This window comes from Neofelis nebulosa, chromosome 11 (assembly GCF_028018385.1).
Source record: "Neofelis nebulosa isolate mNeoNeb1 chromosome 11, mNeoNeb1.pri, whole genome shotgun sequence".
In the NCBI taxonomy this organism is placed as follows: Eukaryota; Metazoa; Chordata; class Mammalia; order Carnivora; family Felidae; genus Neofelis; species Neofelis nebulosa.
Window position 1 is genome coordinate 87748817 of NC_080792.1, and position 237118 is coordinate 87985934.

General features: G+C 47.5%; 4 protein-coding genes, 5 long non-coding RNA genes and 1 other non-coding gene across 25 annotated transcripts; 6 read left to right on the top strand and 4 right to left on the bottom strand.

Annotated features, from left to right (window-relative positions):
• Window positions 1–7065: 7065 nt before the first annotated feature.
• Window positions 7066–8065, bottom strand: LOC131489383 (uncharacterized). Its single transcript, XR_009250522.1, has 3 exons — window positions 7920–8065; window positions 7743–7798; window positions 7066–7215 (listed from the first exon to the last, which is right to left on the bottom strand). It is a non-coding gene; the product is annotated as an uncharacterized LOC131489383 (long non-coding RNA).
• Window positions 8066–8181: 116 nt separating this feature from the next.
• RNF34 (ring finger protein 34) lies at window positions 8182–26970 on the top strand. 3 transcript variants are annotated; one of them, XM_058691312.1, is made up of 6 exons: window positions 8182–8331; window positions 19156–19374; window positions 21435–21842; window positions 23298–23426; window positions 23708–23909; window positions 25876–26970. In XM_058691312.1, exons 1-6 carry the CDS (start codon window positions 8326–8328, stop codon window positions 26196–26198), a joined length of 1287 nt encoding a protein of 428 aa, XP_058547295.1. In that variant the 5' UTR covers window positions 8182–8325; the 3' UTR covers window positions 26199–26970. The 3 variants fall into 3 exon arrangements, with proteins under 3 accessions (XP_058547295.1, XP_058547296.1, XP_058547297.1); XM_058691313.1 differs by having other exon boundaries at window positions 26008–26970; XM_058691314.1 differs by lacking the exon at window positions 8182–8331 and adding an exon at window positions 11980–12074 and having other exon boundaries at window positions 26008–26970.
• Window positions 26971–28491: 1521 nt separating this feature from the next.
• On the top strand, window positions 28492–30703 carry LOC131489384 (uncharacterized). The gene is made up of 2 exons (XR_009250523.1): window positions 28492–29421; window positions 29772–30703. It is a non-coding gene; the product is annotated as an uncharacterized LOC131489384 (long non-coding RNA).
• Window positions 30150–185050, bottom strand: KDM2B (lysine demethylase 2B). Of its 10 annotated transcripts, XM_058691304.1 has the most exons (24): window positions 184894–185050; window positions 158160–158335; window positions 155994–156138; window positions 152959–153037; window positions 151625–151671; window positions 127941–128123; window positions 127625–127727; window positions 116734–116827; window positions 115607–115760; window positions 106678–106793; window positions 100928–101054; window positions 97851–98335; window positions 78487–78573; window positions 49951–50175; window positions 44069–44212; window positions 42564–42650; window positions 42131–42391; window positions 41813–41926; window positions 41110–41148; window positions 40319–40998; window positions 39453–39616; window positions 39205–39366; window positions 38309–38527; window positions 30150–31445 (listed from the first exon to the last, which is right to left on the bottom strand). In XM_058691304.1, exons 2-24 carry the CDS (start codon window positions 158289–158291, stop codon window positions 31264–31266), a joined length of 4029 nt encoding a protein of 1342 aa, XP_058547287.1. In that variant the 5' UTR covers window positions 158292–158335; window positions 184894–185050; the 3' UTR covers window positions 30150–31263. The 10 variants fall into 10 exon arrangements, with proteins under 10 accessions (XP_058547287.1, XP_058547290.1, XP_058547285.1 ...); XM_058691307.1 differs by lacking the exon at window positions 158160–158335 and having other exon boundaries at window positions 184894–185049; XM_058691302.1 differs by lacking the exons at window positions 158160–158335; window positions 184894–185050 and adding an exon at window positions 157387–157743.
• Window positions 89470–100494, top strand: LOC131489381 (uncharacterized). Of its 2 annotated transcripts, XR_009250519.1 has the most exons (5): window positions 89470–89741; window positions 90617–90782; window positions 96074–96208; window positions 96616–96959; window positions 99505–100494. It is a non-coding gene; the product is annotated as an uncharacterized LOC131489381 (long non-coding RNA). The 2 variants fall into 2 exon arrangements; XR_009250520.1 differs by lacking the exon at window positions 99505–100494 and having other exon boundaries at window positions 89480–89741; window positions 96616–97401.
• Window positions 158329–169852, top strand: LOC131489382 (uncharacterized). Its single transcript, XR_009250521.1, has 3 exons — window positions 158329–158464; window positions 164027–164157; window positions 166351–169852. It is a non-coding gene; the product is annotated as an uncharacterized LOC131489382 (long non-coding RNA).
• LOC131490707 (U6 spliceosomal RNA) lies at window positions 170471–170582 on the bottom strand. Its single transcript, XR_009251207.1, has one exon. It is a non-coding gene; the product is annotated as a U6 spliceosomal RNA (small nuclear RNA).
• Window positions 185051–185279: 229 nt separating the features above from the next.
• On the top strand, window positions 185280–200050 carry ORAI1 (ORAI calcium release-activated calcium modulator 1). Its single transcript, XM_058691315.1, has 2 exons — window positions 185280–185809; window positions 198084–200050. The coding sequence occupies exons 1-2, from the start codon at window positions 185510–185512 to the stop codon at window positions 198687–198689; spliced, it is 906 nt and encodes a 301-aa protein (XP_058547298.1). The 5' UTR covers window positions 185280–185509; the 3' UTR covers window positions 198690–200050.
• Window positions 200051–201353: 1303 nt separating this feature from the next.
• Window positions 201354–216857, bottom strand: MORN3 (MORN repeat containing 3). 3 transcript variants are annotated; one of them, XM_058691317.1, is made up of 7 exons: window positions 216754–216857; window positions 214180–214352; window positions 208802–208959; window positions 207108–207267; window positions 204086–204270; window positions 203691–203774; window positions 201354–203362 (listed from the first exon to the last, which is right to left on the bottom strand). In XM_058691317.1, the coding sequence occupies exons 2-6, from the start codon at window positions 214322–214324 to the stop codon at window positions 203697–203699; spliced, it is 726 nt and encodes a 241-aa protein (XP_058547300.1). In that variant the 5' UTR covers window positions 214325–214352; window positions 216754–216857; the 3' UTR covers window positions 201354–203362; window positions 203691–203696. The 3 variants fall into 3 exon arrangements, with proteins under 3 accessions (XP_058547300.1, XP_058547301.1, XP_058547299.1); XM_058691318.1 differs by having other exon boundaries at window positions 216740–216832; XM_058691316.1 differs by lacking the exon at window positions 216754–216857 and having other exon boundaries at window positions 201354–203388; window positions 214180–214657.
• A 5681-nt stretch (window positions 216858–222538) lies between these two features.
• On the top strand, window positions 222539–229390 carry LOC131489388 (uncharacterized). Of its 2 annotated transcripts, XR_009250526.1 has the most exons (4): window positions 222552–222910; window positions 223027–223208; window positions 223589–223671; window positions 226483–229390. It is a non-coding gene; the product is annotated as an uncharacterized LOC131489388 (long non-coding RNA). The 2 variants fall into 2 exon arrangements; XR_009250525.1 differs by having other exon boundaries at window positions 222539–222910; window positions 223027–223671.
• Window positions 229391–237118: the final 7728 nt, after the last annotated feature.

Genomic DNA, 237118 nt, shown 5'->3' on the forward strand with positions numbered 1-237118 from the left:
TATACTTGGTCTTTGTCCCTGGTTCCCAGCACAGAGCCAAACCAGTAGAATTTCCTGATAGGAATGTATTTTGTTATTTAAAAAAATTTTTTTAATGTTTATTTCTTTTTGAAGAGAGAGACAGAACATGAGCAGGAGAAGGGCAGAGAAAGAGGGAGACACAGACTCCAAAGCGGGCTTCAGGCTCTGAGTTGTTAGCACAGAGCCCAACACAGGGCTTGACCTCATGAGCCATGAGATTATGACCTGAGTTGGATGCTTAACCCACTGAGCCACCCAGGTGCCCCTGTATTTTGTTATTTTTAAGAGGCCCCTTCTGAGCACATCTGAATTTATATTAATGAATGACTTAGGTGGGGCCCTAGATCGCCTAGTGATGGAGCTGGTCACCAGAAAAGCTGGAAGTTTGTTATCTTTTTTTTTTTTTTAACTGGTTTCTAGTTTAATTCCACTGACACTGTATGATTGCTATTCTTTAAATTTGTTAAGGTGTGTTTTATGGCCCAGAATGTTGTTTGTGTTGGTGAATGTTCCATGTGAGCTTGAGAAAAAATGTATATTCTGCTGTTGTCAGAAAAGTAGTCTATAGATGTCAATTATATCCAGTTAGTTGATGATGTTGTTGAGTTCAACCATGTCTGATACTGATTTTCTGTATATACTGATTTTCTGCCTGCTGGATCTGTCCATTTCTGAGAGAGGGGTGTTGAAGTCTCTAACTGTGGTAGTGGATTCACCTCCCTAGGTCACAGTGATGAAAAAGAGAGGTTGTTTCTGGAGGCTGATTTTGGAGTAGAGAGATGGAGATTTTTTTTTTTTAACTAGAAAAGACGTTTGTAACAACATGGATGGACCTTGAGGACATTATGCTAAGTGAGATAAGTCAGAGAAAGAAAGACAAATACTGTATGATACCTCTCATATGTGGAATTAAAAATAATCATAAGAGCAGAGAGTCAAATGATATTTACCAGGGATGGGAGGTAGGGGAATGGGAGAAATGTTCTTTATTTATTAAAAAAAAAATTTAATGTTTATTTATTTTTGAGAGAGAGAGGACAGGTGACAGGCAGAGAGAGAGGGAGAAAGAGAGAATCCCAAGCAGGATCTGCACTGCCAGTGCAAAGCTGGACATGGGGCTCGAACTCATGAACCATGAGATCATGACCTGAGTCAAAGTTTGACACCAACAAACTGAGCCACCCAGTTGCCCCGAAATGCTATTTAAATGTATATACTGGCAACTAGCACATAAATAAGTCCAAAAGAACCAAAACACAACACAATGATTATAGACAATGACAGTATTATAAACATTAAACTTGGTAAGAGGCTAGATCTTAATTGTTTGCAAGGCTAGAAGAAATAATAACTATTTGACAGACAGAGTTGTTAGCTAATGCTACAATAACAATCATTACGATGTAAATGTATCAAATCAATATGTTGTACACCTTAAACTTATACAATGTTGTGTATCAAATATATCTCAATAAAAAAAGATAAATATATGAGTGTATTTTTATTTATTTATTTATTTTGAGAGAGAGAGTATGTGAGGGGGTAGGGGCAGAGAGAGAGGGAGAAAGAGAATCTCAAGCAGGCTCTGCACTGTCACCACAGAGCCCATTGGTGGGGCTTGAACTCAGGAACCACAAAATCATGACCTGAGCCAAAATCAAGAGTCAGACGCCACCCAGGCTCCCCATGAATGTATTTTTAAAAAATTTTTGATGTTTATTTTTGAGAGAGAGAGAGAGGAGTGTATTTTTTTTAGTGTTTATTTATTTTTGAGATAGAGAGCGCCAGTGGGGAAGGGGCAGAGAGAAAGACAGAGGATCTGAAGGGGGGTTCCACGCTGACAGCACAGAGCCCGATGTGGGGCTTGAACTCATGAACCATGAGATCATGACCTGAGCCAAAGTCAGATGCTCAACTACCTCAGCCACTCAAGTGTATTTTAACCTAGGCATGATGAATAAAATTACTTCAATTTGGTAGAATTTTGTCCTAAAACTGGGGAATGAGAAGGTAGAATACTGAATATACATTTATCTTTCTTTAGCAGTCTTGCCACTTGTAGTAGGTGGAATGGTGGCCCTCGGAAGGACATGTCCACCCAGAATCTGCAAATGTGACCTTACTTGGGAAAAAGGTCATTACAATTAAGTTAGGGATCTCAAGATGAAATCGTCCTGGATTATATGGGTGGGCCGTAAATCCAATGACTGCTCTGCCTTTTTTTTTTTTTTAATTGAAGTATAATTGACCTATGACATGTTTCTTTCAGGTATACAACATGATTTGATATTTGTATATATTGCAAAATGATCATCACAGTAAGGCTAGCCAACAGCTGTCACCACATACAGTTACAGATCTTTTGTTTGTTTGTTTATTTATTTATTTATTTATTTATTCATTTATTGGGGGCGAGGGGCTGAGAGACTGGGAGAGAGAGAATCCCAAGCAGGCTCCATGATGTCAGTGCCGTCTGGTGCAGGGCTCAATCTCACAAACTGTCAGATCATGACCTTAGCCAAAGGCAGACGCTTAACTCACTCAGCCACTCAGGCACCCCTCAATACAGTACTTTTAACTATAGTTGTCATGCTGTATATTATATCCCCATGACTTATTTATTTATTTAGTTAGTTAGTTAGTTTTTTCCCTGGGACTTATTTATTTTATAACTGGAAGTTTGTACCTTTTGGCCACCTTCACCCATTTCATCCATCCCCCACCCCAATAACCAGTGTCCTCATAAGAAGAGATATTGTACACATAAAACTAATACAATGTTATGTATCAATTACATCTCAGTAAAACTGGGGGGGAAAGAAAGAAGAGTACGTAAACAGGAGGCTGTATGAAGACGGGGAGGCAGAGACTGGAGGGACTCTACCACAACCAAGGAACCGTCTGTAGAGGCTTCTTCATGAAGCCAGAAGAGGCAAAGAAGGACTACCTTAGAAGCTTTGGTGGAAGCCCAATCCTGCCAACACCTTCATTTAGGACTTCTGGTCTCCAAAGCCGTGAGAGAATAAGTCCTGTTGTTTTAAGCCATCAAGTTTGTGGTTACTTGATTATGGCAGCCGCAGGAAACCAATGTACCACTTCTGACATTTTCTTTTATTCTGACCATTTAAGCTCCATGAGGAGAGGGGATGTGCCCTCTTTTTTGGTGCTTGGCATCACATAGAGGGTGCTTAATACACTCGAATGATATATCAATACGAGCCGGAAATGGCACTGGCTCCACATTTCAGTGGTAGATGAATTGCTCCCCAATGCTGTATATAATATCCATAGAGTCTATATGTGAATGTGGATCTAATGGACAAGAGGTAACTAGTTTTACAAGGTCTGCGCCTTTGTTAGAAGAGTAGTAATATAGGGGAGCATAATACTGGGCTGGATAGAAGATTTGGCAGCTAGTCCCGTTTTCATTGCTGCCTCACTTTGCCGCAGGCACCAAGGCTCCCTTCTGTGGCTCAGTTTCCCAAGGCTTGAAAAGAAAACCCTGTCCCCTTTCTGCCTACTCATGGGGATCAAGGGGGAGGAGGAAAGCCTGTAAAATGCTCCAACTCTACTTTAGAGAATTATAAAATGGCCCCACATTGTTTGTTTTACTCTGTAGAAAACAGTTTAAAGTTCTGTTTCACGTATAGCATCCAGATTCTTCAACCATTCAGCAAAGTGTAAGACATAAGCTGCTAGTTAATAATCATTATCTCCATTTTACAGATGGAGATACTTAAGGTAGAAGAGTGTTATATGTTCAGGTTGGCAAAATAATTCACCAGCAGAATTCCAAAAAGATTCTGAGTCCCGGACAAAATGATTCTGTGGAACCATCTGTTCTCCAGCTGCATAGACAGTTCTATAAAATGCAGTAAGTATTGTTGAGACTATTTTTACCATAGCAGAAGTCAATCAGACATCTGGGATTCAGATAAGACCTGGCTCAAGCAATCCAATGAAGAGATGATTTTTCATTCCACTGGTGAGTAGATTTTATGCCCTATCTACAGCTTTGGTATTTGCACACACAGGTTAATTGAGGATCGTTAGAAAACCCTTCAGTCTTCTAAGTCATGAAATTTAAGCAACAGCCACAAAGAAGATGAATTACATTGGGTAAAATAGTTACATTTGTGAAGGCGACCCAACAAGCAAATCAGACCCAATTTTCAGATACCTTCATCTGGCTCATATCCAGGCAACCAGTCATGCACTAATCTAATGATGTGACATAACTCTGATGGGGGATGGGTGGGGAGTGGGGGCAGAGATACAAATGCTGGATATGAGACAGTGGTAGAAGGTAGAGAATTGTGAAAAGTGGGTGATAGATACAAGGAGTTCACCACTCACTTCTCTTTACTTCCTATATGTTTGAAAATTTCCAAAATAGGAAATAGCTTAGTATAGCAAGTTGCTAACCAACTTTGCAAAAAGGCTCATATGGTCTTCTATGACTTTTTATCTTTGAGAGAATCCATTGCTAGAATAAAAATAGCTAGCTTTCTACCCTATTGTCTTATGAATACACATGATGTTAAGAGAAATAGATTATTCAGCAGGTTTTTAAAAAATGTAGACAACAAAACATTTGCTACTTCTTGAATTTGAGACAAGTTTTGAAATTATTTGACATAGCCCATTTTGAATTCAATAAAATTTTGGGGGGGAATTAAAAAAACCCAACTCAGATAACATTCTAATGACATCCTAAGCAAGTAATTGAACTGCAATAAATATCTCACGTGCCTGGGTAATACTTTTTGACTCTGAAATACAAAGTATTAGGCTGTTATGATTACCTTAGCAATCAGACCACATTTTCCTGAACCACAATTGGTACAATTAGTACACAATTGAAAGAAAGGTGTCATATAAAGTTTGAAACAAAGAAAAAAATTAATCACATAATTTATCTCATTTATTGAAAAAGTATGATGTTTAACCAGAAAATGCCTCTCAAGCTTCAGGAGGTCCCAACTTAAAGTATTTAGAAAGTGTGAACTTATGAGAGAGTGAACTTATTTAGAGAGTATGTACCTTATTTACTCCCTAATGGGTGAGGTTTTTTGTTTTTTGGTTTTTTTGGGTTTTGGTTTTGTCAATATCCTATTCCTTCTTAGTCTTACAGAAGAAAGAATTCACTCAAACGTTTGTTGGGAGCTTACTTTTTGCTAGGCACAAAATAAGTTTGCCTCAAGAGTTATAGTTTTAAAATGTTCTCCAATACTTGGAGCACCTGGGCAGCTAAGTCAGTTAAGTGTCGAACTTCGGCTCATGTCATGATCTCGTGGGTTCGTGAGTTTGAGCTCTACCGACAGCTCAGAGCTTGGAGCCTGCTTTGAATTTTGTGTCTTCCTTTCTCTCTGCTCCTCCTCCCTGCTTGTACTCCCTCTCTCTGAAAAATAAGCATTAAAAAAAAAAATGTTCTCTACCCGTGGTTGTTGTTGTTTCATTTATTTGTTTTTATTTTAATTCCAGTATAGTTAACATAGTATTCATTTCAGGTGTACCCTTGGCTGTTTTCATTACCTTCCTCTGGCTACTCTCCAGTTTTATAAACTCTTTTTTGGTGTGTTTTTACTACACATCCTTATTATTGTTGTTGTTATTATTTAAATGTTTATTTATTTTTGAGAGAGATAGAGAGAGGGCGACAAAGGACCTAAAGCAGGCTCTGCGCTGACAGCAGAGAGCTTGATGCGGGTCAGGGATTCGAGCTCATGAGTTGTGAGATCGTGACCTGAGCTGAAGTTGGATGCTAAACCAACTGAGCCACCCAGGCACCCCCAACATCTCTATTATTATCAAAGCTTTATTGAGATTTAACTCACATACCATACAATTTACTCATTTAAATAGTAAAATTTAATAGTTTTTAGTGTATTTACTCAGTTGTGCAACTACCACCACAGTTAATTTTACTTAATTTATTATTTTAAATGTGAACTCTATGCCCTTTGTGGGACTTCAACCCATCACCCAGAGATCAAGAGTCACGTCTCCACCAACTGAGCCAGCCGAGTGCCCCCACCACAGTTAACTTTTAAAATATTTTCATTGCCCCAAAAGAAACTGCCCACTAGCTGTCACCCCATTCCTCTCTAACCCCCTCAACCTCTGGCAACTACTACTCTACTTCCTGTCTCTATAAATTTGCCTAATAGGGACATTTCATACCAGTGGAATCAAACAATACGTGACCTTGTGTGACTGCCTTCTTTCACTTAGCATCATTTTTTTTTTTTTTTCAAAGTTCATCCATGTTGTTGCATGTGTCACTACTTCATTCCTATTTTGGCTAAATAATATTCTGCTATATGGATGACATTTTTAACCCATTCATCAAATAGTGGACATTTTACATTTGTCCACTTTTGGACTCTGATGATTGTACTGCTGTAAGCATTCATGTACAAGAGGTGGTGTTTTTTGTTTGTTTACAGACATATGTTTTTTTTTTTAATTTTTTTTCAACATTTTTTATTTATTTTTGGGACAGAGAGAGACAGAGCATGAACGGGGGAGGGGCAGAGAGAGAGGGAGACACAGAATCGGAAACAGGCTCCAGGCTCCCAGCCATCGGCCCAGAGCCTGACGCGGGGCTCGAACTCACGGACCGCGAGATCGTGACCTGGCTGAAGTCAGACGCTTAACCGACTGCGCCACCCAGGCGCCCCATACAGACATATGTTTTTATCTTTCCCGGGTTTGTGCATAGGACTGGAATTGCTGGGTCATATGGTAACTCGACGTTTAACATTTTGAGGAACTGCCAGATTGTTTTCCAAAGCAGCTGCACCATTTTACAGTCCCAACAGCAATATACTAAGGCTCCGATTTCTCCACATCCTTACAACACTAATCATCTGTTTGATTTTAGCCATCCTAATGGGTGTGAGGTGGAATCTCATTGTGGTTTTGATTTGCATTTCCCTAATGGCTAATGACATTGAGTATCTTTTCATGTGCTTCTTCGTTAACTTTGAGGCAGGCCTGCCAGATTTCCTTCTTATGAGGGAGAATTATGGCTTTGTACTACCAGGGAGTTTTTATTGAGTTTCTTTGTGCCTAGATCATTAGAAGAATAAATTAATACTCTCTTTTCCAGCGAAGCTCGGCTGCTGCTCCAACGTGGTGAATGAAAGGCTTTCTTTGCATTTTTTCCAAAGAAAAAAACTCGGGACAGAACTGCGTAAGAAGTTAAATGACATTATCTCAGCAGTGCTCGAAGAAAAAGAAGGACGCTAAAATAGAAGCTAAAAAATAAGTATTCTTGCAGCCTGAGGAAGTGGTATGTCTTTGTGTTAAATCCCACATGGTGCATCTAAGCAAATCTGTTTAAAAGAAATACAACAGTTTTGGTCCTCTTGAGAGGTAAGTGAATTGACATCATCCTGTATTTTTCTTTAAATACGGTGGAGTTCGAGGGGAGAGGAAGTGTGGGAAAACCAACGGAATGTCACCAAGTCGGACTGAAGAAACCGATACTTTATTTTACAACCTCAATTTTCTCTAAATAAAGTCAACTCCAAGGGCTCATCTGAATTCTCTCATTGTGTTCGCATTTGGTTATTTTGAACGTCGCTCTAAAAGAGCAGCTGGGATTTGAGAACCGTTGGTTCAAGTGTTTTCAATAAAACCTTGCTTTTAAAGCCGCGTCTTTGAGCGGCTTGCCGCTCTGCTCACCAGACCCTCCCGAGACCTAAGGTCATTACCGAGTGTGAGAGGATTCAACGTCCCGGGAGGAAATCCAGAGGTGCTGCTCTGACTGCTATTAAAAAAAAAAAAAAAAAAAAAGCCTTCAAACCTACTTTCAAATTTACCACGCCCCTTCCTGCCTTCTCAGCCCTGGAGACTTCATCACCTAGCCCCAAAGCTAAATCTCCGCTTACACAGGTTCCTCAGGGGACGCTGACTCCTATTTCAACGACCCAACCAAGAAATCCGCCCCGGCGGGTACCGCCCGCCAACGCCCAGACCCGCCCAGCTCAGCTCAGGGCGGAATGGAGTCTTCCTCCGCCTACCCGGCAGGCCAGAGGCCCCGCCCCGCTCCCGCCACCTCATTGGCTCTGGTGACCGGCCCCCCGAGGACTGGCTCCGGATTGGCCGACTGCGCCGCCGCTCGGCGCTCTTCCTGGGGGCGTGAGGCGGGCGCGACTACGCCCCTGACGTCGGGACGCTAGGTCGCCGCGGGAGGCGCCGTAATCGCCGCCCAGAAGGAAGGAGGGCGGCTGTGCGAGGAGCTGCTATGGTGCTTAGTTTCCCGGCAGAGCCGACCGAGACGCGGCGGTCGCGGCCATGAAGGTGAGAGGCCGGTGGGGCCGGGCAGTTCCTCCTCGCCTCTCCTAACTGGCCGGGACGCCCGAAGCGCCTTCCTTTAGCCTCAGAGGTGAACCCCGCCGGCACCTCGGAGAGCTCCGCTGAGGGGCGTCCCGGGCCGGCGTCCGGGCCCTGCCCGGCCCGGAGCGGAGATCCTGGGCTCTGGGACCGCTCCAGCTCCCACGGCGCCTCCCTGCAGCGAGCCTGAGGAGGCGGGGAGAGGCCGGGAGGCCCCCGCGCTCAAGCCTGGTGGGCCCGTCTTTGCTCCTGGCCCTGTCCTCTCCCTCGGGGGCCTGAGGCAGACCCCCCTAGTTCCCGCCTCAGCCCTCCATGCTTTTGCCCACAGCGTGCCCTCTCCCGTCCCGAGTCCTTGAACTAACCCAGATGTCGGGAACACGACGGGACTGTCGCAGGATGCGAACTGCAGGACGAAGGGAGAAGGAGTTAGTGCGGGGAGTCGTGAGGCTGGGGCCAGGCCAACAGGTTAGAAGTGCCTCGGGGCGCCCTTGCGAGGGATTTCAGGCTTATCTTTGGGACCGTGACCCAGAGCGCTAGCAAACGAGATGTGTCTGCATCGCCACTAGGTACGCAGCAAGTAATTTGACAGCTTGAGTTCTTCAAGGTGGGTGTGAGAGCGTGGGAACATCAGTGAGTGAGAAGTTTAAGGAAAAGGGGAAGCGGGGAGACTCTGGCCTACTTTTGGGAGCTGATTTTCTCAACTTGATCGCCGAGAGTTCTGCAGAGCTCCGTGTACACGACAGTCAATCCAGGTATTGATTCGTTAGCTGAACTCCAACCAAGTGGGGTAAGGTGATCCTCTTTCAGACCTAGACGATTTCATTAATCCCAGTGAAGAGGTGTGCTCGTTGTGGGGAAGGAAAATAAGCGGGAACTGCTGGCTTAAAACAGAACCTTCACAAAAAAACCTCCAAGGTGGACCGTGGAGGATTGATAGGGAGTGTCAGGCGGCCAGAGAAATTTCAGCAAATATTGTGTGTTGGTACGAGGGAGACTTGCTGAGTTGGAGTAATTGAAAATGCAGTCCACCTTTGAGGAGTTTGCCAATCTAGAGAGAAAAGACCTTCTCAACCACATTACAAAGCAGAGTATGATGCAAGGTATCAAAACCTCAACGCTCTGGAGCAAGAAAGGATGTTTCTGGCCTCAGGAAATAAGGAAGATTTTTGGAAATAGATAACTTTTTTTTTTTTTAATGTTTATTTTTGAGAGGGAGAGAGAGAAAGAATGAGCAGGGGAGGGACACAGAGGGAGACACAGAATCCGAAGCAGGCTCCAGGCTCCCAGGTGTCAGCACAGAGCCCAACGAGGGGGCTCAAACTCTCTAACTGCGAGATCATGACCTGAGCCGAAGTCAGATGCTTAACCGGCTGAGCCACCCAGGTGCCCAGAAATAGATAACTTTGCGAACTGTGTGAAAGTATGAAGATATTGTAAGACCTTTTTAATTCACATTTTTGTTTTAATTTATTTGATTTGACAGGGAGAGAGAGCTTGAGCAGGGAAGGGGCAGAGCGAGGGAGAAAGCGAATCCCAAGCAGACTCCTCACTGCCCAAACCCACAAATCATGAGATCACGACCTGAGCTGAAATCAGGAGTTGGATGCCCAACCGACTGAGCCACCCAGGTGTCCCTAACACCTTATTTTTAACTTCCTGGTATAGTTATAAAATATTTTAACTTAGAATGCCTATTAAAATACCTAAAACTAGCTATCTTCCCTGAAAATTATCGTCTTGCTATGTTAAGATTCAGAAACAAAATAGGGGTGTGTGTGTGTGTGTAGATATTCTCAAAGAATGTCGGTATCTTGAGGAGTATTAAATTTGTGGCCCATCAGTGAACTAGATGTGGAAGTAAAAGAAGTAGGGACAGGTCCAGTATTGAACTTTTTAATCAAGTTCTTTAAAATCAATTGAAGTGGAAGATACTGCTGAATTGAAATTTTAGAAACAAGGTTTGGTGGTAGGTAAAAATGTAGCAAAGACAGATATTTTTTGAAGCAAAATGGAGACCTAAATAGACATCAGTCTATTTAGACTATCAGAATTTAGGATGTAGAATTTCCTCCTTTGTGGTGTATGGTCTGATTAGTTGATAATTAAAAAGGCAGAATTTCTGCAAATTTTATTTCAGTTGCAGTTTCCGTAAGAAATCTTCCCACGTTTTAAGGAGCATGTTCTTCTCATGTGGCTCTAAATAGGTTAAAGATTTTTGATAATTATCTCAACTGTTTCTTCTGCCTTGTTTTGTTTCTTCTGGTAGTCCTAAGTTCTATAGGAAACTGTAAAACTTATTTTACATCACTAGTGGTGAGGTTTGAAATATCTTTTCATGTTGTTTAACACAAGGACGTTGAGTTTTAGCAAACAAAATTGTTGGGAGTTGAAAACAACACATATGGTGAGTGAATTCTCTGACGAAACTTTCCTTGGTGGAAGAATTGAATTCCTGCTTGGTCCTAGTTAGCTTCATACAACATCCAAGAAAATTAATATTCTTCAGTCTGAAACCTGGAGGTAACTGTATAATGTATTTAATTGAGAGTTATGGCAAGCAACTCCTAGGAGATGGCATTATTATTGCTCTTTACCTATTTTAATCAAAAGCAAATGATAAAGGGGTGCCTGGCTGGTTTAGTTGGTGGAACATGCAACTCTTAGGGTCGTGAGTTCAAGCCCCATGATGGGCATAGAGCTTATTTAGAAAAAATGATTTAGACTAGGATCGTTAGTTTTCTGCTATTTTCAAATCCATCAACTTTCTCTCTCATTGGCTGTCATTTAGTCTTCATGGAAACCAGCATGGCTTTTTAAATTCTTCATTCTAGTTTGCCTAGTTACTATTATATTTGGTGGAATCATCAAAAGGGATCACACCCTGATGTGGTTTAGAATAGGATTCAAAATTTGCAGCAAACATTTTTTAATTGAGCATTTCGGAATTATTTTACCTCCGCAGGGATTCTAAAAGCACATTAGATCTCTCTCTCTCCCTCCCTCCCTCCCTCCCTCCCTCCCTCCCTCCCTCTCCCCCTCCCTCCTTCCCTCCCTCTCTCTCTCCCCCTCCCTCCTTCCCTCCCTCTCTCTCTCCCCCTCCCTCCTTCCCTCCCTCTCCCTCCTTCCCTCCCTCTCTCTCTCCCTCCCTCCCTCCCTCAATCAAAGATGGTTGAACCTTGAAGCCATTTGAAAACTCTGGCACTCTGCCAGAAAAAAGGCTGGGCTTTTGGTTTTGCAAAGATACAGCATGTTTCCTCTTGCTTTTGTTGACTGAAATGATGATTCAGAGTGGGCTTATATTGTGTGAATCTGAGGAATCTGAGAGTGCTTATAAAATTGGTGGTGTCTCATGGAAATAAATGTCAGAGCACTGGAAACTCAGTCCCACTTGCATGCACATTGTTTAGATTTGTGGATACACTCCCCTCCTCTGTACTCCTACAGAGGGAAGATACTTTCTAACTCATCCTCTAGGAAGGAACAATATAAGACAAACACTTTCAGCATTTATGCTATCAGAGAAAGAAGAGAACTTTTATGTAGGTAAGTTTTAGCACAGGAAGCAAACGGTACTTTCTGGAACTTTCTCAGATCTGTCTTCCTGTGGGGTGGTGGCATTGTGGTCAGCAACTATTGGTCTGCTGTGCTGGTGACTGGCCTGTTAACAAGACCAATAGGCGACAGAGCTAAAGTCATGCTTTCAAATTGGTGTAAGTAAAACAAATGTTTAAATTTCTGTTTGTATTATTTCTTAATTAGTTCCAAATTGGGAGTGAAAAAAGTCATTATTGCCCCCCTTCACCCCCAAATCTTGGTGTACTGGCTTTGGAAAAAACACAAAAACTGGCATTGGATACCAGAATAACATGAGATCTAGGTGTCTGGGCCAGTCCAGACAGGAGGCTTTAGAATTTGATTTTTTTTTTTTACCACGGAGCATGTAAGTTTTTAGTATGATACCTAGTTCTTAGCTAATACAAGCCAGGCAGGCCATGTCCCAAGAGTATTCTATTCAGGAGCAATTTTGGCCTAAGGGAGTATGTAGGAAAGGGCTTAGATTATCATGAAAATCATTTATTTTTGCTAGTCATTGAGGAGTAGAAAATAAACTGCAAACACAGTTAAATTCCCTGAGTTAGTTTTGTGCCAGGCATAGGTAGATAGTTGTTTTGTTCAGTTAGTCTCCATTTCTGAACTACATTTATGGTCCAGGGAAGAAATGTTGCCATCTTTACAGATTGTTCCTTCCAACCTCTCGGATTCATGTAGTTTAGCCTGTAGAGTCTTGCTCTCAGCCATGGTCCCAAGTAGGATTTAGAATTGTTAGTCACATATGCCCAGATCATAGCTGTAGTTTTCAGAAATCCAGACTTTGGCCTCACTCACGGAAGGGTAGCTTTTTGTTTTAATAAGCAAAAGATGAATGGGTTAAATATTAAATATTGTTTTAATAAGCAAAAGATGAATGGCGTAAAAAAGGTGTAAATATCACACCTTTTTCGAATGGGGGCAGAGTAACAACTCAGTGAATTTAATGCAAATTTAAAAGCCAAAGTGCTGTGCCTTGTATGCTGTCTAGGAATTAGGTTTGCTCAGAAAATCTAGGAGGAAGTGGAATAGTTTGGAAAATATGCTTCAGTCTTACTACCAAAAGGTGAACAGAGAATGAATAAAGGAAAAATAAGGGAATGCAGGCTGCTTAAACTGGTGGAAGATCTTAAAGGATAGGGAAGACCATGGGAAAGAACATGAGCCTGGGTCTCTAAATCTAAAGCTTTTAAAGGGAAGATGCAAAAAGAGGGAAGCTCTTTGGCTGATATGAGACACGGGAACTGGGCTCCAGGGACATAGAGGCAGAGTCAAGAGCTCAGAGGATCAATTGGCATGTTCCCTCTCCACACCCCCCCTTCAAGAGCCCACATTCAGTAAACTTGGGAAAGTGCTCTCTGAAACACTTCCCTAATTGCTTTTATAGATTCTGTCACTCAAAAATTGGGACTGTTACCCCAAGTAGTAACAAAATCTGGATAGATTTGAGAGGGGAAAAATTGGTGTAGGACACTTGAAGCATTATTAGGTGAACGTCAAGGTGACAGTTGTGAGGTAGGAATGCCTGTGCCCTGAGGGGACGTGCAGAAAATATTGAGGAAATTGGGATGTTAAGGGAAAGTGCTGGAAGGTGAAACATACTAAAGGGGGCAAGGAAATGGAGTTCAACAAGCCTGGGGGGATTCACCTTCTGGATGAATTCTTCAACTTGCAGGTGAAGGACAAAAATAGTTTGAACAAGGGCTGCTTTTGACCCACAAATCATTTTCTTTCTCCCAGTGTTGGGGATTTCACACAAGAAAATATGGAGAGGAGTACTTTGGGAAATAAAAAGTTGGGGCCAAAAAGCAAAGAGTAAATAAAATGACGGAATAAATTAAAAATGAAAGAAGGCACCAAATTTCAACAAAAGTTCCAGGCCAATATGTGGAAAGGAACTAATATAACAATTAGATAAAATTGTTAAAATCTCAGCCGATCCTTTGTGAAGGGACTAGGGGAGACCATAGAGGGAGAGGAAACAGTGGAGGCATGTCCTACTCCTGCAGGGAAAAATTATCCACAGATTATGAGGAGCATTTGGCTGAGGTCTTGGTCCTGGAACTGGAGAGGTACAGGCTTTGGAAGTAACAGCCTCTTTTCGTCAGCACTCTGCTGAGAGCGGTTTTCCAGCTGAAACCCTGTAGACAGGAAACAGAAATCGCCTAAACTGAGCAGGTGTTAACCTTGTAACCTTTGCTGTAATTTGAATCAAGTGGGGAACTTAAAAAAATTCTGGGGGGGGGTGGTGGGGGCTGGCTGGCTGGCTCAGGGGAGCATGTGACTCTTAGTTTCCAGGTTGTGAGTTTGAGCCGTAAATTGGGGGTAGAAATTACTTAAAAAATAATAATAAATCTTTAAAAAAATTCTGATGCGTCAGGCTATACCCAGACCAGTTAAGAATCTTGGGCTGGGACCCAGGCATCGGTATTTTTTTAAGGCTCCCCTGTTGAGTCCAACCACTGTTTTCAGGGCCATGTCATAGGCCTGTGCAGTTTCCTAGCAGGAGACCAAGGCAGCAGCCCCCTGGAACAGAACTAAAAATCCCCGCTCCCAAGAAGTTGGGGAGATCGAGTCACTGAAGAGAGATCATCTGCACTTTCTGCACTGGGGTGCCAGAAAACGTGGGGTTTAAGGGGGAAATGGAAGTTAATTTTTAAAAATACGCTGGATGGGAAAGAAAGGTCCTTCAAGTAAAATAAGTGCCTGGGGCTTCCATGATTGCAAATCTCTGAACTTTGAAGAAGGTTGGAGTATTGCAAATGCTATTGTCAGAAGATAATAGTCTAAGTAGGTAGGGTCACCCTGAAGTGTGAGTATTACTGGGAAATTTTGTCTAAGTTCTCAGTGCTGATGAGGCTGAGACCTAGTTCTTTTTGGTGTTTCTTCTTTCCCTCTGCTATGGTCTTTGGCTGAGTTATACTAAATATTAGGTTGTAGCAACCTATTTTTGCCTGGGACAACACTTTGGGGGTTGGCTTGAGCTTTTTTATTTTGTAGTGTGATGACCAAAAGAAGATAGGAGTGTTCTTTTCGTTCTTTTCCCGTCTGGGGAATGGAGAGGAAATTCCCTCCCCTTTATAGAAACGAGGAGTGGGAGAAAGTTGTTACTCCCAATATTGATATACGTATAGGGATTCTACCTGTTTTCCCAAAATAAATCCTTCTATTCATAAGAGCTGTGAATATTTGCAGCCTAGAATTGTGATGATTCTACTCATTTATATGGTTTCAAAGTGTGTATCCTTCCTTAACTCTGGTAAAACTGTTTTCTGGTAGAAGGAACAAAATGTGACAGTGCTGCTTTTTATTGAGCTCACATCTGAGATTTCGTGCCTGCTGGGTTAGAGTCCTTCTTACCTTTAATACTTTCTCAAAAAGATGCAATTGGATCTTTCTGGGTAGCATGCAAAATGTAATATTACATTGCCTTTAAAGAGGTAATATGAAGAAACCTTCTACACGGTTATTTTCTTATCAGTCGTGGTGGAGCTAGATGTTGTGCAAGGAGGGAGTCGTGTCCACAAGGAACTTGCAGTTGTTTGCGGAGGCACATCACCAGGAATCAGAAGGGTTATGGATAAAAGCCAACACAGCTGTTGATTGTAGCTAGGTCAGCAGGAAGCAGAAGCTTACTGCGAACTTTACTTCTTTAACTCCTGGAATGAAGAAGAGTTTATCCCAGTGGTGCTTTCTGCAATTGAGGTATTTCCTTCCCAAAAATGTTACGTGCAAATTATATTTATTCCCCCCAATGGTAAACTTGAAAACCATTATTTTATGTATTTTTAATTTCATTATAATTAACACAGTATTATATTAGTTTCAGGCATACTGCAAATTGAATTTTTAAAACCATTTTCAGTTTTTAGAACTCATTTTGTGTGTGTGTATGTTGTAAGTAATCTCTGTGCCCAATGTGGGGCTCAAACTCACGACCCAGAGATCAAGAGTCCTATCCTCTACCAAGTGAGCTAGCCAGGCACCCCAAGAGCTCATTGTTTAAAGCACTGAGGATAAATCTTTTGCTAAAAGAAGGCTTCATTTAAAATGTGTTTTTAGGGGCGCCTGGGTGACGCAGTCGGTTAAGCGTCCGACTTCAGCCAGGTCATGATCTCACGGTCCGTGAGTTCGAGCCCCGCGTCAGGCTCTGGGCTGATGGCTCAGAGCCTGGAGCCTGTTTCCGATTCTGTGTCTCCCTCTCTCTCTGTCCCTCCCCCGTTCATGCTCTGTCTCTCTCTGTCCCAAAAAATAAAATAAACGTTGAAAAAAAAAAAAAAATGTGTTTTTACAATTTTATTGATATTGACCTGCAATGTTACATTAGGTTCAGGTTTGTAGCACGGTAACTAGACGGACTTGTCACCTCTATATACTGTGCTGTGATCCCCACAGAAAAGAACACTCACTTTCAGTGAACTTAATAAATCCGGATTTTCATATTTTTATGTTTAAACATACCGTGACTCTCAAGCCTGAGGTATATATTTGTTTAAAGGTATGAACTATTAATTATAATTTAACCTGACTTTTATTTATTTATTTATTTTTATTTTTTAATATATGAAATTTACTGTCAAATTGGTTTCCATACAACACCCAGTGCTCATCCTATTTTTATTTTTTTTAACATTTATTTATTTATGAGACAGAGAGACAGAGTATGAACGGGGGAGGGTCAGAGAGAGAGGGAGACACAGAATCCGAAGCACGCTCCAGGCTCTGAGCTGTCAACACAGAGCCCGATGCGGGGCTCGAACTCACGGACCGCAAGATCATGACCTGAGCCGAAGTCGGATGCTTAACCGACTGAGCCACCCAGGCGCCCCATTAACCTGACTTTTAAAGGCATCACTGTTTCTCTAGAATTATAGGGTGTGAAGCCATATAATACTCACGTCAGTGACCTGCTACTTGAGACTGTTTGAACCCTGTATTGTGGTTTCCTATTGCTTTACCTTCTCTTTTCCCTATATTTAATGTAGCATTACTTGTGGGAAGTAGCAAGAATAGCATGATCCTTCTGTAGCATTCTAAATAGCCTTTTGAGGTTGTTTAGAAAAAACATTTTTAAGAGCTTGTTGGACAAATAACAAATGTTTGATAGAGTTAGATAATAAAATATGGAACTATGTGGCCATTTTAACTAATAAGATCTCATCCACCTGGACTTCCATTACCTATCACATTATCTAGAGTCTAGAATATGCTTAAGAATTAGGACAAGGGGCAAAAAGTTCATTGGTTCCAAACACTACAGCTTTTATACTTTTGTTTGGGAAAGTACCTTGAGCCCTCACTGAAAATATATTTTCATATATACTTCTGACATGCTTGGCTATCAGCTTTGTGAGTCTGCAGTAATAAAGGGGGTTGCTGGAGGTGAGTATAATGTTAGCAGTGGTGCCTCTCAGAAAGGGAAGAGACTAGAGAAAAACCCAAAAGGCAATACGTTAATTTCAGGACATTCAAATGGAGTGACAAATAATCCTTACACCCTGGAAGGTCATGATGGTTATCCAGTCATCAGAAATTGTGTTTAGTATTTTCCGTTTGAAAAGATAGGATCACTGCTTTTATAAAAATATATTTTTAATGTCAAAGCAATGTATTCTTTTTAAAGAGTTTGGAAAGTAGAGAAAAACTGGAGAAAATAAATGTATACAAATTACATTAAAAACCAGAGCTTCAGTTGGCATTTTGATGTTTTTCCCAGTCATTTAAAAAAAATTAAAAAATTGTATATGCCATAGTTTATTAGGCATGGCTGTGAGTGAGAACAGAAGTTTAATGAAATTAAGTAATTTGAATTTATATATTAAAAAAATGTTTATGTTTGAGAGAAAGAGAGCATGCTTGCAAGTGGGGGAGGGACAGAGAAGGGGACAGAGGATCTGAAGTGAGCTCTGCGCTGACAGCAGAGAGCCCGATGTGGGGCTCAAACTCGCAAACTGCAGGGTCATGACCTGAGCCGAAGTTGGACGTTTAGCCGTTCTGCTGTGCTATCTAGTGCAGTGGCCCCAGTTGAAGGTTGCCAGATGGAAGACAGGATGCTCAGTTAAGTTTGAATTTCAGATAAGCAACAAGCAGTTATTTTGGTGTAAGCATATCCCACGTGTCACACAGCCTGTACTTCTGTTCAGTCATTCATGTGTGTGCATGCACGTGTATCTGTTTGTGTGTGTGGAGTTTTTTGGGTTTTTTGTTTTTTTACAAAATTGGGTATATGTTGTATCTTTTCCTTTTGTTTAATGATGTGTCATGATTTTACCCATTGCCAAGTATTCTTTGAAAACACCAAAAAATGATCTCTTTCCAAAGAGCTTAAATTTGTGATGCTTAAAAGAATAATCTTTCAAAACCACAGTGAGATCTTGCCTCCCACTTACTAGAATTGCTATTATCAAAAAGACAAGAAATATGTGTTGGAGAGCATGTGAAGGAAAGGAAACCTTAGTACACTGTTGGCGGGAATGTAAATTAGTGCAGCCACTATGGAAAACAGTATGGAGAGTCTTTGAAAAATTAGAAATACCATAATCCAGCTATTCCACTTCTGGGTATTGACTTGGAGGATATGAAAACACTAATTCAAAAAGATCTGTGCAACCCCTATGTTCATTGCAGCATTATCACAATAACCAATGTAGGAAAACAACCTAAGTGTCCATTGGTGAATGATGGATATTATGTGGTTAATGCATACAGTGGAATACTACTCAGCTGTAAAAAAGAAGGAAATCTTCCCATTTGTAACAACACAGTTGGACCTTGAGGGAATTATGCTAAGGGAAATAAGTCAGGCAGAGAAAGACAAATACTGTATGATTCTACTTACATGTGGAATTTAAAAAACAAAACAAATGGACACACTCACAGATACACAGAGAACAGACTGCTGGTTACTGGCGGTGGGGGGGGGGGGGGCGGGGAGGGTGGTAAGAGGATGGGCGAAATGGGTGAAGCAGCTCAGTTGTATGGTGATGGATGGTAACCGGACTTGTGATCGCTTTCTAGTGCATCCAGGTATTAAATTGTGTACATCCAAAATTCATTATATACCAATTTTGCCTCAACTAAAAGAATAATCTCAAAGTTACTCAGGGCAAATGAACCTCTCCAGAATGGCATTCCCGGAAGTTCCTAGAGAGCCCAGGTTCCACTCAGCTTTCAACTGTGGTCTCTACTTGTGTCCCTTTCCAGGCGGGTGCCACGTCTATGTGGGCTTCATGCTGTGGGCTGCTGAATGAAGTCATGGGAACTGGAGCTGTCCGGGGCCAGCAGTCAGGATTTGCAGGAGGCACCGGTCCGTTCAGATTTGCACCAAACGCTGATTTTTCCACTTACCCACCAGCACCTACGGAAGGGCCTAATATAGTTTGCAAAGCCTGTGGACTTTCATTTTCAGTCTTTAGAAAGAAGGTGAGTTGGGTGAAATGTTATCTATAAAAACATCACAATTCTTGATTGTATGTTATTTTAAATACTAGTGAATCTTTTTGTGAAAAATATGAAAACTTTTTAAGTTTTTCCTATTACCTTATGTAAAGCATTCCCACCTTTAAAAAAAAAAAATTTTTTTTAATTTATTTTGAGAGAGAGCATGAGATGGGGAGGGGCAGAGAAGAGGGAGAGAGAGAATGCCAAGCAGGCTCCATGCTGTCAGTGCAGAGCCTGGTGTGAGGCTCGAACTCACAACCATGAGATTATGATCTGAGCCGAAACCAAGAGTCAGACGCTTAACTGACTGAGCCACCCAGGCACCCTAAAAATATAAAAAATTCTTATTAACCTGAGGGGTGCCTGGGTAACTCGGTTGAGCCTCTGACTCAGTTTCAGCTCAGGTCATGATCCCAGGGTCGTGGGATCGAGCCTCGTGTTGGGCTCTGTGCTGAGGATGGAGCCTGCTTAAGATGCTCCTTCTCTCTCTCTCTCTCTCTCTCTCTCTCTCTCTCTCTCTCTCTCTCTCTCTCTGCCCCTCTCCCCTACTCTCAGGAGTGTGCTCTCTCTCTCTCTTTAAAAAAAGTGCTCAGGGGGCGCCTGGGTGGTGCAGTCGGTTAAGCGTCCGACTTCAGCCAGGTCACGATCTCGCGGTCCGTGAGTTCGAGCCCCGCGTCAGGCTCTGGGCTGATGGCTCGGAGTCTGGAGCCGGTTTCCGATTCTGTGTCTCCCTCTCTCTCTGCCCCTCCCCCGTTCATGCTCTGTCTCTCTCTGTCCCAAAAATAAAAAATAAAAAAAAACGTTGAAAAAAAAAAAAATAAAAAAAGTGCTCAGGGGCACCTGGGTAGCTCAGTCGGTTGAGCATCTGACTTTGGCTCACGTCACGATCGCGCGGTTTGTGAGTTCAAGCCCCGCGTCGGGCTTTGTGCTGACAGAGCTCAGAGCCTGGAGCCTGCTTCAGATTCTGTGTCTTCTGGCCCTCCCCTGCTCATGCTCTGTCTCTCTCTGTCTCAAAAATAAATAAAACGTTAAAAAAAAATTTTTTTTTAAAGTGCTCAGTTGAATGGCCTGTATTACTGCTCAAGTGTCCTGACAAGGTATTGTTCTCACATTACTCAGGCATCTTCTGAGCTCTGTAAGCTTTATTCCTCCTGATGATGCTTATGTTCTGGAGCAAGGGATTCCATTAGTCTGCAGTTTTGTTCAGAGGTGATTTACTGTAACTGACCTCGTGTTCCAAAAAATGTATCCCTATCCACCTTCTTCACTCAAGTGAAGAAATAAGTGTAAGGTAACTACTGTGTGGAGGTTCAACATGAAACAGTTGGGCTACAACACTTATTTTCTCTAGGACGGAAAGTCCTTTTTTCTGAGCACCATCATATTGTGAGGCCATCTCACAGTCTTTGATCGTCAGTTCAGTCCTCTGAAACACTTCGGGAACAAGGTGTTAGCTGGTGGGAACAGTGCAGCAAGTAGAAAGGGTCATGTCTTCATGTTGTCCCTAAGCTTTGCTTGTGCAGTGGCTTTGAGTGTGATTAGGCCTCGGCAGGGTACAGGTGACTAGAATAGTGAGATCCTTTGTTTGCTTGGAACGACTTTGAGAGATCATTTGTCTTTCTCTTTCCTTTTCCCTGTGTTGGGTCCCCTGCCCACCTTGTCTTTAAATGGGGAATTTCACATAGGAAAAGAGCAGGAAGTTTGTGGTGGTGCTTTCTGCTCCACGTGGTTCGAGTCAGCTCTGTTCTGCTAATTACATGTTTGCACCAAGGGGTGGAAAGGTTTTAATTCATTAACACAAAAGTATGTGTTTTTCTTAAAGGGCTGTTCTTGAACTTGTGTGAATCCAAACTGCCTGAGCAGGGAGTGTTTCGATTTTCTTGGCCTCGGGAATACGGAAGTGGCTATGGGAGTAGCCAGGTGCCATGGGAGACTCTAGAAGAACTAAAATTGAATTTTATAGAAGGCGGGAAGAAAACTAGTGCTTTCCCAGGGGCCTGTAGGTGGCTGTCATTGACTGCTTCTTGTCTCTGTTTCTCCAGCATGTGTGCTGTGACTGCAAGAAGGATTTTTGCTCCGTCTGTTCAGTCTTACAAGACAATCTCCGTAGATGTTCCACTTGTCACTTACTACAAGAGACGGCCTTTCAGCGCCCACAGTTAATGCGACTAAAAGTCAAGGATCTCCGGCAGTATCTCATTCTTCGAAACATCCCCATTGACACCTGTCGAGAGAAGGAAGACTTGGTAGATCTCGTTCTCTGCCACCGCGGGCTGGGCTCTGAGGACGACTTGGACACGAGCAGTCTGAATTCTTCACAGTCCCAGACTTCTAGCTTTTTCACACATTCATTTTTTTCAAACTACACAGCCCCTCCTGCTACCGTGTCTTCGTTTCAGGGAGAGCTTATGGGTGGAGACCGGACCTTGGCATCTGGAGCGCTGGCACAGGTACGAGGCTGGGATTCCCCCCAAGGGCCTGGCGTGTCTGCTCGGCCAGATGTGGTGGGGTCTTTACGGCTTCGTGAGCCCCTGTGGGAGCAGAGATTGCACACGCCTCTGACTCCTGTGCACGTGGGCTCTCCTGGGGGGCACAGAGCCTCGGTGGCAGCAGTCCCTTGACTCGAGTTGCTTCAGTTTCCCAAGCCGTGAAATGCTGTTAAACTGATGACTGAAAAGTGGTGCATCAATGTTTGTAGGCTCATTTGTCAGGGACCACGTACACGATACAGTAAGTTAACCTAATGCCCTGTTGCCTTGCGACAGTAAAATTGCTCCAATTCTAATTTAGATAATGGGAAAAAGCCATCTGAATTAGTCAAAGGATGTGATGATTTACTAATTTCAGAGAGATGCCATGGTATTGTCCCAGTGGGGTCCTTGGGCATTCTGCTTGAATAACCTGCAAGGGCTTGTAATTAATATTCAGTTTGTACGTATGAATGACTCCAAAATACTGAATGGATTGTTTTGAACACTTCTCTCCACATTTAATTTTCTTCTCTGAAGAAAGCAGTTAAAAGCAGAGGGAAATCGGGCCTACCTACCTCTAAATAGTCATAAAGTAGAGAAGTCCAAGCTAGGAATTTTATTAATTTTCCAAATGAGAGCTGGCATAATAATGATGCAAACATACGACACCTCTGACTTTTGTGCCGTTTTTGGTTATAGGACCCCACGTGGGAGGTGTGGGTCTTTGGGTGCTGTGACATGGTGCGTGTGAACCAGTGAGTGGGGTGGAATGTTTGAAGCTGGGAACTGACCTAGAGTATTGTAGAGCTATGGCCAAAATCAAGTCTGAAGAGAAAGATAGGAAAGATGGCACATAACCCATGCTGAAGGTCTCTGTGCTCTTCCTAAAGAAGAGTACCTCTGATTGTGGAGGCATTTCTGAAAACTAGAACAAGCAACAGCCCTCGGTGAGGAAGTCTAAAAACCATTCTTTGGAGTCAAAATGTCTAAGTTCTTGTAGTGGGATTGAAGTCTTTCAAATCACTTGGCCCTGCTGCTTGGGCTGGACCTGGAACTTTAGTTTGTCTCTGTGTCTCAGACCAGCCTTGGCAGGTCCTTTGAGAACAATGCGGTGCAGTTACATATACTTATGGCTTTGGCATTTCGTGACGGGACCTTTCTCAGGGAGTTAATACTCTGGTGAGGTTTTACAAATTCACACACACAAAGGAATATGGGTTTTGAGATAACTTTATGGAAGGTAAGTTGTTTATGAAGTCATGTAGGGCCCAACTCTTTGGAGCCCAAGGTCACTGTGGAGTATGCCAGGTGTTGGGGTCATTCTCGGGGAGGATCTGTGGGAAAGGTTTTCTCCAGTGATAAATATTGACAAACAGGGTGGATGCCGTTAGGATAATAGGATTCCTAACCTGATGAGATCGATTATGTGTGTAGGTACAAAGTGAAATAGCTTCAGCAAACACAGAAGAAGAAGAAGAAGAAGAAGAAGAAGAAGATGATGATGATGATGAAGATGACGAAGATGATGAGGATGATGACGATGAAGAAAACTTGGAGGAGCGGGTGAGAGCTCCTGTCAAATTTGGTTTCCTTGACAGGGGAACCTGGCAGGCAGGTAGAGTGCCCATGCGGCCATGTGCCACATTAGCCCAGGATGTTTCTTCTGGTTTGAATGTAGCATCATCTAGAAGACACTTCAAGAACTGACGCGACGTCTGGGAAGAACACCAGGGCCGGGGGTGGGAGGGCAGTGGGACTGCGGGGTGAGGGGAGCATGCAGTCGCCTGGCTGTGGGAGGTCTGTGCTTGCAGGAATGGAGCTCAGGAAGCCCTCTGTGATTGCAGATGCCCGGCCTCTCCAAGAAGCGAGTGAGAGCTTCGCTCTCTGACCTGTCGAGCCTTGACGAGGTGGAAGGGATGAGCGTGCGGCAGCTGAAGGAGATCCTGGCTCGGAATTTTGTCAACTATTCTGGCTGTTGTGAGAAATGGGAGCTGGTAGAGAAAGTAAACCGGTTATACAAAGAGAATGAAGAAAACCAAAAGTCATGTAGGTTTCTTTTTTTCTTTCTTGCCTCTCTGGTAGCCTTCTTTTGGCTTTTAAAAACTGGCTGTTTCTGCCACAGTGAAGGCACGTTTTTGGCAAAAACTACCCTTTTATTGAGCGAATTAGATGTAGGAACCTGTTTGTCGATCTGTTAAGTAGTAAGTTTATTACGTGATGTTGGCTCTGAGATCACTAATGGCAGGTGAGTTAGGTAATCGTTTGTCAGTCTCGTTTCCTTCGCCATAATTTGTGAGAAGTCTGATGAAATTTGTTGTCTCTCTAAAAATGCGTGTTTTCTCACTGACCCCTCTGGCAGGCCAATACTTCGGTTAGCTTGGTAGCTTTTAAATCCTAACTGGGAAAAAGAAATTCTCTACAGCCAAGATGTTAAGTAGTTCTTAGCATCAAGCATCAGGTTTCTGTGTAAGTTGTGAAAAGCTGAGGTTAAGAATTCTTCAACTATTGACTGATGAAGCGTGGAGCAGAAATTCTCAGCCAGTAACAGGGCCAAGCCATAGAGCGTTTATAGGCAAGAGAAAAGATTTTAGTGGTGTTTAGACCGACAAATACTATTTCTATCTAAACAGCCCTCCCATCACTAACTTTTCCATCTTGAGTTTTTTGTCTTTAAATCTGCTTATAATACAGCAATTATTGATAAACAGGTTTATGCCCAGAATACACAGTAAGTGTTATGGCATCCCTATTGCTGAGGTGATGCCACAGTGGCAGATACACAGGTCTTAATCCTCAGAGCCTTCAGAGGTCCCAGGCCTTGGCTGGGAAATGGAATCCTCGCAGTGAGGGGAGAAGCCCGTTTACTTAGCAAGTGTAAGTGCCAGCTGCGTACGGTGAACAGTGGTCATACGTAGCTGTCCTTACCCCTACCCCCCCCCCCCCCCAGGAGTTTATGGTAGAGGAAGCCGTGACGTGCACGTTTGCCAAAGTGCCTTTTTCAGTTGATTCACTGCTTACCCTTTCCCTGGCCCAATCTCCAGGTGTGTGGAATACTCATTTTGTTTTGAGCACAGCTGGAATCTTCCCTAGTTTGACTGGCTGAAGCCACTTAGGTTGAGACTCACCCCGACAGTCTTACCTAATACCCTTGACAGACCCTGGCTCCTCTGCTTTATGCTCAGAACTTGTAAGAGTTGGAAAGAAACTTCCACGTAGGAGAGGGGACCAAAGCCTAGACTCTGATTTATTCAGTAGCCCTCTAGTGTCTTCTCCATTGGCTCATCCATTGTCTCATCCCATGCATCCTTTGTCCCCAGCCCCTGGTTTACAAGAATCTCCTGATTGTGGCATTGTTATTTCTCTTAAATCCAGAGACTACTGGCCCTTGAAGGTTGAATTCCTCTTCTAACTGTATTCGTGATATATTGATCCCCTCTACAAGCTGTAGAAAGGGAAGCCTCAGTGTCCACAGCTCCATGGACAAATCTCAGGCTGAGGTGAACTTTTTAAAATTCATTCAGCACTTTTCTTAACCCAGGTTGGATTTTCTCAGAACCCAACCTGGGCCACACAGCAAGGATGGCTTATCCATTCATTTCAAGTTAGAGAGACTCCAAATGTACCTGGGTGACCAGGAATACAGTTGGTTTTTGAGATACTTCTAAACTTTCCCCCAAGTACAGGCTGCTTGATGTACTTCATAACTTTTCTATCAGTGTGGAAATAAAGGTCCTACTGAGATGAAGCTCTGGACACTGACTTTTCCCAAGGCCACACAGTTGGGTTGGAAATTCCAGTCGTGCTCTCTGAGGCCCATTAGGACAACATTGGGTCTCCTCATTTTCACTTACAGAAGTAATTTATCCTTATCGCAAAAACTTGGAGTTACATACAGACAAAAAACAGAAATCAGTAGGTAACATTTGTTGGGCATTTCATAGCTGGCCTTAAGCATTTCTCACTTATTCTCCACAATACGAGGTACAGACATTATTATCACTGCCATTTCCAGCAGAGGGAACTGAGGTGCAGAGAAGTTACAACCCTGGGCTCATTCGACGGCCGCTGCGGTCACCCCAGATGCCTGCTGAGCGCCCGTCGGGCAGCGCGGTGCCTGCAGCCCCAGCTGTCTGTTGCCTTTCAGATGGTGAGCGGCTGCAGCTGCAGGATGAGGAAGATGACAGCCTGTGCCGTATCTGCATGGACGCCGTCATCGACTGTGTCCTGCTCGAGTGTGGGCACATGGTCACCTGCACCAAGTGTGGCAAGCGCATGAGCGAGTGTCCCATCTGCCGGCAGTACGTGGTGCGCGCCGTGCATGTGTTCAAGTCCTGAAGCCCAGGTTCTTCCCGACAGGACGCTCGCCCCAAGCTTGATCCCAGACATTTCAATGCACAGAAGGGACTGGAAACTTACTGTTCAGAGGCTGAGACTATTTTTAAAGGTTATTTTCACTACTAACTGGGGACAGAAAGATTCGATCCTAAGTTGTGGCAACATTGGTCCACGCCATGCACCTATCAGCCTGTGGACAAGCCGTTTCCCAGGTTTTGCTGGGTTTCATCCCATGTCCATGATCACCAATTGCTGACGAAGTCAGACTGCTTACAGCGTCAGCTACTGCTCCCTTTGGAGAACACTTATCCTGTTCTCTTATTTCTCCTTCACCCTATTTTTAACTTAAACTACTCAGATGTTTGAGACTTCTGTTCTTTGGATGAGATCACTGTCCACAAGTGGCCAACACGGTACACGCTGAGCAGTGGCCTCTCTAATGTTCACTTTATTAGTCATGTATATTTTAAATGCTACTATTTGATGAATGTAAGTTTCCACATTGTTGCTATTTCTGCGTTTAAACGTAATTGGGAACAAAGGACATTCTATAGTCAACTGCCAGGGCCTTAGACTCAACACATCCATTTCTGTTCAGGTACAGCTTTTTAGAGTAAGGGCTGCCTGTAGCTTCGTTCATTAGAGAAGTGTGTGTGTTAAAATCTTTATTCACGTGTAATCAGTTTACACTGTTTTGTATAGTGAAAGTGTATTTTCAGTGCTACTGCTAGCTAATTTGAACTTTAGGAATAAAATTAGATTTTAAAAAATGCTTTTGCTTACATTGTCCTAGCCAGTTTCTAATTCACTTGGGTACAGGATGAATGGGTGTCTGCGCCTGGTGTAGTACCTTTCTTCACATGGGGACAGGAGCACCTTCAAAGCCTTGCAGTGATCTACCTTTGCTGCTGACTCCCCAGTAAGGTTAACTACAGATTTGCTGTTGACTATGACCAGGTATTGTGCCGAGTGCTTTCTAGTGTTCTCTAGCATTCTGAAATAGATGTTGCCTTGCTTTGCAAATGGAGAAACTGAGAAGTTAAAGAACTTGTCTAAGATCTTAAAAAGTGGCCAGGACGCCTGGCTGGCTCAGTTAGAAGAGCATGGGACTCTAGATCTTGGGGTCATGAGTTCAAGCTCCATGTTGGGAGTAGAGCTTACTTAAAAAGTGGGTGAATTATTTGGGATGTGAATGTCTCTTAATAGAGCTGTTACCAAAAAAGTGATAATAAAACATTTGATACTTGAAGAAAAAAAAAAAAAAAAAAAAAAAAAAAGGAAGTGGTTAATGTCAGAATTTGAACTAGGTCTGATCTTAAACTCTTCTACTACCCCCCAGCAAATGAGAAACCTGACCCGAGCTTATGCAGAAAGGTTCCTGGGACACGAATGATCTGAAATTGCTTTTCTTTTATGTCTAACTCTAACCAGGGTGGTGTTGAGACCAGCTGTGGACTCATTCCCACTGGTAGTGGGCAGGTGTGTTTGTAAGAAATGCCTGACTTCTCAGCTGAGTCCTGTTGGGTTTTATTTTTTGATTCTGCAGTGGGTAGCACACCTGCCTTTAAGTGCTCAGGATCTACAAGTGGGGGCAGATAGAGAAGAAAGTTGGCCTGGTTGTGAAGAAAAACATACCTTCCCCCCTTTTCTGGATTTTAGGGTCAAAGCATACAAACCAAAGCCTCGTGGATATTTCAGACACCCTTCTCTCCTGTTGGCCTACAGAGCCCAGGGTTGGTGTTAACCATAATTCACAGTAAGCAGCCTGAGCAGATCATTACCACACCACAGAACCAGTGAAAGCCCAACCCCTGCTGAAGCTGTAGGAGCACTTACCCTGTACCTTTCATCAGACCATGAACTCCAGAAATTCAACCTCGTCCACAAATCCCTAATTTGGTTGAAAGAAGTCTTCAAATACAGGCTGGCAGGTGATAGTAAACAGACAGAAACTAAGCAGCGGGTGGTTTGTCTTAAATTAGAAAACTGAGATTTATTTGCATATGATCTCAGCTTCAAACAGCTTGTTTGATGTTTCCTCTTGGATTTATAGAAGTTGTCCTGGGTACTTATTTTTAGCAAGAGAATAAAAAGTCTTAATGGTGGATTTTTTTTAAAGTAGTGTTTTGAGGGGCACCTGGGTGGCTCAGTTGGTTAAGTGTCCCAATTTTGGCTCAGGTCCTGATCTCATGGTTCATGAGTTTGAGCCTTGCATGGGGCTCTGTGCTGACAGCCTGGAGCCTGTTTCGGATTCTGTGTCTTCTTCTCTCTGCCTGCCCGCCCCCCCCCCCCCCCGCCCCAACAAAAATAAAATTTTTTTAAAAATTAAAAGGTAGTGTGAAGTAATCTTGGTTTAGTGAATAGCCAACAGAAATAGTCTAGCAAGCTTGACAACTGAAATAACCACACCTTGTTAGGTAGACGTGTTAGGCAGAGGGTAAATATTTCTCTCTGCAATGTCCATTTTCTAGCTGGCATGTGCTGCCTCTAATTTTTTTGAACAGGTAATGTATGCATAAAAGTCTGAAGGTCTACAGAATACAAGGATGGCTCTTTGCCCCTATCCTCACAATACGGAAAGAGAACATTCGATGCTTTGGACATGCCATGGTATTATCCTTTGTAAATCTCAGGTTCCCTGGAAGGAGGGGAGATAGAGCCTATTTTCTAGGATAGGAAGCTGTGACCTAATCCACAAAGCACTGCCTCTGGCTTATGGTCCTGTCCGCTTCATCGGTTATGGTCTATGGATTCAGAGCAGCAATTTACAAGCATTTAACTCAGGCTGGCCTCATCTAAAGCTCATTTTTAAAAATAACAGGTCTGTAGAGAAACTGTCCTGGGCTATAACCTTAACCAGTTCCGTACACTTGGGAGAGCCCTTGAGCGACCATCACAGGACTGTAGTCTGCCTCAAGCCTACGGAGACTGCTGTCTTGGTTCTGAGGTGTCCCTATGGTAGCCGTGGCTCCCCAGTGCCGGCAGCCCCCTCCTCCTCTCGGCAGGCCTGCATCCTCCCGGAAACATAGGAGAAACAGGGCCCTCTAACCCCAGGGACTGTTCACCTGAAGAACACTGTTACCCTTAAAGCAATTCCCAAGGAAGAAGATGCCTTCACTGGACATCAGGGTAACACGTATTCGGAAGTTCAGAGAACTCGGCTCCAAGAAAATGGAAACTTGGCCTCCTGTGCGGGTGTTCCGTGATGAACAGGCTTGCAAAGGTAAGCCACGTTTTTATAAATAAATTGTAGTGTTAAGCTAATCTTACCTCTGTAAAGTGCATCTCCTGAGTTAAATTCTGGGGTACACCAGTTTGAGTCAAAGGATCTCTAGGTTTTAACAGAAGGCAGGAGACGAGATGGGATCTAAAACCATTTTGCGTGGCCAAAAAAAAAAAAAAAAAGGGGGGGAGCAATAAACTACTGAGGAAGGAAGTTGGGTTATTTTCTCCATTTTCAGATTCACTAGAGCATTTTTCTATGGAAGTATGAACTTGCAGGGCCCTGTTTAAAAAAAAAAATTTTTTTTCTATGATCTAAAATTACTTCCTACTGGTTTCTGTGTCTGCTAGCTGGGATAGTCACCTCCTATCCTTGTGCCTTCAGCCACCAAGCAGTGTGTGGCCTCCATGAGCTGCCTCTAGGGAGAGGCTGAGGAGGTGGATGTCCCCCGCCTGCTCCCCTGCGGCCACGGAAGGGGTCAGCGCCACCCAAACAGGTAAGCCGCCTCGCCCCTATGGCAGTTTGTACCGAATTCCTCCCCCTGCCTTCAGGAGTCCTAAACCAGTTCTCTCTGAAGCCAGGAAAAACATGGACCAGGGGGCCACAGCTTTTCTCTGGGGAATACGAAATTACAGCTTGTGTTATGCCAATGTCGAGACTACTGCCTCTGGATCTTTTAATCAAATTTCTAGTCCACTCCTAGAACAGAAACTCTCAAAGTCCAAGGGTGCTTTTTTTGTACAATTGTTTATACAAATTCAACAAAGGTAAAACCGCTTTGGGGAAGGTCTAGGAAAACAACACCTTACAAGAATGGCACTTATGGAGGCATAACTTTACAACTAGGAAATAGCCATGTTATAAACCTTGAACGAGAACTCAACTCACCTCAAAGGAGAGAAAAAAGGAAAAGAAAGGCTATGTTGGATCATTTATTCTACTTGACTCACTGTATAAATTAATCTGTGTAGGTACAACAGCTCATGCGCTGGCCGCAAAACCCTCCTGAGTGCAAAGGCTGAAGTCTGAATTTTAAAATTTTGAGAAATAGGTGAATTCTGTACAGAGTGTCTTACTTCGACTAGAATTAACATAGATCCACATGCTTAGGTAATTCTTGACGTCCAAAGCGGGCTCTCAACTTCCAGTTAAACATGCTTTTAACGGGAAGGTCTTGGCCTGCTCTGCCAGATCTGGGCACGTGTGTAGATGGGGCATCTGTGTTGATGAAGTACAGGTCAAGTTCTCGCCTACCTCAGGGAAACCAGGAAAGTTGGCAATCTTCAAACAATAAAAACACAGGTATGCATTCAAACCTTGCATAAATAACTTTTAAACAATTTGTACAAAAATAGTTCTGCATAATGTAAGATGTAACAAAACCAACCAAACAAAATGTCAAGATGGCAGCAGAGGCGGTGTGTGGCCCACTGTATGTCGACACCAGCCCTGGGGTTGCAAGGACTGAGGCGTCCAAGACAAAACACCACCACCAGCAAAAACTCCTAAGCTCGCTCTTCAGCAAGAGAATTTCTCCAGAGTCCATCCTCCTCCGGCGGGAATGTCTTCTTGGTAAAGGCCGCCTTAGAAATGGTCCAGAAAGCAGTGCGGCTAGAATTCAGACCAAAGGAAAGGGTCCGGCTCATTCAGCCCCAGAACAGGCGGCAGAACAGCTTCTCCCTCGGCAAGACTTGCAGATGGAACGTTCTGTGGTCTGTTGTCCAAGTTCCAAATTGAAAATCAAAGCCCTCCCTTTTTTTTTTTTTTTTTTTTAAAGTCTTTTCCCTCCTCTGCCGTGTCCCCTCTCCCCACCCATCCCTTATTTACATACTTGTCCTTGGACTAACTCAGTTTCTGTAGGAGTTTTTCTTCCACTTGCCCAAACTGGACACTCACAGACATTTCAGCTATGAACTGCTCACAGCCCTCCTTGGTGACCTGCTTGCAGTACCTCAGGTCAATATGACAGATATTTCCACAGCGTTTGAAGAAGGACAGGCACTGGTCAGTCACCTTATTGCAGTCTACAAAGAAGAGGGGACACGTGAGGTGGAGGAATCGCAGAGGCCCAGAGCCCCCCGCCACCACCCCCCTCAGCGATGAAGAAACAGGACAGGGCCCATAAGCATATTCCAGCCCCTCGTGCCCTGGGGAAAACTGCACTTGCTTGAAAGCTCTCTTTAAACGGGGAAAGGTTCCATCTACCAAATTGTGAAGGTTAGTATAGGCCTGAAAAGCATTCAGACTGTTTCAAGTGGAATCACTTAGAATCTTACCATTGCTTCTTTACATGTATATGTTCTCACATAAATAGGTCCCCTGTCTATGTTGTTTAATAAAGATAGGGCCACACTATATATCAAACAGCTTGCCCTTCCCATCTACTGTTGAAAAACACCTCCCCGTCTCCATTACTGTGCGCTTATCTGCTTATTCCCTTCAGATACGTTCTGGACCATCTCTGTGGTCGTCTGAGGATCTTTTTCCCTCGTGTGGGCACCAGTGCTTTGAAGCGAGGTACAGCATGCTTGGGAGCCCCCTTACTAAGTGCAGAAAACCCCAAGGTGCTACAAGGGCTGACGAGATGCTGTCTACAGTGAGCAAACCAGAATTCAGAATCCGTCACCACCCCCTCCCCTATAGACACACTTCTCTACCCCATATTCTATTGATTGGTACGTTGCTTTTATCACCCTCTTTTGTGTGAGAACTGAATCCACAGTTCTCTGGCTTCGATGCCAGTGAGCATCCAACTGAGGCTCAGAGATCCCCCCCTCTGGCCTGATGATTTCCTTCATCTGAGTGGCCTTCATCTCGAGGCCTGTCATCACTAGTTCTGCATTTGCATTTTTCCGTTAAGTAGGAATGAAAACAGTAAAGGCAAACTACAAATACAATCGGGAGCCCTGTCCTAGCGCTGTGGTACTGAAGTCCCAGGTTTAGAGGTGGCATAAAGAAGTAAAAAAGTTCAGCCAAGTTGTAGGACACAAAATCAACACACAAAAATCAGTTGCATTTTTATACACTAGCAATGAACAGTCTGAAAGAAAATGAGCAATTCCATTTACAATAGCATCAAACAGAGTAAAACAGAGTTAAATACTTAGGAATAAAGGTAACCAAGGAAGTGAAAGACTTGTACACTGAATACTTAAGAACACTGCTATAAGAAATTAAAGATATAAATGGAGAGATTTCCCTGGCTCATGGGAAGACTTAATATTGTTAAAATGGCCACACAACTCAAAGCAATCTACAGATTCAATGAAGTTGCTATAAAATACCAACAGTGTTTTCTGCAAAAATAGAAAAATCATCCTAAAATTAATGCAGAAGTATAAGAGATCCTGAATTGCCAAAGTAGTCTTGAACACAAAATTGGAGGATTCACACTTCTGGATTTCAAAACTTAACTACAAAGCCACAGAATAGTGTTAATGCATTAAGGACGACATACAGACTAACCAACAGACTATAACTGACAGCCTAGAATTTAAACCCTTGAATGTTCAAATGATTTTTGACAAGGTGCTACAACCACTTAGAGGGAAAAAGACAAAATTTTCCAACAAATGCTGCTGGGAAAATTAGATATCCATATGCAAACAAATGAAGCTGAACCCTCTACCTCACACCATACACAAATTTAACTCAAAATTCTTTAGACCTAAATATAGGGGCTGAAACTACAAAACTCTTAGAAAGAAATAGAAAAATCTTTGAATTTGTCAATGGTTTCTTAAAGATGACACCAAAAGCACAAAGTTAAAAACATCTGTGCAAAGGACATTATCAAGACGGTGAAAATACACGCAGAATGGGTGAAAATATTTGCAAATCATGGATCCTGGTAAGGGATTACTCCTACCCAGAATATATGAAGAACTCCTACAATTCAACAACAAAAAAATCCACAAACAACCTGATTAAAAAACAGGAAAAGGACATGAATAGACATTTCCCAAAGATGATACACCATCAACAAAAAGATGCTCAACACCACTAATCATGAGGAAAATGCTAACTCCCCAAGACAAAACTACGTTGAGGGGCACCTGGCTGGCTCAGTTGGTAGAGCATGTGACTGTTGATCTTGGGGTTGTGAGTTTGAGCCCAATGTTGGGTGTAGAGATTACTTTAAAAAAAAAAAAAATGTATTTCAAAACTACATTGAGATATCACTTCATACCACTAGAATGGCTATAAAAAATAAAGTTTAGCAAAGATGTGGAGAAAAATGGGACCTTTGTGTCCTATTACATTAGGAATGTAAAATCGTGCAGCTGCTACAGAAAACAATATGGTGGTTCTCCTCAAAAAATTAAACCTAGAATTACTATGTGATTCTGCTACGCCATGTCTGGGTATACACCAAAAAGGACTGCAAGCAGGGACTCGAACAAATATTTGTACATCCATGTTCCCAGCAGCATTATTCATAACAGCCCAAAGGTGGAAGCCACCCAACTGTCCAGATGGACAAATAAATAAAACTGAGTCTATACATACAATGGAATACTATTCAACTTTAAAAAGGCAGGAAATTCTGACACCTGATATAACACAGATGAACCTTGAGGACATTATGCTAATTAAAACAAGCCAGTCACACACAAAAAAACACTGTTATATAATTCCACTTACATAAGGTCCCTAAAAAAGTCAAGTTCACAGAGACGGCATGCAGATTGTCAGGGGCTGGGGGAAAGAGGAATGGGGAGTTAGTTTGTGGATATAGAGTTTCTGATGGGGTGAAGAGAAATTTCTGGAGAGGGGTGGGGGGGCAGTTTGCACACAATGTAAATGAACTTCTATGCTAGTGAACTGTATACTTAAACAGTAAATTTTATGTATTTTACCATAATTTTTTTTCTTTAATTCTGTAAGTTGGAGAAGAGATAACATAGATTTGAGAAAGCTTAACCTAAATAGGCTGAAGGGAAAGCAGAGAAGCAGATTCATTCTGTAAAACACCCCCAAAGGTTCAGGTAGGAGAAAGAACAGGTACACTTGAGGGGCACCTGGGTGGCTCAGTCGGCTGGGCGGCTGACTTCAGCTCAGGTCAAATCTCGCGGTCTGTGGGTTCGAGCCCCATGTCGGGCTCTGGGCCGACAGCTCGGAGCCTGGAGCCTGCTTCGGATTCTGTGTCTCCCTCTCTCTCTGCCCCTCCCCCCAGCTCATGCTCTGTCTCTGTCTCTCAAAAATAAATAAAATGTAAAACAAACAAACAAAAAACAGGCACACTGGAAGTGGAGCTAATGAAGGGGCTAGATTGGTGGCTGTTTGATTCCCTCCCTAGATGTTGATATAAGAGAGAGAAAGTCTCTGGTCTGAGCACCAGGCTGGGGCACCCATTCAAAATCAGGGTCTAGGGGGGAAACTTACCTGCTGTTGACATCCCCGGCTTCCTTCCCCTGCCAGGCCCCAGCACACTGGGCAGTCTGGCTTGTACCCTCCAGTTGGGAGGTCAAAGAGAATCCTTTTGGCAACCCTGACCAGCTCAAGAGAAACATCTCCAAGATCTCACGTCTTGGTTTCCCCAAAGAAACCACCTATACTGACCACACAATGACTGCTCCGTGTGTCGCCAGCCTCTGATCACCTTAGTGTGGACAACCCCGTGTTGACACTAAATCCAAGGAAGATCTCTTATGAGGGCCACTGACTATGTTTGAAGGAAACCATGGAAGCCTGGAGAAGAAAATAAAGCTGTCAATATCCTCAGGCTACTCTACCGAGGTTCAGAGAAGGGGAGCACCTGGCTGGCCTAGTCAGTGGGGGTTGTGAGTTTGACCCCCGCGTTGGGTGTAGAGAGTACTTAAAAATAAAGTCTTGGGGCGCCTGGGTGGCGCAGTTGGTTAAGCGTCCGACTTCAGCCAGGTCACGATCTCGCGGTCCGTGAGTTCGAGCCCCGCGTCAGGCTCTGGGCTGATGGCTCAGAGCCTGGAGCCTGTTTCCGATTCTGTGTCTCCCTCTCTCTCTGCCCCTCCCCCGTTCATGCTCTCTCTCTGTCCCAAAAATAAATAAAAAACGTTGAAAAAAAAAAAATTAAAAAAAAAAAAAAAGTCTTAAAAAAAAAAAAGCTCAGATAACAGAAAGGGGAGAGGATAGTAGGATGGTGGGGGGGGGGGGGCGGAGTTCAGAGAGTAAGATACAGCTGTAATATTAAAAAATATCAGTTGAGGGGTGGCTCAGTCAGTTAAGTATCTGACTTCAGCTCAGGTCACGATCTTGCAGTTCTTGAGTTCGAGCCCTGCATAAGGCTCTGTGCTGACAGCTCGGAGCCTGGAACCTGCTTTGGATTCTGTGTCTCCCTCTCTGCCCCACCTGCTCTGCCTCTGCTGCTTGTGTGCTGTCTCTAAAAAATACACGTTAAAAAAACTTATTAAAATTATCAGTCGAACCATATGAAACTGCCCATGTTTTCACTGTGTTTGACCTACATAAACAACAGTAAAAAACTCGGTATGTGAATTGTGTGATAAAGTAGAAACTCTCAGAAAAATGAGAAGACCTACAGGTGGAAAACAGAAGAAAAGGAAATTGAGAAATAATTCAATGAAGTTTCCTAGAACTGCAGGACATTTGTTTCTAGGTTGAAAAATCGAAAGGGCTCATGAGTGTGGTGGATGAAAACAGATTCAAAGCAAGACTCAACAATTACAGAAAACTAGAAACAAACTAACAAACTTCCGATTAGAGAAAATATTCACTGAAGGAAGAAGAATCAAATGGTTTTGGATTTGGACTCTGAATGCAGAGAAGGAAGCGCCCACTTTCTGAAACATCACAGTTGCCAGATCCAGCTATCAGTTCAATGTGAGGGATAATAAAACCATTTTCGGACGTACCAAGTCTAGATGTCCTCCGCGAAATCAGAGAGACAAGAAGAAACATGGGGTCAAGGAAAATAGGGACCCTACACAAGACAGAGACCAAGAAAATTTCTAGGCTGGCAGCTGGGCAGCAGGTAGAAGTCTAGGAGGAGAAAACAGGAAGGGAGTCCAGGAGAAAGGGCTCCCGCCAAACACTGGTCAGGGCCCGGGGTGCCCGGGGAGCTCAGCCAGTTAAGTGACTTTGGCTCCGGTCATGATCTCGAGGTTCCTGAGTTCGAGCCCCACGAGTCAGCACAGAGCCTGCTTTGGGTCCTCTACCTTTCTCTCCCTACCCCTCCCCTGCCCGCATGCTGTCTCAAAAATAGACATTAAAAAACAAAAACCAAAAAACCCACAACTGGTTGGGGCCACAGAGAGGAGTTTGTGTGTGAGGGAAGAACGGTATTCAGGTCTGTTGTAGGGTCTGCTTAGAGACTAAGCAAACAAAAAAAGAGGCAATTAACTCTAGGAAAAAGAAAATTTATACAAGGGAAATGTACTCATAATGCACTATTTAGTTCAACAGTGGACGATACTTATGCAGCCACAGAAAGAGACTTAACCACAATCGGAAAGATAAGGGGAGAGACGATGTAAGAGCAGCAATCCTGTGTTCTACACAGCAAGCCAGTAAGTACAGAATGCCTGAATGGAAAAAAAAATCAAGGTGTGCAAGTACAGAGACAGACACTGGGAGAAAGAATTTAAGGTGGTTGCCTGGCCGGGCGGGGGCGGTGAGCACCCAAATAAGTAATCTAGAGGAACATGAAGCCTAATAATGAAAGCTAGACAACTGTGACTTGACTTTGTCTCTAGACCATATGCTTCACGTTCATAGGTCCTGAAACAGGTCAACTGTCCTCTTTGTTGTGCCAGACTTTTTACCATTAACTAGTTATCCTGATGGCAAAGGAAAACTTTTTAAAAAGCAATGAACCTAAAAGAGACTGGGTCTCAAGGTTTGCCTTCCCGCCCGGCATGGCTCTGAACAGGAACTCGAGACACCTCTATGTACCGAGGCCAAGGGGTGAGCTTCGTGGAAAAACACAAAGCGCGTTTGCACACGACGGCACTGCAGGGGAATCTCCGCTCCACACGCAGGGTAACCGACAGTAAACAGTCGCTGTAACACCAAGGCGCACCCAGGCCCTCGTCCGAGGACAGCCCCGGCATCCGTGTAAGACCTCGAGTGGAGCCTGGAGTCGGGATGGTCAGCCCTGCCTGGCTCTCTCCTCTCTGCCAACACGGGGGCGGGACGGCCCTTGCTGCGACTCCCCAAGGAGGAGCAGGGATGGCTTCCTCAGTACAGAATTCTCTCGTACCACCAACTTCCCCATTCCCCCTCAAATGTGGCACAGCTGACAGGAAGCTGTTGAGCTACTAAGCGTGAGGTGAAGGTGCTAATTTCTGGAGAAAAAAGCACTTTTTGAGGGTTTGTGTAAATCTTACATCCACAGCCCGACCCATTACTGTCAGTCACCCCCAGGGCCTGAAAACCCGACTCCGGCCCCACGGGCGAGTAGAGGGAGCGCGGACTCTGCAGACACAGGACCGCAGCGACACCAGCTGTACGGCTTCCTCTCCGACGGGCCCCTTGCTAGCAGGGTCACATAAGCGAGGACAACCCCAGCAGACGCTGAGCTACCTCAGGGATCAAAGCCTGCCTGGCCTCACAGCCCGCGGCTCCCCTGCTCTCTCTCCGCTGCGGGAGCCGGCTTGTATGCGCCACCGGGGAGCAGTTCCTCCAGCCCGTATCGTGGGTCAGGAACCACTGGCGCGTGCTCTCACTGCCACCAGCGCTAATCTTTTGGCAGCAATTATTACCAATCCAGTGATAACTCCTGTGTTCACGGTTTCTCCACCAGCCCAGGCTGTCTTGTTTTCAGGTATGTCCCAGCCCTGACCCTGTGACCCTGTAACAGCAGGCACACAGCGGATTTCCCCACAAAGGTGGAATTCCCAGCCTGTCCCCCAGGGTCCCAGGCAGAGCCTGCTGGGTGCCTCTGACTGACCTGATAGGTTGATTTCGGTTAAGGAGTCTCGGGTGGTGGTGCCCACAGCGGTGAGCAGGTTGATGGACTGGTCAGTAACGTGGTTACAGTAACTGAGGTGGAGCTTGGACAGCAGGGGCATGTGGCGTATGATGAGCCGCAGGGAGGCATCTGTGATGTCCAGGCCTGCTAGACGCAGTTCCACAATGTTCCGGAGCTTGCTCCGATTGTCCATCTGACCTGAGGGGGCAGGAAGGAGAGAGGCAGCATGTCAACCTGACCGGGGAGATGGGGTCACAATGACCTAACACTCTAGAGGGCCTACTGGCCACACGTCACACTTCGGTTTCACTTAGCCATTGAGTGTTTCCTCAAACTGGTTCCCACGTTTAAAAATATAAGGGTTCCACATCAACTCTCCCACTTCTGGATTCCTGAAAAATCAGAACGTCTAGAAACACAGCCCACATTCTACCCAGCAGTCCTCAGCCAACTAGAGCAGAGACTGCACAGCATCTCTGATCACCAGGGTTTCCTCATTTGAGCTACAGGCAGGGAGCAATGACCCTCACAATCCAAGCCAGGAAGGTTCCATCTTGTGAGCTCATCTCCAACTACACTGACCCCCGTGCTCACGGAAGCTTGAAGCCAATGAAGGACAAATTAACAGAGAAGTAGTCAGACGCATGCAAAGCCCCCACAGTGAAGTCCTGGGTGCGCAAAGAAGCCTCTGCTCTCAGTGGTCCCTTCTCTGCCTGAAGCTGAGTAAGAACATAACAGCATCCTCCAGAAAGGGCTGGGACCAGAGAAGGCTTGAGAACCCATGCACCGGGTGGGGCCTGTAGTGAAAACCAGATCCGACGGCAGAGCCTGGTCAGACTGCCTCCGCCTCGACCCCCTTGGGCCCGGCCACTCACCTGGCCTGTTATCTGTGGGCGGGGACAGGAGATCCCGCATCTGGGCATCCTTTAGTCCTTCCACCCACTGGACATCCAGGGTCCGGAGCAAAGGACAGCTGGAGCTACAGAGAGCTGAGACGGCGATCCACGAGCAGCCCGACAGCACCAAGTCTCGGAGCCCTGGGGGACAGGGGAGGGCTGGCAGGTCAGGCGATGCACCCCAGCCCCCACCACTGCACCTCCAGGGTCCCTGGCCCAGTGCTCACCAGGCAACCGGTTGATGAGCCAGCTCAGCTGTTTCTTGGAGATATTGGTCCAGCTGAGGTCCAGGGAGACAGGCTGCCGCCGGATGATGCCACTCAGCATCAGGGGCGTGATGGACTTGCAGTGGTTCAGATCGATGCGGGTCCATAACCGCTTATCGCAGCACCTGGGGGCCAGGTCCAGCACAGGGGGTGTCATCAGACTTGAAGCTGGCCCCCTGCACTGCCGTGGCAGCTCACCCCACTGCCACGTTCGGAGGAGGGGGAGCTCCTTAACTCCGCCCTCTGGATCCTTCTCCGTTTCACTCCTGTCCTGCCCACACCTGGGCACCTTTCCTCTGATGGCCCCAGGCCCCCATGGAAGGTGCCAGTACCTGCTCTTCGTTAAGTATTTACTGGGGCCTCTACCACACCCCCTACACACCACTTCTCACAAGAACGCTCCAGGCAGACGCCGAATCATGCCCTTTTACAGATAAAGGTAAGTCACCTGGCAAAGGCCAGAGAGCTAGGAAACATCGAAGCTGAAATTAAGATCAGTAATTGGAACACTTGCTTTTAACCTGGACTACCTCCTTAAGAACAAGGACTCCACCTGGTCCCCAGTTCATCTTCCAAGGGCCGAATCAAGCAATCAAATAGGGTTCACCTCTTCTGACAAGACCAGCGTGACCAGATTGCTGTAGCCACCTGGAACTCTTTGAGAAGAATAATTAAGCTGGACTGAGCTTAGAAGGAAAGACGACCATGAGTGACTTGTGGAGACACATACCACGCATGTGCCATTCCTGGTCTAGTCTAAGCCTTAGCCTGGAGCCCAACACGGCGCCGGTCCCTGGCCGCCTCCCCGTCCAAGCTCAGCCCCTCACCAGCGGTTCCAGGTCCTGCAGACCCGCATGCAGACACACAAGTCTTGGTGGCTGAGGTAGCTGAAGACGGCCATCCACACCTCCCTGTGCATGACGTGGGCCGCCCCATCGTCCAGGGGCAGTGAGTCAGGCGGGGGGCTGATGGGGGGCGGCCGGATCACATGTCGCTCCATCTGGATGCACTTGGGCGGGGACACGGAGGGAGGGGGCCGGGAGATGACACGGGGTGGGCTCCGCAGGCCGGGCCCCAGCTGGTGCCGCAACTCCCGGGGGGGGCCGGTGAGCCCCTTGCTGAAACGGTGGGGGCGCTCGCAGAGGCCCAGGGGCCGCTTGGGCTCCTCACTCTCGCTCTCGGGCTCTGACTTGATGGGCTGGTGGTTCTCATTGGCCAGGCTGTTCTCGGTCTTCTGGATCTCTTGGTTCAGCTCCTTGCTCAGCTCCTTGCTCAGCTCCTTGGTGGGAAGCCGCCTTTTCCGGCGCATCTTCACCTTCTTCTTCTCCTCGGGGCCCTCTGCCCCCTCGGTGCTGGGCCCGGCGGTAGGGGAGCTCGAACGGGAGTGGTCGCTTTCCCGGGCGGTGGGGGGCGCCTCGGGCAGGTCATCCTCTGGCTCCTGCTTGAAGCGCCGGAGAGGCTTGTTGGCAAGGGCCATCCGGTCCTCGGCGTTCTTCCAGGACCGCCGCTGAGGGAGGAGGGGGAGCGAGGGCAGCTCAGCCCCTCAGCTCGGGGCTGCCTCCCCACCCTCCCACAGGGACCCAATGACCCAGGAGCAGGCGTGGGGGGGAGACGGTACCTTTTTCCTGAAAAGCTTATCTTCTTTGCCAGGTTTTAGCTGTCACAGGAAAGAAAGCATGCAGAGCTTGCTCCCAGGGTTCGTGGGATTCGGTCCCCTCTACACTCTGCCCCACCACAAGTCCACAGTCTCTGGAGTAGGGGCTGGAGGGCCACCTTTCCCACAAATCCCATCTCCTCCACTGAGGCTGAAACACGGTGGGCCCTGCCTGCTGCTTTTAGACGTTGGAAGGGGAGAAGTGTGGTCCAACTGTTCCCACCCAACTGACCTCCCACCCTCGGCCAGACCCTGAGGTGTGCACTCGCCCACTGAGGTTGGACTTGGCTCTGGGAGCCGGTCCTGGAGGCGGGGCCTGCAGGGTTCCCAGCGGAGCCTTAATGGCTGGAGCTGGGCAACGACAACCAGGCGCCACCTCGTGGCCGAAGCGGGAAGAGCCGCTGGGCGAAGCGGGGCTGCCAGGATCCTCCGAGGTTTCCAGATCCACAGGGCTTCCCCGCGGCAGCTTCAGCTTCTCAGGCCCCACGCCAGAACCACCAGCCAGTGATCCGGGACTGGGGCCCGGGAAGCTGCGGCGCACAGATGCCTCGGAGCGGCTGCGGCAATGGGCTGGAAGACCGCAGGGGCGGGGAGGGGGGGGGGGCGGGGGCGGCCCGGGGCTCGCAAGTCCCCAGGGCCTCAGGAGGGCGGGGCGACGTGGGAGCACCTGCTGCTGGAAGTAAGTGAGACTGGATCTCCACCAGGGGTTGAGGCTGCTGCCTAGAGGGGGCCTCGGCGAGAGGTGAGAGGAGGAACCGGGGGACGTTTGAAGCGTCGAGGCCTAAAGGGGTGGGAAGAGGAGTGACTCGCTGGTTTTCCCCTCCTTTCTTTTGGGCCGGGCTCTCGGGACTTATGTGACCTGCTCAGGGCAGCCAGAGGCCAGGATCCCGAGTTCTCCCCGCTGCCCATCCCCGCCCCCGCCTGTGCGCCCTGCACCCGGGACCGGCCAGGCCACCCCTCGCTGCCCGCTCCTCCCGCTCCGTACTCGCTTGCGTCCACTCAGCTCTTGGGGCTTCTCGTATTTCCGCTTCCTCCTCAGGTGTACGTCGTCTGACTTTCGGCGCAGGATGCCATCCGGGGGCACCTTCTTGGGGTGCTCATCTGACCTGCGCCGAGGCGCCTCCTCGCACTCACTCCTCCGCTTGGCAGGCTCCTGCCCTTCCTTGTTGTCCCGGTTCATCTTCTGCTCCTTGAGCAGGGAGCCGGGCAGGTTGGAGGCATACTTAAAGCCAGGGCCACGCTTTTGCTTGTAGGCCAAAAAGAGAGAAGGAACAAACAAACTGTATGTCTTTGGACTTGCCCCCCTCCAGGAACCCGTGGCACCCCGCTGGCCCACAGCACACCGACAGGCGGCATCTGACAAGGCCAAGGTCTGCCCCTCCCGGGCTGACCCCTGGGACTTGGAGCCCGGCACTCACTTTCCCGGTCTTGCCGGCGTGGTTACACTTTGGACACTCCCAGCAGTTTGGAAGCTCATCGTTGACCACGCCCTCTGACTCCTTAATCTGCGAAGGGCACACGCCAGTCAGCAAGCAGGGAGGGGGCAGAAGATGCCACACCTGCCAGGAACACCAACAGCCCCCTCCCAGATGTCACTTCTATCCCATCCTTGACCAAGACAAAACAAAGGTGGTTAAGACAGGTGGCTCTGGATCCAGGCCAGGGGTCAAATCCTAACTTTGCCTCTTACTAGCTCAGTGATCCCGGGCAAATCACTCCATCTCTGTGGGCCAGTGCCCTCCATCATGGAATGGAATGTACCTGTCTCACCACTGTTCTGCAACAATTCAGTAAGATAACCTAGGGAAAGCAATGGGCCCAGGGCCTGTTCAGTCATTTAGTAGCACTGGGTGCTAGGTGTGAGCAACACAGAGGTGCTGTCCCTGCCCTTGAGGAGCTTCTGATCTGGGAGACAGAAGTAACCAGGCAACTAAAACATCAAGTCTGACTTCCAAAGTCAGGGAACAATCACAGTGCCCCCTTCAGACCGTGAGGTGTGTGCAGGAGGATGAGCCTTGCAACAAGCCCCCACTACTGCCATCGAAGAAAAGAGACATTTCAGAGCTGAGGTAGTATTCGGGGCAAGCCCACCTCAATCTTTCTAAAACACACACATAGGGGCACCTAAGCGGCTCAGTCAGTTAAGCGTCCAACTTTTAATTTCGGCTCAGGTCATGATCTCCTGGTTGTGAGATTGAGCCCCACGGCCAGCTCTGTGCAGAGCGGGAAGCTTGCTTGGGATTCTCCCTCTCTCTCTCCCCTCCCCCCTTGCTCACATTCTCTCTTTCTGAAAATAAACAAACATTAACACACACACACACACACACACACACACACACACACACAGACACACTGAGGCTGACACCTGGGCTGAGAGGGCTGACGACATTCTCTGGGGACAAGCCCAGAGCAGTCTCCTCCTTGCAGAGGTAGAACCTGTTGCCTAAGACAGGCAGGCACAGCACAGTGGTCCCCACAAGAAGGCAGCCCTGCCCTGGGCACACCAAGGGAGCAGGTTCTCGGCACAAAGGGACACTGATGCAACCACCTGTCGTCACAGGGTCTGCCCTCCCAGGCCCAGGCTTCATTCTCCCAGAAGCCCTGAGCCAGGATTCCAGTGAGCAGCACAACCACCCAGTCTCTCCCTCTGGTCTCAGTGCAAGACTCTGGGAACTCTCTCTGGCTTTGTCTTATCGGGGGGTGGGGGGTGGGGGGTATGTGTTCATTCCCTCGAAGCCACAGGTAGGAGGTCTGAGCTACTGCAGACCCTTCTTGCCCTCGGCTTGTTATCTGACACTCAGAACCCCGCCAGACTCAGAGGTCCTCTGGGGAAGGAAGCTCACTGTCCCCCAGCATCAGCACCACCAGAGGTGCTCAATGGGGGTGCCGAGCAGCACAGCCAGACCCCCCCGGGACCGCTCACCTTAAGGCATCCAGGGTGGATGATTTCGTTGCAGATAGAGCACTCCATTAGCATGAGGTTAAACTTTCCTTCTTCCTCTTCCACTGTGTCTTCTTTCCCTGCCTCGCCACACACCAGGCACACGGCGGTGTGGGGCAGCACTGGCTGAAGAGCCGGAGAGAGCACAGCGAAGTCAGCAGGGGCCAGAACCGTGGGGAGCAGGTCCAAGGCCAGGAGGCAGCAGAGAACTGGCTCAGCCACTGCCTGTCATTCATTCATTGATTCGTTCGTTCGTTCAAATACTCATCAGGCTACTACCTCTTTGTGCCAGATACTAAATGCTGGGAATGGCACTGGACAAGGCGAATAAAAATCTCTGCCATCCTGAGCTTACATTTTCATGGAGGGGGCAGACAAATGAAAACCAACAGGATATGCTGTGACAAGGGACACGGAGAAACATACAGCAAGGAGGGCCAGGTGAGGGGTGGAAGGGGCTCATTCGGAACATGGAGGTCAGGGACAGCGTCCCATGCGAGTCAAGACCCAAAGGAGGAGGTGGGGTGTGAACTGAGCCCAAGCCTGTGGGGGACTGAGGCTGTGCACCACCGGCGGCCATCAAAGCAAGTCCAAGGACTCCAGGGTCCCCACAACCTTTACAGGGAGGTCCGCAGGGTCAAAACTATCTTCAGGGTAACACTAAGATGCTATCTGCCTTTTTCAACTATGCTGACATTTGCACTGGTAAGGGACATTGCCGGTCCTCGTCAGGGCAGTACTGAGTTTGTCCCTGCCGCACACTTATTACAAAGACCACCGGCTTCACTGAAGAAGGTCTTTGATGAAGCAGTAAAAAATTACTAATTTTATGAAATCTTTGACCCCTGAAAACATAACCTTTTAATATTCTGTACGACAAAATAGGAAGTGTGCATCAGGTGCCCCTGCTGCATACCAAAGGACGATGGTTATCTAAAGGAAAAGCACTCGTGACTAAGTTGTGACCTGACTTGGTCATTTTCTGCATAGAACATCATTCTACTTGACAGAGCAACTGAATTTAAAAAAAAAAAAAAAAGTATTGGCAAGTTTCTCAAAGATGAAATGAGCCGGTCACGTCCAGAAAAACAAACTTACAGCATCCGTTGCAAATGATAAAATTCAAACTTTAAAAACAAAAATTAGAATTTTGGAAAACCCACACTAGCCACCATGAACTGGGCAGCTTCCTAATCACACTTAAAGACTCTTCAGAGGAGACTGGCGGTGTGTCAACAAATGTGTGGGGTTTTTGTTGGTTTTTTTTTTTTTTTTTTTTTTACATAGTATAACACTGTTTGCCCCTATTTGGAAAATCTGTGTAACTCAGTGAGCCAGTTTTTCCAAATGACCGCACGTGTGATGTTGTAACATCATGCATGAGCAAATGAGCTTTTCGGGGGGGGGGGGGGGGGGGGGGGGGCGGCAAGGAAAGACTAATGAATTTTAATGTAACAGCATGACAAGTTCATTGATACAGTTTCAGATTCCACAATGCAACTAACCTTTAAGAAACTGCCACCTGTTGCGTTCTGGTGGAGTACCAGAGATTTCCACCCCTACTGGGAAGACTGCTAAAATACTCCTCCCCTTTCCAACTAGGGATCTGCACCAGGCCACATTTTCCTCACATAGTTGCTCCAAAACAATGTATTGCGACAGAATGAAGACAGACATATATATGAAAATGCAAATCTTGTCTAATGAACCAAACATAAAAGAAAAGATTTACACAAACATAAAACAACGCCATCCTTCCTATTAATCACTTTTGTTTTGGAAAACGTAGCTAGTTCTCATAAAAATGTCATTTATGTTAACATGTAGTGGGTTTGTTCTTTTTATGTTTTATTTAAAGTTTTATTTATTTAAGTAATCTCTACACTCAACATGGGGCTCAAACTCATGACCATGGGATCGAGAGTAGCACACTCTTCCAACTGAGCCAGCCAGGTGCCCCAAGTTTGTTCTTTTTAAATGAATTCCACGTATTTTTAAAACTTCTCCATTTTAATTTTGAATAATAATAAATAACCCACATAAATAAAGCTTTTGCGGTGGGGGGGGGGGGCTCATAATTTTTAAGAGGGTACAGAATTCCCAAAACCACAACGTTTGAGAAATGATGTGTAAACCATAAACCCTTTGCAGGCAGAGTCGAGCCACTTACACTCTCCCCCCTTTACACACCCACCCTCCCTGTACCTGGGATCCAGACGAAGCACACAGTCAATTTTTATCACACTGAATTAACAGAGCTTCAAAAAGGCGATATAGGCTCCACTACTAAGTGAAAAGTCTATAAAATGGCACAAACATTTGAGTTCAAATAAATAGAACACTGAAGGCAAAAGAGCCATCATTTGTTCAACAAATACTTAATAAACATCTGCTGAAGCCTGAAGCAAGCGACCAAAAGGGGAACAGTGATGAGGAAGGCAGCTGCTCCCCCGAGCTGTTTGGGAAGATGAAGACAGAACATGCTGAAATCCTAGGAAGACATGGGAAAGTCATGTGCAAGTGCTATGGGGGCAGCGAGAGGCTGATTTCCGGAGGACTCCCAGGACAGAGAATGTGGGCTCCTGCAGGCGCAGAGAAGTGAGGAGCAGGAAAAGGAAAAGGGACCACCAACCCACGCGAAAGGGGACAGAGAAGCAAGAGCCAGACGCGCTCAGCCACTGGGAGCAGGCCAGGCCACCGGGGACAGGGGAGTGCGGAGAGCCCAAAGCTGGGGTGCCGGGTGAGGAGCACCTGGCGGCCAGAAGACGGTCTGTGATGGGATGGGCGAGGGTAGGGGACTGAGTCTGAAACCGGCAGGCAGAACCACAGGCAAAGCTACCGCAGAGACTGACGAGGGGAACCCAGGCCCGAGCCGGCAGGGAGATGGTGCTGGACGGTGAAGGGACGGAGCCTCACAGGGAGGAGAGAGACAGCAGCACATCAAGAAAGAAGAGCCTGGAAAGGGAGGAGAGGTGGCCTGCATGTGTCAGAGGCGGGTAAACCATGGCAGGAAGAGCCCCGGCAACGTGGAAAAGTTGGAAGAAGAGTAAAGAGGACCCTAATGGTCAGGCCAAGACGACACTTGCTATTAGTTCCGAAAGCCACATCAGGTTGGAGAGCCACACACAAAATTGAGGTTTCCTTCAACCAACACTCACAGTGGCAGGCACCATGGCTGCAAAGCATAGGTAACATCAGAGACAGGTCCCATAACTGGCCCTGGGACACAGGGCAGGGACGGGGGAGGGCTGAAGAGGAAGAGACAGTGCCGGATCACTGCCAACATGCTGTGTTTAGGGGACACTATTCTCAAAATCGTAAATCCTGACAGCATGCGATGGGTCACATGGACCCTCACTCCAGAAAAATGTACCTAGAGGTAGGCACACAGACAAAAACCTGTATTTAATTTCAAGGGGACTCCCAACATTCCTGAAATCCACGGAAATGACCCGGGTAGAGGTAACGATTAAAAACACAAGTAACCCAACAAAAACTGCACAGCAAAAGGAAAAACAACCAACAGAGTGAAAAGGCAACCCACGAATGTATGTGATGATGAGTTAGTATCTAGGGCACATGAAGAGCTCCAATTCAACAACAAAAACACAGACAATCCAATTTATTTTTTTTTTTTTTTTTTTTTTTAAATTTTTTTTTCAACGTTTTTAATTTATTTTTGGGACAGAGAGAGACAGAGCATGAACGGGGGAGGGGCAGAGAGAGAGGGAGACACAGAATCGGAAACAGGCTCCAGGCTCCGAGCCATCAGCCCAGAGCCTGACGCGGGGCTCGAACTCACGGACCGCGAGATCGTGACCTGGCTGAAGTCGGACGCTTAACCGACTGCGCCACCCAGGCGCCCCGACAATCCAATTTAAAAATGGCCAAAGGACTTAAACATTTCTCCAAAGAAGCTACGGCCAACAAAATATGAAAGGATGCTCAACGTCACCAATCATCAGGGAAATGCGGATCAAAACCACCACGAAGTACCACCTCACTTCCATCCAGGCAACTGCTTATCAAAACAACAGTAAATCACAAGTGCTGGTGAGGATGTGGAGAAAATGGAACCCTTGCACACCATTGGTGGGAATGTACGATGAAGCCGCCTCTGCGGAAAACAGTATGGCGGTCCCTGAAACCAATAAAAATAGAGCTACCGTATGATCCAGCAATCCTACTTCCAGGTATATACCCAAGGGAATTCAAAACAGGATCTCAGAGAGGTACTGGACACCCCCACGGTGCCCAAGAGCCAAGAGATGCAAAAGCAACTTAAATGTCCATCAACAGAGGAACAGATAAAAAAAACACAGCACATACAAATGATGGAATACTATTCAGTCTTTAAAAAGAAGGAAATCGTGGGGTGCCTGTCTGGCTCAGTTGGTAGAGCATGCAACTCTTGATCTCGGGGTTGTGAGTTCAAGCCTCACGTTGGGCACAGAATTTATGAAAGAAAGGGAAGAGAGAGAGAGAGAGAGAGAGAGAAGAGAGAGAGAGAGAGAGAGAGAGAGAGAGAGAGAGAGAGAGAGAGAAAGAAAGAAAGAAAGAAAGAAAGAAAGAAAGAAAGAAAGAAAGAAAAGAAAAGAAAAGATCCTGACCCATGCCACTACGTAGATGAACCTTGAGAACATGACGTTCAGTGAAATGAGCCAGTCGCCGAAGGAGAAATACCATTTATATGAGGGATCTAAAGCAGGCACACTTAGACAGTAGAAAGATGGTTGCCAGGGGCTGGGGGAGGGGAAATGGAGTTGTTGGATGGATATAGGGTTTCCATTTGGCAAGATGAAAAGGTTCTAGAGATCAGCTTGCACAACGAGTATGTAGGTATTATGACTATACTGGACACTTAAAAATGGTTAAGATGGTAAATTCTGTTCTGTGTTTTTGACCATAAGAAAGAAAACAAAAAATAAAAACAAAACACTAAACTAAAACAAAAACAAAAACGCAGGCAGTATGTGTGGAGGGAGAAGGGGAAGGAGTCCCTGGGCTCAGAGGGGCAGCAGCAGCCGGAGAGAAAGGTGCACCCAATGCCAGGCTGGGCCTTCAGAGCAGCTCTCCCAGGAATCCTGTCCCTCCTGCTGAGCCTGCTTTCCCACGGGAGCAGAGAGATCACCGTTTCCACAGGGAGGACCCTGAGGGCCTGGGAGCAGCACCCTGCAGAAGGTGGGGTGTGTGCTGTAGGGATCCAGGGACAAACCCCCAGACCATGTTTTGCCAGGGTCTGTGCCACTGGCCCGTCCTGGAGCAAGGCTGGGGCGGGTGAGGCAGTGTGGAGGGGCCGGCCAGGCTCTGCAGCAGCCCGGCTCCTGGGCACCATAAATCAGCCGTCTTTATCTGGGGCAGTCCCCTCAGGCGGGGCACTGACCTTCCACCTGGACCTCTGACTTTGAAGGCAGGACAGGAAGGAAGGGAGGGCCCAGAACCGTCATGAACTGGACCATAAATGTTGGCAATGGGGTCACAGACAGGACAGGCTGACATCTTTAATGGCAGACACTTCAAAGTACTCGGTCATCTAGGGAAGGAAGCAGTTCTAAGGCCATCAGCCTGTGAAGAAAAAGGGGCCCAGCAAGGTAAGTCTGCTCCCAAGTCCTGCGATGTGGAATCTGAAACAGCACTGGTCAGAGCCCCCTTTCTTCCCACAAGGGAGCCCCTCCTAGGGGTTTCTGCAGCTGCAACATTCTCTTTTAAGGGAGAAAAGAGGCAGACCAACAAGCAGAAGAACAAGCCAGGAAGGTGGGGTCTGGATTCAGAGGAGGGCCAGGGCCACCACCTCTGCTCTACTCTGGGGGTGTGGGGAGAGGCCCCCAGGGGCCTCCTCGCGTGGCCGCAGCCGCCGCACTCACCGCGATGCACTGCCGCATGATACAGCTCTGCTTCATCCGCCCGGGGCCCCCGAACTTCTTCATGTCCTTGCAGAAGTGACACTCTCCGCACTCGGTCCGCAGGCAGGCCTCGCACTTGCGGCATCGCGTCCGGCGCCGGCGAGCTCCCGCCGTCGTCCGGTTGGCGGCCAACTTCACGGCGGAGGCCGGGCCCAGCTTCCCCTTGGGCCGACCTACCGCCCGGTTCTGCGGGAGAGCACACAGGGCCGGTGAGATGGGCCGCAGGGCTGGCCGGACCCCCACCGCAGGGCCTCTGAGGCTGATGTGTTCAGGTCCCAACCCCAGGACCTCAGGCTACGACCTTATTTAGAAACAGGGCCTGTACAGAGGCGATCCAATTAAAATAAGGTCATTAGGGTGGGCCCTAATCCAGTACAACTGGCATCCTTATGAAAGGGGAAGTCTGGACACAGGCACAGAGGGAACACATGTGGAGACACAGGAAGATGGCCATGTGACTGGAGTAATGGGTCTATAAGCCAAGGAAGTCCGCGGCCACCAAAGGCTCCACCAAAAGTTGGAATAGACAAGGCAGGATCCTCCCTTAGAGCCTTCAGAGCAAGCATGGTCCTGTTAACACCTTGATTTGAGACTTCTGGCCTTCAGAACTGTGAGAGAGTAAGTTTCTGTTAAGTGTCCCATCTTTGGGTAGTTTATTATGGCAGCCCCAGAAAGTAAAAAGAGGACACCCTGCTTCTGAGAGCATGTCCTGGCTCAAGACCCTTCTGGGCCCCCACGCCTCGGCAGAGGCCCCTGCCCGCCTCAGGCCAGGTCCCACTACTTGTGCTTCCCGAGAGAGGCCGTACACGGCCACACGGGAGGCCTCTGTCCCCTCTGCCAGGAACACAGACCCCCTTCCCCACTCCGCTTGGCTAATGCCTACTCTTCAGCAGGCCCCAGTTTACAACTGCTTTCTTCTGGCAGCCTCCCTGTCCTGTGTTCAGGGCGCCTTCCCCCATGAGGCAGACTCAGGAAAGCGGTTATCAAAAGTCTTGTCACCACTGTCCTTCCACAAGATGGCCTGGCACACCAGATGTGCTCAATAAACCAAACAAACCCAGGTGGAATGAGACAGTAACCCTAAGGAACCCTGACTTCAAGATCTTCTCTAAATGGGCTCCAAATGCTTCTTTCCCGGTGACTCAGGGGAAGAACAGAAGGGAAATGAACAGAAAGCAGTGCAAAAATGTGAAAGAGTGAACCAGCCAGCCACAGGTCCTGTTCAGGGGTCCGTATACCCCAGCCAGCAGTCTCAGAGCCTCTTACAAACCAGGATCCGTGGTGGAGTTCCTGGGCCAACCGCTGGAGGACAGAGTCTGCTGAGGGGCCCTGTGCACCTGGGGCTAAAAGTGGGAGGGACCAGGACGTAGCCTGCATTGTCTGAAGCACATTTCCAAGTAGCAGGAGAGTTTGCTGAAAAATGGTTCATCTGTCAGGGAGACACTCCTTACCCCAAACCATCTGATCGAATTGGCCTCAAATGCTTAACGCCCTTTGCAGTCAATTAATCTCCAGTCCAGTCCCAGCCTTTTAATTTCACTCGCTTGCCACACGCGGATCCCTAAGAAAATTAGCTCCTCTAGTCAGTTCTGGGGGCCCAGAAGTGTGGTTACTATGTATCACAACAGTGCAAAGGGTCCTCCTTCCAGGGACCACCTTCCCCCAAGACCACAGGGGCTATCTAGAAGCAGCCACATCAGAAGGAAACACCGTCCACCTTTCATCCGTCTTTTCTCCAGTGCAGTGGTCCCTGCGCAGAATGAAGATCTCACACACGCACCCCACTTCAGTCCCGACACCTAAGTGGACCCTTCCCTCCAATTCATCTTCCTAGCAGCCTGCAACATTCAAGGGAACTGCAAACCCGTCTGACGGCTGAGGTGCTCACCTTGGAAGTGCTGCTCCTCTGATCTTTATCCCCCGCAGCTTGCCCTGAGCTCCAAAGGGGAAAGGGAGACACCAGACCTGGCTCTGGTGGCCCATTGGTCCTCATCAACCCCATCCTGACCCTGCCGCTGCCACAGAGCCACTCCACGCTCACTCAGTCACGGCCACCCTGAGCTGTGAGGTGGCCCAGACAGCGGCCCTGTCACCAGGGAGGCCCACAGATGGGCCTGTCACCACCGGCTGCCTCGGGGAAAAGGGGCTGCTCCCACACAAGCTACTCTGCCTTCCCCTAGCGAAGGTCTCGTGGCCCCCTCCCACCAGTCCTTACACTGCACCCCAATGAGGTCTTGAGTGCCCCTTGTCACACACAGGAGAAGCTTGGCAGCCCTAACACCAGAAGAGGGATAGATGGGCCCACACGTCATACATGTACATTCATGTCAGGTATTGCTGCCAGATGAGTAGTAAAGGGAAAAAAAAAAAAAAAAAAAGAGATGAGTTTTCAGAGGCTTTGGAGATGAGAATGGTACATGAGGAGCCACGGACGAACACTAAGCAGCTGACCAGAGAGCAGCAAGTGTGCCAGGCAGGAGCAGCTGATGACAAGGACGGTGACAGCAGTGATGGTGGATATCTGCCGAATGCTTGCTACTGTGATCGTCTTTTTGCATATGATATTACCTTATTTTTCCAATAATGACCCTATGAGAGATGCCATTTCTCAGATGAGGGGACCGGAGAGGGAGGATAAGTGGCTTGCCCAAGGTGACAGAGCCAGTAGAGGATGAGCACACACCCAGACTGTGCTCCTAGCACTACGAATTACAGCACACGGGCAGGCACAGCAGGGCGGGAGTCCACTGGAGGTGAGCACACACCCTTGGAAGAGGCCCCTGGTTAGTGCCTTCACGCCCATAGTAGGACAGGTGCCAAAAGAAAGTACACAGAAGCACATTCACTGCCAGAGAAGTGGAAACCAGGAAGGTTTCTCCCTCCTGTCACAGCCAATGCGAGTAAGATTCTACCCCTATAAAGAGCACACGTCCTCTAAGTGACTCAGTCCTCAAACCCTGGCAATGAGGCAGACAGTGCCGAGCCTCAAGTCAGGTACAGATGTGAGGGCAGTGCACACAGTCCAACCTCCAGGGACAAACCAGAGGGGAAGGGCTCAAACTCTGACTCCCACAGCAGAGGATTCTAAGGAGTAGCTGCTTTGGTGAAGGACTGAAAACATTCCTGGGGTCCAAACACGGTTCTCTTCTTCCACTCAGGAGCGTCAGGTATAAATAGATGCTGGGCACCTCTGTCCTTACTGGCCATGGGGACAGTGTCCCTCTGAAGTCAAAAGTTAGGCCAATCCAGCCGGGGTCACAGAGCTCATAAGTGACTGTGACACAAGTCTACCTTCCAGTGCTTTCCAAAGTACATTCCTCTCCAGAGAGGCACTTTTCCAACCCATTAAAAAAACCCAAATTCTTCAGGATCCCAATGGCAACTGAGACATCCCGGAAAATGACAGGGCAAACGAGAGACGGTGTCCTGGAAGAAGAGGTGTGAGGAGGCTCTGTTTCTGAAGACCTTGACTCAGGCCCTCTCTAGCCAGCTGCCAAGTCAAGCTAGAAAAGCTGCTGCCACCTACAGCCTCATGGCCAGTTTTTTCAGGCAGTGGACACCAGCTGGCTTGTCAGGAGTCAGCTGAGCAACACTTGAAATGCAGGCACCTAAGAAAGACCACCCAGAAAATCAACAGGTGAAAAAGACAGTGGAGGGTCTCTATTAAGGAAGGTAAACAAGTCAAAGCCCTGTCATTCTGGCATGAAACTTCTGTCCTAATCTCTTCTGCGTGATACCTAAAGGTTCAAAACTCAGGGTGCCTGGGTGGCTCAGTCAGTTAAGTGTCCGACTTTGACTCAGGTCGTGAACTTGTGGTTTGTGAGTTCAAGCCCCACGTCTGGCTCTGCTGACAGCTCACAGACTGGAACCTGCTTCAGATTCTGTGTCTCCCTCACTCTCTGCCCCTCCCCCGCCTTGCACCCTGTCTCTCTCAAAACTGAATTTAAAAACACTTAAAAGTTCAAAACCAATTCTAAATTCCACTCTATCCTACCTTTGCCTCTATTTGTTCAAGTAACCCAGAATGCATCTTTGTTAATTTCAGCATGAACTATTCTCAGCAAAATGGAGTGATGGTATCCACTGACTTTCACCTTACAAACTGGCCTCTTCAACCCCAAGGCCACTTGTTGATTTTACCAGCCCAGCTCCACCTGTTAAGGACATCTAGAGTCCATAACTGTCCCCCACACAAAACATAGTATTCTGACACCTCTTCTCCATCAGTTACTCCTAAGCATTTTCCTTAACAGCAATAGTATTTTGGTAGTTCTTTCATTCACTTGTTCATTCATTCCACAAATATTAACAGTGCATCCTATCCATCAGATCCTCTTCTTCTGAATATTCTTGGGCAGAACCTCTTCAATCCCTCATGTCTAAAATACTGGGATTAAAATTACTTGGATTAACCTAAATTAATGAAAAGACATCCCATGTTCATGGATTGAGAGACTTAATATTGTCATGATGGCAATACTCCCCAAAGTGATCTATAAATTCTATGCAATCCCTGTGAAAGTCCCAGCTGTTTTGTTTTTTTGTTTTTTTTCTTTTTTTTTGCAGAAATCGACAAGCTGACCTTAAAATTCATGTGGAAATGCCAGGGACCTGGAAAGGCCAAAACAATCTTGAAAATGAAGAGCAAAGTTGGAGGATAAATACTTCTTGATTTCAATACTTACTACAAAGCTCCAGTAAACAAGACTATGTGATGCTGGCATAAGGACAGACATATTGATCAACGGAATTGAGAATCCAGAAATAAACCCTCACAATATTTACGACAAAATGAATTTTGAGACCAAGTGATTTTTGGCAAGTGTGTCAAGATGATTTAGTCGGGGAAGAGAATAGTCTTTTCAACACATGATGCAGGGACATGCAAAAACAATGAAGTTGATCCCCTACCTCACACTATTTGTAAAATATTACCTCAAATTACCTCTTACCTAAATGTAAGAGCTAAAACTATAAAACTCTTAGAAGAAAACAAAAGGGTAAGCCTTCATGACCCTGGATTAGGCAATGATTTCTTGGATAGGACACCAAAAGCAGAGGCAACAAAAGAAAAGAGATGGACTAAACTTCAAAACTGAAAATTTTTGTGCTCAAAAGGGGCACAATCAGGTGAAAAAGCCCAGAGAGCAGGAGAACATATTGCAAATAATACATTTGGTAAGGGACTAGTATCTAAAATATATAAAGAACTCTAATGACTCAACAATAAAAAGACAAACATCCCAATTTTAAAATGGACAAAGGATTTAGGGGCGCCTGGGTGGCTCAGTCGGTTGAGCGTCTGACTTCAGCTCAGGTCACAATCTTGCAGTTGACAAGTTCCAGCCCCACATCGGGCTCTGTGCTGACAGCTCAGAACTTGGAGCCTGCTACAGATTCTGTGTCTCCCTCTCTCTCTGCCTCTCCCCCACTCATGTTCTGTCTCTCTCTGTCTCAAAAACAAAGATAAACATTAAAAAAAAAATTAAAAAAATTAAAAAGTGGACAAAGGATTTAAATAGGTATATTTTCAAAAACATACATACAAATGGGGAACAAGCACATGGAAAGATGCTTAACATTACTAGCCAACAAGAGTATGTAATCTGCACTGGAGACTCATTCATTAATGAGTCACAGGTTCACCCATCTGCCTACTCAAGTGTTTTCTGGCTGAGAATTCTGTACCAGATTCAATGGTAGGTGCTGGGAATACAGAGATGAATAAGATACATCCCATACCCTCAAAGGCATTAGAGTCTAGGGTGAGAAAAACAAACCACCACGTAAATGCAATGCAATGTGATGGTGATGATAACGATATTACAAGTAACGCTGTCTGAAGTAATCATTCCTTTCAATATTCACATCAGTAACCTATGAGACAGGAATTATGATCTCCATTCAGGAGGAAACTGAAAGAAAAAAAAAGTGAGGAAACCGAGGCACAGCAGAGTTAAGTCACCTACCTAATGTCATACTGCCAATGAATGAGAAGCTGAGATGGGCGCCTCAGCAGTGACTCTAAAGCATGACCCCCGGCATGCTGACCCAGAAGAAATGCCTCATCTCACTGGGAAGGGATATTGGGAAAAGGGTCACAGACAGAGGAGGTGGCGACGAAGGTGGGTCTTAAGGGAGAACAAGCCGCATCTTCAGGCCGAGGGTAGGGGTGGGGGTAGGGAGCAGATATTCTAGGCAGAAAGAAGAGTAATAAGATAGAGACGTGAAGTGACATGACATGTTCAATAGCCTGACACAACTACTTGAGATGTCAGAAGCCCAATCTTGTAGGGCCTCATAGGACACAGAAATACGGTGTCCCCTGTAAGAGCAGTGAAAGGACTTTACGCTCAGGAGCAACATGCACAAGTGTGAGGAGTGACTTTCTGGACAGTGAGCAAGATGACAGGCGGGGAGAGGAGTTGAGAAGGGTACGACGACAGGAGTCCAGGCTGAAGATGATGAAGGCATGAGCAGAAGCCACAGAAGCGTTGACAGGGAGGGGATGATTCAGGACATGTTTTAGAAGCAGACCTGGTTTTAGAAGCCCCCGGAGGCTGCCTGAACATGGGGCATACAAGCAGGAAGAGCCCTGGAAAGCTCTGAGGTTTATAGCTTGAGCAACAGGAGAACAAGGGGCCTAGGAGAGGAAGGAAAGATCAGTGACTCCACCGTGGACACACAGAATCTGAGGAGCCACAGGACATTCAAGGAAGCTGGCCGGCAGCGGGAGGGACCAGAGTGGATCCACAGCCGGGAGTCAGCATCACATACTGTTAAACTAGTTAAGTCCACGAGGCTGCCCAGGGAAGACGGGCGGAGTGAAAAAAGGGTCCTGGACACTACCTCCAAGACTACGGACATTCAAGGGCCAGTGAGAAAGACCAGCCCGCGGAGGAACGGCCGGAAAGGCAGGCAAAGCAGCAGGCGGTTGGGTCATCCCTGAGCCAGGGAAGAGTTTCAAGAAGGGACGACTGTCCAGAGGAGTCAGTGAGAAAAACAGTGAAATGTGGCTGTGTGGTTTTACAGTGAAGACTGTTGTATATTTCCCAGCAAGCTACCCCCAACAGCAGCACACTGACACTCAGCCCCACGAGGGGTAGTGATGGCCCCCCCCACATCTGTCATGCTAATGCTGTACTTTACTGCATAACATAGATTCACCTCAACATATGTCTGTTCCCAAATCTTCATGCATAATGGACATCCCAGAAAAAGCTGGATGTTAGCAGCAGTGTGGGGCCCCTTAACACACACCTGTAGACTCCGGGGAGGGCTTTGGTTTGTTTATATACTGAGGGTAAGGAGCAAGAGAATAAAAACACGAGAGCTACCGGAAACCCAGGGGATGCGAGGACCTCTGGAGAATCTGAGGAAAGCTAAGGACCTTTTCCCAGAAAAATGCACACAAAGTCACAAACCTTTGATATTATTTCAGGAAGGTTCAGGGACCCCTGTCTTAAAATTTCATGAGAAGCTACAATGAGTAATACAGTAGTTATGGCTGCATAAACTTCTGAGAGATTTTCCTCTTCATAATTTTCTATTATTTTTACTTTTTTAAAACAACAATCACTTTTAGTTTAAGAAAAGGAACAAAGCTATTTTCACTTCAGGGGTTTAAAAAAAAAGATGGAACACATATTCTCATTAACAGCCCTTTTTTGGGGGGCATCTCCTCAAACTGAACACAGCTAAAGAATTTTCTGACACATTCTGCACTGGAGAAGCAAATCAAGTCCAGGGAAGAAGGCCCAGCCAAGAGTGAGCACTGGCAAAGAGCAGGCAAGGGGTCTCCTCCTGCCCACCATCACCACCTCGCCCCCACCCCCCACTGGGAGCAGGGGGGAAAACCCAGGCTGCTGGGGGAAGCCACAGGGCAGACACACCTAAGGAAGCCTGATGCCGCCCAGGACCGGACACCAGCCTCAGGTGGGCACTAGAGATGGGCACGGACTTTTAAAGTGGAACAGGCAAAATTCTGATGCGGGGTGGGTGTGAGAGGGGCCAGGTGCAGCTGCTGGGGGTAACTGGGCAAGAGCAATTCCCGACAGGGCCTCCGCCGGTCTCTTTGTGAGTGTACCTGCGTGCCCACTCCTCCCTGGAGGACACTTTACAGAAGAGTGGGATCTAGAGCCCAGAGACTCACTCTCCGGTGGAAAGACGCAAATGCTTTCGAGATCCGTAGAGGAAGCCACTGTTCTCAGGCCCAAGAAATCCTGAGGCTGAGAAAGGCTGAAAAACCTAGTGAGGAAGGGCTAGAGGAGGCCAACAGCAGGGAGTTACAGCCTGGAGCTTCCGCAGGCGTGGGGTCCTTCACTGACAATCTTCTTCTCTGCCGGGAATATGGGAAAAACCTGATGCCCACTGACCTGGCTTAGGGGTCAGCTCAATACACCTGAGTGAAACAGACCGCCTTAAAGTGAAGCTCAAGAACTTCTGTTGCTGACAGCTCCGGAAGGGCCACACAGGGCTGACTATCCTCAGGAGGGGGAAAGCAGTCTGGCTACCGGGAGCACAGGTCCTCTCCTGAAGGAAGGCTCTCTCAGGAGTGGCAGACCTGAAAACCGTGGTTATTAGCCCAGAGACACATGAAATCTTGTTTCATACCTTGACAAAGATTGCATCTACCATAGGCCACAGGGTGTGGCCAAATTAAAAAACCAAAACAAAAGCAAGTAACAGGAACCTCAATCCAGAAACACCAAAGCACAGTCCAGGCTGGCTACCAGTGTCTTCTTGTGAATAAGCAGATGCAGAAAGAGTAACCTGCTGGCAGGAATTAAGCAGACCCAAACTGAACTGAAAATTTTTCAAACCAAGATTTGGTGTGAACCAAGAAGCAAGAACTGAGAACCATTCACACACTGTGCTGCTGACTTGATAAAAGTTCCAAGACAAAAACCACTTGGGTTGGCTCTGGGTTAACCCAATGCCTAAGACCGACGAGATTCAGGAACGCCTCATGAGGTGCATGTGCCTGAAAAATATCCCAGCAAAACTCAGAGAACAGTAAAATGCAACTAAACAATAAGATTTAACTTCATCTGTTAGATAAAACCACTTAATGATGTGTCTGATACAATTTACGCGCAGCATATACAGCGCTTCCTCAATCGCCCCCAACGGACGAGAAAGACGTTCCTACATCTCGGCCTGAACATTCCAAAACATCTTTATTCGACTTAGGAAATGCACCCAGGATTATAAATAAGCATCTTATTCACCTGGTCCCATGCCCACATGATAACTTAACCCACCCATGCTTAATTCCTCGCACAAGTCCACCTAGCCTGTGTCCTGTTTCAAATGTTGTGCAGACTGCACTCCGTAAAACCTCAACTTTCTTCCCCCGCTTCCTAAACACGAATGTTCCCGGAGCAAATTCACGCCGTAAACACACCCAGGGCTTTGTTTTATACACAGATTTCTCCCCCCTCGTCCCAAGAGAGGTTGCTTTCCCTTCTAAATCCAACCCAGGCCAAATACTGCCATCTGGGGTCACGGCTTCCTCCGCCCCGCCGTGGCGGAGCGCACTCGCCGGGTTCCGGATTCCCCGCGCCGGCCCGCGGCTCGCACCCCTTCCTGTCTCCGTCTGCCCACGGCGGGCGGCCGGCGCGCGGCGCCCAGACAAAAGCTCCGGCCGTCGGGCCCACGGGCCCCGGCGTCCTCCAGCCTAGAGGCCGAGGGTCCCGGTGCAACTTTGCAAACAGAAATGAGGGAGGCGCAGGCGGCCGCAGGTCCGGGTGCGCCCAGGGCGGCCGGCACGCGCGTGGGCCGCGGGCGAGGGCTCGAGGGGAGGGCGAGGCGCGCCCTGGCCGCCAGCGCCGGCGCCCGCAACTTGCCCGCGGGCCGTGGCCCGCGCCCGGCAGGGCCCGCCCGACGGCGAGGCCCACATTGTCCCCGCGGCACTGCCGGCCACCCTCGCGCACAGCCGCTCGCACACGCCCCCTGCCCGGGCCGGCTGCGGGGCCCGCGGCGCCCCGGCGGCCGCCGGCCTGCCGAGCTCCTCCACGCCCCGCTCGGGCCCGGCCCTGGCGGCCCCGCCGGCGGCGGCTGCAAAACTTTCTCCTCATCGCGGCGGCCGCGGCGTCGCTGCCGCCCGGGGCGCGTCAGTCGGTCGGTCGGGAGATCGGCGGGCGGGCGGGCGGCGGGTCCCTCCCTCAGCCCCACCCCGGGCCGCCGACCTGGTCCGGCTCCGATTCATAGTCGTCGTCCTCGGCGCTCACGGACATGGCCATGGCTCATGGTGGGCCCAGGCTCGCGCGCGCTGACATGGCTGGAGCGGCGCCGCCGCCGCCGCCCGCCCGGAGCAGGCTCGGCTCGCCCTGGCTCGGGCTCGGGCTCGGGCTCGGGCTCGGGCGCCTGCTGCCGCGAGGAGGGAGCCGCGCCGCGCGCCTCGCACGCCCGCGCGGGAGGGGGCGGGGAGGGGCCGGCGCGGGGAGGGCCGGGGCGCTCATGCATATGCATGAAGCGAGCCAGGAAGGGGCTGGCCCCCCGGGCCGGCGGGCCAATGGCGCGGCCGCGGCGCTCGGGCCGCACACAAAGGGAGCCCGGCCTGCGGTGACATGGGGGCGGGCCCGCCGAGGGCGGCCCCTCGCGGCCGGCGCGCGGGGACTGGGACTGCGTGGGGGCGTGCCCCACGGCCCGCCCGGCCCGCGCGCCGCGGGATGCACATGGGTGGCTGCACGCCGCCGCCGCTCTAACAGGAAATGCACGCCCGACCTGGGGTGGGGTCTTTTGTGTGGTCCTGCGGGGCGTCTGGCAGGAGCCCCGGGGCGCACCGGCCACGGGGGGCGGCCCTGCACGCGACGCCAAGCAAGACTCCCTGTGCCCCGGGCAGCGGGCACACAGGCGCCCAGGTTTGCACATGCTTTGGGACCAGGACCTGATGCCCGCGAATACGGGAGTCCCGTACCCGGAGCTTTTAGGCCCACTGGCTTGCATACGGTGTGGGGGCTCAGTTCCCCCGGAAGCGGGCAGTTGGGTTGGGTAGGTACCCTGACGCTGCCCTCTCTGCTCTCAGGTTTGCCTTTCCAGATCAAGAGGGAGTCCTCGTGAAACGTACTGTGGTGCAGGCAGGAGTTCCCACACAGGTGCTGGAGTTGGACGCTCCCAGAGAGAACGCCCTGAATGCACTCTGCCCCGAGTTGGGCGCCCCACCGTCTTGGACAGAAACCTTCCTTCCAGTGGTACCCTGGAGGTGATATGCCCTGGAAGCGATCTCAGAAGGGGCAGGGCACTTGCAGGCCAGAACCCAGTTCTCCTATGAGATTGGCAGTGTCTGAGCCTGGCCCAGAAGGAATGGGTTCTAAATTCTTAAACTGTAAGAATTTAAACTGTAACTCTTGATGCTTAATCCAAAAGCAGCCCAGTCCTGCAGAAAATTGTTACTGGAAATCCAGATTGAGATTCATTAAAAAAATTAAAAAATGTCTATGGGACACTTTCCTCCCTCCCCCTGCCCTTATTCCGAAGAGGAGCTCTGACCATTAGCTAGAGTAATCAATGCTGTTTGTTATAAGCATCAAAACCACAGTTAAACTCAAGGCGCAGATGACTTAGCTGGGCAGCTGGCATACTTATTGTCTAACTAGGAATGTCCAATATGACGCTAAACATGCATACCTGTGTGTGCTCAGTTTCTTCATCTGTAAAATGGGAAGGTATGCCCAACCCAGGGATGAGCAACCTTATGCAGAGATCAAAGCCTTTCCCAAGAAAAAGCTTATTAGCTGTGAAATCTCGTAATCAACTCTGCAGTGTTGTCCAACTGTTATTCATGCCCAGGCCACTGGCCATGAAATCCACTGTGAGAACAGAAGGGACCCACAGGCAGGTCACCGCCTGGGCTTTCAAGGAAGGCAGAATGTATGTGGCAGAGACCTTGTAAGTAAAACTCAGGAGCTTCCAGCAGGGAGTCAGCAGGAGTGGGTAAGCAGGAATGTCAGTTTTACTGAGTGGATTCTGAAGTCTGTAGGAAATTTATACACCCACTGACACTATGGGGGAAAAATCCCAACAGACTTGCTCTTTACTGAAACATATTTATTCTGCGTTTCCTTCCTGCCTTCTTCCTTATAGTTTCTTTATAGTTTCCACAAGCCACTCAAGGTTAGCAAAAACAAAATGCAAAAGAATATCCCCCTCCTCTACCTTACTCCATCCCCAAAGATCTCAGCTTTAAAAAAGCTACAGTGATGGACCTAAGTCTGTATCTGATGACCTCTTAGGGGCCATTCTACCCACTAGGAAGCCCCTTAAAATAAAGGGGAGGGGCTGATAATATGCTAATCATGCTTTTACTTCATTGTCATTCATTGTGGTCAGAACTGCAAAGGTAAGGAAGTGGGACTTTTTCTTGAAGGTCTCTCCCATTGCTTATCAGGAATGCAAGATCACCTAGACTTGTCTTCGGGCGATTTCTTTTGAACTCTCAAAAGCTCTTTTCTGTATTTAAGGAAGTAAAAAGACACGGTTCCCATTTATCATGGCACAAAGAAGAGAAGGGGAAAATGTTGATAAACAGAAGCTGTAGCTAACACAAACTTCCTTCCACCATATCATTTCTGAACTAGAAGGGGCCTCACCAGACCCCCTCACTTCACAAATGAGGAAATGGAGACCCAAAGAAAATTAGGAAATACTCTCAAGCCCAGGGTCCCTTATATAATAACACCACCCAGAGACCCCCATCCTTCAGGGGTCCAGACAATAACAGCAGCTAATATTTACTAAAGCATGATTGCAGGGCTAGAGCCAGTGGTAAGTGTCTTGTAGACATTATCTCATTATTCCGTATACTTTTTTTGAAAGAGAGGGTGCAAGTGAGTGAGGCAAGGGTAGAAGAGGCAGAGAGAGAGAGGGAAAGAGAGAAGAGAGAGAATCCCACAAGGGGCAGAGAGAGAGAGGGAGGGAGAGAGAAGCGGGGCTCACCCGAAGCGGGGTTCGAGCTCCCCCAATGCAGGGCTCAAACTCACCAACCATGAAATCATGACCTGAGCCAAAGTCAGATGCTTAACTGACTGAGCCACCCAGATGCCCCTACCTTTATTTATTTTTTAAGTTTATTTATTTTTCGAGAAAGCGCATGCACACAAGTGGAGGAGGGGCAGAGAGAGAGAGAGGGAGAGAGAGAATCCCAAGCAGGCTCTGCACTGTCAGTACAGAGCCAGATGTGGGGCTTAAACTCAGTGACCTTGAGATCATGACCTGAGCTGAAATCAAGAATTGGACGCTTAGATAGAGCCACCCAGATGTCCTATGCCTTTTTGTTTGTTTGTTTGTTCATTTTCTTTCAGAGAGACAGAATGCATAACTGGGGGAAAGGCAGAGAGAGAAGGAGAGAAAGAATCTCACGCAGGCTCCTCGCTGTCAATGCAGACCGTGAGATCATGAACTGAACCGAAATTAAGAGTCCAGACACTTAACTGACTGAGGCCCTTATTTATCCCATTAAACAGCCCTATCAGGTATGTACCATTGTTCACCCATTTTATAGATGAGGAAACTGAGGCATATTGCTGCTCGGAAATGAAAGCACCTGGATCTGACTCTGCAGGCAGCTGGAGCCTAGAGCCGAGAGCCTGGGGCTTGGGCTGTTAATCACACCGCTCCGATCCCTCACGCCAGAGCCAAAAGAGGATGCCAAATGAGATCGATACAAGCATCCAAGTGAAAAACTCAGACTTCTGTAGAATTAAATCCACTATCCCTTATTAAATTTTGCAAATTCTGTATTCTCGGTTCAAATTCAATTTCAAGGCAGATAGGTATGGTTTTGGTAACCAAACTGCTGTCTGATCAATCATCTGTCAGGGGCCAGGTCTGGAAGTAGGAAATCAGGAGTGAGACATGATAATGCAGTGGATCCTCTCCAAACAGTAAGAAGGCTCCTGCCAGCCACTATCCTAACACCTCTTCAAAATTCCTCTTTTGAGGGGTGCCTGGGTGGCTCAGTCGGTTAAGTGTCAACTTTGGTTCAGGTCACGATCTCATGGTTTGTGAGCCCAAGCCGCACGTCAGGCTCTGTGCTGTCAGCTCGGAGCCTGGAGCTTACTTCCGATTCTGTGTGTCCCTCTCTCTCTGCCCTTCCCCCGCTCACACTCTGTCTCTCTCTCTCATAAATAAATAAAACATTAAAATTTTTTTTTTCTAATTCCTCTTTTGACACTTGCAAAGAACTTCTTACTCCTCCCCTCAGTCAAGTTTCCTTTAGCTAATTGGCACACACAATTATCCAACATTTGTTTTGTATTAAAAGCGTGCTGGGCTGTATATAAAATACATTATGCTAGGGGCACCTTGGTGGATCAGTCGGTTAAGCATCCAATTCTTGACTTCGGCTCAAGTTATGATCTCATGGTTCATGAGTTTGAGCCCTGCATCGGGCTCTGCACTGACAGTGCAGAGCCTGCTTGGGATTCTGTCTCCCTCTCTCTCTGCCCCTACCCCCTTGCTATCTCTGTCTCAAAATAAATAAAAATAAACTTTATTTAATTTTATTTTTTTAATTTTTTTTTTAACATTTATTTATTTTTGAGACAGAGAGAGACAGAGCATGAACGGGGCAGGGGCAGAGAGAGAGGGAGACACAGAATGGGAATCAGGCTCCAGGCTCTGAGCTGTCAGCCCAGAGCCCGACGTGGGGCTCGAACTCACGGACCGCGAGATTGTGACCTGAGTTGAAGTCAGATGCTTAACCAACTGAGCCACCCAGGCGCCCCAAAAATAAACTTTAAAAACGATTAAGGGGTGCTTGGGTAGCTCAGTAGGTTAAGCATCCAACTTCGGCTCAGGTCATGATCTCGCAGTTTATGAGTTCGAGCCCCGCATCGGGCTCTGTGCTGACAGCTTGGAGTCTACAGTCTGCTTCAGAATCTGTATCTCCCTCTCTCTGCCCCTCCCCTGCTCTCACTCTGTCTCTTAAAAATAAATAAACATTAAAAATTTTAAGAAAAAATGTATTCAGAAATACATTATGCTAGCCCGGGACCAGCACAATTGCCACCTGAAAATTTAGTGTTTACATTGTGCTTCTAGGCTTATCCTTTCTCCCTCATCTTTGACCCTCAGAGCTGAATGCTCTCCCAGCTCCACTTAGCCAAGGCTTATATTCTTAGAAAGAGCTTCCCAAAGCTGATGCCACCCGAGCAGTTGGTGCTTGCCCTGAGCCAGGAGGATCCAGAACTTCCACCAAGCAGTGAAGAAATAAACAAAAAACAGATGGGAGGCGAATCAGCCTTGGTCACAGTCGGCACCCACTTCCCTGTTTTCTCTCTGTCATTTAATTTTCTGGTCTGCCTATCAGATCATGAGATACCAGGAATGACCCCTATATGCTGAGAGATTGTGCCCAGAATTAGCCACCTAAGGACACTGCAGGCTGTCCCCAGTGCAGGCACAAGCCCTGAGCTTATTAGGTTAAAGGAGGGGAGCCATCTTCTCTATCCCCATTTCCAAAAACAGGGACAAGTTGCCCGCTGGACTCTGGACTTCCCTAGGACAAGGGTTTCTCCTATGTGTGGCCCCTTTCCTTGTGCCCATGTCACAAAGGGCATGGCTAAAGCTTGGGAACATTATTTTCCAGAGGATCAAGGCAGGGAAAGAGAATGGATTCTCTGTCCAGACCAGTAACTGGCTGGCACAGTCCTAAACCAATGGACCCCATTTGTAAACATGCCCCTAAGGAGGGAACAGAAATGACAGAACAGGCACACGAAGGGGTAGCTTCCCAGCACAAGTAATAATTTATACTTAACAAGCACCAGGGAATGCGTGCTTCAGTTATTTTACTATATTTTACCCTTTGTCTCTGTTTTTCAATAGGTTTTTTTCCCCCTTAACAGCAAAAGGCGGTCTCTTGGAGAGTTATTTTTCTAATAAAATGTAAATAAGAGGATTTTTTACATTGTGTCACATAGCAACTTAGGACTGATTCCAGGGTTGCCTGGATGAAACTACAGTTCAAAGAGTGTCTGTATGACCAGCCAAGGGCTGCAGTGATTTCTGCCGAGGAAATAATAATGTTATTTAATTGCTTTCTATTTTCCCCCTGGAGAGTCATTCATTCCACAAGCATTTAAAAACCATGTATATTTGTCATATGGGTCCTTTAAACAGACTGAGCTTTCTTTTAAATGGGGTTCCTCTCCTAATAATGTCTCCTTACATTACCAAAATCAACCAACAAATATTTACATTCACTGGAAGATTTGTGACTGGGCACAGGATTTTTTAAAGATTAACTAATTTAACAGGTGACCGACATTGATCTGAGAAATGTTTTCCCGCCATCCACCCCATTTCCAGTTCATTCGCTGACCTTAGGAAGTTACTTCCCTTCTCTACTCATTGCCCTATAAAAATCCAGGCTAAGGCTGAACATTCAATTTGGACGAAATAAATGAGTTCACTTTACAAACCCCTCTCCCCTGGGGCTCCGGAAAATAGGAGGGGCTAAAAATACTAAAATGCCAGCATAATTCTGGCCTACAACCAAGACTTCTGTACTTTAAAAATATTTCTTCTTAACAAGACCACATCTCCCCCCTTCGTTGCTTTCCTAATGGACACCCATCCCATTATGTATCTCCCCATCCTCCAGAGAAACACCTTACAGAATCAGAATAAAAAGTTCTGCATTTTCAAAGTTTTCAAAGGAAAAAGACTAAATCCCAAAATTACTTAAGATGGGATGATAACATAGACAAGAGGCAAAACAGGAGTAAAATTGAGTTCATCACTGATTAGCAGCTGTTTACAATAGCCAAAATGTGGCATATCCATGCGATGTAATACATATTTTTTTTTATCCATCATCATTGAGAGTGATCTTAATTCCTATTCCTGAAAGGTAACCTGGTTAGGAAATGTAGGCCCTAAACCCTGGGGCATGTTGAAACTAACCAAACCAAAGAGACAGTTGAATCACCTCTTAAATGAGCTGCTAACAGGCACTGTGGTGATCTGTTGGGCTCTGATGGTGCTTTAAAGACTTTAGGGAAGCCTGACAAATGCAAATGTACAGTGGTTGGTGTGGCTGGGAGTAGGGATGGGGAAACACTCTCTCTCTCTCTCTCTCACACACACACACACACACACACACACACACACACACACACACTTTGGCTGCAGCCATAGCCCTCTCTTCATTTACCATTCTTGCTTTTCTTTAAAAATGGCTCATCTCCAGCAGGCCAATTTGCCTTGAAAAGCCCCCTGGATCTATGAAATTCCATGAGTTTATCACGACACTCAACATAGAAAAAGCCTGACAAACTCATCTGTCACCATTTGAAATGGCCATTAAACCAACTCCTTATTTTGAAAATTGGTATTTAAAAGGGGAAAATTGAGAATGTATATGGTCTTTTCAGGAGGAACTGTATTTAAGGGTGGCCCTAATTGATGAGGGAAAACTGGAGGGAAAAAAGCCAAGTCCGTGATGTAATTCTCAACAATTTATATCAGTGATTTATTTCTCAATAAAATTTGGGGGAGGGTGTGCCAGCTAATTCACAAGGGAGAGCATGATAAAGTTCCATTTTCATCTTTTGATACAATTATTGACACAGGAAAGAATGAACAACTGGTACTGAAACCATGAGTGAATGATGGAGGGAAGCAGGGAACCGGGAACCAGGGGGCCAATGGATCCCCTTCCAGATTGTTCTCTGGAAGAAAGAGGGACAACCATAACTGAATAATGGGGTAACAGACCACCATCACCTTAATCCACCATTTATGATATTTAACTTTAACCAAGCTTTTAGATCTCATTTCCAGTTTACAGAAATTACAAGAGCTAGGGGGAAAGTTCCATGACACCACAGGGAAGCAATCAGAAAAATTCACATAGTGAAGGGATCCTCGGGAGGACACATGGTTCCATCTTCTTTACAAATCAATGTCCTGAGAAAGGTCTAGATTGAAATAGAATGAAAGTAGATTCAATGTACTGTCCTGGATTGGAGCCTGGTTTAGATAAAGCATCTGCAAAGGATAATTTGGGAAATCTCACTATAACCAGGCACTAAGTGGTATTAAGGAATTATAAATTCTGGTAGGTGTAACCCACATGATTTTAGCTGTGTAGAAAAATATTTTTCTTTTTCAGAGATGTAAACTAAGCCCTAAGTATTTAGGAGTAGAATGACATGATGTCTGTAACTTTCTAAAGAATACTTCAGCATAAAAAATAAAGCAAGTTGAAGGGGTGCTTGGGTGGCTCAGTTGATTAAGCATCTGATTCTTAATTTCAGCTCAGGTCATGATCTCACAGTTTGTAAGATAGAGTCCTGGGTCAGGCTCTGTGCTGACAGTGTGTAGCCTGCTTGGGACTCTCTCTCTCCCTCTCTCTCTCTCTGTGCCTCCCCCACTGGTGTTTTCTCTCTCTCAAAAAAACAAAAACAAAAACAAAAACAAAAAACTTAAAAAGAAAAAAAAGAAGAAGGCAGGTCCCCCATTCACAGACAGGACCAGAGGATAATATTTTAAGTAAACAAACAAATAAATAAAATGGTTATTAAAACAATCAATTTTATGTTATATCTATTTTCCCACAATTAAAAAAAATATGATAAGAATCAAAGAAAAGGAAATAAAAGAAACACCCTCCCTCAGGAGAATGGATATATCAATAGGGAATGCTCAAACCAATAAGCCTTGCTCCACGGAACCATCCTGTCCCATAAACATTAACCAAGGGAGACATGAATCTAAATGTCTCAACTCCTTCAGAGTGTTTTGCTGCTTAGTTCTTTACACACACTGGTGGAGAACTCCAGTGGGTCAGAGTAGGTGTTACTCCAGCTGTCCCTTCTCACCTGCTTTCTTCATGTGTGATTAAAGTTCCCCTCATCAACAAATACACTTGCCCTTGTCACCTTTATAACAAAAAAGCAAAGTTAAACGATGTAAATACCTCACCTGTGTTCACCTACTCGTGCCTTTTTTTTCTCTAGATCACCTAAATTTGGAGAACACATTACCTGGCAGCATCATGCGATCACACACACATCCATCCTTCTAAAAAAGCCAAATGAACGGCGCCTGGGTGGCTCAGTTGATTAAGCATCTGACTTCAGCTCAGGTCATGATCTCACAGTCCGTGAGATCAAGCCCCATGTCAGGCTCTGTGCCGACAGCTCAGAGCCTGGAGCCTGCTTCAGATTCTGTGTTTCCCTCTCTCTCTGCCCCCCTCCTCAATCAATCAATCAATCAATCAATATTAAAAAGCCAAATTATGGGGGGGGGGCACAGAAGAACATGATAACTTATTCCCCATGTCAATGATCAAGTGTCCTCCTTTAACATGGGAAATATATGATGACATTTGACAATAAGAAAAGTCCGAGGAGGGGCACCTGGATGGCTCAGTTGATTGGATGGCTGACTTTGGCTCAGGTCATGATCCATGGTTTGTGAGTTCGAGCCCCGTGTCGGGCTTGTGCTGACAGCTTGGAGCCTGGAGCCTGCTTCGGGTTCTGTGTCTCCCTCTTTTTCTGCCCCTCCCCTGCTCGCACTGTCTCTCTGTCTCTCAAGAACAAATAAATGTTAAAAAAAAAAGTTTTTAATTAAAAAAAAAAGAAAAAAGAAAAGTCTGAAGGATAGGCCATTGTTCCAGAAATAAAACAAGGATAATGGCAGGCAATCACTTACAGTGCCTGCCTGGCTTTCTAATTACCCCACCAAAGGCAGGAGCCCGCAATATTTCAATTGCTTTCCAAGAATTTGTCTTTGGCGTTATTAACACAGACAGCTGAGCAGGTTATCAGACTAAGAAAGAAATCCTCGGCTGCAGACTTTAATTACAGGTTATTTTAGCTGAACGCTGACTTAAAGTTCAATAAAGCAGTTCTAAAATGACACAGACGATGGCTGAGAAATTCCAGGTGATTTCTAAGTCCAGTGGGATAAAGAAGGTTGTTTAAATCTGAGGGACAAAAAAAGGGTCCAAAAGTACCCATGAGCAATGAACATTCCATTTAGCATTCTTTCACAGTTGGCTGGGGCTGGGACATAAAAGTTGCAGTAAGGAGAGATCCACATTCTCACCAAAGAGACATAGGTAGAAGAAAGACAGCTAAGAGCCTGAAACGGATAGAGACCGATTTCATCTTTTAGATATGCTGCGAAAACCTGTGATCGAGTTCATTCACTCAACAGACATTTCCTGGGTCCTTGCTATCTGGGAGAAATCGTGCATGACAGGATAAAAATGGAGAAGGAAAAAATTAATAAGATGAGCTCCAGTCTCAGGAAGCTAGTGAAGGCCATAAAATGCAGAGTAGAATATAGACGTCCAGTGGAAAGAGAGACTGGGGAAGTACAGCCGTCAGGATCTTGGCAGGAAATGGATGGTACCCTGGCACCCTCATACCAGGTCATGTGGGAGCATTTAACAGAGACTCGGTTTGCAGAGGGTAAGTGGGGTTAGGGAAATCTACAAGGCACAGTGTTGCACCTCAAGCCTAGCAACGGCCATGAGACATTTCCTCCCTTTGGCTGATGGGCTATGAGAGCGAACAGTTACTGGACTGGAAATGCAGAGAAAAAAGTTAGAGAAGGCCACAAAACAGGAATCGTGGCCTTCAAAAGAAGGAAACAGCCAACCTTCAATGATCCCATGGGGAGGAAGCTAGGGGAATAAATACCCCAGCCTCTTTCTCCTCCCACATTTCCATCTCATGCTGGTACTTCCCATTGGCTGAGCCCAACCAGAAGCCAGAGAAGGCAAGAAAGCCCTTTGATGGAGTCCACTTTTGGAGCAGGTGGGAGAAGGCTGGAGAGGGGCTCTGAAGGTACAAATAGAAAACATCCACCCCAGGAAGCTTCCTGGTGAAGAAGTTTGGCTGGGCTTAGAGGTGGAAATTTTGTACATGGGGAAATAAGAAGGGCATTTCCAGAAGGGGAATAGTGTGAGCAAAGACCAAGGCAACTAAATGGAAAATATGGAGTAATTCAGTTCCCCTGCAATGTTGAGGAGATGAGAGAAAATCATGAGATTCCATGGCAGAAACACAAGTGAAGACTTGGACACTTGGGACCGGGTCAAGGATTTGGGAGATGATTTAAAGATGGAAGGCTTGACAAGTTTATAGGCTGAATCTTTTTTTTTTTTTTTTAATGTTTATTTATTGTTGAGAGAGAGAGACAGCGTGTGAGCAGGGGAGGGGCAGAGAAAGAGAGGGAGACACAGAAACTGAAGCAGGCTCCAGGCTCTGAGTTGTCAGCACAGAGCCTGACCTGGGGCTTGAACCCACGAACTGTGAGATCATGACCTGAGCCAAAGTCTGGTGCTTAACCGACTGAGCCACCCAGGTGCCCCTATAGGCTGAATTTTACCTGCCCCAAAATTCATATAGTGAAGTCTTACCCACTCTGATGTGTCAGAATATGACATCGAGTCTTTACAGAGGTGATTTAGTTAAAATCAAGCTATTAGGGCCCTAATTCAGTATGACTGGTGTCCTTATAGAAGGAGGAAATTTGGACACAGACACGTACAGAGGGGGGACAATGTGAAGACACAGGGAGAAGACAGGACGCTTACCTACAAAAAGCCAGCAGGCAAAGCCACAGTTCTGTCCTGCCTAGGTCTCATGTGGTGTGCTCTAGAAGCTTCTACCCTCCGGCTTCGGTTCACTCCACCAAAAAGGGAGGGTTCTGATGAAATCCCTGTCATCCGGCTCGCAAAACCATGTGAGTTCAGCCACAAACCGATTTGGAATCGGAGCTCACAAAAACTGGTCCAGAGACCTGAGCCCCAGCTTCTCCGTTCACCACCGATGATTTTCTTCCAACTGGATTTTTCTACTTGTTGATGTTGTATGCAACACTCTCCAGAATAAGCAGGCTATTTTTGCGGGTACTCTTTCATCACAGGTTTCTGCTGCACTCCTGGGAACCTGCTGGACTTCACAGATGACTCAGCTGTCACTGAGGAAAACCCTGGGGATTCCAGACGAGGGGCCCCAGATTGTTTTCCATTTGCTTCCCTTCACTGCAGCCTACCCACCATCCACTGGTTTCTCTTGCCTTTCTCTGCTCTCCTGGTGCCAGGGCTCGCTCACTGCCGGCTTCCTCCCTGCCCGTGAGCATTACACCCACCGGCTCTTGGAGTCTGCTCTCAGGAAGCTGAAAAGACTGGGCACCCTTGCCTCCTACCCTGACCCAGAAGCAAAGCCTGTGGCCTCAACAGCCTCAAACCCTCAGGGGCACTGTCTAAGGCAACAGTCACCCACAGCACCCGGGACTTCTCCTTTCGGGGGAGTGAGGAAGGGATAAAGGAGGAGAACCACTTTTTTAAACAAGCTCCCCCGTAAGGGTATGCCGGCCATTTCAGAAAAGCCATGACTACTTAGAGGAGAATGAAGTCACTAGGGTCTTTGCTTGAGATTAAGTGTTTGCACCAGCCAATAGTAACTGAAGGATGGGAAATGTCTCTAAACTCTTCACCCCCTTCCCCTGCTCCATGCCATTCCTTCCATATCCGCTATTTCCATAGAGACCATCACCAGCCTTCTGGAAGGCAAATTCAGGGTTGTCAATTACTTATAAGCCATAATTGCAAAAAATCACATTAACTATCACTGACTGATAGCCTACTGTCAAGGTATTTTACAGACGGCATCTCACAGCAACTCTACAGGAAAGGCACTATTAGCCCTTTTTACAGATGAGTAAACTGAGGCTCAGTCTTGCCTACAACCACACAGTTGGTGGCAAAGCCTGGGTTCAATTCCCAGATGCATCTGACCCCAGAGCCCACCCTAGTCATGCATGAGAATTGCCTGCAAAGTGTCAAGAAAGTGTAGACCTCTCAGGCCCCACCGCAAACCTACTAAATCTCGATGTCCCAGACCAGGCCCAGGAAGCTGTATTTTTTTTTTTTTTTTTTCCTACAAGTTCCCCAGGTAAAGCTGATGCCAGCAGCCTGAAGACTGGCTCTCATTAGACCGTAATGCCTTTCTGGGAAACTACCTGGCCCTGAGTAGGCAACAATAAAAGGCAGGCATTATCGTCATCCTCCTTCTCCTCGTCATCAATTTAATTACTCCGGGGGTGACAGGAATCGACAGCAGGGCAGAAAAAGAACAGGAAGTACACGGGGCCTCTTTTTATTGAATTATGTGCCTCTCTTTCAGGTAAGGGCTATGTGTCACACCAGAGGGACCCCACACTTATCAAGCCTCCCAGATCTAAATGACCAACTGCAGAGGAAGGGGAAGAGAAACAAAGGGGAACCAAGAGTAACACAGACATCAGGTGTGTGTGTGTGTCACTTCCTGCCGTGGTTCCTGCGTGGCCCTGTAACGTCCCCATAAGGAAGCCAATCCAATAACTGAAAAGGGCTGTCCCACGTCCCCTGTCAGGGTACTTGTGCATACACACTCCAGCCTGTCTGCTCCTAACTCCAGAAAAACTGTCAATAATTGAAATTCACGTGGCAGCCCAGTTTGGCCACTCAAGCTGATGGGTTAAGACGCAGACAGCTGTGGCTCAGTCTCCCCTCCTTCCTCAGTTTCCCTCCGTGTGAAAGCACCAGCAAGCTAGCTGGGTAGAAGTGTCTGGCTGGTGAGCCGAAGGTCAACTTGCTAATAAGACTGAGGTCAGAGGTCAAGCCTCAAAGAAGCTCAGTTCTCCTGGCTCGGTTCCAAGGTCACAGACAGGCCCCCAAAATCCTGCCACCTGGTCATAAAAGAGAGCAGCCAGAGTGTAGACGGATCAAAACAAATCCATCACCACTGGTGGGAACAGCCAATCGGGGGAATGGTGACGGATGGTGATTCAGTAGCATCTTTGATTTGAAAGACACGACATCAGAAGTGACCTCACAGCACCTAATCAGTTCCAGAAAAGGACTTTGTTCTCCAGGAGACAAGGTGGGAGATCAAAGCATTTCTTGCTAATCATCATTTAGCATTAATTACTTGTTAAGTAACCTGACCCAGACCCAATACCGCTCCCTACCTCGCATCCTGACAGCCTCAACGAACACCCTTGATCTTTCAACCCAACCTGCATCAAATTGGGAGCAAGCGGACTGCAAACCTGGGAACGGACAGACCCCGGGCGGCCCAGGCAGTCAGTCGTTCAGTTACTTCTCCTTTTCCTGTGAACTTTTTAACCCCACCAGCCAGGAAATGCATACACAGGGCAGCGGGCATCCCCGCCCCCGCTTCTCCACCACACTGCACGAGTTCCTCAGATCTGGGCACTAATGCCTCTCCATTCACAAGCTGTGTGGCCCAAGGCATACCGGCATCCCTCTCTGAGACCCCGGTTTCAACTGCACGCACAGAGATAACGCTATCCACACCTCCCAGCCTCGTTGTAAGGATTAAACAAGATGTAAAAAAGACCTCTAAAGATTGGTCCATACATTGTGTAGGAAACTACAGGGGGTTGGGGCTGTACTGGCAATAATTTATTTCTAGAGCTGAGTGGGGGCCATGGAGTTCATTATTATATTACTTACATCTTTTTTTGTGGCTCTGAAATAATGTATGATAAATGCTACAGGTTGAATTGTGTTCCCCCCGCCCCCCAAATTCTTATGTTGAAGCCCTAACCCCAGTGCCTCAGAATGTGACTACCTGGAGATAAAGTCAGGAAGTAACTAAGTTAAAATGGGGTCATTCGGGTGGGTCCCAATTCAGCAAGACTGACGTCCTTATAAGAAGAGATTAGGACACAGGCACACACAGAGGGCAGACCACGTGATAACACAGAGAGACAACAGCTATCGACAAGCCCAGGAGAGAGTCCCCAGAAGAAATGCGTCCTGCCAACTGACTTCTGGCCTCCAGAACTGTGAGAAAATGAACGTCTGTCCTCTAAGCCATGCACACAGTTTCTGCAGCCCTTGCAAACTCACACAATAAACCTCAGATGAGTTGTAGAAACCATAAGCTGAATGAAAACGAAAGAGACAGTACTAGTCTGGCTCTAATCAAAAAGATGGATAAGGGCGCCTGGGTGGCTCAGTCTGTTGAGCGTCCAACTTCCGCTCAGGTCATGATCTCGAGGTTCGTGGGTTTGAGTTCTGTGTCGGGCTCTGTGGAGACAGCTCGGAGCCTGGAGCCTGCTTGATTCTGTGTGTGTGTCTCTCTCTCTGCCCCTCCCCCCGCTCGCAGTCTGTCTCTCTCTCTCTCAAAAATAAACATAAAAAAAAAATTTTTTTAAATATAAAAGACGGATCATAAGTGTTGGTGAAGATGTGGGTTAAACTGAAACTCTCATACATTGCCAGTGGGAGTGTAAAAGGGTGTAGCCACTCTGGAAAACAGTCTAGCCATTCTTCAAAAAGTTAAACACAGAGTTACCATGTGACCAGTCAACTCCACTCCTAGGCATCTACCCAAGAGATATGAAAACATGTATCCACACAAAAACTTGTGCACGAATGTTCAGGGCATCATTATTCACAATAGCCAAAAGATAGGGACAGCCCAAAGGTCCAGCAACTGGACAAGGGATGAACAAAGTATGGTCTACGAACACAATGGAATATTATCCAGCCATAAAAAGGAATGAAATACTGACAGACGCCACTATGTGGGTGAAGCTTAAAAATATTATACTAAGTGAAAAAGCTAGTCACAAAAGGTCAAGTATTGGATAATTCCATTTACATGTCCAGAACGGGCAAATGCATAGAGACAGAAAGCAGATTAGTGGTTGTCAGGGGCTGCGGGAGGGGAAGATTTAGGGGTTGGGGACTGGTTGCTGATGGACTTTCTTTCAGAGGGCATGAAAATGTTCTAAAATTAGACTGTGGAGATAGCTGTCCAACTCTCTGAATATCCCAATTATACTAAAAAGTGACTTGTACACTTTTAGCGGGAGAACTGTACGGTAAGCAAGGTGTATCTGTTTCATTATAAGGTGTTTAAAAAAAAAAAAGACTGGTACCCCCAAAGTATTGTTTGGTTTAGTATTGTTAAATCTCGAATGTTCTCTCTTCACTGTCTAACCAGCCGAAGGGCTTCAGTCTCTCCCCCACCCCCAGATTTGATATTAGCCACGTGACCTTGTGTATAGACCCGTGCTTATACACCAATCCTCCACAAAAATCTTAGATAAGGGCTACTCCCCCCAGAAGCCTGCTTCCTGTTTCAAGCCCTTTGGAGGAAAAGGGCAGAGGGTTGATTTTTTTTTTTTTTTTTTTTTTTTTTTCTAATGCCTATAAGCCTCTCAGGAGTAAACTGAGGGTCTGAGGCACAAAGGACAGGACACATCAGTAATCCTGAAGTGCTTTCCCCCAGAGAAGTTCCTTTGGACCCCTCCATTAATTCTGAGATTACAATGGGTCGTGGCAAGTTTGTTTTTTCAAAGCCCATGTTCTGTAAACCCTAATCCCTCCCCCAAAGCAATTCCTTAGCCGGGAGGGGAGCAGGCAGTGAGGCAAAGCCACCATTTCCTCTTCAAGTTCAGAGCAGCCGTGGGGCCCGGCTAGGTTGTTGCAAGGCGCTATGTTTGCAGGTACAGTTTGCGGTCTGAGCAATGGTGGTTGTGTTTCTTGCCCATGTAGGGGAAAGTGAACATTAAAACCCCACTCACTTCCATGGATCGGGAAACTAATGGCAGAAGCTATGAAAGTGAATCCTTTTTCATTTCTACTGCCACTTAAAGTCCTACTAAGCTTCAAAGAGAATTAGAATTCAATACCCACAAGTAATAGGGGCCATCTTCCCCAGCATTCTACATGTAGGAATATACCCTAAGGAGATAATCAAACAAAAGTGGAAAGAATGACCTAAGAACATCACTGTCCGATAGAAATGTAAAGTGAGCCACACATATACTTTTATATACTTTTCGTAACCACATTTAAAGAGGCAAAAAGAAAAAAGTGAAATTAACATTAATAATCCATATATTCAAAATATTATCATTTCAACTAGAGTTGCCAGACTGAACAAATAAAAATACAGTACACCCAGTTAAATTTCAGATGAACAACGAATAATCTTTTTTAGTGTAAGTATATGTGATATGTGGGCTATATTTACACTGAAAGTTTGATTTGTTGTTTACCTGAAATTCAAATTTAAGTGGGGATCCTTTCTAAAATCTGGCAACCCTAATTTCAACATGCAATCAATATAAAAAACAAATTAATGAGTAATTTTACAGTGTTCTTTTTTGCACTAAGTCTTTGAAATCTGTTGTGTATTTTATACTTCTGTCGCATCTCAATTTGAGCTTGTCATATTTCAAGTGTTCAAAAGCCATACAGCTAGCAGCTACCATTTTGGACAACACAGATCTAGAATATTCCTCTAAATGTTTCTTATAAGAGAAAAAAAAAACAAAACCAGAAATTGGCAAAATACACATCAACAAAGAGGCTGCTGAAGTCACAACTAACATTTAAAGAGCCCTAACCACTGGTCACTCCTTGTCCTAAGAACTTTGCATACATCATTCCTTTTTTTTTTTAATAGTTAACCAGAAACAAATTCAACAATGCATTATCTCATCTAGTCGTCACAACAACCATTTGAGTAGGTGCTGGTATAACCCTTTTTTACAGATGAGGAAAGTAAGGGCCCAGGGAGCATCTATAACCTGCTCAAGAAAGTGGTGAGCTGAGTGTCGGCAGATGGGCTGATACATATGTGTCCTACCCCAGCACAGACTTTGGAAGAAGACACACCAAAATGTTACTGGTTTTCTCTGGAGAATGGACTTTGAGGTAGACACTGGTTAACAGTCTAGTCTCTGCTGTCAGACCGATCACCTTGCCCTCGGCTCTGCCAGGTGCCCTCACAAGTGGCCTTACCTTTCTAAACCTCAGTTTCCTCATCTGCAAAATGAGAGTCACAAGTGTCTGCCCCACAGGGCTGCTGGGAATCTAAAGAAGATAAGGGATGCAGGGGATGAGGCAAAGCAACCTGCTCCTGGTAAGCCCTCAGTGACATTACTGTCATTCTCCCTAGGGTCTTGGTCTTTTCCTATTTGAATAGACTTTTTCATGGTGAGCATCAATCAGGTTTACAAAGAGAAAAAAAGTTACTTTCAAAAGAGAGGAAAGAGTCCTTGAAGCAACTGGAGGAAAAAAAGAAGGAAGGAAGGAAGGAAGGAAGGAAGGGAGGGAGGGAGGGAGGGAGGGAGGAAGGAAGGAAGGAAGGAAGGAAGGAAGGAAGGAAGGAAGGAAGGAAGGAAGGAAGAGAGGGAGGGAGGGAGGGAGGGAAGGAAAAAGGGAAAGAAGTCCCCTAAAGAAGGGGATAAGTGAGCCATCATTTCCCCACGGTTTTCTGAGTGGCCACCAGGTGGCCACCACTGCCTACAGTTTCCACAGCTAGGGAAAATGATTCCTTTCAAAAAACAAAAATTTGCAATAGACAAATCACCAAAAACATTCATCTTAACTGGGGTGCCTTAGGCCAGGAGTCCCCCCTGAAAACTTGCCCACACTCATCTTACAGGAGATGTGAAAGGCAGCGGAAATGGTCCCTCAGCTGCGGGCAATCTGCGTCTTACCTTTGGAGTCTTCTTTGGCCAAGTGACTACAGGGACCCCAGTGACGGCCAGACTGGGGTCGTCGTCTGCATGCTCCTTCAGGACATTCTGTGGCCAAACAAAGGAGCCATATTAGCCCAGAGTAGAGGGAAGGTCTCTGAAGGGGGCTAAGACTGGACCTAACCCAGTGAAAGACTGATAGGCCTCTGCAGTCACCCACCACCCACACACTCAGTAGAAACCAAGTCACTAGGGTCCGTCAGAGACCACAAGACACACAACATCCTCCTTTCCGAAAAATGTTTAAAGAGTAAATCACTCACCTCCCTATGACTTCTATGAAAGTATCACTCACTGACCGTATTTATAATGTGCCAAATATTTATCTCCAGCACCAGGGACTCACACACAACCTCATTCAATCCTTACCAAGTACCCCGGGAGTGGGCTGGGCAGTGCACTAAAATACTCCAATGTACAAAAACTCAACTATGGATGCAGAGAAACAAAAAAACAACACTAACCACGAGGTCTTGACACCTGTGAGACCTGACTCAGCCAGTAAGTCATGCGTATTCTATTCCCCGTGTGTAAAGACATGTCACTGTTCATTACAACATGGGCTTCATAAACACTGGTAGATACTTAATCTGGTTTGACCAAGGATGGAGTCATATGGCCGCAAATGCCAGCAGAAAAGTGGGCTGTGATAGACATACATCCAGGCTGGGCAAGGGTCTCCCACATGGCACACTGTGTTCACATCTTTGTATGTCATCTGAAGGCTTTTCAAAGGTAATTCTGACTCTACCAGATTTCGGCCTTAGGTGGTGACTGATTTGAGAACCTCATCCAGGTGCAAGATGCTACTCCACTGAATTATCCCTAACTTATAGGCACAGCAATCAAGGCTCAGAAAGATTCAAAGGCCTCGGACGCTGCCCCAGACCAGGAGGGCAGAGCCCCTGAACTCACTTTCTGGCTCCAGACTTCCCGCCCCAAGACCACTCCACACATGGGTTTTTTAGTTGCATCCGCAATGCACCATTAGCCTTTAGGGACAGACACAGATCTGTCACTGGCCTCTTCCAACCTTGACCATTAATTTTTGTGTTGTACAAAAGCATTCCTGCAGGGACATTTAAAAGCAGAGAAAGTTGCACAGGAGAACTTAAGAAGAACAGAAGAGCTCAAAAGAGAAATGTAGGGAAAGAGTATTTTAACTCACTTTCCTCATCTACCCACTGGAAATGAATCCAACTCACTTGTAATTTATTCCATCTACTGTCTTAGTTTTCCTCGTGTTCCTTTGGTTGCCAGATTTTTCAAAACTTACCTAACATCCCAAATCTACCTCCTCTGTCCATGGGAGGTGGCAAACAGGACAGTGATCAAGGGTCAGACTCGGGGCTGCCTGGATTCAATTCTCAGCCCCTGCAGCCTTCTCCAAGCCCAGAGTCAATGTCACTGATTTATAAATGCTGGTTTTTTTTTAATTTTTTAATGTTTATTCATTTTTTTGAGAGACAGAGACAGAGTGCGGGTGGGGGAGGGGCAGAGAGCGAGGGAGACACAGAATCCAAAGCAGGCTCCAGGCTCTGAGCTGTCAGCACAGAGCCTGATGCAGGGCTCAAACCCACGAACTGTGAGATCATGACCTGAGCCGAAGTCAAACACTTAACCGACTGAGCCACCCAGGCGTCCCTATAAATGCTGTTTATAAATGTTTTGTTTTACTGTTATATCCCTAGCCTTGCACAATGACTTACAGTAACCCTCCAGTAAATAACTTAAAAAATAAATAAATGAAGCTACAAATCCCCAAAGAGGGACTTTCTACTCAATCCCTGACCAGCACTCCTCACATCTGTCAAGGTCAACAAAAAAAAGCCCCCCAAAATCTGAGAAACCGTCACAGCTGAGAGGAGCCTGAGACATGACAGTTACAAAGATAGAGGTATCCTGGGTGGGATTCTGAAATAAAGGACATTTGGTAAAAATTGAGGAAATGTGAATAAACTATAGACTTTAGCTAATAATAATGTACAGATACTGGTTTTAATTGTAACCAATGTACTCTGCAGACGTACCATGTTAATAACAGAGGAAACTGGATGGGATGGTGGGGGGGGGGGGGGTCTAGTAAACGGAAACTCTCTATACTACCTGCTGAGTTTTTCTGTCAATCTGACGCCATTATGAAACATTTTCTGTCAATCTGACGCCAGTCCTATCATAAAAAGCAATCTTTAAAATGCCAGACAGTAGTAACAGCTACCGTAAAGGAAAACAGGATAATCAGGCTGCCAAGCTTTCTAACATGTATGCAGAGTATTTAAAAAGAAATACAACAGGGACACCTGGCTGGCTGCCAGCAGAGCGTGAAACTCTTGATCTTGGGGTTGTAAGTTCGAGCACCATGCTGGGTGTAGGGATTACTTAAAAATAAAATCTTAAAAAAAAAAAAATACAGGGCGCCTGCATGGCTCAGTCAGTTAAGCATCTGACTTTGGCTCAGGTCATGATATCTTGGTCTGTGAGTTCAAGCCCCGCGTTGGACTCTGTGCTGACTCTTCAGAACCTGGAGCCTCCTTCAGGTTCTGTGTCTCCCTCTCCCTCTGCCCCTCCTGCACTCTGGCTCTGTCTCTCTTTCTCTCTCAAAAATAAATAAACGTTAGGGGCGCCTGGGTGGCGCAGTCGGTTAAGCGTCCGACTTCAGCCAGGTCACGATCTCGCGGTCCGTGAGTTCGAGCCCCGCGTCAGGCTCTGGGCTGATGGCTCGGAGCCTGGAGCCTGTTTCCGATTCTGTGTCTCCCTCTCTCTCTGCCCCTCCCCCGTTCATGCTCTGTCTCTCTCTGTCCCAAAAATAAATAAAAAGCGTTGAAAAAAAAAATTTAAAAAAAAAAATAAATAAACGTTAAACAATTTAAAAAAAGAAGAAAGGGAGCCTGAGTGGCTCGGTCAGTTAAGCATCTGGCTTCGGCTTAGGTCATGATCTCGCAGTTTGTGGATTCAAGCTCCGCGTTGGGCTCTGTGCTGACAGCTCAAAGCCTGGAGCTTGCTTCGGATTCTGTGTGGGTGTCTCTCTGCCCCTCCCCGCTTGTGCTCCGTCTCTCTCTCCGTTTCAAAAATCAATAAACATTAAAAAGAAAAAAGAAATAGAACAGAAGGGAACCAAGAACACAGCATTATTCAACACACATGTGGACCTCACAAGGGGCATGAAAGAGGCTATGGAAGGTTGGGGGCAGTGGGAACGATCCGTGCCTGGGGGGAGGAGCATTTCATCAGTGACGTTGTTTAGAATCGCCAGTTCCCAATGATGATAAAAAGCAGACCAATTTTTGATTAGTTTTGGTTTTTAATTAAATAGACTGCAGACACTGCACCCTTTACTACATGGGCCCTAGTGGGTCATCCCGCTGCCCCTTCTCTGCCTTGACCCACTGCTCAGGGTAGGTGGGACTGGCTAGGTGAGGGGTAAAATGGAAACATCAGGAGGCAGGCACCACATGTTTTGCTGAATGGATGTAGGAGAATAAGATGTATTGAGTGTTTGCTCTGTGTTGGGCACTGTAATAAACATGCCATATCCACTCGGTCATCCAACTGCTTGACCGCACTGGGAGACGGACCACCATCATTTGCAGATGAGAATACCAGGGCGTAGGGGGTGAAGGAACGGTCCAAGACCACTCAACCAGTAAGAGGTGGAGACCCTCCACTCTACAACCTGTGCTCTAACCGTGGTATTACTCAACCTATCCTTAAACAAAAGAGGGGGGCCACGATCCTAGCAGCATTACTCATAACAGCCAAAGGACACTTGGAAACAACCCAAGTGTCCATCAAGGGATGGATGATGGGGCGCCTGGGTGGCGCAGTCGGTTAAGCGTCCGACTTCAGCCAGGTCACGATCTCGCGCTCCGTGAGTTCGAGCCCCGCGTCAGGCTCTGGGCTGACGGCTCGGAGCCTGGAGCCTGTTTCCGATTCTGTGTCTCCCTCTCTCTGACCCTCCCCCGTTCATGCTCTGTCTCTCTCTGTCCCAAAAAATAAAAATTAAAAAAAAAAAAAAAAAAAAAAAAAAAAAAAAAAGGGATGGATGAATAAATGATATGTGGTCTATCCACACCATGGAATATTATTCAGCCTGAAAAAAAGGAAGGAAATTGCGACACATGCCACAATATTCTGCTGAGTGAAATAAGCCAGACACAAAAAGCCAAATAGTGCATAATTCTACTTCCATGAGGTGCCTAAAGTAGTCAAATTCATACAAGCATAAAATAGAGCGGTGGTTGCCAAGGGCTGAGGGAGGGAGAAGCAGGGTGTTGCTTAATGCATGGTCGTGACGGCTCTACAGCAGTGTGAATGGACTTAATGCCACTGAACTGGACACTTTGAAAAATGATTAAAATGGTATATTTTACGTTATGTATAACTTACCGCAATTTAAAACTTTTTGCAATGTCTTATTTTTATTTAACTAATCTCTAACCCAACATGGAGCTCGAACTCACAACCTTAAGATCAAGAGTTGCCCACTCTTCCAACTGAGCCAGCCAGGAGCCCCTACCAAAATTATTGATTTATTTCTAAAAATGTCTTAATTATTTTTTTCTAAGTGTCTGTTCATTTTTTTTTAATTTTTTTTTTTTAACATTTATTTATTTTTGAGACAGAGAGAGACAGAGCATGAACAGGGGAGGAGCAGAGAGAGAGGGAGACACAGAATCTGAAACAGGCTCCAGGCTCTGAGCTGTCAGCACAGAGCCCAACGCGGGGCTCGAACTCACAGACCGTGAGATCATGACCTGAGCCAAAGTCGGACGCTTAACCGACCGAGCCACCCAGGCGCCCCGTCTATTCATTTTTAAGAGAGAGAGAGTGGGTGATGGAGGATTCAAAGCAGGCTCCATGCTGTTGAATGTGGGGCTTGAACCCATAAAGCGTGAGACTATGACCTGAGCCAAAGTTGGGCACTTAACTGACTGAGCCACCCAGGTGCCCCACAATTTTTTTAAAAGGGGAGGAGAGAATGGGACAAAGCAGTCCCTCCCTAAGGAATGGATTCGGAGGTTCTAGAAAGTACACATAGGGGACCTAATATTTTGCTAGTTAAGCTGTTGCTATTATGCCTGCAACAACACTGGTTCTAGAGTCAGAAGATCTGCGTTCAAGTTCTATAACATCGGACTGGGTGACCTTGAGGAAGCCACAGCTTAGAACAGTGATATCTAACGTTGATTTTATGCCATGAAGCTAGATGTGATTTTGCTACCATTTCTAGGAGCATTTGTTAAGTGCTTGCTCCAGACTAATCTTCTCTGGGGGATAGGGCTGATCTTGCCCATTTCACAAAAGCAGAAACTTAAGTTCAGAGAAGTCAAGTGACTTGCCCAAGGTCACACAGTTGGGAGGTGATAGAACCTGACACTGACCAGGCCCATCTAACTACAAGCCCAGGCATTAATAGTGGTGATAAAGACTCCGGAGACCATTCCAGCAACCTCTACAGCTGACCTATACCTCATTATTGAAAAATGTGACGCCTAGGAGACAATCTGGGCTCATATTTACCATTCGATTAACAAATACAGAAGTGAGTTATCCTTGCCTATTCCTTACAAGTTAAGACCAAGAACTAATTCAGCCACTAACCTCTCTACAAAGCATTTTTCAAACTTTGCCCCAGTCACAGAAGAGGCACGAGGCCCAATATGGGTCCGCATAAGCACAAAGTTTCACTGACATTTCATGGTTCTTAATAATCCTATGAGGGGCTCCTGGGTGGCTGAGTCAGTTGAGCCTCTGACTCTTGATTTCGGCTCAGGTCATGATCTCATGGTTTGTGGGGTCAGGCTCCACACTGGGCTCCGCACTGACAACAAGTAAGCCTTCCTGGGATTCTCTCCCTCTGCCCCTCCCTCACACATGCATACTCTCTCCCTCAAAATAAAGAAATAAACTTAAAGAAAAATAATAATCCTAGGAATTTCACAACCTGCTACACCATACATCAGAGTTCTGTGGGGTTTTTTAAGATATTTCCCTACCCCCCCCAAAAAAAAAGTAAAAAAAAAAAAAAGATTGTCAAGTAAGATGCTCTGTGTTTAGGCAAAACCTTTCAATATATGTGTGGATATATATTATATATTCCAATATATATTGGAATCCTCTCCCCCGTTCATGCTCTGTCTCTCTCTGTCCCAAAAATAAATAAAAAGCGTTGAAAACAAATTTTTTTAAAAAAATGGGGCGCCTGGGTGGCGCAGTCAGTTAAGCGTCCGACTTCAGCCAGGTCACGATCTCGCGGTCCGTGAGTTCGAGCCCCGCGTCAGGCTCTGGGCTGATGGCTCGGAGCCTGGAGCCTGTTTCCGATTCTGTGTCTCCCTCTCTCTCTGCCCCTCCCCCGTTCATGCTCTGTCTCTCTCTGTCCCAAAAATAAATAAAAAACGTTGAAAAAAAAATTTTTAGATTGGAATCCTATATGTATGTGTGTGTGTGTGTGTATATATATATATATACCTATCTTACCATATGGTTGCAGCAGGGGGCCCATTACTTCCACAGGACTTCCTGCCCCCTTACCCTAATCGCAAACTCCAGGCTGGGATGACAAACTCAAATGCTTCCAGGAACCAAGTAGATAAAATGCAAGATATCAACAAATGAGAGCACTAGACAGTGGTGTGGTCTATGCAAACTAGAAGGCACAGGCCCAGTTTAAAGAGGGCAAATGCTACTCAGTTCCAACCTACCAACCTCTTGTGGACATGAAAGCCCCACCAGATCTTTGATTTTCCAGAAGAAATCAAAGAGACATAGTTTTATCTGAAATCACTTAAATGCTGACAACTGATTAAAAATTTAAAAATAATAATAATAAAACAAAAACAATTGTGAGCCCAACAAGATCTGTGGGCCAGTTTAGCCCCAGGGCCACCAGCATACAAATGCTACTCTGTGTAAGATTGAAAATGAAGTCCATTCACCTTGGTTTTCTTGGAGTTTCTTTCTGAACTGTCTCAAGATTTCCTATCATTTCAGTATCAAGCTGGAGTCCATCACTCACAAGCAAGGTGAGGCCGCTTTAGAGGACTGTCTGGTTACAAAAAGCTATTACTGGAGGTGTAAGTATTATTAATAACTAAAAATACGTTAGTAACAATAAATAATAATTAAAAATTAATAGAGACCTCCCCAAGTACCCTAGAGTGGGGCACCTCACACACACTCACTGTAGGAAGCAGTTCCTCCATGGACCTCACTGGCCACCAGGGGGAGCTTGGGGTCCTGTCCCTCAGAGAAGTATTTTCATTAGTATGTGACAGGCTACAGAAAAAGGAGATTATTCTAATTGGAGATTCTCTGAGAAATAAATTGTGCTGAAGAAACTCCTGTCACTGGCTTCCCTGGGCTCTGCAGAATTTGTACACTCCTTGGGGCTCTAGGAAGCAGAGACTAGGTAATACCAGCCCAGGGGCCTTTGGGTTACATCCTATAAACATTCCCAATTAGAAAGCCTTGGGCAGACTTTCTAAAAGAGAAAGATTGGGGGTTGCCTGGGTAGCTCAGTCAGTTGAGCATCCAACTCTTGATTTTGGCTCAAGTCATGATCCCAGGGCTGTGGGATTGAGCCCTGCATCAGGCTCTGTGCTAAGCGTGGAGCCTGCTTGGGACACTCTCTCTCCCTCTCTCTCTCTCCCCTCACTTGTGCATCTGTGCATGCTATAAATAAGTAAGTAAGTAAATAAATAAATAAATAAGAGAAAGATTGAGGCTCCTGGGTGGCTCAGTCAGTTGAGCGTCCAACTTCAGCTCAGGTTATGATCTCCATGTCCATGGGTTCGAGCCCCGCATCGGGCTCTGTGCTGACAGCTCAGAGCCTGGAGCCTACTTTGGATTCTGTGTCTCTCTCTCTCTCTGCCCCTCTCCTGCTCATACTCTGTCTCTCTCTGTCTCTCAAAAATAAACATTTAAAAATTTGAGAAAAAAAGAGAGAGAGACAGAGAGAGATTCAGGACACTAGAGGCTGTTTCTGCTGGAAACTGCCCTGCTTTTGACCCAACAAGATGACCACAGACAACGGATGTGCTGGGCCTCTGTTCCCTGTTACTCTAACTCTCTCAGAGAGTTTAATTGGTTAACAATAGATTCAGGCCCCACCATTCCCTAGGGTGGGGTGTTAATAATAATGATAATAAAGCAGAGGCAGGCATCAGGAAAGAATCAATGGGTAAAAAGGAAGGTAACAAGGTCACAAGGCCTGGAGCAGCTCCAATGCTGCTCTGAGGAACCTAGCAGAATAAGGGGTCCTCTGCTTGCCACAGGAACTGGGTTTCAATGCACCTTGGGCCTCTCAAGTTCTCTGCCTCTGCCCCAGCCCAACCACCATGTGCCTGCCTGTAAAAACCCATCTGTACTGGGGTGCACCATATCTCCCAGATAGGTATGTTCAAATCCTAATCCCTGGTACCTGTGAATGTGACCTTACTTGGAAACAGGTTCTTTGCACATGTAATTGTTTAAGGCTATCCAGATGAAATAATCCTAGATTTAAGGTGCACCCTAAATCCTATGACTGGTGTCTTCATAAGAGAAAGAAGAGGGGGATGTGAACAGAGACACAAGGAAGAAGGCTGTGGGAAGACAGAGGAAGGGACTGCAGGGATGCAGCCACAAGCCAAGCAACATCAGAAACAACTAGAAGCTGGAAGAGCAGAGAATGCCCCCCTAGAGCCTTCTCAGGATGCAGACCAGACTGTGAGAGAAGAAATTTCTGTTGTCCTAACCACCAAGTTTGGGGCTCCTGGGTGGCTCAATCGGTTAGACGTCCGACTCTTGATTTTGGCTCAGGTCATGATCTCACGGTTCGGGAGTTCGAGCCCCACACTGAGCTCTGTGCTGACAGCGCAGAGCCTGCTTAGGATTGTCTGTCTCCCTCTCTCTGCCCTGCCCCTATTCATGCTCTCTCTCTTTCTCTAAAAAACAAACAAATAAACAAACATTTAAAAAAGTCACCAAGTTTGTAATTAATTTGTTATGGCAGTGACAGGCAACTAGCACAAACTTGCCGTAGCATACTGTGGCTAAAAGCCTCTTAGCTGCATGATTTGGGCAAGTCGCTACATCTCTCTGAGTCTCAGTTTCTCCGTCTAAGAAATGGGATGATAAGAGTCTCCACCTCGCCAGGTTGTGGCAAGGATCACAATGCATGGAAGGTACCAGGTACACAGTAAATGTTCAACAACTTTTGGCCGATCTCTTGTGGCTTATGTCACATTTCCTGCTGGAATACACTGTCCCTGTCCTCTGTCTGCAGAATTCCACTACTTCACAAGTTTTAAGCACAGGGAAATGTAAAAGTTTATTTAGTTGGAAGGGCAGTCTAAAAGCTGACAGAGCTGCCTAACTAGGAGAGAGAATAACGCCCACAAGTTAATTTTAGGCTAAAAAGAAGCTCCAGCCGACATGGACAATCTATCCATTTTTCAGGTCTAGGGTTTGCCCAGATGTCTGGAACTCAGATCTCTGGCCCTTTGCGGTCCTCCTCTGTTCCCCTGAGGTGGTGCAGGCACAGAACTCGGAGTATGCGTGGTTTGTCGTCATAGTAGATGGTTAGGCCTGTCTCACTCACCTTTGTGTCAACCCTCTATCCCCTCCCTGCCCAACAAAAATACAAAACACACGGCTCAATATTACATCCAGCCCCCGACAGGAGAGCCTGAGCAACTACTGGAGGCCAGCCCCCCAGCCCCACTGAATCTGTGCGGTACCTTCTCTATGCTCTGGGCCATCCTCCGGGGTGGGAGGGAGCCGGGCTGCAGACCTCCCACTGGCTTCCTGCTTTTTGGCTCTTCTGAAGCAGGTGTGGTGGTGGTGGTGGTGGTAATAAATTAAAAAGCCAATAGTTCCAGAGGTCTGGGCTCTACACCTTGCTATTTTGCACAACACCAAGGCGGGGGAGGGGCTTAAACAAGCAGGTGTGTTCCGAGGTGAGGACTGATGACCCCCTGAGAGAAAAGCTGTATAAACGTTCCACGGTCATGGGTTTCACAAACTCTCACACTCATCCCTAAATGGGCCTGTTTTCATTCCACGGTGTCTGAAATAATAATAATAATAATAATAATAATGATAATAGTAATGATAATAAAACAGCTCCAGGTTACTGAGCACTTAAAGGCCCTGTGCTAAGTAAAGCTTTATGCATGTTGCCTCACTGAATTTTATCACGTTCCCCAAGAGCATTCAGCTGGTTAATGGATGGCACGTGGGATTCAGCCTGACTCCAGAAACTTTGGTCTTAAAAGATAATACATGTTTGGATAATGTACTCTTAATTTACAATCATTTTCTTTCCTATGATATTTGGGTTTCAATGAAAGAACAATAGAATTGATTTTTTTCTTTTATGTTGAAAAAAATATATATATACATAAAAAAACACCTGAAAATAATGGCCCCTCTCTGGCTCTTCCAGCCCCATAATTCCATGCAACCCCACAATGCCAAGCAATAAGAAAGGTGGTTGTCTGTGGTGAGCTGGCCTTTGTCATCCAAGTTGACAGTCTGGCAGCCAGGGGAGCCTGGTATTACTTTAACAAAAACAGCTGCAGAATAACCTTGCAATGGGGTAATTGACAAAGATCCTCCCATTTCCAACCTCACTGGTCACCACCCACTTAGACCCAAACCCTCACAACGTCCCAATGCACTGGTAATTTTCAAGTCATTTACAGTCAATTTGAGTAGACCTGCCCCCAAAACAGCACCATGCCTCCCTTTCCTCCCGACAGGAACCAGATCTCTCCCTCCCTGAGTTCTAGTTGAAAGTACGGATTCTTCTAGAAGGAACAGCATCCAGGGCAACTCCCGTCTTACTGTTGGAAATCCAAGATGGAAGAGAAAAAAGATGATGCAGTGGGTTGAATAGCGTGGCCCTCAAAATTCATGTGCAAAACCTCAGAATGTGACCTTACTAAGTTATGGGGTCTTTGTAGATGTAATCATGTTAAGATGAGGTCATAGTGGATGAGGGTGGGACCTAATCCAATGACTGATGTCCTCAGAAGAGAAGAAGACACATGGAAAAGACAAACAACCATGCGAAGACAGAGGCAGAGATTGAAGTGATCTAGGGACAAGCCAAGGAATGCCAAAGATTGCTGGCAATCACAAGAAACTGGAAAAGACAAGGAAGGTTCCTTCCTCCCCTCGAGTCTTCAGAGCAAAAGCATGGCTTTGATTTCAGACTTCCAGCCTCCAGAACTGTGAGAGAATAAGTTTCTGTTGTCTTAAGACAGTCTGTGGAGGGGCGCCTGGGTGGCGCAGTCGGTTAAGCGTCCGACTTCAGCCAGGTCACGATCTCGCGGTCCGTGAGTTCGAGCCCCGCGTCAGGCTCTGGGCTGATGGCTCGGAGCCTGGAGCCTGTTTCCGATTCTGTGTCTCCCTCTCTCTCTGCCCCTCCCCCGTTCATGCTCTGTCTCTCTCTGTCCCAAAAATAAATTAAAAAAAAAAAAAAAAAAAAAAAGTGTGTGGAGGCGCCTGGGTGGCTCAGTCGGTTGAGCGGCCGACTTCGGCTCAGGTCATGATCTCACGGTCCGTGAGTTCAAGCCCCGTGTCGGGCTCTGTGCTGACAGCTCAGAGCCTGGAGCCTGTTTCGGATTCTGTGTTTCCCTCTCTCTGACCCTCCCCCGTTCATGCTCTGTCTCTGTCTCAAAAATAAATAAACGTTAAAAAAAAAAAAAAAAAAAAAAGACAGTCTGTGGTTCTTTGTTATGGCAGGCCCTAGGAAACTCACCCAGATGGCAATCATTAACCTGGAAGATGGATGTGGGTGAAGCTAAGAGATGGGACAGAGCTGGGGAAGGGTGGGGAGCTAGCCAAGGCCAGGCTGGCTCTCCTTGGACTGTCACCTATGAATATCTAATATTCTCCACAGGTTTAACTAGGAGTGCTAGGCATTCCTTACCTCATTGTCACTCAAAATACTTCAGGGACATAGGTCCCTGTTGTTAGCCCTGTTTTACAGTGAAGACACTCAGGTTTCAACTGGTGAAACCCTTCAGAACAGCCAAGGACCTACAGAATCTGGTCCCCACCAAGACAAAGCACAGCTAGTCCCAAACTCTTGTTTTACATGCAGGTGAACAGATGGGTGGAATGACTTGACCACACAGCAAGCAGCAAAGAACAAACGGAAATAGAACCCAAGGGTCTTGTGTCTTGATTTCCTATTCTCCCCATTAAGTACAGGCCAATATCCTACACTCCTCCAGCAGAAGTGCTCTGAAAGAAGAAAGTTGCTAAAGGTATCTCAGTGCCAAACCCCAAGGATTTCACAAACACAGGGAAAGGAAATGGCTTTCTCAGTTCGATTTTTACAAGACGCTTGAATCTTTCTTTTCACAATATAAATGAAGTTAGGGTGGTCGTTTTGGTTTGCATCTAAATCCAGACCCTCTCAAGGCAAGTTTTCAAGGTACGAATGAGCTCACTGGGAACTACTGAAACCACAGGGTCACAGCAAAGACAAACTCAACTTTCGAAAGTTCTGCCCCCCAAAAGAGTATAAGCTAGACTTACAGGAAGATAAACACACAAAAAGCTTCTTTAAGGGACAAAAGCAAGTTGCTTTTGCAGCTTGCAATCAAACTTTTTAAAAATGATGTAAACATGGGGACGACGGGAAAGCCCCAGAAATATATTTAGCAGATGAGCAACAGGGGGTTACCTCCAATTGGGAAAGCTGAGGAGGAGGACATTTTTTCTAGCCTCTAGCCTATAATGTTTAATTTTTCTTACATTGATCATGGAACACTTGAAACTTTTACAGAAAAGAAATATCCAGAATAGGTAAACCCATAAAGACAGAAAGCAGACAAGGGGAGGGGGGAAATGGGGATTGACTGCTAGTGGGGACAGGATTCTGTCTGGGATGTTAAAAATGTTCTGAACTACACACAGGTGGTGGTTGCACAACATTGTGAATGTACTTAAAGTCACTAAACTATACACTTGAAAATGGTTAAGATTGGGCGCCTGGCTGGTTCAGTCAGTGGAGCATGTGACTCGATCTGGGGGCCGTGAGTTTGAGCCCCACATTGGGTACAGAGATTACTTAAAAATTAAAAAATTAAAACAGTATTGGGGCACCTGGGTGGCTCAATCAGTTAAGCATCCGACTTCGGCTCAGGTCATGATCTCACGTTTCATGAATTTGAGCCCCGCGTCGGCTCTGTGCTGTGTCGGGCTCTGTGCTGACAGCTCAGAGCCTGGAGCCTACTTCATTTTTTGTTTTTAGTTTCTTTTAATGTTTATTTATTTTTGAGAGAGAGAGACAGAGACAGAGAGAGCGGGCCTGAGTGGAGGAGGGGGAAAGAGTAAGGGAGACACAATCTGAAGCAGGCTCCAGGCTCTGAGCCGTCAGCACAGAGCCGGACACGGGGCTGGAACCCACGAACCAAGAGATTATGACCGGACACGAAGCTGGACGCCCAACCAACTGAGCTACCCAGGCGCTCCAACCTGGAGACTACTTCAGATTCTGTGTCTCCTTCTCTCTTTGCTCCTCCCCAGTTCACACTCCGTTTCTCTCTCTCTCTCTCAATAAATAAATAAATAAATATTAAAATAATAATAATAATGAAATAAATTTAAAAATTAAAATAAGTATGGGGCGCCTGGGTGGCTCAGTCGGTTGAGCGGCCGACTTCGGCTCAGGTCATGATCTCACGGTCCGTGAGTTCAAGCCCCGTGTCGGGCTCTGTGCTGACAGCTCAGAGCCTGGAACCTGTTTCGGATTCTGTGTCTCCCTCTCTCTGACCCTCCCCCATTCATGCTCTGTCTCTCTCTGTCTCAAAAATAAATAAACGTTAAAAAAAAAATTAAAAAAAAAATTTTAAATAAGTATTTTAATAAAATAAAATGGTTAGATGGTAAATTCTTGAAGATTTTTTTAGTATTCCATTATTATTTTTTTTTTGGAGAGAGAACAGGAGCAGGAGAAAGGGGCAATGGGGGAGAGAGAGAGAGAGAGAGAGAGAGAAAGAATCTCAAGCAGGCTCCACATTCAGCACAGAGCCTGACATAGGGCTCGATCCCATGACCCTGGGATCACGACCTAAGTCAAAATCAAGAGTGGGATGCTCAACCGACTGAGCCACCCAGGCGCCCCAATTCTTGAACATTTTAGAAGATTCTAAAGTAGTGATCTAGTAAGTAAAAAAGAAAAAAAATTTAATGTTTATTTATTTTTGAGAGAGAGACAGAGTACAAGTGGGGGAGGGGCAGGGAGAGAGGGAGACACAGAATCCAAAGCAGGCTCCAGGTTCCAAGCTGTCAGCACAGAATCTGACACGGAGTTCGAAACCACAACCCTCAAGATCATGACCTGAGCCAAAGTCGGATGCTCAACTGGCTGAGCCACTGAGACACCCCAAAAAAGAAAACATTTTAAGACAAAATAGTGTCATGTGTATTTTACCACAATTAAAAAAAACACATTACAGGGGTGCCTGGGTAACTTTGGCTCAGGTCATGATCTGGTGGTTTGTGAGTTCGAGCCCTGCGTCGGGCTCTGTGCTGACAGCTCAGAGCCTGGAGCCTGCTTCAGATTCTGTGTCTTCCCCTCTCTCTTCCCCTCCCCTGCTCACACTCTGTGTCTGTCTCTCAACAATTAAAAAAAAAAAAAAAATTAATAAATACATTACAAATGAAAGAAAAAAAATCAGTTTTCCCAATACTGCACTGTATGTTAACTAACTAGAATTTAAATAAAAAATTGGCGGGGGTGGGGGGCGCCTGGGTGGCTCAGTTTGTTAAGCATCTGACTTCAGCTCAGGTCATGATCTCACGGTTCGTGGGTGTGAGCTCCACCTCGGACTCTGCTGTTAGCGTGGAGCCTCCTTCAGATCCTCTGTATCCCTCTCTCTGCCCCTCCCTGTTTGTGCATGCATGCTCCCTCTTGCTCTCTCTCAAAAATAAATAAGCATTAAAATTAAAAAAATTTTTTTTAATTTTTTAATGAAAAAAAACGTGTTTTTTTTTTTTAATTTTCTAAATGTTTATTTATTTTTGAGAGAGAGAGACAGAGTGCAAGCAGGGGAGGGGCAGAGAGAGAGGGAGACAGAATCTGAAGCAGGCTCTAGGCTCCGAGCTGTCAGCCCAGAGCCCAAAGTGGGGCTTGAACTCACAAACTGTGAGATCATGACCTGGGCCAAAGTCAGATGTTTAATCGACTGAGCCACCCAGGCGCCCCCCAAAAATGGGTTTTTGATAAAAGTCAAAACCTAGCCATCTGGAGACCGAGTTGTTTTGGGACCGTCTCCAATCCCAGGGGCCTCTGGTTACCATGAACCACCATCAGCAGCAATCTCTGAGGCCCCGGAGAAAAGGACAGAAGGAAAAATGTTGTCTTTTTGCAACACAGCCAAAGATCATAAGTGGTCAGTCACCAAGGGGGAACCACCATTGGCCAGAGACACGAATCACTCAATGGTAGGGATACCCATAGGCACGGGACCCACATTCCTGACCGGTGTTTTATTTCTCAGCCAGCACAAACGAAAGCTCAATATCTGAGGACAGAGAACAAAGGCACCGAAGTGTGTGCAGCCAGTGTCCGTAACAACACTCTCGCTCTGAAGGTCACTCTTGGATGCCACATCTTTTCTGGGTCTCCAGGGACCGTGAGGGGCTGATGGCCTGGCTGGACAGCCAAGAACTCCCCTGTTCTGGAAGAGATGTTTGGCCCACTTCCCTGTACAGACTCCCGGCCACACAGCACTTAGACACCAGCAGCTGCTCCAGTGTTCCTGAGGCTCTAAGGAGACCTGTCTACCCAATTTACGAGCTCTTCAAGCTGCAAAAGGCCTCCCCAGACAAGGCTCAAGAACATAAATATCTCCAAAGATAGGCAATTCAAGCCCTCTCGGCCTCAGTTGCCATCTTCCTGGAAACCTCCGCGCCATGAGAGCCAAGTGGAGGAAAAGGCAAAAGCACAGGCTAAAGAGAAAAAGAAGAAAGATAGGACACAGGTCCAAGTAAACCACTAGCTTATGCACCCACGGAAGCCACAGGAGCAGAAATAAGGAAAGCCAGAGGCCAGGGACACGGGTACGAGTTCCTGAACTGCACAGTTACTTTCTAGAACTTGATTCAGTGGATCTAAAACATCCAGCACCATCTGATCACAATGACCACCTTTGAGAGACATAGCTTGTTCAGACCAAAAAACACTCCCTTTTGGTCCTTTGCCCTGGACCTGTGACTTTCGGGACTAATTCTGTTTTCATTTGGAACATGTATACAATCAATCATCTCTTCTGCTGTTTTAGTAAAAAAAAAAAAGAGAGAGAGAGAGAGAGAGAGAGAGAGGCAAGTTCAATAAGTGAGCTAAGTGACTAGATTATATGAAAAAAAGATGTGAGAGCCTAATAATAAATACACACTCAGGGAGTCAGTAGGGAGTGGTGGGGAGTGGGGTGCTGCTAGTCACTTCCTACTAATGGTAGCCAGTCCGGAACACAGGCCAGGAGAGCTAGGATATTTTTTTATGACTCTTCTGATATTTTAATGTTGGCAAGTAATTACAAAAATATATTTCATACTGTGCAGGCCAAACATAATGCCAAGAGGCTGGATTTGGCCAGGGACTGCTGATTTATAACCTGTTCCAGGGCCTGACCCATTGCTTCTTTAAAGAAAGCCCAAGCAGTCCCCTTACCACCTTCTCCCTAAATGCAGAATGGCCTCTGAGAGGGGAGAGAATTTCTCTACAAAGCAGTATGGTGTAGGGGGTAAACACAAGGACTCCCCATTGTGGTCTTGGGCAAATCACTTAACCTATCAGTACCTCAATTTTCTCATCTGCAAAATGAGGCTAGTAAAAATACTGCTGAGGGTTGTTGGGAGGTTTAAAGGAGTTTATATATGGAAAACACCTATAAGAGCACATCGCAATTGAGATGCATTATCACACATTATCACAACCTGCCACTGAACCCCATGGTGGGGATAGGAGGGAGGAGGCTGGGCTCCTTAAAATTTACCTAAACCCCTCCCCCAGGCCTCCTCCACACCATCGACCAGCCTAGGCTGAATCCAGTCTCAGATGCCCATCAGGTGGGTACAGGTGAGAGACAGGAGGGCCAAGTCCCACTCCGAGAAAGAAATCTGACCAACCGAGGAACCAGGAACACTACACAAACAGATCAGAGACACAAAGATGCATTTAAAGTAAAAAATGGAGGGGTGCCTGGATGGCTCAGTCGGTTAAGTGTCCAACTTCGGCTCAGGTCATGATCTCCCAGTTTGTGGGTTCGAGCCCCACATCGGGCTCTGTGCTGACAGTTTAGAACCTGGAGCTTGCTTTGGATTCTGTGTCTCCCTCTCTCTCTCTGCCCCTCCTCCGCTCATGCTCCGTTTCTCTCTCAAAAATAAAAAAAATCTAAAGTAAAAAAAGAGCTTTCCACAACCACAGAACATTTCCTTATAAGATGAATGTGTTTTTAACTCACAATATGTAGGGGCCCCAATACTATTAATGGTCTTATGACTGATGAAAATTCCTTGTTTGTTTGTTTGTTTTTTTACTTTAAAGGACCTCAGAAGAAAAAAAAGGAGCCTCATGAAAGAATGCTAAGGTTTCTTTGGGAAACCCAATAGATAAAACTCCATACCGAGAGATTAAGGATTCTTAACCCAGGGTCCAGGAACAGGCTCAGGAATCCAACAGGTTAGGAGTCCCCTGACCTGGCATGCAAAATTTTGTGTGTCTAAGCAAATTTATATAAAACCCTCAGGTGAGGTCAGCAACCTATAAAAAAGTCAAGAGTCAATAAAAAAGACCCAAAGCAAGTAAAGATTTGCTTTATAGGGATGGTCACCACAGAGTTCTTTTACCAGGCAATTTCCCCCAGTTTATAAGATTTTCATTTCATGGCACCTGGAGGAACACATCTTCTACGTGAAGTGAAATATATCTGGATTAATGATTTCGAACACCCTCTCCCTTTGCTGGTGGTGCCCGTCAGGCTGCCCGATGCCCCTCGGCCTGCCCTGGGGTCTCACTCCAATAAGAGTTCAGCCCCAGATCACTGAGCATCTTGAGGACAGGACCTTCTTAATATTTCTGTATTGCAGGCCCTGACACCTGTTTCCTAAATGAATCAGTGAATGCATGAACTAGTTTACAAGACCTGGGTATCGTCTCCAGCCATCAAAAAAGAGACTTAAATTGTTTTCAACCCCAGCAGCAGGCAGCTGGACTCACTGGGGAATCAGACACTGGAAGAGGAAGCCTAAATGCCTCTGAGGACTCACAGCAAAAAGCCTGACCGATGTTGAAAAAAGAGGTGGTTCTGCATAGTGGTATACACTCGAGAGCTCTTAAGCCACTCCCAGGTCCTCATCCCAGCTCCCCTCATTTACCTGCTCTGTCACCTCAGGCACATCCTTTACCCTCTCTGAACCTACTTCTGTATCTGGTAAGTGCAGATAGTTGAGGTAGCTTGCCTGGCACTGGCACCTGACAGGTAGCCAGTTTTCCACAAATGGTATGATGATGATTACTACAGGGCAAGGCCTCTCAGGGTATGTCTTAGGAAATACACACACCGCCTGTGTGCACTGTGCCTGTAACAGCCTTCCCCTTCCAGAGAACTCCTATGCAACCTCTAAGGCCCAAGCCAAATGCCCTCTGCGTAACTGTCTCAGAGCCCTGGCACCTGGTGTGCTGATGAGTGTCCTTCACCCCACTTCTATGCCCTGGGAGCACACAGCATGCCACAGGCGACTTAATTCCCTATGTCCTGACTTTTTCTCCTCTCTACTTCCCTGCTAATAGGTAAGCTACCAATGCCTTCCTGCTTTCTGTTTCCCCAGTGGTTAGCCCAGATGGTGCTTAATGAATATTTGCTCAATAATTAGGCTCTGCTTAAAGACCTCTGAACCCCAGGTGGCTACGTCAGCAAGCCACCTAGAGGACCACCAGGAGGTACAACTGGTCATATGAAACAGACGCATGCTCTGGGAGAAGCCAGCCCAGAGTCTTGCTGAACAGGATGGAGGGGTCTGTCCCCAAACCTAACAACAGCACTGTGGGCACACCCATGATGTCTAATGCCAGCAAAGCCTGCCAGATTTTCAATAAGTGCTGAGAATAAGTTCTTGCCAACCACAGAGGCAGCTCCCCCTATATAGCTCAATGGTGGCCTCAGCTCAGGGGCCCTACAAGGGCTTGCTTGGACCAGAAGCCCCTTTCCATGCATAGACATACCCCCAGGACAGTCTGCACCAAGCCACCCTGTGCTGAGCTGCCCCTGGGAACTGCCAGGCCCTTCTCAGCCGCCCAGGTCCAGATGCGACCCCCTGCCCACCTTCACACCCTCCAGGAGTGCCTGGGGGTCCTCGATGCCCTCGGGGACACACTTCTTGTTCTCTGGGAGAGATTCCAGTTTCTCCACCAGCGCTTTCAGGCCCTTCAGCTCAAACTCGGTGAGGTGGGTCCACTTGGCAGAGACCCCCGTGGCTGGAGAGCCAGTGGGCGTCTTGGGGTAGTCTGTGGGCACCGTCGTGGACTTCACACTCTCCTCCGACTCGTTAGACAAAGTCCTTTGGAGGAACCGCATGGCAGGTGCTTTGGGCTTCTTCCCGGGGGCCTCCTGGTCCTCTGAAGGGGTGCTGGTGGGCGAGGCAGGACCATCAGCCGGAAGTTTGGGCACCTTATCTGCACCCTCCTCCTCCTCCTCTTCCTCCTCCTCCTCCTTCTCCTCCTCCTGAGGCTGCTGCTCACAGGACTCCTCCTCCATCTCCAGCCAGGAATCAGATGAGAAGCCGTCTATGCTGGGTTTTCTTGGGGCATCTACAGGGAGCAGGAGGGTCAGCAGAAGACTGAGATGAATGGCCCAAACTCCCTGCTGGAAGTCCCTGGAGCCTCCACTCACTATGCCTCCCCTTTACTCAGGAGACCGGGCTTCTTTTTTTTTTTTTTTTTTTTTAATTTTTTTTTTTTTTAATGTTTATTTTTGAGACAGAGAGAGACAGAGCATGAGCAGAGCAGGGGTAGAAAGAGAGGGAGACACAGAATCAGAAGCAGGCTCCAGGCTCTGAGCTGTCAGCACAGAGCCCGACACGGGGCTCGAATTCACAAGCTGTGAGATCGTGACCTGAGCCGAAGTCGGACGCTTAACTGACCGAGCCACCCAGGTGCCCCGCTTCTTTTGACAGTTCTAATGGTCTATGCCTCCCTCAGCCTCTAGAAAGGTAGGGGTCAGTCAGACGTTGGTTCAAATCCCAGCTCTCTGTTTCTTCCTAGCTGTGTGTTCCCATTCAGGTTGCTTTACCTCTCTGAATACACCTGGCATTTTATTTTTCAACATATAAAAATGAGACCAAAAAAATACATATAATGATTCATATGAAATATCCAGAACAGGGGGAACTCTATGGAGACAGAAAGTAGATTAGTGACTGCCTAGGCTGGGGTAGGGGGAGATAAGGAGATAACTCAAGGGTACAGGTTTCTTTCTGGGGTAAAGAAACCAACCCCAAAATTGACTGGTGATGATTGCACAGCTCTGGGAATATACTAAAAACCACTGAGTTGTACACATTAACTTGTAGGATATGTGAACTACATGTTTTTAAAAACGTAAGGCACACGCGGTACCTGGGTGGCTCAGTCAGTTAAGCATCTGACCGGCTCAGGTCATGATCTCACAGCTCGTGAGTTCCAGCCTTGCCTCAGGCTCTGCACTGATAGTGTAAAGCCCGCTTCAGATCCTCTCGGTCTCCCTCTCTCTCTCTGCCTCTCCCCAACTCACGCTTTCTCTATCTCAAAATAAATAAATAAACTTAAATATATATATATATATATATATATATATATATATATATGGCACAAAATGCTTCCTCTGAACACTTATGGTGAGGATTCAGTAAGGCATCACTAAGCATGGGTCCTGGTGCACAACCAGCATTTGATAAATGAGGCAACTGCCTAACATCTCCCCTTTTCTTTTGTGGGAGGAGTGCTGAGACAATGAGGAACGAAGACAAGAAATTTTAAGAAAAAATCAGGCACCAATGACCCAAATGCCGCCTCAAGATTTTGTCTCATGCCTGCAAATGGCATCGGGGATGTTCTCCTACGGCCCTAAATCCACAAAGGAGAGATGTGACCCCCTGTTTGCTGGTCCTGAGGACTGCCACAAAATCAAGCGTCCGGTCCCCACAGGAACGTGGAGCTATTACAACCACAGGGGTTATCTCATTATTTCAGAACCATTTCCTAATTCCTACCAAGCTGGGAGCTTCCAAAGAGCAGGCTGTGGGGTCTCAGACTTTTCCACACCTGAATATTACATCATCTGACATGTTTGAGACTCACAACAGACTCCCCAGACAAAACTGAACCTCTAGGAGGTAAAGAAGCACTTCCCGATAAAGACCCCAGCAGAAACATTTGTTCCCCATCATATGCCCAGCGTGAAACCCCCAAAAGTCACCGAGGATGAAAGTCAAAGGAAGGAGGGAAGAAGGCTTTTTGCAGTGAGAAAAAAAAAAAAATAGGGAATCTAAAAATCCTGGCGATTGCAAGAGAAAGAAACAGTGCAAACCCTAAAGGAGACAGACCGATCGTATTTTTCTATCCTGTGATGAGACAGAAACCATGAATGAGGCTCAGCAGACTTTGCATCCAGGAAACCCCTCAGCAGTAACAGCTCAGAGGCAGGGACAGAGGGAAGATGGGTGTTCCTCCAGATTGCTCCTGGGGGCTCACTGTCACAGCTAGAGGCAACTTCAGGCGGGCACCTATGAGTCAAGATTCAAGGACTGAGCCATTTGGGGGGTGATGTCCCTTTAAATAAAGGAAGTAAGGCAGGGCTCCGCAGCTGTGGCTATAAACGCTCTCTCCCAGCCTCTGTCAGAACCACCCACTGCTCTGGCAAGCTTGTGTCTCCAGCCCTGGTCACCCCTCCCGCTGGCTCAAAGCTGGCCTCAGATTTTGAGGACTGGCTGCACCTCGCGGGCCTGCTCCCATACAGACAAAAATCAACCCCTAGGTGCAGCAGAGGGGTGAGGATAGGGGGATCAGCTGGTGGCCACAGAGAAATAAAACAACCAGGATTATTTGCTCCGTGGGGGTCCTGTCTCAGCAACCATGCCTAGACTGGATTCTCCTCACACCTAAACGGTCACCAGCAAGACCTGGAGGCCACCAGTGGGACTCTTTGGGGGCGGGGGGGGGGGTCACAATTTCATTTTCTTGGACCCTGTATTCCAAGTGGAAGGTCAACAAGGATGGCTTCCCCTTCCTAAGGGGTCTCTAGGAATCTATCCGACACTTTGGTTCAAAAGAATTCCAGAAACCCAGGGACTCTCAGGGGCCACACTGAAAAAATTCTTCCTGCCCAGCTGAGCAGTGGAGGCGGCCAGTCCGCATTTCACTCACCAATAAGCATGGATTCTCTCTGGTATTCCTGAGTGAGGTAGGACCGCTGGGTCACACAGTATACGTATCTCTCCAAGACATACCAGCACATCTCATAGTAGAAGGGGTAACGGAATTTGGGCTGCACCTGAAAGCAAAGACCCAGGAGTAGAAGTCAGTTTCTGGAGGGCAAAGGAGAAACAGGGAGGAAACTGGGAGGAGGGGGTTTCTGCAGGTGGGAGTTATTTTCACCATCTTAAGCAAGAGCACAAATGGTGTGAGGGGAAAAATGGGGGAGGCGGGCCGGAAGGCAGGAGAGAGGCGCTGGAAGGGGCAAGATACCAGTAGCATGCACAAATGAGGAGGAAGAGGGGAGAAAGAGGCCTATGTGACAGCATCATTTCAAAGCTCCCTGAGCTGCATGCCGCCAGGGAAAGGCGGATGGGGTCCGCTTTGTGCTTCTGTGAGATGCAGAGAAACAAGAGTTGTCCCCTGACCTACTGACGGAGGGTGCGGGTACCTGCCGATGTGATCCTGATTCCAGCTACAACAAACACAGGCTCCTCCTTGTTCTCAAAAAATTCTTACACAGACTCTGCTATCCCTCCCTGCCCCTTGAAAGGCAGAAATCGACCCCCAAACCTTACCCATTTGCAGACGGGCTATCAAGCATCTCCTGCACTCTGGGAAGGAGGCAACACGAGGCGGACCAATGAGGAGGGAGGGGGTGTGGCCTCCCCTACCGCCAGGGGCGGGGCCTCAGAGAGGCCCACCTCCTGCTCCTCCCCGACAACCACCTGGCACTGCCCAGCCCATATTCCAGAACGACTCCCTAGACCCAAGTCCCCACGGTGACCTGGGACCACTCTAACACCAGGGTCTGGTGCAGGAGACCAGATGGAGATTCCCTTTTGGCAGTTTCTTATAGGGGAGGAACTGTAGGTGCAGCTTTGTGTATCAGAATTATGAAAAGGCCTGGGCTCCAGGAGGATTCTGATGGGTCTGTATGGACGAGATGGCAGAGGAAGATGGGAAGGAAGCAATACCACTGATGGCCTTGCACAGATGAACCTTCTGGAAACTTCATCCTGAGAGGGTTAGTGAGGAATGAGGGTGGTGAGAAGGTGGTCCCTGGCTCCCTCCCGCCCCCACCCCAGGGGTCTGAGCCCTCTCTTCCAAGGCTACACGTAGATCCTGTATGTCCAGGCTCACTCCCAGCCTGCTCTCTTACCCTCTCACCAACAGTGTGTCTGCCTCAAGGGACTGTCAGACCCCTCTTCACCTCTCCTATCTTCCAGAAACTCAGGGAGTTGGATGTTAAGCAAGAACACGCTCCCACCTTTTTCTGCAATAGTGTACAGGCAACGTTCTACATGTGAGATGAAGGCAAAGACAAGCACACTTAGCTCCTCCGTTTGCCCTAAAATACCATTTTGCTGCAAAAGGCCTCAGCTCTGCCCTGAGAGTCCCAGCTCAGTCCCCCGGCCACCCCAGGCCCCGCTGACTCAGTGTTCAACAGCGAGGCCCTTTTCCCATGTTGGGGGTCTCACTTCTCCCATCTGCTTAGTGGGTCCATTTGACCTCCCCACCTCTGGTGGATGGTATGTTGGAATGAGATCCTGGCCGCCGCATGCTTTTGAGCTCCTCCAGGGGATGCATGGAGTTGGGAACATCATCTAGCGGTTTCCTTGGCTCCAGCTACTTTCCCAAGAACCCTGGTTTTAATGCTGGGATAGTATTAATCCTTTTTCACTGTCACTGGATCAGTGCCCTTCGGGGTTTAAAAAGGAGAGGGGCACTTCAGACTGAGACAGACCCTGACCTCCTCCTGTAAAGAAGGGTCTGGGAGCCTCAACCCCACCCCTGCTCCAGAGGGAGGACCAAGAGACTTTGAAACCAACTGCCAGTACCTACGGAGCAGGCTGAGGACAGGCAGGCTCACCTCTTCTCAGACCCCCACCCACATCTCCCGACTTCAGGTTTGATCGGTAAAACTCTGAAGTTGCAATTGACCTTTCAAATTTTGGGAAACCGTCCGAGCCGAGCCGCTCTGCATTGAAGGGCACCATGGCACCTGAGAATCTTTCTAGATCAGGAAAAAAAAAATCTATTTTTTGGCTGTATTTCAGGAGAGGAAGAGAAGTCTCCCCTCATTGTTGCTGAACCCAAGGGAAACCGGCTGGGTGAAAACAAATAAATGCTGATGAAGGAATTCAAATTTTTTCATTTTATTTTTATTTTTTTTTTCCAAGAGAGCACCGCAGGAAACAAAATTTGCAAAGAATTGACTTACAAACGGGTTGTCGCCTTCCACCCTTCGCCTTCAAAAGGTTTCAGCCACATGCCTGGGAACATTAAACACACGATTGCTCAACATTACTTGTTGACAAATTCCGAGCCTCACCAAATTGAGTTGTTCACCGAAAGGCAAGGCAGTCAGAAAGCATGCAGCGCTCCTAGCCTGGGGGGTAATCAATCTATCAGCGGATCTCAAGGGGTAGCTTTGAGTTCCCAAAGGCCCATGCGAGTAGCACTCGGCCTTAGCCCTTCCTCTTAGAGCTGAGTGACCTCAGGAGATCAGAACCAAAGGTGTTTCGGTGCATCTAGAACTCCCGGGTTTCAAGGGACTTGAAAAACTAAAATATGAGGGTGGGTGGAAGTGTCTTAAAATTTGTTTTTCTCCTGGAAAAAAAAAAAAGTCAATGGAAAAAAAAAAAGTCCAATGGTAGAGGAAAGAGGAGAGGAAGGGAAAATTATTTGCAATTTCCAAATAGATTCACTGGCTGAGAGGGAATGGAGTGTGTGGTGTTACCTTTCCTGAGAAAGCTGCTTTCACTAGAGCCATTAGGGGGGGAAAAAAAGATAAACATAAGAGAGACGGCAGTTTAATGAATGACCAACTGGACCATCCCTGTCCCTTATGAACCTAACTGGAGTTAAAAATACGTAGTGATAGTTGTAGAGACGTTATCTTCAAATAATAAACATGCAACACACCCGTTCTTTGTAGTTCTTTGACTCCCTGCATCTTTAGAACAAGAGGATTTAATCCACATGGGAGTGGGGGGGGGGGGCATGCATGTGGGTTTCTACACATGCAGACCACCAGGTCCTTGCAGGGTAAGGCCTCATGGGCAGCAGGGTCAAGCCGCCTATGAACCCCTCTCCCCAAATTAAAATCCTAGCGAGCGAGACATGGCTTCCTAGACATAGGAGAACCTTGGGGTTCCCCTGGTCTGGATGGGAGGGGGTTTCCCCACGTTGGGCCACAAAGGCAAATTCTTTTTCTTAGACAAATCCACACCATGGGGCTTAAAGATTGACAGTTTCCTGTCCCACCCCCTGCCTTTGGTTTCCAAGCAAAGCCCTCTTTTAGGGGCTCTTGAAAAACTATTTTTAAATGACCATAACCTTCTTAAGAAAGCTCACAGGGATGTAAAGAATTAAGCTGTAGCGAGCTGACAAGGAGCCCTGGCATTTTATCTGGATTCCCGTGCTCTCTCCCCAGCATCTTTTGTCTGCTTTGGCTCCTAAGACATAAACAATTGGGCCTTGTAGCCAAGCCCTCTCCAAAGACCAGAAATCAAAGCAGATTAAACAGCCTGCCGCTGCTTCCAGCCCAGACTGCCCGCCAGCCCCCCCGCCCATCAACCTGCTTCAGGGAAACCAGATGGGGTGCCCACTCAGATGACAGGGACAGTGGGCCTTGGGGGAGGAGACCTCGCCACACTCATCTCAATGTGGGCATGATATTCTACAGGAACTTGGCGTGACGCTGGGGGTTCCACACTATTACCCTCCCTCCAGCCTCCCACCCAGCAGGGGAGAAGAGCTGGGCTCCTAATGGAATGATGGGGCCCAAATCCACTGAGATGTGCAATTCGGATTCCCTGGGGGAGAGGACAGCTGCCAAGCAAGTTGCCAAAGCCTTTAGAAATCCCAGCCTGACTCTGGCTTTCAGGAATTGGCTGGAAAGTCGCGGGCCTCACTTCTAGATTTCTCCTTTTCTATCCCACGCCTCCCTAGTCAGCTAACACACAGACTGGCCCATTCTTCAGGGCTGGCCAAAGAACAGTTGGCCGAAGCCCCAGACAGCACTTGACCCAGACTACGAGATCACCACTCACACCCAAATGGTGCCTTTTTCCAGAATGCCACGGGGCAGCATCCACCAGACCGGGAAAGGGATGGTGGGCAGACGACAGAGAAAAGAGGTGTGAAAATCCACAAAACGAGACCCAAATTCTGCAGACCCAGTCCTCCCAGCAGCAAACCCGCCAATCTGGAGATGAGGCACACCTGACCACTGCAGAGAGCTCAATGCTACTCCCAGGAAAGCCCTGGACAAGGTCCCTCAATGTCGGGACTGTTAGGCCAAATACACACATAATAGCTAAGATTTCGGCTCACTTACATGATTCCTTGCAGACCAGGGCCTAAAAACAAGACCAAGAAAGGCAGGGACCCCCAGGCTCAGAGCATCTGCCTCAAGTTGATGTTTCTTTAGTGTCCAGACATGACATTACCTCTCTGGGGCAAAAAAGTCACCTCTAGGCAAAGCCCAAGAAGACATGGTGTGGTCAAGCCATACAACGGAATATGAGTCAGCCATAAAAAAGGAACATAGCACCGACATCTGCTTCGACGTGGATGAACCCTAAAACATCATGCAAAGTGAAAGGAGCCAATCACACAAGGACACGATATAGGATTCCATGTCTATGAAACGTCCAAAACAGGCACATCTGTAGAGACAGAAAGCAGACTGTTGGTTGCCACAGGCCGGGCGGGGGAGATGATGGAAGGTGACTGCTAATGAGTAGCGGTTTTCTTTCTGGGGTGATGAAAATGTCCTTGAATTAGAGGTGGTAGCCGCACAACATGGTGAATATGCTAAATGCCACTGAATTGTGCACCATAACTGAGAGTTTTATGGTACGTGGAATGAATCTCAATAGAGAAAAGAAATGAATATTTGAACAACTATAAGAGGAAAGAAGAAGGAATGGGTCCTCTTGGTCCCAGTTACCCAACCTCAGACCTGTCTCAGATGCCTTGGGACTCTTGGCCGAGTTCCACAATGGGAGAGAGGGTGCATGCAAGCAGCCAGTGCTTTCCAGAGGAAACTCATTGAGCAGAGCAGAGGGCACATGTCAGGTGTTTAAGCCTCAGCCCCTGGTCCTGGGGGGTGGGGGGCGGGGATTCCCTATGTCTGAGAAACCGTTACTCTCAAGAAGAAAATGAACCCCCCCCCCCCCCCGCCAACTCTGTAAGCAAACAGAGGCAGAGCTTAGAGACAATACCCGGGGGACCCACAGATACTGGCTTCCTAGGGGCACTACATCACATTTGGGGTCCGTGGGTAGAGGAGACACAAGGTCAAGAGCTGACCTTTCCAAGGTCCCAGCCCCCTTCCAAACCACAGCAGGAACAACCATAAAATCCCTCCCAATGCCCTTGCATCCCTCTCTACACATGAGAAGAAGAAGCAACGTTCCCGGTATCTCACGGTGCTTTCTCAACAGATACTTCCTCTTTGACAAGGGGGTTTTGGCTGCCACTGGCCTGGAGGTGAACAGAAACTCCAGGGGCTCTGGGTGGGGCTCTTGCAGACAGCCCCCAGCAAGGACCAAGGCCCCCACTTGAGGCAGGGAGCAGCAGGGAAGGGGGAACCACGGAGGACTGTGGAACGACTCGTCCCACACACCCCAAGCGCCAGGCAGAGCTCAGGAGCTGGGCAATCCCACGAGGAGAGAAGGAAGCCGCCTTACCCGTGTTCTGTCCTCAATCTCGTAGATCCGCAGCTGCATGGGCACGTTAAAGCTGTGCAGGATGTTTCCACCAAATACCAGAGAGTCTACAGGAGTGTAGACTGCGTGGATCCAACCTGGGGTGAGGAGGGCACAGAGAGGGTCAGCCACTGGCTCCTGGACCACTGGGGAGGGTCACCCTATGGAAGCATGCAGAAGATCACAGGAGGCCCAGGGGAGCACCCAGGGCTAGAATCGGGGATGCTCGGGCTGCCTGATGCGGAAGGCAAGGTTCCTGGCTGGCTGGGAGGACTCACATACACAGCCCCGATGGACTTCTGCAGGTAGTAACTCCTGGTCGGCTCAAGACAGGTGGCTGGCAGCTTGAGGGCCTTGACAAAGGCTTCGCCGTGTTGTTGCGGACCTGGCCGCAGCAGCCAAAAGAGGCAGGCCCTGTGCCCCTTCCAGAGAGCGGGACACCCCTCATTCAAGGCTGCTCATAGCTCCTGAGCCTCTTCCTCAGCATCCCAGTGACCACTCATCTCGGGGGGAGTCACAAAGGATTGCTTGGGGCCACAATGCAGGAATGACACCTTGCAAAAACTGCAGAACCCAGACACTTTCCTACCTGAGGCCACCTCCTGCCACTAAAATCCCCCAAGGCCCGTTTCCAGGTGGTCATCTTAGCCACATGACACCTGTGCCCCCACATCAATTCTGCTTCTGCTCTGCCCTGCAGCTGCTGACAAGTCTTTCTCCTGCCGAACGCAGCCCTTTTAATGGCCTGGGACACGGCTTTTCCATCCCCCTGAGCTCCAAGCAAGCCTGGCCTAGTAATCCTGGGGATAAAACTGAAGGCTGCCCCTGTGCCAGGCATTGGGCTAAAGCCTTTACAGAACTTATCTCACTTAATGCTCACAAAATCCTTAAGAGATATATACTACATTCACCCCCAACTTACAGAAAAGAAGACTGAGGCACAGAGAAGTGAAGTCACCTATAAGGTTTGCAACCCAGGGAGTCAGCCTCACTTGGTCCTTGAAGGCCAGACCAATCAAACCCCACAATTCCCTCCCCAAGTAACTAACACACGTTTCAGGTGCTCGACAGACCCACATGCACCTCTAGCCTACTGTAACAGTGCGAGGCTAGGGGACAGGAAGTATTCCACTCCCATTTACAGATGCTGAAACCAAGGCTAAGAGAAGGCAAGTCACTTGCTGAATGAAGTCACAGCTGGCAAGAGCTAGCACCTCCGTTCTTAACCGCGATGCACCATCTCTCTATCACAGGCTTAGCACCAGGCGTGCAGGCCCCAGGAGACGGGGCCTGCAAACATTCTGGGAAGGCAAAAAGAGACACGCAGAGAGAAACAAGAGAGACAGAGGTGAGACAAGGACAGATAGAGGTAGACAGACTCCCAGTGAAAGACGGGATCAGCAGAGGGGAAAGAGGACAGAAAGGGCAGCCCAAGCTCTGAGATTCCCAAGTCCAGGTGCCCACATCTCCTCTTCTCTGACCCCTCTTCTCCGACCTATATGCATAATTTGTTTGCTCGGAGGAAAAGTACAGAGACCTCCCCTACCATGCACCCAAAACACGCCAGCCCTGAGTCACAGGCAGCCACCGGTGGCCACGGCTGCCAGAAGCAAAGGTGCCACCTGGGAGGAGAGCTGGGAGGCCACTGCTGCCATCTGTAGGACACTCGGGGTGCTGGTCCTCCCTTGCTGGGCAGAGGGTGGGATGAGCTGGCGGTCCCCGAGGTGGGCAGAGAAAACCGACAGCCAAGAGCATGGGAACGAAGGCTCTCTGAAACCCGGTTCTGCTGTGAGCTCCCCAAATCTCCGGCCCTTGTGGACATCTTCCCCACCACCTTCACACCTCTGTGCAGGACAAGTACAGCTGCTGCCTTTAAAGCCTCAGTTTCCACATCTACTTCAGCCTCTCGACCTCAGCTGGGTACCAGCTGATTTTCTCAGCTGTCCATTTTCGTATCTTTGTCGAGCAGCACTACACTATTATTGTTCCTGTTACCACCATCAATGTTATTTAAGCATCACTTCCTAAGACTGGGACCTAGGACCGCCAGGGTCAGGTAAATGCACACGGTGGGGTGAAGCCTGGATGGGGCAAAGATTCCTGGGTCTTGTTCCTATGCTCTTCACACACACACCCAGCACCCTACAGAAAGCCCAACTCCCGGGACCTCAGCTGGAAACTGTCCCATGGCCAACTCACCATGTGATGTCGGACCCTTGACCACCCCTCTCCTGGCCTCCACCTGCCCACGTTAAATGAGGGAGATCATTGCCTCCCTTGCAGGGAATCTGGTGAGCAAGAGCTCAGTCCATGAAAGCAACTGCCACTGATATTCATGGTAGTCTCATCCATCTCCAGGGCTTTGCAAACAGTGATGCCCACGTATAACTGCATTTATCAGCCCTGGAGTCTCCCTTCCGTCCTATCAGGTGGAAATGCAGACACACCTGATGTACACCTGCTGCCCTGCCATGTGAGCAAAAGAGGGAAACAGAAGAGAGGTTCTGTTTCAAGAGGAGTGGCAGGGAATTTCAAGGGGTTTTAGAAGCTTCTACCAACTCTCCTCTTGTCCCCAAGCCAGGGCCTCACAGGTGGGTCAGGCAGCCTCAAATGGATTAGGCACTGCCTCCCCCAGCCTTCCTCAAATCTACTCCATGACTTTCATACTCCCCTCAGGAAGAACCAAGGAGGAATAACAGTATTCACAGGCCCCATCCATCCCCACTCTCCCGATGGCATCTCCTTGGCTGCATCCCAGGAAGCATGAGAGAGCAGGTGTCCCAAGCTGGTGACTGGGCTGTGGAGGCTGGCATCTGTCTCTTGCTTCCAGGCCAGAGTCACCAACAACATGAAGGCAATAATGGAGACTATTCAGGCCAAGCGACAAGGGACAGATCAATCGTGGAAGAAAAGCAGGAGACCCATAAAACCTACCGACGGGTGGTTCCCTGGGACCTGAGGGACAGTGGGGCACATGGAGTCTTGCCCACCACCCAAACACTCGGGATTCAGAAACCAAAGTCCACCCGCCCCATCCACACTTGTCTCTCTTTGTGGCTGCTGTAGGGGTAAACCCAAAAATCACAGAACTTGGGGGCATGTCACAGAGGGCCATGACCTGCTTCCTTCGCTGAGCTAGGCCAGGTCCCAGGCTGGGCAGTGCAGCTGCCAAGATGAAGCAAGAATGCCCTTTCTTTTCTAGGACCTCATAGTTGGTACCAGGGTCCCAAACTGGCAGGTCACAGGCTGCAGCAGACTCAGGAGCATGCTTAGTTTGACCCACATGTGTTACAGAAATGGGGAAATTTCCAGGGGCACCTGGGTGGCTCAGTAGGTTGAGTGTCCAACTTCGGCTCAGGTCATGGTCTCACAGCTTGTGAGTTCGAGCCCCGCATTGGGCTCTGTGCTGACAGCTCAGAGCCTGGAGCCTGCTTCGGATTCTGTGTCTCCCCCTGTCTCTGCCCCTCCCCTGCTCACGCTCTCTGTCTCTCAATAATAAATAAACGTGGGGCGCCTGGGTGGCGCAGTCGGTTGAGCGGCCGACTTCAGCCAGGTCACGATCTTGCCTCTGTGAGTTCGAGCCCCGCGTCGGGCTCTGTGCTGACAGCTCGGAGCCTGGAGCCTGTTTCCAATTCTGTGTCTCCCTCTCTCTCTGCCCCTCCCCCGTTCATGCTCTGTGTCTCTCTGTCCCAAAAATAAAAAACATTGAAAAAAAAATTTAAAAAAAAAAAAATAAATAAATAATAATAATAAATAAACGTTAACAAATTAAAAAAAAAAAAAAAGTAATGGGGAAATTTCTCAAGACAAGCTGAATTGTTTCCTTCTCTAGAAAAATAGGAAGATGGCCCCACAGGCCATTCTCATCTTTAACTGGCTGGAGGTGAGCAGGTGATCTCATTTCCCTGAGCACAACCACCCTCTATCTCACATCCAGCCTTCTTCACTTCCACCCTCTCTCCCTGCTCTGTACCCATTTTATAGGTGGGTCATCTGAGGCCCAAGCTACATTACGCTATTAAGTAGCTTCGGGTTACTTTTTCTCAGACTGGCCCAAGTCTAAGAAATACCTAGGGCTGCCTGTGAATTCTGGATCATGGGTGACTCTTACTACAAAGCAAAGATGGGAAATACTTTCAGGTCAGTCCAAGCCACTGACCCCAGGGCCCTTCCCAGGTCCCTATACTTGGGCTCCACCGTTCTGGCTGCTACCTGGCTGGACATACATTCAGGACAGACAGAATCTATCTTACAGCTTCCCTACCACCTTCCACACTGCCAGTGGGCCCTTAAGAAAGTTTGTTAAATGAGCAAATAATTTTCCCAAAGTCTCATGGCCGAGAAGGAAGACCAGATCCCAAGTCTGCTGACTCCCAGGCTAAAGGGGAACCAGGTCGGCTCTGAAACTAGACACACTTGGGTTCTTGCCCTGGTCTGTTGCTTATTAACTGTGTGAGCTTGGACCAGTCTATTCACCTCTCTGGGCCCCAGGAACCTTCTTTACTTAAAGAAAAGGCAGAGGGAAAATAAGTTGCTGCCTACATGCTCACAAAAAGGTAAGTAATAAATGTAAAATGTTGCTCAGTAATGTGAGTTACTATTACCATTAACTATAGTTCATTAAGCTGGTGCAGCCAGAGGAAGATGCTGAGCCCATCAACGTGGTCAAGACATTGGCCACAGGTCCCCTCACACAAAGGAAAAAGAGGTCACCGGGTCTCTCTGACTTCCTGCTCCTTGGGGATGATTTCCACCTCAAGCTTTCCTTCCACCTAATGATTAGGCTGAATCTGGGTAACTCGCTGGCCACTCTGACCCTGACTGTGTACCTTGGGGAGGCAACTGTATTCCCACTGCCTCTGCCTCATCAACAGGACAAACCCAGGCCCCTTTCTTGAGATCATCTCACTCTTCAGCCACCTTCAGGTCTGCCTCTTCCAGGCAGCTTTCCTGGACCACCCAGGAATGAGGCCTGAGAACCACCCACACCCACAGCACAGCCAACACCCAACCTCTTCACTCCAGACACAAGAAGAAAAGAGTGAAAGCACGTCTCACAAAGACTGTAACATTTAAAACCCTCCCATGCCAGTAGCCTCCCATTAGCGTTGAGTTGAAGACTTGCTGAACGACCCATGGGCAGACGTGAAGCCAGCATCAGGTAAGAGGTCACGTGTCTAAAGTCACACTGCGGGGACAAAAACCCACGCCAGAGATGAGAAATGCCAGCATGAGATTTTCTACTCCTGAGACAGAAAACCCACATGCAGGGGGCTGTGTTGCCCACGGCTGTCTCTCCAACTCTCCACCCAAAGCCACACCCCAACCACCCTTAACTCTCAGATGTGTGTCTGCACACAGCTCAGGGGGCGTGGGTGCTGGGACGAATTCCCAGGTGGCCGTCTACCTCAGTGACCGCAAAACTCTGGTCCTTCAATTTTCACTGGCTGGCAACACAATGAGGAAAAGGAAGATGGTATACATTTTCATAAACTCAAAACTATCAGATTTAAAGTGCTGGCCATTATTCTGAAATTACATACTTCCGAATTTTTAGTGTCAGAATCATCTCCCATTCATGAAAATCAGCACTAGTAGATGCCAGGTGTTTGTTTTTTGTTCTTTTTTTTTTTTTTTTTTTTTTTAACATTTATTTATTTTGGAGAGAGAAAGAGAGAGAGCAGGGAAGGGGCAGAGAGAGAGGGAGACACAGAATCGGAAGCAGGCTCCAGACTCTGAGCTGTCAGCACAGAGCCCGACACGGGGCTCGAACCCATGAACTGTGAGAGCATGACCTGAGCCAAAGTCGGACACTTAACCTACTGAGCCACCCAGGTGCCCCTGTTTTTATTTTTTTTCAGTTTATTTATTTATTTTTGAGAGAGACAGAGACAGCATGAATGGGGGAGGGGCAGAGAGAGAATCCCAAGCAGGCTCCTTGCTGTCAGTGCAAAGCCCAATGCAGGGCTTGAACACATGAAACTATGAGATCATGACCTGAGCTGAAACCGAGAGTCAGATGCTTAACCGACTGAATCACCCAGGTGCCCCCTGGGTGTTTTGGTACTTTTTAAAAAGAAAAAAATTTTTTTAATGTTTTTATTTATTTTTGAGACAGAGAGAGACAGAACATGAGCAGGGAAGGGGCAGAGAGAGAGGGAGACACAGAATCCGAAGCCGGTTCCAGGCTCTGAGGTGTCAGTACAGAGCCTAATGTGGGGCTCAAACTCACGGACTGTGAGATCATGACCTGAGCTAAAGGCGGACGCTTAACTAACTGATTCACCCAGGCACCCTTGGTTTTTTTTTTTTTTCATTAACATCCATCTTTAGGAAAACTACAAGTTTGTAACTATAAGCTCCCAACTCCTCCCCCTCCTAACGGTCACTGAAATCAATGCTTGGGAACCACGTGTACCCCCAGCCTCTGAGAAAGTGACAAATTCTAACTGTCCCTTTTTTCCTTCCCAAACATCCTGATGTCTCACTCACAACCCTCAGAGCCCAGGAGTCTTGGCTGGGATCTAACTCAACATCTGCTAACTGTACTTCAAATCCCGCTCTTGCCGTCAACAAACACTCACACCTCTGCTTCTCAAGACCTCTTCCAACTCGCTAAGCCCCCAAAATGCACACCCTTCCCATCCCAGACTGAGGGAAACCAATGAACCACCTCCCAACTCTGCCAACGGCCCTGAGGAAAGAAGGCCAGTCTTCCCAGAGAGATTAGGAGGCCTGCACTCAGGGGGGCTGGGTTGGGAAGCACCTTGAGGGTTTCACAGTTTAGCCCACTGACTCCCACTGAAGAGATTGGACAGTTGAGGCGCAGACAGGGGCAGAGACCAGCCCAAAGTTCCTTTGGGTTCCCTTGAATCATCACAGCTTATCCTCCAATACCTACAAGTGGCTTGAACACATCTTAGAAGGGTACCGCCTCCCTCCCGATTCTCCATGCCACATCTGCCAGGGTATGTACCATAAATGCTGCCCACCAACTGCAACCCATTCCTGTCCCAAACAGGGGTCCCTCCCCTCCCCCAAGTCTGAGGATGGACCTGGGTCCATGGTAACAAAGTCACCCCCACTAAACCTTACCATTTCCAAATCCCCAATTTCCCTAATAATGAAATCTCTACTTTCTGCCCAACTTTCTAGAAGAGCCCAAGTGTGCAGGCCCTACCCCCTCAGTGGGAGCTGCTACCATAACGGCCCCCTCCTCACTTGCCACTAGCACTTGATGTCCAGACCCAAGACCAGCTTCCAACCCAACTTTCAGAAACTTAAGTGTGACCAGCTTTTCCCTCCAATGGATCTTAACCGCTTCAAAGGATACTCCTAAGGTTCAAGCCTCCACTCAGTGGCAAATTTCCTGCAGCCTCCTTGGCACAGCCATATATAGAGCTTCTACTCGTATATATCCAGTGACAGGGAGCTCACTACCTAGCTGAGCAAGTCATTCCAACACCACTTGGCTATACCTCTTCTTGCAGAAGACAACAACTAGCTGACTGCTGTTCCCTAACACCTTTACTCCCCTGGGGAAAACCACACAATTCCTCCTTCAAATTTATCTCACCTGGGGGCCCCTGGGTGGCTCAGTTGGTTAAGCATTCAACTCTTGATTTCGGCTCAAGTCATGATCTCACGGTTTGTGAGTTAGAGCCCTGCATTGGGCTCTGTGCTTACAGCTTGGAGTCTAGAGTCCGCTTCAGAATCTGTGTGTGTCTCTCTCTCTGCCCCTCCCCACTTGTGCTCTCTCTCTCTTTCTGTCTCTCTCACTCTCTTACAAAATAAATAAATACACTTAAAAAAAAAAAGGCAAATTCATCTCCCCTGGTATGGTATCCAGACTCTTTAGGTCGACTTACCTCCTATATGTGACCTGACTCCCTTACTCTATACAGTGGGACTGTCACCTCCCTCATCCTGGGTAAAATGTTTCCATTAATGCAGCCAAAGACTGCACTCCCTGACCCTTAGGGCATCTGTCATACTCACTGGTGACTCACCCTGTAACTGTCCAAGAACTATCGGCTCTCCAAAGAGCTGTAGGCATGTAGGTCTTAGCTCACTCCAGTCCTCACTACCACCCTGGGAAGTCTCACTTCCATTTTACAGACAGGAACACCAAGGCTCAGAGAGGTTAAGTCACTCCCATAAAGCCACAACTTAAAAGCAGTACATCTGAAAATTAAACTAAGGCCGTGCAGTCTGGCTCCAGGGCCAGTGCTCTTAATTACTGCCCTCTACTATACTTGCAGTGTTAATTTCTTTTTCTTTTCTCTTCTTAATTTTTCTTTTGGAGGCAGGGGGAGTCCAAGTACAAGAGCTGACACTGACCTCAATTACATTTCACCTACGTCTGCTGGAAGGAGGCTGCCACACCAGGTCCTTCCCCAATGCCACATTGCCCTCTGTCCATTCCCTAGGCTTTCAGGCACCCCCGTAAAACTCCCAGCCCTGGGGTCTGCCCTTTCCCAGAACCTGCCTTGGACTGCAACCTCCATACTTTGCTTCCTTGGATAAACAACCCAATTCCTCCTTCAAGGGGGTGAACCTACCCCCTCCCCACAGTGCCACTGTCATCCCCTCACACGGAAATTTCCACAGGAAATCCTAGGGAAACCATTCACACTTCCCCTGAGGGAGGGCCCTATGCTTTTTCCCAGGAGTGAATTCTAGCCCACAGGTGGGGAGACACAGGTTAGATGTGAGAGAGAAAGGGGGCTGTTTTTCCCTACAGCCTGAGGCCTACTCCTCTCAGGGACTGCCAAGTGCCACGAGGCCCACAGAACCCCGTTCCTTGGCCCGAAACCCTGGCTGAGGCCCCAGGGATGCGGGAGCCTTCTCCCAGTGCTGGGAGAGCCAGGCGCCGAGGGAGAGCCCAGCGCCAGCCTTGGCCGGAACCTACCGGAAGGGATGAAAAACGTGTAGCCCTGTTTCAGCTCAATTCTTTGGCATCGCTCCACGCGGTCTCCCAGGAAGATGTCACTCTGTTTGCCTGATAGCACCCACTCCTCGTACAGTGCCAAATTGTGTAGGGTTGGAGGAATCAGCCAAAAGATCTTGGGAGGAAAAGGAGGCAATCAGCTGAAGATCCGGGCCAAAGTCCTGGATTCCTTCCAGGCTGTGCCACAACCCAAAGAGACAGCCCCACCTGCCTGGGAGTGGGGGGAGGACAGGGCACCGCCTCCAGGACCGGGCCCCTAAGGGTCTCTGGGGTGGCAGGGGGGCTGTGCCACCGTCCTGGGACACCCTTGGCCTGCCTTTAGGAAATCTCCGTTCCCACTGCAAAACCAGGGTGGGTAGACTTCCTGGACTGAGAGGAACATTCTTTCTCCTAAGCCACAGGCTTGTTGAGGAGGTAAGGAAAGGAGAGGAAGGGAATTTCCTAAGTTGTCTGATCAAATGGCCCAATAAATAAACCCAGCTTGTGTTCACTCTGGAGAAGGAGGAAAACATCTGGAACCGGGCAGGATGACTTCCTACCCAGAATTTCTTCCAACATGTTTGGTTAAAACGAACCTACACACAGCCCCAGACGAGCAGGACGGCACACATACTCTCAGGCACCCACACCCGCGCAGGGTACCTGCAGAGCCGAGCACAGCGGGAGCATCCCGAATGCACGCCCCACCTCCTCTCTCTGGGTGACGCCTGTCCCTCATGTAAAATGTTCGTGAACGCAGGTGGTGCCGGCAACTAGACTTTTTACGTTAAATGTTCTCAGTACTGGAGCTAAAAACTACAGCGGGCAAAATGAATGCTGGCAAATCTTGGGAACCAAAGCTGGAGTTCTAATCTGGCCTAAGATGCTTAGAACACTGGACTGGGTGGGCAGGTGTGAACAGGTCACTAGACGTGATGCAGAAGAGTTGGCCCTTGATCCTTCTCCCCAGGAGAAGACAGAGAGTGAGGAGGTGGCCCTGAAAGCAGTCACAGGACAAGGGCTGGCTGGGCGTGGGTGAGGAGAGCGAGCCCCTCCAGGAAGAAACAGTCAGGAACATACAGAAGTTGAAGAAACTCAGTTCGACTCACCTTCCCACCCCGGAAAACATGGTACCAAACAGAAGTGCCTCCAAAGTCGATGTGGAAGTCAGTGAAACAACCTTTGACGCTCATCAGACAGTATCTGCAGCACAGAAGCAGGAGAGCAGAAAAACAGTTCAACGCCTGAATCACAGGAGGTGAGTGAACAGCTTCAGAGATGCTTGACCTGCTGCCCTTTTGCAAATGCTAACACTGGGGGATTTTTTTTCTTTTCTTTTCTTTTTAAACCCAGTTCTAATCGGAGTTCCCCATGGGGGAAGCCCCTGTGATCAGATGATGAATCTCAAGCATTGGCCACCTGCCCCCGAGGCTGGGGGAGGCATTTTTGTTTTCAGGTTCCCAGGAGAGAGCTGACAACCCACAGGCCACTTGGTTCCTTCCTGACAGACAGTTCTACTCTGGCCCCGCCCCCACTCCTACCCCAGTGAGAGGCTTCCTTTCTGCTCCTTCCAGCTCCTTCCTGTACCTGCAGCTCTCCTGAGCTGCCAGTCCCCTTTGCAGCAGCTGGACCCCCTGGAATTCCATTGTAAACCACCTGCGTGGCTTGCCAATTACCAGTCCCCATTCATCTCCTCATTCGTTCAACAATCACTGAGAGCCAACCCACGGCCCAGCCCAGACCTAGGCATGGCACTTAGAGAAAGGCATAAGAATGCCTAAGACACCTGCCCTTCAGGACGGGACACTCTTAATGGAGCACTGCACAGGAAAAGTTAAATGGCAAGGCAAACTGCAGGGGACTGAGAAGTGAGCAATGCAGCTCAAAGTACATGGTACCAGCCACAAAAAGATCACAGTGTAGGATTCCACATATATGAAATGGACAGAGTAGGCAAATCTACTGAGACAGAGTAGATTAGTGGCCAGGGCCTGGCCGGGGGAGGGGGGGGGGGGCGGGGGGGCGGGGAGGAGGAGTCGGGATGGGGGGGGAGGAGGAGTCAGGATGGAGAGTGACTGCTAATGGGTACAGGGTTTCACTTTAGGGTGATAAAAACGTCCCAAAATGGACTGTGAATGCACAACTCTGTAAACGTAAGAACCACTGAATTGTACACTTTAAATGGATGAATCGTACATGAATTATATCTCCATATAGCTGCTAAAAAAAAGGTGGGGGAAGAGATTAACAGATGTTGGGGTTAGGTGGTGGACAGGCAGAGGGGAGAACATGGGCTTCAGAGACTTGGGTGAAGGAAGTGAATTCGGAAGAAGGAACCTGGCAGCAGCCCCTCCTCTGAGCTCCAGCAGCAGCCAGATAGCCCACCCTTCCTTACAGGAACTCACCAGTCTCCTCCCTCCTCCCTTGCCATGCTGCCCTCCTGGGGGAGGGCAGAGCTTAAGTGGGGGTGGGGGGCAGAGCAGGCTTCCAAGTCCAGGCCTGGCAGTCAGTGATGCCAGGGCCCCCTCTTCCCCTCCCACCCCTTCCCACAAGAGCCACCGGCAGCACGGATGGGGCAGCCTCCCCACGGCCCATGTTCATGCACCTTGGCATCTCCGGAGGCCCACACACACATGCTTACCCCACTGACCTCTTTTCCCCGCTGCACTTTGCTTTTCCATGGTTTGGGGAAGAGGGGAGGAATGGGGCAGGGACTGGCAGGGAGGAGCCAGCAGCAAGCCCCAGTGGAGATAATGGGGGTGGGGGCGGTTAGGGGCTGAGCTGGTTAGGAGGCTGGTGGGCTCCAGGTGCCCCCCTCCCTCTAGCTGCCTTTTGCACCTCACATTCAGGTGGACCCGGGGCTCAGCAGTATGCAGGCAGCGTGCCCCGCGTCCCTCCTCCGGATAGGCTGGAAGGAGCCTTAACCATGTGTCTGCAGGAGGCTGACAAATCAGAAGGCCTTCCCGCACATCAGAGCCCTGCTGCCTAGCAACCCCATCGGAGGGGTGTAGTTGACAGCACAGGACGCAGCCCTGTCACGAAGACAGGCGCGGGCTGCGGGGCTGGCGCTGGGGTTGTTAAAGTCCCAGCTCGGCTGGGGCTCTGCACCCTCCCTCCTCCGCCCAGCACGGCCCGGCCACGTCTCCACTCTGAAGACCCCAGTGATCCTCTACTCTCCAAGGAAATGGGGGTGGGGAGTGGGGGTGAAGCCCTAACCCACCCCACCCCCACAGACACACCGGCCTGCCCTCCAAAAACCACCTCAAAGTATTAGTCCTCATTTTCCTAAAACCACCTCTATGTCTGGCTTTTTTTCTTTTCTTCTTTTAATCTAACCTTGGTTTCCACCCCCTCGGGGCCTCAGCAGAAAACAGCCTCCTGAAAACAATTTAAGTGTTTGTGGGAGATGTGCTTCCTTCAGTCTGCAGCTGGATAGCAACCCAGGTGCCCGTGAGGAGAGGAGAGGAGCGTGTCTATTGGGCACCAGGCCCCAGGCTAGCCTGGCCACACCGGTCACCACCCCCCAACCTCCCGCACCGCCCCCCCCCCCCCCCCCGGCCCCAACGTCCCCAGCACGCGTGGACAGAATCACTACGAGCTGCGGCAGCTATGTGCGAGGAAAGTTCTCCAAGTTGTGCTCGGGTCTGATTTGCCCTCCCAGTCACCCTTCAGCATCCTCTGGGGCCCTTCGGAGCTTGGGGGCGCCACTTCCAGGACCCGCCTCTCCTAGAGAGGCCCCTCCTCCCACGTCCCTCATTTCCTGGCCGCTAGGCCGGGCCGCCCCTCCCGCCGGGCAATTGCATGCGTTGGAACGGCCAGGGTGGCTGTGACAGGGCGGCTTTGTCCAGGGGGCCCCTGCAGCCGCCACCCCCCCCCCTCTCAGCTGCCCCGCGCTCATTCCGGGTCTCCCCCCCTCACTCCTGCTCCCGCTCGCTCTGGCGTGACGCCTTTGCACTGACCTCTACAGCTTCCTCTTCCAAAGCACACCGCAGTCACATGGGCACCCCGGCTCTGTGCCACGGCCGCTAAGCTCTCCCCGCCGGCCAGCCAGCCTGGCTTCCGCCTCGGCTGCCCCTTGCCCGGAAAGCCGCGCCCCTTAACACCCCCCACCCCCCACCGCCCCGGTGGCTTCTGTGCAGGAGCGCACCCTCCAAGTTGGGGGATGAGAATCAGGAGCCCCCGAGCTAAGCCTCTGGGGGGTTCCCGCCTCCCAAGGCCCGCGCAGGCTGGGGAGGAGCGTGATGGGAGGGGGCGCTGCACCTGCAGCACCAACTTTGGGGCACTGCCTGGGATCCGGGGAAGCCGGGCGACCCCACCCCGCCCTTTTCCCTCCAACTTAGCGAAACTCCCCGGGCGGCTCAGGCGGCATCCCTTCGGGCAAAGGTCTTGGCGGGGGAAACCAGGGAAAAGCTGGCACCGGGTGACGGGGCTGGAGGCGCCGATCGCGCGCGCACACACACTACACACTTAAACGCAGCCCCGGGAGACACAAAGAGCTGCTCCGCGACGCCGGCCGCGCAGCCCGCGGGCTGGAGGCGACCCACACCCCGCCCCGGCGCGCCCCAGAGGAGCGGTGGCTCCCGGGGTAGCCCCGGGCCCGCGGGGCGCAGCGCAGGGACGCCCGCCCGGCCCCGCCCGGCGCGTCCGCGGTTACCCTCGGCGGCGGCGGCGGCGGCAGCGCGGCTCCCGGGCGTCCCCTTCGGCAGCGCAGGATCGACGCGCGCCCAGCCCCGGAGACCGGAGCCGAGCCCCCTCCACGGCGCTGCCAGGGCCCGGCCGAGGACTGTGCAGCCCTCTCTCTCTTCCTTCCTTCCTCGGGGAGCTGGGCGCAGCCTGCGCTCATCCCCGCGCTGAAACTGAACACCCGCGCGGCGCGGCGGCCGCCAGGAAGGAGGAGGGAGGCCGCGGCGGCGACAGGGAAGCTAGCCGGCCAGCGCCAGGGGAGGCCGCCGCCGCCCACGGCCGCCCCCTCGCCTCGGCTGGGTGGGGGCACGAGGGTAGCTCTGCAGGCGGGCGCTCAGGAACCCCTGTACCCCCGTTTTCAGGGAGTGTGGACGCCATCCTGCTACTGGAGGTGACCACCCAGCAAAGCCACCTTCCTTACATGTGTCCATTGGGGCACGGCTAGGGGTTGGAGGGAGTGTCAGATCCCAGGTCTGGCAGGCAGCTCAGAGACCAGGTTATGGTGCTCTGGCCCTAAAACAGATTACCTCTGTGACCTTGGGCAACTTACTTTCCCTCCCTGAGCAGGTTTTCTCATCCTAATGACAGGGAGGTGACCTGAAGTTCAACTCTCCATTCTAAGATGTCCCTTACCTGCCCTCTTAGTAGCTGTGTAACCGTGCATCATAGAATCACTGTAGGAATTCACTGAGATATATACATGTTAACACAGTACCTGGCACTATGATACTTTGGTTATTAAATCAATTTTCACAACCCTCTGAGGTCATTCCCAAGATTGTCCCCATTTTACAGATGAGAAAGCAGAGGCTCACCCACCCAGGTCTCTATCATAGTCAGTGATGATGCTTACCCAGGCAGCCTGTCTCAGAGTTTCTCAGGCCTTCTCCCAGTCTAACCTGGCAAATCCCAAGACTCTCAAAGAAGCAGTGTCTGCAGGTTACAGTCAAACTCAACCACTGACTTCCGGCTGCAGGAGATGGTCCAGCCCAAATCAGAAGTCCTACCCTCCAGGGCATGCTCACCAGGGCCACAGCCCTCCTCCCATTCTGTCCCCACACCCTTCCCCTACACCCCAAGGGGGCAGGACACCTCTGCAGGGTCAGAAATCAAGCTTCTTAAGTCTTTGGCCAAACCCCATCTCCTGGGGCTCTCCACCAATGTTAATTAATAGACTCTAATTATCAAGTGCTAATACTAACAGCTACTTATATGCATGGGATCATTACACCTTTAAAACAACCATGGGGCCCCCGGCTGGCTCAGTCAGCAGAGCACGCGACTCTTGACCTCAGGATTGTAAGTTCAAGTCCCACATCGGGTGTAGAGATTACTTAAAAATATAAAATCTTCAAAAAATAATAAATAAAATATAAATAAATAAATAAATAAATAAATAAATAAATAAATAAATAAGACAACCCTATAATCCCCATTTTAGGGAAGTGAGCATTGAAGCCATTTCAAGGTGGTCAACTCCCTGGGCCAGGGTTTTGCTCCCCGGTGTCATTTACAGGATGGCCCGCCGATTAGTACCTCTCCAATGGCCTGCTACGAGCTTATACTGTGAACTTTTTTGCAACTGGCTGATTTTTTTCACCATATGTATGTTCTGTCTATTTAAAAGAAAAAAATTGTATGACAAGAAATATCTCTCACCTTGGATCTGAGCACCAGTCATTGAGTGGGTGTTCTTGAGCAAGGTCTTTGACACACACAAAATATAGATGGAGTTCAATGAGCTGAGAGAAGGCCCTGACAGCTGGACCAGGCTGTCCCCACGGGAAAATTATTATTACTTTTTTAGTCACAAATGCCTCAGCTTAAGCCCCAGCAGGGATCACATCAGATTCATCTGTGTTAAGTATAGCACCCACCAATACAGACCTATAATTATTCTAACCAACTGTGTGACATTGGACTAAATGTTTCCCCCTCCTGGAACTCAGCATTCCCATTTGTTGAACTGATCAGGGGCCTCTAACTGGTGGCCCTCATGGGTCAAACCAGACCCTCGATGTGCTTGGTTTGGCCAGCACTGTTTTGTTTTTTTGTTTTGTTTCTTAAGAAGAATTTTGGGGGGAACCTGGGTGGCTCAGCCGGCTAAGCGTCCAGCTCTTGGTTATGACCAGCTCAGGTCATAATCTCATGGTCAGTGAGTTCAAGCCCTGTGTCGGGCTGTGTGCTGACATCACAGAGCCTGCATGGGATTCCCTCCCTCCCTCTCTCTCTCTCTCTTTCTCTCTCAAAATAAATGAATGAATGAATGAATGAATGAATGAATTTTTGAAGTTATCCACATCCACACCAGCCCCTACCGTCTTACACTCAGCTGCTGCACCTGTTACCTGCACTGAAGCATATGAACTTCAGTTTCCTTGTCTGTAAAATGAGGAGAGTAACACCTGCTTCCAGTACCATTAAGATGTGCATGCTAAGTGTTTAACACAGTGTCTGCATCTATACATGGCAGCACAGAAAGGCTGGCTTTCTTTGTTCCTCTTATAAAGGTGTGGATGTAGAGAGGAAAAGCCAGAAATCCAGAAGCCTGGGATGTGGGTGTGTGGCCCACACAGTCCTGTGCCTGTGTGACGTCAACAGCCTCTCTAGGTCAGATTCCCTGTGTGATATATTACACAGGGATGACCACTTCTAATACCAGCAAACGTGGCTGAGGAGAGCTGAAAGTAAATGAGCATTGCCGAGATAAAAGCCCAGTGCAACTGTGAGAGAATAGATCGAAAAGCCAAGGATTCCGATGGCAGTTGGAGACTTGTATCTACACGAGGCCACAAAGACAAACATCTTGTTCTACCCACATGTCACATCCACTGTAGGCTCCATCTTCCCTGTAGCATGGTTGGGAGGTGGGGCAGGGATGACAGGATCCCCACTTTGTAGAAGGGGAAACTGAGTCCCTAAGAGGAGATGAGAGACTTCCTGCAGCCACCAGAAACTGCCAGGGGCAGCCCTTGAACCTTGCTCATCCCAGCACCCAGCTACACCCTGTCTGGGTTTCAGCTTCACACCCAATTTTTTCCCCAGTTCTTCCTGCCACCCCCATAAGGTGCAGGGAGGAAATGCAGTTCACTCCCAATTATTTGGGAGCCGAATATATGCTTTATGTGGGGTCCCCCTTCCTTTCACTGCTTGTCAGTTCATAGCCTGTCTCCATTAAGCCGCAAACCTCATTTCTGCAAGCAGCATGTGAGGAGAGAAAAGATTGGTTAATTTCCCTCTGGAAGGCATTATAATACCCAGTGGTCCTAAGTGAGAAAGGTACACCCATGCCAGAGACCTAGGAGATTGTGGAGGCTTTAAAACATGCCCACATAGTCCTTGAGACTCCCTTTTTCAGAGATAGAGCCAAATTCCCCTCCCCTTGGTGTGTCGGCTAGACGTAGTACCTCACTTTTAATTAATAGAATATGATAGAAGTAAACAGCATGTGGGGCGCCTGGGTGGCTCAGTCGGTTGAGCGGCCGACTTCGGCTCAGGTCATGATCTCGAGGTGCGTGAGTTCGAGCCCCGCGTCGGGCTCTGTGCTGACAGCTCAGAGCCTGGAGCCTGTTTCGGATTCTGTGTCTCCCTCTCTCTCTGACCCTCCCCCGTTCATGCTCTGTCTCTCTCTGTCTCAAAAATAAATAAATGTTAAAAAAAAGAAAAAAAAAGTGAACAGCATGTGATTTTTCAAAATTGGGCATAATAGGCACTGTGGCTTCTTCCTTGCTCTCTCTTCCCCCACTATTTGGGGTGGGGGAGTACCAGCTGCCATGTCACAGGGACTCTTGAGCAGCCCTATGGAGAGGCCCACAAGGTGAAGAACTCAGGCCTCTTGCCAACAGCGATATGAGTGCGCCATCGTGGAAGTGGGTGCTCTAGCCCCAGTCAAGACAAGCCCAAGAGCAACTATGAGCCACTCTCAGATTCCTGACCCACAGAAAGTGTGAGGTAATGTTGTTTTAAGCTGCTAAGATGTCTTTTTTACGCTACAAAGTTTTAGGAAAATGTTATGCATCAACAAACAACTAATACAAGGGGTACTCCCAAATAGTTGTCAGTTTATCCGATTATGAGGAATTTTCCAAGACAAATAATTCTGGATGGCCAAAACATCCCTGCAGGGTAGAGATGGAGGGGAGGCAATGGCGGATGTGCATGGGGCAGCTGATGTTCCTTCAGCCTGCCCTGTCATCCTCTTTTTCCTTTTATCTTGCTTTTTTTTTTTTCTATAGTAATCTCTACGCCCAATGTGGGGCTCACACTCATGACCCTGAGATCGAGTCGCATGCTCTCCCAACTCAGCCAGCAAGGAGCCTCCCTTTACCTTGCTTTAGGTTTCCTCCCAACACTTATCACCTCCTGAATTATATTATTCACTTGTTTGCTTGCCCATCTCTTTTCACCACCTGAATATAAGCCCCCCGAGTACAGGAACTTTGCTTTATTCACTGTAGCCTACCAATTACTTAGACTAGAGTCTTGCATTTATGGGCAGTCAGTTAACACAGCAATAGATAACTGATACACTAACATATTCTTTACATCTTTTGTCTCCCACAAAGTTACAGCCACCCCCTTGACAACCGCCAGTACCCCTAGCCTTAAGTATCTCAACCAGAACCCATTAAAATTCTGAAAGCCACCCCCCTCCACGATCAAACTGCACAAACCCTGGAGCCGGGGAGAAGGCAATGATGGGTCTGTAACACTTCTCTCTTCCCTCCTGCAAACCTTATATCAGGTGACCTGTCAGCATGGGAGCTCTGACTTCTAGAAACAGTGTCATTTTAATCAAATTCCACAGAACCATTCTGTGGTCCCAGAGGACTTCATCATTGCGGGATTTTTACCTTGCTGATTAACTGAAATCAGCATTCTTTACAGCCAAACCAATGGAAGATTCCCAAAGTGACAACTTCCTTCCTAACAAGGTTCAAATCCTGTAACAAGTTCCCAAGGCCACTGACAGAGTTTGTAAATGTATTTGCCACACAATCCAACCAATGAGTCAAAGACACATGGTTCTAGAAAATAGTGCATGGGGCTCTTTTTGGTAATTCGATAGGATTCTCAAGGTATTACTAGAACTTACTATTCAGAGGAATTTTTCTACCAGGTGAATATACCAAGCATCTAAAGGGGGCAAGGCAATTGAAATCTAGGTCCCCCAGTGCTATTTTCCCTTCCTAGACACATGTCCCATCCAAGTCCCTGCTCCCTCCTGGCCCAGCATTTGCCCCATGGAGGCGATGCACTGCTTTCCGCTCTCACTCCACCCCACTTCCTTCAATCCACACAGCAGCAGCACAACTTGTGGTACGCATATCTGCACACATCCCTCTCTGCTGAAGATCTCAGAGAGGCTTCTGACTGCTCTTAGGAGAAACACAGACCCTTCAGCCTGGCGCATCAGGCCCTGAGCAGCCTGGCCCACCCACCATCCCGCACCCCCCACCCACTTCCCTCACTTTGCTCCAGCCTCACTAACCTTCCTTCCACAGGTCCACCTGCCCCTGTCTTCCTGACCTTCCTAGCCATCCCACCAGGCTCTCTGCACACAGCCAGGAAAGCTCTTCCCAGACCTCTTCACCTAAGTAACCCCACTTCCCCGAGACCCCACCCTGGGGACGACGGCCCGGCCCTCCGTGACCGCGAGTGCCCTGGTACACAATCCTGGAGCACTGTGGATCTCTGCCTTATGGTCTCGACAGAGCTGCAAATTTCCATTTGTTTCTCTGATTGTTGGATGAACGTCTGTCTCCGGATAGACTACAAGCTCCGTGAGGGCAGGGAGCTCACCTGGTTTTCTCCTCTCTGCATTCTCAGTGCCCAGCACCAATCAGATGTTTAATACATATGCTGACTGAATCACCCAATCAATCGATCAGAGCTGTGATCCACCCCTAACTAGTCTCTGAGCCCCACACTCTTTCCTCCAGCTCTACCCTCATGATTCCATCAAGGCCCCTGGCACTTCCCTTCCTCCACCACCCCCCTCCAAGTCCCTCCCATCTCCTCTTCCTTTAAAGCCTAGGTGCAGTGTGCCCTCTGAGAGGACTTCCCACTGCCACCAGCCAAAAAGGATTCCTCCTCTCCCTGTCCCGTCCCAGAACCGGTTTCACTCTACCTAGGATGAGATGGCACCTTACCCCATGAGTTATACGACACATTCTCCAGAGGGTAGGGGCTCTTAGTCTCATTCATCTTACTTCCCCACCCGAGGGGCTCCAGAAATTTTGCTGTGATCGAACGGGACAGGAACAGAACTGAAACCCTTCTTCCCTCCCCACCTTGAGCTCATTCTTTGTGTTTGAAGCAGCCCAAATCTAAGGGGTGTAAAGAGCTTCAGCTTCAAGGGGAGGAAAAATGCCTGAGAAATAATTAAAGAAAGAGAGAGCTTGAAAGCAAAGCCTTGAGAAGCCAGGGCCAGCGTGCTGGCCTCTCTCACAAAGCTGGCACCGAATCTACATTCACTCTACCCTTCATTCAGGGTGGAGTGAATGAACAGCTCACAGCCTTCACGCTCCTGGGGGCACTCCTGGCAGCAGGGCTGAGCAGAAAGATATTAATGGATTCAGAGCTGCCAGAGCCAACTCTTCTAGGAAGCCCAGAGCAGCGGTCATGCCTGGGACGGCCAGCATCTCCTTCCTGTTTTGGAGATGGAAACACAGACGGTCTGAGGTGGAGAGAGCCCCGATAGCCCCAAGGGTCCCCAGGGTCCGTTACCAAAATTCTAGAATGTGGGAGGGATCATAGGTGCCTCTGTCCTTGTTTAACGACTGGTCTCAGGACTTACTGGTCCATATGTAGTGATGTCCCTGCAATTAGACGTGGCCATCTTCTCGGCCCAGAGCCGACCTGCCGCTTCGAGACACCAGCTAAGGAGCGTTTAGTGAGTAAGTAGCCCTTGGGCTTTGATCAGGAAAAGTTCTGGATCGGAGGCCCTGCATCTCAACAGCAAGCAGCAAAAGAACACCGGATCCCTTCCTAGCCCTTGGCAAAAGCAAAGTGTCCATGATCTGCCCACTCCCAGGGCTTGCAGTCACTTGGCAGGAGTAGATAAAGGTCTGGCAAGCACACAAGTACAGAGAGACGGTCCCCAGTATTCCTCCCCTCCACTCAGATCACAGGCCCCGAGGGAGAGCTGGCAAGGAGGCCAAGAAGGACCATCTGGATGGGGAATGCAGAGCCCCTGTGTTCCAAGGCGCCAACCTGCTCACGCCAAGGACCCCCATCCCTTACATCCCAGCAGCACCCTGTTGGGCTAGGAGACACCCCCACCCCCAGCTCCCGCCACTAGCCAGGCAGTCTTACTTCTTCACTTTCGGGTATTTCATCTCTGCAATGGCGTTCGTGGCTTCTGTCTGCTTCTCCTTCAGATGCTGGGGCCACATGTTGTCCACCCAGTCCACCAGGTCTACCTGAAAGCCAGATCGATGTCAGCACTTCCTGTCTTGGGGTGCCCTTCCACTGGGCTTCCTCACCACCTCCTCCCTTCCCCGTGCTCCCCACGCCCCTCCTGTCCTTCCCTGGGGCTGACACTGGCTGGCCTCAAGACTGAAGCAAGTGAGGCTGGGCAAGGAGAGGAAGCGGGAGGGAGGCGTCAAGGAGAGGGACGGCAGCCGGGGACCTACCACAGTCGGACGCTTGACCAGGTGCTCCAGCTTGGTGTGGCTGAACTCAAGGCTGATGACATTGTACAGCTTGTCCCGCTGAGCCTCAGGAGTCTCGTAGTACCGCACAAACTGGGACATGCTCATTTCCGCACCCTTCTGCGTGTTCACATCCATCACGTCCACCAGCCGACGGCCGCCTGGGGGCAGAGTGCACGTGCTGGCGGCTCCTGACAGCTTGGGGCCCGGATCCCACTTGGGGTCCCCATGAACAAAACCTGCCTCTTCCATATGCCATATCTGCTCTGTCACCTCATCCACTTGGTTTTCCTCACTGAATCTCTCTCCACTGCTTCCCTGCACCAGCGTGGCCTCCACACTGGTCCAGTCCACCCTTACTAGTCTCCAAGACAACCTCCGAAGCGGTCTCCAGACGCCCTCCTCCCGTCCAGAACATCCTAAGGGGGCTCCGGACTGCCCCCTCCCGCCCAGAACATCCTAAGCTGTCTCCAGACTACCCCCTCCTATCCAGAACATCCTAAAAGGTCTCCAAACTACCCCCTCCTGTCCATCCTCTACAGTGCTGCCAGCGTGAGCTTTCTAAAACAGAGACCTGACCACGGACACTCCTCTCTCTGCTCAAAACCTTCAATGCTCTGTACTGCCTACTAAAGAATCTCTTAGCATGGCACTCAAGGCCTTTCTGTTTATTCACAGCACTAGGATAGTACTTCTTTCTTTTTCTTTTTTTAAATGTTTATTTATTTTTGAAGGAGAAAGAGACAGAGTGGGTGGGGGCGGGGCAGAGAGAGAGGGAGACACAGAATCTGAAACAGGCTCCAGGCTCTGCTGTCAAGCACAGAGCCCGACACGGGGCTCGAACCCACAAACCACAAGATCATGACCTGAGCCAAAGTCGGACGCTCAACCGACTGAGCCACCCAGGCGCCCTGGACAGTACTTATTTCTATAGAAAATTAGCTGTTTGGTAGTCTCCCTCCCTGGTCTGTGAAGCCAGGAGTTACTTGACTTCTCTGAACCTCTGAATCTTCATCCTGCCATCTCTTATTTTTTTAATCTTTTTTAATGTTTTTTGTTGGGGAGGGGGGAGGGGCAGAGAAAGAGGGAGACACAGAATCCGAAGCAGGCTCCAGGCTCTGAACTGTCATCACAGAGCCTGATGCGGGGCTCAAACTTGTAAACGGTGAGATCATGACCTGAGCCAAAGTCAGATGCGTAACCAACTGAGCCACTCAGGTGGCCCTGCCATCTCTTTTCATAGGCTAACTGTGACGATTAAATCAGATGATGCTCACAGAACTACTAAGCACAGTACCTGGTACTGAAATGCATGGGTCTCCCCCTTATTCCCTGGGACTAATCACAATTCCTAAATATGTTTTGTTGGCTTTGTTGTCTTTCTTCCCTACTGTTCTGTAATCATTGCCAGGACAGAAGTCCTGTCTGTCTTGCTCACTACTTTATCCCGAGTATCTAGAACAGAGCCTGGCACATGGCGGGAGCTCAGTAGATACTTATGGAACAAATAAGTGAGGAATATTGGCTGTCCCATGCAACATGTGACGTACGACTTCTCATAGGAACCACCGCTGAACTGAAAGGAATGAGGGGCACCCTTCCTCAGGAAAGTCCCACTTCTCATCTCAGGAGTGAGCTGGGCCACCTCCCACTGCTTCCCAGAGACAAAGAAACAAGCTCAGGACTGGGAGACAGGAGCGGTCAGCACTAGCGCTGGGACCAATGGCAACGAACAGAGCTTCAAGGAAACCACAACCCTTCCGGGGACTCTACTTCCCCATCTGTAAGATGGGAATAATAATGGCTCCAGACCTTCAGTCAACATAGAAGGAACAACCAAAATAAGCGCTGTGAGCGGTGAGAAAACAGACACACAGCAGATTGCCAAATTCATGGTGATTGAGGATGAAAGCTGGCCCCTCCTATCTGTCAGGACACAAAACAAGCATCGGGACTGGAATGAGGAGCCCACCATCTGTTAAGGAAAGACCTCAATTCCCCATTAGCTCAGTGACAAATATATGGTCCATGGGAATTTAGAAATGTATAAGCCAGAGGAATTAAGAAAGAAAGAAAAGAACAAGAAGCAGGAGATCACCTTGTTCAAAGCCACTCCAAGACAGAAGAGCAAAGAAAGCAGCAAATGACAACCCGTGGGCAAACCTGGCCCACGGGCTATGAACAGTTTTTACATTTTTAAGTGATGAGGGAGGGGGGAAAAATCAAAAGAAGAATATTTTTTAAATTTATTTATCTGGGAGGGAGAGAGAGAAAGAGAATCCCAAGCAGGCTCCGCACTGCCAGCACAGAACCCAAGTGGCTCGAACCCATGAACCGTGAGTTCATGACCTGAGCTGAAGTCACTCAACCAACTGAGCCACCCAGGTGCCCCTCCGGAAGAATATTTTGTGATATGAAAATACTACAAAACTCAAATTTCTGGGTCCATATATAAAGTTTTATTAGCATACAGCCACACTCTGGTTCACACAATGTCTCTGGCTGTGTCCATGCTGCAAGGGATAAGCTAAGTAGCTGACACAGACTAAATGGTCGGCAAAGCCCAAAACACTGACTCTAGATCTTTACAGAGAAAGCTTGCCAACCCTTGAACTAGACAAAACCCTCATGGAACTTACATGCTGATGTGACCACTATTCCCATTTGGTTCAGCGCTATATACCCAGCTCTGTGCACAGAGCCTGCCTTATAAGAGGCCCAAGTTCAGTATTTGCTGAATTAATACACAGTGCATTTCACATAGTAGGAACTGAATAATAAAATAATCCCATAGGCACATATGAGAACTTGGGTGTTACTATCTTTTGGGTTCAATATCTAATTTTTCATAACCACCCCAGATGCTAGGTAGGACTGTCCTTGTCTTATAAATGAGGAAACTAGGGGTGCCTGGGTGGCTCAGTCGGTTTAGCATCTGACTTCGGCTCAGGTCATGATCTCATGGTCTGTGAGTTTGAGCCCCATACTGGGCTCTGTGCTCACAGCTCAGAGCCTGGAACCTGCTTTAGATTCTGCGTCTCTCTCTCTCTCTCTCTCTCTCTCTCTCTCTCTGCCCCTCCCCTGCTTACGCTCTGTCTCTCTCAAAAATAAACATTAATAAATTAAAAAATAATAATAATAATAAATAAATGAGGAAGCTAATGTTTACAGACAATGGGATCGGCTCGTTGTCCAGAATATACTCTACCAATTAGAATAGTCAATATTTACTGAGCACAGGTAAACTCTCTCCACAGGTTATCTTAAGTTCATTATGGTTCTGTGAGGTAGAACTTCACTTATACCCATTTGATAGATGAGAAACCGAGGCTCAGACAACTAACTAGACCCAAAATGCCCAGTTAATGAGCAGCAGAACTGCAACGTGATGCCAATTCAATCTAATCCGGTGCCCAGGCTCCTGTCCCCTGACTCCTGTTCCTGTCCTATGCAATACTGAATCCAGATCACATGCTATGGTTGAAAAATGATCTCTGCCTTCAGGGACTGGCTCCTGACCCCACAGATCCTGGGAAGACTCGGAGAACAGCTTTGTCTTTGCTTCAGGAGTGCAGATCCACCAGGGGGCATCCCTGAACTTTGCTGGAAATTCTGGCCTGCTCTGGACAGTGCTGGCTCCTACCTTACCCGGGGCTCCTGGAGCAGGTAGGCTCTGCTCAGCTTTTCTGGGAAGCCCACTTGGCAGAGGCTGCTATTACAGCAGGGGAGTTGAAAGAAGAACAGGCACCCAAACCCTCCCCCATCTCTGGCCAGCCTCCCACCTCCCGCAGCCTCTCCTTCCAAACTTTGCACAAGGTCATGTCTGCGAAGCCCGCTGTGGAAGGACTGCTGGGCAGGTAGATAACAATCACAGACCTAGAGGCTCATGCAAGTCCGCACTGAAGACTGGAGCTCAGTCGCCTCTATCAGCACAACAAATTAAGGAAAGACTTCATGGATCAAAAACCAGCTGGACGTTGGGCCTCTTAGTTTCTCTATCAGTTTCCCCATCTGTAACATGGGGACAAAAATGGCAGCTTGCCCACAGGTTGATCTGAGCCTTAAGGGAGATAATGCACATGAAACACTTCCATAAAGTGCCTAAAGATAGGTATTGTTACCTAATTGGCCAAGTTCATCTATAATTACAGGTGGAGAAAATTAAGCAGTAGAAAGTCAGAGCCACTTAAATCTCTGCCAGCCAGTCCAATGGACTGACTACTTCAGATCCTAAAACATAACAGGGATGACTAACAGGTGTGAGATTTTTATGGCGGGTGATAACAATGTCCTAAAACAGACTGTGGCGATGTTTGCACAGCTCTGTGGACAGATGAAAAGCCACTGAATTGGACACTTTAAATAGTTGAATTGTAGGGCATGTGAATGATACCTCAATAAAAATGTTATTAAACAAAACAACTCAGGCACTAAATGACCAACAAAGTTGGTTATTCTAAAAGTAACTTTTTTCTTTCAAAAGTCTCGCATCGGGTCACCTGCATGGCTCAGCAGGTTGAACATCCAACTCTCGATTTCAGCTGAGGTCATGATCTCACGGTTCGTGAGATAGAGCCCCACATCAGGCTCTGCACTGACAGCTCAGAGACTGCTTGGGATTCTCTCTCCTGGCCCCTCTCTCTGCACTTCACCTGCTTGCTCACTCTCTCTCAAAATAAATAAACTTGGAAAACAAAAACAAAAACATGATACTCAGTGAAAGAAGCCAAACACCAATGGTCACATTTTTTTTTTTTTTTACATTTATTTATTTTTGAGAGACAGAGCACAAGCCGGGGAGGGGCAGAAAGAGAATGAGACACAGAATGGGAGTCAGGCTCCAGGCTCTGAGCTGTCAGCAGAGCCCGACGCAGAGCTCGAACCCACAAACCACGAGATCCTGAGCCGAAGTCAGACGCTTAACCGACTGAGCCACCCAGGCGCCCCACCAGTGGTCACATATTTCATGAAGTCATTTATATAACATGTACAGAAAAGGTAAGTCCACAGAGACTAGAAGTAGGTTAGTGGGTGCCAGGGGCTGGGGGATAGGAATGAGGAATGAGTGTTAATGGCTATGCGTTTCCTTTCAGGGTGATGAAAATGTTTTGGAACCAACAGAGAAGTAATGGTTGCACAACATTATGAATGTAACAAATGCCATTGAATTGTGTACCTTAAAATGGTTAATTTTATGTTATGTGAATTTCACCTCAATAAATTCTTTTTTTTTTTTTTTTAGGTTTTATTTATTTTGAGAGAGAGAGAGAGAAAGCACGAGTGGGGGAGGGGCACAGAGCGAGAGGATCCCAAGCAGGCTCTGCGCTGTCATTATGGAGCCCGACACAGGGCTCGAACTCACAAACCATGAGCCGAAGTCAGACACTTAACCAACAGAGCCACCCAAGCACCCACAATAAATTATTTTTCAAAGCAATGTAAGATATGAATTTAAATCTCATATACTTCCTCCAACCTGACAAGAACAAGACTTCATTTCTTCCTCTCTCTCTCTCTCTCTCTCTCTCTGTCTCCTTTTACCTAATTGTTTCTTGTGAGTCTCCCTTCATCATGGACCAAGAGCTTGAGCCATGCACTATTTCAGCTTCTCTCTCTGCAGAGGCTTCACAAACCGCCCACAATGCCCTTCCCTCCCCTAGGGAGGTGATAGGTGTATGCATGGGCTCAGTTCTTCACAACTTAACAGGGCTTAGGGATGCAGGGAGAGGTGGGAAACCCTAAAGTGAGACCAGGAAAGGATAAACAAAATTCAAGATGGCAGTGGAATGGTGACCCTCCAAAAGATTTACCCAGAACTTTTGAATAGGACCTTATTTGGAAAAAGGGTCTTTTAGAGGTAATTAGTGTAAGGATCTCAAGAGGAGATTGTCCTGGACTGAGAGTGGGTCTTAAATCCCATCACTAGTGTCTTTAGAAGAAGGTCAAGGTCAAGTGAAAGATGGAGGAGAGTGTGAAATAATGTATCTATAAGCCAAGCAATGCCTGGAGTTACCAAAAGTAGGAAAAGGCAAAGCAGGAGTTTCCTTCAGAAACTCTAGAAGGAACCAATGCAGTCAACACCTGGATTTTGGACTTTGGCTTCTAAAACTGAGAGAATAAATTTCTGTGGTTTTAACCCACTTGGTTTGTGGTACTTTGTTATGGCAGCCCCAGAACACAAGACAACAGGCACCTCTGGGGTGGGAGGGTCTCACGGGAACATGTAAGGAATTACAATCCTTCCTAACCTGGGTGGCAGGCGTTCGTTTTAGAATTTTCTTTTTAACTTTTCAGCATATATAATACATTCCACATGCAAAAATGGATCAAAGGACTCATGTTTCAGGTTCCTGTCTTTCCTCAGAGCATAAGATCTTTAAACAAAGTACCCCAATGTCCTCATCTACAACAGAGATAAGACCACCTACCTCAAAAAACAGTTGTGAAAAAAACATTTTTAATTAAAAATTTAATTAATTAGGTGTCATTTAAAATTTCATTTTTTTAATTAAAAAATTTTTGTTTAACATTCAGACAATTAATGCTGGAGGCAAATGAAAGGCTCTTAAAGGTACCAAATGTGCTATGGCATCTCACTGCATACAAACTAAAGATTTGTATATGCAAGTCACAGCTTCCTGTCCCTGCCAGTCTAAAATGACAAGATTGTCAGGGCACCTGGGTGGCTCAGTTAAGCATCTGACTCTCGATTTCAGCTCAGGTCACAACCTCACGGTTTGAGAGCTGAAGCCCCATGTCGCACTCTGTGCTGAGCGTGGAGCCTGCTTAAGATTCTCTCTCTCACTCTCCCTCTGCTCCTCACCCCCCACCACTGCTTACACACGCATGCACACTCCCTCTCTCAAAATAATTAAATTAAATTAAATTAAATTAAATTAATAAAATAAAATAAAATGACAAGAATGTACATATCAACCCCTTCTCTTTCAGAATACTTCTGACTCATTAACCTGAGTCCCAAACTTGCACAATAAATGTACAATTTTGACAACTCTAAAATAGTAGGTCATCATATCAATACTATTCTATCGAGTCAGTATTATGTATGATGCCAACTTATATACAACGAAAATCAAAGACTGTACTAAAAAGATGTCAAAAAACATAACAGCCCAAATCTGGTTCTAAAAAAAATCCTCTTAAAACTGGGTAAATTTATCCGTTTTTGTGAGCACATGTTATATGTACACACATATGATATACACATAATGCATGTAATAGGCATGTGTGTATAAATATGTCACATATGTAAACAATAATATAGATATACATTAACATGTACATGTATCATAATGTACACACATATTTACATTAGAAAAACTCTAAAATAAATTAGATGTTCTATAGTCAGTTATTCATGGTATGTACATCGTAATGTACAAGTTGCTGATACACATATATATATTTCATTGCAGTTCATCTGCCACACAATGTTACATCAGTTTCAAGTGTACAACAGTGATTTGACAAGTCTCTGTGTCATGTTATGCTCAGCACTAATTGGAGCTACTGCCTGAAACCACATGACACTGGGACAACTCCTGCCTGTACTCCCTATGTTGTGCCTTTCGTCCCCATGACTTATTCATTCCGTAAGTAGAAGCCTGTACCTTCCACTCCCCTTCACCTCTTGAAATTAGTGGTAATTTTTTTTTTTATGTTTATTTTCGAGAGAGAAAAACAGAGCGGGGAAGAGAAAGGGGCAGTGAGAGAGGGAGACATAGAATCCGAAGCAGGCTCCAGACTCCGAGCTGTCAGCACAGAGCCTGACACAGGGCTCGAACTCACAAACCATGAGATCATGACCTGAGCCGAAGTCGGACGCTTAACCGACTAAGCCACCCAGGTGCCCCCAAATTAGTGGTTTCTTTAAAACACGTAACACCTTCCTTACAGGACATTCATATCCACATGTAACTGTGAGTAAATTGTGGGCACAAGTGTGTTTTCAAATATGTATGTGCCTTGCATATACCATGACACTTGCCTTTTGTAAGATATTTTATGCAACACTTACAACTCCTGTTTATTTCCATGTATACAGAACCCCCGCAACAGACACACATATATTAACCTATAAACTTTTGCAGCTTTAAAGTAATCTAACCTATGACTTTTGCAGCTTTAAAGTAATCTAGTTCAATAGTATCATTTACTTACAAGGGTGCAATAATTTCCAAAACTGTACCATGACCCCCTAAAAATGTTATTTCCCTGCATACGTCAAGGTATTTTATTTATTTTTTTTTATGTTTATTCATTTTTTGAGAGAGAGAGAGAGAGAGAGAGAGAGAGAGACGCAGAGAGGGAGACAGAATCCAAAGCAAGCTCCAGGCTTCGAGCTCACAAACCTCGAGATCGTGACTTGAGCCAAAGTCAGACACTCAACTGACTGAGGCACCCAGGTGCCCCAAGGTATTTTAAAAAATAATAAAACTAGGGGCACCTGGGTGGCTCAGTTGGCTAAGTGTCCGACTCTTGATTTTGGCTCAGGTCACAATCTCACAGTTTGTGACATCAAGCCCCACACTGGGCTCTGCACTGACATCTCAGAGCCTACTTGGGATTCTCTCTCTCCCTTTCTCCACCCCTCGCCCGCTCGTTCTCTCTCTCTCTCTCTCAAAATAAATAAATAAACTTAAAAAAAAAACAAACTGTGGAGTCAACTGAGGTGGCCCATACGAAATGCTGGAGGTATGAAAGGCACAGCCCGGTGTTGGCTCCCTCCTCTCCTGGGCCTAACCTTAGTGTCCTCTATCCCACTAACCGGCTTACCCCGCGGGCTCCTATGGTTGAATTGTGTCCCCAAAAAGAGATGTTCAAGTCCCAACCCTGGACACCTGTAAATGGACCCTATTTGGAAATGGGGTCTTTGCATTTGTCATCAAGCTAAAATGAGGTCAGAGTGGATGAGAGTGGGCCCTTAGCCAATACCAATGTCCTTATAAGACACGGAAAATTTGGACACACACAGAGGGGACACAGTGACATAAAGATGGAGGCAGACATTGAAATCATGCAGACACAAGCCAATGTGTGAACACCAAAGAAGCCAGCAACTGCCAGAAGTTGGAGGAATCTCTGGAGAATTCTCGCCTAGAGACTTCCCAGGAAGCCTGGCCCTGCCAACACCTTGATTTCAGACTTTTGGTCTCCAGAACTGTGGGGGAATACACTTCTGTGGTTTTAAGCACGTAGGGTGTGGTGCCATGGCAGCCTCAGCAAACCAAAAGCAGGGCGAGAGAATGACAGGGTAACCCCACAGGGTTCCATAAATATCCCCAAAGGCAGAGAAGGGCTATTCTGCCCCCCTGGCCTCCCCCACCGCATCCCCCCCCCAACCCCCACCACTGTCCTAGGCGTTACAGGACAGACATACCCTGTAACTAAACGTAGTTGACTAGAAGCTTCGAAAAGAGAAAATGTCATCCACCAATGACATCCTACCACTTAATCCTAGATGCTAATTCTTTGTCAGCTTGTTTCTTGTCTCTCTCCCCTACTACTCTGTAAACAACATGAGGGCAGGAGTCTTGTCTGTCTTGCTCACTACTCTGTCCCACACATCTAGAACAGAGAGCCTGGCCCATAACAAGAACTCAGTGAAAATACTTGTGGAATGAATAAATAATGTTGGTGTTTTCCAGTTATATGTTCCGCCCAGCATATGACATATGATCTCACATATAAGTAACAGTCAGACTGAGAAATGGCCTGGGGGTGCCTCAAGGTGGGTATGTGTAACCCTCTCCACGCTAGAGATGAAGCCCCCCAACCTGAAAAACATCTGGAAATCCTGAGCAACCAGGAGCCCCACCAGTGCGACAACTGTCCCTGAACACAGAAGGACGTGGGTGGGAGAGGCCCGTTTTTTCTTTTTTGAACACACACCAGGCTCCCATCACCCTCATCACAATCCCCAGGGCTCTCAACGCATCCTCACTTCCCTCTGCTCTTAGCCAGGTGCAGGCCCCAGCTGACCCCACCTCAGCCGGCCCCCCACCCTCTGATGAAAAGGGAAGTCAGGGCCTGGAGGGATGGGAGCAGTGAGGAGCAGCTGGGGCTGACGGGGGGGGGGGGGGGGGGGGGGGGGGGGGGTGGGGGGGGTGGAGTAAGGGTATGCAGGAAAGAGGCCCGAGGGTGTGTGAAGCTGAGTGACTGGGTCTGGAGCAGAAGGTCAAGACACTGGTTCTAAGAATAGTTTCCTTGGTGTGCAGGGGAGCTCCATCCAGTTCCCCAGGTGTCCTGGAAACCACAGTCTGTGGGAGGGCTTGAAGCAGGAAGAAAGGGAGGAGGGAAGTCAGTTCTTTTAGGTGCCTGGGCTCCATAAACATAAACCCCCAGGGAAACGCGAGGACCTAGAAAATTCAACTCTGCTGGGTTCCGGCCCCCAGAAAGTAGGGAGAAGTGCAGAAATGATAGCACACTTTCAAGGGAGGCAGAAAGAGGTGGGGAGAAGTGACCACGGGCTTGAGTCTAAGATAAGGGCTAGGCTGAAACAAACAGCAGAATAGGGGAAGTGTCTCTCCAGGTGTCTTCCAGTCAACAAATGACAAAGGATGATCAAACTAGACCGTCACCAACCTTGTAGCCCCAACACGATAATGAAGCTAGATATCAAACATCAATGCCTGCCAACATCAGAGAGAGAGAGAGAGAGAGAGAGAGAGAGAGAGAGAGAGAGAGATGACCTGCCATTATGTGCCTCCTGATGGAAGAACAGAACATCATCTGTGAAGTAGTGTTGCCAGAAAATATGAATGAATGAATGAATGAATGAGTACATTTCTGTGTGGAGAGACAGAAATGAACCCGAAACTGATCAGGAGTCTACATCCAACTGCCAATTTACAGAAACTACACAAGAAAGAACACAAGCTACTCCAAGGGAATGCTATTGGCAAAATCCAGACCATGAAAACTCTACAGGTCAAACAATCCAACTTCTTCAGACTGGTATGAGATGGTAGGAGGGCCTAGAGATTATAAATAAGAGACTTAAAAGGCATCACAACCAATCACAATATAAGGACATTATTTACCTTCTGACTCATAGAACTGGCAAAACAAAACAAAACAAAGAAGTGATATGTATGGTAACATGAAACTGGGAGTTTGAACAATAAATATAGATATTTACATATTTTATTTATTTTTTAAATTAATTATTTTTTTAAGTAAGCTCTATGCCCAATGTGGGGCTTGAACTCACAACCCCAAGATCAAGAGGTGCACACTCTACTGACTGGGCCAGCCAGGTACATCTGATATTTACTCATTTTAAGGAATTATTGTTTTTATTCTTTTATTTTTATTTATTTTTATCTTTTTTAATGTTTATTTCTTGAGAGAGAGAGAGACAGAGTGTGAGTGGGGGAGGGGCAGAGAGAGAGGGAGACACAGAATCCAGAGCAGGTTCCAGGCTCCAAACTGTCAGCACAGAGCCCGACGCGGGGCTTGAACTCACGAACTGTGAGATCATGACCTGAGCCAAAGTCGGACACTTAACTAACTGAGCCACCCAGGCATCCCAGGAATTGTTGTTTTTAGAAGATGAGGTGTGATAATGCTATTATGACTAAGGTCTTATTTATTTTATTTTTCAAAGCTTATTTACTTATTTTGAGAGGGAGAGAGAGCAGGGGAGAGAAGGAAAAAGAGGGAGAGAGAGAGAATCCCAAGCAGGCTCTGCCCTGTGAGCACGAAGCCTGAGGTGGGGCTCAAACTCATGAACCATGAGATCATGACCTGAGCTGAAATCAAGAGTCTGACACTTAACTGACTGAGCCACACAGGCACCCCTCTCCTCATTACTTTTTTAAATTCTCTCCAGCAAATCCCAGCTCTGTTCCTAGCTCTGTGGTTTCAGGGGACTCATTTACCCTTTCTAGAATTGGGAGGGTGTTCATTTGTAAAAGGGGCCCGTTGATGTAAGAAAACCTAACACAATGTCTGGCACATGGTAGGGTGTGCAACGCACTTAGCCACTACCCACAGAGCTGGTCTGGGTCCTGACGTTTTGAATAGGAAATGAGGAGGTGTCCCAATCAGACAGATGGGGGAAAGGGAGCTCATGCCCCTGCCTCATATGTGGTCTTCTTAGGCCCCGCGATTTTAACCCTGAAGACACAGCCCCGTAACAGGCTCTTGTATTCTCACATGAAGACCCACACTGGAGGCAAGGGTGCCTGGTTTGTTGGCTCCTCCCACAGGAGGCCACGCAAAGAGCGGTAGATGCCTCCAGGGCACCTGGAACAGTGTCAAGAGCCCTGGGCTGAGTTCCAGTCCCAGCAACCCTAACTGACCCTGCTCCAGGCCTCAGTTGCCTCATGTGCAAAGGCAGGAAGAATGACCTTTACACTTCTGTTTTTACCACCATAGAACTCCTTCTTCAAACAGAAGCTCTGACAAGAGCCAAAGGCATAAATAAAAACAAGCAGCTCAGGTTAAAGCAGGAAGGGGGGGGGGGGGTGCGCTGAGAACTCAGACCGATTCTGGGGATTTCCCTTTGAAAACCACTGGGTTAGGTCTTTTCAGGTCCTCTTCTAGGACCGACACACTGATTTTTAGCCTACTTCTTAAATAGATCAGATCCCTTAAACATGAACCGGAGAGAAGCATGTGGGGGACAAGACCCACAGGCTTGCCCCAGGGGTCACTGGGGACACTGGGGCCTGTGGGGCCTGCCTGTCCTCTTCAGTCTGAGCTGGGAGATTAAGAATCAGCCCTCCATCTTCTCAGGTTCCCAGTCTGGTCTGCTGCTGATGGCAAAGGAGAGCTGGCTGTAAATGCCAGGTCTCTGAGCAGGAAGCTCAGTACCGGGGGAAGAGGCGTGTGCCCCCAAGGGACAGAAGAAGGGACAGATCAGTGCTAACAATGGAATGTGGCCCTCCAAGCGTTGGGAGCAGCCACCTCTGGAGCGGGTGACAGGGACAAGCTGCCCTTTGGATCCTGCAAGGGACCCAGAGCAATGGAACTCTTCGGCTTCTGAAGTCAACGGGTTACAGGGAAAATTTTCCACGTTGAGCAGTGTCTGGCGTCCCTAAGTAGGCCAGCAGCTCAACCCCCCTCCTTTGCTCTCTCCTCCCCGCCCCCCCATTCTCATTGGTTCTCTGAGCTCACAGGCTACACACACATCCAACAAATTCCAGCTGCAGAAATTAATCCATAGCCCCACGGCCCTTGCTTTGAAGGCCCCATCAGTCAGCTCCAAGAGCCACGGGCTCAGAGCCGGGAAGAGGCTGCTGAAAGTCACCTTGAACACTAATATAAAGTATACACAGGCACTGACCCCAAACTCCTCCTGAGAGTGCCCACAACTGTCCTCCATCGTCGTTCTGGAACCCTCTCTTTCTTCCTCAAGTTTCTCAAATGGTTTTTTATTCTGCTCCTTGAAAGTGTCTCCTCATCCATTTCACAGAGGTAGTGTTTATTAGCAAAAGCACTGGCCACAGTTCAAATCTCACTCTTTCCTAGCGGTGAAGCCTTTGGTATGTATATGCCTGAAGTTCTCTGGGTCTCTGTTTCTTCATCTGTAAAGTGAAGAGAATAGGACCTTCTGACACGATTACTGAAAGCACTTTGTAAACTTAAAAGCAGGAGTCCTTTTGAGGACACTCTCCCAAACTGAAGGTATGAGGGAAAGGGGAGGGCCCAGAGCAGACACTATCTGCACCACATGGGACAGATCTATTGTAGGGTCTAGGCTTCAGTGTCTTCACTGTGAAGTAAGGTGCTTACAAAGGTCCTTAAGTTCTCCCTAAGCACTGATATCTTCTGGCTCCTCACCTCTGCACCTTTAAAAATTATCTCCAGCACAGATCCAATACCAGGATGTCCTCTGTGCCCCGGATGCAAGATCCCGACCCTCATAGACAGATGAGCGTAAGATACAAACCAGGGGCGCCTGGGTGGCTTGGCTGGTTGAGCATCTGACTTCGGCTCAGGTCATGATCTCACAGTTCATGAGTTTGAGCCCCACGTTGGGCTCACCGCTGTCAGCACAGAGCCTGCTTGGGATCCTCTGTCCCCTCTCTCTCTGCACTCTCAAAAATAAATAAACTTAAAAAAAAAAAAAACGGAAGAAGATACAAACCCAGGCTAACAAATCAGGGTGAAACCCAATCAGCCAAGAAAATCCAAACAGACACTCAAGCCAAAAATACTACAGAGCTCTGGATTATGGGAAACCAAGAGCCAGCCACGGTACTGTGCAGAAGTTAAGAGAACAGCTCCTTAGTCAAATGGATATGGGCACAAATCAGCAACTCCACACACTAGCTATTTGTGGACAAATCACTCTGAGCCTCAATTTGACATCTATGGAATGGGAATAGTGGCAAATACAGTTTTATGTGGATCAGACGAAAAAATACAGCAGAGGTTCCTGGCTTCTAAGATCTCAGGAAGTAACAGCTAATGAGAGTAGTTCCAGTCTAAGGAGCTACCCACAGGGGAGTGATTTCTATTAGGTAAACAGTGGGCAGAAGCAAGTTTAGCTCCCCAAGGCCCAGGTACAGTCAAGATTTTGATTTCAGAACACTGGCATTCCAAGGAAAGGGAAATAGGACAAACCAGTGAGCTGGGGCTCATCTTAAAGAAAAAAAAGGGGTGCCTAGGTGGCTCAGTCAGTTAAGCATCTGACTCTGGCTCAGGTCATGATCTCACAGTTCGTGAGTTCAAGCCCCGTGTCGGGCCCTGTGCTGACAGCTCGGAGCCTGGAGCCTGCTTCAGATTCTATGTCTCCCTCTCTCTCTGCCCCTCCCCAGCTCACACTCTGTCTCTCTTTCTCAAAAATAAATAAACATTAAAGAAAAGAAAGAAAGAAATAGGGGCACCTGGGTGGCTCAGTTGGTTGAGCGTCGTCTGACTTTGGCTCAAGTTATGATCTTGAGGTTCATGAGTTTGAGCCCCACATGGGGCTCACTGCTGTCAGCCTACGAGCATAGAGCCCACTTCAAAATCCTCTGTCCTCCTCTCCCTGCCCCTCTCCCGCTTGCACTCTCCCAAAAATAAATATTTTAAAAATAAAATTAAAAAAATAAATTAATTTTTAAAACTTATTTAACAAAAAAAAAAAAAAAAAGAAAAGAAAAAAGGGAAAAAAAAGAACTATAACCGAACTCCTCTGAAACTCTCCTTCCTTGGCACTCAGGAGTCTTAGCCTTCCTGACTTCATGCACCTTCCTCTGCTTGAGTTTCTATCTGTTCTGCCAGGTGGATGCCTCCCGTGCCATCTGTCCACCCTGGATTTCTCTCCCGAGCTCCATTCAACGTGGCCAGAACTAAGCCCATCCACACCCCCCGCACAAGTCTACTTTTCCTCTGGGTTTCCATTTACAAGCATCATCTTCTCCCAATCACTGAAATTCAAACCCATGTTTGAATCTGATATGCCATCTGCTGTCCAGGCAACTTGCAAGTCACTTGTCTCCAGGCCTCAGTTTTTCCCACCTGTGTAAGGGGAAAGCAAGACTAGAGGAATTCTAAGAGCTCTTCCAGAGGGGCACCTGGGTGGTTCAGTCGGTGAAGTGTCTGACTTCGGCTCAAGTCATGATCTCTCTCTCTCTCTCTCTCTCTCTCAAAAATAAACATTAAAACAAAAACAAAAACAAACTCTTCCAGAGTTTCAAATGTAAAGTGTCTATGATTTTAAACCAACTTAAAAAAAAAAAAGAAAGAAAGAAAGGTCTGGAGGCAAGTCAGCTATCTTTGACTTTTTTTTTTTTTTTAATATTTATTCATTTTTCAGAGAGCACAAGTGGGAAAGGGGCAGAGAGAGGGAGGGACAGAGGATCCAAAGCAGGCTCCACGCTCCGCTCTGACAGCAGAGAGCCCAACGCGGGGCTTGAACTCACAAACCTCAAGATCATGACCTGAGCTGAAGTTGGATGCTCAACCGACTGAGCCACCCAGGCGCCCCAGCTATCTTTGATTTCTCAAGTGTGAGAATTTACTAAGCACAACCCGTCAAGGGCACATCCAAGTCTGGTGAGTCTCCTTCACCAGACACAATGCAGACACCAGTAACACTATGAAGGAAGAATGAATGGAGGAGAAAGTCATGAAGCAAAAGTGTGGGAAGCACCCAGAGCTGAGTTCAGGTCCCATGTAGATCGCCCATCCACGGGCCATGTGGGTTGTTCCCCCTGAGCCTCGGATCCCCAACGGGAGAGTGAACAGTAACAATTTATATGATTATTGGTGAGGACACAATGAGGCCATTTGGTAAACGGACAGTAAAAGACAGGTGATTATTTCTATAATTGGATAAATAAATACTGAATGAGGTGATTTGTCATGAATATTTTTCAAGAAAAGGGGTCAAAGAAAACATCGGTGAGCTAGGATATCCTCTTTAGAGAGAAATACGGTAAGATAATATGCAGGACACAATCAGTGACACAATTGGTAGAGAGTGAGTGGGGACCCAGCACTTTATGGATATGTTTTCTCAGAAAGTTTAAAGCATCTTCAGAGGCAACTAGAATTCTTTCCCAGTCTCCCTATACCCCCAACTCCCAACCCACATATGTGAAAATATCCCATTCTTCTTAAATGGATTATCTGGGATTGAGCCCGTTATTTGCAGGATGCGGGGAGCTGCTCAGGGGACACACTGGAGCATCCAGAAACAGACGCATGCAAAAGCAGTCACCTGATTTACGACAAAGACAATACTTCATTGCCGTGGGGAGAGGATGCTTTTTCAATCACGGTACTGGATTAACTGGATATACACGCAGGAGAAAAGGGATCGTGACCCTTATTGTGCACCAAACACAAGAATCAATTCCACATAAACTACAGACCTAAACGTGAAAGTCTGAACGATAAAGCTTTTTTTGAGAAAAACACATGAAGATCTTCCAACCCTGGAGTATGCAAATATTTCTGAAACAAAACACAAAATAAGTAATAGACCAAGAATCGCTAAACGGTCTATGTTAAAAATAAAGAACGTCTGTCTGTTCATTCAAAGACACCTTTAGGGGTGTGAAAAGGCAACACAATCCACAAAGTAAGAGATTTTGGAATGTATAATCATATCCAGAATAGATCAAGAAACTTTATGTTGTCGGCTGAATTGTGTCCCCTAACATTTATGTGTTGAGCTCCTAACCCCCAGGATCTCAAAATGTAATCATGTTTGAGAACAGTCTTTAAAGAGGTAATTAAGTTAAAATAAGACCTTTAGGGTGGGCCCTAATTCAACAAGACTGATGTCCCCCTTTTTTTAAGCTTATGTATTTATTTTGAGAGAGAGAGAGCATGCACATGAGTGAGGGAGGGGCAGAGAAAGATGGAGAGAGAATCCCAAGAAGGCTCTGTGCTGTCAGCGCACAGCCCGATGTGGGGATCGATCTCATGAACTGTTGAGATCATGACCTGAGCTGAAATCAAGAATCAGACACTTAACCAACTGAGCCCCCCAGGTGTCCCAAGACTGATATAAGAAGAGATTAGGTCACAGAAACAGAGGGAAGACCATATGAAGACACAGGGAGAAGACAGTCATCTACAAACCAAGGGGAGAGGTCTTCAGAGAAACCAGCCCCACAACAAACACTTCCATCTTGGACTTCTAGCTCCATAATTGTGAGAAAATAAATTTCTGCAGGGTGCCTGGGTGGCTCAGTCAGCTAAGCGTCAGACTCTTAATCTGGGCTCAAGTCACGATCTCACAGCTCGTGGTTTGAGCCCTGTGTTGGGCTCTGTGTTGACAGCACGGAGCCTGCTGGGGATTCTAGCTCTACCTCCCTCTCTGCCCCTCCCCTGTTCATGCTCCCTCCCTCTCTCTCTCTCTCTCTCTCTCTCTCTCTCAAAGTAAGTAAATAAACATCTAAAAACTTTAAAAAAAATGTTCTGTTATTTAAATCATCCAGTCTACGGTACTTCGTCATGGCGGCCCTCGCAAACTAATGCTTCTTACAATCAACAAGAGACAACCCTTCAAACTAATGGAGAAAAGACTTGATCAGACAGCTCACATAAACATATGAAACAGAGTTCAATTTCATTAGTTATTAAAGAAATGCAAACTAAAACCACCATGTGATAAAACTATACTTCCTCCAGCACAGAAGCGTGACTAAAATTAAAAGGATGGGGCACCTGGGTGGCTCACTCCTTAAGCATCTGACTTTGGCTCAGGTCATGATCTCACAGTTCGTGAGTTCAAGTCCCACATCGGGTAAGCGGGAGCCCTGCTTCAGGTAAAGCACAAGCCCAGGGTGAGCCCCGCTTCTCTTTCTCTCTCTCTCCCCGCCCCTCGTGGGACTCTCTCTCTCTCTTTCTCTCTTCTCCTTGCTCACTTGCGCTCTCTGTCTCTCAAAAAAAAAAAAAAAAAAAAAAAAAGGATGGAAAGGGGAGCCTAGGTTGCTCAGTTGGTTAACTGTCTGACTCTTGATTTCAGGTAGGTCTTGATCTCAGGGTCGTGAGTACAAGTCCCGAACTGGACTCCGTGATGGGTGTGGAGCCTACTTTAAAAAAAAAAAAAAAGGATGGAAACATGAACTCTTGGTGAGGATGCAGAGCAAGCCCTGTGGACGGTTACTGACAGTGTCTACTAAAACTAAACACGTGCTCATACCCTGTGACCCAAACAGTTCCACTCTTAGGTATATGCCCGACTGAAATGCACCCATCTGTTCACCAAAAGTCATGTCCCGGGGTGCTCATAGCAGCCTTAAACTGGCAGCTATCAGAGTGCCCATTAATAAGAGAATGAATAGAGGCACCTGAGTGGCTCAGTGAGTGAAGCATCTGACTCTGGATCTCAACTCAGGTCATGAACTCAGAGTCATGAGTTCAAGCCCCGCATTGGGCTCTGTGCTGGGCATGAAGCCCACTTACAAAAAATAAACAACAATAATAATAATAGGATGAATACATAAATAGGGAAATAGTCACACAACAGAAAACTACAGCAATGAAAATAAACCACCTACAACTATACACAACAGTATCGATGAGTCTTATAAACACCAAGCTGAGCAAAAGAAGCTGAAAGTAAAAGTAGACGCCTGCCTGATTCCACCGTCAAAAAGTAGGATGAACACAGGCGAAATTCATCCACGCTGCTAGAAGTCAGGATGACAATGGAGGGCAGTGACTGGATAGGGACACGGGTTGATTCTGGAGTGCCAGTGACCATAGTACGTTCAATTTGTTAAAATTAATCAAGATGTATGGTTATCATACGTGCACTTTTCTATATGTACATTATACTTCAATAAAAAGCCTTTTTTTTTTTTTAAAGTGTACCGTGTCCTAAAAATGCAAAGTGCCTTTTTTGTTTTTAAAGGCGAGGAGTTAGGAACGGAGACCAGGTATCTGAATTCCCAGAAGGCACATAAATGGGGCTGATGGATCAAAGCCTGATTTACGGCATTAGAGAAGAATCTGTGGCTGCAACCGGTGCCTCAATAGCTGGCCCCTTCTAGAACAGTTGCCTCCCAAGGTATGAGGCCTGGGGAGGGGGCAAGAGTCTAGAAGACAGAGGGTGAGATCCCACACTGACAGGGTTGGCGCAGCCTTCCCCATACCCTACCTTCCAAGGCAGAACTCCTATTTACGTTTGGGACATGTTAATGTCGCCCAGCAACCCTGGATAATCGCCCCTTCCCCACTCCCAGATCACTTGCTTGTGCTGCAGCTGACCCCAGCCACCAGTTCCAGGGGTGGGGTGCTGCTAAAGCCATCAGAGCCAATCCAGAGACATTTGATGGAACGACTGGCAGGTCAGGAAGGAGAACCTGAGCTGGCAGGATAGAAGCCGGAGCTGCTGGCTCACCGTCTTTGCCACCACATGGGGAGAAGCTTGCCCAAGAATGAAGCAGAAAGAGGAAGCCAAAGAGGGAAGCAGAAAGGAAAAAGAAGAGTCAACCTCTCAAGATCTCCTTGGAACACCTAGATGTAGACGTGCCTGAAGGTCACACTCTAAACCTATTATGTAAGCCAGTGAATTCTGTTTTGCTTAGGCCAGCTTGAGTTACATTTGCCATTTATGTCACTGTGAAGTATGTGCCCTTTTGCTGCTCCCCGGAAGCCTGCGTGCACTCTCAGAGGTTAAAATGGGCATAATACCCCATGCTAACTGCATGGAACACACTATATCTTCACAAAGCACTTCAATACCCATCAATCCATTTGATCATCACAGAAATGCCAAGAGAGATAGGGTGTAGATATCACTATTCCTGCCTTCTTTGCCATCCCAGACTTTCGAGAGCTGGCAAGGACATGAGGACCATCTAATTGAGTCCTCTTGCTTCAACAACCAGACAAATGAGGTGCAAAGAAAGCAGTAGAAGCCTGGAAATGACTAGAGCAAAATAAAACTGCAAAGGGCTTTTAAGTTCCTCAAAAGGGCCAAGAGCAACATTACTAAGACTCTGATGTTGCCTGAACCTCAGACTTGAGAATCTAGCTTTCATCCTTGCTCATAAAGAGAATTTTATCGGGGCTCCTAGGTGGCTCATTCAGTTAAGCATCCAACTCTTGATTTCGGCTCAGGTCATGATCTCATGGTCCATGAGTTAGAGCCCACATCGGGCTCTGCGCCGACAGTGTGGAGCCTGCTTGGGATTCTTGATCTCCCTCTCTCTCTGCCCCTCCCCTGCTCTCTCTCTCTCTCTCAAAAAAACAAAATAAACTAAAAAAGAGAATTCTATCACATCCATGGCCTTCCTTTATAATAAATAATAACAGGGACCATTCATCAAGCACTTGTCTGCCAACGAAATGCCAAGCATTCATTCATTCTCTTCTAGAATCCTCCTCTGAGGCAGATTCTGCTACTAGATCTATTTTGCAGATGAGGGAACAGAGGCTTAGGTAGATTAAGCAGCATGCCCCAAATCAGTCAACTGGCAGAGGTGGGCCTCAAACTAAGGTTGTCCAGCAGCAAAGGGTAGGGTGGGGTTGTGGCCCCAGAATGAGTCGAATGTGCCAAGACTTAATTTTGGGAGTCCATCATGCCATCTTCTGCACAGGGTCAGAAAGTCTGCAGCTTCTGCTGTGATGTTCACTTCCTTCAGCATTTCTAGAATCCAGCTTAAAAAAAAATTATGTCCTAGGGTGCCTGGGTGGCTCAGTTGGTTAAGCGTCCAACTCTGGCTCAGGTCATGATCTCGCGGTTTGTGGGTTCGAGCCCCACGTCAGGCTCTATGCTGACTGCTCAGAGCCTGGAGTCTGCTTTGGATTCTGTGTCTCCCCCTCTCTCTCTCTGCCCCACCCCTGCCTCCGCTCTGTCTCTCAAAAATGAATGAACGTTAAAAAAAAAAGAAAAAGAAAAAGACAGGCAGGGATGCCTGGGTTGCTCAGTCTATTAAGCATCCGACTCTTTTTTTTTTAATGTTTGTTTATTTTTGAGACACAGAGAGAAATGGAATATGAACAGGAGAGGGGCAGAGAGAGAGGGAGACACAGAAACTGAAGCAGGCCAATGTGGGAACCCACGAACCATAAAATCATGACCCGAGCTCAAGTCGGATGGTTAAAAACTTGAGCCACTCGGGTGCCCCAAATGTTCGACTCTTAAGCTCAGCTCAGGTCTCGATCTCAGAGTCTTGAGTTTGAGCCCCATGTTGGACTCCATGTCGGGCGTAGAGCCTACTTAAACTTAAAAAAAAAAAGATCAAAACAGGAAAAAAAAGGACAGGCAATAACAAGGTTTGGCGAGGATGTGGAGAAATTGGAGCCCTCCTGCATTCCTAATGGGAATGTAAATGGTGCAGCTGCTTTGAAAAAGTCTGGCAGTTCCTCGGGTTAAATAAAGTTAACATATGACCCAATTAACTAGGTGTAGACCCAAGAGAAATGAAAACATGTGTTCACACAAAAACTTGTACACAAATATTCATGGCAGCATTATGTGTAACAGAGAGAAAGAGAAACAAGCAAAATGTCCACCAACTGATTAATGGATAAACAAAATGTGGTCTATGCACACACGTCCACTGGAATCATATTCAGCCATAAAAAGGAACCAAGCACTGGGGCGCCTGGGTGGCTCAGTCAGTTAAGTGTCCAAGTTCAGCTTAGATCATGATCTCAAGGTTTGTGGGTTTGTGGGTTGGAGCCCCATGTCTGCTGTGCTGACAGCAGACAGCCCACTTCAGATCCTCTGTCCCCCTTTCTCTGCCCCTCCCCCACTCATTCTCTCTCCCTCTCTCTCTCTCAAAAATAAATAAAAAAAAAAAGAAACGAAGCACTGACACCTGCTACAACATGGATGAACCTCAAACACACGATGCTAAGTGAAAGAAGCCAATCACAAAAGGCCACATATCATATGATTCCACTTCCACGAAATGTCCAGAACAGACAAACCCACGGAGGCAAAAAGCACATCCCTGGTTGTTGGGAGTTGAAAGCAGAGGAGAACTGGGAGGTGACTTTAGAGGTGATAGGATTCTGAAATCATATCGTGGCGATGGCTGCACAACCTTGTGAATGTACTAAAAGCACTGAGTTATACACTCCAAAGTGGTTAAACAGTGAATTTTACAGCCTATGAATTTTATGTCAATTAAAAAAGTGTTTTTAAACCTCTCCCAAAGAGAGTGATCAGATTGCATGTCTACCCCCTTCACCCCACTTTAAAACTCCCCAGGGCTTCCCACCACACTGGGAGCCAAACCCAAACTCCCCACCAGGGCCTGTAAAGCCCTACATGACTCTGGCCCTGTGACCTCTCCCCTTTTCTCCTTTCCCCCTTACTCACTCCACTCGTCCCCCACCTCCTGGCCTTTGACCTGGCCTATCCCTCAATCTGGAATGTTCTTTCCCACAGCTGGCTTCTCATCAGTCAGGCTTCTGTCCATATGTACACACACACACACACACACACACACACACACACACCCCAGGCCCTCTCTGACCAGCCCATCTAAGACACAGCCCATTACCCTGCCTTGTTTCTTCATAGGCCTTATCATCTTCCAAAAAGGTATCGATTTTTAAAAACTATTTACTTGTCTGTTGCCTATCACTCCAACCAAGAGGACAGGGATCTTGTCTGTCATGTTCACAGCTCTGAACTTGCCTGCCAAGAAGGAGCTACTTGAGAAACACTTCTGGAAAGAACGGATTTATTGAAGGACGTCCTGTAACATCTGAAATGCCAGGTCAGGAGTCTGGAGCACTAAGTGATCACTCTGCAGAGCACACTCGGCAGGTGCTCGGGGAGTTAATAAGCATATGCTGGGTACTCAGTGGCAAACCCCACCCTAGACCTGTCTAGAACCCTGAGGAAGCAGGAAGCAGGATCCCTCCCCTCCAAAGTCTGAAAGTCTTTCAGGGGTCACAAAGCACCCAGTGTTTACCCAGCAAGCCCCAAACAATGCAAAGGAGAGATCTAAGATTGTGTTGTGATGGAGGCTAGGGTCCAAATAAGCCCTCATAAAACTGTGCGCTGGCCAACACCCTCTCACACAGCTTCTTACGACGTTGCAATCTGACCCTGTTCTCCGGAATGAGATGGTTGCAGCTCACACCTGCTCCTGCCTCCTCCCACGGGGACTTTCTTTTCAGAGGCAGTTAAGAATCTAAACAGGAGGGTGGCGAAGACCTCTGCCTCTTGTCCCCCCCCCCCAACTTTGGCATCTCTGAGCTGCACACACAGTGAGCAACTTACCCACTAGGAGTTTGACATCTCGGACTGTGAAATCAGGGTCAGGCATCCTGGAAAAAGAGAAGCACAGGTATTTGCTGAGAAGCCAGAAACAACAGAGTTAGACCCAACTCTGGGGCAGGGGGAAACCATTTTTCCAAGAGGGTTCCCTGGCTCTCAGTTGGGGAACCCAGAATGAGATAATCCAGAGGGAGGGGGATAGACCAGTGAGTGCCCCCAGAGAGGGTCACTCTCCAACCATCGAGCCCTTTCCTCACTCCAGTAGGCAAACCAAACCCCCTCACTCTCCCCAGTAGGAATTCAGCACTGCCACAGAAAAGTGGATGAGACATCCACTGTCCACCCCACTTTTCAGGGGAAGACTGAATTGTGGTGTCAAAGGTAAGTCCTAGAGTTAGGCATTCAAACACCTGCTTTCTTTTAGGGTCAGCAGCCCTCTCTTTGTCTCTTCCCCTAGCAAACAATCTCCATAAAAAGGAGCTCTATGGAGGGTTGGAGGGATCCCTTTAAGTTCAAAGGGGAAAAAAAAAGACACACATCATTCCAATTCCGGGCATTTGGTAACATAGGCCATAATGACTGTGCTGACATTCACTATTAATTCACAGTGACGCCAGAGGTTTGATTTCTACCCTGGGAATGAGACTCTTGAGCGAGCCTGGCAGTAGATGCTGGAGAGGGAGGCAAGCTGGGATGCCACCCACAGCCTCCTCTCCACCCCAGCCCAAGGGGCGGAAACCTGTTCTTCCAGCCTTCCTCCCTGATGTCAGATATCTCCCCCACCCCACCTGGAGCTCTGACAGATCTCAAAGAGAAGGGAAACCAAACAACACACTGTTGGGGAGGCAGGTGCTGGGGCAGAGAAAGAGGAGGCAAGGAGCCTGGCAACCTAGGAAACATGCCCTCCACAGAAAAGGACCAATTTCCAACGTAGTGGGAGTCCAGAGTAGAAAAATATGTATCTAGGTACCCTGCCTCTGGAGTTAGAGACTGGCCAATCCCTTCACAGCTCAGGCCCTGCCTCAGTTTCCTAATTTGGGGAGTACTATGTTCTCTTTAGAAAGTCGCTGGACGTTAACTGTGATGGGTCAGGGAAAGAAGTGAACACTGTTCAAAGTACCCTCTGTCGTCTCTGCCCAAATTCCCTGAAAAAGATCAGTCTTTGGAGAGTTTTTCCCCTTTGTCAGGCCTTGAACAAAGAGATTCTATCCCCAGGTAGTGAAGAAAGATCCTTCTCTGTGATGAGAGGTGGGGAGAAGGGCTCAGGAAATCCATCCCAAACTATAAACTGTAAGGGAGTGAGACATGGGAAGAAGCAATTAGTTTCAGCAACTTACTTAATCCCCAGTCCATCCTTTTCTCGAAATATCAGGGGAACCCTGAGAGCTTCTCTCTGCACGTACTCATAGTTGAAATCTGTTTGGATATTGGAATTAAAACAGGTTGGTTAAGTCATGAGGGAGCAAATGAACCACGATCAGTTGGTCAGAGGAAAGACATGGTTATATTCGATGCAGGCACCAGCTCTAGGGCAAAGCTCCCCGTAAAACGACAAGGAAATGGAGCAGGCACAGCCCAGGAGAAGCCAGGCCAACTATCAGCTCCTCTGCCTACTCAGTCATTCCCTGCATGCCCCACGGGTCAGAACTTGTCAATGAGCAGCCCAAGGCCAGGGAGGGTGGGGAAGGAGACTCATGAAAGGGCCCCGCACAGAAAAAGGCCCCAGATCGCTGAGAAAGAGGGACAGAGAAACGCACCCCAAGCTGAGCTCAGAAAGTAAAGGCAGTGCAAAATTGAAGAATACCACCTGGGAGGATCTGAAGCCCCAGAGAGGAGGCTGGGAGGAGAGTTCTCATTGTAGCTGAGCATCAGGGAAGATCTTATTGTAATATCCTGCATAGTGAAGGGGAGGGGGGGGAAGCTGGTTTCCCTGGAAACTGTGTATTTGGTGCCAAAATAACTAGAGAACTGGGCACAGCTTTGTTGTCTTAATAGTGAAATTCTGCTGCAGCTATCACAATACTTGCTTCAACTGGGTAACAGAGCAGAATGCTCCCCAGGTGAAGGCTGTGTGAAGAGGGCACACTGAGGCCCAAAGAAAATTCACAAGGTAGTTTTCTGTCCCGGGTTTGTCTAGCGTAGACCCCAAAACCCTTAACGAAAGCCCTGGAGAATGAAGGAGGCCTTAGTTTCTATGTTCTTCGAGTTCCAAAACCAGGGGATCTGACCCAACCTTCCCTATCCCTAAATAGGGAGTTGAGGGAAGCGGAGATAAACCATCACATCCCCAAAGCCTCAGGTGAACCAAGGCACTCCACAAGGGCACAAGCCCTCCCTGGCCAGTCAGAAGAGAGATCACAGGCCACTGAAGCCCCTGCCCCAGGCAAACGGTTCACCAGGGCAGCTTGGTGGGGGAGGAGGCCAAGGCAACCCTGCTCAGAGCAGAGGGAGAGAACAAAACGAGAGCTGGGGAAAGCCCTGACCTTAGCAGCTCAGATCCCCAGGGGCTCACAGTGAATGGGGATTCCTAAGGATTTAAAGGCAGAGAAGTTTAAGAAGCTTCTACTTTGAATCCAGGCTAAGGGCTCCTTCTGTTTCTCAGCTCCTCCCTCGAATTTTGGGGCCAGATCTGAATTAACTACCAAAACGCAAGGACCCTCTCCTTTGAAAAGAGCCTGGACAGCAGATTTAAGGACTCTCCCTAGCTGGAATCCACCCCCTACACGCCCACACCCAAAACCCAGCTCCAACACACCCCCCCCCAGCTTCAACTTCCTCAAAAGAGCTTGAGAAAACACTCAGATTTGGGGCTGAGAATTCCTCACAAATAACTAGGAAGAGTTTGCATGTCGTTTTCTCATAGGATTCACCAAACTCAAAATGAGAAGGAAACGAGAGGAATTAAAATCCCATTTGTGCTAAGGAAATTTAAATGTAGTTGAGACTAGTTCTCCACCCCCCCGCCCCCCCCCCCCAGACTGTCTGCCTGCATATGCAATGCTCTTAAGACTTGGCAGGCTGGAAGAAAGTTCTTCTTCCCTCCCCCAACAACTACCCCCTACCACTGAACCCCAGGAAGCAGTGGGCACAAAGGAGAAACTTCAAAAATGCAAAGCCAGGACTGTCTCATCTGAGGGCTAACCTACAGCCCCAGCCACTCAACCAGAACCTGGAGGGGGAGGCCTTTCCCCTGTTATCAGCTCACTGAGGGATGGAAGGGTTTTCCAAGGTGGATTGGGGGGGGGGGGGGGGCAACAAAATGGAAATGGTGTATTATAAAGGAAACTTGAGTATCTGAGAGGAAAAAACCAAACTTAGAAACCCCAGAGAGCATAGGGAAATACCTAGGTAGGCAGGGGTATCTCCAAAGCCCCAACCCCACAGGCAGAGCCAGAGGCCACACAGGGCCTCTGGAAGTCTCAGACCAAGCTAAAGCATCACCCCAACCTTGGCGGGACACCACAGACACCTTTCTAATACTAGAGCCAGGGAGAAACTCAGGCCGTGAAGATCTAGGGGTGGCACCCCAAAACCCCAGAGGCTTCCCCAACTTCTCCTCTAGACTGGCAGGGCCTACAAGGGACAGAACTCTCGAAGTCTTAGTCTGAGAAGAGACTTGGTTCCCCAGAGGGCTACCTCAAGTTTTCACTTCAAACTCCGGTGGTCAGGGATCTCAGCCTGAAGCCTGAGGGGGTAGAACTCTCTTACCCCCAGTCCCCACTTCAAACTGTCAAGGCTGAAGGGCCAGAGGCCTCAAGCATAACTGGGGGTTCCAGACAACAGCTCTGAACTGACCCAGCCTCTGCTCAAATCTGGCAGAGACCAGAAGGTTATGGGGTTCTGCAGATCCCAGGGGCTGAGGAGGCATCATTCAGCAACCAGAGCATCCCCAGCACCAGCTCCTAACCGGCACGGCCCGAAATAGGACGGGGTTTGGGAGGCTTCGGGCCTAGGGGGACTCTCATCACAATGTCCCTGGGACACCCAGCCCCTCTCCCAGACAGGCAGCCGCACCTCACGCAGCTACAAGGAGCTGAGCTGGCTCTGGGAGGGGTAGAATGCCGCGCACCCGCCCTCCCTCGGCCCACCCGTCAGTCCCCAGGTCCCTCTGACCACCAGTCCCCTGGCTCTGCCCACCCTGGGGCCCACTGTGGGCGCGGGCCGGGTCTAGGCCCACGCCCGGCTCCCGTTCCCGCCTGCCCTCCTCCTTCGCCACCCCACCCCACCCCCCCAGTGCTCGGCCTCGTTTCGTCACCGGATCCCCTGGAATGGGGGACGCGGGCGCGAAATACGAACCCAGCCACCGGCAGCTCCCTCCCCACGTGCGCTCGGCCCGCGGCGCGGAGCGCGGCCCGAGGAGGGGGCGCCTCACCTTTGCCCTCCATGGCGTGCACGAAGTCCCCCTGGTACAGCTGACTGCGCAGCTTCTCCTCCAGGCTGAAGCCGCGGACGCTGACGATCTCCTCCACGTCCGACAAGTCCTCGTTCTCGTCGTATCTCTGGCGGTCAATCGGGCGCTGCAGGGACCCAAACCAGAGAGCCCGAGGCATTATTGGGGGGACTGGGGGTCGTCTCTTACCCTAGGCCCAGCTCAAGCAGGTGCAGGAGTCGCGCGCCCCCCGCACCCCACCATTGCGACCCGAGCAACTTTGCGCAAATGCCAAAGATGCTGAAAACCGGGATAACGAGAGGGGCCCGCACCCCCGGGGACCGGCTGTGCCCTGTACAGGGCACTCCCCTCCTGCATCTTTGGAGGCCATGGAAAGGACATCTGGGGGGCTCTCCCTTGGCCTCCCCCACCCCCGATAGGTGTTGAGTTTTGCCCACTCGGCCGGGAGCCTGGTTATGTAACCCGCGAAGGGGGCTCCGCGCACGGGCTGGCGGGGCATTTGTAGGCCCCGGGAGGAGCCGCCGCAGCGCCCCGCTCGGCGCTAACAGCAGCCCGGGCGGCCGCGGCGACAGAGCCGGGAAGCCGGAACCGGGGGCCGGCGGCATTTCTAAGACTGGAGCCGCCCCCGAGCTACTCGGGAAGCTGGAAAGCTGAAATGGAAGGGCTGAGACCCCAGCCACCCCCGCCGACCGCCCGCCAATGCTAGAAGAAGAGGTGGAGGGGGAGGTCGGGGCTTGGGAGGGGGAGAGGCAGACGGCCCGCCACAAAGCTCCCATCGTAGACCCCAAAACGCACCAGCAGCTGCCTCATCTCCCCACAAGCGCGCGCGCACACTCACTTCCTAAGGAGACTCCCCCACCACTCCCCGCATCCCCTGCCTCCTCCCTCGACCGCCCAGCGCCGGGCCCTGCAGCCCCCCAGATTCCGGGCGAACCCCGAGCCCGCTCAGTCCCTCTCCACGCCTTTCCCCTCTACCACCTCCCCACTTAAGTGTCTGAGACTCTGAGCCTCACAAGGGACTGGAGGAGTAAGCTGCTTGCTTCCTTTTGCATGCAATTTATTATATTTTTTTCCGGTCCTCTTGCAAAATACAGAAAAGGAAAGAAAAGGCAGCAAGAAACAACAACAACAAAAAAAAATAGATCTATCATTACCAGATACAGATTTGGAAAAAAAAAAAAAAAGCTACACACCAATCTTCTTCCAGAGTCTTTCTCTGCCTCCATTTTTTTAGGAGAGTTCACCAATTAATTGTCAACACTCCTGCCCCCTGCATTTTGGCGGAGGGGGGAAGGAGGGAAGACCAAAGAAAACAAACCAAAAAATAAATAAATAAAGCAAGCCAGAGCCGAGATCTACAAAGTTTTGCACCAACACTTAAGCAGATCCGTTTGCAAAGTCCTAGGAAACCATTTTCAGCAGTTGTGGGGGGGGAGGCGTCGACGTCATAATCCCCGGAACGTAAACATTGTTGCCGATCGCGCTCTGAGCCCGCGGCCGGGCTAGTGGAGGGGGCAGTCGGCCCGGGATGGGGGGGGCGGGGGCGGCTGCCCGAGGAGGTGAGGGGCGGGGAGGGCGCCCGGGAGGCACCGGGCGCCGTTAGCGCCCTGGCATCGCTGTTTTGTTGTTGGGTCACGAGTGCGCCTTGCACGCAGGCGCCGCCGCCGCCCGGGAGTTGTGTGCAGAGCTGACTTTTGGAGGGCTGAGTTGCAGGCGGCGGGCGCATCCCGGAGATGGCGGGGCAGGGAGGGAGGGAAGGAGGAGGGGGTGGGGAGGGAGGTGCAGATTTGCACGGCTGGCCTCAGCGGGAGGCGCGGAAATGCAAGCCGAGCTTGCTGGCTAGAAAGCCCCCGAGGCCTGGCACCCCCCAAAACGACCCCCCACCTCAATTCCTGCCCCCATTGCCCACGGCCCCCACGGGCCACCCCTCTTCCTCTTCCTTCATCCACCCCACCCCATTACCTACGTGGCCGACCCAAATTCAAAGAGCTTTGTATATATAATTGTTTTTTCTGCTGCATGTCTTGTTTTTTTTTGGGGGGGGGTGGTGGTGCCGGGGGTGACGATCCTCTCCAGACCCCCATATGCGGACCTGCCATGTGGAGGAGGCATTTGGGGGCTCAGGAAGAAATTAGCGCAGCTCCATACCTGTACGGACTGCATAACTTTTAAACTCCCGGACTCAAAGATACGGACCCACACACGCAGGTACAGGAAATAACAGCCAGACCAGAGCCTTTTCAGACCCGAGTTGACCGGAAGACGTTGCATTTCATTCATTCATCCTGCCCGCGTCTGTGGAGTCCTTTACTAGGCGACGAGCCCTGGAACACAAGTTGGACAGTTTTTAAAGGTCCCTGCGCTCGCCAAGAGAAGGAAATAGATGCTCAGGAGTGAAATACCGAGAGAATCGGATCTGGCGCCTCCTAACGCAGCTGGCAAGCAGGCGAAGGGTAAGCCCTCATTGGCCGATTATAAGAGAAAAGTCGGGGGAAAGCTCTGGGATGGGGCGTGGGGAACTTGGGGAGCCCCTCGATTAATCCTGTAGGGATTCTTGGCAGAGGTACTGGCACTCTCCTGCTTTCTGTCAATATACCTGGTTGGCCATGGCCACCCCCAAAACTGTAATCCTAAATGTGCTGTCCTGTAATTCCATTATGAACAGTAATAGTCAGTTAGACTTTGATGATGAGAAAAGCTGGCCCTAAACATTCCTCTAGCCCAACTAGGCCTGATCTTTGGGGTAACGATCAGGAGGAGATAACCACATGGCACCAGAGCTACAATAAAGGAACATTACAGATGCTCATAGCAGGCTTTGACAAAAAAAAAAACAAAAAAACAAAACTTCCCATATTTTTTATTTCTGCCATTAGCCCCTGTAGGATAGTTGGAGCAAGTAGTTTTGAAAAACTGAGGCTCAGAGAAATTATCAATCTGGATGATTTCCTCTGCCCCCATATGGTCCCCAGTCAACACTCCATTCAGACAGAGAGGTGTGGAGAGGAAGTGGCTTCCCCATCAGAGATCGGATGTGAACTATCAGCCCTGGATTGGTCACCCTAAGAGATAGCTTCCCCCTCACTCACCTTAAAGTTTCCTGTCCTAGCTTTCTATATTCTTTTCTACCCACCCCCAAAAACTGCTCTTTGAAGTTTGTTTTAATCCCAGTCCACTAGATGGCAAATATCAAAATTTGTTTCCAGACTGAAATCGCCCAGGTTAGCTCAGTGTGAGTGAGAAGGGGTTAGCCTTCAGCCCCTGTCAAGAACCAGGAACCAATTTATCTGCTTCTCTTTCACACAAGACCCCTTGAAGGGTAATAGTCTGGTTATTCCTCACATTACAAAGAAAAACTGAGTCTCAGAAAGGCAAAACCACTCACCCAAGCTCACAAGCTTGTAAATGTAGTTGGCGGGGCTCAAACCAGAGCCTGGTTCCGCCATCTCATGGTTTTTTGGATATTGACCACCTTCCTTGCTCCCACATAATGAAATGAACATGTTCAAAGGAGGGTGTCTGGGCTGGAGGGTCAAGAAAAGGAAGTTAAGTGCAATAAGGTAAAAGTGAAATAGAATGCTTGATCCTGATTCTCCTTTCCTCCCATAGACCCTTCTCTCTCTCCCCATGTGGCCTCATGGTGTCCCCAAAGGCTGGTGTCAGGAAAAGATCCGATGGCAGGCACCTCACTGCAAAAACAGTTAAGTCCATATATCACCCCAAAGGGGAGGTCCTCGCCTGTCAGAATGGAAAGGGGTTGAGTAGTCACCTAATTTAATCCCTTCCCTTTACAAACCATAAGGAAACTACAGACCAGAAAGAAGAATGGGCCAGCCTGGGTTTGTTCCCCTTGGACTCCCCCAGAAAGCCTACCCTACCGCCTGGTCCTAAGTGGTCACTCAATAAATGTTGGGTCCTTGATGGATCACCTTCCCCAGCGATATTTGCATTTTCCCTTTATCAGTAATTGGCAGATGAAAGGCTTTGTCCTCCCCTTGAAAGAATTCCAGGCATTTGCTCAAAGTGGGGGAGGAGGTTATTTTGGGCCAAAGGGGGAAGGGCCAAGACCCTTGAGCTCCTGGTGTTGGCTAATTGTCCCAGAGGAGCCGGAGGTAGGTGAGAGAGGGAAGGGAAGATTAAGGTGCTTCTCCAAGAGAAGTACTTTTTCTTGCAGGAAAAAAAGAGCAGGCCAGTTGTATTTGAAACTTAGTAATAATGACTTCCCGGACCCTCCTTCTCATTCTTACAAAGGGCCCAGTCAAATCCTGGCTGTGTTGGCCTCATTCATTCATTTCTTCATTCATCAAAGGTTGATTGAGCAGCTCTGTGCTTCAAGACAGAGGGGATACAGAAGAACCAGCTCTGATTGTAGACATACTCCAGGCTGCACAGGGAGTGGACAGACAGCTCCAAAGGGAGTTAGGAATCCCCAGAATTTAGATTTTCAAACTGTTAGAAACTGAAGCTGTTTTCACACTCATACATGATTTTATAAGAACTCCTGATGTTTGAATGCTTACTATGTCTTTAAGCAAAGGTACTCACAGTTGCTATTTCTTTGAATCCTCATCTAAACCCTAATGAGGGAGAGTCTAGAATTTGCCACCTTTATGGTTACTTGCCCAAATTTTACAGCTGTAAAATAACAGAGACAAGATTTGCATCCAGGGCTTATAGGAATCCGGAGCTCACAGCCTTTACCATTTACTATACCTCTCTGCAGGGCTGTCCCCTAGGACATGATCATGGAAATATTCTATGTCTGCGCTGTCCAATACAGCAGCCTCTAGCCACATGTGGCTACTGAGCACTTGAAATGTAGGTAGTGAGATTGAGGAAGTGAATGTTAAATTATTTTTTAATTTTAATTAAAATATAAATAGCTGTATGTATGTAGCTGTGTCTACCATTATTGGACTGTGCAATCTTAGTGTTTTCCAGAATTTGTCTTAACTCACCTACCAAGCTGCCTCACACTCTGATTTGGCACTGGGTCTCCATAATCAACCTTCTGGAAATATTTGTGGAATGAACAAAGGGACCCTGAGAAAATGAACTATTGGAATGATTTGGTGGGGGAAGAGGACAAGGGATGTCTGCAAAGGTTTCCTAAAAGGGGCCATCTGGTACAATGTGAATGTTTGGAGTGTTAGCCCTTCAACCAGTCACTCTGCGTGCCTGCCTGGGGATGCCAGTTGGGTAGAAGATTGTCCCACCTGCCCAGATCTGACAAATAAACTTCTCAAGGACAGATAATTGGTGATGGGGCAGGAAGCCTTAGAAATGGGTAACCACTTCCTGATATGTATCATGCTGATAGACAGGAACACAAAGATGCAATCCATTGTAACCCTGTTTGCAACAGAAAAGGACTGGATAAGGAGCGCCTGGGTGGCTCAGTTGGTTAAGCTTCCGACTTCAGCTTAGGTCATGATCTCACAGCTCCTGAGTTCGAGCCCCACGTTGGGCTCTGTGCTGGCAGCTCAGAGCCTGGAGCCTGCTTGGGATTCTGTGTGTGTGTCTCTCTCTGTCCCTCCCCCACTGCGCTCTCGCTCTTGCGTTCTCTCTCTCTCAAAAATAAACATTAAAAATTTTTAAAAAGAAAAAGACTGGGGCGCCTGGGTGGCGCAGTCGGTTAAGCGCCCGACTTCAGCCAGGTCACGATCTCGCGGTCCGTGAGTTCGAGCCCCGCGTCAGGCTCTGGGCTGATGGCTCAGAGCCTGGAGCCTGTTTCCGCTTCTGTGTCTCCCTCTGTCTCTGCCCCTCCCCCGTTCATGCTCTGTCTCTCTCTGTCCCAAAAATAAATTAAAAACGTTGAAAAAAAAATTAAAAAAAAAAAAGACTGAATATGATCTAAGGGAGTGGATTAAATAATCCTTGGACCATTTTTCTGTGCAATGAAATGTTATCAAAACATTAAGAAGAACAAAGTAGTTCTACATATACTGATGTGGGAGGATTTCATGACATCCTAAACATGAAACAATGAGATATGGAATACCAAATTGTGCTGACCACTAGGTCAACCAAAGGGAACAAATCTATATCTACATTTATTCTTTCGTATATACAGGATTTTCTTTGGAAATAAATATAATCAAAAAATGGGGGGAGAACCTGGAAAAGAGCAGAAAATGTATTCTTTGGTACAGCGTTTCATTTTTACCACATGTATGCATTAGAGTTGCCTGATTTGAGATCTTACAGATTCAATTTCACTTTCTGTGTTGTAGTATCCATAATACCTACTCAGGCAGGACTTTCATTTTATTTTATTTTATTTTTTTAGTTTATTTATTTATTTTGAGGGAAAAGGAGAGAGAAAATCCCAAGCAGGTTCCACACTGTCAGGGCAGAGCCCGACATGGGGCTCAGTCCCACAAACCATGAGATCATGACCCGAGCTGAAATCAAGAGTTGGACTGAGCCCCCCAGGTGCCCCAGGAGTTTCATTTTGTTCATCTTTTAAGACAATAAAGTTCAAAATCTGGCAAATCTAAGCCAAATAAATATTGTTTAGGCATATATACATAAGCAGTAAGGCATAAATAAAAGCAAATGAGGGGCGCCTGGGTGGCGCAGTCGGTTAAGCGTCCGACTTCAGCCAGGTCACGATCTCGCGGTCTGTGAGCTCGAGCCCCGCGTCAGGCTCTGGGCTGATGGCTCGGAGCCTGGAGCCTGTTTCCGATTCTGTGTCTCCCTCTCTCTCTGCCCCTCCCCCATTCATGCTCTGTCTCTCTCTGTCCCAAAAATAAATTAAAAACGTTGAAAAAAAAAAAAAGCAAATGAGTGATTAACACAAAATGCAGGAAGAGACTCAACTCTGAACAGGGAGAAGTGCTGGTGATTTCCTTTTTCTTAATATGGATGGTGAACACCTGAGTGTATTCTTTAAAATTTTACAAATGTGATTGTACTTATGAAATATTCCACAATCTAAAAATTGTTTGGGGGCACCTGGGTGGCTCATTCAGTTAAGCATCTGACTTCAGCTCAGGTCAGGATCTTGCAGATCGTGGGTTCGAGCCCCACATTGGGCTCTGTGCTGACAGCTCAGAGCCTGGAGCCTGCTTCAGATTCTGTGTCTCCCCCTGTTTCTTTCTCTTTCTCTCAAAAATAAACATTCAAAAAAAATTTCTAATAACAACTGTTTTAAAATTGCTTCAAGTCTAAGGGTACCTGGCTGGCTCTGGCGGGTGGAGCATGTGACTCTTGATCTCAGGGTTATGAATTCGAGCCCCACGTTGGGTGTAGAGATTACTTAAAAATAAAATAATTTTTTTAAATGGCTTTAAGTCTTTCTCCCCCATCCCCACCCATCTACCCAGTTTCTCCTGTCCATACTCCCATCCCCAGAAAACTTGTTAACATGTCTCTTGGGTATCCTAGCAGAAATAGTTTATGCATTTACACACTTCTATATACTTTTTCTGTTGTTATTATTATTATTATTATTATGTCACGTAAATATTACCCATTGTCCTCTTTCCTTTTGCATTTAATATGATCTGGAGATCTTTCCATATATTGTCTGGAGAACTGCATCATTCTAAAATATTAGCTAAGGATGAAGTAAATCTGAATGTCGTGATTCAGAAACAGTTCAAGATTGGTTAAGAAATAAAAAAGTCAGGATATCATATATGCTATGATCCCATTTAAGTTAAAAAAGAAGAAGAAAGAGCTTGAATGGAGCAACAAGCCATTACGTTTGATCGCTTCCAAGGGGGGAGAAAACTTTGAGGGAGTGATATAGGGACTATCTCATATATTATTTGCCCTTGTAAATTTATCAAACATTTTAAACAAAAAGGCATAGAAGATAAATATACCAAATATAACAAGGACTTGCGTATCCACCTCCTACTTTGCCAAATCCTGGATTTTTGTCATATTTTGTATTGCTTTTGCAATTTAAAAAATACTTTGGGGAACAGCATACTGTACTTTTTCTGTTCAAGTGAGTGGAGTTCCCAAAGACCTTTTCTCTTTTTTCTTTTTTTTCCCCCCACCAGTCCCGTGTAGATTGAAGTATCAGGGCAGCTTACATACAGCCTGAGCGTCTGGCTTTGGGCATTTGGGGAAGACTTTGCGAGAGTTCTACATCTCCCTGAGCGAGGATCTGAAGGAAACTTGGAAATAACAGGTGAGTTAATTAAGGGGTTAACTCCAGGAGGCGAGTCCTAAAAGTTCAAAGATACTTTCAAAACTTGCATCTTTGGATTGATGGACAAGTGTATTAACCAATGGAAATCAAACTCCAAGCATTACTTCATCATGCTAAATTGTCGTTGGTTGCCAATCCCTGAGGGCCTGACAGCCCGGCTGGCAGTTAACCCTTTCAGGGACGATCTTGCCCTTAACATCAATTTTATTTTGAAAGATGAAGTAGGGGCGGTTGAAAAGCCTATAAAGATTCCCCGGAACTTCAAGTGTCCATTTTGGATCTCAGCCCAGCAGGTAGAGTTTCGCCCCACAAAGGAACACCCTGGGACAAATTTCCTGGAGAAAAGTTTTGAACTTTTAAAATTGGGAATCAGCTGACCTTGCTTAGTGGGACGAGAGGGGAAGGGAGAAGTCTGATTCACTTTTTGTGCTGTCAGAACAGCGACCAGTGTTGGAGCCAATTCCATTAATCTTGCAGAGCAATCAGTCACTGAGAGGATTGAATTGCATTTCCTGCCCCAAAGATGTAGAGACCGATGACCTTTGCAGCAGCCCTCAGACCCCCCAGTTCACAGCTGGAGAGAGGATGTGTCAGCATTTACTTTCGGGTCTCACCCTGCCCTTTGTTCAAAATTCAAACTCTTTGTGCTCAGGCTGCTGCAGGGGTTTTTGTAGTTGTTGATTTTGCCAATTTTTTTTTTTTTTAAACCTCCCACGTCTTGGAACTTCTGAGAATCAAACTCTCTATTTAGCAGAAGATAATATCTGGAGGTGCCCCCAGAGAGGGAACCAGAATAGACACAGGGGAATTTTAAGAGAGGCCATTGGGCCTTTTGGCTTTCATTACTGCCCCTTCCTGGGCTCCCTGAATGCTGCAGGCTGAACTGGATGGAGCCAGAAGCCCTGCAAGAGGACTAAAAAGCCTCATGTGGACATGGGTCTGTTACAGAAAAAACCTTTTACACGCATTACCTCGGGTAAAAAGGCACTGCTAGAACAAAAGCATTTACATAAAGGAACATTCTAAATTCCCAAATCCAGTGAGCTATATGACCTCACACAAGGTGCCCAAACTGAGCCTCAGTCATCCCATCTGTAAAATGGGGGTCATAATATCAAACGTATAAGAGCTACAGGAGGATTGAATGAACCAGTGTTCTGTAACAGGGTGGTCATGGTGTGTGTCTTCATTAAAGTGAAGTCAACCTTCTCTCCCCAACAAGCCTTCAAAGTCTGATCGCACTCAACTGTTTTGGGTTCTTTGAATAGATCTGCTTTCTCTCCTCCAGACCTTTGCATTTGCTGATCTGTGCACCAGGAGTTGTCTCTCCTGCCAGCCGTCCTCTCCATAGCTCTTACTTACCCTCTTGGAACCAGCTTTGATATCTTCTCTTTCCTGTCCCCCTCATAATACTTATCACATTTTCTTAGTGTTGCCTATGCTTTCAGCACACTGGGAACCCTGGGGCTGTAGGGCCCCTGTCTGCCTCATGCATGGACGTATCTCCTGCCTAGCACAGTGCCAACACCTGCTCTGAGAGTACATATCTAAGCGTACCTGGGCTGGCTCAGTCAGTAGAGCATGCAACTCTTGGTCTTGGGGTGGTGAGTTCAAGCCCTATGTTGGGTGTGGAGCCTACTTAAAAAAAAAGAAAAAAAAAGTACCCGTCTAATGGAAGTCCAGCACCCCTACTGTGCCTCCCTTAGTCCCCAAATTTCTCACCCTTCCAGAAATCTAGGAGTAACAGTACTGAGATTTTTCTCTTGTCCTGGTTAGCCATATTACAACATCCTTTGCAAATGGAGTCAGTGGCTTTTTAACTCGCCTTGAAATGCACTTCATTAATTCACCAATTACTTATTGAGTGCCTCCTAGATTCCTACACAGAGCAGCCTTTGTAGGAAAGCCTGCTCTTCACCCCATAGCACCTATTCATGGCACAGGGCAGGCCTTTCACCCTGGTGAGGCCAGGATGCTCTGAAATGGAATGGACAGTTGGCTCTTACCCCAACCCAAAGAGAGGACTCTCTGAGACCACCCCTTGCAAATTGAGAGCAGGTAAGTTTGCCCAGCTTACCCTAGCACAAAGCTCTTTCCATTCAGAATACTTGTCATAATTATAATAAAATACTCATGTGTGAACAGTCTATTGTCTGGCTCTCTCTTTTAAAGGAAATGTCCCGGGGCCCCTGGGTGGCTCAGTCGGTTAAGCTTCCAACTTTGGCTCAGGTCATGATCTATGATCTCAAAGTTGGTTGGTGAGTTCAAGCCCGCATGGGGCTGGCTCTGTGCTGACAGCTCAGAGCCTGGAGCCTGCTTTGTATTCTGTGTCTCCTTTCTCTGCCCCTCCCCTGCTCATGCTCTTGTCTCTCTCTCTCTCTCTCTCTCTCTCTCTCTCTCTCTCTCTCTCTCTCTCTCAAAAATAATAAATGTTAAGATAGGTAGGTAGATACATAGATAGACAGATACATAGATGGAAGACTCTGAGGAGACTGACCTTGGTCTTAGTTCACTACTTATCCTCAGTCCCTAGGGCTTAGTTCATAAAATCTCTATTTTCAGCTTCACTAAATCTTAAACTGTACCTCTTTGAAGATGCAAAGTTCTAAGAGGTTCTCTGAAAGTGCAACAGACAAGGTGGTGTGCCTGGGGAGGTGGTGCTCTACCCCTTTCTAGCTCCAAAGCCCAGGCTCTCCTCCACTCCATCCCAGACTGCCTGGCCATCTCATGAGATCTCCTGGGCAGAAATTGAGTCACGGGGCCAAGGGGTGAGGGGAGGGGGGACAGGGGGCAGGGAACCAGCTGTCATCGCAGGCAGCTGAGGCCTGCGAACCCCCTGGTCTGAGAGGCCCCTGGAGTTGCTGATGCTGGGTGGGGAGAGGGGAAGCCGCTCTTTGCATGTGAGCATGGCTTCCCCAGGGCGATGCAGGGGTTTTATCACTGGTCACTAGCCACTTGGTGTCCCGGCTTGATGGCCTGGAGTCTGGAGACCCTGGGCGGAAGGGACAGTGGCACAGAGCCTGCTGTGGGGGCAGGGCTGGGGCTGGTAGTGCCTCTGGGTCAACAGCAGCCCCAGAATGACCTAGCGGGCCTTAGACCTCTGCTCCTGATCTCTGGAATCCATTCATCTGCCTGAGCCTTGACTTCAGCCCCTGCATCTCCCACAGGCGATCATGCTTAATGTCTGCCCTGGGCGTGGCAAGGACGCTTCAGCAGAGTTTTGTGAGTCCTCCACTCACCTGGGTCAACTTACCCACCACCGATAATAAACTCTTAGAAGAAAGTTTGATGCTCCTTTTGTTAACACCACAATCCTAGGCACTCAATAGAGGCACAGCAAAGAGTAGAATCCTCAGTCCTTCAAAGGTCCTGACTTCTTAGCCTGTAAGTTGTGTGCCTGTAGGTAAGTGACTTCACCCCTCTTAATCTCATTATCATTTCTACAATGGGAAAATAATAGATGTTTGGGAGAATGAAATGAAACCACAGAAACCCCAGTCATCACACGACCTCGTTCCCTTTTCTGCTTTCATTTTCTCTAGCACTGATCACCATCTATCAGATCTTTTATTTATTTGTTGTTTTTCTCCTCCCACTAGGATGTCAACTCCACAAAGCGGCAATTTTAATCTTTTCTGTCCACCTCTGTACCCCCACACCTGTCAAATAGAACTGAACCCATGAGATTCTCAATAAATATTTGTTGAATAAATGAATGGATGGATGCAAAGTGATTAGCACTTGGTAAGTGCCCCATAATGATCGCTAGTTTACCATTGTGATTAAGCACTCAGTCTCTGGAATCTAACTGAAAGCGGAATAATTGAGGCAGGAGAAATTTAGCATCACGATAGGATGTTGGCACTCAAGCTGAGAAATCCTGTGTGCATCATTTACTAGCTGTGTAATCTGGTACAAGTGACTTTGCTTTCCTAAGTAAGGCTCAGTTTTCTCATCTGTAAAATGGAGGTAATAATAGCACCTCCCTGGTAGGATGTGAAGATAGGATAAGATGGTAATGTAAAGCATTTAGTAGAGTGTCTGGTATATAGTAAGTGCTCAATAAACAGTAATCATCATTATTCATTATAGTAATACTCAGATGAGAGGTGATGTCTAAGTCAATTAAACCATTGCTAAGCACTCAAATATGTCAGGGTCTAGCAGGCTCAATTAATGTTTATTGACTTCGATCTGTGAGCTCCTCAAGGAAAGAGATTGTGTTTACATTGTCATGATATTGGCCTACAGTAGATATATGAAGACATGCTGGAAAATTTACATTCTGGATTCAAATATCAGTGAGAACATGGAAGAGCTACTAGAATAATAAGAATACCAACGTCCTACTGTGCGCCAGGCACAATGTTGGTTGCTGGAGATAAGGCAATGAGCTCAAACAAACATTGTGGCTATGACTTTCAGGCTAGTGAAACTTAGCAGAGTTGACAGACTTTGTTCCAATAATTGCACAGACAGATGGAACATTGCAACTAAGTGTATCATGACAAGGAGGTATAGGAGGCTCTGACATATAGAATGTGGGCATGGAGAGGATGGGGTTGACCTGGTCTTGGGTTGAGGAGGAAGTCAAGGAGCTTTTGTCAGCATAGAGCTGAGCCCCATGGAAAGAAGAGGTCTTGGCTAGGCTGAGGGTAGGGGAAGTGTTCTCAGCAGAAAAAATAGCAGATGTAGAGGCCTTATGATGGGGGAGTCCATGTACTAAAGGAACTGAAAGAAAGCCTGGATGATCCCAATGTAGTGAGCCGATGGCAAGGGACAGGGGTGAAATAAACTGGAAATAGAAGTCGGCACTTTGGAAATTAATTGGGCAATGTGTGGTAAAGCTGAAAGAGTGTACAACCTATGATCCAGCAATTCCAACTCTAGGAACATTCTAGAGAAACAGCCACGAGTGCACTGGGAAGCATGAACAAGGAAGTTAGCCCTAGCCGCATTGTATGCAGTCTCAAAAAAACAGTGAAACAACCCAAATGTTCATCAACAGGAGAATGGACAAATTGCAGAATGTTTTCCTTGGGTTCCTCAGAAAGCAGTCTGCACCAAAAGTTAGTGTAGTACTCCTTTATCGGAGAATGCAGTCCTGAGGAAGCAAGAGAGAGGAAAAGGGGCAGTGAGACAGGGAAAGAGGGTGAGTCCGTATGAGGGTACCAAGGAGTGGCCATATTTACCACAGCATCTTGGACAGTTCTGGGGGTCGGAAGAAGGGAAGAGAATTATCTGCTGGCTCCTGGTCCAACGTTTGCCCCAAGGGGTGTAAACCCCCCCCCCCACTTGGAGATTACCCATGTGTAAGCACCTCGGACGCCCCTTAGTGCTGCACATGTCTGCCACAAGGAGAAGCCCGAGATGGAATCTAGTTGGCCAGAGCCCACACAGAATCGGTCACCGTGTAAGGGTCAGGATGGAACAGGTCACCAAGGGAGATTGTCTGAGAAGGCAGGCTGAGAAGAGCTGAGGAGGCCTGTGACGTATGTGATGTAATACCAAATAGTATACAGCAGTGAAAGAGACGTATAGCTGCGTACGTGCACATGAAGACTAGCCAAACAATGTTGAGTTGAAAGGCAAGTTGCAGAAGAAGGTACAAGGTAAAGTTTATTTATATAAGGTTCAAAAAGAAGCCAGTGTAGACAACATGTATAAAAAAGCAGTGGAGGGGCGCCTGGGTGGCTCGGTCGGTTAAGCATCCGACTTCGGCTCAGGTCATGATCTCACTGTCCGTGAGTTCGAGCCCCGCGTCAGGCTCTGTGCTGACAGCTCAGAGCCTGGAGCCTGTTTCGGATTCTGTGTCTCCCTCTCTCTCTGCCCCTCCCCTGTTCATGCTCTGTCTCTCTCTGTCTCAAAAATAAATAAACGTTAAAAAAAAATTAAAAAAAAAAAAAAAAAAAAGCAGTGGAATAATAACAGATAAATCCAAAATTGAGGCTACTAGTTGCTTCTGGGGAGTTAGGAGGAAATTGTTATGAGGCCATGGAGAATTCCAGAGAAAATGCTGGTGATGTTGGGGGTTTTGTTGTTGCTACTGTGTTTTTATTGTTGTCATTTTTTTTTAATGTTTATTTATTTTTGAGAGAGAGAGAGAGGCAGAGCACGAGCCGGGGAGAGGCAGAGAGAGAGGGAGACACAGAATCTGAAGTAGGCTCCAGGCTCTGAGCTGTCAGCACAGAGCCCAACATGGGGGTTTGAACCCATGAACTGTGAGATCATCACCTGAGCCGAAGTCAGACACTTAACCGACTGAGCCACCTCTCTCTCTGTTGTTGTTATTTTCAATATGGAACACTTCACACGTTTACATGTGTCATCCTTATGCATGAACCATGCTAATCTTCTCTGAATTGTCCCAATTTTAGTATATACCCTGATGAAGTGAGGAGGGTTTTTTAATGGCAGCAAATACCACACAGGGTTTATCATTTAAATCTTTAATTAAAAAAAAAATTTTTTTTAAGTAGGCTTCACACCCAGGTTGGAGCTCAATGCAGGGCTTGAACTCAAGACCCTGAAATTAAGACTTGAGCTGAGATCAAGGGTTGGATGCTTAACCAACTGAGCCACCTCTGCATCTCTAAGTCATTTTTTTAAAGATTATATTTTTATTTTTATTTATTTTTAATTTTTAAAATGTTTACAGCCCTCTTAGCACAACGGGCAGCATGTCAGTCTCATAATTTTTTTAAAACACTTATTTATTTTTGAGAGAGAGAGTGCGCGCGCATGTGCACATGAGCACGGGGGTGGCAGAGAGAGGGAGTCACAGAACCCGAAGCAGGCTCAACACTGTCAGTGCAAAGCCCCACATGGGGCTCGAACTCACAAACCATGAAATCATGACCTGAGCCTCAGTCGGCTGCTCAGTCAACTGAGCCACCAAGGCACCCAAAAGACTATATTTTTAAGTAATCTCTACACCCAACGTGGGGCTCAAACCCACAACCCCGAGATCAAGAGTCGCCTGCTCCACCCACCGAGCCAGCCAGGCACCCCTTCATTTAACTAATTTTTAAGGGTACAGTTCAGTGGCATTAAGTATATTCACATTCACGTTGTGCAACCATCACTACCATCCAACTCTAGAATCTTTCCTTCATCCCACTCTTGGATAGCTTGGGCTACTCTAACAAAATGCATCCACAGGGTGGCTTAAACAACAGTCATTTCTTTATCACAGCTCTGGAGGCTGGGAAGGTCAAGGTCAAGTTGCCAGCAGATTTGGTGTCCGATGGGGGCCATCTTCCTCACAGATGGTCTCCTCACTGTAACCTCACATGACGGAAGGGGGCACTCTATGGTTTCTTTTATAAGGGCATTAATCCCAATCATAAGGGTGAAAGCCCACTTCTTGGTTTGTAGCCAGCCGCCTTTTCCCTGTGTGCTCACATGCCTTTCCTTGGAGGGTGTGTGGAGAGAGATTTCTCTCTCTTCCTCTTATAAGGGCACTAATCCCATCAAGAGGGCCCCTCTCTCCTGACCTCTAAAATGTAAACGTAATCATCTCCCAAAGGTTCCACCTCCAAACACCATTACGCTGGGGGTCAGGGTTTCAACATATGAGTTTTAGGAATTTCAGCCCATAACAATCCCAAACAGAAACTCTACACCTACTGAATAACTAACTCCCCAAAATTCCCTCTCCAGGCAGCGCCTGGCATCCACTATTCTATTTTCTGTCTCCATGAATTTGTCTACTCTAGGGACTTCCTATAAGAGGAATAATACCATATTTGTCCTTTAGTATCTGGTCTATTTCATTTCACGTAACGTCTTCAGTGTTCATTCATATTGTAGTGTGTGTTAGAATTTCCTCCTTTTTGGGGGCACCTGGCTGGCTCAGTCATTAAGCATCCAACTCTTGACTTCAGCTCACGTCATGATCTCATGGTTCGTGGGATTGAGCCCCAAGTCAGACTCTGCACTGACAGCATGGAGCCTGCTTGGGATTCTCTCTCTCTGCCCCTCCCCTGCTCGTTCTCTCTAAATAAATAAATAAACATAAAAAAAAAAAAGAATTTCCTTCCTTTTTAAGGCTACATAATAATCCATAGTATGTATATAGCACATTTTGTTTTCCCATTCATCTGCTGATTGACATTTGAGTTGTTTCTACCTTTTGGCTATTGTGAATAATGCTGCTATAAAAGTGGTGAATTTTTGTTTCTTAAGTTGATCGTGATAATAATATATAATTATTTTTTAAAATGTTTTTATTTATTTTTGAGACAGAGAGAAACAGAGCATGAGCGGGGGAGGGGCAGAGAGAGAGGGAGACACAGAATCTGAAGCAGGCTCCAGATTCTGAGCGGTCAGCACAGACCCTGACTCAGGGCTCGAACTCACAGACTGTGAGATCATGACCTGAGCTGAAGTCGGACGCCTAACCAACTGAGCCACCCAGGTGCCCCAAATATATAATTATTTTTAAGCCACATGTATGTTTATTTCCTATTTTTCAAGTTTAGAACTGCATAATATGATTCTTTATTACTAAACTGGTCCACAGTGGCACTGTCTTCATTATTTTGCATGACAGTAAGTACCTCCAAAAAGTAATTTAATGACTCAGTTTTACTATGACAAACTCAGTATTTGCCATTTCTTATCAAAATAATTGGTATATCATTAAAGTTATCTTTGTAAATGTTCTAAACAACCTGATCATTAAATAGAAGACCCCAGTAAAAGATAACAAATAAATGAGCTAATTTTTTTATTAATTAAAAATAAAAGGGAGCACCTGGCTGGCTCAGTCAGTGGAGCACGCAACTCTTGATCTCGGGGTCATGAGATTGAGCCCCATGTTGGGGGTAGAGATAACTTAAAGGAAAGGGGGTGGTTCAGTCAGTTGAGCGTCGGACTCCAGCTCAGGTCATGACCTCACAGTTCATGAGTTCAAGCCCCGTTTCGGGCTCGCCACTCTCAGCGTGGAGCCCACTTCAGATCCTCTGTCCCCCTCTCTCTCTGTCCCTCCCCCTGCGTGCACACACTCTCTCTCTCTCAAAATAAATAAATAAATAAACGTTTAAAAATAAATAAATAAAATGAAATAGTTAAAATGGTAATTTTATGTTGTATGTATTTTACCACAATTAAAAAAGAAGGGAAAGAAGGAAGGAAGGAAAGTGTCAGATCAGGCAAACCTGATGACTGCAGTGAATATTTGAGTCTCAACAATTTCTTTTTATTTTTTTAATGTTTATTTATTTATTTTGAGAGACAGCACACACCCAGAGGGAAAGAGGGGGGGGGGGGGGAGAGAGAGAGAGAGAGAGAGAGAGAGAGAGAGAGAGAATCAAGCAGGCTCCACGCTGTCAGCACAGATGCCTACTTGAGGCTTAAACTCACGAACCATGAGATCATGACCCGAGCCAAAATCAAGAGTGAGAAGCTTCACCAACTGAGCCACCCAGGTGCCCCAAGTCTTTAACAATTTCTGTGCATTGCCTCAATTTTTACAAGAATAGATTACATAGAAGTCCAGTCAAGGGGTTGCACCAAAGGAGGAGGACTTAATCCCTCATTTATTGCTGGAAAAATCAAGCCAAACGGAGGTTGGGCAGCCTGTCAGAGGCTCCCGGCTCCTGGCCAGCAGCACCAGGGCGAGGACCCAGCTATTGCCCTCTTGCCTGGTGTATGAATGAACAACTGTCCATAGGGGAAGCAGCAGTAACCAGATAACAGGCACTGACTGAGCGTGTGCTACAGGCCAGGTCCTTCCTGGGTGCCCAGGGGATGGATATGCAAGTGAATGAGAGGAGAGTCTATCTGACCTTCAAAGAGCTGGTTCCCAGGTAAGAAGATAAGACTCAGAAAGGTACCTGCCAGTACAAGTTGATAAGGGGCCCCTCTGCAGTCTGAACACACCCACATTACTGCCTTATCTTTGTATGTTAGAGTTATTTATTTACAGGCCATTTTAGCAGGAAGACTGGGGGCTCCTTGAGGACATTCATTGATTCAGGTATTTACTGAATAGTACTGTGTACCTAGGCACTGATTTGAGACAGCTGGTATACAATAAATGTTTGATAAATGTACATTGCCTAGCATTCAGTAGGCATTCAATAAATGCTCTTTGAATTGAATAAACAATGCATGAATAAATAATTTGCACAAGGTCCGGCATACAGCAGGTATTCAATAAATGTTGAATTGCATGAAGGAAGGAATAGCACACTGGAGGTACTCGTTAAATGTCGCACCCTCCTGCCTGTCTGACCTACCTCCATCCTGAGCCTGAATCCTGGACATGGAAGCCCAAAGACTAAATTGGATGTGCTGATCATCATCCATCCATTCATCCATTTAACAAGCATTTATCGAGGATCTACTGTTTGCCAGTCCCTGGGGATATAGCAGTGAACAAGCAAGTGTTTTTCTCTCATTTGCTCACATTCTGATGGAGAAGAAAGACAGTAAATAAGTTAATAATTAAAAAAAAAAAAAGTAACAGTAAGTAAACCCCGGTGACATTAAGTAAACCCAAGTGATGTGAAGGACTGAAGGGAGGTGAGAGGAGTGGGTGAGAGAGATTAATCAGGGAAAGACCTCTCTGAGAAGTGGACGTTGGAGAAGTCTGAAAAGGAAGAAACAGCCAGCCAGCCATATGAAGATCTGGGGAAAGAGCGTTCAGGCAGACGGAACAGCATATGCAGAGGCTCTGAGGCAAGAACGGAGTCGGCCTGTGGAAAGAACGGTGAGAAGCAAGTAGGTTCCTATGCAACTGAGCCAAGGGGAGGGCGGGACAGATAGGAATGGGTTAGATCACAGAAGGCATTCCCATTAAAGGTAAGGAGCTTGGGTTTTATTCTAACTCAGATGCAAAGCCATTGGAGGGCTTTAAGCACTGTGGGGTAGCCTGAACAATGAACCTCCAAAGATGTCCACATTCTTATTCCTTGAACCTGTGAGTATATTACTGCATATGGCAGAAGAGGCTTTGCAGACCTGACCAAGTCCAGGGTCTGGAGATGGGGAGATTATCCCAGATTATCCAGATTGACTGAATGTAAACACAAGGGTCCTTATCAGAGATAGAAAGGAGGGTCAAAAAGAACAGTAGATGTGGCAACAGAAGAGATTGGATAAATGTGCTTTGAAGAAGGAGGAAGGAGCCACAAGCCAAGGAATATGGGCCTCCACTAGACGCTGGAAAAAGCAGAGAAATGCATTTCTCCTCAGAGCTTCCAGAAGGAACCAGACCTGCCAGCATCTTAATCTTAGCCTCTCATAATTCATTTTGGACTTCTGGCCTCCAGAACTGTAAGAGAATAAATTGGTATGATTTTAAGCCACTAAATTTGTGGTAACTTATTGCAGCAGCAACAGGAAACTAATCAACCAAGGGCGCCTGGCTGGCTTCAAAGGTGGAGCATGCGACTCTTGACCCTGAGGTCGTGAATTTGAGTCCCACGTTGGGTGTAGAGATTACTCAAAATAAAAATTTGAGTAATAATAAAAAAGAGGGCACCTGGGTGGCTCAGTCAGTTAAGAATCCAACTTTGGCTCAGGTCACGATCTCCTGTTTCATGGGTTCAAGCCCTGCATCAGCTCTGCGCTGACAGTGTGGAGCTTGCTTGGGATTCTCTCTCTCTCTTTCTCCCTCTCTCTCTGCCCTTCCCCCATTCATGCTTTCTATTGCTCTCAAAATAAGTAAATAATAATAATGAAGGGCGCCTGGGTGGCTCAGTCAGTTGAGCACCCAACTCCTGGTTTCGGCTCAGGTCGTGATCTCACAGTTTGTGAGTTCCAGCCCCACATTGGGCTCTATGCTGACAGTGCAGAGCCTGCTTGGGATTCTATCTCCCTCTCTCTCTCTCTCTCTCTCTCTGCCCCTCCCCTGCTCGGTTTCTGTCTCTCTCTCTCAAAAAATAAATAAATAAACATTAAAATAATAATAATAAAGCTAATCAACTGGACAAGGAACAGAATCAGACTTGTTTTAGAAAGATTTTTCTGTTTGCTGTTACAGAATGGCTTTAGGAGGATTAAAAGTAGAAGCAGAGACACCAGGGAGGTTACTGCAAACTTCTGAGCGAGCAATGGTGGTGGTCTGGATAAAATGGGAGAGATGATGCTGGATGGGAGAGCTCAGATATAGTCAACTGGGTTTTCTGATGGATTGGATGTTGTAGGGGAAGGGCTCGGTGAAGGAAAGCAAGAACTCATCACCACCACCACCCCCAACGTCCCCACCCTCCCCGGGGCCTCACGGAACCACATCACACTTGACAGGCTATTCCTGGGATGCTGGGCATTTTTGCATGATTAGGCTGGAACACTTCTCTGGGAAATACATGCCTTCAGCCTGAAAGGTTTTTACAAGCCAGGGCAGAGGATTAAAGGCAGTCAGGCTGAGGAGAAATCCCAGGGTCAGAAGACAGCTGAGCATGGAGACTTTTACTCTAAACCTTAACATTTTCATTTTTCACTCCCTGAACCCAGGGTGTCACGTTAAATACATGTTTGGCAACATCGGCTGTTCTATTTTTCTTCTTAATTATACAAAGAGAGAGACTGGAGGTGGCTCAGCCCCAGGCTGGGGGAAGCCAGGAGGCTTTGGCACCAGTGGGAGGCAGAGACACCAGCTAAAAGTCAAGAGGATTTGAAATCCTTTTGAAGGAGCATGGAGACCAAACTCCCAATTCCCCTGAACTCAGTGCGGTCAGCCCTGACTCAGGGTTTCTAAAAGGAGACTGACAGAGTCACCAGCTTAGAATGGAGAGGGGACAGATGGGCACGTGTCTGAGATAAAAATATCACCAGCACCAAGACCGTTCCTGTGCCGTGAATTTATACCCAGGCCTCTGTCCTCCTCCCTCCTTCCATCCTCTGAGCAGAAAATGGCTAACTAGATCGTTCTTCACATTTATAGAGTACTTCCTACTGTGTGCCAGGAACTGGGTTAAACTGTTAACTCGTGTTATCTTACTGTACGCACTCAACTATTCTATGCAGAGAGACTACCATACTACCGTTATCCCCATTTTCTAGAAAGGGAATCCGGCTCATGGAGTTGAAACGTGACCCCCGCTCCCTTATGCTGAGCCTGGGCCTATCTGCCTTCAACTCCATGCTTTGCCCTCACTCTGCTTTGCTCTGTAGCACAGGCAGGCCAACACCAGCAAGCTGCCAGATCGACTGGCTTCCGCCAGATTGGCCAGTGGGAGGCAGTGATAGGAACCAGGTGGGTGGGAGGAAGGGAGAAGCCAGGATGATTCTCCCTTTCTATCTGCCTCAGGCAGTATCTCCAGCAGCAGCCACATTTCCTGTGTCTCCACCTCCCACCAGGCAGGCCTTCTGTGGGTCCAGCTACTACCTGGTGACTCCAGTCCCTCCTGCATCCCAGAAACCCCAGCTCCTCCCCCAGTGGCTTCAACCCCAGAGGTGATCAAGGCCCTCCTACTGTTGCTAATCTGCGCTTGCTTCCCCCTCCCCTGTCTTCTTCCGTAGCTCTCCCACTGCCTACAAAGCCATTCCCCTCCTCTGGTGTCTGGTTTTTCCCATTGGATTCTCACTGATATTCTGCCTTTAGTAGATACTCACAGATTACCCAATTCATTAGATTTGGAATGAGACAATCCCCTTTCATCGAGAACAGCACATCCCACAAGAGGGAAAATAGTAACCACAGTTTACTGAGCATTGTGCTAATTGCCAGACAAATGTTCTTTCGTGGAACACTCACAACAAACCTTTCTGCCAAGACCCACTGTTATTCCCATTTGACAGATGGGACTCAGGGAGGTTGGGTTGCTTGCCCAAAGTGACACAGTTACAAACTGACAAAGCTGGGATTCAAATCTAGGTGTACCTAGCTCCGAAGTCTGTATCTTTTTCTAATGTCTGTTGACATCTTGAATACACTTGCAGCCCTCTGATGAGCTCAACTCCCCTGGCTGACTGGAAGACCCCACCTCAGCCACTCTGGGGTACTTATATTCGGTTCCTAGACAGCTGCAGCAAAGTACCACAGCCAAGATGAGTGAGAACAACAGAAATGTATTGTCTCACAGCTCTGATGGCCAGAAATTGGAAATCGAGGTGTATTTCTGAAGTCTCTATAGAAAGATCTGGTCCAGGCCTCTCTGCTAGCTTCTGGTAGCATCGGGCATTCCTTGACTTGTGGATGGCCATCTTCTCCCTGAGTCTCTTCAAATCATCTTCCCTCTGGGTACGTCTCTGTGTGTTCTAATTTCCCCATTTTATAAGGACACTACTCATATCGGATTAGGACCTACCCTAATGACTTCATTTCACTTGATTACCTCTATAAAGATTCTATCTCCAAATAAGATCATGTTCTGTGGCACTAGGAGTTAGGATTACAAGGTATCCTTTTGCAAGGACACAATTCACCCCATACAGTCCTCCCTGATCTCTGGTGCTGAGTCTCTAGAGTGTGGCCTAGTTGGTCCTGTTTTGCCAGTGAAGATGTTAGATCATCCAGGAAGATGTTTAATTCTCTGACACCCTGCCCCTTGAAGAGATGCATTGAGTCCCAAATCATGTATGCATTGACAACATTTATCCCATTTTACTCCAAAATATAGAGAGAGACGTAAAGCACCTTGTGTGGCCACACCAATTTTGAAAAAGGAGAACAAAGTTGGAAGACTTAATTTAGTTGACTTCAAGACTTATTTTTTTTAACATTTACTTATTTATTTAGAGAGGGGGAGAGACGGTGGGGGGGGGGGGGGAGGAGGGAGACAGAGAATCCCAAGCAGGTTCCACACCATCAGCGCAGAGCCTGACATGGGGCTCAGACTCACAAACCGTGAGGTCATCACCTGAGCTGTAAACAATGGTCAGATGCTTAACCAGCTAAGCCACCCAGGTGCCCCGACTTCAAGACTTATTTTTTTTAATGTTTATTTATTTATTGAAAGAGAGAGAACAAGCTGGAGAGGGGCAGAGAGAGAATCCTAAGCAGGCTCCAGGCTGTCAGCACAGAGCCTGGCACAGGGCTCAATCCCACAAACTATGAGATCATGACCTGAGCTGAAATCAAGAGTCAGACACTTAACCGACCGAGCCACTCAGGTACCCCAAGACTTACTTTAAAGCTAGACTAATCGGGGCACCTGGGTGGCTCAGTCAGTTAAGCGTCCGACTTTGGCTCAGGTCATAATCTCGCAGTCCGTGACTTTGAGCCCCGCATCGGGCTCTGTGCTGACAACTCAGAGCCTGGAGCCTGTTTCAGATTCTGTGTCTCCCTCTCTCTCTGACCCTCCCCCGTTCATGCTCTGTCTCTCTTTGTCTCAAAAATAAATAAACGTTAAAAAAAAAAAACAAACATTCATACCAACATTGCCTATAATTGCAAAAAAAAAAAAAAAAAAACTGGAAACGACTCAAATGTCTTTAAAAAATAAATAAATAAAGCTAGACTAATCAAGACAGGATATACTGGCAAAAGGACAGACAAAGTGAGCAATGAAATAGAGATGGGGGGGGGCCAGAAACAGACCCTCACATATGCAGGGACTTGGTTTTTGACAAAACCGTCCTCACATTTTAACAGAGAAACCTTACTTCACTCAAAAATCAGTTTGAAGGTGCCCTGGCTGGCTCAGTCAGTGGAGCATATGACTCGATCTCAGGGTTGTGAATTCAAGCCCCACATGGGTATAGAGATTACTTATAATTAAAAGTTAAAAAAAGAAAATCAGTTTGAGATGGATCATATGCCTAAACATACAACAATACCTCTAGATCTTTTTTTTTTTAATCCATGTTTTAAAGTTTTAAAACAGGTAAATATCTTCATGACGTTGGGGTTGGCAATGATTTCTTAGCCAGGGCAGAAAAAACACTACCCATAAAAGGCATAGGCACAAACACATGGACCCAGCAATGGCTCCTGACCAGGGGGGAAGAGTGAGCCCCACAAGCCCAGGAAGTGGAGAACAGGGAGGAAGAGCAGGGACTCCCCAACATGCTCTCTGAGCTCCAGGCCCAGAGAATGATTTGGAGATCAACAGTGAAGTCCACAAATCCTAATTCTGAATTTTACAACCTCTCCCCTGACAGTTACCTAACTTTGTTTCCAGCTTTCTTTTTTTTTTTTTTTTTTAAATATTTTTTTAATGTTTATTTTTATTTTTGAGAGAGACAGAGACAGAATGCGAGTGGGTTGGGGCAGAGAGAGAGGGAGACACAGAATCTGAAACAGGCTCCAGGCTCTGAGCTGTCAGCACAGAGCCCGATGCGGGGCTCAAACTCACGAGCTGTGAGATCATGATCTGAGCTGAAGTCAGACGCTCAACCAACTGAGCCACCCAGGCGCCCCTGTTTCCAGCTTTCTTTACCCACTTCTTCCATTCTGAAAGACTTCTGGATCATTCACTAAAGCTGCCTTCCAGATGTCTTGTGGAGTTGGCATCAGGGCTGGGCAGCAGAGGGATTTCACACATTCTGTGTGGCACACAGTGGGAGTCACAGGGAGGCCTATACCAATTCCATACAAGGAAAACTTGTGAACTGTTAAAAATAACCATTACGGATGCATGGCTTCTGGAAGGAGTGAGCTTCCTATTACCAGAGGTATACAAGCCCTGTTCTGTAGAGGCATGAGTTCAAGAAATGGTGGTTGTTTTTATGATTATTAATTTAGGGTGTTTTTTAAACATTTATTTATTTTTAGTAATCTGTATACCCAACACAAGGCTCAAACTCATGACACCTAGATGACTCTTGAGTCATAGGTTCTTCAGACTGAGCCAGTTAGGCACTCCTAATTTAGGGGTTTTAAACCTCAGAGCAGAGGGGGAGGCAGAGATGGGAGAAGGAAGCAAACAGAAGCAAGGGATCAGATTATGATGGGCTCCAACAAAGTACTCTCTCTGTCTCTCTCTCTCTCTCTCTTTCTCTCTCTCTCTCTCTTTATTTATTTATTTAAATGTTTTACTTATTTCTGAGAAAGAGAGCAAGAGCAGGGGAGGGGCAGAGAGAGAGGGGACAGAGGATCCAAAACGGGCTCCTCCCTGACAGCAGTGAGCCCGATGCAGGCCTTGAACCCACAAACAGTGAGATCATGACCTGAGCCAAAGTCGGAAGCTCAACTGAATGAGCCACCCCAGGCGCCCCAAAGTACTCTCTTTTTAAAAGTGGAAAATTCTTTGAGCTTTTATTGAACAGGAAGTGGCAAGAAGGTTCCTCTTCAGCTGGGCATCAAATATACCTCTCCTATTAATCTGCCTGAGAGAGGTGACTAGGTGTCCACACTCAGGGTCCATGAATAGATATTTCTAATACCTCCATTTTTGCTAAGAGGACTGGGGGCTCAGAGAGGTTAAGTAATTTGCCCAAGGTCACATTGCAACTGAGTAGACAAGGGAACAGCCAACCCCAACAACCATTGTAAAAGACTGAAAGTACTTAAAAACTAAAGCCCATCTAGTTCAGTGGTTCTCAAACTTTGCCCTAAGAACAAGCTAAAACTAAACTGCTTGGGTGGTTTTTAGTAACTTACACGTTAACAAAATACCTCTGGAGATGCAGGCAGGTGTGAGTTTGATGGTGGTGAAGCCCCAGATCCTAGAGTCCCACTCTAAGGTTTAATGTCCTGTAGTACTTACTATACTCATTAGTTTTCTGATTTTCCATCTGGAAAATGGTGATATTAATAGCATGAGTTGTAAAAAACTCTTGAGTTGAATACAATATATTCAATATAATAAAATAATAAACAATGAAATCATTTCACGTATTTAATATAACCTATAATATGGGGGGCCCTGGCTGATTCAGTCTGTGGAGCATGCAACTCTTGATCTTAGGTTGTGGGTTTAGGCCCCATGTTGAGTATAGAGATTACTTAAAAATAAAATTTTAAGGGGCGCCTGGCTGGCTCAGTCAGTAGAGCATATGACTCTTAATCTCAGGGTCATGAGTTCAATCCCCATGATGGCCATGGAGCCTACTTAAAACAATATTTAGGAGCACCTGGGTGGCTCAGTTGGTTAAGCGTTGGACTCTTGATTTCAGCTCAGGTCATGATCCCAGGGTCATGGGATGGAGCCCCACATTGGGTTCCACGCTGAGCATGGAGCCTGCTTGAGATTCTCTATCTCTCCCTCTGTCCCTCTCCCCTGCTCTCAATCTCTTTCTCTCAAATTAAAAATAAAAAATATTAAAAAAAAATAAAATAGGGGTGCCTAGGTGACTCCACCAGTTAAGCACTGGATTTTGGCTCAGGTCAGTATTTCACAATCTGTGTATTTGATCCCCGTGTCAGGCTCTGTGCTGACAGCCTATAGCCTGCTTCAGATTCTGTGATTCCCTCTCTCTCTGCCCCTCTGCAGCTCATGTTCTATCTCTCTCTCTCTCAAAAATAAATAAACATTAAAAAAAAAATTAAATTTAAAAAGTAAATAAATTTTTAAAGAATCTTAAAAAATAAAATAAAAAACTTAAATATATAATGAGTATATAACAACTTTAATAAAATATATCAATTATATGTAATATTATATATTAAATCATACGTGTTATATTTGTATATTATGTACTTATTTACAATATATAAATTACTTAATAATAAAGGGTTTAAAATAGCACCTGTCATTAGTAAGCAGTACTTAAGCATTAGCTTTTTTTCACTCCATCTTACCAGGAGCTTGCTACCCGATCTCCAAGGGCAGCTCGGGCCATCTTTGGTCAGCCCTGGGCTGTGCCCACAGCCACAGCGGCAGGGTGCAGCAACATTTTCAGTTGGATCTCTATAGGCTCACGCACAGAGTTGACTGAAAAAATTCTATTTGGATTTTTTTTGGATATAAACTCCCAAAGGCTGAGAGCACACGTCCCTGGCCACTAGGGGGAGCTACGCGTGGAGTTTGGAAGCACCGCCGGGCTGGGCAGCTTGGGTTTCAAACAGGATTCTCCAATGGTTAGTCTGGGATGGAGTTGGTGCATCTCAGGTCCCGGCTGGTGGGGAAAAGTTACTAACCACAGGCCCTTCAGGGCTATAGGACCTAGGGCCGGAAGCAGGGATTGCCCAGATGCCTCCCCTCCAAGTCTGGATAATATTTTTATTTTTTTCTGCTCTGTGCATGTGGTAGGACTCAAACTGCAGAGAATTAGGAGGGGGGGGAGGGGCATGATGGAGGAATTGGAGGAAGGAGAAACGTGGCCTCATCCCAACTCCAAAGCCCCCTGCTAAACTGCCACTCCCAGATCCCATTGTTCCTTCTAAATCAGCAAATCTCTCCTTCCAGCTTCCAGCCTCTTCCCCTTTCAGACGTGGCCTCCCTCAGGCCCCACCAGCTTCCAAATGTTGTGTGTACCCAGTTCTGTCCGAGCAAGGATTCTTCAGACCCAAGCACATCTTATTCATTAAACATGCTTCAAATAGGAGTTTCCTGTGCACCTAATCCCGTGAGAGTCCCTGGGGTGTTGACAAAGTGACTTAAACAGACACCAACTTTGCTCTCAGGGTGCTCATTGGCTGGGGTGGGGACAAGGACAAACAGGTCAATACATAAATAAACTAGGTGATTTCAGATACTGTAGTAATCAGAATTCCAAAAGAAATAAAGTAGGGTGAGATGATGGAATATGAGATAGGGGCTACTTTAGACAGGAAGGAAAGGTCTGTCTTGGGAGGTGGCATTCGAACACAGATGGTAAGCAGAAGGAGTAACAAGTACAAAAGCCGTCAAAGAAACAAGCCCAGTGAGGTGAGATTTCAAATTCCAACTTGCCTACTCTTCAAGAAAACGCCCAGAAAGGCCTCTGAGGAATCCCAGAACTTTGGGGAGGAAGGGGCCTTAAGGTTTATCCCATAATGTGGGGGGTGTGGAGGAGCGCCCTCTAGTGGTGACAACAGTTAAATTTCATCATCGCTGACCTGGAATGCCACATGCCTGTGATTTGACTGGGCTAATTATGAGCTTCACTCATCACTGTCTCTCCCACACCTATTCATTCAACAGATACTTACTGAGCGCCACCTACGTGCCTAGTGCTATCTAGATACTGGGGTACACTTGTGAACCCGACAGTAAATGTCCCTGTCCTCCCAGAGCCTAGACCTCTAACCCCACCTCACCTCTGCCTCCACTTCAGGGTCTTTGCACTTGCTATTGTCCCCTGAATACAGGCTCCTGGCTTTTTGCATCGCTGGCTCAGGTCTCATTTCAAATGTGACCAAGTCAGAAAAGTGTAAACTTATTAATTTATTGCCTGTTGTCCCCACTAAAATATGATTCCAGTAAGGTTACCATTTTCCTGGAATCCCTCAGTCTCGCACTTACTAGGCGCTCAGTAAACAGTTTCTGAATGGGTTTGAGCATTCATTCATTCAAAAAATATTTATCGGGTGCCAGCCAACCTACTACACATCAGACGCTGGTGACCCGTCAAGTGAACGGATTGAACAAAACAGACCAAAACTCCCCGACCACAGCATTCTTAAATAAAAATTGCAACCCGGGCACTACTCATCCCCTTTACCCTGCCTTTTTTTTTTTTTTTTTTTTTTCCGGATACATTTATCACCCTCTAAACTATCATAATTTTACTCCTTGGTGTTTGTGTGTCTTCCCTCTAGAATATAAGCGCCACGAAGGCAGGGGATTTTGTCCATGTTGTTCACCCCTGAGCGACTAAACAAGTTGGCACCTGGTAGGTGCTCAGTAAGTAAAGACCGAATGAACTCTAGACCTCAGCCAGCTTTTTCCTACAGACCTTGAGCCACTTAGTTCCAAGGGGGAACGGGCCTCAGGAGGTGCCGAGACGTGACCTCAGGTGGCCCGACCCAGGAGTCCGAGCTCTGGGCGAGGGGCCATCGGAGCAGCTGAGACGGGAGGCGCGGGCAGCGAGAGCTCGACACGGCCCCGAGGGCCTGGAGAGCTGCCAGAAAGAGGAGCAAACGCTTGTAGCCCGCGCCGGAGACGGTGGGCGGTGCCGTCGGAGGGCACGAGTCACATGACTTGCGCCGGTACCTCCCACCTCCTCGTGGGCGGGGTGTCAGGAATGGGCGGGGGCCATGCTAATGAGCCCAAGGGGGCGGCCAATCGCGGCGCGCGCCGAGGGTCCGGACCAAGGATCTTGGACGCCGGCTAGCGCGCAGGCTCGCGTCGGGGCCGCCCCGGGCTTTTGCAAGCGGCGCGGCGGGCCTGCGAGTTGGGGCTGCAGCAGCTTCCTCGACCTGCCTCTCGTGCTTGGCGGCCGTCTGGGTCAGGCCCGGCCCGCGCGGGGGGCAGGCGGCGGCTGCCTCAGGCGGAGGCGGAGGTGCGGCGGAGGGTGGGGGCCGCTGCCCTCGCAGGCGCCCGGGCCGGCCCGCGCCTTTGCACGGTGCTCCATGCATCCGGAGCCCGCCCCGCCCCCGAACAACAACAGCCCCGAGCTTCCCCTCAGCGGCGGCAGCACCACCAGCGGCAGCCGCCGGAGCCGCCGCCGTAGCGGGGACGGGGAGACCCCGGGGTCGCCGCCGCCGCCAGCCGCCGTCACCTACCCGGACTGGATCGGCCAGAGTTACTCCGAGGTGATGAGCCTCAACGAGCACTCGATGCAGGCGCTGTCCTGGCGCAAGCTTTACTTGAGCCGTGCCAAGCTCAAAGCCTCTAGCCGGACCTCTGCTCTGCTCTCCGGCTTCGCCATGGTGAGCTCGGGCCGCCCTGCCCTGCCCCCTCTCCTGTCCTGGCCGCTCCCGCCCGCAGCCCCGACGGTGCCCACAGGGAGCAAGCTGGGCGGGCCGGGAGGGCAGGGGATGCGGGAAAGATCTGGGAGAAAGGTGTTGTGGACGCTGGGGGGTGGGAAGTCCAGAGTGCTGGACGTGAGGAAAAGTGGGCGACAAGTGACACCTGGTGTGGGAGACTGGGTGTCATAGAAATTGTCCAGGGTTGGGGGGCTCAGGTGCCTTCAAATGGGCAAGTTTGATGCAGCAAGTAGGGAGGAAAGAGCAGTATCTTAGAAGTGGATCTGTAAGAAGACAGTCCCACATATATGTTCAGGGGGAAAGGAAGGACGGAAAGGGTGTGATCTCCTTGGGAGCAGGTGTCAAGAGGTGGAGAGGGACCCTCGAGCTGTCTCTCACATGACCTCATACTTGAGGCCAAAACGTATTGGCCATGTCCTTTTATCACCTAGTGGAGGGGATTTCCTGACAACCTTTCTCCCACTGCATTTTCCGAGAGCCTCAGCCTGGGGTTTTGACAACCGCTCTCCACCCTCAGTCTACTCTTCAGAAACTTGCCACTGAGTCACTGGGTGTGGGGGAGGCCGGTGGGACATATTCCCCATGAATGGGCTTTGGGCTGATCTGGGGGGTCAGGCATAGTTTCCTCTTCCCATGCCAGGCTGGGCTGCAGCGAGAAGCCTCTGAGAGGTGGTGTAGGTGAGGCTGCAGGTTGGACCAAGAAGTGGCCCTGAGGATGCCTTCAGGCCTGGAGTCTCCCATGGCGGGGCCTACAGAACAATTCGTGATTATCACTGTGTGAAACCAACCTGTGTGAGTGGGGTCTTCCCCCCCCCCCAAAACAAGGTCCTAGCCCAGAGCACTCCCGCCTGCCCAGTGAGTGAGCTGAGCTCTTGGCCTTGAGGGAGGGAGTGGCTGCACCCTCCTGTTTTCTTGGGAGCGTGTCTGGTACTCTCCCTGTGTTCTACAAACAAGTGGGCCGACGCAATGGAGCCTGAACTTTTTAGAAGCCTTGAGCAGGCCCAGAGCACACGGGGCCTCAGTGGAAAAGCCAGGTGGTCCGGTGGGGAAGAGCTCTCCCTAGGTCTGCCACTGCCTGGGTGACCTGAGACACATTTCTCTCTGGATCTTGATTTCTGAATCAGTAAATGAAGGCTGCTATTTAGAAGTATCTCTGACTAAGAATTAGGGGTGCCTGGGTGGCTCAGTCGGTTGGGCATCCGACTTCAGCTCAGGTCATATCTCACGGCTCCGCTCACGAGTCGCAGCCCCTTGTCGCCCTCTGTGCTGACAGCTCAGAGCCTGGAACCTGCTTCAGATTCTGTGTCTCCCTCTCTCTCTGCCCCTCCCCCACTTGTGCTCTGTTCGTGTTTATAATGAATAAACATTTTTAAAAATTAAAAAGAAAAAAAAAAGAATTAAATCGAGGAAGCTCCTTGAGAGGAGATGAGAGAATGTGTGTGTTTGTGTGAGGGAGTGGCACCCTAGTGTTTAGTTTAGGTCATATGATGGAATTCTGTTCTGTCATTCCCAGATCCTTGGAGACAAGTCTGAGCCTCTTGCCTGAAGAATCTTTAAGACTAGCTGACATTTACCAATCACTCACCCTGTACTAGGCATCCTGTAGGTTCCCTAAACTTCCACACTAATTCCTCAACTACCCTTTCAGGTGGTTTTGCCACGGAACTTTCCCAAGGCGATACGGTACTCTACTAGAGCAGGATTGGAACCTGAGTCTGCAGGCTCAGAACTGTCTTGGGCACTTGTGCCTTTTGTGGGTGTGTGGAGTTCTGACCAACGTCCAGCCAGGGACATGTTCGACCAGGACTCCTGGGAGATGGGAAATAGAGCAGGAAAGTTTCTTCTAAGCAAAATAAAAACGTTACAGTTTGGGGGCAGGGAGTGACACCATTAGCTTCTCACAGCTGTGCACTGAATTTAAGATGGTGGCATACCTGTTCCCCTTTTTCTTGGGGTCATAAATTCATAACTGCCCAGCCCCCTTCCCACTTCGGGAGAACTGAGGATCTAATGGGTAGCACTTTCCTGCCCTCTGGAGTCCTGTTAGGCCTGGAGAAGCTGGCCTCTCAATCAGATGGCACCTTCCTCTTCCTCCTGCTAAGAATATGGTGCAGGAAGTCAGGAAGCAGGGCAGCCAGTGGCATTGGGTGGGCCTTGGCTCATCCAGACTATATCTTGGGGACCTCTATTTCCCTGGTCAGGGGGTGCCTGGCTGGCTCCGTTGGAAGAGCATGCCACTCTTGATCTCGGGGTTGTGAGTTCGAGCCCCATGTTAAGTGTAAAGATTACTTTAAAAAAAAAACTACAAAAGAAAAATCTTTATATTTTCCCTGGTCAGGGTGGAGAAGCCTTCCTGGCTCCACAGATGAACTCCCCAAAGTTCTTCTGACAGGGAGGGGCGAGCCCCATCACAGCTTGTGTTCTGGGAAAGTGGTTACAAGGGGGCAACTGTTGTGAGTCTGTAAATCTATGGGAGAAATGGAGTTGGCCTGGACAGACAGATCGAAGAGGCAGGCGGGTCTACCTTGCTCCACTCCCCACTACAGACACCCAGCCTTGTGAGTGAGCCTCTGAGAGGAAGGGGTGCCACACAGCCCGGCACCATGGAAACAGTGGCAAGTTTCCTGGACTACTCTCCCTTGGCCCGTGAGTCAGCACAACCAACTTCCTGCCCCCAGAGGGCTTCCTTCCTAGAGACATGGAAAACCAGAGGCACTGATGTGACCTCCGATCTCCAAAGGTAGGAGAGTTGGCAAGGCTACCAGGCTCACCTGCTCAGCAGGTGAGATTGAGGGAGGGTCTCTGAAGAGCCCAGAGGGGATTGAAAGACTCCCCCCTTGTGGGCAGAAGGGCCTGGCCAGGTGCCCTGATGTGCTGGGGAGATAGGCTGCAGGATCTCAGATAAGCGGCTTATATTCTTTGAAGCCAGTTTCCTCATGTGGACAAAACGGGTACCTATCCTGCTCTCGTCTTGCATGAGGATTCGTTATGAGTCCTGACTGAGCCCACCAGAGGTTGAGGAATTGTCAGAATCTGATTGTACACACCGTAGCTGGACCCTCTCTCGTCTGCAAACAAGAATCCTACTCCTGACAGCATTTCTGGAAACAACATGCCTTTACTAGGCTCAGCATCCGGAGTCCCTAAACCAGGGGCCCTGGATACATAGCACATGGTCAGCATCCTGCAGGAGCTCCTGGAGATGAGGGTATGACTCTAGTCACCTGTGCCTCAGTTTATCTAAGTGAGAGGCAGCCCCCTCGGCCTGACCCTGTGCCTTGCGGGACCATGGCAAGCACACTGGCAATCTTGGTTTGCTGCGGAGGGCAGGCTGTAACGTTAGCCTAAGCAGAAGATAATTGGGAAGGTCAGCTTGCTGCCGTAAACAAAATGCTTTCCACAACCTGGGATCAATTATTTTTGGATTATCTGCCTCCTCAAGTTCTCTGCCCGCCAGCACCCTTTTGTTCCCGGGTCCCAGAACGGGTTCAGAAGTTGCTTGGAATGCCCGTGAAAATGAGTTGGAAGGAAGGGCTGAAATCATAAGACATTGAGCCTCTGGGATACGTTGTTCAGAGTTCAGGGGGGCATGGAGACGAGAAAGAAATAACTGTTACTACTCATAGTGCTAATTACTAAATAGTGATCATTGCTTTTGTTGATTGGGCTCTTGCAGTAGGCCAGGCGTTGTGCTAAGTGTTTTATTTGCACCATCTCTTGTGATCTTCGCACGATCTGTGGAGGGCAGGCGAGGGCAGGTGCTTTGTCCCAGGTGGATAATTTGGCTGGGATTGCTTGGCTGGTGAGCTGCAGAGCCCTGTGACCCTGGGGTGGCCCCATCGCTAGGGGGAAACACCGGGAGTGGTAGGAGGACAGAGCTCGAGGCCCGAATACGGCAGAGCAAAGAAAGAACAAGGACTCTGGAGCCAGACAGCTTGGGTTTAAATCCCGGCTTTACAGCTTACAACTGTGAGGTCCTGGGGAAGTCACTTAATGTCTCGGGGCCTTCGCTTCCTTACCTGTAAAACGAGGATAATGGCAGTACCTGCCTCACAGAGTTGGTGTGAGGGTTCATTGCGTTAGTACTTGCAAAGCACTTAGAACATACCTGGCCCAGGTTTTCAGGAATCTCGCTCACCCTTGTTCCCATGGGACTACTTTGGTAAGGGTTAACTGATTTCTTTTTCTTTTTCTTTTTCTTTTTTTTTAAGTTATCTCTATACCCAACGTGGGGCTTGAACTTACAACCCCACCATCAAGAGTTGAACGCTCTACCCACTGAGCCAGCCAGCCAGGCGCCCCAGGGGTGAACTGATTCCAAACAGTGTGATTCCAGAGGTGATAGAGTCAGAGCTCGGGAAGAACCCTCCTATCAGAGGAAGTGTTGGGAGCAAAGTTACAAAATGGGAAATTTAGGGTCTCAGGGAAAGGTGGCGGGGCAGGTGTGGCTGGAGTTGAGGGTGTGTAGGGAGTAGTTGAGAAAGGTGAATCTAGTCAGGTAAGGTGTTGCTTGGCTTTGACTGGCTGTTTCGGAAATCTGAATTCTTGTGTAGGCAGTGGGAGGCATTAGGGTTTTGGAGGAGAGGAGTTGTGTGATGAATTCTAGAATAATCTTGATGATGTTACTACTATTTACTAACCACTAGATATGAATGACCCTGGACCCTTTTCTTTCATTCTTATTTTATCCTCAGATCAACTCTTTTTTTTTTTTTAAGTTTATTTATTTTTGAGAGAGAGAGAGAGAGAGAGCGAGCTCGAGTGGGGGAGGGGCAGAGAGAGAATCTCTAGCTATCAGTGCTGGGCTCAAACTCCCTAGCCATGAACCATGAGATCATGACCAGAACCAAAATCAAGAGTCAGACATTTAACCCAACTGAGCCACCCAGGCCCCCTCCTCAGACCAACTCTAAAAGATATTTACTATAGATAGAAAAACTAAGGCTCTTAGAAACATAGAAGTTAAGATACCCAGCTAGTAAAATTCATGGACTGGTAGGTCTGACTTGGAGCCATTTCTACTTAACTGCCCTCTGGCTGCTGTAGCTGGTTAATAGCTGGGCCTTTGAATCCTTCCAGATGTGGGGTTCTGCACTCCAGGCTGTTTATAAATGGAAATTTGTCTAATGCCCCAAGGGGAGGGTGCTCCCTGCCTCTCAGAGAAGCCTTTTGTAAAACTTCACAAGTGTCTGTCCTGCATTTCTGGAATTTTCAGCTGGGATTTGTATTGAGTTCTGCCAGTTGTTGGGTGCAGGTCTGGTGAAGGAGAGAACTCTAGGGTTTCTTAAGATGGCATGATAGTAATCAATGTTTGGGGCTGGGGTGGGGTCCCTTGGAGAAGTAAAGCTGAGAAAGTTTAAGTAAAAGCCAGCAGGTTTCTCTCTAATGGGACTTCTGGGTAGCTTTTTTTTTTTTTTTTTTTAATGTTTATTTATTTTTGAGAGACAGAGAGAGACAGAGTGCAAGTGAGGGAGGGGCAGAGAGAGAGGGAGACACAGAATCCGAAGCAGGCTCCAGGCTCTGAGCTGTCAGCACAGAGCCTGACATGGGGCTTGAACTCATGAACTGCGAGATCACGAACTGAGCCGGAGTTGGACGCTTAACCAACTGAGCCACCCAGGTGTCCCTGATTTATTTCTTCAACAGTGTTTTACCGTGGCCCCTAGAGGGAAGAGGAACAGTGCTGGATCCTGGGGAAACAGGAAATAAGAGTATAGTGGAGGAAGCAAGTCATATAGTTACGTCTTTAGGACATGTTCGATAAGTGTAGTAGCAGGAGAGTGTGGATTGAAGGACATTTACCACAATCTGAAAATACTTATTTTGCCTAAATATTCAGTGCCTGCCATGCTCGCTGCGGCAGAGATTTTGCTGTCCTAGTTCCTGCACTTTCTCGGAGCCACAAGGTCCTCCAGGCACATAGTAAGCTCTCAATACATACTTCCCATAAGTAGGTGAATGGTCTCATCCTCACCTGAGAGGCCACAGAACAGGGGTGACTTGGAAGGTAAAACCAAGGAATTGGAATCAGATCAAGAGAAAGCCCAGGGGTGCCTAGGTGGCTCAGTTGGTTGAGCTTCTGACTTTGGCTCGGGTTATGATCTCAGGGTTCATGAGTTCAAGCCCTCCATCGGGCTCTGGGCTGACAGCTCAGAGCCTGGAGCCTGCTTTGGATTCTGTGTCTCTCTGTCCCTCTGCCCCTCCCCCCAAATAAATATTTTTTTTTAAATTTAAAAAAGAAAGAAAGAAAGAGCCTAGGCCTGTACTTCCCCCAACCAGCAAGTTCAACAAATTTAGCTTATGACCTATATTTAGTGAATCACTACCAGGTTTTTGTTTTTGTTTTTTGTTTTGTTGTTATTGTTGTTGTTTTCAAATGAAATAAGAATGGAATGAAATAGCATGCATTGGGTGTTGTAAGGCTAGGCTATATTACCTTCCTTTAAGAAGAAGTATTGTGGGGCACCTGGGTGGCCCAGTCGGTTGAGCATCCGACTTCCGCTCAGGTCATGATCTCAAAGTTCATGAGTTCGAGCTCCACGCCGGGCTCTGTGCTGACAGCCCAGAGCCTGCTTCGGATTCTGTGTCTCCCTCTCTCTCTGCCCCTTCCCCGCTCATGCTCTGTCTCTCAAAGATGAATAAACGTTAAAAAAAATTTTTTTTAAAAAAGAAGAAGAAGAAGTATTGTTTGGGGAAACTTTTGTTTCTGTTACAAATGTGTTTCTCTTTATGGAAACATTTGGAGTACTGGACTGAAGTGGTCAAAAGAGTTTATAAACCACTAGACAAGGCCTCAATTCTTTCTTAATAAATGGTTTGCATTTGAGGTAGTGCGGCAAGCTCAGACAACTCTGGATGACCTGGGTGGCTGTGCTTGGTGGCCCTCCTGTTCCAGGCCCAGCCACCCACCCTCCTTAAGGAGTGAACAGTGAAGCTTCGACTTAGAAAAGGACAGTTGGCTCTCCCAACTGTGGGTGCTGGGGTCGGGCCAGGCATGGGAGGACTGTCTCAGAAGGGCCTGGACTTCGAGTCACCAGGTGGCAGGGGTCTCCATGCAGCCCAGCAGGGGCGAGGAATGATGGTTGGCATTCGGGCGTAGCGGGCACATGCCTGGCAAAGCCAGCCAGGCCCCACCCTTTGTAGAGTCCTATGGTCATCTTCTTATCTCATACTTGAAAATTGGCATCCCAGTGTTCACCGTGCGGGATCCACGGACCAGTGTGAGGTGGGGCTGGCAGTCTCTCGTCCTTCCTATCCCTTTAGGCCCCATGTGGCCAGGTTCAAGCAGGCCCTTGGCTGGCTGGGAGCTGTTTATTTTGGGTTAACAGGCCCAGCACTCTGGCTATATTTACCTTGTGAAGTTGCTTGCAATCTGATCTGATCTGATCTCTCTGGGACTGAGCTGGGGCCCTGGGAGTCGCCTGCCAGATTCCGCGAGGCCCCCTTGACTTTGCTCTTGCTATCTGTGGGGAGATTTCCCAAGCGGGAAGCGTTCTGGAAAAAACAGTGGCTTGTATTCCTGTGAATGGTTTTCATCAGGATCCAAGACGCGTGCCATCCGTTCCTTCTCAGTCCACATTATTCTTTCCGCAGCCCCATGGCACTGAACTCTGCCCCTAGTGTGGGAACAGTACATACAGCCACCCTGCATGGTCAAAGCCCCAGGAATTATAAGGGCTGGTGAGGGTAATGGGGTTTCTTCCAGAGCTTGGGAGCAGGGCTTTTCCTCTTCCTCAAAGTGCCCAGCGTTCCAGGCTTTGCTGCCAGCCTCTCCCCAGCTCAAGACCTCTGGGAGAGCTGGCCAGTTCTGGTGTCCCCAGGTCAGGTCCGTTCCAACAGCTGTGATTTCTGGTCCTGGATCCTGTGAGTATGACAAATGGTGTGGAAAGCGTGGTCTCTGTCCTGCTGAGGTAGCCATCTGGCACCGTGTGGTTTGGGGCACACTTTCCCCTTATGCCCCAGGTTTGGAACTTGGGCAGATGAGGCCCAGAGTGGGGATCTGACCCTCTCACCCACCCCAGAGGGCAGAACCTTGGCTCATGGGATCAGTTCTCTCATGGGATCAGCTAAGGGTGTCCAGGGGCTATTTCTTTCTTTCTCTTTCTTTCTTTCTCTCTCTCTCTCTCTCTCTCTCTGTTAAAGTTTATTTAAGCAATCTCAACACCCAACATGGGGCTCGAACTCATGACCCCAAGATCAAGAGCCGCATACTCTACCCACGGAGCCAACCAGGCACCCCTGGGCTATTTCTCTTCTGCTTCAAGCCCCATGTTTTTCTTTTTAACTAAAATTTATTGTGCACCTCCTGTAGCCTGGCCCTGTGGTAAATGCTTACATGTCAAGACCTTATTTAGTCTCCTCAGCAACTGTCTTAGTCCATCTGGGCCGCTGTACCAGAATAACAAACTGGGTGGCTTATAAACAACAGACATTTATTTCCTCACAGTTCTGGAGACTGGACATCCAAGATCAAGGTGTCAGCAGATTCGGAATCTGTGGAGGGGCTGGCTTCCTGATTCAAAGCTGCTGTCTACTCACTCTGCCCTCCCATGGCTGGAGTGGCAAGGGGCTCTCTGGGCTCTCTCACTCTTTTTGTTCTTTTTCTTTTAGAGAGTGTGATCGGGGGAGAACGACAGAGAGAGAGAGAGAGAGAGAGAGAATGAATCCTAAGCAGGTTCCATGCATAAACACATACACCCCCCCCCTTTTTTTAATTTATATATTTATTTTGAGAGAGAGAGCACAAGCAGGGGAGGGGCAGAGAGAGAGGGAGAGAGAATCCCAGGCAGGCTCCGCAGGGCTCCATCTCAGCAACAGTGAGATCATGACCTGACCCGAAATCAAGAGTGGATGCTTAACCCACTGAGCCACCCAGGTGCCCCCGGGCTCTCTTTTGTAGGGACACTAACCTGTTGCGAGGGCTCCACCCTCCTGACCGAATCATCTCCCAAAGTCCCCACCTCCTATTACTATTACACTGGGGATTAGGGTTTCAAGGTGAGAATTTAGAGGGAACAGAAGCATTCAGTCTGTAGGGGCACCCAGGTGAGAAAGAGCTTCTATTATCCACTTTGCACATGGGCTTTAAAGCCACATGGATCTGAGTTCAGAGCTCCCACTTAGAAGCAGTCTGACCCCTGGAAAAGCTGACCTCGCCTCTCTGAGCCCATTTTTCCTCATTTGTAAAAGAATAATGATGTTGCTCATAATCGTTGATACTTTGTTAAGCTTACTGTATGCCAGCTCCTGTTCCAAGGGCTTTATATTCATTAGCTCATTAAATGGTCATAACAACCATAAGAAGTGGGCCCCTGTTTTATTGATGTGACACAGAGAGGTTGAAATACTTGTCCAAGGTCACCAGCTTTGTAAGTGGAGAAGCCAGTTCATCCTTAATGGCTACATAGAAGGGGAGACACCAGGTAAGGGAACAGATTAGTTACCTGTATATGTCCCCCTGGAATATACCCCAGCATTCAGTTCAGCCTGATGTACCTCATGGGTCTGGATATTTCCAGTGAGTGAATAAATAGCCAGTGGACCTGAGGCAGCCAAGCAGCCAGCGGGCTCTCCTGCTTGTCCCTTCTCCAGTTTCAGGTTCCGGGGCAACAGGCCAAAAACAGGAAGAGGAAGTGCTGGGGGTGGGGAGGTGGTGGCAGAAGGCATGCATTGCTGGAGGGTGTCCCCCTCCCTTTCCAGCGTGGGCATGCTTGGTGGCTGAGAACAGGGGTCCCTGGGATGTGTCCCTTAACTCACTGTGCCCTGATGGCCTGCCCTCACCCGTGTGTACTAAGAATTCTCGGGATTGGCATTAGGCCACCAGTGATCTTAAAAAACAGTTGAAATCCTGATGGCACTGCCCCAGATTTATATGAGTTTGAAACATTTTGTAAACTCCTGGGCTGAACAGTTCATACAGTCATCAACTGGGGCAAGTCTGGGGCAAGTCTGTGAATCTCGTTGAAATTGTCTGAAAAGCCCTGTGAATATATATGCCTGGATGTTCGAAGGAGGATATCCATTATTTTCATCAGATTCTCAAGGTATCAGACCCCAAATTAGCTTTAGCCTGTGACCTTAATCTCGTCATGTTCCCTCCTTTTACAGACAAGAGGGGAAGGTTTTGACCAAGGTCAAATAAGGAAGGTGGTTCTGGAGCCAGACTCAGGCCCCCCACTTTGGCCTTGGTGTTCTTTCAGCCCAGGTATACCCTTCCAGTGGAGAGTAGAAACCCCACACAATTCCATATAGAGATAGTGGGTTTGGGGATGAAGGTTTCTAAACTGAAAAAATGATAATAAAGCTCACTTTTATTGAGTATTTACTTTGTGCCAGGCACTAAGTATTTTACATGGGATTAACTCGGTCCTCACAACAATGCTCTGAATCATGTACTATTATTCCTATTTTACAGATAAGGAAACTGAGGCCCAGAAAGTTGAAGGAGCTTGCTAGAATCACAGCTGAATAAAGGGCAGAGGAGTCAGGGTTCAAAGCCAGGCAGCCTGGCTCTAGAGCCCGTGATCCTGACCAATGCCCCACACTGCCTTTCCTGGTCAAAGGAAGGGTAGAGAGATGAGAAATGAAAGCAAGCAGGGCCAGGCAAACAAGCAGGAGAGCTAGTGGGGAAAGAAAGAGCCCCACCCCCCGCCTCCAGGGTAAGGAGGGGTCAGGGTCACCTGGTATGGGGCTAGTGGATACATTTCAGCATTGGACCTCCCCTCTCTGAGCCTGGTACCCACATAGCAAACATTTTATGAAAGGCCACTCACTATCCTTAATGGTATTGCCATTGGCGTTTGCTGCCCCAGTCCCTCCAGCCTGGCAGGCAGACCCTGGCAGTGTGCCCACTGCTCGCTGTTCCTGGTCCAGATCTGATGAGCTGGCATCTTCACATGGGGGTGATTTGCAAGGCCCAAGTGAGAAGCAGCAGGTGGCAGGCCCAGAACGTGCCCCTGGTGACCCTGGGTCCACAGGTCTCCAGGAACTGGGGAGCAGCTAGTGCGTCAGCCGTGGGGCCCAGAGCTGGGGCAAGGGCAGGAGATGGCCCCAGGGCTTGCCAATCACACTGCAACAGCACCTGGCTCAGTCTCTTTGAGGAAGCTTCACGTTCCTCGTTGGTTGGTGCACTGTGTCCTTAGAAAGGGCTGGGCCTGGCCTGGGAGGGCCTTCATCTCTCTACCCCACCCCTCTCCTTCTCCCTGGAGCAGGGAGTAAAAGAGAAGCCTGTGCTTGGGAACATATGTTAGGCCAACAGAGAGGGCCGCTGGTGGTTTGGTGGTTGTGCTTTTTTTTTTTAATACAAACTGTATCATAGTAAAATATACATCAAACATACCATCTTTTTTTTTAAGTTTGTTTATTTTTTGAGAAGCAGAGCATGAGCGGGGGAGGGGCAGAGAGCTCTGGAATCACAGAATCCAAAGCGCTCTGCGCTGACAGCAGAGAGCCAGATGCAGGGCTCGAACTCACAAACCACGAGATCATGACCTGAGCCAAAGTCAGACGCTTAACTGAGCCACCCAGGCAGACACGCCTCAAACTTACCATTTTAACCGTTTGTGGTTTGGCTTTAAATACCTGGCTGGTTGGTAGGAGCAGTGGATACTATTTGGGAGATGTTTACCATGTACCAGGGACTCTGATTTCATTTTTTTTTTAATTTTTTTAAAAATGTTTATTTATTTTTGAGAGAGAGAGCATGAGCAGGGGAGGAGCAGAGAGAGAGGGAGACACAAAATCTGAAACAGGCTCCAGACTTTGAGCTGTCAGCGCAGAGCCCGACGCGGGGCTCGAACTCACAAACCGTGAGATCATGACCTGAGCCAAAGCCGGATGCTCAACCGACTGAGCCACCCAGGCACCCCTCTGACTTCATTGTTAAAATAATCCTGTGAACTACCGTGATATCTGTTTCACAAATAAAGAAGTTGAGGCTCAGTGGCTTTCCCAAGGACATGTGGCCCGCGAATAGCAGAACTGAGATTCACATCCAGGCAGCCTGGGCTCCAAACCTGCTATCTTCACTAGTACTTTCTCAACCCTAAGTGAGGGGGTGCTCTTACCCCCGTTATATAGATCAGGAAACCGAGGCTTGGAGAGGCCAGGTTGATTTGCGCAGGGTCCGAGAGCTTGATGGGAGGGGAGCCAGGATTTGAGTGTGGTTCTGTGGGCCATGACAATCCTGGCACTCAGCCTGCCTCCCCCCTGCCCCTAGGTGGCGATGGTGGAGGTGCAGCTAGATGCCGACCATGACTACCCTCCCGGGCTGCTCATCGCCTTTAGTGCATGCACCACGGTGCTGGTGGCCGTGCACCTGTTTGCACTTATGATCAGCACCTGCATCCTGCCCAACATCGAGGCGGTGAGCAACGTGCATAACCTCAACTCGGTCAAGGAGTCACCCCATGAGCGCATGCACCGCCACATCGAGCTGGCCTGGGCCTTTTCCACGGTCATCGGCACGCTGCTCTTCCTGGCTGAAGTGGTGCTGCTCTGCTGGGTCAAGTTCTTGCCTCTCAAGAAGCAGCCCGGGCAGCTGCGGCCCACCAGCAAGCCCCCGGCCAGCGATGCAGTCGCCAACGTCAGCAGCACTGGTGGCATCACTCCAGGCCAAGCCGCCGCCATCGCCTCCACCACCATCATGGTCCCTTTTGGCCTGGTCTTCATCGTCTTTGCCGTCCACTTCTACCGCTCATTGGTCAGCCATAAGACGGACCGACAGTTCCAGGAGCTCAACGAGCTGGCCGAGTTCGCCCGCTTGCAGGACCAGCTGGACCACAGAGGGGATCACCCCCTGACGCCCGGCAGCCACTATGCATAAGCCCTTCTGGGCCTGGGCACTTCAGATCTTTGGCCTTACGCCGCTCCCCACGACCTCGTCCTGCCCCAGCCTTAAGGACAGCCAGCTCCAGGGATTGGGCTTTTGTCAGGGGGGCAGAGAGTGGAGGGAAGAGGCTTCTTCTTCTTTTTTTTTTTTTTTTTTTAAGAGAAATGACTGCACTTTGAAACTTTCCTCTAAGAGAATAAGCACTTCCTGTTCTTCCAGCTTTGGGTTTACCTCCTGTTAGGAGGCCGCCGGTGGGAGCCACAGTGGGGACAAATGCTCCCTTTGTCCCTCCTCCTCCCCTGTGCCAGTGCCACTTGGATGCTTCTTGTTTTTTCTGTCTTGATCCCCCTCCCCATTCAGTGTCGTGTGAGTGTGTGTGTGTGTGTGTGTGTGTGTCTGTATACACATAAATATACTCATAAGGGACACCTCTTGTGTCTTTGTTGGGTCTGGACTGCCTGGTATGAATTCTGGCACCCCAGTCAGGTGAGCCTCTAAGTGAGAAATTTTGTTAACATTTTATTTTGAAAATTTAAAAACCTACAAAAAAGTTGCGAGAATAGCAACTGAAATACATATACAGTCAATTCTTGTCATTCATAGCAGTTGTGTTCTACAAAGTCGTCATGAACACTGAATTAGTATTGAACCATTGCTCCTGTGGTTCCTATGAGGCTCTGGTCACAATATTTTGTCAGCCGTTCAATAGGTTAACCTTGTTTTATGTGTTTCTGGGTTGTTTGTTTGTTTAAAGATTTTTATTTTTAAACAATCTCTACACCCAACATGGGGCTCGAATTCACAACCCCGAGATCAAGAATTGCGTGCTTCACTGATGGAGCCAGCCAGGCACCCTACTGCCTTCTTTTTAAATAGCAAAATCACCGGGGCACCTGGCTGCCTCCATTGGTGGAGCGTGCAGCTCTTGATCTTGGGGTTGTGAGTTCAAGCCCCACATTGGCACAAAGCCTACTTAAAATAAACATTAAAAAATTCCTAACAGTTTATTAGTAGCAAAATCGCCAACTAAAAGCACCGAATGTGAACAACGTGGCACTAAATAGACGACATGAAAAGAACACTCGCTTAGGAAAGCTGAAACAAGAAGACAGAACAGTGCCTTTTGACCTCAGCAAGGAGGCAGGTGCCCAGATGCTGAAACTGAATGATGGGGGTGAACTGTGTGTTTCTCCCCTGAGCCATGTGCATTAGTTACAGATACCACCCTTCATGCTTAGATACTTCCTTCTAAAACCAAGGACATTTCTCCTACATAACCTCAATTCAGTGATCAAATTCAGGAAATTTGATATTGACACAGTACTGTTTAATAACGACATGTATGTTGACTTCTCCACGTGTCCTCATCATGTCCTTTCTAGCAGGGATTTTACCCAGGTGTTGCATTGAGCTGTCACGTCTCTTTAGTTGGTTTTAAATTTGGAACAGACTTTTCTTGTCCTTTAGGACATCGACATTTTTGGAGTCTGGGCCTGTGGTTTTGTAGAATGCCACCTCAGCCTGGCTTCCCCGATGTTGTCCCGTTATTACAATCAGGATGTTTTGGCAGGAATGTTTATCTCCATTTTGCAGATGACAAAAGTTGATGCCCAAAGAGGTTAAGTGTAATTGGCTAGAATTCGAACCAAGAAAGTCTGGCTCGCCTCTCACAAAAATCATATATGTGGATTCTGGCTTTGCTTAAGAACTTGGAAGATCCAGCAGCAGCAGGAGGACTGGTCCCACCTTCTTGCAGAGCAGCAGTGAGAAGGAACTGAGTTGCAGCCGCCTTCTTCCCCAGGAGATGTGTTTGCCACAGACCCCACCTCTCCCTCTTGTCTCACACCAGGCCAGCCTTGTTTATGTTACTTGCCTGGCTCCCCACCATGGGCCTTTGAGTTTGAGACCTCTGTGGGTCCCAGAAACACAATACAATATGGGATTTTATAAAAACAAAGTCCTCTGAGTGAAGTCAAAGTTCGTTGGGGCAAAGCGTGGCTTCAGGTTCTTGTCCTTCTGTGCAAACAGATGTGATAAGAGCAGTTTTGTGGGCTGAGTGGGGCAGGGGCGCTCCTTTTTCCTATTGCAGCTTCTTGCCTCTCTCCTGCATCTCACGCACCAGGACCTACTCTCCCCTGTCCTTGGACGGCCTTCTGACTGGGACTGAGTAGTGGGGAGCAGGGGCCCCTGTGTGAAGCTCTCTGTTGCTCCCCAGAGAAGACCTGGCCATCTTCCATGCAGCCCCGTCACCTGCCCACCTCTTTGCTTCTGCAAAGACTTGGGAGCTGGCTGCACTAACTTCTGGGCCATGACTCCAGTCTTAGGTCTTCCCTTTCCTCCTCGCCTTTCCCCTCCCCTCATTGTTTTCTTTCTTTCTTTCAGTTTTATGTTTAAGTAGTCTCCACACCCAATGTGGGGCTGAAACCCACAACCCCGAGATCAAGACTCACACGCTCCAGCGACTGAGCCAGCCAGGCGCCCCTTAGGTTTATTTTCTTTCCTAAGTCAAAAAATCACCAGATTGGCTTGTAAAATGTAGCTTTCCAAGCTTTTCCCCTAGAGGTTCCAATTCAAGTTGGTCTGTGTAGATCTAGAATCTGTATTTTTAACAAGCACCCCAGGTGCTCAAAACCAGGCAACTCAGGAAAACACTGGTAGTTAAAGAACAGTCTTTAGTTTCAGTTTTATTTATATTTTGGATACATAATACATTCACAAGTTCCAAATACAACAGTGAAAAGTTGCCCTTCCTCCCGGGTTCCCAGTTCTCTCCAGAGACATCCATTGTTGCCAGTGTATTTATTGTGTTCCTATCTAGAGAGATTTTTATACATAAACTAGAACACACCCTACTTTTTCTGGTGGAAAAAGAAAAAAAAAAAAAAAAAGGTGGCCTTATATATGCTCTGCCACTGTTCTGTGCCTTCAGAGCAGACAGATCTAAGTTTAAGTACAGTTCCTTTCTAGCTTTGTGACTGGTGAACATCCCTGAACCTGTTTCCTCTGAGAAGGTACTAATAATAGCAGGACACCTCATAGGTTGTTGAGGGGTCATGGGAGGAGACACATATCAGCACAGGGCCTGGCACCGAGTGAATGTTCTGTGTCCCAAGTGGGCCAGGCTCAACTTCCTGGTGTGAGAACCATACCGAGGGTCAGGCCACCCTGCTTATGATTTAGAGGGCAGAAAGAACATCGATAGTGTCCCTGTTTATTGAATCTTTATATCTGGCACTTGCTGAGGGCTTTATGAATATGGGGTTACAGGGTTATACTTCGGACATTGGGCTGGAAAACTATTGTAGAATGTTTATTTTTTTAATGTTTATTTTTGAAAGAGTGTAAGCGGGGGGGGGGGGGGGGGGCGGGTACAGAGCGAGGGAGACACAGAATCTGAAGCAGGCTCCAGGCTCTGAGCTGTCAGCACAGAGCTCGATATGGGGCTCAAACCCACAAACCCTGAGATCATGACCTGAGCTGAAGTCGGGAGCCCCTAGAGTATATTATAGTGTGTTTAGCAGGATCCTCAACCTCTAGCCACTAGTTGCCAGTAATATCTTTCCCTGCCAGTTGTGACAACCAAAAATGCCTCCAGACATTGCCAAGTGTCCCTCAGCAGGGAAGGGAGACAACAGCACCCTCAGATTAGAACCACACCTTATTTCATCCTTATGTTAACCACGGTAACCTGGGTGGTAAGGACTGTTATTGTCCGGGTCTGAGGGGAGGGAACCTAGAGAACAGAGAGGTTGGGTGCCATGTCCAAGAACACACCGCTCATAAATCACTGTTGGGATTCACACCCAGGCAGTCTGACTGCTGAGCTCATGTTCCTACCCATTATGTAAGGGTCCCTTGTACCTTGCAGAATGTTGTCTAGAATTCTGCAAAGCTCTTCCTGGATCTCAGCTTCACAACCTCAATACAACTTATTTGTTATTATTACATCTGTTAGCAAATCCTCAAAAACCCCTGTGAGATTTCCTAAGTGCCATTTTACAAATGGGGCAACTGAGGTCACTTAGGGTCACAAAACCAGTAAGTCAGGGGTTCATGGCCCCGGCTGCACGTTAGAATCATCTGGGGAACTTTCTGAAGGCCAGGCCTCACCCCAGACAGACCAGAGTCTGAATGTGAGACCTGGGTGTCTGTAGCTTTTAAAGCTCCTGCAGGATCCTAAGGTTGAGTGTTCCTGTGTTAGGTTGAGAAGCCAGATTCTGTCTCAACCCCAAATCTTAGTGGCCAATGTGACTAGACACCGGCTCTTCTCCCTGGAGTATCTCAAAGGTCAGAGACCTAGAGACACTTCTTCTTTCTCCCCCTGGGTAAATCCATGCAGCCCGTGGGGATGTCTGTCTTCCTCACCTAAAGTCCTTCCCAGAACTCCACCCTCTCCACCCCACCCACAATCACACACCGCAAGCCCTGGGCTGAAGCCACCAGTTCTTTATACTCCCGTGCTCAGGAATGGGGGCCCAGAATGAAAGCTGTAACAAGAGGATCCCCAAAGCCAGCTGGGGAGAGGATGATCCAGTGCTGGGAGGAGTGAGGTGCCCTCTGAGGGTGCCAAGGGTGTGCCCGAGTCACCACTCACTTCTGCAGAAGCCGCACCGGTTTGAGCAGTTGGGCGACGGGCTTGAATTTCTCCAGAAGCTCTGGTGTGTTCTCTGCAGGGGTAAGGGGCTGGTGGCAGCTGGCACCCAAAGACGCTGTATCATCACCCTCTCCTGGAACCCCACTTAACACCCACACCAGGAGGGGCTAGGACAGATGCGCAAGTGCAGGCCTGGGGCAAACTACCTTACTCAAGGGCTTTCAGGAGGGACCTGGTCTTTGAGGAAATGAGTTTTGAAGGGGAGGAACCAAAAAGAACCAGCTGGATTGCAGGAGGAAAGAAACCCACCCTCTGGTCCTGCCCCTGAGCCCCTTGGCCAAAGGAGACCCCAGGAGCTTTCTCAACCACATCCGAGGGGGGAAAGTATGCCCATCCCTCACCTGGCATCAATCTTCATCTTCCTCTGTCTTCTTGAACATGGCCAAGGCTTCCTCCAGCACACCATTAGGGTCTAGAATTTCGATCTGGAGGGAAGCAGTAAGGGGTTGGATTGGGGAGCATGGAAGGCCCAGGCCGCCATCCTGTGGGGTGCTGCCCACCTTGTGGGGTGCTGCCGACTCTGGAAGTGCTATCTGCCTTGGGCGCTGCCAGTCTCTGTGGGGATGCCCCGACTGAAAACAAAATCTGGTTTGTTCCCTGGCTGGGCTGGGCTGGGCTAGGCCTGGCCAGGCTGGATGTGCCTGGGTGTGTGTGGGTGGTTGGGGGGGGGGGGGGGGGAGGTACTGTTTTCTGTCTCTCTGGGTGTGGCCACAGGGCCCTGGTGGGTGCTGCCCACCTTAGGAATGGGGAACTGGGTGGGCTCAGGGGCCTCATCGCGGCCAAAGTCAATCATTGTGCCACACTTGGCCACGTCGTCCACCCAGAAGCCTTCAAACAGCTGACCGTGGTCCAGGTGGAAGAAACGGCCCGACCCATTCTTCATGCCTCTCTGCCAGTAGCCCTCGTAGCGGTTCCCGTTCTCTGGGGGAAAGGACAGGGTCACTTGGGTGCTGGGCACACCTAACCAGGCCCCACTAGCAGGTTGGCCCCTCCGCAGGCCACTGTGCCCACAGGGAAGCCAGAAGGAGACCAAGATGTTGAGAGTGCCCTGGGCTGGGCTGCCTGGAGTCTGGGAGGCCCGAACTATAAACATCAGAGCCTAGGGGTGTCAATGGCTTCCAGAATCAGAGCCGGTCCAAGTCTTGCCTCCACTACTTGCCTGAATTTGGATGAGCAACATCGTTTCCTATTTATACAAAATGTAGCTACCGACATGAAGAGGCAGTGTTTTTCCAGCACTCATTCTGCGCATGGTTCTTTGCTATGTTTCTGACCTCACGCACTCCTCACAAAAACAGTTCTATGAAGGATAACGGACTCCATTTTTACAGATGGAGCTTGAAAGCTCAGGGAGTTTGACTGACGTGCTCAAGGTCACAGAGCTAGGAAGTGTCAGAGACAAGATTTGAAGCCAAGGGCTGTTCATCCCAGGAGACCACGCTCTTAATCATGAATTAACTCTCCTGCTCAACGGGTGGTGGTGGTGCTGCAAAAGGAGTAATAAAAAAGCTAGCACTTCTCCGCTGAGACACTCGCAGCCGTGTGGTCTCGGGCAAATCACTCGACCATTCTGTCTCATTTCCTCATTTGTAAAATGGGAATAACAGTAACACCTACCTCACAGAATTGCGGTGGAGGTTAAATAAGTCAAAACACAGAAAGGGCTTAGAAGGATACTGGATAAACTCTAGGTCAGAGGTCAGCAGACTTTTTCTGTGAAGGGGCAGATGGTATTTTCTGCTTTGTGTGTCCCATGTTCTCTGTCACAGCCACTCAACTCTGCCATCAAATCATGAAAGCAGCGTGGACAATGTGTAAATGTATGAGCAAGTCAGTGTGCCAATAAAACTTTACTTACCAAAACGTACATGGAGCTCGATTTGGATTTGGTTCAAGGATCGTAATTTGCTGACACCTGCTACCTCCAAGTATGAGCTAGAATATTGTCGAACACTTACTATTACGTGTCAGGCACCATGCTAAGCCCTCCACAAACCTCAGTGAACCTTCACAATACCCTACTTAAGTTTTATTTTTATCCTTACTTTGCAGATGAGAAAACCAAAGCGCGAGAGTTTAAGCAAATTGCCCAAGGTCACGTAGGTAGTAAGAGCTTGCGGTGGGATTTGAACCCAGGCAAGCTGTCTCCAGAGTCTGGGCCACTAGAAATGATGCACTTAGAACCCTTACACTATGTGTGGCCGCAGCAGGTGCTCACTAAATGCAGGCTATCAGATGCTCACTGAAAGCAGGCACAGCACTGGGTGCCCGGGGGATTGAGGACGACAGACCGAAGTGACTGGATTAAACCCTCCTCAGTGGCCCCAATGCCTCAGTTTGGCCAAATCTCACTGGAAGTTGGAATCTTGAGTTGTCAGGAGACTGAGCTCTGGTCTGTGTCCTCACTAAGAGCACTTACTATGTGCCAGGCATTGGGGAAACAGTGGGGAACAAAATAAATATGCTGTCCAGGTCCTTATGCAGCTCACAGTCTGGAGAGACAATGGCCCTAGCTTTATAGATAGCCTACTATGTGCCAGACGTGTTCGTAGCACCTACAAAGTGGGTACTACTCTCATTCCCATTTTACAGGTGAGGTAACTGAGGCACCGACACAAAGAAACTTGCCTGAGGTTATACACCTAGCGCTAAAAAGGAAAGGAAGCAAGCAGGTGCTGAGGAGAATGTGCTTTAGTGGAGTGAACAGGGAAGGCCTCTCTGAGGAGGAGACAGTGCAAAGACCTGGAGGATCTTCTTTCTATTGCGGGGAAGAGAGAACTGCAGTGCAAGGGCCCTGAGGCAGAAAGCGTGGGAGGAACTGGAAGAACACGAGTGTGGCTGAAATGAAGGGATTCCCAGAGGAAGACGTGGGAAGCACAATTAGGTGAGGAGGGCCAGATGGTGCTGCCTACGGATGGTTGAAAGCAGGGCAGCCACCAGGTCCAATCTGTAAAAAATTCATGCTGGTTGCTATGTAGGGAATGGGTTAAGTCCTGACGCTAAGGCAGTTTACTTGACTGATTACTCTTTCCTCTGTTCTTTCCCAGCTCAATGCCTATCAGGTTCCTTCTCTTCCTTCAAGTCTTCTGTTCAAATGTCACCTCTTGAGGGAGACATTCCCTGACCATAAGTCAATCTAAATCGCTCCTGTCCACAACTCCTTTGTCATCCAACACACCTTTCTATTTTCAAGGGATATTCCTTAGCACTTTGGATCTAACGACTAACAGACTGCATTGACCTTGAGCAAGTCACTTAACCTCTCTGTACCTCAGTTCATCTGTAAAATCGGGCTAAGAGTATCTATCTTATAGGACCATAGCGAGGATTAAGTGAGCTCAGTGCTGTGTAAGCATAGACTATGATTATTAGGACCATAAGAAAATGTCTTAATTGTTGATGTTTATTGTTAGGCTCCCCCTTTCGAATATAAGCTCCCAGGAGGGCACCTGGGTGGCTCAGTCGGTTGAGAGTCAGATTCTTGATTTTAGCTCAGGTCATGATCTCACCATTGGTGAGATTGAGGCTGGGTCAGGCTCTGTGCTGTCAGCTTGGAGACCATTTGTGATTCTCTCTCTCCCTCTCTCTCTGCCCCTCCCCCACTCTGTCTCAAAATAAATAAATAAACTTTAAAAAAGAAAAAAGGAATATAAATTCTTTGAGGGCAGGGATCTTGTCCTGTCGTTCATCTTAGCTGGAGCTGGAGAAAGGGTTGTGGGTGGGGCGTGGCCAGCAGGCTATTGGGGCGGGGCACTTACTCAGGCGCAACATGCCCTCCCCATTCGGCTTGTCCTTCAACCACTGGCCCTCGTAGATGTCGCCGTTACTGTAGTACATGCGGCCCCACCCGCTGCGCTGGTCGCCACACCACTCACCCTCGTAATACTCCTTGGGTCCGAAAAACTGAATCCCATAGCCCTGAAAGCACGAAGGTGTCCCTGTTCATGGCGTCCCCAACACTAGGAAAGTCACCCCCATCTTCCCTGGCACCCAAGCCACACCCTGGCTACTTCCCTGTTTCCTCCCTCAGCCCTACATCCCAAGCTCATGGTCGTGAATTGAAAAAGCTCCCCGGGTTGACCCATTGCCCTCCACCCCTATGCTGTCACCTTCATGCAGCCCAGTATCTCGTCTCTGCTCCTCACGGGTCCCGTTCCTCCATTCTCCCCTCCTCATGCATCCCCCAGTAAGCAGCTAGACGGATCTTTACATCGCACATCTGATCATGTTTGCCCCCTCTCCTCAGCTTTGATTTGACCCTATTAAAAGTCACAGATGCTTCTGAGAGAATCCCATCAGTTATGGACTTTCTCCCCAGAAAAATGAACACCACAACTACAGAGAATCATGGACTCCCCGCAGATCACACCTAAAGAAGTTGGGTTAAGCAGCCCATCTACCCCTCAAAATCCTGATTCTCCACATAGCCTTCAAGGCCCCCACCTACCCCTCCCCCCTCCCTCCTACCTGTGGGCACACACGCCTTGCTGTTTGACACATTCTTTGCTCCTTCCACTTTGCTACTTCCTCTTCTCCTTTTTTCCCTCCCTGTTTAAGTCTTTGTACCTTTTGGCATCACCTCCTGCAGGAAGCCTGCCCTGAATTCTCAATTCCTGTGGGCTCCCTGTGAAAACCTCTATCCTAACACCATATTAAATGTGAATTGTTTATTTTGGGACCTCTCTCCCTACTGGCCAGTAAACAGTTTCAGAGCAGAGATCATGAAATCCTGAGCTCTACCACTTGCCAGCAGTGTGTGACCCCAGGCAAGGCACTTCACCTCTCTGAGCTTGTTTCCTTATGAATAAAATGAGTGATGATGATGATGACGACATTGTGAGTTAGTTGAAGCATCATATGCTGTGATTCTGGCATTGCAATAGCAGTTGTTCAATAGCAGCACTGTGTTATTAGCTGTCTCTATGGCCTATGGTGAGGGGTCAGGCACTTAAGGGTTGAGGATATGCCTCTGGCTGGCTTCTACCTCCAGGACCTTCCTTTCTTGTTCTGTGGCCAAGGGTGTGGCCTCTGCTTTCTTGCTCCCACTTTTCCTACCCCCTTCTTGTTCAGGCCCAACAGAAGGGGGATTCTTAGAAAGGAATGCCCAGGGAAAAGAAAGCCAGGAAATGAGTGGGGGAGATGGGGGAGGAGACTTGGCCCCCACACAGCCTGGCTGGCTTTTTGTAGCCACAGGGTTTCATGGGCTCCTCCCTGGGCCCTCTCCTCTTGCTTCCTGTTTCCTGGGTTTTGTTCTGAGAACCCTTGATGATTCCCCACCCCTTCCTTCTCCCACGCACACAGTGCCCTTGTCCTCCTTCCTTCAACCCTTCCCCCCTTTTCTCCCAGGCCTCTCTGACTGCTCCCCCTACACACACACACACACACACACACACACACACACAGCCTGCTTTCAGCCCGGCCCACACCCCAGAGCATGATGGGAACCACTCACCGATTTTTTATCATCTTTCCACCAGCCAGAGTATACTTTTCTATACTTTCCCTTCTCTTGGTCAGGATTGCTGAGGGTGCCATAGCCATCTCGCTTCCCAAACTTCCAGTCTCCCTCATAGATGGCTCCTTTTTTCTTCCAGATCTGTGTTCCTTTTCCTGATGACACAGAGACAGGCCAAGATTGCAGACACGGCAGCCATGGGCCTGGAGGGGCGGATGCTGTGTCTGCCTTGGTCTCAGGGACTCCTTGGCCTCAGGGGCTGCCTTGGTGTTCTCAAGGGCTGGGCCAGGGTCTGTGCCTCTAGACACCCACCAGTAGGGAAAACACCAAGAAAGTTCCATTTCTACAAATAGCAGTTCTCCAGTCCTTTGCTCTGAAACCAGATTGCTCTAACAAATCCCAAGTAGAAATCTGCCACTTCTTTTTCTCTTAATAATAATAAGCTTTGTCTCTTTTTTTCTATTTTAATATTTTTAATGTTGATTTATTTTTGAGAGAGACAGAGACAGAGTGTGAGCGGGGGAGGGGCAGAGAGAGAGAGGGAGACACAGAATCCGAAGCAGGTTCCAGGCTTCGGAGCTGTCAGCACAGAGCCTGACTCGGGGCTCGAACTCATGAACCATGAAATCATGACCTGAGCCGAAGTCGGACACTTAACCGACTGAGCCACCCAGGTGCCCCTAGCTTTATCTCTTAATAATACTGAATGATTATGCCAGATGGCCAGAATTTCTAGAAAATATTCTGCATATTTCTTCAGTTCTCCAGAACACACATGGGGACCCTCTCCTACCACTCCTGCTTTGTCTGTGTTTTCCACTCCCACCTTCCAGCCACTATGGCCTCCATGCTGTTCCTGGATCCCGCCAGATATGCTTCTGCCTCAGGGCCTTTATACCTGCTTATCCTTTGGCCTAGAACGCTCTTCTCCAAATATTCACTCACTCCCTACCTCCTGCAAGTCTCTGTTCAAATCTTTCTCAGTGAGGCTTACCCTGACCAACCCCTGTAAAATCACAAGCCTATCTTCCTCTCTTACCCTGCTCTGTTTCTTTCCATATCCCTTATCAACTCCTAACCTAACAGACAATTCACTCACTTATCATTTATTGTCTATTGTCTAGCTCTCCATGAGGAGAATGTGCACTCTCTGAGGACACAGACTTTGGTCCGTTCTGCTCACCGCTCTATTCCCAGCACCGAGGAACAGTGCCTGGCAAGTTCCAGGAGACAAATACATGCGGAACAAAGACATTTGTTGAACAAAAGGATGAGTAAAATATTTGTGGAGTACCTATATGGGCCAATTCATGTCTTGGTCCTTGGTAGCTCAGGAACAAATCCAACATTGTCCCTGTGAGCTTTCTGATCTTGCACAAATAACTTAATGTTATTAAGTTCCTCAATGTTATTAAGCTCCTCATTGGTAAAAGGGAGATGAGAGAATCTCATGGGGTTGTTCTATCACTAAATTCATTAATGTATGGAAAGCACTTAGAACAGTGCCTGCAAATAGGAAAGATGTTACCAATTATTTTTGCCCTTGAGGTAGAGCCCTCACTGGGTTGTCTATACCTGTCCTCCTTCTAATTTTATTCCTTTTGGGGAACCAGCACCTCCCAAACTCTCAATCCCTAAGGTTTGTATGGATCAGACTCCTCCCCCTGGCAAGGCTAGCCAATCAGCCCGGGGCCACTGTGATTGGTTCAATGAAGGGCATGTGATTCAAGTTGGTCTAATGAGACTGTTTGCCTCTGGGATGACGCAAATTTACCACCTCCTAAAAGGTCCTTTTTTTTTTTTTTTTTTTAGTTTATTTACTTATTTTGAGCGAGAGAGAGTGCAGGAGTGGCAGAGAGAGAGGGAGAGAGAGAGAATTCCAAGCAGGCTCTGTACTGGCAGTGTGGAGCCCTAGGCGGGGCTCAAACCCACAAGCCATGAGAGATCATGACCCTAGTGGAAGCCAAGAGCAGATGCTCAATGAACTGAGCCCCCCATGCGCCCCAGTAAGGTCCTTCGTGGTTGGAACCCTTGCCCTGCCTGCCCTTTCCCCCGGCTCTCTCTGCTCTGGGCACATGGGCTTCCAGTCAGTTCCAAAAACAAGACTGAACAAGACAATACAGCCCAAAGCCTTCCATTCTGATTCCACCATCTAGAAGATATGCTCTTCTACCAAGTGAATCCTTAATCCTTTTGCACTCAGCTCAAATATCACCTCTCTGTGTTCTCATGGCTGCCTTTGTGTCTCCTCTCTGGCCCTCTTCACATCCTGATGCCACACTTTTATTTTTATTTTTTTGATGCAAAATAGCCTTGTTTTATTATGTACAGACTATATATAAACAAACCATCCACTCTGAAAACAGTAGGTTCTGGCTTTTCCCAGGGCCCTCAGAAGCATCTGGGAGACAGTTCCTTCCCCAGAGAGGAGTGTGTGTGTGTGTGTGTGTGTGTGTGAGAGAGAGAGAGAGAGAGAGAGAGAGAGAGAGAGAGAGAGAGAGAGAGAGAGAGAGATATCTAGCCACATGCTTCTCCTTGCCTAAAATCTTACACTTTGGCTCCAGCTTCTCTGGTCCAGGAGGAGGTCTCAGCCTGGGGCAGGCATAAGCCAATCACTCAACTTCTTTTTTTTTTTTTAAGTTTATTTATTTTGAGAGAGAGAGAGCATGAGCAGGGCAGGGGCAAAGAGAGAAGGAGAGGGAGAATCCCAAGCAGGCTCTGTGCTGTCAGCACAGAGTCCAATGAGGAGCTTGAACTCACAAACCATGAGATCATGACCTGAGCTGAAATCAAGAATCAGATGGTTAACCAACTGAGCCACCCAGGCGCCCCTCAATCACTCAACTTCTATCTTATTCTTCTTTTTTTTTTTTAAATGTTTATTTTTATTTTTGAGACAGAGACAGAGCATGAATGGGGGAGGGTCAGAGAGAGGGAGACACAGAATCCAAAACAGGCTCCAGGATGCAAGCTGTCAGCACAGAGCCCGACGCGGGGCTTGAACTCACGGACTGTGAGATCATGACCTGAGCTGAAGTCGGCCGCTCAACCGACTGAGCCACCCAGGCGCCCCTCTATCTTATTCTTCTGCAAAGAATCGAGGAAGGATTGCCACTCTGCTGGGTAAAAATGCTTATAGACATTGGTCTTATTCTGAATCTGTTTTGGGATATCTTGACAGTAACTCTCCTCATCTTAGGCCATAGCTTTATAGTTGTCCCCATGGTTCTCCACCATGTAGCATACATAGTCACTGAGTTTTCGAGACAGCATGTTTCCTTTTTTTTTTTTTCTGGGAGGCTGGCTTCTGCCTCCATGTCATTTACCACATAGGTATGTGACCCTCAGTAAATAATTTCTTCTCTCCGAGTCCCAATTTCCTCTTCTCTAAAATGGGGTATTACTTACTGTGTGGCTTCTCTGTGAGACTGGAGCTCCCTGGGGGCTGGCATTAAGCAGATGCCCAGTACAGGGCCTGGCATGGACTAGGAGTGCAATGGGTGTTAGCAGAGTGAATGAATGAACAGGCTGGGGAAGCACTAGCCACTCCAATCCTTGCCCTGAATGATGATGACTTTTGACTGCTTCCAGGCTGCTTACACCACAGCAATCCCCTGTCAGCGTGGTCAAAGGCACGTCTTGAAGAGAGGGGAGGCTGGGTCTGGATTCTCTGACAGGTCCATTTTCTGGAGCCCCAGCCCAATCAGCTCTATGCCTCCAGGGTCCTAGGGGAGGCAGGACTCACACAGAAGAAGGGCTCAGAGGGCCTTGTCAACCCATGAGTTCATATCACAGGTGGGGCAGCTGAGATCCAGAGAATGGGAGATGGCTTACCCGAAATCACACAGCTGTTCAGTGGTAGAGCCAGGGTCGGAACTTCGGGATCCTGATTCCTAGTTTAGGGCCTTGTCTACCTCACCTGCTGCCCACAGGGACTAAAGCACACAAACAGGCATCTTTAACTGCACACAAAGCCCGGAGTAGCTGCATAAAGTCTGGCCTTTAAGTCACTGCTGAGTGGTGGTGTTGTGTCGCACATTGGGTGGGGTGAGCTTTGGAGTGCTTCCGGACAAGGAAAGTTCTCAGGAGTGGTGATCCCTGCCACGCTCAGCCCTCAAAGAACACTCAAGAAGTTCCCCTTCTGTACAGACCCTGGGCTACACACTTGATAGACGTCATCTCTTATCTTTACTGATATGTATATTCCCACTTTACAGATTGGAACACTGAGGCTCAGAGTGGGGGTAATTAGTTCCTCAAGGCCAGAGTTGGTGAAGCTGAGATTCTGACCCAGCTTTATGGACTCCAAAGTGCTTAACTCAGGAAGGCAGGACAGAAAAGTGGTTAAGAACATAGCATCTGGATTTCAAGTCCTGAGTGAGAAGCCATACCATCTGTTTGGAATAAAAATTTGTTTTTGGGGGGATGCCTGGCTGGCTCTGTCAGAAGAGCATGTGACTCTTGACCTTGAGGCCATGAGTTTGAACTCCATGTTGGGTGTAGAGATTACAAGAGTTTGAACTCATGACCCCAAGATCAAGAGTCACATGCTTGGGACACCTGGGTGGCTCAGTCGGTCAAGTGTCCAACTCTTGGTTTCAGCTCAGGTCATGATCTCATGGTTCGTGAGTTTGAGCCCCGCATCAGGCTTCACACTGACAGTATGGAGCCTGCTTGGGATTCTCTCCCTCTCTCTCTGCCCCTCCACTGCTCGCTCTCTCTATCTCTCTCTCAAAATAAATAAATAAACCTAAAAAAAAAAAAAAAAAGAGTCACATGCTCTACCAACTGAACCATCTAGGTGCCCCTAAATAAATAAAACTTAAAAACACTTGATTTTCTTCAGGGCTGATTTTGTACCACAAGGACCCCCATGCTGTTTGCTGGTTAAAGCTACAGTTAAATTTGAAGCCCCAGCTAGCTGTGTGTGTATGTGCTTGTGTGTGTGTGTCCTCTCTCACTCATTACTGGTCAGACCCCCACATCAGAGCTCTTTGAATCACCACTGCAAGGGGTTTGGGGGGCTCCTTTTCCTCCTGCTAACCAGGCCCAACTTAGCCCAGGTCTCAGAAGGTAAGGACTATGCTGGAGTCCCTAGAACCCAGGCCGTGGTTATGGTTGGTATCTCAAGACCACTTTGTCCTGCGCTGGTCCCTGGTCATCTAAAGTCAGGGTTGAGTTTGGTTCCAGAGCCCCAGGCTGTGGAGGCCCCCAGCTGGTCCAGGTCAGCAGCATTTACCCCCTGGGGGAGCCTTGGTGACATATCTTGTGATATCTTACGTCCCTGACAAGCTCTGCCAGCTACTTCCTTGGCCCCCATCACCCACCATGGCCCAGACTCCATACTCCCAAGCCCCTGAAGATCCCCCACTCACCATGTTTCATGTTGTCCTTCCATTGGCCCACATAGCAGTCACCATTGACAGCGTTCACCTGGTGCCTCAGTCCATTCTTTTGGGCCTTCTGGTCCCACTCCTTCCACAGGGGCTCCGACTTTTGCAGGCACTTGGAGTTAGGCATGTTGGCTGCTTCTGCAGGACCAGAGGTGCTGGCAAAGGGTTAGGGACATCAGGGGCTCAGTGTGTCCCTAGTAATGCCAGGATCCCGGGGCTTCCTGGGGAGGCACTTGTCTGAGCCCAAATGGTGTGAGTCATGTGTGTTTGGAGTCCCCGGGCAGATGAGCAGCCATTTGGGGGGGATCCTTCTGCACTAGACTGGCCCGTGTCTGTCATCTCCTTTGCATCTCTAGGGCCTCCCTGAGGTGGGTCTGATGGCACAATTGCTTGGGAACCCAGGGAAACCAGTAGAGCAGGGGGGTTTGTGATGACAAAGCTGTCCCCCACCGATGGTTGAAAGTCACATATTTAATAACCAATATGACCAGTCAGAGTGGATGCTGGTCCTAAGTCTAGAGCCTGGCCTGGAGCCCCCAGTGGTGAGCAGTGGGATTCACTCAGGGAGAGTTGGGGGGAGAAGAGCTAGCCAGGCCACTCTGGGCTGGCGGACAGCTGCTGTAGCAGAGCCCACAGGGACACCTTCTCTGCACCCAGCACCCAATACTGTAGTTCTTTTGGTCCTGCCTTATCCGTTAGCGGGTACTGGAAAGGCTCAGGGCCTGGCTTTTGAAGTGGTCAGGAAAGCCCACCAACTAAGGATACTACATCTCGGGTGACCAACTGTCCGGGTTTGCCTAGGATTGAGGGGTTTCCTCGGAATTTGGATTTCAGTGCCAAAACTGGGCGGATCCCAGGCACACCAGGATGGACAGTCATCCTTTTATCTATGACCTCTGCCCTCTGCCCGGATATTCTACTTGTCTGCCTTATTACCTGCTTAGGTTTTCCCATCAGACCAGGGCTCTCCTTCCTGCCATGCCTGATGGGGTTGCAGGGAATCTTTGGGTGGTCTAAGGTCCCTCTGTCATCTGGGACCCCACCACCTGTGCCTTTCATGTCCTCAAGATCTCCAGTGAGGACATTCATGTCTATCTGTGCATCTCGGCGCAGCTCGTGCAAGGTGATAAAAATGGTCTCCTCCCAATCAGGGGATCTGTTTCCCCTCAGCAAATACCATCTATCCTGCTCCATGGGTTTGGGCAATACTCACACGTGCCAGTGGAGCTGGCAGAAGGGGTTAGAGTAAAATATTTAACCAATATCCTGATAGGTACTGACCAATTAGAATGACCTCTGGGCTGAGCAGGTTTCAGGAGGTCATGGTATCTCAAGCATCCAACCACCCACAGCCAGCAACCTGTGGGTATGCAACCTGTGTAGTCGAACAGGGCCCACCCTTAGAAGGGCCTGTGCTTGGTTTATTCCTTTGATGTCACTGTTTTTTAATTCTATTTTTAAAAAAAATTTTTTAAACGTTTATTTATTATTGAGATACAGAGAGACACAGAGTGTGAGCAGGGGAGAGGTAGAGAGAGGGGGAGACACAGAATCCGAAGCAGGCTCCAGGCTCCGAGCCGTCAGCACAGAGCCCGACGCGGGGCTCGAACTCACAAACTGTGAGATCATGACCTGAGCCGAAGTCGGTCGCCCAACCGACTGAGCCACCCAGGTGCCCCACTGTTTTTTAATTCTTAATATTTTGTGGGTGAGGGCCCCCTTTTCCATTTTGCACTGGGCCCACACATCAAGAAGTTCCTTCTGTTGGGCTACAGCAGGGTCTCCAGGAGTCTGACCAGGCTGACCAAGCACACAGGCTGGCATTTATTTTGACAATCGTGCCTAGGAACAGGGTAAGTCCCTCCTGGCAAAGAAAACAGCAAGGGGAAAAGCTGGGAGGGAGTAAACAGTCTCAGGCCTTAAATTTAATGTGTTTTTTTTCCCCTCCCATTTCCTAGTACCACCTGTATGATGATGGATTTTTATATGTAAATTAATTCACTTTTAAAAATCAATATATTTATCATGTGAAGAAAGAGACTTCACATGTCATTACTATAAATGGAAAAGGAGCGTCAGATACCCTAAGGGGAAGGTACTGTAAAAATTGAAATACTATAAAGAAACTAACTTAAGTCTTAGCTAGATATTGTGTCTTACTGAAGTTGAGTTTAGCAAATGTTCAGAAAGTTGGTAGTGTCATATTACCCCCAAACTGACACTTTCTCCTTGGCTTACTCAGAAGTGTAAGAGAACCTAGAACCTAATAACTTTTTTACGATGTCACTGGGTGTTACTTAAGGCCTCATCAGTGTAGTATAAAATCATCCTCTGTCCCACACTTTCCCGGGAACACAGGTTCAACTCAAGAGGAGGTTGCGGTCTTAATATGTGAGACACTGACAGGGAAAGGAAGCCTTATGAGGCGGTGCGCGGACTCTGCCCCGTAGTTTGTATACTAAATCGCAATAAACCACAACGGAAGGTGGAGGGGCGGGGCCCAGATGGCTGAGGGTCCGTCCCGAGCCCCCACCCCACTCACCTGCGCCAGATCACCTGCGAGGCGGAACCTGGATCCTCAGCCCCGGGGGCGAGAGCGGTGGGGTCTCAGCCTCCAGCTTCAGTCGCCGAGTGCAGCTCGCGCCTAGGCGTCCCTGGCCCGGCTGGGGTCGCTATGGCAACGCGGGGCCCCAGCAAAGCCACCGGCAGTGCCCGCCCCTTCCTGCGGAGACAGCGCTCGCTGAGCAGCCGGAAGGGTGCAGATCCGCAGGCGTGGGGAAGGATGTTTTAGGACCTGTGGAGGTCGAGGGCCGCTGGTACATAGGCCTGGTGGCCAAAGGCTGGTGGGCGAGCCCGAAGACCTCACAGCCGATAACCGCGGAGCGTGGGCCCCAGTGTGTCCCGGGAGGCTACTGCCCTTGCCATGCGGCGCCCCTCTCCCATCTGGGGTCTTCTGGGCAAATACAAAACCCTAAGCAGACAGAAAAAGGTTAAAGCCTTTTGTGCCACGTTTCGAAGACAAAGAGGCAAAATTTGAAGGGAAAACCAACATCACACCCGTTCTGAGTCTCATCAGGGGTCTACTAGACACCTTGAAGAATCTGAGGGAAGCTGGGGCGCCTGGGTGGCTCAGTCGGTTAAGCATCTGACTTCTGAATTCCGCTCAGGTCATGATCTCAGGGTTCCTGGGTTGGAGCCCCGCGTGGGCTCTGTGCTGACAGCTCAGAGCCTGGGGCCTGCTTCGGATTCGGTGTCTCCCCCTCTCTCTCTCTCTCTGCCCCTTCCCTGCTGGTGCTCTGTCTCTCAAAAATAAACGTTAAAAAAAAAAAAAAGAATCTGATGGAAGCTGTACAGACCCTCCACCCCTTGAATATGCGTGTATTTTACATGGACACAAGTCAGCCCCAGTCACTTCTCCCTCCTCAGTTCACATCCTTGAAGTGGCTCCCTGGTCACTCAGTAAAAGCCACAGTCCCTCCAAAGTTCCCTGTCATCTGCGCACCCACCTCCCCTTTCCTCTCTGAACCTGTCGCCTACTTCTGGCACCCAGTCTCACTCTGCTCCAGCCACACACGTGCTTCCTTGCTGTTCCTGGAAAATGCTGGGCATGTTCCTGTCTCAGGGGCTTTGCCTCTTCTGTGCCTTCTGCCAGGATATCTGTTCCTACAGATATCAGCCTAGATCATTCATCATTCCTTCCTCTCCTTCAGGTGTTTTTGTTTTTGACAGGTGTGGGGGGGGGGGGCACGTGCATAAGCAGGGAAGGGGCAGAGAAAGAGAGGAACTGAGGATCTGAAGAGAGCTCTGTGCTGACAACAGAAAGCCTGGTGGGGAGCTCAAACCCACCAACTGTGAGATCATGACCTGAGCCAAAGTCAGATGCTTAACCAACTGGACCACCCAGGTGCCCCCCAAAATCTTGTTTTGATGGCCTTTTCTCTGATCATCAGTAGACTCTCCTTCATTGCTTTGTTCTTCATTCCAATTGGAATGGAACTTTTTTGTTTGCTTGTTTGCTTTGGTTTTGGTTTTTTGGTTTATTTTGGAATGGGACTTTTGCTCTGATTTCCACACTCATTGCATCACTTATAGTTAATTTGTTGGGTGTGTGTCTTCCTCTCAGCAGAGGGTAACTGCTCTGTGTAAATTCTTGCCTCATCCAAGGTTCCCTTTGGTTGCAAGTAGAGACACCATCTCGTACTACCTCATAAAGGAAATTTATTAATGATACAAGAGTGTTGGAAAGCTGTTCACAGCAAAGCCATCCTCTTTGTCTCACTTGGTCTCTCCATCTCTCTGTGTGTCTCCTTCACTCAGCTTTCTTATGCTTGTGGTGGAAAAGAGCTGCCTTTTATATACCTTGGTTATATAACCACTCACAATGAACTGGCTCTTTTTGAATTCCGATCCCAAATTCATGAGTGGCCCAGGTAGGGTCTGGAGTCTGCCCCTGGCCAGTCATACTACTAATGCTGTGGTTCTTCTCACGACATTCTCCTCTCCTCCTCAGATGCCTGGCCCACAGGTCCAGCAGGCTTTACCCTAGTACAAACTGTCCTTGGCCTGTGACTTTATCCAGAACCACCCTGCCACCCACTGAGTAGTGCCTCATGGTCTAGAATCTCCTCTCTCCCTCTCCCAAGGCCCGAGTCACAGTCCCACCACTGCAAGGAGACCTTTGATGGCCTCTAATAAAGGTCCTGGCTCAGGGAAGCTAGAACTGTCCCCTGGAGAAGAATGTGGAGCAGGTTAAGGTTTACCTGCATCCACAGGCCACCTGGACGGGCAGGTTACAAATCTATGACATCATTCTTCCTATGGGGTCAGAATCTGGTAGCATTATTCTCAAACTCCTAAGTAGGCTCTACGGACTGGCCACTTCCCAATACTGAAGTGCCAAGAGGGCTCGGTTCCAAAGACCCTTCTGATAATTACTTGCCAGACTTGAGTGGCTAGCATTTAGCTGGGCTCCTCCCAAGGATCTTTTGTAAAGCCTGGGGTGAAGAGAGTTCTCCTGTGTGGTCTGGGGTCAGAGGGGCTCCTCTATACACCCACAGATAAACATCCCCTTGAGGAGACATGCTCCTACTTATGCTTTCCTGAGCACAAAGCTTTGGCTGAAAGCCTGGAGGCTCTGTCCTCTCCAGAAATCCTTGCGGATTTCATCCAATAGTTGCTGAGTTGTCAATCCTAGGGGGTCCATTCACACTGAAATCCACTCCTGAGAGCACCATCTGCATAAAATGAGAAGGGGCCTTCTGATGCTGATTAACCTGGGTCTCAGGCTTCCCAGAAGTGGCAGGAAGGACCCACCTGTGAGGACCAGCAAAACTCTCTGGTGTACATAATAGACAAAAGATGGAGAGAACTCAAATGTCTATTAAAAGATGAATGGATAGGGGTGCCTGGGTGGCTCAGTCGGTTGAGCGTCCAATTCTTGATTTTGGCTCACATCATGATCTCATGGTTTATGAGTTTGAGAGCTGCATTAATACAGGGCCTGTTTGGGATTCTCTCTCCTTCTCTCTGTTCCTCCCCTGCTTGTGTTCTCTCTCTCAAAATAGATAAACTTAAAAAAAATTTTTTTTTTAATATGAATGGATAAACAAAATGTCATCTGTCCATCTAATGGAATATTATTCGGCCATAAAAAGGAATGAAACACTGATACATGCTGAAGCATGGATGAACCTTGAAAACATTTTGCTAAGTGAAAGAAGCCAGACACAAAAGGTCATGTGAATGGAAATGTCAGAATAAGCAAATCTGCAGAGACAGAAAGTAAATTAGTGGTTACTTAGAAGGGAAGATGAGAAGTTAGGAAGGTGATAGTTAAGGGCTTGAGCTTTCTTTCAGGGGTAATGAAAATATTCTAAAACTGACTGGGATAATGGCTGCACAACTCTGTGAACATACTGAAAACCATTGAATGGTACTCTTTAAATGGGTGAGTTGTAGGATTCCTGAATTCTCTGAATAGTTTTTTCACAGTCTTTGATGCAGGATGAGCGCCCTCTAGGGGTTTTCAGATGACCAGAGTGAGTCACAGGCCACTTTTCAGTTTAAATTCTGTTAAATTAAAAATCAGAGAAATGCCTAGAGGGTAATACAAAGTGCAGCACATGTTGTTTAACTTTTTGTTGAAGTGTAAAATATGTATAGAAAAGTGGAAATATCATCAATGTATAGCTTGATAGATTTTTTAAACTGAACATAGCCTTCTTATCAGACTGGCAGTCTCTGGAACTGTCTTCTGGGGAACAGTGCCTAAAGTCCAAATTTGAGTCCCTCCATAAACATGAGGCCACTTCCGAGGAGTGACTCTGTAGGGCCCCTCTTTCTCCCTCCTTTCTCTCCTTTTTTCCTAATCTCTAGGGTTACTCTATCAACGAGGTGGCTATTTATATGGAAATTTAAGTTAAATAAAAATAACAATTCCTCAGTCCCACTAGTCATATTCCAAGTATTTAGTAGGCATGTGTGGCAACTGGCTACTATATGGGACATTGCAGATACAGAACATTTCCTTTATCATAGAAAGTTCTACTGGAGGGGCGCCTGGGTGGCGCAGTCGGTTAAGCGTCCGACTTCAGCCAGGTCACGATCTCACGGTCCGTGAGTTCGAGCCCTGCGTCAGGCTCTGGGCTGATGGCTCAGAGCCTGGAGCCTGTTTCCGATTCTGTGTCTCCCTCTCTCTCTGTCCCTCCCCCGTTCATGCTCTGTCTCTCTCTGTCCCAAAAATAAATAAACGTTGAAAAAAAAAAAAAAAAAAAAAGAAAGTTCTACTGGAAAGTGCTGCTTTCGGGATGAGCTCATCTCTTGCCTCTAACCCTTCCTTGGAAAGTTTCATTTCTCTTTCTCTGCCAAATCCTTTTTTTTTTTTCTTTTTAATCGATCAGCAAAATTCTCTGTCAGAACCTAACATAATGTCTGCAGGGGTAAGCCAGTGGAAATTACAGGGTTTGAAAATAGTTGTTCAGCAAACAAACACAGCTAATAAATCATCTCAAAGAAAAATGCACAGCCTCACCAGCAATTAAAGAAATGAAAGTTAAAATAATCCTGCCATACCATTACATACTGTCTAGACTAGGAAAAATGTGTAAAAATGATAGACTGTGATATTGGCAGCATTGTGGGGAAAGAGGCACCATTACATACTGCTAGCCATCCAGGCAATTAGGTAAATGCTCTTGAAAAACCATCTGGAATTATCTTACAGAAACTATAAAACTATTTTCTGATTCCACTTAATGACCATTATTTATGTAACAGGTAGCTGGTGTGAGGCATAGAACTTGTTACATTCTTTAAAAAAAGAAAGTACTTGGGGCGCCTGGGTGGCGCAGTCGGTTAAGCGTCCGACTTCGGCCAGGTCACCATCTCGCGGTCCGTGAGTTCGAGCCCCGCGTCAGGCTCTGGGCTGATGGCTCGGAGCCTGGAGCCTGTTTCCGATTCTGTGTCTCCCTCTCTCTGCCCCTCCCCCGTTCATGCTCTGTCTCTCTCTGTCCCAGAAATAAATAAAAAACGTTGAAAAAAAATTAAAAAAAAAAAAAAAGAAAGTACTTTTCACAACAATCCTCTAAGACAGGTAGGAATTCTTATCTTCACTTAAAAAAATCCACTTCAGGTTCACAAGTTAGATACCTATCCAGAGTTAAAAGACCAAGGAAGTGGCTGAGCCAGGATTCAATCTCAGACCTCTTGACCTAGGAAGGCCTGTCCAGAACATCACATTGCCTCATTTCGAAGAATTGCCTCCAAGGGAATAGCACAACTGGGACAAGGGAAGAAATTTACTCAAACATGTAAATACTAACTAATGTAATTATTGCAAAAGGAAAAACTGGAAAATGCATACAGGAGACAATGTAAGTTGGGCCCAGCACATACTAGGCTCTCCATAAATGCTTAATTTTTTAAAAAAGCGATTGGGTGAAAGAGTGCTCTGGCCCTGGGGCGCCTGGGTGGCTCAGTCGGTTGAGCGTCCGACTTCAGCTCACGTCATGATCTCACAGTCTGTGAGTTCGAGTTCCGCGTCGGGCTCTGTGCTGACGGCTCAGAGCCTGGAGCCTGCTTCCGATTCTGTGTCTCCCTCTCTCTCTGCTCCTTCCCTGCTCATGCTCTGTCTCAAAAATAAAAACATTAAGAAAAAAAAATTTTTTTTTAAAGTGCTCTGGCCCTTTAAAAAGTCAGAGGCGGGTTAAGACAGCAAAGGAGGAGGTGTACGAAGCTGACGTAAAAAGCTTCATGCCACATTTAAATGAGCATGCGTTAAAACTCCTTCCCTCACCACGTTCCTTCACTCAAGTGCGCGTGCGCTGCCTGAACCTGGGTGTGTGGGGCGGGAGGTGTCGGCTCCGCCCGCCTACTTAGGTGGGCGGAGACAGTCGCGTGAGTTCGGTGAGCCAGATTCTCCCGCGCTATTAACCAGCCCGCCCCCTTTTGCACATGCGCGTACATCAGTACTAGATCCATGGGTTGTTGAGAGGCTGTGGAGTTGCGCCTGCGCTATAGACCTCCCTGCCGGAAGTGGGCGGATCGTGTTCCAAAGCCTAAAGGGCGGAGGGAGAAAGCGCGGCAAAGATCTGTGTTGCTGAATGGAACGCTGAATCCGGACACTGTCCCAGGTGTCCTGCTGTAGAACTACTGAGCCTAGAAATGTAAAGACCAGAATATGGTCAGAGAGAACTTACTTTTCGATTTTAAAAAGGTTTTACAAGATTATTCTGTTTACATGTGTGTTAAATGAAGATTTTAAGGAAAGGGAGGATTTCCCCTAAATTTCCTTCCCCACCGCCCCCCCCCCCCGAATTCTTACATTTCTAGAAGACTTCAGGAGTCAAAGAGATATTTGAATGCCTATATGCCCAGTTGGAGAACCAGTATTCTGGCCAAAAACAAAAACAAAAAACCAGCGTATGTTCTCAACCACAGAAGCGTTCGTCCCTAGTCAGGAAACCGTTAGGAAGATACATTAAATAAGAGCCGGAAAAGAAATCTGCATCAAGGTAAGTGATTTTGTGTCGTTAAAATTGTAAATGTTTTGAAGGTCCCTTGTGTCAGTTCATCAACTTTATTCCATAACCATTTGTGGAAAGCATATTATGTTTCATACGTGTGCACCTTACTGGATACTAGAGATTCAAAGATGAATGTAACAATTCAACCCCTATCCTTGAAGAGTTCACACTGTGGGGCTCAGGGATAGGACTCCCCCTGGGCAAGGTCTTGAAAATGGGTATGATGGTGCAAAGTGACTCTGAAGACTGTCTTGACCTCAAGATGGCAGATGGTGTCCTATGAACAAAGTGGGGTAGCCTGGGGGGAGAGGAGATTAGACGCCAGTGGTCAGGAACTCGTGTGTTTTCTTGAACTTCCTTTGATACAGGGGATGAGGCAGAAGGTGACTTGGACCACAGAGACCCGGTTAAACAGGGAGAAGCTGGAAAACTCTAAGAACGTCTCAAGCTGGTGAGCAGAGAAACCTCCATGCCAAGAGTTATAAATCCTAATCAAGGATCCAAAAACTGAAGGGAAAGGAAAAGTGATTCTTGGGTATTCTGATGAAGTTACTCAGACATTCTATGGAGCTGGGGAGAAGATTTTCCCTTTTGGATAGCTCCCATCTCCTTAAACTATCTCCTCCTTGAGAGATTGGATCTTAGAAGGATCCTAAGTCAGGGCTCCTGGGTGGCTCAGTTGGTTAAGCATCTGGCTTCGGCTCATGGGTTCAAACCCTTTGTTGGGCTCTGTGCTGACAGCTCAGAGCCTGGAGCCTGCCTCAGATTGTCTCCGAATCTCCCTGCCCCTCCCCCGCTCGCACGCGCGCACGCGCACTCTCTCTCTCAAAAATAAATAAAACATTAAAAAAAAAAAAGAAAAGAAGGGTCCTAACCCAAGAATGCACGTGTTGTAGAAAGAATGAACTGCTTCATAAATGCCTTGCAAGGAACACAGAAAAATAGCGAAAAAGCAAACAAACCTTAAATTGACTCAAAATATACCCATTAGTACCATTTTCCCCTTAGAGGATTCACACAGGCCTCATGCTAAGAAGGGCTTTGTGTTTGGCTTAATGCTTTGCTGTCACCATTTTGAAATTCTTAATTTCTTTTAAAACATTTTAAATATTTATTTTATTTATTTTGAGAGAGAACATGAGTGAGCCTGGGAGGAGCAGAGAGAGAGAGAGAGAGAGGGAGAGAGAGAATCCGAATCAGGCTTCTTGCTGTCAGCGCAAAGCCCAACATGGGACATGAACTCACGAACTGTGAAATCATGACCTGAGCTGAAGTTGGACACTCAACCAATTGAGCCATCTGGGTGCCCCAGAGACCAGACATTTCTGTTGTTAAAGGCCCCTAGTTTGTGGAACTGTGTTACAATAGCCCTTGGAAGTGAATAGTTTCCCATAGGTCCTTAAAAAACTACTTTATGAATAAATGGATTGATGAATAAAATATAATTGTATTGTCTCTGGCTCTTTAAAAGATGACAAAAAACCTATCAAGATAATAACTCCCCTTTTTTTTTTTTTTTTTAAAGCAGTCTCCATGGCCAATGTGGGGCTTAAATTCATGATCCTGAGATCAAGAGTCTCGTGCTCTACTGACTGAGCCAGCCAGGCACCTCACTATCCTTTTAACTCCAGTGAATGGTTGAAAAACTGGTCCTTTCCACAACCTACTTCATTTTCTCCCATTTTATAATCACTGCATTTGATACTGACTTTGTCCTGTGTCTCACACATGTCCTGCACGTGATAATATGGGCGGGTAGAGTGGGTGGCTGTGGTTCCCTGCAGTAGACCCTATTGGTTGCTACTGAAATTTGATCCCCTTTTCTTCTTGATGGCAGATCTCCAAATGTATAAGCTTCCTTCTTGTTCAGGGAGGGTGACCCCCACCTCCCAGAGCCAGGGGGTAAATTATCATTGAGCAAGTCTTTTCTGTAAATATAGTAAATATTTTTTGGCTTTAAAGGTCAAATGTTTAAAGGCAACAATATATAACTATATTTCTAAAATGTTGAATGAAATTGAGATTGTGTTATAAATGATATGGACCTCATTCAAAACTCAAAACGTTAGGCTCTGCTTTAGTTCATTCAGGCTTCTGTGACAAAATACTACAGGCTGAGTGGCTTATAAACAACAGAATTTTATATCTCACAGTCTAGAGGCTGGAAGTCCAGCCTGGTCAGGTAAATGCCCTCTTCCAGATTACAGACTTGTTTCTTCACATGGTAGAAGGGGCTAGGGAGCTCTGTGGGATCTCTTTTATAAGGACACTAATCCCATTAGTGAGGCTCCACTCTCATGACCTAATCACCTCCCAAAGGCCCCACTTCCTAATACCAGCACATTGGGCATTGGAGTTCCAGCATGTGAATTTGGGGGGACACAAGCATTTAGGCCATACCAGGCCCTAAATATAAATTATTAATAAGAAAATCTCATGGGGTGCCTGGGTGGCTCAGTTGATTATGCATCCGACTCAGTTTCAGCTCAGGTCATGATCTCATGGTTTCGCGGGTTCGAGCCCTGCTTCAGGCCTGCGCTGACAGTGTGGAACCTGCTTGGGATTCTCTTTCTCTCTCCTTCTCTCTCTGCCCCTCCCGTGTTCATGCTGTCTCTGTCTCTCTCAAAAATAAATAAATAGACTTAAAAAAATTTAAAATACAAAAAGAAAATCTCCTGATCTTAGGTACCTTTCCAAGGAAGAGTTCGGTGTTACAAATCTATTCCTGTATCCCAGATAGTTATCTGTTAGTTTTTGTGGTAAAACAAACAGCAACCTGTTTCTCAGTGGCATCCAGCAAAGAACATTTCTGTAGCTTATTCAGTTTTGCTGGTCCAGGCTGGCCTTGGTTAAGGCAGTTCTGCACCGAGTGTCTCTCATTGTCCCTCTGGGATCAATGGGCAGCTCAGAAATACTTTAACTGCAATGGCAGGAGTGTGAGAGAGCAAGCCTATTCATTCAAATGCTTTTTAAATCTTTGGTAACGGACAAAACAAGCTACATGACCAAATCTCAAATGAAGTATAGGAAGTACACTGCCTAGGGAGTGTGGAGTGAGTGCTCTGTTGATCTGGTTACAATGAGTCCTTTACAACAAAATTTTCTATACAAGCTACTTTGTCGGATTCATAGCAATGGTTTGGTGAAAAACAAAAACAAAAAGAAACCTGGGACAAGCCCCTGCACTGTAATTTACTGGATAATCTGGACAGCTTTCTTTCCTTTTTTTTTTTCTCGTTTTATTTATTTTCGAGAGAGAGAGAGAGAGAGATTGAGAGCATGCAAGCAAGCGAGGAAGGGGCAGAGAGAGAGAGGGAGATACAGAACCTGAAGCAGGCCCCAGGCTCCAAGCTGTCAGTGCAGACGACATGGGGCTCAAACTCAAGAACTGTGAGATCATGACCTGAGCTGAAGTCAGATGCTCAACCGACTGAGCCACCCAGGCGCCCCTGGACAGCTTTCACTCTCTGAATCTCAGTTTCCTCATCCATAAAATACACAATAAAAACATTGACCTCTCAGGATTGTTATGAGGATTAAATGAAAATGTTTGTGAAAGTGCATTGTAAACAGTTAACACCTGTCCACATCGAAGGTCTGTGGAAAATGTATTTTTTTAAGTTTTATTTTTTAAAAATTGTTTCTTAATTTTTATTTATGACAGAGACAGAGCATGAGCAGGGCCGGGGGGGGGGGGGGCGCGGCAGAGAGAGGAAGACACAGAATTGGAAGCAGGCTCCAGGCTCTGACCTTTCAGCACAGAGCCCGACGCGGGGCTTGAACTCACAGACCGCAAGATCATGACCTGAGCCGAAGTCGGACGCTCAACCGACTGAGCCACCCAGGCGCCCCAAGTTTTATTTTTTTAAGTAATCTTACAACCCAAAGTGGGACTCGAACCGATGACCCTGAGATCAAGAATTGCATGGTCTTCTGACTGAGCCAGCCAGGCGCTGCTGGAAAATGTATACATGGTGATGTTTGCCCTGTCGTCAACCCAGGTAGAGAGCTGGGAGGTGCTGAGCAGTTGGTAAATTTTTTAGAGTGCTTTTTCTGGCAGGTGGCACTATCTCCCCATTTCAAATAGCCCAAAAGCAGCTTTCATGAAAACCCACTTAGATTTTTTGTAAACCATCAACACACTTTTCAAAGGTACTTCAAAAAGGCAGAAGGTTTGAACTCTTAGGGAGTATGAACCACTTTGAAAGACACTTTGGTATGATCTGGTGAAACTGAAAGTATGAGTAACCTTGCCTTAGGCGAATATATTCTTTCTTTTTTTTTTAGTTAAAAAATGTATTGAAGTACAATTGACATACCGTGTTATATTACAGGTGTACAACATATCGAGTCAGTGCTTCTATTCATTACTCAATGCTCACCGTGATAAATGTAGTTGCCATTGGGGCGCCTCTCCCCCTCTTCCCTGGCTCACGCTCTCTCCTCTCTCTCAAAAAAATAAAATAGGTAATAAATAAATTTTTTAAAATGTCCCAAATAGGCAAATCCATAGAAACAAAAAGTACATTAGTGATGGTCAGAGAATGGGGATGAGGGGGAAGAGACTGGTTGCTAAAGATGTGAGGTTTCTTTTTGGGGTGATGAAAATGTTCTGGAATTAGTACTGATGGCTGCACGAATCTTTGAGTATACTAAAAACCACTGAATTGTGCATTGTTTTTTAAAAAATGTTTATTTATTTTTGAGAGAGAGCGAGCATGAGTGGGGGAGGGTCAGAGAGAGAGGGGGAGACAGTGGGTCCAAAGCAATTTCTGTGCTGTGACCGCAGCAAGCCCGATGCGGGGCTTGAACCCAGAACCTTGAGATCATGACCTGAGCCAAAGTCAACTGACTGAACCACCCAGGCGCCCCCTGAATTGTGCACGTTAAAGAGTGAATTTTATGGTAAGCGACTCACATCTTAAAACTTGTTATAAATAATATATGTTTTTGCCTACTGTGTGCCAAGCACTGTGCCTGGCGCTGGGATTGCAAAAATGAGCAAAGCTAGACAGATCTCCTACTTACACGTAGTGTATGTCATGTTAAATACTGCATCACACAAAAGATCTTGGAAGATCTTCAAAGGGAGGGCAATCCTGATTCGTAACACAACACTTCTCAGTTTTTCTGCCTTGTAGCATTGTTGTTATGACGAAACAAGGCTTCAAATCTCCTTTCTCAATGAAAGGAAGTAAAGGTGATGCCTGCCCCCTACACCGTACCGTGAGGGTAACTAACAAGGGAAGAGAGCCCTTGAGTATAGAATGGAAAAGATGAAAACATCACGTTACAAACATGTTTGATTTTTTTCTGCTTTTTATTTTATTTTGGGAAATTTCAAAAGAGAGAATGAAGGAAGGAGGGAAAGTTTTTACTTGTGAAATCTGCATATAGGAAAATGCAAAAAACATGTATAGCTTAACAAAGAATTATGAATAGTCAATAATATTGTAATAATGTTGTCTAGGGACAGATGGTGACTAATTGTTTTTTTTTAGTAGGCTCCACGCCCAACATGGGGCTGGAACTCTTGTCCCTGAGATCAAGAGTGGCATGCTTTGCTGACTGAGCCAGCCAGGTGCCCTTGTTTATTTGTTTGTTTGTTTAAAATAAATTTTAAAAATTAAAAAAAATTTTTTCAGGTAACTCCACATGCAAAGTGGGGCTCAAACTCAGAAACCTGAGATTGAGTCACACACTCCCTTGACTGAGCCAGCTCCTGGTATTGTCTGTCTTTTTGACTTTAGCCATCCTAGTGGGTGTTAAATGGTATCTCATCATTTGACTTTTATTCATGACTATAATAATGTTGAACTCAGTAGATATTTGTTAAATGCAGGGATAATCATGGAAATTTCCAGTTTAAGTAGCTGCATCAAATTTTTACACTGGTTTTTAAAATTAGTACTTGAATTGTTTTCTTGTTACAAAAGTAGTACATGCTGAAATGACTATCGAAATAGTGGTTACCTTTGTGGGGAGGGAGGGAGAAAGTTATGATCAGGGAAGAGGAACATGGGGTTATCCAGGTGATGGCAATCTTATTCTTGATGTCGGTCTTAGTTGCACAGATTATATTTATAATTATTATTTAAACTGTATACAAAAATATATATGCACTTTTCTGAATATATGTCACAATAAAAAAATGTTCTCAGTGTTGAAAATTTGGAATCAAGTGTTTTGTTTTATTAAAGATGAAGAGCACTGAAGTATTTCTACCACGTAAGCTTTGGGAATGGTAGTTTTTTAGGTGGGAGGAAAAGGAATATCTGTTAAATCTTGGTTAAACAAACTTTTTGCCTTTTGTTGGAAGAAACAAATTCTGAGAAGTCACCAGCAGGTGGTGCAATGAAACAAGAGTTACAGCCTAAAAAGCAAACCAAAACAAAAACATGAAAAGCAGCCAACACTCCACTTGGTCACTGGAAAACATTTTTTTGTGTGAATTTCCTACTATCTACAATCTTCCTCCAGTATCTGCTATCATACAAAAGAATCTGATACTTACGGTTTCACTGGGGAACTGTCAGACCTGATTCTTCAAATGCTTTGAACAAAGAGAAAAACATAGACACTGAGTGGTTTCTATCTTTTGTTTCTACTGAGGGTCTTCAAAATAATAGGATCGGCTGGGACTCATATAGGGCTTTTGTGTCTGCAAAAAATAATAGTAATAAATACATTCCTCAAATATTCTTAAGTGGCTTTCGGCTTTCGAGGTGAATTAGGAAGTGTTCAGTTTCTAAACCTTTATCAAGCACTTCTTTCCACTCATCTCTGGTTGATAACAGCCATTGGAGGTTGGGGAAAATTTCACTAGAAAATTAGTAATAGAGGGGCGCCTGGGTGGCGCAGTCGGTTAAAGCGTCCGACTTCAGCTCAGGTCATGATCTCGCGGTCCATGAGTTCGAGCCCCGCGTCGGGCTCTGGGCTGATGGCTCAGGGCCTGGAGCCTGCTTCCGATTCTGTGTCTCCTTCTCTCTCTGCCCCTCCCCCCTTCATGCTCTGTCTCTCTCTGTCTCAAAAATAAATAAAAACGTTAAAAAAATTTTTTTTTAAAAAATAAGAAAAAGAAAATTAGTAATAGAAAGTATAAAGAGAAAAAACACATTTTATTCTGGAGACTAAGCCAAAAAAGGGATCACCTTGGTCATCATACCTTTCATCAGGATACATTTTTTAGGGCGCCTGGGTGGCTCAGTTGGTTAAGTGGCTGACTTCGGCTCAGGTCATGATCTTGCAGTTTGTGAGTTCAAGCCCCGCATCGGGCTCTATGCTGACAGCTCAGAGCCTGGAGCCTGCCTCAGATTCTGTGTCTTCCTCTCTCTCTGCCCCTCCCCCTGCTCACACTCTGTTTAAATAAGTAAACATTAAAATTAAAAAAAGATTTTTAACGCTTATTTATTTTTGAGACAGAGAGACAGAGCATGAGCAGGGGAGGGGCAGAGAGAGGGAGACACAGAATCCCGGGCAGGCTGCAGGCTCTGAGCTGTCAGCACAGCCCAACGTGGGGCTTGAACTCACAAACTGCGAGATCATGACCTGAGCTGAAGTTGGACACTTAACTGACTGAGCCACCAAGGTGCCCTGAGGAGAATGTTCTCCATTATGGGAAATGCTCACTAAAGTATTCAGGAGTGATGGGGCAAAGCAAAGCAGCAAAGCAGCAAAGCAGATCAGCAATCTACACTCAAATGGGCCCGGAAAAAAAGTTCTTTGTACTGTACTTGCAGCTTTTCTTTAAGTTTGAGATTGTTGAATAAGTTAAAACATTTTTATATAGAAGTATAATCAACTCACAGAAAGGGAGAAAATATTTGCAATTGTGTATATAAGGGACTTGTATCCAGAATATATAAAGAACCCTTACAAGTCAACAATAAAAAGGGAAATAATACCATTTTAAAATGAGCAAAAGATTAGAACAGACATTTCTCCAAAAGAAGATATCCTCGTGGTCCACAAACACATGAAAAGACACTCAACATTTTTAGTGATTAGGAAAACACAAAATCAAAGCCACAGTGAGATACACTTCACACAAAACTGCAAGGATGACTAAAATGACAGTCAATAACAAGTGTTGACAAGGATGTAGAGAAATTGGAGTCTTTGTGCATTGCCAGTGAGGGTGTGAAATGGTGGGGCACCTTTGGAAAAAGGTTTGGCAGTGCTTCAAAATGCTAAAAACAGTTACCATCTGACTCAGCAATTCCACTCCTTGGTGATACCAAGAGAAAAGACAAGACATGGGGCGCCTGGGTGGCTCTGTCGGTTAAGCGTCTGACTTCGGATCAGGTCATGATCTCATGGTTCATGAGTTCCAGCCCTGAGTCGGGCTCCACGCTGTCAGTGCTTGGGAGTCTCTCTCTCCCTCTCTCTCTCTCTGCCCCTCTCCTGCATGCACTCGCTCCCTCTCTGTCTCCCTCTCTCTCAAAAAAACTTTAAAGTGTGGCCTAGTCAAGTTGACATAGGAAATTAACCATTACCATATCTCAATAAAGCTATTGTTAAAACAATATATAGGGGCACCTGGCTGGCTCAGTTGGTGGAGCATGGGACTCTTGATCTTGGGGTTGTGAATTTGAGTCCCATGCTGGGTGTAGAGATTACTTAAAAACAACAAGAACAACAACATATACTATTCAAAACTGTCAAGGTCATGAAAACCAAGGAAGCACTGAGTTACTATCACAGAGGAGAGGAGACTCTGGAGACATGATGCCTAAATTCAACGTCAGGTTGAATTCTGGAACAGGAAAAGGGCATCAATGGAAAAACTGGAAAAATCTGAACAAAGTCTGGGATTTAGTTTATAATAATTGCCTGTGTTAATTTCTTGGTTTTGATAAAGCTGCCATGGTTATGTAAATTGTCAGCAAGAGGGAAAACTAAGTGAAGAGTACATAGGAACTCTCTGTACTATTTTTGCAGCTTTGCAAATCTAAGATTATACTAAAATAAAATGCTTATTTTTAAATTTATTTTTTATTTATTTTTTAATGTTTCATTTTTTAAAAAACCCAAATCTATAGTCAGTAATTTCTGGTACTTACATAGTGTTGGGCACTTTATTTATGTCAATGCATTAATCCTCACAACAGTCCTAAGAGAGCAACCCCCAGTTCATAGAGAAAATGAATTATGGACTCAGGGTCATGCATCTGGCAAATGCGAGAGCTGGGATTTGAACTCATGTTTGTCTGGCTGGGCTAAATAAATCACACCCCCATCAAGCCCCAGGACTTTTAGCCCTAGGTAGGTCCAGTAATGCAAATAACTGAATAAGGACAGAAAGGGTATTTTGATACCTGAAGAGTAAATATTAAATAAATGTAATTTAATACTCATGTTTGCTGTTTCATTATAAACCTGTGAACAGAAAGATAAGGGCTTAAAATTTATCAAACAGCTGAAAAACATTTCAGAAAAAAAAATCCCATCAATTTATGTGATCAACTGTTTCTCTTACACTAAATTCACCCAGTCTTTTTTAGGGTGCACAAATAACCATGTGCCTTTAATCAGTATATACACATTATTTTGGGCTCTACTTTTTTTTTTTTTAAGGTTTATTTTTGAGAGAGAGAGAGAGAGAGAGAGAGAGAGAGAGAGCACAAGCTGGGGAGGGGCAGAGAGAGAGAGGGAGACACAGAATCCAAAGCGGGCTCCAGGCTCTGACCTGTCAGCACAGAGCCCGATGAGGGTCTCAAACTCACAAACCATGAGATCTGAGCCGAAGTTGGACACTTAACTGAATGAGCCACCCAGGCGCCCCTGGGATATATTTTTTTACTTATCACGATTTAATATACTTGTTTATAAGCATTCATTTAGTCCCATAGCGATCATCTCAATAGCTATATATTATTGCATGAACTAGACTATAGCTTACTTCACCGTTTCTCTGTTGTGGGGCATTTGGGATGTTTCCAGTGCGTGGCTGATCTAAAAAGTGCTGCTATAAACATCTTTGCACAAGTTGCTTGTTAAAATCTTTGGGACTATTTTGAGCAAGGGCATTTGTGGGAAGCAGATGAAGGAAAAGTCCCTGGAATTTTCAGTTCTCCTTGGACTTTTTTTAGAATTCGCTCTTGGCATCTTGTAATGTGTACATAACACAGCTACCAGTAGCTGGATGATCTTGGGTAAGTTCCTTCACCTCTCTGCAACTTGGACACTTGCTATTTAAAATGTCCTTGGACCAGTGATATTGGCTGGGAGCTCGTAGAATTACAGGACCTCTGGCCCTTCCTAGAGCCTACTGAATCAGAATCTGCATTTAACAAGATCTTCAAAAGGTAGTTCTTGGTCATATCAAAAGTTGAAGAAACTGGGGTACCTGTGTGTCTCAGTCAGTTAAACATCTGACTCTTGGTTTCGGCTCAGGTCATGATGTCATGGTTCCTGAGATGAAGCCCTGAATTGGCTGTATGCTGACAGCATGGAGACTGCTTGGGATTCTCTCCCTCTCTCTCTCTCTCTCTGTCCTTCCCCCACTCATGAATTCTCTCTCTCTCTCAAAATAAATAACCTTTTTTTTTTTTTAAGTTGGAGAAACTATGCCTTAGAATATTCACCTGTCAAACAGGGAGAATAGAGGTCCTTCCTCAAGCTGTTGTGAAGACTTAATGCATTAAGGCATATACATAAAGTGTATACAAGAGCACTAGACACATAGTGCTTTCTATGCGTTTGCTCCTTTTTTTTTTTTTAAAGACTTCCTCTTCGGGGCGCCTGGGTGGCTCAGTCGGTTAAGCGTCCGACTTCGGCTCGGGTCATGATCTCACGGTTCGTGAGTTCGAGCCCCTCATCAGGCTCTGTGCTGACGGCTCAGAGCCTGGAGCCTGCTTCGGATTCTGTGTCTCCCTTTCTCTCTGCCCCTCCCCTGTTCATGCTCTGTCTCTCTCTGTCTCAAAAATAAATAAAACATTTAAAAAAAATTAAAAAAAAAATAAACACTTCCTCTTTTTTTTTTTTTTTTTTTTTAACATTTATTTATCATTGAGAGACAGAGAGAGACAGAGCATGAGCAGGGGAGGGGCAGAGAGAGGAGGAGGCACAGAATCCAAAGCAGGCTCCAGGCTCCGAGCTGTCAGCACAGAGCCCGATGCGGGGCTCGAACTCACAAACTGCGAGATCATGACCCGAGCCGAAGTCAGACGCTTAACCGACTGAGCAACCCAGGTGCCCCTGTGTTTGCTACTTTTATGACTTCCCAGCTGGTTGTACAACGTCTCAGACTGACAGGTTTCTAAGTAGAGTGTCTTAAAGAGAACAAATAGGAGAGATTTCCCCTTGGTGGCGTGGGCAGGGATGAGGAGGATAACACACTTTCTCACCCCTCATGATCAAAGTCCATAAGTAGAGCCAGATCCAATTCCAAGGAGCTGACAAGTGAATCTGAAAGCACTTTGGGTAGGAACCAGGACAGAGTGGCAGTCGGGTAAGATCTGATACTTCTGGCACCCACTGGCTACACCGATTGGGGTGGCCAGCCCCCTGCCATCTACAAAAGGGCTCATGAATAATGCATTCTGAGTCCTGACCCCACAGAGAAAACAGTCACTTAGATTTGCAGCCTGACCGCTGGCCAGCCTGCAGATAAGGTGCACCTGCCCAGATTCCCTGGTGGGCAGAGCCAGCCTCTCCTGCCCACAGGCAGCCTGGGGCAGGTGGACCTGCCTGGATTGAGTCGCTGCAAGCAGAAGTGAAAGGGCATCTTCCCCAATTCTCTGCTTGGTGACACTTTACTCATCCTTCAAGGCCCTATGTTTCCTTTTTGATTCCACTAATCCCAATTAAATAAACCTTTTTCCGTTTTTTTTTTTTCACCATTTAAGTGATTTATATGGTTTTGCAATCCTCATGACATATTATATCGGGAGTCTCAAATTCAAATGTCTGAGGACTACAGTTTACAAAAATACGTGAAGTAGTCAGGGCAATATAGTTGAGCATGGTGAGGACTGTGGCCACTGGCCAGCCCATTGTGAAGGGGATATCTTTATTCTGTTCCAGCCCATTACCATGCAGGAATGTGAGCCCATCTGGAATGGCCAGATTTTCCCATTTTTCAAAATAAAAGTTAGGATTTTAGGGGTGCTTGACTGGTTCAGTCAGTAGAGTCTGCGACTCTTGATCTTGGGGTTGTAAATTTGAGCCCCATGTTGGGCGTAGAGATTACTCTAAAAGATTAAATTAAATTTAAAAGTTTTGATTTTAATGTAAAATCATCTTTTTCTTAATTAAAAAAATTACATAAATGTTTATAGTGGTTTTATTCATAATCAGCCCAGTCAATAATAACCAGGCACACGAACAAGACTTGTTTCACCTTTATTGAGAGGCGTTGTTATGAATTGAATTGTGACTCCCAAAGATATATTGAAGTTCCAACCCTCAAGGATGAGAATATAATTCAAAGTCCATCACTAATTATCTGGGAATCTTAAGTCACACTCTTCTTCAGGCCTTAGTTAAGAATTCCAAACATTTGGAGGCACCTGGGTAGCTCAGTGGGTTAAGCGTCTGACTTTGGCTCAGGTCACGATTTCCTGGTTTGTAAGTTCGAGCCCCGTGTGGGGCTCTGTGCTGACAGCTCAGAGCCTGGAGCCTGTTTCAGATTCTGTGTCTCCCTCACTCTCTACACCTCCCCCACTCACACACTGTCTCTCTCTCTCTTAAAAATAAATAAACATTGGGGCGCCTGGGTGGCTCAGTCGGTTAAGCGTCCGACTTCGGCTCAGGTCACGATCTCGCGGTATGTGAGTTCGAGCCCCGCATCGGCCTCTGTGCTGACTGCTCAGAGCCCGGAGCCCGTTTCAGATTCTGTGTCTCCTCTCTCTGCTCCTCTTCTGCTCTGTCTCTCTAAAAAAATAAATACACATTAAAAAAAAAAAGAATTCCAAATATTTCTCTATGTGTTTATGTGTATATTTCCCATTCAGAGTTCTTAGAGTGGTCTCTGAACCCCAAAAGTTGAGAGGCTTTGCATCTTTCACGTTTATTCCTTCAGTGGATATTTAGTAAGGGCCTACTATGTGCCAAGCTCTGGGAATACGATGATGACCAAGACAAAGACACGATCCCTGAGATCTCGTGCAGATTATATACCCACGGAGGGATACATACAACCAACATGGAGACAAACACTTTTATGAAGGAAATAAGACAGGTGACATATGAATCACTGGGAGGAGGCATGAAGCTCTGGATATTCAGGAAAGGTCTTTTTTTCAGAGGTGTTGTTACAGTTTAAATTGTATCCTCCAGAAAGAGATGCTGAAGTTCTAATACCCACTACCTCAGAATGTGATCTTATTTGGAAATGGTCTTTGCAGATGTAATTAGTTAAGCTTAGATGAAGTCATTCTGGAGTGGGATGGACCCTTGAACCTAATAAGATTGGTGTCCTTTAGAGGGGCACCTGGGTGGCTCAGTTCATTGAGCATCTGACTCGCGATTTGGGTTCAGGTCATGATCTCACGATTTGTGAGGTTGAGCCCCGTGTCCGGCTCTGAGCTATCAGCAGAGTTTGGGGTTCTCCCTCTCCCTCTCTCTCTGTCCCTCCCCCACTGGCACGCTGTGTCTCAAAAATACGTATTTTTAAAAAATGGTGTCCTTAGGAGAGGACACGCAGGGAAGGTCACGTAACGACAGAGGCAGAGAATGGAGGGATGAACTACAAGGCAAGGAATGTTAAGGACGGAGTGCCACCACAAGCCAGGAAGAAGTAAGGAAAGATTTTACACAGGGTTGGAGCATGTCTTTGCTGACACCTTGATTTCATACTTCTAGCCTCCAGAACTGTGAGAGAATAGATTTCTATTGTTTAAGCCACTCAGTTTGTGGTATCTAAACAGTGCAATTTGTGGTAAAAGGCAGCCCTA

Bases quoted from the DNA above. Each gene is read 5' to 3' on its own strand.
- ORAI1 (XM_058691315.1), top strand. From the start codon at position 185,510: ATGCATCCGGAGCCCGCCCCGCCCCCGAACAACAACAGCCCCGAGCTT. The intron at 185,810-198,083 runs GTGAGCTCGGGC...CCCTGCCCCTAG, and splicing joins TGCTCTCCGGCTTCGCCATG to GTGGCGATGGTGGAGGTGCA.
- KDM2B (XM_058691302.1), bottom strand. From the start codon at position 157,737: ATGCGCCCGCCGCCTGCAACTCAGCCCTCCAAAAGTCAGCTCTGCACA. The intron at 98,336-100,927 runs GTGAGTGAAATG...TGCTCCCTGTAG, and splicing joins GAGAGAATCCATGCTTATTG to ATGCCCCAAGAAAACCCAGC. The intron at 39,617-40,318 runs GTGAGGGGCTGA...CCTGGCCCCCAG, and splicing joins TGCAGGACCTGGAACCGCTG to GTGCTGCGATAAGCGGTTAT.
- MORN3 (XM_058691317.1), bottom strand. From the start codon at position 214,324: ATGCCTAACTCCAAGTGCCTGCAAAAGTCGGAGCCCCTGTGGAAGGAG. The intron at 208,960-214,179 runs GTGAGTGGGGGA...CTGTGTCATCAG, and splicing joins GAAGGACAACATGAAACATG to GAAAAGGAACACAGATCTGG. The intron at 207,268-208,801 runs GTGAGTGGTTCC...TCGTGCTTTCAG, and splicing joins GGAAAGATGATAAAAAATCG to GGCTATGGGATTCAGTTTTT.
- RNF34 (XM_058691312.1), top strand. The intron at 21,843-23,297 runs GTACGAGGCTGG...TTATGTGTGTAG, and splicing joins CATCTGGAGCGCTGGCACAG to GTACAAAGTGAAATAGCTTC. The intron at 23,910-25,875 runs GTAGGTTTCTTT...TGCCATTTCCAG, and splicing joins TGAAGAAAACCAAAAGTCAT to CAGAGGGAACTGAGGTGCAG.